At 42.8% G+C, this 244,969-nt stretch overlaps 2 protein-coding genes across 8 annotated transcripts; both read left to right on the top strand.

Moving 5' to 3' along the window:
* Positions 1-16,577: 16,577 nt before the first annotated feature.
* LEMD3 (LEM domain containing 3) lies at positions 16,578-88,988 on the top strand. Of its 2 annotated transcripts, XM_039501996.1 has the most exons (14): positions 16,578-16,878; positions 16,990-18,160; positions 55,767-55,804; positions 62,452-62,518; positions 66,227-66,294; positions 68,478-68,557; positions 68,637-68,782; positions 71,956-72,057; positions 72,608-72,710; positions 79,435-79,613; positions 81,594-81,675; positions 85,070-85,175; positions 85,253-85,331; positions 85,583-88,988. In XM_039501996.1, the coding sequence occupies exons 1-14, from the start codon at positions 16,660-16,662 to the stop codon at positions 85,744-85,746; spliced, it is 2,604 nt and encodes an 867-aa protein (XP_039357930.1). In that variant the 5' UTR covers positions 16,578-16,659; the 3' UTR covers positions 85,747-88,988. The 2 variants fall into 2 exon arrangements, with proteins under 2 accessions (XP_039357930.1, XP_039357925.1); XM_039501991.1 differs by having other exon boundaries at positions 16,660-18,160.
* A 1,123-nt stretch (positions 88,989-90,111) lies between these two features.
* On the top strand, positions 90,112-239,430 carry MSRB3 (methionine sulfoxide reductase B3). Of its 6 annotated transcripts, XM_039502006.1 has the most exons (8): positions 90,174-90,266; positions 116,721-116,768; positions 123,882-124,025; positions 143,996-144,104; positions 145,807-145,884; positions 165,665-165,693; positions 227,496-227,593; positions 238,870-239,430. In XM_039502006.1, the coding sequence occupies exons 3-8, from the start codon at positions 123,914-123,916 to the stop codon at positions 239,032-239,034; spliced, it is 591 nt and encodes a 196-aa protein (XP_039357940.1). In that variant the 5' UTR covers positions 90,174-90,266; positions 116,721-116,768; positions 123,882-123,913; the 3' UTR covers positions 239,035-239,430. The 6 variants fall into 6 exon arrangements, with proteins under 6 accessions (XP_039357968.1, XP_039357982.1, XP_039357947.1 ...); XM_039502034.1 differs by lacking the exon at positions 123,882-124,025 and having other exon boundaries at positions 90,112-90,266; XM_039502013.1 differs by lacking the exon at positions 116,721-116,768 and having other exon boundaries at positions 90,134-90,266.
* Positions 239,431-244,969: the final 5,539 nt, after the last annotated feature.

Raw genomic sequence — 244,969 nt, 5'->3', positions numbered from 1 at the left:
CCAGGTCGGAAGCCAGAAGCTGCAGCCGGTAAGAGCCACCTGGGCAGGGGGGGGACCCAGCTCCAGGGCCGGCAGAGCCCTTGGAGAACAGTGACTGTGGGGTGTCAGGGGCCAGGAGCCCAGGCTGGAGCAGGAAAGTGTTTCTGGAAAGTGTAGGGGACAATTTCCTGGTGCAAGTGCTGGAGGAACCAACTAGGGGAAAAGCTCTTCTTGACCTGCTGCTCACAAACAGGGAAGAAATAGTAGAGGAAGCAATAGTGGATGGGAACCTGGGAGGCAGTGACCATGAGATGGTCGAGTTCAGGATCCTGACACAAGGAAAAAAGGAAAGCAGTAGAACAGAGACCCTGGACTTCAGAAAAGCAGACTTTGACTCCCTCAGGGAAGTGATGGGCAAGGTCCCCTGGGAGAATAACATGACGGGGAAAGGAGTCGAGGAAAGCTGGCTGTATTTTAAAGAAACCTTATTGAGGTTGCAGGAACAAACCATCCCGATGTGTAGAAAGAAAAGTAAATATGGCAGGCAACCAGCTTGGCTTAACAGTGAAATCCTTGCTCGTCTTAAACACAAAAAAACAGCTTACAAGAAGTGGAAGATTGGACAAATAACCAGGGAGGAGTATAAAAGTATTGCTCAGGCATGCAGGTGTGAAATTAGGAAGGCCAAATCACACTTGGAGTTGCAGCTAGCCGGAGATGTTAGGAGTAACAAGAAAGGTTTCTTTAGGTATGTTAGCAACAAGAAGAAAGTTTAGGAAAGTGTGGGCCCCTTGCTGAATGAGGGAGGGAACCTAGTGACAGAGGATGTGGGGAAAGCTAGTGTACTAAATGCTTTTTTTGCCTCTGTCTTCACTAACAAGGTCAGCTCCCAGACAGCTGCACTCTGCAGCACGGTATGGAGAGGAGGTGACCAGCTCTCTGTGGAGAAAGTAGTAGTTCGGGACTATTTAGGAAAGCTGGACGAGTCCATGGGGCCGGATGTGCTGCATCTGAGGGTGCTAAAGGAGTTGGCCGATGAGATTGCAGAGCCATTGGCCATTATCTTTGAAAAATCATGGCGATCGGGGGAGGTCCCGGACGACTGGAAAAAAGCTAATGTAGTGCCCATCTTTAAAAAAGGGAAGAAGGAAGATCCAGGGAACTACAGGCCAGTCAGTCTCACCTCAGTCCCTGGAAAAATCATGGAACAGGTCCTCAAGGAATCAATCCTGAACCACTTAAAGGAGGGGAAAGTGATCAGGAACAGTCAGCATGGATTCACCAAGGGCAAGTCATGCCTGACTAACCTAATTGCCTTCTATGATGAGATAACCGGCTCTGTGGATGAGGGGAAAGCAGTGGATGTGCTATTTCTGGACTTTAGCAAAGCTTTTGATACAGTCTCCCACAGTATTCTTGCCAGCAAGTTAAAGAAGTATGGGCTGGATGAATGGACGGTAAGGTGGATAGAAAACTGGCTAGATGGTCGGGCTCAATGGGTAGTGATCAATGGTTCCATGGTTGGCAGCCGGTATCAAGTGGAGTGCCCCAACGGTCGGTGCTGGGGCCGGTTTTATTCAATATCTTCATTAACGATCTGGAGGATGGTGTGGACTGCACCCTTAGCAAGTTTGCAGATGACACTAAACTGGGAGGAGTGGTTGATACTCTGGAGGGTAGGGATAGGATACAGAGGGACCTAGACAAATTAGAGGATTGGGCCAAAAGAAATATGATGAGGTTCAACAAGGACAAGTGCAGAGTCCTGCACTTAGGACGGAAGAATCCCATGCACTGCTACAGACTAGGGACCGAATGGCTGGGCAGCAGTTCTGCAGAAAAGGACCTAGGGGTTATGGTGGATGAAAAGCTGAATATGAGTCAACAGTGTGCCCTTGTTGCCAAGAAGGTTAATGGCATTTTGGGTTGTATAAGTAGGGGCATTTCCAGCAGATTGAGGCATTCCCCTTTACTCAGCACTGGTGAGGCCTCATTTGGAGTACTGTGTCCAGTTTTGGGCCCCACACTACAAGGAGGATGTGGATAAATTGGAGAGAGTCCAGCGGAGGGCAACAAAAATGATTAGGGGGCTGGAGCACATGACTTATGAGGAGAGGCTGAGGGAACTGGGATTGTTTAGTCTGCAGAAGAGAAGAATGAGGGGGGATTTGATAGCTGCTTTCAACTACCTGAAAGGGGGTTCCAAAGAGGATGGATCTAGACTGTTCTCAGTGGTAGAAGATGACAGAACAAGGAGTAATGGTCTCAAGTTGCAGAGGGGGAGGTTTAGGTTGGACATTAGGAAAAACTTTTTCACTAGTAGGGTGGTGAAGAACTGGAATGGGTTACCTAGGGAGGTAGTGGAATCTCCTTCCTTAGAGGTTTTTAAGGTCAGGCTTGACAAAGCCCTGGCTGGGATGATTTAGTTGGGTTTGGTCCTGCTTTGAGCAGGGGGTTGGACTAGATGACCTCCTGAGGTCCCTTCCAACCCTGAGAGTCTATGATTCAGATTCTATGAGGTCAGTCTGGGCCTCTATGGAGAGTCCTGGATCCTCCAGCTGCCCTGGGTGGTGTGCACTGGAGGGCCGGGACATGGGCTGGGGCCTGCTCTTGGGCACCCCTGCCCTCAGCCCGGGCTTACTTGTCTGCTGTTGCTGGATGCCCGGCCAGCAGCCGCTGGTCTCTCTGCTCTGCCTTCAGAGATGGGTGGCTGGAGAGCAGCAGCTGCTACAGGGGGGAGGGCTAAGGCAAATTTTGGGGTGGCTATAGCCCCCACCCCCAGTGCTGTCCCTGCTAATACACAAGGGTTAACTGTGTATCTGGTTGAGCAGTCTGCATGGAAATAAAAAGTTAAACATCGAGCAGCTACATTTGAACCAGGAAGTTGCTTCTGGTTCTTGGGAAGCAAGTGGGAAGTGTTGGGATGGAACGGCTGGGCAGCACAACCTCAGAGGATTGTGGGATAGTGTTGTCAGACTCTCCAGACCTGTGTCTGGCAACATGGACATGAGCTGCATCCATATGGCAAAATACCTGGGCTATAAACTGTGTCACAGCCAGGGCCGGCTTTAGGCCTATTCCACCAATTCCCCCGAATCAGGCCCCACGCCTAAGAGGCCCCGCGCCCAGTGAGAATCCCTTCCCTGGCTAGAGGTGCCTTTTTAATTTTTACTCACCTGGAGGCGCTCCGGGTCTTCAGTGGCACTTCGGTGGCAGGTCCTTCGCTCGCTCTGGGTTTTCGGCGGCGGGTCCTTCAGTGCCACCAAAGACCTGGAGCAAGTGAAGGACCCGTCGCCAAAGTGCTGCCGAAGACTCAGAGCACTGTCCAGTGAGTACAAGCCCGACATGTTTTTTTACGTGTTTTTTTTTTCTTTTTTAGTCATCCCTGCCTGGGCCATCGAAACTGTTCGAATTGGGCCCCACACTGCCTAAAGCCGGCCCTGGTCACAGCTGGGCTTTGGCTATGACCACCCCGTAGCAGTGTCCACGGGCCCATGTCTAGAAGGGTTTCTGGCTTAAGTCAGATTGATTCCTGTGTGGATGGAAGGGGGACATGGGCTTAAACCTGCATCAGAGCCCAGGCTTAGTGTGCTGTGTAGACATACCCTTATTGCACAGCAAGTCAAGGTGTGAATGTACAGCTCATTAACCTGCCGCACACTAAGTTTGAAACAGCAGTATGTCAAAGTGTGCTACAAACATATGAAACCTGGTAGCAGGGTCCACACAGTTTAATAGTGCGTTGCTAGTTGGTGTGTTGTTCATTCACAGCCTGGTTTGCCATGCAGTATGTCTCTGCTTTCAGTATTCAATGGGAAGCTGAGAGAGGACAGGTATGATCTGCTCTTGGTAGCCTGTGTTGCTGAAGAGATGTGCTGCAGTTGGAATTTCCTAAGAGCTTATTGGCTTCAGGACCAGATGTATTGTATTGCTGTAGTCCAGATGAGAGGTGACAAAGGTGTGTATAACTCTTCAGGGCAGGAACTGTCTTATGTGTTTGTACAGTGCCGTGCATAATGGGTTCCTGACCTTGGTTTGGGCCTCTAGGTGCTACTGTAATACAAATAATAATGATATCTTGCAACACACTGAATGGACTGCTTTGCCTGCTGACATGAGTCAAGTGTGTAGTGGCAGGCCTAATTCTGAATTCCCTTATTTTCATTGGTTTATACCGCAACACTCATTTTATTTTGATTTACTGTGTGTTTTTATTTGGCTTCTTGACTCTTGGAGTAAACTGAAATTTGAGTTTTGTGGTATGAGAAGCTTGTATTCTACACACCAAACCTTAAAATATAAAAATAAAGATATTAACTTTATTCCTGCTATATTATGGGAAAACATTTCTTTTAAACTTTTTCAATTAATTAGATACATTTTAGTACTCCAAACACAATAGCATTAGCTAAAGCCAAGTACATGGTGATATGAAAAAATATCTCCAAAGACCACCAAGCTCAATTTCACTTATCCATGCTCAAATTTAAATTCAGTACTATTGATATCTGTTACAGTGGTAGTGTCTTTGAATATATACCGGTATTTCCCCTTTTTGACCTGACAAATTAGCCAAAAGCAGGGTGTTGCGGGTTGTTTCCATTTGGAGGAGGAATTGATGGAGTCAGGTGTTTCTTTGATGTAATCCTGTGTATTTACACAGAATGTACAAAGTCCTGTTTACCTGAACACAGCAGAACTCAAACAAGAAGAGACAGTATCCTTTGCTTACAGTTCCAAGCCACATTTCCAGGCAGCACTTAGCTCAAAAGCTCTCTTAGATTTTCTCATGCTTGTTCGGTGGCATTGGCTTTTCTACCTCTGCTTCTCTGATGCTTTCTCCTGCTTCCCTGCATTTCTGTCACAGACAAACAAACCCTCACAAAACAATAACCACCAAGACCCTTCTGCCCACATGTGCCTGTGTTTGGGGTGGAGGCTGCGATCTGGTTCCATAAAGCTTAACGGTTTGTTTCTTACAACTATATTTAAATGAAGGGAGGTGGTTATATCCAATCCATAAAAATATTCTGGGCCTGATTGTCAACCCAGCCTTAACTAGGTCTCTCTTCTTTTGTATACTACTTTTGCAACAACAATTATTTCTAGATGCAATTTAGGCTGGAATGACACAGAGGGGCCAGGATGGACACCAGGATCTTGGATTATATATTTTGGTTTTCACTTATGGTGTCTCCATTCTTTCTCAATGTCTTCATGGTTGGGACTTATACCCAACACCTCTCAGAACATTCATTTTACAAGAATATAATTCTACACATGGGCCTCTACTACAGCTGAGGTGTTTCTGGAGAGCACCCCCAAACGAAGGTCAATTTTAGGATTGACCTCAATAAAAATGTCTGCTTCTGAAACTGTGTTTTTGTGAAAGTTCTTTTTTCCTTATTCCTTTCTTACCTCTTGTCAAGCCTTACCCATTGTTGCCAACTGTTGTGATTTTATCAGAAGTCTCATGATATTTGGTGATTTTTTTTAAAGCCCACCGTCTGTAGTCAGGTGATTACAGAGAATCTGAGTTTTAATTAAAAAAAACCCCAAAACCTTAGCACAATGGATCAACAACCTACTAGTGGTAGGAAAATCTTCAAGTAAACTGAGGATCTGCATAGATCCACAACCATTTAACAGAGCATTGAAAAAAAGTCAATACTCATTATCAACAATTGATGACAAACTGATTTACCAGCTAGTGTGCCACCTTCTGGCTAGGTGTGGCTTTGTAGGGTATTTTCTCTATAGTCCTGCCAACCAGCTCTGCCGGTGGTGGTCCGCTTTTGCCCTGTGACTTGACCCTCCAGCCAGCTCACCTTTGGACTTACCTCTCTCAGGGTAAACCAGGGTTTTCACCTAATAGTCCCAGAACCTCACAACAGGTTGACACTCCTGGTACAGACTGAACAGTCCAGGGTATTCCCACTGGTCTTCCCTGTGAGGCTGTAGAGGAATGGAGGGACTTCATCTACCCTGGCTTCCAGCCCTGGGACCCTTATAGCAAGTGTTTAAGGTCTCTCTGTTCAGACCTCTTGCTTCTTCCCTGGGCTACTTCCTATATCAGCCCATCTTCTCACCAGAGGTCTTCCTGGGGTTCAAGCCCTAGTCTCAGATCTCAATGTAACAAAGGAAAGGAAACCAAATTAACAGAAATAAAGAGCAGCACCAGCTTTTCTAATCCTACCAGGATCCTCCAGCCCTCTGTCCCACTACTTTGCACTCACAGGCAACTGAAGGTAGCTTTGCTCTCTTCTGTGCTCCTCTCTGGGAGCTGAGGATGAGAGATCTGTCCATCTCCCCAGGCTGGGCTCTTCTGAATGAGCTTCTCCCTTTTTAAGGCTCATTCTTCAAGACTGGTATACCTCAAAGATGCCGTGGGGCAGGGCTGCCTGAACCCAAAGCTGCTCTTTAACCCCTTCTTGCCTGGTGAAGGGTTTGTGCACCTTGTCACACCAGGGTAAAAGTGTTCACTGTTTGTGATGTCAAGAATGGGTTCTGGATATTGAGCTAGACAAGCCATCCAGAGACCTGGCAACCTTTGCCACACCTTCTGGCATATTCCACTGGGTACAAATGCTTATGCCACAGAGGTGCTCCAGTGTAAATGGAACCAGGTACTAGAGGCACTCCGTGGCATCAAGATTATAGCTGATGATATTCTTATTGTAGGAGAAGGAGAGGTCAAGGAAGAGGCAATCCAGAACCATGCATGATACCAAGCTGCTACAACTCCTAAACAGATGCTGGGAACAGAATATTCAGCTGAATGCAGACAAGTTGGAGCTGAGGAGAGAATAAGATGGAGAATATCTTATTGCCCTTATATAAATCCATGGTACGCCCACATCTTGAATACTGCATACAGATGTGGTCTCCTCATCTCAAAAAAGATATACTGGCATTAGAAAAAGTTCAGAAAAGGGCACCTAAAATGATTAGAGGTTTGGAACAGGTCCCATATAAGGATAGATTAAAGAGGCTAGGATTTTTCAGCTTGGAAAAGAAGAGACTAAGGGGGGATATAATAGAGGTCTATAAAATCATGAGTGTTGTGGAGAAAGTGAATAAGGAAAAGTTATTTACTTGTTCCCATAATATAAGAACTAGGGGCCACCAAATGAAATTAATGGGCAGCAGGTTTAAAACAAATAAAAGGAAGTTCTTCTTCACACAGCGCACAGTGAACCTGTGGAACTCCTTGCCTGGGGAGGTTGTGAAGCCTAGGACTATAACAGGGTTTAAAAGAGAACTAGATAAATTCATGGAGGTTAAGTCCATTAATGGCTATTAGCCAGGATGAGTAAGGAATGGTTTCCCTAGCCTCTGTTTGTCAGAGGGTGGAAATGGATGGCAGGAGAGAGATCACTTGATCATTACCTGTTAGGTTCACTCCCTCTGGGGCACCTGGTATTGGCCACTGTCAGTAGACAGGATATTGGGCTCGATGGACCTTTGGTCTGACCCAGTATGGCTGTTCTTATGTTCTTAGAGCTGAGGTCCTCTACATTGGACAGCTGTTAACTTCTCAGGGACCCTGAGAAACTGAGAGCCAATAAGGAAATGCCCAGACCAAAGGATGTAAAGGAAGTCCAGCAATCTTTAGAGATACCCTACTATCAGAAGCCTGTGAACCCTAGTGAGACTTAACACCCAATTATGCAGTGTGGGAATAATCAGAGACCAAAGAACAGGCATTTGAAAAGTCAAGAAAATAATAATCAAGGCACCAGTCCTAAAGTACTACAACTCTGCAGAGCAGCTACAGCGACAGTGTGGTGCCTCAGAAGGAGGCCTAGCAGCAGCACTGATGCAAAGCCAGTAACACATAGCATTTGCTAGTAGTGCCATGACAGACACAGAAAGGGGGTGTGCTCAGATAGAAAAGGTGCTACTGGCTATGTTCTTTGAAATGGAATGATTCCATCAGTTCACCTTTGGACACAAGGTGGACATGCAGTCTGATTATAAACCATTAGAAAGCATTATAAAGAAGACACTGGTGGGAGCAGCCAAATGATTACAACATATGTTGAGACTCCAGTGCTATTGTATGAGGATAAGGTACTGCCCAGGAAAGTTACTACTGGTAGCAGTACCCTGAGCAGAGTAGAGTACAACACAAATGACTCTGGAACAGGAGATGGAATCTGTCAACATGCTACAATGCCTTCACAGCTCTGATGGGGGTTCCAGCAAATCAACAAAGCACCAAATAGGATGGGGTGCTACAGGCAGTAAAACAATTCAGACTCCAGAGTTGGCTAGATGGCAAGGAGCAAGTTCTACAGGAGGTTATTACCCTCCTGCTACCAGGTGAAGGAAGAACAGTGAGTGCAAAATAGGATTTTGTTTAAAGGGGACTGAGCAGTAAGCCCAGCAGATTTAAGCATTGACATCATGAGGTTGACACATGCTTCACACTTGGGGATAGAGGCATGCCCAAGAAGAGCCAGGGAATGTATTTACTGGCCACATATGAATGCCCAATTGAGAACATACCTGGGGCAATGCAAGGTGTGCAGAGACTATAGTGAGCAACAACAGAAGGAGATTCTACAGCCTTATGAATTCCCAACCCAACCCTGGGAAAAGGTCAAAAAGACCTGTTCACTTTTAATGACAGTAAGATTCACAGCAGATTACAACTCCAATTTCATATATTCCTAGGCCAGAAGGGATCATTTTGATCATCTGTGTTATACAATCCTGTGTAACACAGGCTATAGAACTTCCCCAAAATAATTCCTAGAGCATATTTTTTAGAAAAATATCCAATGTGGATTTAAAAATTGTCAGTGGTAGAGAATCCACCATGACCCTAGCTGAATTGTTCCAATGTTAATTACTCTGGCCATTAAATATATATTTCCAGTCTGAATTTGTCAAGCTTCAACTTTCAGACATTGGATCCTGTTATACTTTTCTCTGCTTGATTGCAGAGCCCATTATTAACTATGTGTTCTCCCTATAGATACTTATAGACAGTAATCAAGTCACCCCTTAACCGTCTGTTTGTTTAGCTAAGTAGATTGAGTCTGTGAGAGGGAGGGAGGAACTGCCTGCAGGACTCTTGAGGCCTGGAACAGGCTTGCTAAAACAGCCAACCAGAGGCACCACCTGGCACAGGGAGGGAACCTCAAGCATCTGGTTTCTTGTAAGAGAGCTCTTGTGGAAGAGCTGAGCCTGGGAAGTCTGCAATGGAGTCAGCTCTGAGTAGGACAGTGGCAAGCTGAATCCCAGAGTGGATCACCTCTTAAGAACTGAAAACAAACAAAAAACCCTCTTGAAGGAATCCTTTTGTTCAACCAGGCTCTCAGGTAAGAGCCATGCCTGGGACAGATTTTTGGAACTTTGAGTTTTACTTTTGAGTTTACTTTGTCTGAATAAATCCAGATCCCTAACAAGGGTGGTGACTGGTTTAGTAAGTGTGTGGAATCTGTGTAAAAAGGCCTGGAAAAGGGAGAATCAAGAGCAGGGGGCAGTGCAAAGACACTGCTGGCTGTAAGGGGGTGCATGGGACAGTCAATTCATTTACAGAGGGTATGGCTACACTTGCAGCTGTACAGCGCTGGGAGTTAAACCTGTCTTCGTACAGCTGTGTAGGGAAAGCACTGCAGTGTGGCCACACTGACAGCTACCTGCACACTGTCATGGCCACATTTGCAGCGGTGTTGGGAGTGGTGCATTATGGGCAGCTATCCCACAGAGCACCTCTCCCCATTCTGGCGCCGTGGGTTGTGGGAAGGGGGCGGGGCATTCTGGTTCCTGTCCCAACGCCCCGTGATGCATCGCTTCACATCCCAGCAATCCCTGTGTTTCCGTCCACATTTGGCGCCATCTTTCCACAGTTTCTGTGCAGCGCAATTCTGTGTTCCATTTTGGTCTGCGGGAAATGGAGCCCGAACTGCTAAGGAGTATGCTGACGAGTCTCGCCAGCACATCACGTTTGGCAGTTGAGCTATTTCTTAAGATCCAAAGTGACAGTGAGGAGTCTGACAATGCTAGCGAGTCACGTAATACGTACGACACAAAATTGCTTGTGGCATTCACGGACATGCTCAGCACCGTGGAACGCCGCTTTTTGGCTCGGGAAACAAGCACTGAGTGGTGGGATCACATCGTCATGCAAGTCTGGGATGACAAGTAGTGGCTGCAGAACTTTCGGATGAGAAAAGCCACTTTCATGGGATTGTGTGAGGAGCTCGCCCCCACCCTGAGGTGCAAAGACACGAGATTGAGAGCTGCCCTACCGGTGGAGAAGTGGGTGGCTATTGCAATCTGGAAGCTGGCAACTCTAGACATCTACCGATCAGTCACGAACCAGTTTGGAGTGGGAAAGTTGACCGTTGGAATCGTGTTGATACAAGTTTGCAGGGCCATTAATCGCATCCTGCTAAGAAGAACCGTGACTCTGGGGAACGTGCAGGACATTGTGGATGGCTTTGCACAAATGGGTTTCCCTAACTGTGGAGGGGCGATAGATGGGACGCATATTCCTATTCTGGCACCACCCCACCTAGCATCGAAGTACGTTAATTGGAAGGGGTATTTCTCTATGGTTCTCCAGCCGCTTGTGGATCACCGTGGGCATTTCATTGACATTAACGCAGGCTGGCCCGGAAAGGTGCATAATGCATGCATCTTTCAGAACAGTGGCCTGTTCAGGAAGCTGCTAGACGGGACTTTTTTCCCAGAGCGGAAGATCACAGTAGGGGACGTCGAAATGCCCATTGTGATCCTTGGAGACCCCGCTTACCCGTTAATGCTGTGGCTCATGAAACCGTACACAGGGAGCCTTGACAGCAGCAAGGAACGGTTCAACTACAGGCTGAGCCGGTGCCAAATGACTGTGGAGTGTTCTTTTGGCCGTTTAAAGGGCCGCTGGTGATCTCTGTATGGGAAATTGGACTTGGGCAAAAACAGCATCCCCGCGGTTATAGCCGTGTTCTGTACCCTCCATAATATTTGTGAAGGGAAGGGTGAAAGATTCAGTCAGGCATGGACCTCCGAGGTTCAACGCCTGGAGGCTGAATTTGCACAGCCAGAGAGCAGGGCTACTAGAGAGGCCCAGCACAGGGCTGCAAGGATTAGGGATGCCTTGAGGGAAGAATTTGAGGCTGAAAACCAACAGTAATGTTTGGAGCCCTGCACAGAAGTGAAGTGCAGTGGTTACAATGTTAGTAGGAATCTGTGTTTGCTAAGCTGATTTGCAGTGCCTGTTTCTTTCCTGGGCTAAGGTATCTTTAACTTTATGTAATAATAAAGACTGTTTTCAAAGCCAAAAAATCATTTATTGAAAAGAAAATTACTTTATTGAAAGAAACACAACTTTTTGGGAATCTGAAAGGGCAAGGGGGTGGGGAACTGTACAATCACAGATTTGCATATGTCCTGTCTGGAGTGCTGTGCAAAGAGTGCTGCACTTCAGGATGGCTATACTGCATGGTGATGGGGGTTGAGTGCAGAGGGTAAGGGTCGTAGTTCTCAGGGCTGGTTGATGAACATACAGGTGTTGGAGGCAGCTGGTGGTGGTAAGAACCCGGATGCTGGGGAATGGGGGTTGGAGCTGACATGGGGGCACAAGGGAAAGAGCTCTGGGACAAGGGGTGCAGGGGGTGGTGGGGACGGTAGTGCTCCGTCTGCATGGCTATGAGTGCCTGGATAGAGTCCGCTTGGCACTCCAGGATGCTTATCAGCCGCTCCGTGCTTTGCTTCCTGTGCGTTACGTTTTCCTTGCGGATCCTGCTTTCCCTCTCCCTCCACTCCTATGCTTTTTGATTCTCTGTGAGAGATTGATGCATCACTTTGTGCAGCATGTCATCTTTGCTTTTTCGCGGTCTCTTCCGGAGGTTTTGCAGCCTCTCAGCCGGTGATATCACGGACAGCCGAGATCTCAAGGTTGCATCTGTAAAGGCAAAATGCAATACTTAACAGAGGCAGCATTGTTTGTACCAGACAGAGTAATTCCCCCGCACGTAAGGAGGGCACATACAGTCTTCACAATAGCATAATTTTCCCATCCCAAAGAGAGCGAACACAACCCATGGGAGCCCCGAAATGGTGAGTAAGGGGGACTGATTGTTTCAGGGCTGTACTGTCCTCTGGGTTTCTGTGTGTTGGGGAGAGCAAACAGCTGCAGGGGGCACCTACACTGAACACTATCCCAACATTTTCCACAGGATTTTATCCTGGAAGATATCTTGCTGCTGAGGGTCACCTGGGAAGCAAGGGAGGGTCTTCTACTGTAATGTGGATTCCGCCCTGGTCCCTATGCAGCTTGCCTGTGTGCAGCAATGATCCCCCACCCCTCGCGGTACAGTGGCGCGGACGCGTTAGCCTGACTGGGACAAGGACCACAGTGGCTCTCCCAATAAACCTGCGCAAGCGCATTGCCCACGCTCTGGATGAGACTTTTGAAGAGATTACCGAGGCCGATTACCACGACGTGATAGACCACATCAATGCGTTATTCCGCATCTAGGCATGCATGCATGCAGCCCTAACCCTCCCTCCTCTCCCGAAAAATTTCCACCCTGAAAATAAAAGCCGCTTAGTGGGAACCTGCTCCTCTGTTTGTCCTCCACCAAGCACCGGCTGCTGCAACTGGCTACCTTCCTCCTGGCTTGAGAAGAGCTCCTGGCTGCATGCCTCCAGGGACTCTGGGGTGTCTTCCCACACCCCAGTACCCTCACTCTCGCTTTCCTCCTCCTCCTCCCCCTGCTCTGAAGTGTCCCAGGTGGTCCTCGGAGTGGACTGGAGAACCAAGATTCTGCTTCCTATGAGAGGCAGTGTGTTTCAGTCCAGCAGAGGAATGATGAACACTACACAGAAGCAGTTAAGAGAATGCCAAGCTAAGCAGACAGCCCTTTACAGCAAAAGAGCAAAGACTTGAGGCTACTTTGCACAAGGGAGCAGTTCTGGCTTAACCATTAAATTGTCACTTAAAGCAATGGCAAAAGCCAACAGTCGAAAATTCTGTGGAACACAGGTCAAGTAGCTACAGTCTCAGGTCAGTGGTGGAGATTAAATCAAATACAACTGTATAATAGCAACAGAGAGCTGGCACACTTGGACAAACAGGGCCAAGCCCAGGACCAGGAGGACACAGAGAGTCTCAGCTACCAGTTGTCCTGAAATAGGAGAGTCAGAGAAAAAGGTGCATGAGCAATACCGAGGAATAAAAGGATGCCCACCTATAGAATGAAGCCAACAACACGGTGGAAACAAATCCTCCACCAACAGGGATAACCCAAAGAAGAAATAGGAGACTAGTTTGAAGACTAGCATACTTGAAAGACTATGAACCCTAACAAACCACAATGGATTGATAGTAAAGTCCATGTCCCTTTGATGGCTATGTACTAGTAACATCTGGCCCCAGAAAGTCAGCAAGTAGCTTCAGGCTTTTTTGCAGGCATGTCAATAACTGTTTTTTTAATTTGCTGGCTGAATCAAAATAACTGGAAAAAATGTTTTGGGTGGACCGAAAATAATGTTTTTTCCACAAACAGAAAGTGGAAAAGAAAGTTTGGGGTTTAATTAAACATTTTGTTCAACCCAAAACACAGTTTCATATTTTACCCCCCTTTTTAATTTTTTAAATTAAATTGAAGTAAATTTTGAAGTGAATTTTGAATAAAAAAATGTCAAAACCAAAATGTTTTTTTTTCAGAATTTCATTTTTTTTTATGAGTGAGCAGAATCTGCATTTTCAGAGGAAAAAGAATTATGTGTGAAAAATGTTGTCCAGCTCTACCATCCATAACAACAAAAATTGTTAAAAGGGAAGATATAATAATCGACATGGAACTTGAAGAGAGGAGCACAGGGTGCAGGAAGGAAGAGTTTGGAGGAGTCACCACGTTGTTCCTGTTGGGAGGAGAAATTGGTGATTGAGTCAGGTATTTTCTTTTATGCAATTTTGTTCCTTAACAAAGAACAACATGAGAGAGTTTCCTGGCTCACAGCATCAAGCCTCTTTGGGTATATCTACACTACAGTACAACAGCCACAACTGGCTCATGTCAGCTGACTCAGGCTCAATTCCAGAACAGGACATGTACACTGCAATTTTATAGCCCCACAGCCTGAGCCCCAAGAGCCTGAGTCAACTGACATAGGCCAGCAATGGGTGTTCTATTGCCGTGTAGACATACCCTTTCAGACCACACCTAGTCCAAAATCTCTCTCTAGGCTTCAGGGGACATACAGATTTACATCTGCCTATGTTTTAGGCAGTGTTCTGTGTTTGGTTTAGGCACCCTATTGTTTCTTTCATTTAACCTGAATGAAAAGCAGCTGTTAACCTCACCAGCTTCAGTGTAGTTTAACTCAACATATATCAGTATTAAACTGACATTAGTCAAAAGTGCAGTGCAATGCCCAATTACCAGCCCTAATGATCGCTGAGGAACTGACTACTACTGGGCTGGCCAGGGCTACTAGCAGCCTGAGACAAGTACTGGGCTTGCAGCACTCCTGTTCCTCTTCACTGCATTTCAGACTGTAGGGAAGGCAATCATTGTTGAGGGTTTCCTCATTCCATAGGTGCTGGAACTAGAGGTGCAGGGGGTGTGGAAGCTCCCCCTGCCTTGTGGTTTCCATTATATCCAGGGTTTACGGTTTGGTTCAATGGTTCCAGCACCCCTGCCTCATTCAGCAGGAATAGGGATGGAATGTTGGAAACAGAAGATTCTGTGGCCGTTGCAAATGACAACTGACGATAAAGACAATACCTAAAATGTACACAGTGCTTTTCAGTCGAAGAAGAGCTATTTGAAAGGGCTCCTCCTGAAAGAGCAATAGGGCTGATTTTCTGCTCCAGGTGAGCTCTGCTTAGTAAGGAATGGAAAGAGAGGCAAAAGTGATTAATCATCCTCACCATTATAAAAGGCCTTCAAACCTTCTAAGCACCTGCCTAGTCTGGCCCTGTCTCCAGCATAAGTTGAACAGCCTCTGAGTTAATAGTCTTCTGTGTTGAAATGAGTCTAGAGGGGCGGGTACAGATGCTGAAGACAGCTCCTTATTGCCTTGCCCTCTGCCTCTCAGCCCTGGTCTACATACACAATTTAGATTGACCTAGATCAGGGGTCGGCAACCTTTGAGAAATGGTGTGCCAAGTCTTCAGTAATTTAAGGTTTTGCATGCCAGTAATAAATTTTACATTTACAGGGGCCCCCAGACTGGCAGCGGGCTGAGCGGGGCCGGTGGCAGGGACCCTGGCTGGCAGGGGCTGGCAGATGGAAACCCAGACCCACAGCGGGCTGAACAGCTCATCCTGCTACCGGTCTGGGGTTCTGTCCACTGGCCCCTGCCAGCCGGAGTCCCAGCTGCCGGCTCCATTCAGCCCGCGGCCGGCCTGGGGTTCCGTATATCCAGGCCAGTAGCGGGATGAGCGGAGCTGGTGGCCGGGACCCCAGACCGTCAGCACGCTGAGCTGCTCAGCCCACTGCTGGTCTGGGGTTCCGCCCACCGGCCCCTGCCAGCCAGGGTCCCAGCTGCCGGCCCCGCTCAGCCCACTGCCAGCTGGGGGTTCCGTCCATTCAGGCCAACAGTGGGCTGAGCGGGGCTGGGACCCTGGCTGGCAAGGGGCCAACGGCCAGAACCCTGCACTGGCAGTGGGATGAGTGGAGCTGGTGGACGGAACCCCAGACCGGTGGCGGGATGAGCGGCTGAGCCAGCTGACAGTCTGGAGTTCTGGCTGCCGGCTCCTGCCAGGCCAGCCAGGGTCCTGGCCGTTGGCCCCACTCAACCCGCTGCTGGCCTAGGATTCTGTTCACCCAGGCAGGCAGCCGGCTGAGCGGGGTCGGTGGCCGGGACCCCGGCTGGCAGAAGCGTGCCAGTAAAAATCGGCTCACGTGCCGCAGGTTGCCAACCCCTGACCTAGATCCATCACTTGGGGTGTGAAAAATTCATAATTAAAGCTTAATTTAATAATAACCATAATTAAAGCAGCCAAGCCTGCTGTGTAGACATGGCTAGGTCAACAAAAGGCTTGCGGAAGCAGATTACCTACATTGACTGAACTCCCCCGCCATCCTGATAGGATATTTTATCCACACCTATTTCAGACCTGTTCAGCTACAGCTTTAATGGAGCAATTAGTACTAAATTTAAGCTTGTCTCATTCTTGTACCCAGGGCTCCATTTTCAGGCGTGTGGCAGGGGGGATTACTTTATATGTCCACCATTTACCCCATGCCACCTCACCCAGATTTTTGCCTGCAGGATGGGGACACAACTTTGCTGGGTGGAGTCCAGCCTTCTACACCATTCCCTCCTCCGGCGGCCCAACAGCCGCCTTCCTGGCACGTCAGAGAATGGCAGCAACAAGTGCCGCCTCCACTACGGAGTAGCTCTCACGGCTCCGTCCCCTCCGGCGTCGCCCCGCTTGGCGCATGGCAACGCGCTGCTCGCAGACGGGCGCGCACGTGGGTGTCATTCACCCCTGTGCCCAGCACCAGCGCAAGGCCGTGGAGCGCGGCGCATGGGAAGCGGCCCCCTCCCGCTCCCGTCTGGCTGGCGTCTCCGGCGGGGGGGCGGCGCTTCCAGGGTGACAGACGGGTCTAGGCCACAGTCTAGTGCGCACGCGTCAGTTCCGGCGGGGACGGGAGAGCGGCGCGGCGCGGCGCGTGGGTAGGAAACGCCGCGGCGGCGGGGCAGAGAAACATGGCGGCGGCCGCGCAGCTCACGGATGAGGAGCTGTTCTCGGAGCTTAGGCGCTTCGGCCTCTCCCCGGGGCCGGTCACCGAGAGCACCCGGCCCGTCTACCTGAAGAAGCTGAAGAAACTGCGGGAGGACGAGCGGGCCGGAGCCCGCGGCAGCGCCAACAAGACCCGGAACAGCAACAACAATAACACGGGGGCCGGGGCAGCGCCGGGCGAAGGCGGCGGCAGAGCGGCCCCGGGCATGGGGGCCCGGCTGGCCAGCCCCGACCAGCCCTACTTGCCGGGCGGTGCAGGCGGGGGCAGCCGGAGCCGCGCAGCACCCCCTGCCGGGGGCGGCAAAGTGCTGCTGGGTTTCAGCTCGGACGAGTCGGATGTGGAGGCCAGTCCCAGGAGCCAGGCCGGCGCCGGGGGCGGCAGCAGCAGCCGGAGGGAGCGGGCGTCGCCCCCAGTCCGCGGCTTGAGGCCCGCAGCCTCTCATGGAGCCTGCAGCGAGAGGAACAGTTTCCTCCCTGAGGCGGGCAGGAGGAAGCCCAGTGCCTGGTGGGGGGCGGTGGCCAGGAGACCGACGGCCACGGCGGAGGCCCAGACTCAGGGCATGCGGGAGCCTGGGGAATGGGCGGAGGAAGAGGACGGGGAGGAGCGGCAGTGGAAGAACCGGACTGTGAATGGTAATAGGCACCCCTCCCTTGGCGGCAGGGCCGAGTACTCCGACTCGGAGGAGGAGGGGGGGAGAGCCAAGCAGCAGGTATTGAAGGAGGAGACTGCACCCCGCCAACACCGGGGCAGACGGAGCCTGAGCAAATCTCCTGCCCCATTCACGGCCAGCAAATGTGCTGCAGCCGGCGCTGGCATGATGGAGACGGGCCAGCAAAGGGCTGGAGGAGGCGGCGGTGCTGGTGTAATCGCAATGAATGACAGGGCGGAGGCGGCTGCTGCTGGAAGTCTAGACAGGGGCAGAAATCAGGAGGAGGAGGCAGCGGTGAGGAGGGGGGGAGATTGTGAAAACTTGGACACCAGCCCTTCCATCCCCAGATACCGCAGCACCTCCTCCAAGAATTCCCCTCCACTCTTGCTACTGCCGCAGCGCACAGACATGGACAGCAGTAAAAGCAGTGACCCTCTGGGCACTGTTAGGAAAGCAGCCAATAATCATGTTCTCAGCGGCGCTGCTGGTGGCTTTAATATTGAACCCAGGATTTATTCAGCTACCAACAGCCTCCCCCTGGGGGCTGCCACCCCCTCTTCCCTTAGAATCAATCACTCCAACCACACGGGCTCTAATCACACCTACCTGAAAAACACCTATAAGCAAAAGCTTTCTGAGCCTGAGGAGGAGCTTCTCCAACAGTTCAAGAGAGAGGAGATATCCACCACCGGAGGCTTCAGTGCACATTACCTGTCCATGTTTCTCCTAACTGCTGCATGCTTGTTTTTTCTGATACTGGGACTCATGTACGTGAGAATGAGAGGTTCGGGAGTAGCCGAGCATGGGGAAGTCAACAGTAAGTATTAGCTCAAGGGTAAGGGGGGGGTCTCTTACCCGGTGCTATTTTGTGCTTTAACACTTTTCACTTCAGGGTCTTGATAGCATAATCTTCCCAGTGCATCTGTAGTATAGGTAAGTAGTGTTCCCACTTCCTGATGTGTAAATTGAGGCACAGAAGGATTATGACTTGCTCAAGGTGACCCATGAGTCTATTTGACAACTGTGTGTAGAAACTGACTCAATCTCCTGCTCTAACCTGTTGACACCTGTCTATCTAGCATGACTTTTCCGTTTCACTAAGCACTTTCATATTTGTTTTATTACAACTCAGCTTATGAAAGGTCAATAGAAAAATTAGGTGGTAAGGCCTTATGTTGGTATGATCTCAGTAAGATTCATCTGCATTCAGATGTCTTTGATCCAAATAGTCAAGCAGATTCAGTTTTAATACATAAGTGAAGCTGTGTAATCAAATGAAGCATAACCCAGGTTTGGATGATATTTTCACAAATGAGGTTATGCTGCAAAAGGTTTGGTTTTTGCTCTAGTTCAGTGGTTCTCAAACTATGGGGCAGGCCTCCCAAGGGAGGTGCAGGAATGTGTCAAGGGAGGCATGAGCTGTGTGCTTTTTTGGGAAGAGCTTTGTCTGTCAGCCTCAGGATGCTGGGGCTCATGCAGAAGGGCCATGCACACCCGGGATGTGGGGATAAAGGGTACAGCCAGAGCTCCACTGCCCTGGGGCTGACAGCTGCAGCACTGCCACCCAAGCTCAGATTCCTCCTCCCCACTGCCCTCACCAAGAGGTGGCTCAGGATCTCAAACCCCCCCCGCCCGCCCGCCTGCCGCCAGTCCTCACCTGGAGGTTGTGGGCTCCAGCTGTTAGCCCTGGGTTGGCAGCAGCAGTGCAGAAGTAAGGGTGGCAATGGGGTGATAAGTCTTCTGTGAAAAGTGATATTGATGAATATAATTTTTTTTCCACATTGCCACCCTTACTTTTGTGCTGCTGCTGGCCTGGCACTGCTTTCAGAACTGGGTGCCTGGCCAGCAGCCACTGCTCTCTGGTCTGCCTTCAGAGCTGGGTGGTGGTGCGTATTTGTGTGTGAGGGGCTGGGGTGTAAACAACTACAGAGAGGGGTCCTGATCAAATAAGTTTGAGAACCACTGCTCTAGGTTGATGTGATGTAGTTAGTGCTTTCTAGCAGAGATCTTGATCTAAATTTAAGATTGACTATCCTGTATAAAATACAGATTGAGGCCTTAATTTGAGCATCATAGCAGCCTTTTAAGTCTTCACATAATACCTATTTTGACTTCTTAAATATGTGGAAGTAACTTTTAAAAATGACTTAAAATTAATTTAGAAACTGCCATTCTGTAACCCAAAACGGGTGCAAAAATGGAAATGTATCATCTCAGGGTGCTGAATCATGCTAATTCAACTCTTGGCCTCCCTGAAATGGGCATCAAAACTATCTATTAACTGTAGTGGTATTTTCTTTATCTGGACAGCTGTTCATTAGAAATTAAAAAGATGACAGAATCTTGTCTTAAGGAGAGTGAGCAACAGTTAGATGGTAATATGTAGTCATTAGTGTTTTATGCTGGTCTTGGAAGTGACTGAGGTGAAAGGCTGCATATATCCTTAGTTGAAGTAAGCGTGTAACATGGAAAACAGATGGAGGTGTAATCCGTGCCATAAACTGCTTGCAGACTAGATAGACAAACTAATTCAAGACACAGATACAATAGATGTAGGAAGATGAATATATTAGAATATAGCAAATGTGTATTTCCTTGTGTGTGTGCAGTGCCCTAGCACAATGGGGCCCTAATCCCTGATTGAGGCCTCTAGGTGCTACTGCAATACAAAGTATTAATTTATCCCTGGAACCTATTGGGGCTCTTGCAACAGCAAATAGTTGTCAGATACATTTTGAATCCTTCTTCTATTCTGGAATGGGAAAGAGCCCCCCATCCCCCCAACACTAGTCTTTTGCCTGTGGAAGGGGATGTAGCAGTTGCTCTGCCATTTTTATGGTCTACTGCTGACAGTGGCCTTCTCAAGCAGTAGCAGAGTAATAGGTATGTTTGTCAGTTTTATTGCTACCCACATGGCTCAGAAGAGCTGCAGTCTTCTGCTGTTTGGGAAAGCTGTGAACATAAGGCAACACACTGGAATAGACTGAATACTCAGGAACATATCCCTGTAATGTATAACCATAATAGCTAGAAACTTGTTTCTTTTTATTAAGTGATGCTGAGCACCACAACTCTCATTGAAGTTTTTAATAAAAGACAAAAGTATTAAATTCTGAAGATTTTGATGGGCAAGTTTCCCACTGGTGAACAGTCAAATGCATTTTACAAGCCCTCCTGAAGACTGAGGTCTAGTTTACAAAGTTAGGTTGACATAGCTATATTGGTCAGGGTGTGCCATAGCTGTGCCAACCTAACTCATGGTGTAGACGCAGCTAGGTCCAAAGAAAATTTTCATTGATGTAGGTACTGTTGCTTGGGAGGGTGATAGTCCTAACTCAATGGGGAGAAGGGGGTAAACCTTTTCATCAGTGTAGGCTCTGGCTACATTACAGAGTTATGCTGGCATAGCTGTAGTGACCTAGCTATGCCTATATAGTCTCCGGAGTGTGGATATACCATAAGCTGGATTTCTCAATCACTATACAAAAAGTACATTGTATGTAAACGTATCTTGAACTTTTTGTATTTGGAAGAAAGCTACTTCTCTTTTGAATCAGAGTTTAGAGCAGTGGTGTCATAAGAACAGCCATACTGGGTCAGACCAAAGGTCCATCTAGTCCATCCATTATCCTGTCTTCCGACAGTGGCCAATGTCAGGTGCCCCAGAGGGAATGAACAGAACAGGTAATCATCAAGTGATCCATTCCCCGTTGCTCATTCCCAACTTTTGGCAAACAGAGGCTAGGGTCACCATCCCTGCCTGTCCTGGCTAATAGCCATTGATGGACCTATCCTGCAGGATATATGTTCAGCCCTCACACTGAAAAAATATGTCAAAAAAGGTAAAGGGGTCACAATCAATGCTTGGTCCTATTCTGTCAAGTATCAGAGGGGTAGCCGTGTTAGTCTGGATCTGTAAAAGCAGCAAAGAGTCCTGTGGCACCTTATAGACTAACAGAAGTTCTGGAGCATGAGCTTTCGTGGGTGACTATGAAAACTCATGCTCCAAAACTTGGTAGTCTATAAGGTGCCACAGGACTCTTTGCTGCTGGTCTTATTCTGCTTCCTTTGCATTGTCTAGGTCAGGAGTAGGCAACCTATGGCACGCGTGCCGAAGGCGGCATGCAAGCTGATTTTCAGTGGCACTCACACTGCTCGGGTCCTGGCCACCAGTCCGGAGGGCTCTGCATTTTTAATTTAATTTTAAATGAAGCTTCTTAAACGTTTTAAAAACCTTATTTACTTTACATACAACAATAGTTTAGTTATATATTATAGACTTATAAAAAGAGACCTTCTAAAACATTAAAATGTATTACTGGCACGCGAAACCTTAAATTAGAGTGAATAAATGAAGATGCGACACACCACTTCTGAAAGGTTGCTGACCCTTGGTCTAGGTGGTAGAAAGGCAGCAGAAACCACCTGTACGTTCCCTGCTGGAGACCCCTCTGATGAGGGGGAGCCCCTAGAGGACTATAAATAGAGGCTGTGCGCATCTGATCCGCGAAAATGATCTGCGGATATCTGCAGATTTGCAGTGCTTTAGATATAAAATTTGGATCCGCATCCATCTGTGATCAGCAAAAATGGTCTGTGGATATCTGCGGATTTGCAGGGTTCTAACTATAAAGCCAGTCCTGCATGTTTTTCTCCACAGCCTCTGGCATGGGGGCAAGTTCAGGGCAGGAAATCATCTGATTGGAACGTAACATGCTTTGGCTACTTCCAGCTAGTGTGTGGTCCCTGGGTAACTATTGCCAACTAGCACCAGCAGCCTCCAGGCTACTCCAGTTTTGACTTGGGCAGAGAATTGTGGAACCTGTAACTGGTTATTTGTTCTCAGCTTCTCTTTTTCTCTCTCTCCTGCTGCCTTGGATGGCTGTGTCAGGTGCTTCTTAGGCTCAGATAGAGCCAGTCTGGCTCTCTCCTGCAGGAGCCTGGTGGCTCCTATAGTTCTGTGGGATGTCATCTATATTCCTCCCCATAGTGACAGGGTCGATTCAACATTTTCTTTTCAAAATAGTACAGTATATCTCAGGGCACATACTTAGAATTAATAATCAAATACCTATTTTCTTGTCACCTCTTAAAGGCCACAAGTTGGACAATACTGTTTGAGTAACTAGTCCTATGTTCTATTATAGAAAACACTTTTCCTGTATAGCTGCTTTGGACTTTACTGAATTGTATTTCACACTTTTTTATGGAAATATCTTGGAGTTGGAACAAAAGCCTCCCAAAACATCAGTCAAATAGTGTGGTTCTCTTCCCCCCCACCCCCCAGTGAAATGAAATTAAGTTTTTGCTGGGTGTAATTTTCTTCACCTAATAATCTAGGTACTGAGAGAATGCTTTTTCTGTTGAGTGTAAGATATGGTAAGAGGTGGTTAGTCTTTTTTTCTTTTATTTTTTTCTTGTTTTAAAACCCTGTTCAATACTTTGATTAGAAAAGTGGCAAGCACTAACTCTTTCATGAAGTAAGTGACTTGTAAACAGTGCATAAGTTCTCGTGTCCTGTGTAAGTGGTGTGCACGTTAAATTAGTCTCTAGTATATGACTGGGCATTGAGTGGTTGAACTTCAAAAACTATCTGACTGTCGTCTTTCAGTTCTCATTTTCTCAAAAAGCCTTAGCATCTTTCTATTCCTACCCCCAAACTATTAAAAAAAATGCATAGTTGGAATATTCCATAAACTTGTAAATTACATTTAAGCTATGTCTGTCACTTTGCACCAGAATTACATCTTAAAGAAACAAGTTATTTTAAATATTATTTTGAGCTCTCCCTCAAAACTGGCCCTATCTCTTCTCGTAGTTCACCGTCATTGTGTCAAGAAACACTCCTGTTGCGAAGCACAGCAATGAGAGGGTTTAATTTCAGACTAGAGCATTTTTGGCATAACTTTTTTTTGGCTTGTATTCAGTTGTTTCTCACAACTGGGAATCCTCAAGGAATGAGTAAAGTGCTATGTGATTTATACCGAAAAACACAAAAATTTACTTTTTACAATGCATACACATCTTTCACTTTCATGTACGTTTTTGTTCCTTAGCCTCAGTAACATCTAACTCACTCCAAAATGTGTAAGCCAGTAAAGGTGAAATCCATTTTTTGCTGAACTGTATAAAACTTTTAGCTCATGACAGCATTTACTCTTTGGAGCCAGTGGGATGTTAGTGATCCAGCTGTGATACTGTGAATACATATAGCTGTTAAGTGTCTCTGCATGAACTGCCAAGCACTTCAAGTGACTGCTTATCTTGACAGGTTTCAGAGTGGTAGCTGTGTTAGTCTGTATCAGCAAAAACAACTAGGAGTCCTTGTGGCACCTTAGAGACTAACAAATTTATTTGGGCATAAGCTTTCATGGGTTAGAATCGACTTCGTCAGATGCATGGAGTGGAAAATACAGGAGCAGGTATAAATCCATGAAAAGATGTGAGTTCCCTTACGAAATGTGAGGTCAGTCTAATGAGACAATTCAGTTGAGTTAACGTCTTGTGTTTTTTTTCACAGTAAAAGAATGGGAAATTCAGATAAGGATTATAGAGATGTAACCTCCCCTCCAGCAAATAAGTCTTGAGTGCATAGTAAGGTTTCTGTTGGCAAAATAAGAAAAAGAAGAGTATTGTATAGTGCAAAGTGAAATTGTTAAACTAGTTCAAAACATGCTGGGAAATAACCTCTCTGGCACATCACTCTAAAAGCAGTGAGGACACGAGACCTTAAAATAAAAGTAGTATATATTTGGAGACTTTATATGGTAGATCAGGGGTAGGCAACCTATGGCACATGTGCCGACGGCGGCACACAAGCTGATTTTCAGTGGCACTCACACTGCCTGGCTGCTGGCCACCGGTCCGGGGGGCTCAGCATTTTAATTTAATTTTAATTGAAGCTTCTTAAACATTTAAAAAACCTTATTTACTTTACATACAACAATAGTTCAGTAATAAATTATAGACTTGTAGAAAGAGATCTTCTAAAAATGTTAAAATGTATTACTGGCACGCAAAACCTTAAATTAGAGTGAATAAATGAAGACTCAGCACGCCACTTCTGAAAGGTTGCCGACCCCTGTGGTAGATTGTACATAAGAGAGACAAGGTGTGCCCAACTTCTGTTGTTGGGAGACAAGCTTTTAGCTTGCATGCAGCTATTCTTGTCCCGAAGAAAGCTCTGTATAAGCTCAAAAGCTTGTTTCTTACCAAAAGAAGTTGGTTCAATAAAATATGCTACCACACCCTCCTTGTCTCTATAATATCTTGGGACCAACACGGCTACAACACTATATACATTCTTTATGCAGTCAGTACTTTGTAGTTTATTTCACAAGTGGCAGAGTAGAAGATATGTGATGTGGAGACTCATTGGTCTAGCTCCTTGTTGGGGTTATTGACTTGTTTAGAGGTAGACTAAAATTCTGAATCAAAGAATTGGGAAGCTGAGCCAAGAATGAATATCTTCATATTGGGGCCATGTTTTGGGTTAGTTCACCAGGAACCTGAATCCTTGATTAAACACTTCAGGTTTGTGGACATTTTGGAACTCTTGGGAGCAAACTGGATTTATAAGAGGTAGAGTGAAGTGCTACTTATTGGTGGAGAACAGGGCTGTGAAGGAACGTAGTGAAAGGAATTTACTGTAACCATCTATTAAAATCACCATCTATAAGCTCAATTTATCTGAAAATAATGCTATTATCTTTTGCTTTCTACGTGACTACTTTCTACCATGAGATGATTTTGAAACTGGAGCTACCTGGCGATTTATCTGAATTGTGAAGCTGATCAAAAAATAAATCACTTTGTTCTTTAGGTCTGAGTGCAGTGCTTACAGTAGTAAAAATTAATTGTTGGTTAATAAAATGTGTGTGGGGTAAGCAAAGATCCAATATTGAGTCAGAAAATGAACACACAGGCCTAAAGAGGATGAAATTCTCTTGACCGCCTATGCTATTTATCACTTATCAGTGACCTGGAAGAAAAATAATTACTGATTGCACTTGACCCCAAAATTGGGGGAGCAGTAAATAATTAAGAGAACAGCTCAACAGGTGACCAGTTCCGAGCAATCTGGATTGTTTGGTAAGCTGGGCACTAGCAAACAACATGCGTTTTAATATGGCTAGACTTATACATCTAGGAACAAAATGTAGGCTATCCTTGCAGGGTGGGGGACTCTATGCTAGGAAGCAACAACTCTGAAAAAGATATGGGGGTCATGGTGCGACTCTGTGGCCAAAATAGCTAATGCAGTCCTGGAACGCATAAACGGGGAAATCTTGAGTAGAAGTAGAGAGGTTATTTTACCTCTGTATTTGGCACTGGTGTGTCTGCTGTTGGAATACAGTGGGCAAGTCTACACTACAAAATTAAGTTGACCTAAGTTATGTTGACATATAGCCACCACAGTAATTAAATAGCTTTTGCATACTACACTTCTTGTGGTGGAGGTGCGCATCCTCACCAGAAACACTTGGACCGATTTACTTGTCAGTGTGGGGCATTGTGGGACAGTTTCTGAAAGGCAGCAACAGTGGATGTGTAGGTGGGGTGGCTGTGTATGAGTGCTGGAAGCTCCCTAGAAGTGTGAGGGAGGCACCAGTGCCAGGACCGTGGCCCCACGCCTTGCTTCCCCTGAGGCTTTGACTTTGCTCCATCCCGAGGCCCTGCCCCAGCTCTGAGGGTCCCCGGCTTGCACTTCTCCACCCCCTCCCCAGGAGAGGTGCGGGTGGGGGGAAGAGGTGGAGCGGAGGCAGGGCCTTGTGGGGCCCCAAGGAGTGGCCACTGGCTGGGTGCTAGTGGCTCCCCACTTCTTGGGAGTTTCCAGCGGCGGCGTTTCAAAGGTGGCGAGCCAGCATTCCTCCAAGGGGAGGTGCACTGCATCTGGCATTTCTTGCCTATTTGGGAAGGTTTAGCCTTCCCAAGCCTCTTATTCCTGCCGCTCATGAATGGATGTAAGCAACGCAGTGTCTACACTGACACTGTATCTACCTAATTACATTGATCTAAGCACTATGCCTCTCGCGGTGGTGGAGTTAAATCGGTGTAGTGGGTGAGATACATTGGTGCAAGCTACCATTTAGTGAAGACGCTTACAGAGTTGGGTCAACGTAAGCTGACTTATGTCGACCTAATTCTGTAACATAGACCAAGGCTGTGTCAACTTCTAATGCCCATGATTCAGAAAGGATGTTGATAAATTGGAGAGGGTTCAGAGAAGAGCCCTGAGAATGATTAAAGAATTAGAAAACATGCCTTATGGTCTTACAGTGATTTGATTCAAGGACTTAATGTGTTTAGCTTAACAGAAAAGGTTAAGGGCTGACTTGATTACAGTCTATAAGTATCTGGGGAACATTATGAGATATTTGGGCTCCTCAGTGTAGCAAAGAAAGGTATAACACTATCCAGTGGTTTGAATTTGTCTAGCTTCAACTTCTGACTGACAATAAAGCGTAAATTTTTGACGGTGAGTGTAATTAAACATTTGAACAATTTACCGTGGTTCATGGTGACCATTTTTAAATCAAGATTTTTTTAAAAAAGATATGTTTTGGGAATTATTTTGAGGAAATGATTTGGCTCGTTTTATAGGAGATCAGACCAATGATCACAATGGTCCCTTCTGGCCTTGAAATCTAAAATGTAAAAGAAAAAGCTTTAAAAATATTTTTAGAAAAATTAGACAAGCTGATCTGAATGAGATGCAGAGTTAAGAAGCTGTACCAGTTTGAGATAGTTTTGCTTGGAATACAAAGAATCTGTTTTATGCTCTGATAGAGTAAGAAGAGATCGCTTTCTTCTAAAAGATGATATTCTGTCATTCTTCAAGTTGTAAAAGAAATGAAGTTATTCAGGGATGTTCCTATGGGTGTACTTACAAATTTAAGAAATAGGGGACCTGGCGGTGAATCTATCATGGCAGTCTTCTATCTTCGCCATGGTATTTTGCACCTGCATTCTTGTGTAAGCACAAAGAATGCAGGTGCAAAATACCATGCTTTTAGAAGGTGTTACTGATTTTAAAATATTGCTTGTGGTACTTCAATTATGTGTGAAAATTGCCTAATAACTGGGATAGAGACGAGGGGTTTATTCCTTAATAAACTGAACACTTTAAGAAAAGTGTATTCCTTTAATTACTGAATGCTTTCTTTTACACTGATTATTTAGTTTGTTCAGCGAAATCTAGGGCATTCTTCCTTACACTTCAGTTGCAAGTTCCCTTTTAACCAAAGACCTGGCGGGCAGATGGAAATTAAGAGGAACTGAAAGGATAGTGTTCTATTATTCATAATGTACAAATGAGTAACTCTCCTAAAAAAACTTTAGAAGATTCTAACTGACAAGTTTCTTCTTGGCTTGGCAAGCTGTTCAATTGACTGCCTATTTGTCCATGGGCAGGTACTGTCAAATATTCCAGTGAAAATGCTTTCATGTAGTCAGCAGGTTTTTTTAATTGCATCATGATGCCATGTCTTGATCACTCACTTGGTATTAGCATGTAGCGAACTTTTGGGGGGAAAACGTGTACTGCTTGAGAGTTGAGCATCTTGATTGTCTGGACTCTTCTAGAACAAATGTATGTATATCTTTATTTTAATATCAGGCCATCAATAAACCTGACAGTTCACAAAGCACATTAATCAAGTTTTAAAGACTTGCTCCCTGCCCTGAAGAGCCTACAGTCTAAACTTACTCCTCAAACATACATAATGAACTCAGAAGGGATAGGGGAGGGGAGAGGAAGATTCTGTCATTACACATCCCCCAACATACAGAGAAAAGATGCACACAATCAAGCTGACCGAAGAGTTGGCCTGCATATTTTCATTTAAAAACAACTTTTTACAGTTGCAGTGTTTATTTGTTTAATTTCATTTCTTTTTTTGTAACCGTTCAGTCTTGAATAATATTCACATTTAAATGCTAACATAACACTTTTAGAAAGGTAATTCTTTCATATTTTAGAACTTCATTTAACTTTTGCATTATTCTGAGTTAATAAGTAATTTTTTAAATTAGACATAAGTATATATCTAAGGTTATGCCTACTGCAGACCATAAAGTCTTACTTTTTTGTTACTTTTGTTGCAGCTAATAAATTAGTGCTCGTAAATATATGATCAATCTTTTGACCATTCAGATATGGCAAATACCAACCCTAGTCCTTCACCAGTGTTCTTCAGTTATAAGCATGCTGGCCTACTGTAAGCATAATCACAAACGCTGAGATGTCTTTTTCCCTAATTTAACAAGTCCATTCCAACAACCCATTGAAATACTATTTTGAAAAGGAAAAAACCAGAAGGTATTGCCACAGTTATTATTTGTATTGTGGTGTGCCTAGGGGTGGGTAGTAAGAACAATGGGGCTCCATTGTTCTAAGCACTGTACATGCAATATTAAGACAGCTCCTGCCCCAAAGCATACAGCCTAGCTATGACAAGAATACAGTGCGGTCTGGGGTGAGAGGAAAAGGATGGTACAACTCAGACTAGAGGAGCACAAGGTAATGGTAAACTCATTACACTGATAGCAATGGGCAGTGGTCCCAGCACACTAGTTGCTTAACTGCTTTCAAGTGTTTGTAGATATTACAACAGAGGTGAATTTTAAGGAGGTATCTGAAGAACAACCGTGTAGGGACTTTGTGGATTTTTTGGGGGGAGCTCCTTCTATGCATAAGGTGCATGTGAAGGTGTTGAAGGGGAAAACTGGAATAAAAGGCAATTAAGGGTGGCAGCCTTGGTGGAGCAGAGGCATTGGGATTGAAGGTCTGAAAATGTGTGACCTAAAACATAGGGGAAAACTGAGCTATGAAGGGCTTTAAAAATGAAGATCGGTAGCTTTTGTTTTTGCAATGGAAAAAGGGTAGTCAGAGGGGGATGATGTGACGAAAGGGGATGATGATGTGGTTGGAATCAGTGGTGTTGCTTGCTATGGGGCAAGGTGGGTAATTGCCCCCCATGCGTTGGTTCCTCTCTCCCCCAAGTTTTTCTGAAATGATGCACCTGGTTGGAATGACTTGCCAAGGAAATATTTGCAGCAACATGTTGAATTGAATTAAATGGGCCAAACAACATTCTTCAAGACTAGAAGGGAGGAGGAGGCTGCAGAAGTCAAAAGCGGGATGGGGGAGGGCCCGAACAAGAGTTTTAGTTGTTTGGATACCTCTTTTCTATATCTCAGAAGTTGCACAGGAAGAATCAGCAAGAATTAGTTGTCACCTATATGCATGCGCAGTACATCATAGTATCTTAATTTTGACTTCCGATAGAAGGCATGGGGCAGTAGCCATGCAAACCAAATTGCTGTGCTTTTAGGTTAACATGTTGTTTTAGCTACCGTCCTGTTTGTCAAAGAAAACAGAATGTTGGACTGTTCCAGTATTTATCTTGTAAAGAATACAGAAAATAAAATTAAGGTTCTCTGCTGTAGTCTAAGCATAGCATATGGCATAGTGATATGCCTGGTGATTGATATGTCCCAGCTTTTGGGATTTCAGACACTGAATATCCCTTTTCAAATATTGGTATAAACAGTCTAGTTAAAAGATACCTGACAATGGAAGAGATCTGAAAAGACTAGTACTGTATTAAAGGAGTTTGAGACTTGGGTGAGGTGAAAATGGTATGGATAAAAAACTAAATAGTAAACCAAGAAAGCTGATTAGAAGGTACAATGTGAGTGACAAATTCCTGTAGTCTTAAAATAATTTCTTATTCTTCATACTGTTTCTAAATTAACTTTGGCTGCATATGTTCATGTGCTAGGAAGACAGCTAACATTCTGGGTAGTGCTTAAATAACTTAACTTTTATAAACTGGGTCAGACATCTACTCAGTCACTTTGGACCAGATTATTTTGAAAGATATTTAGGTGGCTGAAGATGCAGATAGGCTCCTAGTGAGATTTTTTCATTTGCTTCTTTTAGGTTCCAAAATATTTTTAAAAATATGACTTTGTTACCTGGCTAACTCATTGGGACAGGGAAAAATAAATATGACTTAAATCACTTATGCAGCCTATTTTTTAGGATTATCACTCCTATTTTAAGTCCTAAAGAGTTGGGTAACTAACTGTCCTCTGGACTTCTGAAAATATCCCTCTAAATCGCTTAAGATTTAATGTTAGCACCTTAAAATCACAAGGGAGAGACCAGCTGTACCTGTAAATAAATTCTGGAACATAGTATTTGCCACTTGATTTTGCAGCCACATGAGTAAATATTGGAAAATCACTTGAGCTGGTGTCAAAGAAACTGGCAGTGATGTGCTCTGTTAGTTTTAGAACAGAGGTTCAACTCATCCTATTATTATTCTCTTTTTAATTTTCCATTTCCTTTTCAAATCGCTTGGTAGAGGTACAAATAATTTGTGCCTCGTAGTGAGTCCATAGTTAGAATTGCATTTTAAAATGGACTGTAAGGAGGGCCCTTTCAAATTCACGGCCATGAAAAACGCATCATGAACCACGAAATCTGATATTCCCTCTGTGAAATCTGGTCTTTTGTGTGCTTTTACCCTATACTATTCAGATTTCATGGGGGAGACCAGCGAGGGAGTTTCATGGGGTTGCAAGGTTATTTTAGGGAGAGAGTCATGGTATTGCCACCCTTCTGCACTGTCTTCAGAGCTGGATGGCTGGAGAGTGGCGACGGTTGGCTGGGCGCCCAGCTCTGAAGGCAGTGGCTCGCCAGCAGCAGTGCAGAAGTAAGGGTGGCAATATCATACCATGCAATCCTTAATTCTGTGCTGCTGCTGGGAGCAGCTCTGACTTCAGAACTGGGCTCCTGGCCAGCTGCCCAGCTCTGAATGCAGCGCTACTGCCAGCAGCAGTGCAGAAGTAAGGGTAGCATTACCGCAACACCACATACAATAATCTCGTGACACCCCCTACCCCTCCCCCAACTCCTTTTTGGGTCAGGATCCCTACAATTACAACACTGTGAAATTTCAGATTTAAATAGCTGAAATCATACAATTTACAATTCTTTAAATTCCTGTAACTATGAAATTGACCAAAATGGACCATGAATTTGGTAGGGCTCAAGTTATAAGTCAGGCATGAATTCCTGTTTTTCCTCTAAAGAGGGGCCAGTTGATCTAAAATGTCAATGTTAGTTTTTATGCCATTTTAATTTTCTAGGTAGCTCTTATTTGGTTTCTTTCAATTTTTAGTAGGAAGTGTTTGAAATTAGGCTTTGGTTTAATTTTTCTTGGCATTCCTACTTCTTTTTGACTATCTTCTATTAAACTGTCTCCACAAAAACTGTTAGGCAGATTGATTTATGAATAATTGCCAAAAATTACCATGTTATATTTTAAAGTTTTGTGCTCTGCAAGCCTGTTCGGGGATGGGTGCACATAAAATCTTTTAGCAAATCTGTACCTCTGTCCTTGGTGGTCTTCCCCTCTCTCCCAGTTTCTCCCTTGTTTATGCTTTAAAATATCCCATGAAATTTAATATGCAAGAAACTTCATTGTGAAGTAGTTAATGTGGTTGCACACATACTATAGTTAACACAAACTTACAAAAACCAGGAAAGTAAAAAGTTAATCCATCTAACAAATCTTTTTGTCCACAGGCAAACATCTTGTCATTACCACATCTATCATGCATCAGACCATACATTGTAATTTTGCTCACTAGAGTCCTCGGTGGGTTAGGTGGCTTAGCGGTCAGCGCACTTAATGCCACCTCCCTGTCTTGCAGTCCAGGCCCTCTTTTAATCAGAGGTCGGCAGTGGTAGGGGAGTCTGAGTCTGCTCACTCTGTCTGGCTTTGACCCAGGGCCTTAAGAGGGTCAACAGTGTCTGACCTCCAAAGGTGCCCTCTGAGTTACTTTCCCTGGGTCTCTTCCTACTCTCTGCTATTCTTCCCTAGCTTCCAGTCCAGTGTGAAAAGAAAGAAAAGTATACCAGCCAGTCAACCCCAACTAGGCTCAGCGTACCGCAGTGATACTAATTGGATCTATCCGTGGGTTGATTTGAGAATTTTATGATAAGAGGCGGGCCACTTGTGCAGAAGGCTGACAAAATTTAAAAAAAACAAAAAAAACCCCTTCAGCTGCCAATAAAGACCTTGATTGCAACGTAAGTATCAGTGTTTCTATCTTTTAACAAAGTTTATAAATCAACATTATCATCTGTGTCCCTGGCAATCGCTAATGGGAGAGGTGACACTGAAGATCTCTGGGAAGCTTTGTGAAGAGTGGTTTGTAGGTCAGCCTAAGGTGCATGCACTGGTGAAGATGCTCATCTGTTTGACGATTGCCATGTTGGTTTATAATGTTCATGGTAGAAAACTCAGACTCGCAGAGTTATGTTGATCTGAACATCATTTAAAAGATAGATGGTTAGATTCTGCCTATTCCAAAACTGGTCAGCATATTGAGTCTAGAAATCACAAAGTCCCACTTCTCTGGAGCCTTACAATTTCTAATTGAAAGGAACTGTCATCAGTTGAATCAAGAATGTTCTTTGCTTCAGAAGGGCAAGGTCCATCAGATCACGAACAAATGAAAATTCCAAAGGATTTGCTTTTAAATCACATTTTCAAATTTTCAATCAGACTTTAGGAATTCTTGCGTTACTTTCATCGAGGTTTCATTTGTAGCAGCAACAGGTGATGTGGGAAAGTGCAACATCTCTACTACTAAGTCTGTCTGAAAGATTTCAGGATTACTCTAAAAGGCACACTCTTTTTCAAACAGATCCCCAATACTGCTCGCAAGGCCTTGGAGCTGCAAGTTGAGGGAATTCAAGTGACCAGTAATATTGCACAGAAAAGCCATCTGTGACAAAGGGGACATTATTAATAAATTCCAGGAACTCTCAAGCCTGATTGGTCTTGTGGTTTGAAAGAAATTCTATTATTTCTTTTTGAAGCACACGCTAACACATGCCCCCTATTAACAAGCAAAGGTCATTGTGCTGCAACAGGTCACTGTATTCAGCTGAAATGTCTTGTAAAAGCTTTAAAAAGACAATGTTGCAAGCTTCAAAATCTCAGCATCCAGGAAAGGCTTTTTCTTTTTAGCTAGAATCAGTGTTATCCAAAGAGAAGCAGGTGTTGAGAATGATACTTGAAGGGTTTGGCAGTTTATAGCCCCGGCATCTCTGGGCTCCTGGCCAACAGCCAACGTTCTCCAGCCACCCAGCTCTGAAGGCAGCGCTGCCGCCAGCAGCAGTGCAGAAGTAAGAGTGGTATAGTATTGCCACCTTGGTTCTGTGCTGTTGCTGGCAGCAATGCCACTTTCAGAGCTGGGTATCTGGTCAGCAGCCGCCACTCTCGAGTTGACCAGTCACTGATTAATTTATGCCAGGGTTTGAGCTATAGCGCCTCTTTCTTTACAAATTAAGCATTGCCAGTAGGTTACTTACTAAAGAAGTCATAGGCAAATGATAGGCAGCGCATCAGTGTTCATGAATATAATTATAAACTTTTTTAAGGAGAGCTGGCAAGCCACAGAGGAAGACTTGGCGGGCCATATTTGGCCCATGGGCCGCCTCTTGAGTATCGTTAGCATACAGTCTTAGTTCTTTGAGGAGGCTTCTCTGGCACCCTTATCAGGAGCCAGGTAGGTTTGTTCTCCTCTCCTTTCTGAGCTGAGTTGCTCTCCTTTCTACCCTTTCTCCACTTGGAGTGTAGTGCCCCACTGAAGGGCTGGAGGGGCTGGGGTTCCTGTGTCCAGTAGTGTCCTTTAACTCCATCACATCCCCCCCAAACCTCTTATTTCACTCTTCTGCACATATCTCTTCAATAGATTTTTTCCCCAAAACTTGGTTGTATAGGGAGGTAGTATAGTAAAAGGGAGTTCGCAGGAAGACAGAGGGTTGTGGAATTGACATCCCTGAGTTGGGGGAGGAGAGCAAAATTAGATTAGTGTGTGCCTGTGATGGATGGTAGTTGTGATAGTGGCAAAATGTGTGCCTGGGAGAGGAATAGAGCAATTATGCTGTTGGGGGGGCTTAACTCTTCATTTCCTTGATATTACAAAAATGTTATATATGAACCTTAACTGTTTCATAAATTAATTTTCTGTGTATTAATTTCCTAACAAGATTACAGGGTGGAATTTTTCAGCATCACTGATGTGGACCTAAGTGTGCCCAGTGAAGTCAATGAATGGTTGAAAATTCCACTCCTAATGTTTAAGCATTAGATGTCACCCTCACATACAAATTCTCACAATCTCTGCTTCTCTCTTCCTGGTTCCCCCAACTTCAGAATGGTGGTTGCTGGCAGTCTTGGGTCAGTGAACTTCCCATGGTTTTCCTCAGGGGGTCCTTTGTTTTGGTGAGCCATGGGAAGTTTGTCAGACTGAGGCTGACTTACTATGGGCTTGTCTACATTACTGGCTGGATCGATGGGCAGCGATTGATCCAGCGAGGGGGGGCCCGATTTATCGCGTTTAGTCTAGATGCGATAAATCGACTGCCAAGCGCGCTCTTGTCTACTGCGGTACTCCACCAGGGCGAGAGGTGCAGGTGGAGTCGACGGGGGAGTGTCAGCCATCGACTTACCTCAGTGAAGACACCGCGGTAAGTAGATCTAAGTACGTCGACTTCAGCTACGTTATTCACGTAGCTGAAGTTGCGTAACTTAGATTGATTCCCCCTCCCCCAGTGTAGACCAGGCCTACGGGAATTTGGAGCTTTGCTTGTTTGGGGAGTATGCATGCTAGTTTCCCTTTTCCTGCAGCTTTTTAGGAGCTGGGATAGAAGGGAGAAAAGAAAATTAAGGATTGTGTTTGGGGAATGAGAGGGCAATAGAAGCAGTATTGTCAAATACAAACATTAAAAAATCATGTATCAGACCTCCCCAAATCATGAGATTAAAAAACAAAAAAAACCCTCACTTGTGTAGGGCTTCTGACTTCTGAGCTGTTATACAAATAGGGAGTGGGCTGCTTCCTACTATGATTATTACAACTTCAGAATTCAATTTAAAATGCACAGTGAGCCTCTGCCATGGTTCTCAGGACTAGCTGTGCCTTTGATCCTCTTGTGGTCTCTGAATGCTTCCATTCAGGTGTTCACTTCTCTGTGGAATCTCATGATTCTCCCACTCTGACTGGATCCCAGGCAACAGTGCCTATTTACCAACGATGATTGCTCAGCAGATCTGACTGGGTTCAGTTACCTGCAGTTCTTCCCTAGGGCAGCTGTGATCACTGGTGAATACAGAGACACAAAACCTTGTCAGCCCATAGTATTTAATCTCAACAGTGGGAACAAGTATATCAAGAGGGAGGCTTTTAACACAATAAAAGATCTATACACGTATGTTTATCTAAGGGCTAGTTTTCCCATACATCCCAACATCTGAGGAATGGGAAAACCTGTCTTATAAAAGGAGACTCAAAGAGCTTGGCTTGTTTAGCCTAACCAAAAGAAGGCAGAAGGGAGATATATTGCTCTCTACAAATATATCAGAGGAATAAATACCAGGGAGGGAGAGGAATTATTTAAACTCAGTAACAATGTGGACACAACAAATGGATATAAACTGGCCATCAGGAAATTTAGACTTGAAATTAGACGAAGGTTTCTAACCATCAGAGGCATGAAGTTCTGGAACCGCCTTCCAAGGGGAGTAGTGGGGACAAAAGACACATCTGGCTTCAAGACTAAGCTTGAAAAGCTTATGGAGGGGATGGTATAATGAGATTGGTCTTTGACTATTAGCAGGAAATATGCCCAATGGCTTGTGATAGGATGTTAGCTGGGGTGGGATCTGAGTTACTACAGAGAATTCTTTCCTGGGTGTCTGGCTGGTGAGTCTTGCCCACATGCTCAGGGTTTAGCTGATCACCATATTTGGGGATGGGAAGGAATTTTCCTCCAGAGGAGATTGGCAGAGGCCTGGAGGTTTTTCACCTTCCTCTCCAGCGTGGGGCACGGGTCACTTGCTGGAATACTCTGCACCTTGAAGTCTTTAAACCATTATTTGAGGACTTCAATGGCTCAGACACAGAGTTGATACAGGAGTGGATGGGTGAGTTTCTGTAGCCTGCGTTGTGCAGGAGGTCAGACTAGATGATCATAATGGTCCCTTCTGACCTTAAAGTCTATGATTATATGATCTGGGGATTGGGGTTTAGTCTGCTCCCCAGAAGCCTGCCCCCCACCCCTTTTCTGTCCTTCAGGGGCTGTCTTTTTATCCACTCCAAAGTTCTTTGACACCTGCATTGTTCTTTAAGTACTGGTAAATGGGTAGCGTTATCTGAAGCTATTGCCCCTTTCCTGCATATGTGCAAGTAATGCCTGCTTGAATGATCCCTTTATAATTCTGTGGTAAACACAAAACAGACAAATGGAACATATAATAAAACATTACAGGCAGGTTTCACAACTTCTGTGTTGATGGCTTGGAAGGGCCTCTCCTAATCCCTGAAGTGGGGGAGCTTCCATTCTGTCATCTGTCAGCCTCCTTTGTCCTCTTCCTTAGTCGTATTCTTCCTCCATGTTTCTCATGGACTCATCTTCCATTTGTCTTTTGTGCATTGCATGCTCAGTGGTGTTCAATGTACATTCTGTTCTCAACAGAATAAGCTGAGATTCTGATTCCTTGCCTGGAGGGTGGAATTAAAGATGCTACCATATCTGAAAGCAAATCTTTTAAAAGGATCTGTTCCTTATGCAAAGCATTATAGAAAAGAGACAGGAGTATGAAAGAATAATGACTCGGCATTGACTTTAGTAGTAGTCTTATTTCTGTTCTACTTTGTGTGTAATGTCAGCATATTTTTCTTATTGTGTGTGTATGCATATATGTGTGTGTGTATATATATGTAAATATGCACGCAGCATAGAGGGATAGTTGTATACATACTGGTATTTCTATGAGGAGATACTGAGAATTTCCAGGGACTTAAATTTAGTGCAGAATGGTGAAATTCATGTTGGTCTGTTTCTTCTATAGGAGAGTTGTGCCCTCCAAAAACTTGTGTGCAATTTCCACTGATCAGTGGGAACTGTGTGGGAGTACTTGATGGCAAATTTTGGCTGATAGTGCTTGCCCAGCTGATTTGGTGGGAGCCTGATAGTTAATGAAAGACAGGAATAATTTCAGTTTCATGCTTCTTGTACAGGATTAGCAAAGTCCTTGGTTAATGTTTGAGACTGTTGTAAAAACCTGGTGAGGCTCTTTTAAAAAAAGTTGTTCTTACCCCTTGTAGCCACAGATGACTGCTGCTGTACATGCCATTGTTATTAGGAATAACTGTAAAACTGACAGTTGCACTTTCATGATCCTGTTGGACATGAGAGAAGGCACTGTGTCTAGGCAGAAGTTTGGAATCAAATTTAGTTCTTTCTTCCCTCAGTCAACAAGTGCTGGCAACAGTAATTTAGCATACTTGTTTCTTGAGGGAAAGAACTCTCATGTTGTGATTAGCCGATGCCTGAGCTGCATTTGCAAAGCAGAAGTGTTGACAGGCTGTGGAAGGAGATGTGAAGACTTTCTCAGAGGGAGAATCTCAGAGGTCATGGCTACACTTGCAAATTTGCAGCGCTGCAGCAGGGTGAGAAAACACACCCTCTCCAGCGCTGCAAATTGCGGCGCTGCAAAGCGCCAGTGTGGTCAAAGCCCCAGCGCTGGGAGCGCGGCTCCCAGCGTTGTACGTTATTCCCCACAGGGAGGTGGAGTACGGACAGCGGTGGGAGAGCTCTCTCCCAGCGCTGGCACTTTGACTACACTTAGCGCTTCAAAGCGCTGCTGTGGCAGCGCTTTGAAGTGCAAGTGTAGCCATAGCCAGATCTGTCAGATGGGACCACTTCTCATTTTAGGATGAGAGAATTGAAGGAATGATGGAGAATCTAAACATACGAGAAAGAAAAGGACAAGAGGGACAGAAGATGCACAGAAACAAGAGATCATGGGGGGCGATATTAATTTTAGTATAAAGGTTGCCATTTACTTGTTCAGGCTATCAATTTATTGGGGTAGTTAATGAAAAACAAATTTCTAAAAAGAAAATGGGATTTTCTTCCCTATTTTTTCCTAACTCCATCTCTTCCAGATGAGGTGTTTATTAGTGGTGGATATTTTTTTCCTTTTTTTATGGTGGGGAGGGGAAGATGGGAGAATTGTCAGCCTTCCTCCTCAAAAGCTCAAAACCGCTGTGGCTCTGAGACCGAAGTGCTCTTTATTCTGGTACATATCTCGCTTTGAAGCTTAAGTTGTAGGAGTTGGCTGGAAGTTGGTGCTGTCTTTCGCTGGAATAATGCTGAATTGGCTTTAGCAATCTATGGGATCTTTTGCTTAGGAGATGGGACAACTTTTACAATAGAAATTGCTGACTTAAATGAAAACATGATTACTTAATTTTCCTAATTTGGCGAAAATGTGCATGGCTTTTTGTTAACATTAAAGTGTTTCATGCCCAGCAGCAGGATCAGCTCCTAGGCGGGGGGGGGCTCCACGCGCTGTCCCAGCTCCGAGCACTGGTTGTGCACTCCCATTGGCTGGTTCTCTGTCAATGGGAGCTGGGCAGGGGGTCGGTGCCTGTGGGTGACAGCTGCATGGAGCCGCTTGCGCGCCTCTGCATAGGAGCTGGACCAGCTGCTGTCCGCTTTTGGGGCGCAGCGTGGTCCGTAGTGCCAGGACAGGCAGGAAGCCTGCCTCTGCACCCCTGCTGCGCTGCTGACTGGGAGCCGCCCGAGGTAATCCTATGCCGCAGCCATGAGTGCCCCCCAACCCAGAGCCCCTTCCTGCACCCCAAGCCTTCATCCACAGCTCTCTTGGGTCGTGGGCATCAACAGTTTTCTTCAACTGGGTTGCCAGAAAAAAGTTTGGAAACCACTGGTCTAGATCCACCGTAGTTATATGGTTCAGAGAAGCTACTGTTGAAAAGGTGACTTTTTTCCTTGGTACTCTTAAAATCCATAAACATATATTCACATTGTTGTGGAAAATTGGTTGTATCTTATCAGGGTTTGGGACGGGAATAGTGGTACGAATTTGGAGTCATTTGATCAAGAGGTTGCTAATGCACAGGGCCATGGGGAAAAAAGGACTTGTCAGTAAATTTAGGTCAGTCACCTGAAAACAGAGCTCTTCAGGATGATTTCTGCATATCCCCTGGAACCTTTTTTAATAGCAGTACCTGTTGGAGCACTCTTGTGCTCCTGGCTCCCTCTCTCTTTTGGTTCCTGACATTTGGAGGATGAAGTTATAAAAGGGGGCATGTAAAGGCTGTCTTAACTGAGTGATGAAACAGGGAACATTCTCCCATGGGTACAAAGAAGGTTTCATGAGCTGACTGTTCTAGATTGAGATCCCATAGAGGGGTGGACACTGTAACTGGAGGATAGACTTTCATTATCTCCTTCAGGGATCTCTTTACTACACTATAGATAAATAGTCTTTTGTTTGATTTAAGCTGTGGTGAACTGAGACAACAATATGAAGGATTTCTGGTCCTGATGACTTATTACTGTTACATTTATCAATTCGTTCCAAAACTATCTCTACTGACACTTCAATCTGGGACAATTCCTTAGATTTGTCACCTAAAAAGAATGGCTCAGTTGTAGGAATCTCCCTCACATTCTCTGCAATGAAGACAGATGCAGAGAAATTAAGTGAAATCTTTGCAATGGCCTTGTTTTCCTTGAATGCTCAATCGTCCAGTGGCCTCACTGATTGTTTGGCAGGCTTCCACATTCTGATATACTTAAAACATTTTTTTGCTGTTAGTTTTTGTGTCTTTTGCTAGTTCCTCTTCAAATTCTTTTTTGGTCTAATTATACTTTTACACTTGCTAGAATTTATGCTCCTTTCTGTAATATGGTTTGGTCCTCAATATCAGACTTCGCTTTGGCTTGCACGTCTGAGACCAGAGCATAACTGGTATGCTTTTGCACTTCTGTGCGCAGAACCAGAAGTAGTGAGTCCTTAGCGGTATGTTCTTGAGGATTGGCTTTTTCAGCAGACACCTGTGAGGCCAACTGTTTATGCTTAGTTGGATCCAATCTCTGTACAGTTATCTTAACTAGCACCTTAGATTTGGCTCCAGTCAAGGAGGCAGTAGTCTGTGCTAGAACTTTGCTGGGCTTTTAATCCCCTTAAAAGTCAAACTTGGGCTGGTCTCCCAGCACTTATGGATCCCTGTGCTTCAGCACAGGAAGGTTTAGCCACTAATGGTTCCTGTAATAGCATAGTTGGAGGCAATTCTGACTCTTCTTTCTGGTCCTAAGCTGCACTTAGAGCAATGAGAGGACAAATGCCTTCTCCCAAGCAGGCCAAACAATGCATGTGTGACCGGAAGCAGGAGAAAAGTTAGGGCAAGAGGCATGCCTCTTGATCCCTGGTTTTTTGTTTTTTTGTTGTTGTTGTGTTGGTTTTTTTTGGCTTTACTTCTAGCATATCGGAATCGAGGCCTTGTGCCTGTGTTTAGTTGAAAAACAAGAAAAGAAAAGAAAAATAAAGAATTAATTTAAGAGGGTGGCACTGGGGATCTTTTCCAACTAATCTGGGTCCAAAGTCCCTGCATAGTTTCTGGTCAGTTTTGTATCATGGTTGAAAGGAGCAGTAGTCAGCATGCCACACAGTTTATGGCTTTGTCCTCCAAACTGTTGGAGGGAAGAGACGTGGGCCATATGAACAGTCTGATGTGTACTGCTACTAGAGAGCTTCCTCAAGCTGCAGTGTTGGCACATCTGGAATGTGCAAAGGTCTCTTGAAAAAACTTTTTTTGAAGACACTTGGGCTTCAGATTGTTGCACTGATGATATCACCTGAGGTTTGCGTTCTGGATGCTTTGATTTAAATCAGTGCACTCCATTGCTACTTAAATTGCTGATATAAATCATCATTTAAATCTGCAAACAGGAAACCTTGATTTTAAATAGACTTTGTGTGTTGCATTTGTACTCTATAGTTACTTTCCTAAAAGTTGAGTCTTGTTGGTTGGAAAGCATTAAAACATGTTGATTTGCAACTAAATACAGCTTTTGTGCTAAATCTGGTGTTTCGTTTTTGCTAACCAGGATGCTCTATATGCCATTTATACATGTACTCAGATTATTTTTTGTTAGAAAATGGTGAATGAAGCATTTATGTATTAGATTAATTTTTGTGTGAGATTTGACTGGAAACTCAGCTTAAAGGCACAAAAACATCACTTAATTTTGTATTAAATAAAACTACTTTAAATGTGCTGGATACATGTGGTATAAAGTTTGTAAGCACCTGTTTTACATTTAAAACTGATTTATTAATAAAGGAGGTATTTGTAGTTAGCAAATTTAATGGAATGTTTCCAGTCACCATGTGCCTCAAGATTTTAGAACTAGTATATTTCATCTGCTCCTACCTAGTTTTTATTCATAGATTGGAAAAGGAAGACAAGCTTTCCTGCTTTTTCAACTGCCAGTCGGTTTCCCAACTTTGAATCAAGTATTTATTGAACTGAGCTGGTTGAATAAACTGAAAATATTCCCTCTGCAGCTGCAGAAGAGGCTACTGCTGTCCACAAGTGCTTTATCATTTCAACCAATTCTGGTTCCAGATACTTAGCCAGTGGCTTCCTTCAGTTCAGTGATCTAACTTTCTTTAAAACTTGGCTGCAAATGTATTGCTTAATATTTTTCTATTTGATTTACATTATTTTAATAGAATATAATTTCTTCTTTGACTGTCCTCTGTATATTTTTGCTCCTGGGATATTTCCTGATTGGTGCTGTTGAACGGTGCTGCATTCTACTAGCAGGGTCTAAGCAATTGCTCGTGTGCCTCCCCACTCTGTCTGAGCATATTGAGTGCATGGTTATAAAAGACAGCAGTTACCGCCTCAGTTCCTTCCAGCTGCTGACATGGATGGATGTGAAGCCTTGTATAGATTCAAGATCCTTTAGTTAGATAATAGTGTCTTGTTTTTTTTTTTTTTTTAAATAAGTTAGTGGTTAATGTTAGTGCCTGTTTGTTATGGTGGCTCCAAAGATCAGGAAGCATGGGGTTAAGAGATGTGTGCCTGTCTGGCATGTTTTTCCTAAATCAAATGCCTATGCTCACTGCCTAAAGGGCTTTAACACTGTGAGCTGCAGAGGCAGAACAGACTCCAACCCCTCCTCTACAAGAAATCTTATCAATTAAGACCGCCGTATCCAAGGTTTCTAAGGCTCTGAATGATGAAAGCAAGAGGTATAGATCAGCTCTGAGCCATTCTGGTTCGAAGAAATCTTTCCTAGTGAGATCACTTGCCTCAGCACCGAGCTCTGGTTCCAAAGAACAATCAGTAACAAAATCCTCTGGGCCGGCTCTGAAGAAGGAACTGGTGTCAAAGAAAACAGGCTTGGAAGATAAATGACCTATGCCTGGAACTTTTATGGGACTGTCTTTATGCTCTCCTCCTCACGAGAGGATGTCAAATGACCCCTTAATAATGTTGCCTCCACCTCCCAGAATGCCTTTTGGCTCTCCTGGGAGAGTGATACCTCCTATGTCAGCGTTGTGCTTATTGACAGGAGTAGTATCCCTGATTGTCTTGTTTGATCCAGTCTCAGATCCTTATTCAGAGAAACAGCTGGATCCAATGATGAGTCCGGGACTGCAAGCTCAGAGTTAGTGTCAGGGGGATACCTAAGCCCATAACATCATACAGCAGTGGCCAAATTAGCAGACTGGTAAGTGCCTCCCTGGATTCCTTGCCCTTATTGGTCAGCTCCAGGCCTTCCATACCAACTTCCCTCCATAATCATCCCTCTTGTCCAGCACTGAACTGGCAATATGGTGGGTTTTGACATTTGGATTCAACTTGTATGGATTGGAGACAACACCCAGTCTCTACAGAACACTTGCATCTGGGGTTCTCCTATCCAGTAATGGGAAACAAGTGTCTCACTTTAATTCAAGATATCTTGCATGATAAGGAAGAGGAAATTGAAATTCCTCTAGAGACAGATATTTTGTATCATGACCATGAGCCTACAGGTGAATTTTCTCCAGATGAAAATGTTGGAGTAGACTCAGCTGCTTCACTGCTTGGGGATGCTATTCAGTTCCAAGAATTCGTCAGCAGAATGATTTCTATGTTGAAATTACCCTCGGTTCTGTTGGAGGAAATGTCACACCCTGTTGACATACTTTGAAATACGTCTGTATACGTCTACCCCTGCCCTACCTTCTTGTCAGCCAGTTGCAAAAAAGTCAGATAACTTTGATCAAATTCCATATGAAGGATTTTTTCTGTCTACATGGGTAAAAACAATTTGTTATAAAATGGTAAAGGCTCTCCTGTGTTTATAATAGGGCCTTCTAATGTGATGGTGATTATTAAAAAGCAGCATTATTAGTTATGTGATGATACCATTGTGTAGACATAAATTGTTGTTTTTGTGCTAATCTCTCCTTTTTCTCCCATTTTTCACACTTTTCTGTTATCATTCATGTGATTCTATGCCAAATATAAACTTTGTGCCTTTTTTTGAGTTTTATTGTAGTATGTTTGTGTGCAATGGGGTATACAAACCCCGTAGTGGGCCTGAAGTGATTAAAGGGCAATCACTGGGCCCAGGTAGTCGTGCTGGGCCTGCAGAGCATGCTCTGGCTGAAGGGGATAAGTTAAAACGAACTCAGAATCCCAGGAAAGGCAGGGAATGCAAACAGGTTGGAGGGAAGACAGGCCCTTCTCCTGAAGAGCCACATAGAAGATTGAACTTGGGATGGGATCACAGTCCGGGTGAGGCCCACAAGCAGTGCCTTCTACAACACGCCACGTCTCCTGTTTTCTAGCAACCCGCAAGCCCTGAAGGGCTCTGTTCGTTTGGACTGTTGGGGACTACATCCCCATCTGAAGAAGAATAGAGGTAGGAAGTGGCCCAATGTGGCAGACTTAGATCCTCTGAGTAGAGGATTTGTCTGGTGTTACTTTCAACAGGGTCTTAGATTGGGACCTGGTGGAGTGGAGGGCCAGGGTCACCCTACCATTTCAACTTGAGATTTAGGCTGAAGATGCCTCCAGCCTAGGGGCAGGAATAGGCATCTCTACACCCCCCTTTTTGAGGTGAGACTGGAAACCAGGTTTGCTAACCACTAGGCCATTCTGCCTCCTGAACAAACTGTTACGCTTGGTGGAGAATGTGGGTATCTTAGAATCCAAAGCCTGATGATAGACCCCTCTGCCCCCAAAAAGGGAAGGGTGGGGGTGTGACGGGTTAGATCACAGAACCCCGCTTGGGAGCTGCCACCCAGTGTGCCAAGACTACTACTACCCCTGCCTTCCCTGCCAGTTCGGGGCTCCAGCACCCTGTCTTGCTGAGCCAGACACACCTGTCTGCTCCAACAAAGACCCAGGGTCTGAATTACTTGCCCCAAAGCTGCAGGTTTACCTGAAAGCAGCTAACAGTAGTGTTCCTGTCTCTAACACTCAGTTGCCCAACTCCCAATGGGGTCTAAACCCAAATAAATCCATTTTACCCTGTATGAACTCATAAATAGTTTGCCCTCTATAACACTGATAGAGAGAGATGCACAGTTGTTTGCTCCCCCAGGTATTCATACATACTGAGTTAATAAGTAAAAAGTGATTTTATTAAATACAGAAAGTAGGATTTAAGTGGTTCCAAGTAGTAACAGACAGAACAAAGTAAGTCACCAGCAAAATAAAATAAAACGCGCAAATCTATGTCTAATCAAACTGAATACAGATAAGATCCTCACCAGTTCCAGAATGCTCCCTTTTACAGACTAATCTCCTTTTAGCAACTTCAACATGCCTTTCTCCAGGAACTGACCAAATGCTCTACTAAGGTTATTTAGAAATCAAGCCAGTACACAGCCAACATTCATAACTTCGAATACAAAAATGATACCTGCATACAAATACGTTCAGTAGATCATAACCTTTACGGAGATATGTTACATGGCATATGTAGCATAAAACACATTCTAAGCATATTTCCACAAAGCCTTATGGGAGGTACTGTCACAGAGGGAAAAGACAGATATAGAAAAGGGGACTAGAGATGGAGTTCCTTGAGAACCAGTTACAGCAAACCAGCAGCAGAGTCAATTCCTCAAGCAGCCCAATGCCCAGCAGCAGCACAGCAGCTTGAGCAACAGAGTAGCTTAGTCAGCAGATGATGATGCTCTACAGCCACCTGGAGGCAACAAGCCTGAAATGAAATGAAAATGGTTTCTGTGGATGATGCAGAGGTGTTCCTCATCGTGTTTGAGAGAGTTGCTGCCAAGGCCTGATGGCCCATGGAAAGCTGGGCCCTACCCTGTGGGTCGCCTACCTGACAGCCCTGGCCCAGGTGGCGTACTGGGACCTCGATGTGGCAGCTGCACAGAACTTGCTAAGGCAGACATTATAGACATCCTGAACATCTTACCTGAAACCTACTGTCAGTGGTTCCACCGCAAAAAATTGCTGCTTGGAGTCTTGCCCTGGCCCATTGCCCAAAAGCTGAAAAAAGCATTGCTGGCATTGACTCCATCCTGAAGGATGTACGGTTCATTTGGCGGAGAAGGTAGTCATGGAGCAGTTCACTTGAATCCTTTGCACAAAGGGGCATAAATGGGTGGTGAGACACCAACTAGAGCCCTTGGCAAAGGCCACTGTCTTGGTGGAGAACTACCTGATGTTCCTCAGGCCTGAAGCAGAAATGCTAAAAGTCAATTTGGTGTGCCCTTGGTGCCCGCATATTACTGAGGCCCCTATCCTGTTGAGTGTATTCAGGGAGGCTTGGACATCCAACCTCACCAGAGAGGACTACAAAGGCCAAGAGAAGAGCCTGGAAGCCCACCCTCAGCTAACCAGGAGAGATTTGGTTCCAGTGGAGAGGTCTTATCAGAAGGGGCCATTCCACTCAGGAGAATTAATGGCAGAACCTCCTTCTTTCAGAAGGGGCTGTTTTGTATGTGGGCAGCCACGCCATTTCAGATGGGACTGCCTGTTCGTGGACTGTGATTCTGCTGTCCATGATTGCCCATATAACTGGGCTCGGAAAAGGGGCCAAGAGAAAATTAGTCCCTGAACATCTGAATGGAGTAGAAGTACAAGGACCTGATTGACTAAAGTCTGGCTTCAGCCAGAGTCAGGGAGTGGGTGATGGTGCCGAGAGGAAAATCCAGAGGCATGATCTATTTGCAGTGTATCCATGGGGACACATGACCCTATCCAATGATAGAAGTGTGATAGACTATGCAAGACCAGTTTACTCACTTTTTTTTTTTTAAAGTGAATGGAATATCTATTCTGACACTTAGTGAAGAAAGTAACAATGCAAAGAATATTTTTGCTCCAGGTCATTTCCAGGTCAGATTGCTAAAATGTTGATGCAGATGCCCCTCAACCCAAAGGGTTTAGATGTAGTGACCAAAAAGGAAAAAAAGCCATTTAATTAGTGCTTGACTGAGGTAGCTACTTGGGGGGAGGTGGAGGGAATTGGGGTCAAGGAAAGTTTTAAACAGAACCTATTAAAGGGAGTTAACAAAACTTTTCTACCTCTTTTCATCTCTGCTTAGCGGGACTCCTACTAGTGTTAGAAAAAACTCTTAAAATAGCTATAACTGAGATTGGAGAGCATCTTTCGTCAGTTTGCTTTGTGTATCTATCCCTTTCAATTCCTATTCTTCCTATATGTAGAAAGTTTGTCCTCCTGTTTGTGATTACTCTTGTTTTATATAACCTGTAATGCTTTGTTAATTTTAAACTTGTCTTGCAACTCTTTCTCTGCTTTTTACAAGTTTAAGGATAGTTAATCAGGAGGAAAGGAATCTAACATGACTGCCCTTGAAACACAATAACATCAGAAGGAAACAGTACTCGATCCTGACTACTGTATACAAACAAAACAGGGATATTTGGTGGCAGCAATTTCCTTCTAAAAAATAAAATGCCTAAATTCTAAAGACGTTTTTTGTTTGTTTTCAACATCTGGCAGTGACAAGACTTCATCAATGGTTTGTCTGTGATGCCACTATTTCAAATATTGTGTCCTTCAGCCTCCCTGTTACTCTGAACATGTTCTTCAAGATAAGACATAAAAATTAGGGCTGCGATTAATCACACTATTAAACAACAATGGAATACTATTTATTTAAGTATTTTTTGCATGTTTTCTACATTTTCAAATATATTGATTTAATTACAATACAATACAAAGTGCACAGTGCTCACTTTATTTTTGATTACAAACATTTGCACTGTAAAAATCAAGAAATAGTATTTTTCAATTCACCTAATACAATATTGTAGTGCAATCTCTTTATCATGAAAGTTGATCTTACAAACGTAGAATTATCTACCAAAAACTAACTGCATTCAAAAACAAAACAATGTTAAACTTTAGGGCAGTGGTTCCCAAACTTTTCGGCATCATGCCCCCTTTTTAATTTTTGAGAAACCCTCACGTCCCTCACCTCTCCCTTACCATCATCCAACCCCAACCCCCCCGCTCCCTGTCTCCTGACTGCCCTGATCCCTATCCACACCCCTGCTCCGGGACTCCCATGCCTATCCAACCTTCCCTGTCTTCTGACCACCACCCCAGAACCTCCACCCCATCCAACCGCCACCTGTCCCCTGACTGCCTCCCCCCCTCCTGCCCCTTATCCAACCCCCCCCTTTCCCCCGCCCCCTTACCAGGCTGCTCAGAGCAGCAGGACTGGTTTATTGGAAAGCCTGGGAGGTGGGTGGGTGCAAGTTGCACTGCCCGCGCGGTGGCGTGGCTGCAGGGGAGGATGGACAAGAGGGGAGGGGCCAGGGGCTAGCCTCCCTGGCCGGGAGCTCAAGGGCCGGGCAATCTCATGCCCCCTTTGGAATTTCTTCATGCCCCCCAGTTTGGGAACCAATGCTTTAGACCCTACGTGTCCATTCAGTCCTACCTCTTGTTCAGCCAATCACTCAGACAAATAAGTTTGTTTACATTTGCAGGAGATTCTGCTGCTGGCTTCCTGTTTTACAGTGTCATATGAAAATGAGAACAGGCGTTCACACGGACTGTTGTAGCCCATGTCACAAGGTTCTTATGTCCCTTCATGCTTAGACCACCATTACAGAGGACATGCACCCATGCTGATGACAGGTTCTACTCCAGGGATCGGCAATGTTTGGCCCGCGGCCCGCCAGGGTAAGCCCCCTGGCGGGCTGGGCCGGTTTCTTTACCTGCCACATTCACAGGTTCGGCCGATCGCAGCTCCCACTGGCCACAGTTCGCTGCTGCAGGCCAATGGGAGCTGCGGGAAGATGCGGCCAGCACATCTCTCATACTGCGCTGCTTCCCGCAGCCCCCATTGGCCTGGAGCGGTGAACCACGGCCAGTGGGAGCTGCGATTGGCCGAACCTGCAGACACGGCAAGTAAACAAACTGTCATGAGCATGGAATGGTGGCCGAAGCATGAAGGGGCATACAAATGTTTAGCATATCTGGCATGTAAATACTTTGCAATACCGGCTACAAAAGTGCCATGCAAATGCCTGTTCTCACTTCCAGGTGACATTGTAAATAAGAAGCAGGCATTATCTCTTGTAAATGTAAACTAACTTGTTTGTCTTAGTGATTGGCTGAATAAGAAATAGGATTGAGTGGATTTATAGGTTTTAAAGTTTTATATTGTTTTTGAGGGCCTGCAGTACCACAGATTTCCACTGTTTTCACTAGTCACTGGCAAAGTGACTCCATGCTCTCCCCAACCCTGAATTTCCCCCAAAATGTGTTCTGAAATGGCCTGCCCTGCCCTGCCCTGGTACAATTAGAGCAGGGGTAGGCAACCTATGGCACGCGTGCTGATGGCAGCACGTGAGCTGATTTTCAGTGGCGCACTCACTGCCCGGGTCCTGGCCTGGGTCTGGGGGGGAACTCTGCATTTTAATTTAATTTTAAATGAAGCTTCTTCAACATTTTAAAAACCTTATTTACTTTACATACAACAATAGGTTAGTTATATATTATAGACTTATAGAAAGAGACCTTCTAAAAACGTTAAAATGTATTACTGGCATGTGAAACCTGAGTGAATAAATGAAGACTCGGCACAGCACGTCTGAAAGGTTGCCGACCCCTGAATTAGAAGAATGTTTTAAAGTTCATTGCTCCTTTAAAGAGTCAGTATCCAACAGTTTTGTTACTTTACTGGAATTACCAAACAGTTCAGTTCAAACAGTACTGGATTGGTTTAGATTTAAAATAAATTAGGTGTTAAGTGAGTACTAGTACAAGGATTAAAGCCAGAAATGGTTACAAGAGAAAAAAGATAAAACACTATCTAGTATCTAAAACTTAACAAACTAGACTTGGGTCAAGGTAAAATCCTCACCAGATATTTCCATCAAGATGGCTGATGGAACTGCTGGGTCAGGACTTACACCCGAAAGTCAAAGGGCTGGTACCTTTTGTAGTCTTAGGTGAAAGATAAAAATATTTAGGATTGTGTACCACTCCTTTTACACTGAATCTTTTAAATGGATGCTTCTGAAGAATATCTTCAGATAATAAATCTGTTTCCAATTGTGAGGTAGGCTACATGGACTTTGTTTTGAAGGGAGTGTCCTGCTGCTGCTTGGGTGCCGGAACAGGAGGGCTATGTCCCCATCACTTTGAAAAGCGTGGGGAGGGCAGGAGTGGCGGTTCAGGGGAAGGGGTGGCGCAGGGGGCAGAGCCATGGTTCCAGCGCTGGTGGCCACCCCGCTTTTAGGGAGCTTCTGCTCCTGCTGCTGCTTCCACTGGGATTGTCTGCTAAAATGCAAATTTAGTTCCTGTCCCTTCATGCAACTAAATGAACAATAGACGTGATTGGTCAGTCCCCTCCCCCTCTGTGATAGTGTTAGGTTTGCCTCCATCCCTTGTTAGCTTGATGTTTATGCAATATGTAAATGCATTCTCATTGTCTTTCAAAGTACTTTGGAAGTTATGCTGAGGTGGGGAAACCATGTTCCGTTGTCTAGGGTGGTGTAACTCCTGCTTGGCTGGCAAAAATATTTTTAGAATTTTAATTTCAGTTTACATCAAGCTCTTTGCATCAGTTGCTTGTACCTACATTATATGATTATATTAATAACCAGTGAGTAATGAGCTTTTCATTGATACCTTGCATGACACTTGTCAGATACATTTCATGACATTAAAGGATTGGAGTAAAGTAGAACTGGTTAAGCCATCTGAAATTCATTAGCTGTTATCAGGGCGCCACTTGCCTTTTGCACTTGAGCTGTTCTTAATGTCACAATATGCAATAGTGATAATCTAACAGTAGTAATTTATGGTGTCGTCTCTGAACAGCCGGTATCTTTGTGAGAGACACTCATACTTTTATCATGGACAAATAAATTTGCTTACATTACGGTAGTTTGGTAGGAGGAAGTAATTGTTTAGCAGATCATTTTAGCAGGTCAAGATTTCATACATGGAAATGGAGGCTCTGCTCTCACGTGTTCACTTCTCAGAAATAGATGGGAAACGCAGAAGAAAATTTGTTTAATTCAGTGTATTCTGGGCCCAAAGACAGAATTTTCAGATTCTTGGGATAAGTTTAATTTATAGTTCCACAGCTCTGCAAAACTGTTCTGAAAATTTGCCTGCCATTTACTATGACAGATTTTGATTTTTTTTAATCTTTAAATAAGTGCTTACTGTAGGTGAGGAATTTAGCAGGGCTATAATATTGTCTGCCTAGCCAATAATGGTAACCTTAGTTTGGTCTGCAGGATGTGGTATAACAATCTGGTGCAAATTGCCATAAGAGAGCCAGTTCTCTTTCTGTTGCCTTCTAATTCAAGGATAGGTTACCTTATCTAAACCCATTGATTCTAGTGCCAGGCTGGTGATAAGGGTGTTTCTGGTAAGAAAACATCTTACTTTATTTGAGCATCAACAGTGTTCTTACTACTGTGCAGAGAGGAAGAAAATGTACTCTGTGGAGCCCTCATTCAATATGTCCTTTCAGATAATTTTGTTTGTGTGCATGTGTCTGAAGCTCTTGGGTGAAAAAGGCAAATCAGAGATGTGTTTTTCATTTCATCTGAATGTAGAAGGACCTGTAATGTGTGTTCCATAATTGAGGTTCATCACCTAAAAAGTTATGACTTCTGTTTCATGTTCATAAACATCTGCAATTTGCCTACAGTTTCATCTTTTTATTAGGCACTTATATTTTTATGATTATCTTAGGTTTTAAATATATATCCCATAAGTTAAAAACACACACAAAGATTGCTTATAGATATTCATCAAATCTCCCTCTAGCTCTTAGCCCATATTCCTCTTCAGTAGATTGATATTTTTTTTCTTTTTTTTAAAATGGGCTTTTTAGTATGCTTGTTTGGTTAATGTTTCTGGGTTGATACTGACTTGGGGTATTAGTTCCAAAATTGAGAATCCCTCAGAGAATTCCTTGTCATCAGCCACTTCCTTTATATCCAGGGGGCTCCAGGCCAGGTGCCTCTGCTGATCTCCTCTCCACAGGGAGTGAGGCAGTCTCTCTTAGGGCTTGGCTACACTGGAGAGTTGCAGCACTGGTGGTGGCTTTACAGGGCTGCAACTCACTCACAGTCCACACTTTCAAGGCACATACAGCGCTGTATCTCCCCGGCTACAGCGCTGGCTGTACTCCATGTCTGCCTGGGGAATAACGACTGCAGCGCTGGAGTGCCAGTGTAAACAGTGATTAATCTTACTACGCTGTAACTGACCTCCAGAATTTTCTCATAATGCTTTTAACTAAAGAACTCTCTTTATTTTGTTATGATGCCTCTCTTTGTTTTGTTGTGAACTCGGGGCTCCCAGAGCTGCTTATCTAAAAAACAAACACAGCTCCTGTTTGCTGTGAATGAGGCAGGCAGGGGATGACTGTCTACAGCCTAGTGTTTGAGGAGAGAAACAGCATGGGGGGGGGGGAGGAGGGGGGAAGGGAGTCCGTCAGAGCAGCTGCTTATCTGGTCTGCAGGCTATTTGCATTTAAGAGTGAATGAGGGGTCGGGAAGTAGTCAGAATTTGCAAGGCAAGGAAGCTGACAGTGTCGGCTCCAAAAATCCAGTCTCTCTCTCTCCCCCCCCACGCTCCCTGTCACACTCCACCCCACCCCCCTCTTTTGAAAAGCACGTTGCAGCCACTTGAACGCTGGGATGGCTGCCCATAATGCACCACTCCCAACACCGCTGCAAATGTGGCCACACTGCAGCGCTGGTAGCTGGCAGTGTGGCCACACTCCAGCGCTTTCCCTACACAGCTGTACGAAGACAGCTGTGATTCCCAGCGCTGCACACCTGCAAGTGTAGCCAAGCCCATAGGTCCTAAACCTTTTAGGGACTTCTAGTGAAATGCAGTTCGTGTTTTCAGCCTATTCCTCCAATAATGTATGCAAATTCTCTGATGTAAGGATTCTTGACATTCTTGTGCTGTATTCCTCTGATAACAGCTGTCTAGACTAGTCTCTCTCTTACAGGCCTGTTCTTCCCCTCTTTCTCCCTCTCCGCCCCCATTTAAATCTCATCTTCTTCCTTTACATTAATTGCCATTGGGTAGAATTTTCAAAAGTACTTAAGTTGCTTTTTTGAAAACTTTACCAGTGGTCTGCTGGCTGGTCCTGCCTCCCAGTTCCTTCTTAGATTCCCAGCCAAGGCTTACTAGATACCTACTAGTTAGAGAAATAAACTAAAGAGTGCACGTGTGTAGTGACTCCAGTAAAGTTTCAGGGCAGTGACCATGCCATCCTAAATAGAATTTCCTATGAGAATGTTGTCCCTGGATCTGCTCAGAGACTTTTCATTTATTTGGCTGAATATTTGATATATCTGTAGGCCCCATCCCCTGGCTGCTAGGAAGAAGAGATGTTTTCCTCCTTGCCTCCTCTTCCCAGAGCCTGCTGGCTAATACTTTGTGTATTGGGGTAAACTCTGCTACTTCACCCTTTTCCCCAGCCTGTGTCTTGGGGAGTTCCTCACACACGTAAACTCCTGTATATCTGTCTGCTTCAGGTGATTGCTTTCCCCAGTAGCAGAATAAAATTGACATGATTCTGATCAGTTTCAGTAGTACCCATAGGGTTGCAAACAGTGAAACTCTTGATACCTTACTCTGCTGCAGTTGGGTATAGCTGTCATAATCAGAGGCATGGAGTCTGTCAGCTGAGTTAGGAAGATGATGCAGCAATTTCCATTGCATTCACCCCCTGTAAAGTTATCTCCATAGCTGTAAGATTAGAAACATAATTAAGATAGAAGCTTGTAATTCTGCACAAACTGATAATTAAGCATCAACAATAAGCTTAGGGTGGGGAAAGATTGATGGACAGTCCCTGCCCCAATGGATAGGTCTAGAGAAGAGGAATCAAATTCCTTGAGAGGAGAGGGCAGATACTATGTTTATAGTCCGGGGGTCAGGATATAAATTAAGGACTTCCTTCAATCCGGAACAGATCCCTACTGATCTCTCTGGGAGGTTTGTACAGAGATTAAGGGGAAGGATACAAGATACAGAAGTATTAAATATTTCTGTTCTGTATCTGGAGAGAAACAGGATGATAAGGAAATAATTTCTATTCCATTAGTAACTAGGAGGATGCTAAGCAGTAATTATAAGGTTAAACTTATTAAAGTAATCAGGACCAGATAACTTGCACTCCAGAATCTTTAATAATAATAATAAAAAGCAAAGCCAAGGAGCTCTTTGAACCATTAATGTTGATTTTTAACAGTTATTGGAACACTGGGACAAAGCTAATGTTGTTCAATTGTTTTAAAAACAGTAAACTGAATGACATGGCTGACTATAGGTTGATTATCCTGATGTAGATCCTGTGCAAAATCATGAAAAGGCTGATTTGGGTTGTAATCAGTAAAGAATTAAAGGGATGGTAGTGTAACAAACGCCAATCAACAAGGGTATATGGAAAATAGGTCTTGTCAGCCAAACTTCAGATCACTTTTTATGAGAGTACAAGTTTGGTTGATAAATTGACTGTGTTGACATAATACTTAAACTTCGGTAAGGTGTTTGACTTGTCGTGCATAGCATTTTGATAAAAATTTTGCCCTCTATAACAGGGCTCCCACTGGCCGCGGTTCGCTGTCCCAGGCCAATGGGGGCTGTGGGAAGCGTCGGCTAGCACATCCCTCGGCCTGCGCCACTTCCTGCAGCCCCCATTGGCCTGCGATGGCGAACCGCGGGCAGTGGGAGTTTGGCTAATGTTTCTAAAGTGCCCAGTGGACTGTGATGGGATGTTAGATGGGGTGGGATCTGAGTTACTACAGAGAATTCATTCTTGGGTGCTGGCTGGCGAGTCTTGCCCACATGCTCAGGGTTTAACTGATCGCCTATTTGGGGTCGGGAAGGAATTTTCCTCCAGGGCAGATTGGCAGAGGCCCTGGAGGTTTTCGCCTTCCTCTCAGCATGGGGCACGGGTCACTTGCTGAAGGATTCTCTGCAGCTTGAGGTCTTCAAACTACAATTTGAGGACTTCAGTAACTCAGACATAGGTTAGGGGTTTGTTACAGGAGTGGGTGGGTGAGATTCTATGGCCCGCATTGTGCAGAGGGTCAGACTAGATGATCATAATGGTCCCTTCTGACCTTAAAGTCTGAGTCTAAGTTCTTTGCAAACAGAAGGTCTAGAGATTTCACTTTCTTTTAAATGAATATTTAGATTTTGAAGCAAAATGATGTTGCATTTAAAAAAAGCACAAATGTTGCAGTTTACACACCTGAGTAATCCTGTTTTATACTTTGGACTCTTTAAAGATTTCAAGTGATGGGGAATCCTCCACATCCCTTGAATGTTCCATATTAAAAAATTGCACTTTATTTCCAGTTATAATTTGTCTATAATTTGGCATTCATTGTAGCCAGGGAAAACAGATTAGCTGTAGCTTAAACGAACTGTGGAAATTGTTCTGTCAAAAATAGGTTACTTGCTATTGTAAGCAGACCTGTATTTCCCTATTCATTTGAGAATCACTCAAAGTAGTCTCTCTTAAAGAAGTGCTTTTGAGGGGTGTGATGTTGTCATGCAGGGTTTTTCAGTGAATAAGAATGTATGTTGAAATACGTTTGCATTGATTACACTATATACTATGAAAATGTCTAGCTCCTCAAAATTCCGTTATTTAAGTGTAATAGTTGAATCACTTTTGAAGTTTTTTTGGGGTTTGCTAAACTACTCTTTATGTTTATATTCATATTGAGGTGGTTGTTGACAACTATTTAAATAGCTATATGGCTAATTATAGCTCCTAAATACTGGGATAACACAGCATTTGCATCTTAGTCCAATAAACTGCTGCTGTAGCTGACTGATTCTCATTTAGCATAAATTTATAGATACATGATTTTTCCCTAAAAATATGTATGTAATGACCTTTATACACTATGAATTTTTATGTGCTAAGAGACTATAATGATATATTTTATTACCATCTACAAGCCAAACAATGAGTGAACTAATGACATTTTTTTACCCTTAATAGTTAAAAATCCCATCAGTGAGCAGCTTGAAGAAATAAAAGTAAGTAAATATGATTACAGTACATTGTGATTTATGTTTGATATTTGTATGAAGTCAGTGCAAACACCAAGAACTATTAAGGTATATGAAATTTTGGAATGTATGTCATACTTCTAGCAGAGGTCACTGTGTCATACAGGACAATGAGAAAATTAAGTAAGCTACTGTTATGTTGAAAATGGCTACTGCAAGACCTAGGAACTAAAACCATTATTAGCTTAAAAATTCTAGTTATATTATACCTAAGACAAATACGATTGAAATAATGTAAAAAATTAATTTACTCTTCCCTATACTATCTTAATTTTTAAAAATCTTGAGCAGTAAAACTTGATTTATAGATTTCAACCTTGTCTTACAGTCAGATTGCTTTAACGTATTAAAATCCTCTAGTGTTTGTGTTTTGTAAAATCCTGGAAAGAATTGTATTAGTCTTCAGGTTTTTAAGCTTAATTCTACAAAACCCAAATCTGACTTGGATAGTGTTTTAAAGTTAGAAAAAAATAACCTATATGAAATATCAGGAGAATGAACTGCTCCTACTTCTGAAGAAACTCCTTGATCTTGGTTCATGAGGAAGGATTTCAGAAGGTGGATTTCACGGAAGAGAATTTGTCATAGAATCATAGAATATCAGGGTTGGAAGGGACCTCAGGAGGTCATCTAGTCCCCAACCCCCTGCTCAAAGCAGGACCAATCCCCAACTAAATCATCCCAGCCAGGGCTTTGTCAAGCCTGACCTTCAAAACCTCTAAGAAAGGAGATTCCACCCCCTCCCTAGATAACCCATTCCAGTGCTTCACCACCCTCCTAGTGAAAAAGTTTTTCCTAATATCCAACGTAAACCTCCCCCACTGCAACTTGAGACCATTACTGCTTGTTCTGTCATCTGCTACCACTGAGAATAGTCCAGATCGATCCTCTTTGGAACCCCCTTTCAGGTAGTTGAAAGCAGCTATCAAATCCCCTCTCATTCTTCTCTTCTGCAGACTACACAATTCCAGTTCCCTCAGCCTCTCCTCATAAGTCATGTGCTCCAGACCCCCTCATTTGTGTTGCCCTCCACTGGACTCTTTCCAATTTTTCTACATCCTTCTTGTAGTGTGGGTCCCAAAACTGGACACAGTATTCCAGATGAGACCTCACCAATGTTGAATAGAGGGGAATGATCACGTCCCTCGATCTGCTGGCAGTGCCCCTACTTATACAGCCCAAAATGCTGTTAGCCTTCTTGGCAACAAGGGCACACTGTCATATCCAGCTTCTTGTCCACTGTAACCCCTAGGTCCTTTTCTGCAGAACTGCTGCCTAGACACTCGGTCCCTAGTCTGTAGCAGTGCATGGGATTCTTCTGTCTTAAGTGCAGGACTCTGCACTTGTTCTTGTTGAACCTCATCAGATTTCTTTTGGCCCAATCCTCTAATTTGTCTAGGTCCCTCAGTGTCCTATCCCTACCCTCCAGCGTATCTACCACTCCTCTCAGTTTAGTGTCATCTGCAAACTTGCTGAGGGTGCAGTCCATGCCATCCTCCAGATCATTAATGAAGATATTGAACAAAACCGGTCCCAGGACCGACCTTTGGGGCACTCCGCTTGAAACCAGCTGCCAACTAGACATGGAGCCATTGATCACTACTCGTTGAGCCTGACGATCTAGCTAGCTTTCTATCCACCTTATAGTCCATTCATCCAGCCCATACTTCTTTAACTTGCCAGCAAGAATACTGTGGGAGACCATATCAAAAGCTTTGCTAAAGTCAAGGAATAACACATCTACCGCTTCCCCTCATCCACAGACCCAGCTATCGCCTCATAGAAGGCAATTAGGTTAGTCAGGCATGACTTGCCCTTAGTGAATCCATGCTGACTGTTCCTGATCACTTTCCTCTCCTCTAAATGCTTCAGATTCGATTCCTTGAGGACTTGCTCCATGATTTTTCCAGGGACTGAGGCTGACTAGCCTGTAGTTCCCCAGATCCTCCTCCTTCCTTTTTAAAGATGGGCACTACATTAGCCTTTTTTCAGTCATCCAGGTCCTCCCCGGATCACCATGAGTTTTAAAAGATAATGGCCAATGGCTCTGCAGTCACATCTGCCAACTCCTTTAGCACCCTCGGATGCAGCGCATCCAGCCCCATGGACTTGTGCTCGTCCAGCTTTTCTAAACAGTCCCGAACCACTTCTTTCTCCATAGAAGGCTGGTCACCTCCTCCCCATGCTGTGCTGTCCAGTGCAGTAGTCTGGGAGCTGACCTTGTTAGTGAAGACAGAGGCAAAAAAAGTGTTGAGTACATTAGCTTTTTCCACATCCTCTGTCACTAGGTTGCCTCCCTCATTCAGTAAGGGGCCCACATTTTCCTTAACTTTCTTCTTGTTTCTAACATACCTGAAGAAACCCTTCTTGTTACTCTTAACATCCTTTGCTAGCTGCAACTCCAAATGTGATTTGGCCTTCCTGATTTCACTCCTGCATGCCTGAGCAATATTTTTATACTCCTCCCTGGTCTTTTGTCCAATCTTCCACTTCTTGTAAGCTTCTTTTTTATGTTTAAGATCAGCAGGGATTTCACTGTTAAGCCAAGCTGGTCGCCTGCCATATTTACTGTTCTTTCTACACATCGGGATGGTTTGTTCCTGCAACCTCAAGAAGAATTCTTTAAGTACAGCCAGCTCTCCTGGACTCCTTTCCCCCTCAGATTGTTCTCCCAGGGGATCCTGCCCATCAGTTCCCTGAGGGAGTCTATCTGCTTTTCTGAAGTCCAGGGTCCGTATTCTGTTGCTTTCCTTTCTTCCTTGTGTCCTCTAATCCACATTGCTTCTCTTCCATCATTATACTGACTTCTTCAGCTAGGGAATTGGGGCAACAATTTCTGAGGGGTCTGTATGTTGTAACATGAAGTTGGCAACCAGGTCTCTGACTGACACAATCTTCTTGGAAATACAGGCCTGATGTTGCAGGATACTGTCTTTCAACTCAGAAGGTCTTCTTCCAAAGAGTCCAGTAGAAAGGCCCAGAAGTACTGGAGGAAGAGAGATGATTCTTTTGACATTATAGTTTCTTGGGCACCAGATTTGACAGACAACCCAAGAACCTGTTTTCAGTTTGTCATCCTGTCCCTTAGGCTTTTCCCTTTCCTTCTGGGAATCTTGTCAGTTTCCTTCTAGTGTGGAGTAGAATTGCTATGGATTGTTCATTAGCCAGAAGGCTTAGGCTCTCCAGTTCCCCTCCATACTGCCTTCGAATCCACATCATTTGTCAATTGATTGTTATCGTCGGACCTTAAGTTGATTCATGAAAACAGTTCTCACAAGTACCTTGAGCAAGAGGTCATCTACAAAGCTATGGGTGGCTTCTTTTCCCTATAGAAACAAAAGAATTGAACAGTGTGTTCTAAGCTTGCCAAACATTGTTAGCAAGTTGATTTTTGTTTTGTGTTCTCTATATTCCATCTGGGAAATGAAATAAACAAGCTTGGTTTTCCATAAAATATTCTCTAGGAAGTTGACAATCTCCATCTCCAGGTGGTCGAGAGAGAACTTTTTGAAATCTGGTATTTGGAGGTATTTGATCCTGGGTGGCTCTTGGATCATTACATGTTTTCTAGCTGTCAGATCCTAAACTCCTGGTAAGATTCCCAGTTACATCTGAATGTCTAGTGCATTATGATGTTGCCAGCATGGCCCATGAATGCTGAATTGTTCAGATGTTTAGTCGATGAAGAGAAGTATTTTAACTTTCCAGTATCAGTCACCTTGAATAGTTCCACTTTCTCATCATAATCTTAGTAACCACTATGTTTGATAACAATAATTCCTTGAACCTTGAAGTTTTACATTTAGTTTGTGGTTGTCGAATAAAACCAACAAGTCATTCAACCATTGCAGATTATGTAAAAGTAATCAGTCTTCTCTTTTCTGAACTAAGAATGTGATTTTTAGTTTAGACATCTGATGCTGCTGTCTATAGGAATCTTGCACTGCAACTACATTTAAGCGCTCCAGTAACAATGAAATTCTCAACTTTTCTGTTCATACCTTCGTTACTTCAAGCATTGATAAACTTTCTTTGGCACAGAGTGCTTCTTAATGCATACTGCAGTGAAAATGGATTTCTTTAACAAGATACTGAACAAAATCTCCATTACAACTGACAATGCTAGGCCTTCCATATTTTATTTGACATCTCACTGTCATGCATATTTAGGGAAATAGGTCTTCAGTCTTTGTTTAATTACTCTTCACTTGTTCTTCTAGGGGCCTACTGATAAAATGTTCATGAGATTATTTAGATGTATACAGAATGTAATAAAAGAACCCCAATCCATTATTGTGGGTACACTTAACAGTTTTTTAACAAATTAAAATAAATCCATCATTTTCACCTATAGCAACAACATAAATGTAACTGAAATTAACCACATGCACAATCCCCAGAGCCCTACACCCTGCCCTACCCAACAATGCCAGTGTCTTCATGATCCATGAAGAGGTGTGCATTGCGGCATGCCCTGAAGACTTACAAAATTTGTTTTCCAGAAAATATTCTCTAGGAAGTTTGACAATCTCCAGTATTAAAACTTGGGCTGTTACGTATCTGGGGAAGAAAATGCCTGAGGCCATAACAGAGCACTATGCCAGCTATTACACCTCCTGTCCCCCTCATGCCAAAGGAGCTTCAGCTCAGGGGCCTTCGTGGACTGCAACTGCAGCTGTATGTCACAGGAAGAGAGGTGGTTTCCTCTCTGAGGTAACCATTGTAGAAGAAAGAAAAGTTACTTATTGGTAGCTGTTTAGTTTTATGGAAGCAATATGCTCTACTTCACTATCTCTTTGGAGTCTTCTGTATCTTTTATTTTATCGTAGTGAAATGCAACTGCTTGGGCCTTTGGATCCCTTTTATTTAGCTGGTTCTGAGAGTTCAGACCACACAGGAGAGCTTGGTTGACCCTAATAGATGCCTTTTTTCCTAAATAGTTCAGAGCTAATAGCATAGTTTACATCTTGCAAATGGAGATGTACAGACATAATATATGCAGCTACTGACAAGTAAATCATCCTAATAGAACATCTTTAATCCTGAGGGATCAAAAGGCTATGTAGTCCAAACTGCTCAAATCCATCCATTTCTGTGGCGAGATGCAACGCAACACAAACTGTTGAAGTGCAGCCACTTCTGTGGCAAAATTCCAGAAAGTTACGTACTTTCCCCCCATTTTGGGTGCAAATGATGATTTCACTGTAAACTACAGGAACTTAAGTAGACTTTCTACATATACTCCATGCTGGAATCTGGCCTGGACCCAAGAGTAAACACTACAACTCTTGCAAAATTTTATTAGTGGTCTGACATGAAGGATCTATCAGTTCATCTATTTTAGGGGTGAGATTGAAGCTTTTCAAAATGTGTGGGTATGTCTATGCACTACTGGCTTTTAAAAAATTTTTTTTAAATCTTTTGAACTGGTGGATGTAATCTGTCTAATCACCTAGGTGCAGAGCTTTGGGTCTGAAGTAGGAGAAACAAATATAAGTATCTGAATGTATTTTTCCTTCATTAAACTAATTCAGATTTGAGAAACTGAGAATGAAGAATACAAAAACTAGTCTTCCTGCTGCTACTCTAACCTCATATGCCTGAGCTAATTGTTAAATTGAAAATATTGTGGTGGTGAAGTAGATAATACAAGTCATATGCTCCAAGAATGTTTTCGAAAAGTTTTTAGTTACTACATACACTTAAACATTTTGCATTTTAAAGAGTGCCTTCTATCTGAGAATTGCAAAGCACTTTACAAGCACTAATAATAACTAAACCTTATAAAATTCCTGCAAAGGAGATATTAACACCATTGTACAGGTAGAAATATTGAGTCAGATGTTAAGTGATTAGCCTAAGGTCACACAAATTGGGCATACCTGTAGTAACCGGAGATAGTAGAATAATTCACTACTCAATTTGCATTATTCTCTATTCCTGACTCCTATTTTTTTGTTTTGTCCTTAAGATCATTCTGCCTCTATAGAATTGTGTCTTCCTCCCACCTTTACACTTTAGATGCTACAGCTTTTCTTTCATGCACAATGAGTCAGTCAAGTTTGAGGGTCGATAGTGTAAAGAGTTTTTGGTTTTGGCCTTTCCAAAACTCTAATTTTGGCCTGAATTTCCCATGGATAGAACATAGTTGAATAGAAATACAGCTAGGATGGTTAATGTACCTTGTTTTGCCTAAAGTGTCATAGGACCTTTAATAAGAACAAATATCCAGGGGCTTTGTTTAAATTTTTTTTGAAAGTTAGCACCTCCAAGTTTTTAATACCTATTAAGACCATTCCAGGGCATTGTTTTAGTACTGCGTTAGAGAGAACAGTGCAACCACCTAAATTGTCAATCTGTTTCCTCTCTATCTCCAAGAACTAGCTTAAACTAGCTCAGTAAAAGATTATACCTTGAATGGATACAGATAAATGCAAAATCAGTTGCCTATACTGTCTTTGTGATGCACAAAACACTATTTGGCTATCTTATCTAATTCTGTAGATAAAATACTGTTTTACTATAAATAGCTTTAGGTTCTGCATAGATGAAAAATTAATTTCTGTTGTAAAGTTGTAAATTGTCTTGATGTTAACCAGCTTTTTTAATTCCAGGCAAATGAAAAAAGTCTCATGATGAACAGCTTATATAAACTTCATGATAGATTGGCACAAGTAGCAGGTATGTTTTTAAAATTAATATTGACTATAAGAGAATAATAGTTTATCAGTGCAACTAAATATATATGCAGGCAGTGTTTGTGGCAGTAGATAAAATCCCGGGGCTCAAATTCTTACCTCTGTTGAAATCACTGGGAGTTATTCATATACTGTGAATAGGGAGTTTACGAGTCCCAGTTCTAAATCACATAACCTGTCTTTTCACAAGCTATAACACACCCCAAAATTTATTTTGATAGTCTTTGGGTAGAAACAGCAGAACCTTTAGATCTGTCTGCAAACAAAATGAGCCATCTATGAGATTTACAAAATGATTTAGTCCTATCTAGAAAGAAGGCTAGCACCCTTCTGACATCTAGAGTGTGGCAGGTGGTCTCCAAGTTGCAATTATGTGGGTTGGGAAAGAAAACTGATAGGTAAATGACCTCATTCAGATGAAATTCAGAAGATACTTTGGGAAGAAACCTGGGATGTGGTCATAAGGGAACTCTGTCTTTGTAGAATACTGTGAAAGGGGGTGTGACACTATGCCCCATATTCTTCATATGGAGATATGCTTATGATATGATTATGGCATAACTAAGATGTATTTTATGCAAGATAGGTCATGCGAGATCATTGGAAAGGTTATGATTTATTGAATATGATTATAATATTTGTATGCATACATCATTTTTGTATCTGAAGTTAGGAATATTGTCTATGCACCTATTACAAATGTGTTTACACCTGGGGAATGCCCACTAGACAGAATGCAATCAGTCTAAATTGGTGACTGGAAAAGGTGATTAGCATCTTCAAAAACCTATTGTTTTTCCTAATCTCCCACCTTCCTGAAAAGCCTTCCTGTGGACACTGCAAACAGACTGAGTTGTGGCTGCAGTGTCATGTGATCAAGTCACCTGATACTGGACTCCATAATAAAATTAGTACTTTTCCACTGACTGGGGGTGGGAATCACACTGGAAGACAAAGGATTCCCACCATATGTAAAACCTATTTAAGGCAGGGGAGGCAGGCAGGCATCGTGGTTGGTTCTTAACTGAATTCCTGCCCAGAATGACTGCTGAAAACATCTAAGAAACAAAGAGAAGGAAGGGAGAAGGACTGAGATCAGGCTGGAAGGTTGTCTAGCCTGTGAATGAAATATCTGAAGTTTTAAGCTGCAGGCAAGTGCAGCGGGTCTTCAAAAATCTCTGCAATCTGCCTAAAAACATTAGGGTGAGAGTGTGCTACTTATAACCAGTTTCTTTAATATCTTAAGCTTAGATTGGGTGTTTGTTTTATTTGCTAAGTAATCTGCTTTCTTCTGTTTGCTATCCCTTATAATCACTTAAAATCTATCTTTTGTAGTTTTCTCTAAAACCAGTTTGTGGAATTCATAACCGGGAGTGGGGGTTGGGGTGTGGGGAGGTGGGGAAGCTGTGCAATCTTCCTCCACATTGAGGGAGGGGGCAAATTTCAATGAGCTTTTGCTGTATAGTTCTCTGTGCAGAGCAAGATGATACAATTATGGATTTACACTCCAGAGGGGGTGTGCATTCGAGTGCTGGGCAATTCCTTAGCTGAGCTTTCCCAGTGAGAGCTGATCTCAGCATCCGTGTGAAACTGCATCTGGGCATGTCCCTCGCTGTGTGTGTGTGCTAGTGAAGTGCAGTCTGAAGCCTGAGGGAGGGCTTGGCTGGCTTGCCTCAGCAGTACAATGTAAAAGGAACCCAGGCTGGTTGGACAGGCAGGCTCAGTGATACCCCAGTTCCAAGTTCCTCCCCGGGATGGGGGGAACCCATCACAGGAGGTTCTGCCATTAAAGCTCCAATCTCTCAGATTCTGCTGGCTGATGTAATAGCCACTAAGAAGGCTGTTTTCATGGATAAATTCAGTAATGTGCATGTGCATCTCACACACCTTTGATTGGAGATTTTCATTAGCTCAGCCTCCGTATGCACTGCTGACATCTTTGTGTCCCGCACCAAGGCTATATCAGGCTCTGTGGGTGAATCACCCTCAGTTTCTTCTCCAAAGCCGAGGAGGAGGAGGGTGGGTATTGGAGCACCCATAGGGACAGACATCTTGAAGAACTACCATTACTGCGCAGGGTGAATAACTTCTTTCTTCTTCAAATAGTGTCCCTAAAGGTGCTTCACTTCAGGTGACTCCCCCCTCCTTATGGGGATACTGCTTGGGAGCTTCGAAATCAAATCTGGCACAGAGGAAAGAACTGCATTGCCAATTGCCACATCAGATCTAAAGGCATCGACTAAGGCATAGTGTCTAGAGAAGACCGAAGACCATGTAGCAGCTCTGCAGATCTCAGATATCAGGACAGTTTTAAGTAGAGCCACAGATGATTTTAGGGGGTGGAGTCTGTTTTTGGTCAGTGAGTGTTCTGTTTTGGCTTCCCTATCTGGAGAGAGTAAAATTGCAGACATGGATACTAGCAGAAAAAAATAATTTTATTAGGTAAGGTGAAGGGGAAAAAGCTTTGATGGGGTTGCAACTGCCCAGCAGATCAATTCAAAGACAGATGGAAGTCAGGGATAGTCTTTTCTTCTCTTCCCATGTGACCCCCCACACTGGTATGTGTGTGTCAGTAAACTACAGTTTCACTGGATGATCAAAGAGGTGCATTTAATCTAGAAGTCTCGTCCTGGTCAAGCCTACTAATAGAATGATGGTGATGTAATTCTTGAAGTTTTCCAGACTGACTCGAGTATGCAAGGTCTTACGACTTTCTGTTTGCACATGTTTATTATTAGTAAATAAAATGAACAGTCCAAATGATATCTGGAACTTTCTAAGAAGCTAATATGCCTTCACGCATTGATTTTTTTTCTTAAGTTTGACTCACGTTCATTTTATGATGACAGAGGGGCATGTGTGTAAAACGCACTCTGCGTTTGTTGGTTCTAGGTACTTCTATTCACTGTAATTTTTTTAAGGTGAGCTTATATATGAAATTAGCAAGACTAATGTGCTAATAAGTTATTACATAAAAATGTGTTCAGAGTAAATGGGAAATCTGCTTTTACTTTACATTGGTTTGCATGTAGAGTAACCATTTTTTATCTTAAAATACAAAACTGTATAGTATGTATATGTATACTTTCTAGCCTTTTTCAGTGCACTGAATTTACTTCATGTACTAGATTCACTTTAGAAAAGGAAATTTATAGAAACTCCATGACTTTCTCAATTTTGAAAGAAAAAGCCAGGACAAATTATTTCATATATGCAAGAAGTTTTCAAGTAATTAGGCACAAAATGGAGGATTATCCAGTTATTTAAGGTGTCCTTTTGGGATAGGGTATTGAAGTGGACCAAGTGTTCACCCTTAACAGAATCAGGAATTCTTCTGTTTTGCCTCAAAATCTGAATTTTTCTTTTAATAAAGTTCTGTAAACTACCTTTTATTTCACTTCGTTTTTTAAAAGGTTTTTAAAAACATGCTGCTGCTCTTGCTTTTTGTTTAGTACCTGAAGTTCTAATCATATTTGTAGCATCACAGTTCATAGTTGTGGCAATCAGATGTTTGGGGAGAAAAGCATACAGAAGTCTCTCTTCAACATTCTTATTTTAAATACTTAGTGCCTTCAACTATTCTCTGCGTATGTAGATTGCATTAACTGTGTACGTTTGTACTTGCAGGCTTTTTAGTTTATATAACAAAGTAATAAATAGATCAAAATAAATAAAAAATTAATTTTACCAGGAGATCATGACTGTGGCGACTCTATACAGAGAAATCTTTCCGTCCAGGAGACAGCTGCATATTTAAAAGTAAGCAATTGGAAAAGGTATTTTTTCATTATTTTTATCTTTTAAGGTTTGCACAAATTAACATTGCCATTTGTTTTTAAAAAGCTGGTTTCACATTCAGTGTAGCAGTATAATTAAAATTTAACTACTTTTTGTATTTCACAGGAAATGAACGTATCTTTCACACAAAGCCCTTATGGTTTTTATTTTTGGGGGAAAGGGAAAAGACGGTTTCATTAAACTACAGAATTTCTTCTGTGAATGAGTGTAAATGTAGAAAGTAAAGTTGCTTGTTACATGCTTTAACCTTTTCCTGTTTCATGAAATGAGCCAGAACACCCTAGATGTCATATATAAAATCTTAAGAGAACATAGATTTTTAAATTGAATGGAGACGTTGCTTTATAAACACAAATTTTGCTGTAATCTTGTGAATTACAAAAGTGTAAAAGGACAGGTCAGAATTTAATAGACAGTAGCATTTTGCTATTCTGTGTCTTCATTCTGTTTTCAGTTGCCTGGAGGCAAAGCAGCAGCAAGAGTGATCCTCCTTTTTTTCAGTGAGAAGAGAATGGTCTCTAAGTTCACCGGATATGTACTAGCCAACAGCAATAATAGCATGAGGCCCTTTGACAGGACCTAGTGGCAATAGTCTCTTAGGAAACCCCACCTATATATGCCTTTCCTAATAGATAAGGGGAAGAGCATAACAGTAGAGCTGGTTGAAAAATGGAGTAAAATACAAAAAAATCCAATCTTCTTTCTTTTGAAGTGTCAAGTCTGTATTTTTCAACCACCTCCATGAGAGAGTGTTCAAATCAAAGTGACGCATTTGGAACCTTCTGAAAGGAGAGTTTTGTTTCACTCTTCCTCTTGCTCCCAATTGGAACAAAAATACTATTAAGTTGCTACTCATTTTAGTCTTTTTTTTTTTAAACCAAAGAATATGTATTTGAAGATTTTTTTTTTTGTATTCTCATTTTAACAGCTAAACAAAATGTTAACTACTTGGCAAAAATTACTTGTACTGTGAACAAAGGGGCAATTTGAACAGGATCACAAAAATTAATGGGAAGGAGTGGAGGTGGTGCTGGTTGCACTTCTGAATGATGGGCGAAGATGGATAGCAACATTCTGCATCTATTGGTATGCAGAGCTGGGCGTAGCCTTTTGAGGGGGCTGTAGAAAAAGGTGTTAATCGTAAAGGGGAGAGATGAAATGCATAGTAGAGGATTTTAGCAGAGGGGTAGTAAAGGCATTTGTCATGGTGATGAGATTTCAAATCTGTAAATGTGAGAGGCTGTAAATTGGTATACACATTTGTCATTTTTTTAAATACAAGTTTCATTTACTCTTGAAACTCTCCCATCCTGTAATTGGAATATAAATATAACATCTGATGTGCAGCACTTCACTAATTGTGTGCAGTGACAGAATTTTAAAGCAATGCAACACATTCGGCACATTAGAATCTACTCAGTACTTTCATTCTTGGTGCGAAAATAAGTTCACACATTAACTTTTGTCCTCTAATTTTAGGACAATTTATATCAGTGTGATCCTTAAGTAATAGAATAAGACCTACTGTAAAATCTTTTTTCAATTTACATTTTTCTGGGAAGTAGTCCTTAAACCGTGTTTCAGCTTCAGTCTGGTTATGCAAAGGATATTTAAAGGTGAATTGTGGAGCTTACCTGCCAAAAAGTAATGAAGGCTTTATCCTACAACAGATGATGTGAAATGATTTACGGTAGAAACATTAGTATGCTAGGAAAGGAAGGATTAATTAAAATTTTGATAGTATATTATGCATTTAAAATTTAACCAACTTTTTTTTGCAATTTATCTTCTAGGATAAGTTCTATATCTCGTTTTGGTTTTAATTTTACAGAATGCTGAGCTCCCCCTAGTGACTAAATGGTAGACTATTGCTGAATGTTGCGATTCATAACTCCTTAAAATTGAGAATGGCACACCTCTCAAATCTTTCAATTCAGGAGATTAATTTTTAATCTCAAAGTTGCATATAATCTGCATATATTTGGTGTCCCTTTGTGTGCATTGTTGAAACTTTATATAAAAAATAATCAGTATTGGCTACTAATCCTTCTTATATGGTATTACATAAACTTATGTATTAGTGTTACATGATTTATTCTGGTATATTAAAGAAACTTTTCACTGCTATGACTTGTTTTTGACAGAGTTTAGGTCCAGAGTATGAAAAAGTACTTAACACAGCACTGCAATGGATTATGAGTAGGGGGGAAGATGTTGGCATAAAGTAAGTGATTTTATTTCATAGGCTTTTATTTTCACAATAAGTGAATTTAGCGCTAACACTGTTAAATGTTTTTAAATAGGTGTATTGGTAATGACCCCAGTGAGGAATTAAATAATGTAACTGATGTGAAGTACCTGGAATCTACTAGACCACAGATGTCTTTCAGATGTCGTTTTCGCCGTGCATTTATTACTGTAACTCACAGATTATCAATATTGCTTTTGGGTAAGTTATTTAAATTCAGCCTCTTACTGGTTATAATTTGCATTTAAGTGTGTGGGTTGGGACAGGGTCTGGCAATGTTTGCCTTCTAATTCTGTCAACTGTCGTGTTTCTTTGTGTGGAGTGAATTGGCTCACGGTTTAATTGAAGTAATAAATTGATAAGACTTGATTGTAATATCTGAAATTTTTGGTAGAAGTTGTATACAATTAGTTTTATAAACATTTATAGGAAGGGGAAATTTTATTTTTTGTTATCCTGGGGGCACTGATTTGTTTAAACTTTTATGGACAGTAGTAATGAAAACTAATTAATAAAAATAATATAGCCTTAAAAAACATTCTATGTAGGGGTTGATGGAGGAGGGGAGATGAAACTTTCTACACAGAGAAGATAGAGTAGAAATTCCAGAGTACCTGCATATTATTTCTGTAGAAAGCACTGAAAATAAAACCTATCCTGTACAGTAGCACTTGTGTGAACCTTGGTTAATTAAAGCTGTTACCTGTAGATCAGATATTCTTCAATCAACACCCCAATCGCAACCAGCTTGACCTAGGGGTAGAAAACTAGGTCTTTAACATTTATTTTTCTGTATGGAGCACCAGTCACTGACTCAAGGTGCGATGCAATGATTGATGCAAAAATAATACAATCCACTGTACAAACAAATTCACTGCCTAGTCAAGGCCATCCTAACTAAAATTTATCCCACAATAGAATAACTGAGTTCATTTATCAACCCATTGCATGCTCCTTATCAACAAATCTGGGCTATGACAGACTGAGGCAGAACATGGGTTAATGTAATGAATCATTAATAGAAAATGCCACTCTGATGCCCTCCTGTTTAAACTGACAGAGCTCCTGCTCAGTTGTCACTGCTGATCTCATCAGCAGTAATTTTGCATGGAAAAGAGATTTTCTTTAGTAACTGAATCCCAAACTATTTATGATTTAATAAGCCAAAATCAGAGCCTTAAACTCAGATGCAGACTACTAGCCACAATTTTAACATTCTTCCTGAGAAATCCTGCTGAATGAGCAGCCCCTAACGTTCTCCGACTTGAGTGGATTGAACTTTGGATAGTATTGCTAATAATAAATAGCCTCTCAGATCCTTTGCTAAAAAGGGATGGAACCACTCAAGAGCCACTGACTGGTTCCTGTGTGGACTGCACATGAATCAAAAAAGATGTCATGGACAGTGTATCAAAAATGGCTGGAAGAACCAAAATAATTTCCTTCAACACTGTTTCTTCATTGCTAAGAGATCATCGACCAATGCAATGCCTCTCCCATACTAGGGTAAAGGGGAAGAAGAATCAGAACTCCAGAAACCATCAGAAATTTCCATCCATAATCTTCTCACTAACATTTCCCCCCAAAATTTGATACAGATCAGTAATAAGATTGTCCGCTTCAAGAGATGACTTCTTGAGCAGAGAATTCACAGTTTCATCATTGGGAAAAGTGTGGCACCTTATTTTCCTTTTTCTCTCCTACCCCCTAGCTCCTTTATGCGCATTGGAATGTTTGACAAGATTGTTAATGAAAGTAAGCTTAATTTCCTGACAGGTGAGACGTCCAGTGGGGAAGAACCTGGGCCAAATTCTGAGTTGAACATGTTATTTATGATAACTAGAATACCAGACATTTCTGTCTGGAACTGAAGCAGGGAAGGACTTGTAGGCTTGACAGAATTTGATATTTTCCCCCCGTTTTGATATTTATCAATGTTTGTGTATTTTTAACTATTTTTACAGTTGTTGGAACTAAAGGGGGTAGTAGGGTTGAGGTTAGGTGTAGGGCAGTGCTGGAAGTGGGGCTTCAGGGGTCTCCTAGCAATGGCAGCAGGGCTGCAGGGGATTCCTTGAATAACTGAGGGTCCCAAGACACCAGAGCACAAAGTGCGAGGGAGGCTATGGTCCTGGTGGAGCAGAGACCCCTGGCTGGGGCCACAAGGAGGATATCTTGATTGCCAGATGCTGCTGAACTGTTCCTTGTCTAGGGATGGCTCCCGCGCTCCTGGCCTGGTGAGTGAGTTAGCAGGGCTGTGACAGCAGAGCTGCAGAGGGCTGCCTGCATAGCTGCAGAGCCAGTGATGCCTGTTCCGTGCAGGTGTAAGGTATGGGCAAGGCTGTGGTCCTGGCATGGCAGAACAAACCACTGGCCAGGACTATGAGGAGGAGGATGAGCTCCAGCTGCAGGGGAGGCCACCCCACAGCTGAATGGCTCGTGCCTGGGGATGGAGCCATTCAGCAGTGAGATGGCCTCCCTTGCTGCCTGGAACTCGTCATCCTGGCCGGGAGTCTCTGCTCTGCCCCATCAAGCCCTCCACCTTTCCCACACTTCGCGTCTGCAGGGATAGGCTGTTACTGGCCCACTGCAGCTCCGCTGTCATGGGAGTGAGGGAGGTGGTTTGTGACAGTGGGGCTACAGAGGACTCCCTGCTCTGCTGCAGTACCAGTGACATCTGATCCAAACTGTGGAGGCTGCACTACTGCCAAGCCTGAAGATTTGTCACCTCTATGGAGATAGACAGTCTAGTTAGGATCAGAATAATTTTCATCTGTAGAAATGCGTACAATACTTCACAGCAAGAAACACTACTGAGTTGAAGCAGTCCACGTTTTATGAGAAATGAGACTTTCCCATTTACAAACATCCTGCCTCTACTCCCAAATGCTTGTCTGTAGCCAATAGGTAGAGTCCAAAAGCTGCAAAGCATGCGCCTTTTAAAGTTCCACAGGCTGTCAAGCCAATATCATCTCTAAACCTTCAGTTTATGTGAAACCTTACTATTTTCTCTATCAAGATAATCCAAATTGTATTGTACTTCATCTCAGGGAAAATTAAATTTCTTTAGTTTACCAATAATAGCAAAATGTGATGCTCAGCAGAGAGAAACTGTCATTTTAGTGATATCAGTGAAGTATTTTAAAAAAATTTAATAACCTATTTCCTATTCAGCCCCCAAACTAACTTCTGTGCTGTTTTGTTGCAAAAATGCAAAACATTAACAGTAATGTGTAGTATGTACTTCTGATACATCAAGGATTTTGCTGAATTTAACACACCAGCTAGTTAACCAATTTACAGAAGAATGGGGTGCACATTTAAGAACAGCGAAAGTTCTAAGTATATCTAAAAGAATATTATGAATTTTAATGCAGGTATAGGGATGGTTTGGGGAGTCTTGCACTACATGAAATATCGCTGGACAAAAGAGGAAGAGGAGACCAGGCAGATGTATGATATGGTTGTAAAGATTATAGGTATGAATTTTTTAAAATATACAACAAACATTGGCTTAGAAAACCTGCCATAGGTTGCCTACCCCTGGTGTGTGTGTGTGTGTGTGTGTATACACACACAATATTAATCTCCATATAACTACCACAAACATTTGTTTAAAAATAATTTTGTTGGAGAGGGAATAGAGTAAAAACATTCTATTCTTTTTTTAAAGAACACTTCTGTCTAAAATTTTTTTATCTGTAATCAAAAATAACACTCAAGATTATTAATTCAGAACTGATTTATAGAGAATTTTTCCCCTTTATTCCAGGCTTATTTTTTACATTTGACAGCACTTTGTATATTGTCAGTTTTGCTGTTTTCCCTGATCAGTTTCCCTGATGTGTCTTCCATAGAGCTTTTTAAAAACCAAAAAGGCAAAGTAAAAGTACTGATATTGGCAGGGGACTTGAAGCAGCTGTTTGTACCCAGAACTGCTTCTAATTCTTTATTTTTTTTTAAAAAAGGTGACTAAATTTGAAATTGACTTGTAACAGTGTAGCTAATTGTTGGTTGTGGTGTTCTCAGATGTTCTAAGAAGTCACAATGAGGCATGTCAGGAGAACAAAGACTTGCAGCCATATATTCCTATTCCCCACGTGTGTGATTCCTTAATACCACCTCAGGACAGGTATGTTCAGATTATTCTGTTGAATTGCTTTAAAGGGAAGTATGTTGAGCTTACACATACATAAATGCCTTAGTCAATAAACTAAGCTACTGAATATTTCAAATGAGTAAATGAATCCATCTAGATTGGCATGAGGAGGGTCCCAAACTGGCGAGACGTCCATCACTGAGCTCCCCCCTGCCCCCCCATCCCCCCAACCCCCGCCCCCCCCCCTGCCCCCCCCCCCACCCCCCTCTCCTGCCCCCGCCCCCCCTGAAGGGCAGGCCAGGACCAGCCTGGGGGGGGCCCAGGGAAGGGGCTGGGCCCTGGGGCAAGTGAAGCTGCCTCGCTCTAGAACCAGCAGCAGTGGAGTCGGGCAGAGGCAGGGGCGGCAGTGTGGCGTGGGGGCGGGGCGGCGGCGGGGGGGGGGGGGGGGGGGGGGGGGGGGTGGGGGGGGGCCGGATGGAGGGGGGGTGGGTGGGGGGTGGCAGGGGGGGGGAGGGGGAGCCCCAAAGCAACAGAGGGGGGGGAGTGGGGAGGAGGGGGGGGGGGGGGCGGGGGGGGGGAGGGGGAGGGGTGGGAGGGTCTGGGGCGGGGGGGGGGGGGGGGCCGGGGGGGGCGGGGGGGGGGGGGCCCCGGCCGGGGCCCCTTCCTTCGGGGACCGGGGGGGGGCGTGCCCCTCTTGGGGGCGGCGGGCGCGGTGGGGCGGGTCTTTGGGGCGGGGGCCCGGCGCGGGCCAGGCGCGGCACGGCGGCGGCGGCTGCGCGGCGGCCCCGGGGGCCCCCCCCCCCCCCCCCCCCCCCCCCCGCCCCCGCCCCCCCCCCCCCGCCCCCCCCCCCCCCCCCCCCACCCCGGCGGGCGCCTCTCGGCGAGGCCCTGAGCCGGCGCGGCAGCGTGGGGGTGCGGGCGGGGCGCGGCGGCGCGCAGCCAGCGCTCAGCGCAGAGCTCAGCCCCCAGCCTCCTCCCCCCCTCCCCCGGCGGGGGCTCGGGCGGGGCGGGGGCGGCTGCTCGTGCTCTGCGGAGAGAGAGAGAGAGGCGGGCGCGGCGGCTCCGCTTCTGGGGCCCCTGCGGAGCCGGGGGGGCCCCCCCCCCCCCCCCCTCTGGGCCCCTGGGAGCTCCGCGGGGCGGGGAAAAGAGCTCCGCGGGCCGCATGTTTGAGACCCCTGATCTAGATTATATTGCAGGCATAAGAGATGAAAAGTCTTAGTTCAAGTGCTGGTCCCCATGTGTATTTTACACATGGGTACTCGTGCGCATCATGCACCTGAGATCAGAGATTTCTAGCAAGTAGTGTCTGTTGGTTTGCACATCTCAGTTGTTTTCATCGTGCTTTGAAGCGAGGGCATAAGGGGTGGTGCAAATCAGTGCCTCTTCAATTCCTTCTTACCACTGCATGGCCAGAGTCAGAATCCTCTATGTCCAAAACTATCTTTGTCTTCTAATTTGTGAATATGTATATATTGTATATAGTTTAGTATTTAGTAGTATTTAGAATTTTTAGACTTTATAGTTAGTTTAATTCTTTCCATCTCAAGGAGTTCCTTCCCACAGAAAAGCAGTATGCCCAGGGTTAGAGCAGGGACAGGAAATGCAGTTCTTTTCCTCCATCAGTGGTGAACCCCTGCACTGCCTTGGGGAGGCTCATATCACCACGAAGTGCAACATTTGTTGCTCTTTCCCTGCCTGAATCTGTGAGGGATGAGAGCTGTTTGTGGAAACATCTCATGGAGAAGCCAGGAGACCTCAGTCTGACCCAGACTGGGGAGACCCCCCCCCAGTGCTGTGGCCTCAGATGGTGAGTAGCATCCCTCTGAGCATGAGTTCTGGAGCAGAGGCCAAAACCATTAAGCCTCTCATAAGAATATGGGATACGAACATTAGCATAAGGATGTATCTCTATCCAGATCTGCCTCTGAGAGACAGGACACCTCTCTGTCCCTGTCCAAGTTGGCTGAGTGCTCATGCATGAGTCTTAAAGAATTAAGCCTGCTTAAATCTTCTGATCAAGAAGGGAAGGTGCGATAGAGGAGTGATCCATTGCTTCTAGCTCTGGTTCCAGCTCCAATTCTCAAAGATCAAAAGATCAGCACCTGTCAGCTTCAACTAGAAATTGCATGTTGGATTCCCATTCAACATACTCCAGGAAGGATCTGCCAAGCCCATCTCCTTAGTTGCACTGGATCTGTCAGTCTGGCCTCTAGGACTCTGAACTCCAGAATGGACTGACATCTTTACGTCACTGGAGGATATGCTTGACTTATCCTACCCACAGTCTTCTCTTCTCTTTCTTGTCCCATCCTCCACAGGACATTTCAATACCAGAAGAAACCACCTTGAGGAGAAAGGGTCTTTCCTATACCCTGTCCACAAGCTGGGATATACCAATGGCATGACAGGCGGAACTTGAACCTACCTTTTCATCAGATGAGTCTGCTGTTCTGGATGAACCTTCGCTCCCTCTGAGGGAGACCAGTCTACATAGAACTTCTTCAAGGTCTTGGAGCCACCCTCCTCCCAGATATTACCACCCAGGGGACTTGTTGATACCCAGTGCCTTGGAACGCTCCCCATTCAATCAGCCTTCATACTGGCCCTACTGGAGTCTGTACGCTAGACATCCCAGATCTGGACAAGAATCACATTTGGCCCTCTTCCTCCAGCCAGTGCCACCTGGCCCCATCAGAGTATTGAGAGTTGGAAATTGAGCTGGATTCGCTGGTGCTGACAGTTCCATTGGGCATGTCATCATCCTGACTAGATGAGGCAGTCTCTACATCATCCTCAGCTCTGCCTGATCACCACAGGCAATACCAGGAGCTCTTGCAGAGAGTGGCAACTGAGCTCAAGATCTGTCTTGCGGAGATCAGTGACACGCAGTGTAGACTCCCGGATATTCTACAACCCTCTGGCCCTAGCAGGGTGGCCGTCTCATTAAATAAGGCCATTATAGTACCTGCCAGGGCAGTATGACACATCCCAGCCTTCTGTGCCCCCACACCAGAAAGGGCTGAAAATTACGTTGTACCAGCTGAAGGAGCAGAGTTCTGTTTACTCACCTAGTGCCCAGTTGCTTGGTGGTGAAGGGAGCCACAAGAAGATCCAGGCTGCATCGCCTCAGGGCAACTCTGATACAAGTTCACTAAATGCCTTGACCTTCTGGAGAGGAAGGTATTTTCATCGACCAGCCTTCAGTTCAGAACTGCTAACTTACCAGGCTCTGTTAGCAAAATATGATTTCACAAATTATTCCAAATGTGTGGAATTCAGGACAAACTTCCCCAGGAGGACAGGACTCGGTTCTAAGCCTTCATCAATGAAGCAAACTGGTGGCTAAGACTGCTCCAAACAGCAATGGACGCAGCTGACACTGTTTCCAGAGCTACTGCCAGAGTCCTGCAAATCTGTGAATATCCACTATTTTGGATTGGATACAGATACAAATTTTGTATCCACACAGGGCTCTAGCTATTGCCACACTATAGTCATGAGGCAAGGGTCCTGGCTTCATGCTTCAGGTTCCCCAGGGAGGTCCAGAATATCCCTGAGGACCTCCCCTCTGATGAGTCTGTCTTCATGGAAAAGAGATGAGTTGCTTCACTCACTTAAGGACTCTAGAACAACCTAACACACTCTGATCATTTACATCCTAGCCCCAAAGAGAGAGCACCATAAGCAGGTTTATGAGCCTGGACCTCTTCCCTCAGTCCTTTTATAACCAGTGCTCTTACAAACTGCCACATAAGTGCCAGAGGGTACAAAAACTCAAATTTGTGGCTTTCTCTACCTCAACTGTCACCACTCAACGCCACTTACCATCCATAGTTTACTTTTGACAGGATACTTGAGAACCGCGTTCCTCTATTGATGCCATCCTTCATGCCCCTCCCCCCCACAAACATTTGGTGGCTGCCTTGTTCATTTCACTCACAACTGGGGGGCAACAAGAGTGGACAAGTGGGTGCTGCAGAGGATTCAGTCTGGCTTTGCAATCAAGTTTGTCACCTCACCATCAGAAACCCCTTCCTGACTCCTTTTCAGGGACCACTCTCACAAGGAGATCCTCCATCAGGAGGTGGACTCTTCTTCAGTGAGAAGCTATAGAGCACGTGCCACCTCAGCATCAAGGGAAAGTGTTGTTCTCCCCATATTTCTTCCCGCCCAAGGAAAAAGGAGGTTGGAGACCAAATCTCAGTTTACGCCAACTGAATGTCTTTATTCAAAAATCAAAATTTTGCATGGTCACATTAGCATTGATAATCCTCTCTGCTAAAGAGGGCACATGGATCGTGGCTCTTGATGTGAAAGATGTCGTCTTTTATGTGGACATTTGCCTGTCCCACAGAAGGTTCCTCAGTTTCCTAGTAAGCTAAGAGAACTACCAATTCAAAGTGCTCCTGTTTGGCCTAGCTACAGCACCCAGGGTCTTCACAAAGGTCTTCTCAGTGATGGTGGCCTGGATGACTACACCATCTTTCCATATCTAGACTGGCAGATCTAGAATGGATGTTCAGTCGATGTCCCTATTCCTACATTGTCTGATTTCTATATTGACAGATTCCCAAGGAAGATAAGTCCTGACCTGGCTGTGGTCTGCTTACTAACCATACAGATAAAACACGAATACTAGAGTACAATTCCTGCCAAGGTCACAGCTTGTCTTGTTGGACAAACCTAGAACAAGTATGTGCAGGAGTCCTTTCCTTATCCATATTCCTGGTGCGACCATTCTCACGGACACATCCCTCGTAGGTGATGGAGGCAACAGCTCTGGGCCAAGGCCGCAGGAGCAATGTCTTTCATCTACCATGGATGAACCACCTCAGGTATGCCTTTCCTTCCATCCCAGTGATACTAGAAATTCTACAAAAGATTCACCATGACAAAGCTCAGGTTATTCTCATTGTGTCCAACTGGCTCAGATAACTTATGAAAACGTCAACCTGACCTCCCACAACATCCGACCCTTTCTGGATCTACTGCCTGGAGAACAGTGAGGCCAGATATCCCTCCTCATTTCACAGCCTTGTATTTGGATGGGCATCAGACATAGAACATTCATGTTTGGAGACTGTTCAATCTATTCTCAATCAAAGCAGAAAGGATTGCACCAGAAAGTGCTGTCTGACTCATGGAGATGTTTCTCCACCTGGACACAACAGAGCCAATTGTCAGAGAAAAACTCAGTTCTCGCTTTCTGTTTGGGTGCAGCAAAATCAAATACTTTATTCTTTCTCTAGTAATTACAATAGAGGGAGGGAGTGTCCTAGGAAACAGGGTTGCCCCTTGTCCCGGACAGGTCTCTCTCAATTAGTAAACAATTACTACAAGCATTTATACCTTTGTTACAGACAATAGCTAACAGTAATGGAGACAGTAATTATCCCAGAAATCCTGGGAATTGCTGTTACTCTAGACTACCTACTCATGGGCTTTGGGACTTTGTTAGTTTGCTGTGGGTCTACCTTGCAGCAATCATTGCTTTTCATCCTCCAGTTGAGAGCTATCATATTTTCACTCATCCAACTACAATTAAGTTCCTGAAAGGCCGCATTAGGACTTTTCCACTGATGGTAAAACCATCCCTGCAATTGTTTCTTAATCTTGTTCTTTCAGAACTTCCCTTTTAATCATTTTGTTACCTGCTCCATGTCCTACCTCTATATGAAGGTGGTCTTCCTAGTCACCATTATTTCAGCCAGAAGGGCAAGTGAACTGGGAGTGCTTATGGCAGTATACTGATTTTCATAAAGAGGTTTCCCTTTGCCTTCACCCAAAATTTATCCCTAAAGTAATTTCTGAGTTTCACATGCGTCAGCCTACTCACTTACTGGTATTTTTTTTTCCCCAAAACCTCATGTTTCTGATGAGGAGAGAAGATTTCACTCTCTTGATGTACGATGGGCTTTAGCGTTCTGCCATTGGAGAACAAGAGCAATTAGGAAAATGCCTACATGGCTTGTTCCTTTAGAAGAGTGATTAAAAGGACAAACATTATTTGCTCAGAGACTCTGAGTGGATCTCTGGCTGCATCATTCATTATCAACTGGCGCATATGCCTCCCTGGAGTGGTGAGTGCCCGCTCCACTAGAACACAAGTGACTTCTACAGCATCTCTTCAAGACATATTGATTCTGGACATATGTAGGGCAAGAGCTCTCTCCATACTTTTGTGAAACAGGCATTGGTCCAGACATCTGCAGATGCAGTTGTGGGGACAGCACTATTACAGACATCTATAACAACTGCATCCTTGCACTCCCTCCACCGCTGTTTAATTGCTTACCAATCACACATCTGTGGAATACACATAGGGACCAGCACTCAAAGAAGAAACAGAGATTACTTACCTGTTACTGGAGGTTCCTCGAGAGTTGTGTTCCTATCTGTATTCCACTACCTGCCCTCCTTCCCCTCCTGCTGCAGATCATCACTGGATTCTCAGTAAGAAGGAACTGGGGAGGCATCGGTCCGCACCGCCCTTATACCTGCTGCTCAGAGCATGAGAAGAAATGTGCATGGTGGGCCAACAGACACTACTTGCTAGAAATCTTTGATTACAGGTGCCTGGTGCACATGCTTATCCACGTGTGGAATACAGATAGGGACCACACATCTCAAAGAATCTCCAGTTACAGGTAAGTAACCTCCATATTTCTTTTAATTAAAAATTACTAGTATTTGGATGCACAATGTATTTTTGTTTTAATATTAAAATTATAATTCTTGTTCTTGCTCTAAATTGAAGGAACAAAATGAAGAAGGTCTGGAATAGAGCAGTTGACTTCCTTACTGCAAATGAATCTAGAGTTCGCACAGAGACACGACGAATAGGTGGCGCTGACTTCTTGGTTTGGAGATGGATACAGCCATCTGCCGCATGTGACAAAATTTTAGTTATACCATCTAAAGTATGGCAAGGCCAAGGTATAGTTTTATATTAGTAAATGTAATTTGTATCTTGCATTCTACACTTAACATTTATTCTTGCATCTCCTAATGAGGCTAATCTGTCATTTGAAAAGGAAGAATTTGCTTTTTTCTAATCTACTTAAATGTAAATTGCAGTTATTGTCTGAAAAAGTGACAATATAAAAATAGCACTTTCCTACCCAATAGACTTGTTCCTCTGTACTTAGCATCTCATCTGTTTACTTCAGTACCAGATATAAGCTTTTCTGTTAGTGCTGCAATGGCCATACAGCAGAGCCCGCAGAGTAGTCAGACAGAAAGTGAGCTATTTTCTGGCTCATGTATTCTCAACAAAAGTAACTGTGCTTCATTTACAGGATCAGAGTCTGACTTCCATTACCCTTGTGCTAACTGGTTGAAAACGGTCATGTACAGGTGTAAGGGCAGGGTTGGGCCTCCAGAACATTTATTTCTGTCGTGTCAAGGAAAAAAGCATGACTCCCGTTTCAGGTGGAGCATGAAAGAGTGGCATTCAAATAAATAAATCCTCTTATTTGTAAATTCTAGCGTGGGGAAGTCACTGACCCAAAAATATCTGTATACATGATAAGCTGTTTTTAGCATTTCAGAGTGGAACTGCTCTTCTTAGAAAATATATTGGATGTTTTTGCCACACGTCTCCTAGTTCTGTCTGGCACAACCAACAGTTTGCTTTAAATTAGAAAGGGAAGTCAGAAATTAAACTTCCCATGGTTTTGTTTCCCTTAAACTTGATGGAAATATCACTTCAGGCACACCTTACCTGAGCAGGGAAGGGGGATCTGCTCCGGAGATTGGGGCGTGACTGGGGCAGGGTCGGGGAAGGGGGAACCGCCAGTACCCCTGTCCGCTGGAGCCTTTTCTGAATGCTCCTGCAGGCTCCAGTTGCTGCTCTTTCCGCCTCCTGGTGGCAGAGGCCAATTACTCCAGGTAACCAGTCTTTTAATGCCCAGTTAGCAGGGAACACTGCCAGGTTCCTTTTTGACCAGACTTTTTGGTCGAAAACCAAATACCTGGCAACCCTAAATGGAATGCTCTCCTTGAATTAATTTGTGAGGCTACTAACAACTCCTTCAGATTTCTACTTAAAACACTTTGACTGTAACACCTTCAAGAAAGTGTTAACCACTGACAGATTGTGCAGAAATGGAATAGTTTAAATCTTTCTTCAGAAACCCTTTCAGATATAGTACCATCAAGTTGTGCAGTAGCTAATTTATGTAACCACATCCTTATTTTCACTCTTCTCATCCTTCTCTTCTTTGTAAACTTGGTGTGGTTTTTGTTTTTAAAATTAGATTGTAAGTTCTTTGGCTCAAGGACCATTTCTACTAGTGTGTACGTGCAGTTCCAAATACATAGTGTCCCTATCCTGATTGTGGGCCTTCATATGTCACTCCAATATAAAGAATGGAAATATTTTTGTACTGAAACATCATCTGTCCCTATTTCTTAGTAGATTCTGATTAATTATAGAATACCCAAAGGATAGTATAAATGAAAAGTTCACCATAAAATTACATCCTTATAAACATATTGGCAAGTCATAATTAAAACTGAATAATTATTGCATACATCCTTGTCAAATTTTAAACTAGATAGCAAGAACTTACATTTCTGTTTTCACTTACAGATTATGCATTAGTTATAGCATACAACTTCTTAGCTATCTGGAATTTGTTTACCATCCAGTGTACTGGCCAGAATATCAAAACTAATATTTTTAAAGCTAGCAATTATGAATCTGAAAAAATAAGTGTTGTTTTTTTAATATTCGAGTCTTTATGGGAACATTGTAATTTGTTGAAATTTTTTTTTCTTTCATTGTGGAAGGAAGATATTCTCACTCAAGTTCAAGGCAACAGAAGGATTAAATGTAAAGATGAGATGCTTGTAAACTAGATAATATTGTATTAATCACTTACTAAACTATTAAATCCATTTTTTTCCTTGTAGCATTTCATCTAGATAGAAGAAATTCGCCACCAAACAGTTTGACACCATGTCTAAAGATTCGCAATATGTTTGATCCTGTCATGTAAGTAAATGTGGTTGTACTCAAGTGCTATTTTCAATGTGTCTTAGGACAGGGTGGAAAACTTTCATTCTTCAGATCTCTCCTGAAAATGTACCACATCTCAAAGACTTCAACCCCAGTACTTCGGTCAGAAAAATAGTATGGTATATAAGCAAAAATAAGCTTTTCAGGGAACTTTTGATGTGTTACACCTTTAACACAGGAGGATCCATCTGCTCCCTTACCTCATCCTCCCTCCCTCTTCCTTTTTCAGTGTGGATACTTGGGACACTTCTTTGCAGAACATTGTGTAGTTCAGTCATCTGCTGTCCAAATACACTGTCACTCTGGCCCTCCCCTGTTTGGCTGAACCCCAGATATATGCTTATATGCCAGCCTTCTTAGCCCCTACAGCTAAGCACACAGACAACCGTTCAAGTGTTTTTATTCCCATGCTACCCTGAACTCTTTTGTAGTGACAGCTACCAATGAGAGATCACATCAGGGGAGACTTAAATCAATTCCCAAAGAAAGAGCCCCAAAAACTTGACTTAAATGGGAGAAAAGCTTTTATTCTACCTCCTCTCTCAAGATGTATATAGTAAATTAGCAGGCACTGTTAGCTAAACATGACTGTAAACTGAGAAGCAATGTCCATGTTTTCTGAGAAACTACCAGAGGATGTAAAGGAGGAATTTAAGGCTTTCTTTGCAGAAGATTGCATGGTGACTAAGATGTCATTCCAGTTTGCACTTCATGTGGCTGATGCTTCTTCTAGAGCGAGTGCCTCTGCAGTAACTGTGAGGAGAGCTTCCTGTTTACAGAACTTGGGAATAGCAATGCCCTGTCAACAAATGATTGAAGACATTCCATTTGGCAGTTTTGTCTTTGTTTTCAGATAAACCTGATGAGACCTTGCATTCTTTTAAAGACTCTCAAGCAACACTTTGATTATTAGTGTTTGATACTCCAGCGCCCAAGAGGTGCCTGTACAGACCTTTAACTGTAGCACAACACAGGCACCTCGTCCTCAGTTGGCTGTCGGGAGGCATGCCATTTGATTCGTCCTTTGAGGACAGCTCTACAGTTGCCAGCAACAGCCGTCTTCCTTCCTCCCACTCCAGTTTGGAAACAGATGATCACATTTCCTCAGTGCTTGGGAATCTATAATGACAGACAAATAGATCCTAAGAGACTGGGGTATTCTTTCTAGTTTCTGTCGACCTCCTTCTCCACCTAGCTACCCCATCCTTTCTCAGGGACCCATCTCACAAATCAGTGCTTGTTCAAAAAGTCCTTCATTCTAGGAGCCATAGGAGAAGTTCTCTTTCAGCATTGGGGAAAAGGGTATTATTTACAATACTTTGATTCCCAAGTTCATGGAGGGGGGTTGTCTGAGACCCATTCTAGTTCTTTGAAATCTCAACAAGTCCATCAACTACATAAGAGTTCCCTTGGCCTCCCTAACATCGATTATTTTTTCCCAAGATTGCAATGCTGTTTGCTGCCCTTCATCTCAAGGAAGCCTTCTTCAATGTGGCAGTCTTGCCGAGTCACAGGAAACTTCTTAAGTTCTGTGATAGCTCAACATTATCAGAATACGTTACTCCCCTTTGGTCTGTCATTGGTGCCACAAGTATTCAGCAAGAGTGTGGCGGTGTCCTATCTAAGGAGGAAAGGAATTCATGTCTTCCCTTACCTGTATGATTGGTTACTTCAGAGCAGATCTGAACATCATGTTCTCCATCACATCCATTTTATCCTTCATTTCTTCGGCAGTCTGAGACTTATGCTGAACAAGGGGATATCTGTGTTAGTTCCAACATCATAAATCAAGTTCATTGGGACTCTACTTGAGTCTACGAAGTTGACTGCTTTTCTCTCTCAGGAGAGATTCCAGACTATTGTCCAGTGTGTAAGTCACTCATGTCATGCCCCACCACCACAGTCTGAGCTTGCCACGTGGCCTCATGTACTTATGTGACCAAACATTGTCCCGGGGGGGCTACAGTAAAACTATCGACGAAACAGAAATCCCTTAGACAAGTAGGTCCATGTACCTCCTATGTTCCTAGTGTCTTTAGAACAGTGAGTGGATCAGAACAACATATACAGGGGTGTGCCATTTTCTCAACCCTTTTCATCCAAGACATTCATTACAATGCATCCCTGATGGGATGGGGTGCTTAGCTAGAAGGATGTGAACCCAATCGTTACAGACAGAATATGAATTGACCCTTCATTATCAATATCCTCAAACAATTTTCAAGTCTTGCTGCACTTTTCTCCCTCACATCAAGGGCTTGTTGGTCTAGATACTATCCAATCAGCTTTGTCAAAAGCAATGAAACAGACTTTTGCATGAAAAGGGACGCATTGTTCCCAGAACCTGTTGGCCAGTCATCTCAGCAGGAAACTTTCCAAAAATCACGAATGGTCTCTGAAGAACAGTGTGCTCAGAACTCTTTCAGGTCTGGAAAATTTCATTCGTTGACCTCTTTGCAACAAAAAACAAAATGCCATCATTCTGTTCGCAAGTGGGTGACAGTCCAGGCTTGTTTACTGACACTTCTCTCCTACAGTGTAGGCAGAGTCTCCTGTACACATTTTTCCTCTCAGCCCCTTTCATTCTGTTCATCCCACAGGTGATCCTCAAGTTGGCAGAAGACCATGCCAGATAATTCTTAAAGCTCCAGCATGGTTGAGACAATGCTGGTTCTTGGATCTTCACAGCCTCTTGATTCAACCTCCATCAGCTCTATGCCTCTTCTTCAGACCTATTGTCCCAGCAGCATAGGCAAATATTGCATGCAGACATGAACAGCCTGCACCTTATGGTGTAAAGGTTAATTCACATGGAGGAGGACTGCTCAGTGGCAATTCAGGAGGTATTGCTTAATAGCAGAAAGCAATCCACTACAGCTGTTTATTTAGACTAGTGGAAGCAGCTTTCAATCTGGTCCACTCTCCGGGGCATACTTCTATCAGAAACTAGGATTCAAGACATTTTGGAGTATCTGTTACACCTCAGATCTTTGGGCCTTTCTCTAAGCTCCCTGAGAGTTTACTTAGTAGCAATCTTGGCAATTTTCCCTTCAGTTTGGGAAACATCAATTTTTAAAAATCTGATCGTTTTCTAGATTTTTAAAAGGGATTGTTTTATTCTTTCCCACGGAAAAGGATGCATTGCCATGTTGGGATCTTAACATTTTATTAGCTACTTTAATTGGCCATCCAAGGGTGCATATCCCAAGGGTTAATGTTACTACATATTAATATCTAATTAACATACTTTGCATGTTCCTTTAAACACTGCTTTGTTTAAAAAAAATTAATCAGAATCAGACCATAATAGAAATGTAAAAAAGTGTTCATGTAGACTTTCATTATATCTTCTCTTAATTGTTTTACTTAGGGAAATTGGTGACCACTGGCATTTGGCAATTCAAGAAGCAATCTTGGAAAAATGCAGCGATAATGATGGAATTGTTCATATTGCTGTGGACAAAAATTCACGTGAGGTAAATGCATTTCTGGTATTCCCTTTATATTTTTTGGCTTGTTGGTCTTAAACTTAAATTTTTTTTTCTCACCACAGGGTTGTGTATATGTCAAGTGTCTGTCTCCGGAATATGCTGGAAAGGCTTTTAAAGCATTACATGGCTCTTGGTTTGATGGTAAGAAGTTTGGGGGTTATAACCTGGGGAAAAATGCAGCTACTGTCATTTTTAGCTAGCACTGTAAGCTGGCTTCTAACTAAAATGTTAAGCAATAACAAAATACATTTTGACATTTTTCGTAGGTATGAATTGTCTGGCAATTTGTTGATTACATCAGTGCATTGAAGTATTTATGTAACTTATAGTATATTTATCTGTTAAACTAAATGTAATGGTTTAAACTTGTAATTGGTTGTATTTTACTACAGGAAAGCTGGTAACGGTAAAATACCTGCGGCTAGATCGATATCATCATCGCTTTCCCCAGGCTCTTACTTGCAACACACCTTTGAAGCCATCAAACAAACACATGAACTCAATGTCACATCTTCGTCTACGGACAGGCACAACTAACTCTCAGGGAAGCTCCTGAGAAGACTTTCTACAACTTGTAGGACTGTTACTTGCAGCAGGAAAATTCCTGTTTGGCTGCCGTCTTCCTTTTTTAGTGCTTTTTGTATGTAATATTTTCATTGATTAAATAAAAGTCTGAACGTTCCAGAAATCTTGTTTCCAAAGGGACTTAGCAATGAGGCAGTAATACTAAGTGGACAAAAACAGTTGCTTCAGGAAGTTTTTGGAGCTTGAGTAAACCAGTGCATTTAATTTTTGCATGAAGAACACTGAATTTATTAAACATTTTCAGATGTGGCGGCTGTATTTTCTTTGCACCAAGAAGTGTTTTGATAACAATCCAAAAGCATGGAGAAAAAGAGACTTCCTGTATTTCCATAGTTTCCTGTGAAATAATCTTGTGGATATTTTGTAATAAACACCTACAGTTCCTGATGGCGAATAAGTAAAAAAAAGTTAATTTTTCAATCTAATCTTACGCTTCTGTTGCTGTAAAGGATTCATTTGCTGCAGCTGGGGTATGGGAAAATTAATTTGGCTTTAGTGGTTGCATATAAGTGTGAGGGAAACAGAAACTGAATGCAGATATACTGGTTTTTGTACATAAGTGTAAATGCTGGTGGTGGCAAAAGTAGTCGTGTTGTGAGGATGTCTGCATTAAAGCAGTGAATAAGCTTCCTATTTTATTCATAACCTAATGTTTTTTATAGTGTTGGCTGTACCATCACATAAACGTCAAACAGCCGAACACCTTAAAGTATTAGATACAAGTTAAATATCTTTTATAGTTTTTATATTGAAATATCTGACTGATTTTGTGTGAAAGGTCTGATACCAATTGTGGTGGATTCAAATTTATGTGAGCAATAAAGAAGCAATTGGCAGATACTGAAAAATATTTTGTGAAAAGCTGTATTTATTACAAATACCAGGACTGTGACAAAGTACTATTGGGATTAAGTAACTTTCCTAATATATTTATAACTTTAAATAAGTTTTAATTAACTGGTTACCTATAAAATTAACAAGGGTGCATATTTTTTGCAACAAAATTTTGGTTCATGAGTGCTAGAAATATAAATGTACAAGTGAGTTACTTTATTTCAATGTTAAATTTATGTATTAACATTTATTCACTCTTAGTAACTACAGAATTGTTACTGAGAAGTTTCATTGAAAATCTAAGACTATTGGCTGCACTGATCCCTTGTTTATACAATATAATTTTGTCTATAATTATCCAGCTAAATATTGCATAGGTGGTGAGACTGAAAGTGTTCCAGTTAAAATAAATTTAGTAAAACTCACTCTAATTCTTTTGTAGATATGATGGATTTGCAGCATGAACTTGCACAAATAATGCATGTTTTTCTTATGGTTCATTAAACATGATGCACACTATTCTGCAACAGAAAATCTTATTGTGCCTTACCTTGTGCTTTTGTGGGCACCATGTTTATTATTGGAGGGTTTGTTATCTGAAAATTTTTTAATTCTCAGTTTTACGTCTCAGATGCTAATGAATGAGTATATATAATATATATAATCTGCCATGCAAATTTCTACTCATGAGGGACAAGTACATATTTTTGATGAGTGAGTAGATTTTATGTCAGGTCTGGTAGATTTTCATGAGTTTTACTATATATACATATATGTATATGTATAATATACATGTATATGTATTATATATGTATATAAACTGATTTTGCTGTATTTGATGTGCATCATAGTGATTTGTTGAGCTGATCTTAGTGACCCCATCTTGTGACCTGTTGCAAGAGTGAATGTAAAAATAGTTGTGGCATTTTAAAAGGTCACCTTTTGATGCAGATGCATCATTTTCTTGCTTCTAAAATATATTTCTTGTAAACACTGTACATTTTATTATTGTAATATGTACTATTATGCAGCTTATTTTACATAAAACTGTTAAGTTGACCAATATCCCTCCTTACAAGACAGAGGGGAATGTGTATAATATCTGGACATTTGAGAAAAATCAGATATTTGATGTAATTTGTCACCTGTCCTGTAAAAAAAACAAAAAAAAAACCAAAAAAAAAAACCAAAAAGGAAAAAAAACTCTAATTAAAGGTTTATTAGGGGTTTTTATATGTGTCTCAACTTTTCGATCTTCCGAAGTCTCTCTCTGATTTATATATTGGTCTGCATTTGGTGAATGGGTGAGAGAAGAGCTTTGTACTACAGCTATTTAAAGTTTTAACAAAAACTCATGTTCTCAAGACACAAGTTTAGACTATGCTGTAGAGCAGATTTAATACATACTTTAACTCCATTGAAGACCAGTCTTGAGCTGAGCCATCACTGACATTGAGCATGGGAGAGAGTTCTAGTGAGAGTGTATTTTATTTTTGTAATATATTTTAAGGCCAGAAGGGAACATTATGATTACCTAATCTGACCAGTATAACACCGATCTAAGAATCTTATCCACAAATGTCAGCAGCATCAAGCTCATAACTTCTGTTTGAGCTATAGCAAATTTGTAGACTCCATTGTATCGGTAGACTTCCATCATTGATTATCCTCGCTCTTAAACTGCACCTTATTTCTAGTGTGAATTTGTCTAGCATCAGCTTCCAACCATTAGATCTCATTATACTTTTTCTGGTAGATAGCTACTATGACAAATCTTTTTCCCATGCCATTACTTGTGGACTGTGACCGAGTCATCTTTTAATTGTTAAGGTATTGTGTTTTCCCCAAAAGTTAAACTGCAATAAATGCCTATTCCTGGAGACTAGAATGTTCTATAGGTGCCTGAAAGTCTAAAAGCTGTTACTGTATTAGGGAAATTGTAACCTGCATATTTTGAAATATCAAAAGGTGAGCGCACTAGCGCAATGAAGAAAATCCCTATAGATTTTTGGGTTAAAATACAACAACAGTGAGTATGGGTAGGGGAAGATGACAGCCCAATCAGAAAACTTCTTAATAGTTCAAAGCTGGAAATACTCTTAATATTTCTTGGTTTCGTCTACGCTGCTATTAAGGTTTTTTTCTGTTTTTGAAACATGGGCACAGATTTCTTTAGAAACATCTATCTTTTGTTAAATCCTCTGGTTTTCCAGAACAGTTTCTGGGGCTGTGTTGTAAATCTGGTTTCTACATTTAGCCAGTTGTATTTGCTCCTTTTGCAATGCTATCTTGTGTTTATGGTCTGTGGAGAAAAGTTAATTATAGAAGCACATCTGATGTCTGACAGCAATTGTATGCAATACTTGACATATAAAAGACCATGATGAACCCTGTCTTTTTGCTATGCTGGGTAATTACACCACTTTCCTTTGTGATAAAATTCTTAAATATCCACCATTTTTTCTCTGGCTGGGTGTGTTAAAGTTAGCACATGTGGGCTACTAGTCTTCAGATGTTCATAAAGCTCTACTTAAGGCTTTTAAGACACTTGGCACTATTGTGGTTAAACCAGTAAACTACCTAACTAAATAATACCCACCTTCCCTCTCCTCTGCCCTCAGCAGTCTATGGTCTGAGACCAGTTGCTCCATTTAATGTAGGCTTAATCTTGCTACAGCACGAAGAGAAATAAAGACCATGGCTCCCTTAAGCGCTCCCTTGACCAAAAAGCCATTAGCGCTGAGTGGCGGTGGTCTCTTTCAGAGTGGGGAACTAACAGTATAGTTTTTACAGCAAATACATTAATGAAGCGGGTCACTCTACGACATCCTTTCCTGTTTGTATTAAGCATTTTCCAATATACTAGACTTGCTTTAATGCTAAAAGGGGAAATTAATAACTTAAGAGAAGCTAACGATAGTAGTATCTCTAGTGATTTGAACCAAGCCCCGGGAGTGAAAGTCACTTTCACTGGCCGGTGTTTACCCTGTTATAGGAGTTGGAGGCGGTGGTTTTTCTTTTTCCTTGGTAATGGGTTGTTCACGTTACAAAAACTATTCTTGAAACTATCACTTTGCAGTCTCCCTACGGCCCGCACGGGAGCTGCAGCGGAGTCAGTGGCGAAGCCTGTATTAACAGAGACGGCCTGCTGCATTTTCGCAGGCCCATCCTTCCCCAGTGAGAGAGGGCTGCATGAGCCCTTTCCCGGGCTGAAATGATTGCTGGGCTGCAACGGTGTCCTGCTCTCAGGGCTGTGCTAAAGCCCACGTAGTAATTCCGCACCCTAAGGAGAGGGACGCTCCGTGCCAGCTCCTCGCCTGACGCAAGCTAGCAGGGGCCCCGCTTATGGGGGGGTCTCCCCCCAAGAACGCTCGGGGGTGGGGGCGGCATCACTCCCGGCAGCCCGGCCCTGCGGCTGGGTTGGTGCCCGGCGGGGCGGGGCGGGGCAGGCCCCCGCGCTCTCTCCTCTGCTCCATGCTCATATTTGGCATTAGCTGCCGCTGCCCAGGAATTTCCCGTCATGCCTCCCGGGGCGGCCGGGCCAGTCATTCTGCTCCCGGGGGTGGGAAGGGAGGTGCTGCCGGGGCCACCCCATGCGCGCTCTGTCGCCCTCGCCGCTCCTCTGGCTCTGCCTGGCGGCCGCTGGCGTAGCAGCAGGTAAGAGGTCCGGGTCCCTGCCCGACTCCCCCGGGGCGGGGAGCCGCCTGGCTTCCAGAGCTGGCCCGGCCCCGCCCCGCGGCGCGTAGGCTCCTGCTGCCCAGCGCGGTGCGCAGGAGGTGATGCCTCTGCGCCCGGGTGGGGGGAAGACCCCGAGGGGCAGGGGGCTGGGAGCGTGGGGGTGGTGCAGGCCTGGGGTTTGGTGGGGAGAGGGGGCGATGAGGTAGGAGGTGATTAGGGTGGGGGGAGGGATGCAAAAGCAACACCTGCAGTGCGGGACGGGGAAACAAATAGCCCCAAGAGACTTGGACAAGCTGTTCATAGTGAGCAGGATGGGACCTGGCCCTGGGAGGCAGTGGTGTGGGTGGGGTGGGGTTGGGGGAATGACAGGAGCAGCACCAGAAAGGTGGGACCCTTTGGAAGTTGGGGCTAGGCCCAGTATGAGCTCACCCTGGGGTGCAGGTCTCTGCAGGGTTTGTATCAGGCCCATCCTTTCTTGGAGGAAAGAGGGAGATCATCTTTGCTGCCTTTCTTTGTAGTACAGCAAACTAACTAAGTCTTCCAAATGTAAACACACAAACTATGAGAAACTGAGAGTGAATCCAGTGACTCAGCCTTGAATAGGTAAGGCTCTGTTCCTGCTGACTGCAGAGCCCTTTGGGGCTGAGAGCCTAGAGCACAGGTTGGCATCCTATCATAATAATGAGATGCTCTAGTCAACATTTACCATATTTACTGAAAGTTAATAACAAGGCACAATAACTATAAAGGAATATTGTATTTTAAAATTAGTGCCTCTTTAAAATAAGTGTTAGACTTCAGATGGACATACAATATATTTTTAGAGACTGCTGAGCTGCCTATGCCCTTACTTTAGGAACCGCTTGAGCCTTATTTTGCATATGTCATGGTTTGTCAGTTCCCTTAAACTTCCCCTGTTTTATAATCAAGATGGTTCTAAAAGTACACTGTTTTGAAAGATACCCAAGCAAAATATCTACAGTATACAGATGGTTTGCCTTAGTGATATGGGGCTCTGTTGGTGGCTTGCAGTCCATAAATGGTAACTTGGAATCCACCCACACTGTGGCCTAATGCCAGTTACTTTGAATCCAGTGTTTAATGCTAAGAATCTTTCTTGTTTATATTTTTGTCCTTGCTGACGTGTTACTAGTGCTTACAGTCTCATTTTTTGATTATTTCTTCCTTCCTTTTGATTTCCCTGCTGCATGCCTTTGCAGTTTTGTCATGGTGCTTGGGCTACTTGTCTGGCAAGTCTTGTTAATTGCATTACTTTTTGAGGTTTGATTCAAGACAAAAATTTCATGTGGCTTTTAATTCTAATCAGGCATTTGTTCCTAGTTTTTAAGATAACGGCCCACACTATTTTAGAGATTTCTCACTCTAGAAAAACAGTATTTAACAGACTACAAAAAGATATTTATTCTGTATAGGGAATTAAATATGGTGAACAACTAATCAAACTGCTAAATAGCCCAGGAAGGTAAGTGTCTGTCTAGCAAAAATCTGGGTTACAGAAAAAGAAATATTTGATAAATTAAACAGAGAATCTCTACTTTGGGTTTGGAAAAAAAATCTTTGTTATAGGTGGAGCCTTTATTCACTGTCATCCACACATTGTAACTTACAGAAAACAAAGTGTCCGCGTAAGAGAGAGATCTCTGTGTAAAATTCTGCAGTGACTTTCACAAAGTCATTTAAGTCAATGGAGTCATACTATGTATAAATCAATCTGGAATTTGGCTTCTTGGTTTACATCCCTTTCTCTTAATCTTTCTTTGGTTCTTCAGAAGTCTCCTCAGATGGGTCCTTTAGGAAGAAAAGTGTAATCACATATTTCTCCACAAAAAGAGCAAGCCGTCAGCTTTAAACATGTCACCTTTTGTCAACCATATTGGCTTAGGTTTTTTGATTTGGCTACAAAATCACATAAATTATTTGACTCTAGGGGAAAAAAACACCCCCCCTTGACTGAATGACCCTTCTTGTATCCAAACAGTGATGTTGACATTCTCTCACAGGAATTCACTTATTATAGATTTACTTGTTTTCACCTACCCCAAAAATTCTTCTTGAAAGCCTATGTCATTAAAGGTAACTTGCACATGGGGTCGGGGGGAAAGTTATTTGTGCCCTTTTTTCCCTTGATGCATAATGAAGACCTGAACGGATTTTTTTTTCTGGTTGGGGTTTTATCTCTTCTACAGGACTCTCTAGGTGACTGGGGAGTTAGTATGTGTATTATAGCAGAAACTCCAAGGAAGTGAAGCTTGGTAAATTGAGGAGGGAACTGATTTTTTGGAGATTGTTTAAAACTTGTTTTATTTAGTTAAAAAAATGCTTGGAAGAAAAGATTTCTCTGTTAAGGGTTCAGTATCCCTCACAACTGCGACTGAGGGCTGAGAAGAGTGCCAATCTACAGTTGAGGAATGCTAGTAAAAACAGGGAAGATGAGTTTTGAAATTCTTGATATTTCTAAGATGTAAAAAAACAAGCAAGCAAACAAAAAAAACCAGCCTGTCAGAGGTTTTTTTTGTATACAGTCAAGTAACAAAAAATGGACATCTTGTTGCTTTGGATCCAGGCCAATCTTTAATGCTGTGTATCAGCCTGGAAGATAATCATAGTGCTCAGTAAAAGATTTTCATATAGATTAGTTAAAATAAAAATATGGAGTTAAGGATTAATATCCTTCTCCTATGAAATATGTAAATGCATAGCAGACTAGCAGAGTTTTAAAAGGTAACAATTTGCAGTTGGCCACTTGAGCAAGGATGAAGGAAAGGGGGAGAGTGCATCCCACCATCTAAAGATCGTGCTGGCAGATTTGGAATGTCATTGCTGGGTTTAAAGGGAATCATTGTATTCTTTGTCGGGAAAATTGGTGACCCTTATGCTGTGGGTGAAAGTAGGGTATGAGTCCTTAGGGCTACCTAATAATAACCTAATTGTAAATTATAATTTAACCTATTTGACTTCAGCCTTTTATTTTTTATTTAAGAACTTCTTGTCCACTAGAATTATATGAAAACCACACAATTTTGGAACAGTTATTAGGAGAAAAGCATCTTTTTCTCAATTATACAGTTAAAGGCTTGAAAATTGGAACCATATAAGCCAGAAACATGTTCAAAGATAGTTCTTATTAGTAACTTGCTAATGGTTTCCATATCTGTGTAGACTTAAGTCCTAGTATTGCAAAATTTTGTAATATGCTTAATGGCATGGTTCATCCTTGTTCACGCTGGAAGGGGGAAATGGCTTTCTCAGTAAGCTGTGTTTAAACATAATTCAACCTGTAGTATAGGCAAGACAGGCTTAAGAGAGGACTATTATGAAGTTTCCCACTTGACTATCTCCAAAAATTTTGTATTATCAATAGTAGATAGTGATCTCTTTTAAACCCTAAGTAGCAGTTTAGCAAAATATATACATGGTAATAATGTAATTGCATTGTTAGGAAGTGCCACCCCATCCAGAGGATAAATGAGTAACTTCACACATTGAGTCTGGAAGTTTCTCCTGAGGGAATCTCTGATTCACTGTTCCTTCCAGGGAGAGTAAATGACTGTAAGATTCACCTGACAGAACACACCTCACTAGTACCATCAAATGACAATAAAACAGATGAAGACTGAATGCTAAATACCAGTAACTTCACTCGGACTGCACAATGAAAAAGAAATCTTCAATGCAAGAAATCTCAAAACTTCATGAGGAAGTGATCTCTGCCAGTTATAGCCAGAAGAGAATATCCCAGCAAATGTTCAGTTTTGGCTGAAAGGTTTTCCTATGCCCCTTTTCCTATGCATCTTGAAAAATCCATATTAGGCCAGTGTACAGGCAAGGATACAGCTGCTGCTGCTGGGCCGGAATGAAACCAAGGGTAGTTCAGGCAGTCTAAGCTGTTTCACTTACAGCACTTTAAGCAACTGTGTAGGGGAAGAGCGAAAGTGATTTGTCTGGGGTTGGATTTACAGTGGTCTTTGTAGCTCCTGAGGGTGAAAATGGCTAGGCTTTCATCAGTTTCATTCTAGGGGTGTTGGCAGCACCCTCCTGTGAGATTGGGGAATGGAGTAAGTGAGAAGAAGCACACTCTCTGAAGGGACCACAGTGGGAGGATGACCCAAAAAAAATCCAGAAGGAATTTTAAGGAGAGGTGAAATGCATGAATCCCCCTGCCTCCAACCAAGCAGAAGGGTAAGGTGCCCCAAAAATACCAAGATAAGAAAAATAACTACTCCTAATGTAGGGAGGGAATGTTGACTAAAAACCCCAGGATGAGAAAGGGGCCCAAAAGATTTCTAGAAGAGGAGAGAAATTAATTAAAAAATATTGGGAAAGGAGAAAGAAGGTTCAGAAAGAAAATAAAAAATTCTTAATTTTAGAGTGAAAATTCTATATTTGAATCTTTTGGCTATTAGTGTATAATCATACCAGTAGCCAAAAGAGACTCCAGAATAAAATTTAAGCATGGGATGGTGTGACATGCCAGGGTACAATCCAGACTAATGAGTAGCTGTGTCACCCCTGCCCTGTAATCTGGGGTGCCCTTTACAATGCCTTACTGCTGTAGCCTTCAGCCTGGATTGCTCACAAAACAGCCTTCAGCCCATAAATCGCTCCCATCTATGTCTGTATGTGCTGCAGCCAGCCAGCCACACTTTGGCTCTTACCAGCCTTAAGTTTTCCACAGGGTGACCCAAACAATTCCTAGTCTCAGATTTCCCCCCAGAAATGTATGTCCTGTACTACCCATCCCTATCCTGGACAGTACAAATATATTGAGTACATTATTCCTTTAAGGGAATAATATAGTCACAACTTGTTACCCCAAATGGAGTTACCCAAACACTTCAACTTGAACACACTGGATTAGCTAAAAACAATGAAACCAATAAATTAACTACAAAGAGAGATCTTAAGTGAGGACGAGTAATGAGGCATGAAAATCAGAAATAATTACAAGAAAAATAAAGATCAAACACTTTCTGGAGCCTAACATAAAAACTATATTAGATTCAAAGCAAAGCTTTTTTTTTCCTTACCACCTGCTCTTAGCAGTCTTAAAGAGTTTGATCAGTAGGTCAGGACTCTCCCCCAGAATCCTATAGCTGCTGCAGTTGCAAAGTATGCAATGGGGTGGGGGTGTGTGCTTTGGACTGCGTGTCCCTCCTTTTTATAGTTTCAGTCCCCTCTTGAAAAACATTTTAGTTGAGACCCATGGGACAAAGAATTTACATGGAAGGATATTCCCTGCTGGGTTTTTTCCCCCTGCCCTCCCTGCTTGATAACTCTCTTTACTGCTTAAATGCAGGTTAAGGCAAGCATATATCCCTTCCTTTGTTTGGGGCAGACTGATTTCTGCCTGGGAAGGGCTGTGGGGTTTGGAACATATGGTAATAACATCTTGCATGGGAATCTTAAAACTTCACATTATGTGTTGTCACACACTTTTTACTGGAACAATAATGACCAGCAAATTATGAGCTTTCAAATGATATCTTACAAGGCATACTTTGTACAATAGTTTGTAGGGTGTGAATACAGGGAAGTATTCCATCACAGATGGATTGTGGGATCCCTCTGTAGTGACAGAAATTAAAGTAAAGCACTATCCAGTTTCTCTGATGATAGCCACCATGATGAACAGATGCAGCATCTCCCTTCTCCTGCCAGAGTTCCCTGGACAAAAACAATTACTCTGTTTCAGGCCCTCTACCACCAGTCAGGTTTAACCCCTCACCAGAAGGCATTGAAAGCCACTTATTAGCAGTAGTGGCATTTCACACACACTCTCTGTAAGGAGCATACATGGTGCTAATTAATCATTTTGTCTGTGTAACTGCTTTAATCTCTCTTGTCAGGTTGCATTCTGGTGTAGGTACAGTATGTATATCTGTAAACTTTTAAATACAAGTCAAGAAATTCACAGTTATGGTTGCACAGCAACTCTCTTACTTTATATATGTATTTTGCCCTCTTGTGAACTAGTACTCAAAGTGAGGATTAGTGAGGAAGTGATGGTATGATTCCCCTTCTTTCAACTGTCAGTAGCGAGACAGATTTCAGCACTGTTAGTGTGAATTTGTGTGCAATATAAACAAGCATGTTTTACATTTTAAATTTTCCTAATTTTTGTGGGATTAAAATCTCAACCTTAATGTGTTTTCAAAAAAAGGTAATGAAACAGTAGTAACAGTAGCAAGATATTCTGTATTGCGATAGTACTTCTTAAAAAACCTTTTCTGAGGAAAAATGTAATGCCCTGCACACTCTGTGTGTGTTGGCATACGCACCTGCTTTTACCGACTGAAGCACAAAGTTAAGTGATTTTCCTGTGATCACACAGTGAGTTAGTACCTTAATCTGAAATAGAACACTAGACCCTCCTGGCTTCTAGTCTTTTACTGTATTTATCATTCCTGGTTATAAATTGTGAAAAGCTTTGCCATTTGACTTGTGGAGTTTAGAGACATGCTGAAATGAATCAAACTATTTTAGCAGTTGTTGAATTGCAATGCATATAGGATTGCAGTGGATACTCTGTAGTTTCCTCAAACTCTATCTACTTAGTCCTTTTTAATTTTGAACACTTGTCTGAATAAATGCAGTATTTCTTTTTTGTTTCTTTTTAATTGTTGTTCGGTTGTTACATAAAATATAGAATGATGCATTTTTCATCCAAAACATGACAAGTTACAGTAATGTAGCAGTTCAGTGTAACATTTTTTTCCAGTGCAACACTATTTGCAATATAATAGGTGGCAATCCCTTGGAGTTCGAGGGTGATCATATTCCATGAAATAATAACCAGTTATCGCTGGTGGATCTGCAGGTGGCTAATAAGACCAATCGGGGATCCATAGATCTTATCACAGTTGGGGTAGACCAGGGATTGGCAACCTTTGGCACACGGCCAGTCAGGGAAAGCTGCTGGCGGGCTGGGACGGTTTGTTTGTCTGCAGCATCTGCAGGCCTGCGCCGCTTCCTGGAGCCCCCATTGGCCTGGAGTGGTGAACCGCGGCCAGTGGGAGCTGCAATTGGCCGAACCTGTGGACGCTGCAGGTAAACAAACCGCCCCACCCTGCCAGTGGCTTTCCCTGATGGGCCGCGTGCCAAAGGTTGCTGATCCCTTGGGTAGACATTTCCCGATGGAAGGGGCAGATCTGGATTATTGAGTCGGGCTGTAGTGCATTCCTTCCTCCTTTTTTGTTTCTCCATTTCCTATTGTCTTCATTGGATCTGAAAATGCTGGGATCCTTCCACAGGGTCCATCTCCATTTTAGTCAGTTGAGGGCTTGGGTTTCCCATAAGTTTATGTCATTGTTGCACTTCTTCATGTTGGCTTTGAGGGTGTCTTTGAAGTGCTTTTTTTGCTCTCCCCTCATCTGTTGGCCTTGGCTCAGTTGTGGGAACATGACTGCTTCAGGAGTTGATTGTCTGGCATTCGAAGAACATGACCAGCCCAATAGAGTTGGTGGCAGATGATCATAGCTTCAGTGCTAGAGGTTTTGGCTTGGTCCAGGACACTGATGTTGGTGCATCGGTCATCCCACTTAATTTAGAAGATCTTGCAGAGGCACCATTGATGGTGTCGTTCAAGAGCCTTGAGGTGTCAACTGTTCGTGATCCAGGTTTTGGCACCATATAGGATAGCGGGGATAATGATGGCCTCGTACACGAGAAGCTTGGTTTGGTTCTTGATGTCACAATCTTCAAAGACATGTTTTCTCAAGCATCCGATAACTGCAGTGGCACATAGGAGGTGGTCTTGAATCTCCTCATCAATGTTGGCTTTCTGTGACAGATAACTGCTGAGGTAGGGGAAGTGTTCAGTGTCCCTCAGGGTCCTTGTGTTGATCTTGATTGCAGGATCCTGAAGGTTCAGAGCCTGCTGGTGGAGCACTTTAGTTTTCTTGGTGTTGAATGTGAGGCCTAGTTGGCTGGGTGACCCTTGGTTCTTGTGTTATGTGAAGGAGTAAATAGCAGTTTCTTGTTCACGTTTTCCCACACTATTCACAATTTTATAGACTTCTATCATATCCCCTCTTAGCTATCTCTTTTCCAAGAAAGTGCCGTTCTTTTTAATCTCTCATCATATGGAAGCTGTTCCATACCCTTAATAATTGTTGTTGCCCTTCTCTGTACCTTTCCCAATTCTAATATCTTTTTTGAGATGGGGTGACCGGAACTGCATGTAGTATTAAAACTGAGGGCATACCATGGATTTATCTAGTGGCATTATGATATTTTCTGTAACCTTAACTATCTCTTTCCTAATGGTTCCTAACATTCTGTTAGCTTTTTTGACTGACGCTGCACATTGAGCAGATGTTTTCAGAGAACTATCTACAATGACTCCAAGATCTTTCTTGAGTGGTAACAGCTAATTTAAACCCCATCATTTTATATGTATAATTATGTTTTCCAATGTACGGTACTTTGCATTTATCAGCATTGGATTTCATCTGCCATTTTGTTGCCCAGTCCCCTAATTTTTTGAGATCCCTTTGTAACTCTTTGCTATCGTCTTTGGACTTAACTATCTTGAATAATTTCGTATCGTCTGCAAATTTTGCCACCTCAGTGTTGATCTTTTTTTCCAGATCATTTATGAATATGTTGAACAGCACAGATCCCTGGGGGACGCCACTATTTATCTCTCTACTGTGAAAACCGATCATTTATTCCTACTCTTTTTTTCCTGTCCTTTAAACAGTTACTGATCAGTTTATCCATAGTCAGGATATACCAGGTCCTATAGTTCCAGTTATCCTTTACCAGGAATTTAAACCTTCTCCATATTTTTAGTAGATGCAATAAAACTGCCATTTTTCAAATATCAAACATATACTACCTGTTGTGTCTTGTCATGGTGTGACCATGCAGGGAGCTTATTGAGCAGTAGAATTTTCAAAAGGTGTTGTCATTGGTATTGCATACCTGCTATAACAAATGGATGTACAGAAGCTCCCCAGGTTACGCAAACCTGACTTACGGACATCTGGATTTACGGAAAAAGTTCTGTAAGCTTTTTTTTTTGGCGTAATTGTCAGAGATAACGTTCCCAACTTATGCAAAATTCAACTTACACAAGGCATTCCAGAACAGAACGCTTGCATAAGCCAGGGAGCTTCTGTATAGACATAATGTTGTGTAAATGTAAAATCCACCTATTAACTCAGGGTTGTCTAAACACAATTTGTACCAATTAAATTAAATCATTTGAGAAACTGATCCAGTTACATCAGTGCGTGTGTAGACATGCTTAAACCGATTAAGGGTGTTTAGACAGGGGTTGCACCAATCAATTTCTAAACCAATGGGCTCAACCTATTTACCATTATGGGCTGCATATGCAGCTCTCTGTGTTGTGGGGGTCACATCCACACGATATACAGGGCCAGTGCAAGGAAGTTTTGTGCCCTAGGCGAAACTTCCACCTTGCGCCTCCTCCCCCCCAGCCCTGTGGCAGCTCCCCGCCCCCCCCCTTCTGCCCTGAGGCTCCCCCCAGCACCTCCCCCCCCCCGGGAGCCGTGCAGCACCTCCCCACCCCAGCTCACCTCTGCTCCGCATCCTCCCCGAGCATACCACCCCCGCTCTAATTCTCCTCCCAGGCTTGCGGCGCTAAACAGCTGATTAGTGCTGCAAGCCTGGGAGGTGGGAGAAGTGGAGCAGCGATCGTGCGCTCGGGGAGGAACCACTGTAAAAAAAAAAAAAAAAAATTGGGTGCACCGCTTTTCGGCGCCCCCAAATCTTGGCACCCTAGGCAACCGCCTAGTTCGCCTTAATGGTAGCACCGGCCCTGACAATATATGTACTATTTGTTTGGCCCTGAGGATGTCACATAGGCTGCAGCTGTATGCTGATTGGGTTGAGAACCACTGTTCTAAACCAATTTAACTAAAATTGGTACGGGGAGGGAAGGCCTCAGTTTGTTTTAGGTCAGTTACACTAGAGTTGAGGAAATAGTTGAAAAAGGATCTATTTTGCTGTCCTTCTACCAGGATGTTTCACACTAAACTTTCATTAGCATTAATGGAAGTTGAAGAACTAAAATCCTATAGCAATGGGTGACAAGATCCTTTGTAGTAGACTTCTTTGTTATAAATAGAGGTCTTATAATCCATTTTATAGTCCAGTGCGTTCTTTTGAAATCCTGCAAAACTGATTCTATATTGATTACTATTCCAGCTAAGAACTTCAGGGGTTTTTGTCTGAAAAACTGCAAGTGTAATTTGACTTGCAAGTGTCATCCCTGTACTATTTCTGGAGCTGTCCTTTTTGTTTTTATTTTTATTTTATATATTATTTGAAGCACTTAGAACAAATATGGTAGATGCTTCACAGGGAACACATAGAAGAGAGCTTAGTAGTAGTAGTAGTAAATATTTATATTATGATGTTGTAGGCCCCATTGTTCTTGGTTCTGTACAAATACAGAAAAGAAATAATCCCTGTCCTGAAAAAAAAACAAACAGATGAAGGATGTGGAGTAGAGGATGTGGATACAATACCATAAGAAAATGAGTTTAGTGAAGACATGATGCTACTTTGTCAATAACAGGTATTGGAGTTCTCTCTCTCTCTTTTTATAATTGGATCTAGAGGCTGGAAGGAAGGGAATAGGGAAGGAGAGAGAGGCACAGTTTATCACCTGTCTAGCCATGTTCAGCAAGCTGTTTTCTGTCAGGGAAGGAAGAACAGATGAGAACTGTGGAGGAAGCTAAGGAGCTATTGAAGAGCACAGCTAGGTGAAAAAAATCAAAAGGGAACAATAAGGGAGCTAATTTATTTTAAGTCCAGGCTTCTGAAATTCCTGCTAGAAACCAGGTAAGAGAGAAAATAATGTTTAGAAAGTGTGAGAAGGTCTAGCGCAGGAGTGGGCAAACTTTTTGGCCCAAGGGCCACATTGGGGTTGCAAAACAGTATGGAGGGCCAGGTAGGGAAGACTGTGCCCCCTCCCAAACAGCCTGCCCCCCACCCCTTATCCACCCCCTCCCACTTCCTGCCCCCTGACTCCCCTAAGAACCTCCAAACCCATCCAACCCCTCTGCTCCTTGTCCCCAACCGACCCCCTCCATCCACCCCCTTCCAGGACCCCTGCCCCTGACCGCCCCCTTCCAGGATCCTACCCCTTATCCATCTTCCCCCTCCCCAGCCCCTTTCGGAATGTGGCCCCGCAAACATGGGCAGAGGACTCAACAGGAGCAGGGGCAGCCGCACAGCCAGAGAGAAGTGGCGGTTTCCCCTTCAAAGGGCCTCTTCTCTCTGGCCAGCTGCGTGGCCTCCCAGTGCTCCCCCTGAGTCCTCCGCCTGCGTTCCCTGCGCTCCCGCCATCTGCACCGCCCGCCTGCATCTGATTTCAGTGCAGCCAGTGTTGAGTTGCCCGAGTGCCCGGCCCTGGGTCCCCCTGTTGTTGGGGGGCCTTTGCCAGGGCACCCTTGTTCACTTATAAATCTGCCCCTGCACCGCGCTGCCCAGCCCCGGAGCCAGCCAGGATGCCGCGCTGCCAGCACAGCAAGCTGAGGCTGCGGGGGAGGAAGGACAGCCGGGGAGGGGCCGGGGCCAGCTGGGAGCTCAGGGGCTGGGCAGGATGGCCCCGCAGGCCAGGTGTGGCTCGCGGTCCGTAATTTGCCCACCTCTGCCCTATCCACACCCCCGCTCTCTGACCACCACCCCAAACTCCTCTGCCCTCTATCCAACCCCCCTTGTCCCCTGCCCCCTTACCACACTGCCTGGAGCACCACTGGCTGGCGGTGCTACAGCCATGCAGCCGCCGCCACCGTGCAGCACAGAGACTGGGTCAGGCCGGGCTCCGCAGCTCGCTGCCCCAGGAGCTCGCAGCCCCGCCGCCCAGAGCATTGCGCCAGCGGCGGAGCGAGCGAGCTGAGGCTGCGGGGGATGGGGGATAGCAAGGGAGGGGCCAAGGGTGAGCCTCCTGGGTCAGGAGCTCGGGGGCCGGGCAGGACAGTCCCGCGGGCCGGATGTGGCCCACGGGCCGTAGTTTGCCCACCCCTGGTCTAGCGGTTTGTCCCAGGAATTGGCTTCATGCAGTAGAACAGGAGTGGTGAGATGTCCAGCTTTCTGGGCCGAAGTGCTTAAAATCTGAATGATGGAATTGAGGGAAAAGTGGAGAAATAATGTGTCAGGAAAGAGGGGTGAGCAAGGACACAGGTTACAGAAACATAATTGAGGTTTTTTCAGTTTAGGCATAAAGAAGTGTAGATGGTTCAGGATGGTTGTATTTCACTTCACGTTGTAGGTAAGTAATGCTACAGAAGTGAGTTCTTAGGAGTGATATGAGGAGCGACCATGGAAGCTTGATGAGTAGATTTCATTAAGGCATTCCAAACACTGGGACAGCATGGAAAAAGGCAGGGAGACATGTCGGAGAAAGTGCCACCTTTATTAAACCTTCTGTTGGCAGAGCAGTGAAGGTGGGAAACATAGAAAGAGACCAGGTCAGAGGTGTATAAAATTTATTAATACAAAATTAGACCAGGGCTGATAGTTGCTAGAAAAGTCTTAGCCACAAAATGAGTTTTTATTTGCATGCTTCCATAACCCACCACTTTGTATATAATACATAATATATTTTTTTTAAGTTTGTGATTCCAGGCAATTTTGGGGCTTGTAGAACTTTTATGTTTTCTTTCAATGGAAAGTGTATAGACTGTTGGTCCATAATATGCAACTTCAGCAGTTTCGTTTCAAACGATAGTTCATTGCCGTTCTAAGTGACTGTCATGCTCTACTGTGCTAATGATTTTTGACCAAAGACAGATCTGTCTACTCAGTAGATGTTGAACAGTTTAGAATTAGCCATTACTGTTTCTTAGGACACTTTTCTCAGCTTTTTTCTTTTAAAAGCCCTAGAATATGTATTCATAACATGTCAGATTATATAGATAGCAAATCTGGTGGGTAGTGCCTAATTCCAAACACAGTCTACTGTGTACATCTTTTAAAATTCACAAACATCAAGATCTGCAAATTGACTTAATAGCCATCCATCTGTATGGTTTATCCAGTCATTGTCATCTTTGTTTATTCAACCAGCTGCTTAAAAATGCCACATAAGTGTCTAAATGATAGGTCATATCTGCTTCAGTCTGAATCTCTAAATATATTCACATCAACAGTGGAAAAATGTATAAATATGAGTGCAGGATAGCCTCTTTTTGAATCCTCCACTGGTTCTCCCTTCTCTATCGCATCAAACATAAGCTGTTTGTATTGCTTTCAAAGCTCTTCACAGTCAGTCCCCACTCTACCCATCATCTCTCACGCACTACTGAATGTTGAAGTTCACGTCTGATCAACCTGTGATACCAGTTTCCACTGCCCATTTGTTACATTTTCAAACAAGCACTTCCGTACTTTCTCCCATGCTGCCCCTCATGCTTGCAAGGAGCACCCCATAAATATCTGCAGAGTTGTCTCATTATTTACCTTCGGATGCCTCCTTAAAACGTCCTTTGCATTGATGCATACAGAAAAATTGAGAAAAGTTAGGCTGCTAGTGTGCTGAGACCATTGCCTAGCACCACTGTTGCTGACTACCTTCACCTCATTGTTTCCTAATATTCCCCATCTGTCTGTGTCTAGCTGTTGTCTCTTGTCTTAGGCTTTGATTGTAAGCTCCTTGGGGCAGGGACTGTTTTTGTTCTGTTTATACAGTGCCTAAGATAATCGGGTGCTGGCCCATGACTGGGGCTCGTACATGTTACAGTAATACAAATAAATAATAAAAACAAAGTATATTTTTAAAAAATACTATGAAAATGGAAGGGAGTAAATACTGTTAATTATTAATCTGCTACACTGTTATGGCAGAAGGTGCAGATGGCTTGCGCATTAGGGGTTATTGAGGCATAAGCACCCCACCCAGTATGAAACTCTCCATAGAAGACATGAAAGATGCCCTGCAGTAGTCACATCCAGAAAATTGTTAAAGGTATTTTGTGAGTTAAAAAACTCCTCTCTGGGCCTTTAGACTTCTCTGAGCTTCCTTTCTGTTGCAGAGCAATGGCACAAAAGGAAGATTAATGGCCCAGCTACCTTTTACAGATCACTTAGTCCCAGTAGATTCTTGGACTAGGGGGTTCCTGGGTGTAAAGTGAAGGGAGTGAGGGAAGAAATGGGGCTCAGATATGTTTAAATTGTTGGATTGGTTTGAAATTGGTGTGCAAGTCTAAGAGAGACAGAGTCCAAGGCAGTTGCTTTTAATCTTGGGACAGGGCAGAGATGCCTTACATTAGGTTTCTGTGTGAGAGAGTTGCCTAAGGGCAGTCTGTTGCTACCCCTGTTCAAGGAAACAAGACTCATGTACATTTGTAAATAAACATATTACACTAAGAAAACACCCAGTTCTGTGTTAGAGTTTTGCTCCAAGTGGGAAACTGACCTGCTAAGCCCTGAAAACTACTACTGCCCAGCAACAGGTTAGCAGAGTTGGAGTATATCAGAAGAGCTCTGATAATCTCAAAAACTTGTCTTTTTCACCAACAGATGTTAATCCTATAAAAGATATTACCTAACCCGCCTTGTTGATCAAATGTGGCAGTTTTACTTGCATTCTCAGTTAGCCCCAAAGGAAAAATATATTTGTAACTCTTCTGCCAGCTGGAGCCGGTAGCAACCAGGGCCAGGTTCAGTATCTAGAGGTTCCTTTTCAACAATACAACACGGAACCAGCTCGAGTCCCCACCCAGTAACATGGGAAAATTACACACCACCCCATGGTGCCTCTGAGGGGTAATACTTCCCCACTCGCTAGCTCAGAGTCTGAGTGTAGAAAATAAACTTTTAATGAAGGTGGAAAGTCACCCAACATTATTTAGGGAAAATGCCACAAGTGGGATTCATAATTATAAAACCACGACACGCACCCCAGAGTGTGTGGGGCAGTGCCTTCTGCCTCATGTTCTTGCCTTCTACAACTAAAAGTTCCTTTTCTGTGTCCCTCTGTGCTCTCACCATACCCCACTCTCAGTGGTTGTCCTCAGTCAGTGAGGACCCAGGGTTCAGAGGCACATCTGTGTGAGTTCACCTCCCACCCTGGGAAGAAGGCACCTTGCTTGCTCCACCATCTGAGCGCTTGCTTTGGCTGGCCAGCTCTGCCAGCCGCTTGTTCTGCTCACCGCCTCGCCAGTCACTTGTTCACCGGCTGTCAGTCACCTTCTGCTGCCACCTGTCTCTCTACTGTGACCTCTGCACATCCGTCTCGTAGTAATTTTCAGCTCTTTGCAGGCTGGGCAGAAACATTGCCCCCATCTCAAGTGATGTCAGCTCTCATTTGACTACTTTAATATAACCAAGAGGCTCCTAATGAAGCCTATTGAGCTTTTTCTTTGAACAGGAGTGGGGGACAGGTTAAATCAAACTGGGGACCCTTGGGGAGAGTCCACACCTCCTGGGTGGGACACCTGTCCCCACTGCTCTTACTTTCATAGGGTTCTGGCATTTGAGCCCCTGGCTTAATGAGGTCCTTTCAGCTGAGGGTGACCCCCTCATTTGGGACAGGTTAAGCACAGGTCTGCTCCCCTTTATTCATACAATAATGACAACATTGGTAACAGCAGTTCACTACCCCTGCATTCAGTACCAAAGTGATTTGTAACCCAACACCAGCCATAGTTGATTACTTTGAGCAACGCCGCTCTATCTGCTGGATATCTAAGCAGAGTAGGTGTGTTCATGTAAATACAGTTTGCTCCTGAAGTCTCTCTCCCTCCCAGCTAGCTGTCAGGGGAGAATTCATTCAGACCCTGCTTATGCATTTAATAGCTGGTGTCATTGTCTAAGAGTGCTAGCATGCTTGCCCTACTAGCAGACTGCTGATTATATGGACTCTGTAGTTCTAGAGAGGATAGTTACCCTGTTGATGTAGATCTTTTTCAGTGTTTCTCAACTGGGGGTATACAGAGGTCTTCCAGGGCAGTGGTTCTCAACCAGGGTCCCAGGGCCCCTGGGGGACCATGAACAGGTTTCAGAGGGTCTGCCAAGCAGGGCCAGCATTAGACTTGCTGTGGACCTCAGCAGAAAACTGAAGCCCCACTGCATGGAGCGGAAGCCTGAGGCTCTGAGCTTCATCACCTGGGGCTGAAGCCAAAGCTTGAGCAGCTTAGCTTCATGGGAGCCTCTGTGGCATGGGGCCCTGAGCAATTGTGGAGTTTTTATAGCATGTTGGGTGTGGGGGGGGGGAGGGGCTCAGAAAGAAAAAGGTTGAGAACCCCTGTTCCAGGGGGTACATCAACTCATCTAGCTATTTGCCTAGTTTTACAACAGGCTACATAAAAAGCACTAGCAAAGTCAGTACTAATTTCATAAAGACGATGGCTTGTTTTATACTGGTCTATGTACTATATGCTGAAATATAAGTACAATATTTATATTCAAATTGATTTATTTTATAACTGTAGGGTAAAAATGAGAAAGTGAAAAAATTATCAGTAATAGTGTGCTGTGAGACTTGTATTTTTATGTCTGATTTTGTAAGCAAGTAGTTTTAAAGTGAGGTAACACTTGGGGTATGCAAGAGACAAATCAGCCTCTGAAAGGGGTATGGTAATCTGGAAAGGTTGAGAACCTCTGTCTAAAGAACTCTAAATCTGTGTTGGAGAGTTGCTTTGTCTAAGCTGTGGCTATCAGAAATCGTACAAGAACTCAGCATGCTGAAACGTGATTGTCATGGCGAATGGCATGGCAACAGAGCATGAATAAACACTGTTATCCTTCTGACAGGCTTCTGTTTAGATTTTTCCTCATTTTCAGTATATTTATAAGATATGCATATACTCTGTATGCATATAGATACACAAAGAAAAATATTAGTTTTAAAAAAAAGCTAAGGCTGAAAGTGTTTCAGTTGACTCTGAATAACACTCCAAAAATTGCTTTCTTTACAAAAATTCTACATTTTTAAAATATAAATGACCTCCCCCACCCAGAACCCCACTACCACCTATATTGAAAAGTCATTCCATCCTCACCTCTACCATGCCAATCTCCTGCTCCAGTCCATGCAACTCCTCTTTCTGACTCTTTTACTGGCTTTGTTTTGAGACCAGGAATTGTGGCCCCATGGCACCCTTCCATGGCCCTCCCAGATCCCTTCCCTTCTGCCCTCAGTTCAGTGTTCATACCTCTAGTGACCCTCCTGGTCCTTTCCCCTCTGGTCTCCTACACATCCTGTCCATGGTCCACCACTTCTGGATCAATGTCTACTGGCTGTATTAGCACAGCTTGAAGTCACCAGAAAGTCAGTTTATGTTTATAAATTATATTAAACTTTGTTCTATGTACACGTGAAAACAGGGTTGTAACTCCCTGCCGACGCCAAAAGCAAAAAGTTACTACTCACCAAGGCCAGCAAAACAAAACAGGTTTTCTATGATTGATGGTCTGTTACACATCAGGTTTGAGATACATTGTCAAAACTGCTTGCTTACTACGTACTAGTGGTACTTAACTTTAGCCCCTGCTGCTAAAAAATCATTAATGCTTTCATGAGCATTACTTTTACCTACACCTTTTTTTTAAAGGGTAGGATATTTTAAGGAGGAGAAAGATATGACTTTTTTTAAAATTTGCAATCTAACGTGAATACTTTGTCTCCTGATTGCATATACTTTTCACTCATAATACTGTATACAGTAGAACCTCAGAGTTATGAACACCAGATTTATGAACTGACCGGTCAACCACACACCTCATTTGGAACTGGAATTACGCAATCAGGCAGCAGCAGAGAGAGAGGGGAAAAAAAGCAAATACAGTACAGTACTGTGTTAAATGTAAAGTACTGAAAAAATGGACAGTTTAAAAAAAAAAGATTTGACAAGGTAAGGAAACTGTTTCTGTGCTTGTTTCATTTAAATTAAGATGGTTAAAAGCAACATTTTTCTTCTGCATAGTTAAGTTTCAAAGCTGTATTTAAGTCAATGTTCAGTTGTAAACTTTTGAAAGAACAACCATAATGTTTTGTTCAGAGTTACGCACAACCTCCATTCCTGAGGTGTTTGTAACTCTGAGGTTTCACTGTACTGGCATATGTTCTAAGATTATGGTTCTTCATAAATCATTCTCTTGAATATGTCTAAGTTTTGGAAAGATTCAGTTCTGAAAAACTTTCATTTAGTGATGGTAGTTTCACAGTATTTAGTTGGTAATCATTCACGTTTATGGTATTGGAACTAGGTTTTTTCCCATTCTCATATTATTCAGTCACTAGCACTCAGTATGAACACTCTGTAACAAATATAGCTTCAAAGAAGGTATGAACATTGAGGATTAACCCAGTTTTTATATATTACCAGACATTTTAGTATGTTTACAAAAGTTCGCTTATTTAAAAGGGGGGGGGGAATCTGTAAATCAGATGACCCCAATTAGCTTATGTTGCACTTTATAGAATTTTCTATATTCTGTTCTGTATATAAAGTTGCATCAGTGGCTTAATAGCTTTGTTACAATGCATACACTGCTTTTTTTTAAAGATTAATTCTAGAGTTCTGGCACGTTAACAGTACTTTTCAGGTTGTGGGTGCAGTGTTTGGTGTATCTTCTTTAGACTATTAAAAAAAAAGATAATTAGTTTTTGTATGCCAGCATTGACCTTGCACACTCACAAGGTTACTTTAGGTGCAGGCACAGCGCAATAGGATGGTAATCGTTGCATTTTTAAAGAAATATTTTGCTTCAGTTGCTGGATGCACAGGCTTTTCTTGTGTGCTTAACATTTTTAAACATTGTTTTAAAGATAAGTCAGAACACTATTAATTACATAACTTTACTAAAAGGTTGTGGTGATAAGTAGTATTGATAGTTTTGCTGTATATGATGGCCAGTGGAGTCTGTTGGTCTTTTTCTTGGGTTTGTCTTGCAGAAGGAGGTTTCTGGGTACACATCTTGGATTTTCTAGGTGTTGGTCTCTGTCTTTGATAGTTTTGGCTTTTTTTTGGAATAGCTGAGGTATTAAAAAAAAGAAATTTAAAAAAGGAATCTGATGATTCTCAAATGATACTCTGTACCAGGCCTGCACAACTCGTAAAGCGGCGAGGGCCATATTACTCCAAAGAAAACAGCTGAGGGCTGACCCCCCCCCCCGGCCCTGCCGCCCAGCCCCCCTGAAACACTCCCCTCCCCTACCTGCCCCGCAGAAACAAGCCCTCCTTCCCCAGCGCTCACCCACCGAAACATTGAACCTTGGTATTATGTTATAGCGGGCCCCTAAGGTAGTATAATTAAGGTAAAAGAAAAATGTCTTTTTGCTAGAAGTAGAATAAGAACTTCCCCCCTCTTTGTAATCAATTGCCCTGTTGAATGAATGAGGTGTGACTGAGGAAGGTGTGGAAGGCAGCAACTCCAGACAGCTGCAACCCTTGGAGAGGGAATGGGAGCCAGACCAGATCAGTAGAACAGGTCAGCCACTGACTCCTCGCTCGCCTCCTCAGCCCCCTACCCACCCCCGGCTTGCCTCCTCACCCGCTGCCACTGCCCCTCCGACTCGCGTCCTCAGTCCCCGCCACTGCCCGCTCGCATCCTCAGTCCCCGCCACTGCCCGCTCGCATCCTCAGCCCCCCTCCCCTGCCACCGGCTCACCTGCCCCCCTGCCACTGCCCGCCCACTCACCTCCTCAGCCCCCCCGGCTCGCCTCCTCACCCCCGCCACTGCCTGCCCCCCTTTTCAGCCCCCCTCCCTCACCCGCCGCTTGCCTACTCACCCCCCATGGGCCGCATAGTGAGCCCATGTGGGCCGCATGGGGCTCCCGGGCCGCATATTGTGCTGACCTGCTCTGTACTAAAGTAATTGATGAACTAATGGAGAAGTCATTGCAATATTTTACCAAAAACTATATTCAAATAATAAGCTTTTTTGCTAAATTTGAAATGGCGCTGATTTCTGGTTATAACACGCTGCAGGGGAACCTTAGCTGTGAGCCGCTGTGTTACCCCTCTGCCTCAGCAAGCGTGAGTTTTGCTGGCAGACTGTATGTTGGCTTCCTGCCACACCAGTCTGTCTTCCTCACCAGCAAATTCCTCAAGGCTCTCTAGCCCAAACCTCACCTAGCAGGTAACAGCCAGTAAACTCCAGCCCCTGAGTTCCTCAGAGATGTTTCTCTTCAATGCACAGCCCCTACCACTGTGCATTCACAGAAGATATTGTTTGTTGCACTGTTAAGGAGTCAGTACATCACAGTTTGTTAGTTTAACTGGGGTAAATACATCCTTCCCCTCAAAAACAGCACTGAATTTGTTTATAGTAGAATAAAAGTGTATTAACTAAAGAGCATGGATGAAGTGATACCAAGTAAAAGAAATAAAGGTAGAGATGGTTACAAGCAAATAAAAGTGAAAACACATATCTAAAAATCTAAAACAGCAAGTTACAATGTTTGTTCAAGATGGTTTCTCTCACCCCTAGTCTCTTTTTCAGCTTTTTGCTGGCCAGGACCCATCAAAGAGATCAAATTGGATGGTTTCTTTGTTTCCTTAGGCGAAAGATAAAGATAGAGTCTCTTGTTCCTTATACAGTTGGGATGGAACAATTTTTTACAGTGTGGGGTGCTGCAGGCGGAAACCATGTATTTGGGTTGTTGTTGTTGTTACTACTTCAAGTCAGGGGGTGTGGCAGCACCCTCAGCACCCCTAGTTCCATCACCTATGTCCTTGTATCCCCAAAGGGATGTCTTAGTCTTACAATCAGGAAGGCATCCTGGGGGTTCAGTCTCCTGTGTGTCTCTGGGGAAAAGGAGCCATGTTAATTTTCTGTCTGGTTTAGCTCAACAGCTTTGTTTATGGCTCATATGTAAATTGAGGTAAGCCCAAATTCCTTTGTCTAGGACAGACCTGTTTATCGCCTTATGTAGGTTAGGCTGTGTGGTCTTAAACATGTTTTAGTAACATCATAAACAGGGAAATCATAACTTCTTATCAAACATTAACGCATGCATTTTACAATAATATTAATAACCAGCATGCTATTAGCTTTCATATGGTACCTCACAGGGCATATTTTATTCAAGTATCATTGTAGTAGTGTGTGCGGTGTGAATGCAGGGTGCTTGGGTCACACTGGTTCATGGTTGTGACTGAGAATTTTAAATATACTTGTTATCTATTCTAAATTTTAAAAAAATAGCAAACTGCAGAAGAACAAGGAGATAATATGAAGCTAAAAGAAAATAGTGATTATGTTAAAGAATCAGATACCGAATGAAATTACATAAGACTGATTTCCGATATATGGTTGTGTGTCATGGTGTCTCTAGGAAAATCAGCTTCTCCATTGGAGGGCATGTTCATTTAATGTATTAAGATGTATCACATTTTGTTTAAAATCAATTATTTTAATTTATCAAGTATTAATAAAAATATATCCCAAGTCTCTACTGGCTATATACCTAATGATTATTTGTTAGACGTTTCTCAAAGGCACCGTGACAAAGCAGTGGTAACTGATCCTGCATAGAGGCTGTTCTGAGGTGTGTTGGGACAATCTAGGCTGGGGCTGGGGCTCTTTGGGAGATGCTAGTCCTGGGCACCAGTTTGGCTCTGGCAGCCCCCAGGATCTGAGGGTGGAAAGGTGGTGTGAATCCTCTGTGTTCCCAGCCTTGCTGAGGAACGCTTTGATGCATTTGGGGAGCTGGTCCTATCAAAGTATTAATTTTTCTTCGTTCTGTGTTTCTTCTTTCAATTGTGTCTTCTCTCGGTTGTCCTGCAGTGCATCACAAAAGGGGTCATGAAAAGTGACTGACTGCCTTATTGATGCATATTTTATTAAAATAAAGCATCTGCGTGGGCAGCTCTGCATATTGCTCAGCCACCTAGGGATATCTCCGCACGCTCGGCAAGCTGTAAATTAGCTTCCATAGTAAGCCGTCACATACTCATTTATTTTAGACAAAAGCAACACAAACATGCAAGAGTATTCTTTCAAAGCAGTGTACTTCCTCCAGACTTGAACTTAAAAGTCCCATGTAGGTCCCAGTGATGTTTGGTAAAAGTTGGGCTACTTCCTTAGGCTCCTTTGAAAATCCCAGTGCTAGTCATTAATGAAAATAATTCCTCATTCTCATAATGCCTAGCACAATGGGGCTGAGATCCCAACTGGGGCCTTTTGGAGCTGTCCAAGTGCAAATGAGATATAATAATTAATTAACCTGTTAAAGAGTTCAGTACTTTTTCCAGCGTACACTGAGTACAGCAAAAGGCAGCAGTGCCATAATTTAGTGCACAGAGTTTAGGACTGGGAACAATGAACTCTTGAGTTTTAATCTCAGCTCTGCCTCTGATTTGGCAGATCACTTAATGTCACTGTGCCTTGTAAAATGGGGACAAAAATGCTACTTCACAGGATTGTGTCAAACCTTGTGGCAGTCCTTGTCACAATGGGACAATTGACAAGAATGGGGCCTCATTGGTCTTCTAACCAGGTCATTTAAAAACATTTTTATGAGTGGTAATTAAAGTATGAGAATTTTATTACATATCATTCTTTACTGTGGTTTATTATACAACATGTTTCACTTGACACACATCACCATTTTACATACATACTATGTACCACTCTTTAGACAATCAGCATATACCACAATAGAGTCTCAAAAAATAAATACATCTGTTTAATCTTCACTCACGGGGTGAAACTTCAGAACTGGTCTGTTTTCTCAAAAGATAAAATATGAAGTCATTTCTGAAGAGCAGGATAGAAATTCCGTCCTTAATCAGTGAACAAAATGGCAGGCTAGCAAGCCAGCCAGTAGGAATTACTAAATTAAAAGTGTGCTTTCAGAATACTTGCATCATGTCCTCTGAGCACCAGAAGCCATTTAATCTTCGCTGGTGCACTATGAAGGCCTGTCCTGGAAGGGAAAAGATTAGGGATATTTCTCAAGATGTTGAAAGGATTGTAACTTTAAAAAAAAGTCTATTTAAGTCTGTTGCAGTTATAAACTTACTGCCATAAAAGGAATATCCTATATGTTGGCACACGGCCAAGTTCGGGAAAACAAAAATAGAACAGCTCTATTTTAGTGCATCAGACTTGAGATGACTGGGAGTAGAAGGAGGGATAATCCAGACTGACCCAATTTTACTTTATTTTGGAGAAGTCTTGCCAGTTGTACTATAGGGCAATAGTAATCTGGGAATGAAGCAGTTGCATGCACTGACAAGGCTCAGAGACTCAAGGTACTGCTTAACCAGTACTGTTTAACCATGGATCCTTTCTCCTCCTGGGCTTTTGGGACTCCATACTTGACTAGTTCTCCTCCAAACTCTGCAATCACTCCTTTGGTGTCTACCTCAGCAGCACCATCACCTCCTGTGCCTTATGGTGCCCTCTGTTTCCTGTTCTTCAGTACTATGAAACCTCCCTCTCCTACTTCAAATCCCTCCTCAAAGCTCAACTTTTTCCCACAGTCCCTCAAACAATGATCCTCTAACTTTTTTTTTTTTATTGTGAGCTCCCTTTGTAACTCTTGTCACAGTCTGCTTTGGACTTAAATTACTCAAGATAGTTTGTATCATCTGCACATTTTGTCACCTTGCTATGTGCCCCCTTTTTCAGATCATTTATGAATATGTTGAATAGGACTGGTCCCAGTACAGACCCCCTGATGGGCACCACTGTTTACCTCTCTCCACTCACCTTTTATTCCTACCCTTTGTTTCCTATATTTTAATTGAAGTGCCTGGCAGTGCTTTCAGTATCATCTAAAGATCCTTAATTTACTTTAATGACAAGCCTTTTGTTATCCTAATCACCTGCCTCTGTTATAAACAAACTCCCAGCCCCAAAGGCTGTGCTGCTCCCAGCTTCCGAAATCATCACATATCACACTCAAGCTGTTGCAGTTAAGAGCTCTGTCTGGGGCTGGGGCAGAGGTGAAAGTAAGCCGGTCTGGTCCGGCCGAGGCCGGGACAACCATTTAGGCAACCTAGGCGGTTGCCTAGGGTGCTGGGATTTGGGTGATGCCATTTTCTTCCGCAGCAACTGCGGCGGCCGGATCTTCGGCCGCCCCAGTCGCCATTGGCATTTAGGCGGAGGGAGCTGGGGCAGGGGAGCGCGGGGAGGGCCGCCTGCAGCAAGTAAGTGGGGGGGTGGCATGCAGGGGAACTCCCTGCCCCAGCTCACCCCTGCCCAGCCTCCTCCCCGAGCATGCCGTGGTTGCTTCACTTCTCCCGCCTCCCAGGCTTGCGGCGCCTAAGCTGATTGGCGCCGCAAGCCTGGGAGGTGGAGAAGTGAAGCAGCGATGGCGTGCTCATGCGCGTGAGCAGGGATGAGCTGGGGCGGGGCTGCCACAAGGGGTGCCTCGAGGCGGAGGGGGGTAGCTGCCGCGGGGGGGGAGGGGGGCGGCTCAGGGTGGGGTGGGGGCGCAAGGTGGGAGTTTCGCCTAGGGCGTGAAACATCCTTGCACCGGCCCTGGGTCCGGCACAGCGTATCGGCTTTTGCTGATATGCCGGACCGGACCAGCTTCTCTGGAGGTGACTTAAAAGGCCCAGGGCTCCAGCTGCTGTGGGAAGCCGCAGGCCCTTTAAATCCCAGCCTGAGCCCAGCTGCTGGAGTCTCGGGACCCCAGCAGCTGGGCTCTGGTGGGGATTTAAAGGGCCCAGGACTCCCTGCAGCGGCAGGGCTCCCGCGGTGATTTAAAGGGCCTGGAGCTCTGCAGCAGCTGGAGCCCCGGGCCCTTTAATTCACCCCTGAGCTCCAGGGCTCCCAGCTGCCTGTGCAGCTGGGAGCTCCAGGGTGATTTAAAGGCCCTGAGGCTTCCAGCCACAGCCCCAGGGCCTTTAAATCTTGAAAGGCCCCACCTCTTCCAGTTGAAGCCATGCCTCCGCTCAGGACTCCTGCGTACCGTTAAGTCCTTTCAGGTACTTTCACCCCTGGGCTAGGGTGAGGAGACCTCCCCCGGATAACTCTCTGTTGCCGGTGCCTTACAGTTCCAGTCCCCCACAACTGACTCTGGTTGCAGAGTGCAGTGCTCTGTTTCCTCTCCTCTTTTAGCAGTCGCCTCTACTAGAAGTAGCTAGATTAGCTCCTGCTTCTTGTTTCCATCCTTTTTTCAGGCCTTCAGGCAAGAGCCTTCACTATAAGTTAAAACAAGGAGGAGAAGCCAGCCCAACATATATAGCAGGGGTGGCCAAACTTACTGACCCTCTGAACCGCATACAATAATCTACAGAAGTTCAAGAGCCACAAGACACGCACAACCTGCCTCGCAGGGCAGGGCTGGCTTTAGGCAGTGCGGGGCCCAATTCGAATAGGCAGGGATAACTCACCCGGCAGCGCTCCGGGTCTTCCGTGGCACTGAAGGACCCACTGCCAAAATGCCGCCGAAGACCTGGAGCAAGTGAAGGACCCGCCACTGAAGTGCCGCCGAAGACCCGTAGCACTCCCGGGTGAGTAAAAATTAAAAAGATGCGTAAGCTAGGCGCTCTTCTTTAGGGCGCGGGGCCCTCTTAGGCACGGGGCCCGATTCGGGGGAATCAGCCTAAAGCTGGCCCTGTCACAGGGCAGTGCCTGCTGGGATACGGGACTCAAGCCCTGAGACCTCCCTCCCTACAGGGCAGAAGCCCCTCTCCCCATCACTTCACTTCAGGGCGGAAGCCTCAAGCCCCTTCACCCCCAATTCTGGTGGAGAATGGGAAGGAACATGGGGGGGCTCCATGAGCCACAACGTAACTAAAAGAGCTGCATGCGGCTCATAAGCTGTGGTTTGACCACGCCTAATACATCATCTAAGCCCTCCTTGAACCACTAGCGAGTGATATGTGGTCCACAGTTTGGGAACTGGCAACTTAGACTGTAAAACTCTTTAGAGGAGTGCAGCGTCTTAGCTATGGTGCTGTATACCAATGTTAAGTAACAAAATAATGAGGAATCAATGCTGTGGCTATCTCCCTGAAGGCAGGAAACAGGAGTAGTTGTAAAAGAGGAATGATAATGTGCTTTTATTTTCCATTTTTATTAGTGGTCTAGAATCCAAAAGAGTCAGGTTTTTTTTTTTTTTTTGAACTTCCTATTACCCTTCCCACATCATTTTTATTTGTTCCTGGGGTATATCTATATTTCTTTTGTCATACCAACAATTCAGAAAGCTGACCTTTGGAATACACAGACAGATGCTAAAGTGAACAACTTAGCAAACAAGAATATTAGAATCAGATGGCAAAGGGTCATGAACTCCCCATCTCTTACAGCTGTTACCAGAAAGAAGCTTTAACTGAATTCAGTAACTAAATACAAATTTTGTGTCACTTTCTGGCCTCAAATCAAATGTAATTTTCCTATTATACAGAGAAATCACGTACATCAAAACTAGAATTGTTATCCTGATATCTAGAAAGGAAATGTACCAATACCTCACGGAACTGGAGTCTGACACCTTTGATTACAGTGAATATTTTCTTACTTTACCAGAGCCATTGAAATCAGTAGAATTACACAAGAAGGAAGGAACTACTCAATGTGAGTAAAAGTTTTAGAATCTGGCCTGTATTTAATATTTTAAAGGACTTGCTTAACTATAAAGACCATTATGTTAAACTATGTAAGTTTCTGAAATGTATTGTACAGCAGACCCTTGATTTTATGAACACCAGCCTTACAAATGATGTATGCAGGGCCGGTGCAAGGATGTTTCGCACCCTAGGCGAAACTTCCACCTTGTGCCCTCCTCCGCCCTGAGGCGCCCCCGCCCCCTGTGGCAGCTTCCTCCCTCCACCCTGAGGCGCCCCCCCGCCCCAGCTCACCCCTGCTCTGCCTCCCTCCCGAGCATGCCATCGCTGCTTCACTTCTCCTGCCTCTCAAGCTTGCGGCGCCAATCAGCTTAGGCGCCGCAAGCCTGGGAGGTGGGAGAAGTGAAGCAGCCACGGCGTGCTCGGAGAGGAGGCGGGGCAGGGGTGAGCTGGGGCGGGGAGTTCCCCTGTGTGCCACCCCTCCCCTTTACTTGCTGCAGGCGGCCCTCCCCGCGCTCCCCTGCCCCAGCTCCCTCCGCCTAAATGCTGGTGGCGAAGAAAATGGCACCTCCCAAATCCTAGCACCCTAGGCGACCGCCTAGGTCGCCTAAATGGTTGCACCGGCCCTGGATATATGAGTGCATGCTGTTAACTATTAATGATTTGGAATACTTTACTCCTATCATGCAGCAGCTCTTGCCGGGGATTTTAATAGAAAATCTGGAACATGTTCAATATACATTATCAATTGATATATTTTACAAACACATGAAAATCTAGTGCCTAAGACTTCTCATAAAGGTGAATTTCAAAGGTTTTTGAAATTACAATTATGTGCTGAATGCCTCCAGTATGGCAGGAGTAAGAGCTGAAACATACATTAGTCTAAAAGTACCATTTTTATACCAAAAGTACAAAATAATGATTTAAAAATTCAAAATTATGTGATGCACTTAAAAATTTTCACGTACCTGAATTTCCATAGACAATTTCCAGTGCTCCCTCCAAATTTCTGATAGTTGTGGCATTTCAGAGTTCTACATATGTAAGCCCTTGAGTGATTGGGAGCTGGCTGGCAGGACTGTGCAATAGCTAAAAAGTCTTTTTAAATTATTCGTGAGGGAAGGCTGGAATAATTGTACATGTTAAATACTACTCTCAATCATGTCATCGAGCATTTGATACAGAGTTGTTAAGGCACTTAATTAGAAAACGAAGCAAAACAAAAACTCTTTGAAATAGTTGTTGGGCTTAAATTTATCAAAACACTTTTGAAATTCAACTTTATGGGAACAGCCTACAAACTCGATGTCTAGGAAATAGATAGAAGCCACATTGCTTGAGATACCTAAGAAAGAGGTGGAAACCTCATTGTTTGGGACATTTAAAATTGGAAATGCCCAGGCACTAGTAAATGTCCTGTAAGGAACTGAATTGTCATGCATTGGCAGTGAGGTGGAGTGGATGACCTTCCAAAAAGAAGTCTTTTCCATCTCTAACTTCTGTGATTCCCTGAGCTCAGTTAAGCTTCTACCATAACACTTTGATCTCATTGATTTGTGTACCATCTTAATGTTTCTAGTTATTTGGGTTTCTCCCACATGACAACCTTCTTGTTCCGCTGGAATTGTTGCAATGTCTTAGAAGGCCCCTGACGCATTCATACTGTACAATACCATTTAATTTAATATATATGGACATAAATCAGGCCTCTTTGGAGCTTGGTGGAGGCGGGTGAAGGGGGACACAGAACACAGGGAAGGAAAGGTAAAGGGTGAGTTGCAAAAACTGGAACATGGAGGAGGAGCTGCTGCCTTCATATGGCTCATATACTATGAGGTGCTAAGTTCTAACAGGCTTCATGCGTAGGTAGCTGAGTAGGTTACTGAACCGGGGGAAGGGCCAGGAGCAGTGATATAAGGCCCTGCTCAAGGATTTGGGATTCTTTATGCTTGGCACTGTGCGCGCATGCGCGCGCACACACACTGAAAAGATAATCACGTCCCCAAGAGCTTACAATCTAATCTTTGTACAGCTAAAGAATAAAGTTTAAAATGAAAAAGTAGCGGAAGGAGAGGAACTGCCTGCATCATGAGGGCTAGAAATTTTTTTTTTTTTTATATGAGAGTTGAGATACTTGCATAATCACAGGATTCTAGGAGTTGTGGCTTTCAGAAAAACACCTAACATTGCAGGACTCACAAGATAATTATAATATTGACAACTCGTGATTTTGTTGTGAGTCTCGAGATTCTTGATATTTGACCTATAGCGCCAGCTCTCAGAACCATACAGTTCTCATGATTTTTAAGCCATACTCATGATTCTGGGGACCTAGTGGAATTTGTGATTTACTGTATTTATATGGTTAACAAGATAGAACATGGGCACTATGTTTGGAGATGAGAGCCAATCTAACAAAAGACTGCTTAAACACCAAGAGGGAGATCCACACCCCTGCTCAGGCTCCTTTGCATCAGGTGAAAGAGGCCCTAAAACTAGGGTTGATAGGTATCTGGTTTTCGACCGGAACACCCAGTTGAAAAGGTACCCTGGTGGCATTGGTCAGCACCGCTGATTGGGCCATTAAAAGTCCAGTCGGCGGCGCAGTGGGGCTAAGGCAGGCTCCCTGCTTGCTGTTGCTCTGCACGGCTCCCGGTAGCAGTGGCATATACCGCCTCCATCTCCTAGGCATAGGGGCAGCCAGGGGGCTCCACGTGCTGCCCCAGCCACAAGCGCCAGCTGTACAGCTCCAATTGGACAGGAACACTGGCCAGTGGGAGCTGTGGGGGTGGCTGGCGCCTGTAGATGGGGCAGTGCGCAGAGCTGCCTGGCATTGCCTCCACATAGGAGCTGCGGGGGGGACATGCTGCTGCTTCTGGGAGCCGCCTGAGGTAAGTCTCCCCCCGGAATCTGCATTCCTGATCCCCTCCCGCGCTCCAACCCCTTGCCCCATTCCTGATCCCCCTCCCTTCCTCCAAACCCCTCAGTCCCAGCCCGGAGCACCCTCCTGCACCCCAAATCCCTCATTCCCAGCCACACACCAGAGCCTGCACCCCCAGCTGGAGCCCTCACCACCTGCCGCACCCCAAACCCCTGAGCCAGCCTGGTGAAAATGAGCGACGGAGGGAGGGGGGATGAAGTGATTGGAGCGGGGCCTCGAAGACAGTTCAGGGCAGGGTAGTGGCCTTGGAGGAGGGGTGGGGCAAGGCAGCGGTGTTCCGTTTTGTGCGAGTAGAAAGTTGACAACCCTATCTAAAACCTTGGTTCCAGCTGGGAGAGAAGCCTTGGTGTAAGGGATGTGTTGAGTGCATAGCTGGGGCGGGAGGGGTATGTCAGGGGTGCAGCTGTAGCACACAGCACTGCAGAGATTCTGCACAGTGCTGCAGTCCATAGGGCAGCCCTGGGAGGCTGCTATAACTTAGACAGGCCCCCCTGAGCTGCCTGCATTATGCTGGGGGTCTCTTCAGGCCCCAGAACAGTCCAGGACTAGGAGGGTGCAAAGGTGGCTGAAAACCATTTTACCTACCCTCTCCCTGGGCTAAGCATTGTGTGCTGCACCCCTTAGAGATGTGGCGGATATGCATAACCCTGGGGATATACCGAGGTCTTCCAGGGGGTACATCAACTCATCTAGATATGTGCCTGTGCCTAGTTTTACAACAGGCTGCACAAAAAGCACTGGTGAAGTCAGTACAAACTAAAATTTCATACAGACAAAATGAGAAAGTGAGGAATTTGTCAGTATTAGTGTGCTGTGACACTTTTGTATTTTTATGTCTGCTTTTGTAAGCAAGTAGTTTTTAAGTGAGGTGAAACTTGGGTTATGCAAGACAAATCAGCCTCCTGAAAGGAGTACAGAAGTCTGGAAAGGCTGAGAGCCACTGCTCTAGAGGCACAGCATAAAATCTCTCCCCAAGAATGGTAATTGGCATTGAAGGTACTGGAACAGTGGTTTCCTCCAAAGTTCCTTGTAGTGGCCTGACTTCTTATTTTAGAAATCCAAGTTGCAGGTCTGATTCTGAACCTGTTGAAGTCTATGGCAAAGTAGAAACAGGATCAAGAGATTCAACTGATATCCAGATATGTTACCACTATCAGAGGTGGATTAAGGTTTCATGGGGCCCTGGGCCAGAGCAAGTGGGGAGCCCTTTCCGCCTGCAGTCCCGCCCCCTGTTCTGCCCCTTCTGCCCCGGCCCTGCCCCATTCCACACATGATCAACCCCCTTCTGCCCCCCCCCATTGCTGCTCTGCAACCTTGCTCCTTTCTGCCCCCGCTCCCCCACTGCAGCCCCAAGACCGGAGAAAGCTCTGCCCCCTCCCCCACCATGGCCCCGGGCCGCAGTGGGGAGTGAGAGCTTCCCCAGCCCTGAGGCGACAAGAGGGAGCCAGAGCTCCTCCAGTCCCGGGGCCATAAGTGTAGTTTGATTGCTATGTTTGGGGGAACAAAGTGTGCCCACGCACGCACACGTGCATGCTGAAGCCAGTCCACTTGGTTCACTGGATCTCTCCTCCCATTTACAGCAATACCTGGGCTGCCAGTGCTGAGGTGGGGACAGGATGGCATAACGGGGGAGTCCCAGCTGCTGCTGGAGACCGCTCCAGCACCAGCTGCTGCAGCGATGTCCCTGCTCTGGTGCTGCAGTGGTTGCCTCCCTGCTGGGGCTGCTGCTGCCCAGGGAATGCCACATACTGGGCTCCTGCTTCCCCCCGCCCATTCCCGTATCCCCTTTTCTTCCTCCTCTCCCTTCCTCTCCCCTTCTCCTCACTCTACCTGCTTTGCTCTGCCCCCTGTCCTCCCTGCTGGCATCAGGGTTGTAGAGGAAACAGGAGGGCACTAGGACCAGGAGGCAGTGTCCAGCTGCTGAGGCAGGATCCGGAGTGCAGGGGAAAAGCTGCTCAGTCCTGCTCCGTCCACTCCCCGTGAGCCGAAACATGCCAGGGAGGTGGGTTAGGGGGGTGCCTATTTTTCCAGGGCCCTTCAATTGGCTGGGGCCCCTGGGGACAGGCCCCGTCGGCCCAGTGGCTAATCCGCCACTGACCACTGTTCTCCTTCCAGCTACATGCTCTCTTACTCTTGCTTGGAATAATGCTAAAAATTATGTATCTTTTGACTGTATCCTTCTTCCCTCCACCCCCTTTTGCAGTCATTTGTCAGCTTAGATTGTAAATTCTGTGTGGCAGGGACTATGGCTTCGTGTGTGTCTGCACAGCACCTAGCTCAGGGGGGGCCTGGTGCTGCTTCAGGCTTCTAGGAACTGCTGCAATACAAGTAATAGAAATAGCGCTTCAACTTCAAAAGAGAGAAGAAAGCTTTCTGCTGTAGTATTTTTTTATGAATGCTAGTTCAGTTTTATTGGGTTTTGTAGAGTTATAGCTTTACATCCTTTATGGATACCTGGGACCAATGGCAACAGCTTGGTGAACACTGGCTTTTTCAGGTGATCAGGGTCTGTCTAGTTTGAAGTCTTTGGGGTTTTTAAATAGCTTTTCAATAGTTTATACTTTGGGGAGTTGCAGTCCTGTTTACTTGTAACAAAAGAGGAAAAAATAGTTTGTGCTGCAGTGGTAGACAGCCTCAGGTTGTTAAGAAACAAATCTATGAAGCAAGCAGAGGGAAGGCACAACAGGAAAAATGAAACATGAGGACAATATAAAGAGTGGAGACTAACATTTCTCCGTCCTTTCCCCTCACAAACAAATGTGCCAGCTCCTCTGTCATCCAATGGGATGTATCCATCTAAAGAATAGTGAACAGAGTATTAGAAGTGGGGGGAAAAAAACAGAAATGATGCTCTTTTAGAAAGTGTGAAATAGAAAAATAAAAACATTCAATCATCTATTTACCAGTGCAACAATGTTGGAGAATGTTGTATTTCTAAGTGGCTGCAATGGAAGATCTCTGGTAAACTACATATGAGACATGGTATAGGCAGCTTCTTTCACACCTTGACCTACAGAAATTGCTGTGTGACGCCAAGGTCTCCAAAATAGCTGAGAGTTTTCTCAGCAGATTACTTTTAATAAATTAGGAGTACTATGTTGTGAATTTCTTATGAGCCAAGCCTACATAAAATAATATCTACAGGAAACAAAGTTCCCATTGAGGCTAGTGGCAGTTTTGCCTGAGAAATGAGCACAGGACTGGGATTTGAATGATGTAAATGCAGACATTAGGAACTAGATACTAGTCTTATTCTTTGAATTACAGTTTGTATTGTGGTAGCACCCACAGTTTGCTAGATGCTGTTCACATCCACGCAGGTGGGCACAGTCTCTGCCCTGAGGAGTTTACAAAACTGAAAGGCGATATTATGCAATCAGTTTTTACAGAAGCCAGTTGACTTCATTGACAAATTCTGCATGCAAATCAATGGTATCTTATGGCCCTAAGGAGTGCATCTGTTAAATTGGTATACATTTGCAGTATAAGTTATTCTAACGAGAGACTGATCAGTGATTAAATGGAGAACGCTCTGCTAACAGCCCCCTGTATACTAATGGGGGCTTCAGCTCTTGTGTCTCCACTGACCACATCTGTGGTGGTGTAGCCTGGGAAGACAGGTGATCTCTCAGAGAAATAACAAAATCCTGATTAATTTACACTTGAAATCACTACAGAGACAGTGTTCTTCTTTTCACTCCCTCTCACCTACTTCCAAATTCACTCATGAGAGTCAAAGGAAGTATTTCAGCCTTAGTGCTAAAACTTGGCAAATATTAAACATTTCACCTTGCTTGTGTGACTGTGTCATGTAATAGATACAATTGCTGTATAGGGGCATAAGATCATTGACTGAAAGCAAGCCAGACCCTTTGTCCATCTTGCTGTATAAAGTTCTTTTTAACACTTTCAGAGTCCATTATCTAACCTTAGCAACACAGCTATGTCTTTGCTAACTGAATGATTTTTGCCTTAAAGAGCCTTTTGCAACAATAACCACTAGATGGTGCTCTCCTATTTAGATAATAGTAAAAACAGTATTAACCATAAGTCATCCAGTAAGAGCATGTTGGAGACCCCTACTCTTGGGGCACCCAGCTTTTTAATTGTAGAATACATCTTTGTTCTTTGCCTGACCTGCAGAGTGACATCACTGCCTTTCTTCCTGTTGCACTGTAGCTGCCTGACTCACAGGCTTTGACACAAGCCAGATGGCTGCGATTGGTAGGCGCACAGGCTGCCTGGTACTGCAGTTGATGAAACAGAATAGGAAGACGTTTTATGATCAGTTGCGGGAGCACAATAAGACTGCAGCTTTGCTAGGTAATTACATTTTCACTGCACACTTTACTTCTCACAGTGAAGGTCACTAGAAAAAAATACATTTTTATTTGTACTGTTTATTATGTATAGATCTTTGATCTTTTATTAGTCAGTAGTCTGCTCTGGAGGATTTTTTTTAACCAGTTCTGCAGTCACTCGTGAAAATGACATGTTTATTTATGTTTAATGGTTCTTTTGAGCTGTTCGCTGTGTGGCACTTACCTTCCTTCTCTCTTTTGTCTCCATTTAGTAACATAAAAATGTTTTGGTTTTGTAGTGAGTTTAGTTTGGAGAAGTCAGAGTTCAGGCATGTTAATACAAGCAGATTTCTGTCAGATACACTCCAGAGTGATGTGATAATATATATTACTGTTTGTTATGTGTTTATTCTTCAGGGGTCAGAAGAGACCATGCACAGACTTCTCTTCTGGTTCAGGAAATGTACAAGGGAAACTCATTTCTGGGCATTTCCATTCTGTAGCCATTTAAAAAAAAAACGTGTCTTGGAAGAGGTTGAGAGTGGTGCATTGTTGTTCAAATCATTAACCATGTGGGGCCTAATCCTGCTCCCACTAAAATCAATGAGAACTTCATGATTGACTTCAGTGGGGGTAGGTTTGAGTCCCCAGTGTCAGTTACAGCAATAATCTTCTGAAGCAGACTGCAGCTATGAATGGCTATCCTATGAGGCAGCTGCATTTCATCCTTCCTATTGTGAGGTAAACAAAACCATCACCATAGACACATGTTGCATCTTATAAAATAAAAAGTCCCCACTGCCATATCCCTCTCTTCTATATTAGTGCCAGCTGGAAAATTGCTTAAATGTATCCCTTGAAGAATTTAAGATATAAATTATCTTTATTTAAAGAAATGATTATCCAATTATTTTTCCTGATAACTGGAAAGTTTATTTGTTAAAATAAAGTTTGCTTTGTTTAACCAACCAGCCAACTGAACAGTTTTTCATAATGGTTGGTTTCTAGCGTTCACCACATAGCCATGTGTTTTCAGTAAATTTTTAATTGCAAATTTGGGTTGCCCTGCATTGCACGACATTAAGATTTCCCCCCTGCCTGGAAACATAAAGAGCTGCAGCATTGTATGCTATGTATTCTAATTAACAAACATAAACAAGCTTAAAGCAGAAGGCAAAAAGGGGCTAAACCAACTAATGTACATTCAGAATTTCTTAGTCCTATGTTTTCTTTTCAGACAGAATCATAACCATCAGTTTTGCTATGAATGTATCTAACATTTTTGATGTTTTCATCTTTTTTTTTTCCCTACTCAGCTCTTGCCCCTGTTCTTTGCCTCTGGTTTTGTTGGTGAGGATATCACAGTGATGTCTGCATTCAACCTGCTGCATTTGGTGACAAAGAGCCAGCCAGTGGCCCTGCGAGCCTGTGGGCTTCCCTCAGGTTGAATGGGTGCTGCTTGTTGTGTCATGCATATTGAGGGCCCTTTTAGGAATGGGTGTCTCTGCTGCAGGAAATGATACACTATGGTTTACTAAATTTAGTTGTAATTTATTAGAGTTCTCTGTTGAAGCCGGAAGTTTGTTATAAATCACTGCTTTGCTTTTAGTGTGTTCATAGCCCAGATTTTAGAATGCTTTGGAAACATTATCCAGCTTCCTTGCCCAATATGATATGATATATCTCAAATTTGATAGCATCTTCCTGTCCCCTGACACAGACTATGCAGTTAGCCTGAAAATCACAGTTGTATTACATATTGCACACGGTTTTAATAAGAAATTGCTTAGCAGCATTTAATATATGAAATATTATTATTTAATAAGTGTCTTAGGAAAATGTTTTCAAAATACTGTTCAAGTGCATTTACATCTTTTTCAGCATTTATTCCTTTGTGTGTGTGAAATTTTTATTGTAAATTTACTTTTAATAATAGTACACACACAGGTTCATGCAGGAAGTGGTGTGAGCTGTAATGTAATTTTCTTCCCCTCACAATGTGTACTTTATTTATGTGATCCTATAGTTCAATCAAACAAAAATTCTCCATCACACCTGCTCTTATTTAGAAAAAACATACACCTTTAAAAAAATGCAGAGAGGAATAACCACACTTCATGTGTAATGCCCCGCTCCTGAATTTGGATTTGCAAAGGCAGCCATTGGGGCATAAGGGCCCATCCATGTGAATCTGACTGCAGGACCTTAGTCTAAATGTTTAATATCAGCATTTAAACAGTAACATATGTAATATCTTTATAAGATACCAAATCTGACTATTTGACAGGAAATGACAACTTTAGTGGATTAGTTTTTAGAATTCAAAGGCTATCTGGAATTAGTTTTTATTTTGACTTTTTTTTAAAAAAAAATGCAGCTGTAAATAATCACTGATTGAAACCCCAAGTAACGTTCCAATTTGGGCATTTGTTATGCACCCATCCCTACTGGATATAGGCACAAAATACAACAATTAAAGCATCATTTCTGTATGCTAATATCATTTCAGAGAAGCATATAGTATATGGAAGGAGTGTCATAAACGCTTTCGTGATAGGACACAACATTTAAGCTTAATTGATTTTTCTAGAGCTGATTATAATTTTATTTGAACTATCAAAACTGAGCCCCAGTTTTGTGGCATAAGGGTCTATTTTCCTTTCCATAATTCCCAGTAACCTAAACAGGAGTTACAAGTGAACCTTGATAAGGAGACAATAAACCCCATTGTGTCAGCCTGATCTTTGCTTCCAATTATATGTGCTGCTGACCCAGGCTTCAAATTCTAAAAACAGAGGACAAGCAGATTTCCTAACTTATTATGCACCTTTGATGTGACTGCACACTGGTGAGACCTGCCTTAAAATGAGGCATTTACAGCTTTCCTGTTCATTTTGTGCCTATTCTAACAAGCAGATCTCAAAGCTGGTCTGTTAGGAACAGAATCCGACAGAAGTATTTCTAGTGCATATCTGCTCATGAAGCATCACATTAACCATTTTGTCACCTGCGTCACTGGCATAATCCAATATTCACGTTTTATTATAACTTTTATATCTCTGCAATTTATTTTTTGTTTGTATGATCCATAGCTACCCAAACTTTATAGATGTATATTATAAAACAAAATTCATCCACTGATAGCAGAATAATGTATAACTGCATATTTCATGTGTTCTAAGAGGAAACTAAATTTCCTAGACACTTATAAATTAATGTTGGCTAATTTTGTATTCAATTTGTTTATGTGTAGTAGAGGTGGGGAACAGAACTAAATGGTGAAGGGTGCATCATATAAATGCAAGAATAAGTCCTAGAAGCAACATTTGCATAAATGCCACAGTCCAACTGGATCTTGAGTTTACCTTCAGAGACAGAGAAGTGCCCTGTTTTCTTTGGAAGTACAAGCATTTTATGCAAATTATTTTCTCGCCCTCCCCCCATCATATTCTGCACAAAATGTATAATGTACTCCTGGATCACTTTGTGCTGTGAGCACATCAGGTCTCAAGATAAGCAGGATTAGGTCTACTTTTAGTTGGATAGAAACTTTCAAAGAAAATCCAGGTGGTACAAGAAGTAGTTTAGGAGGCATAATTTCACACGAGTCACTTAATGAACCAATGCCACCAAATGATTTTAGGGAACAGTGTGCTGACAGAGGTTCCATCTTTCAAATGAGGCATAAAACCAAGGCTCTAGTCAGTTGTGGTGGTTAAACTGTCTTGTAATTGATAAACTGGGATTACTCACATCAGTAAAGTTCCGCACTTATAATATTTGCTGGATTGGGCACAATAATATAATTTTTATATCCATTTTAATTTTCTGGGTGATACCCAGAATCAGCTGTTGCCTTTTATGAATAAGTGCTTCAGTCCAAATATCCTCTATATACTGCCCCTAAGCTTTGCTTGTGCTGTAAAAAGGAGTTCATATATTCTGTCATTTATAGATTAGGACCAAAACAAATACATTCAATTTCATTTCAGAATAGTACATGCATTAATTTTCAGAACTATCTGCTTTTTATTTCAAGTAATTCTTTCCGATCCAGAAATCTTCAGTATATGGTAGCTCTTTTCTTGTCTTCTGACTATTCTGAAGTTTATGGATACACACTGAGTCATGTTATAAACTGTATACCTTTCATATCATTATTATTTAATTTGGTGGAAGGTTTGTTTGCATTTTTAAAATCCACATATTAATGCCTGAGGTATAAATGCATTCTTCTAACTATACAAAATAATAGGATTAAACATTTCAATGTATTTTTAAATCTAACATATAGTGGTGAGCAGGGAAGAAATTGCTACAATGTACCCCAGTATGCCAAATTTCCTGTAGATGGCACTAATCAGATGTTCTTTTGCCTAAATAGAACAGAATGAAAAGCTTCCACTTTAGAAATCATTCATACATAGGTACATTCTGAGAATTTAGTTTAAAGTGTGTATAAACTATCATAAGAAAAGCATGAGCATTATGAAAAATGACACAAGATTGGGCTTATACACAAACTTCCTTCATATAATGTTAGAGGTTTCCTCATTTGCAGTAACAGTTGCAACTCCATTATACTTTCACATGATTTAGAATAAACTGACCCTGTTTGGCCCTGATCCAGTGCACTCCACGTCCACTGAAATGCAGGAGGTAGTCAGCATCTCTCAGGATTGGGTTCATAAGGAAATAGATCTGTTTTGAAATCTTTTAAGATAAGAACAAATTTTCCTTTGGCTACTTTAATGCATACCAGCAAGTAACGGATACAAACAGTAATTATGCATATTCCATATACATATGTTTTCTGTAGCAGACCACCAAGTTATAAAGAAAAATCTTACTTTGCTTTGCTGTGTCTTTGAATTATTATGGGCTCTCATTCCTTTTAAAAAGTGTCCTTTCTTTAACACTTTGAATGTTGTGCTGCTTGCATCACATTTTTTTGCATGAGATAGAGATCTGTTTTTCTGCTATTGTAGATCAAGAAAGATTACAGTATTTGTAAAAATTAAGTAAAACTAATGATACAAAACTCTAGAGAGTTTGGGTATGCTTACGTGCACATTTTCTAATAGGTATATGAAATAATAAAGACTTAAATGATAATTAAATTGTTGTGCAGTGTTTAATTACTAGAATGATTAAGAGTACTGGCAAACCACATTTTTCTAGGATATGGTTGTATTACAATACATCTGTATGAAAGGGTGCTGGGCATATGGTGTAAGTCTCTTTTATTAAATATATGTAGTATGTTTTTTCATAACACCTTTTATTAAATCTCAATTGTAAATTGAAAATATAAGTAAAATATACATAATGAATAGTTACAATTTCAAAATTGGACTATTTGCAGTAATCCATTAACATAAAAGATTACATGTAGGGGCAGCTCTTGCAAACACTTGCAAACATGAGTAATTCACGTGTATAAACCATGTGAACTCTGCGACTACTCATGTCAGTTAAATTAACTCACACACATAGTTTTTGCAAAATCTGGCTTTTACAACGGAAGTTCTGAAAACTTGAGTCAACCATGTCCCCCCTCTCCCACCTATGCATCCACCAAAATTGTAATCACTATTAAATTTTATACAGATTGTGTATATATTGTGTAATTTAAATATTTCTAAATGTATTTGTTGTGTGTATATGTGTACATATTATTTTCATATATGCTCTAACTTTCCCATAGTTTCTTAGTGTGTTACCAAGGATATAATATAGCAGATGTATCTTCATGTGGTTTGAAAAAAATATATTGATGAGAAAGATAATATATACTAATTCTAGCAACACCCACTAATACTCCTATGGTTAAGTGCCTGACAGTGTTTTCATTATAAATCCCTGATTTGTGGGATTTATAACTTGAATGTAAAAACTTGCTCTGAGCTTAAATTTGTCATACAAGGTCTCAGATACATGTGCTTTTGTCCCCTCTGCAGACAGTATTTTAAAAGAGAGAGAGAGAAAAGCAAATTCACTGTTTTTTGAAGATTTAAAGAAATGAAATGTATGCTTCTGTAATCAAAATACGTTTATCTGAAATAAAATTTTTCATGTTGCTAGTTCATTAGTTTGCCAGGATGTAGAGAATTACTCAGCTAATGCTTGTATAGAGTGTTGAAGATGAAAAGTACTATGTAAGTGCCACAGTAAATAGTAAGTTAATGTATTTATATATACTTAACATGAAAATGGTGCTTACAGTTGTCGCTTATAGAGACTCATTACCTGTCTTCAAGATTTTTATTGTGTATATCCTAGCGACATCATAATAGCATCCTGTTGTAACCTGACATGGTATGTTGTTGTCATATCTATGTAATGGCTCTAAAGGAGGAAGAGACACTATTTGAGGTAAAAAATCACCTTTGTAAACGTGCCTAAATGGAAATTTACTCAGATATTTTGGTCACTTAGGAAAATAATGTATTGTTTACAGCTATTTAAATCTGTCTTTGTTTAAATATTGTACATTTGTATATGTGCAATGTAAAAGGTTTTGTTCAATATTAGTCATTCTTTAGTATCAGAGGGAATGAAATGTATTCATAAAATTGGTTGCTTTGAGTAACATTCATATCATGCCTTTATACTTGAAAAAAATCAGGAAATTCCTTCCGTAGCATCCTCTTCTCTGCCCCATATTAGAGCAGTAACCAACAGGGTATGCTTTCCACATGAGTTACACAATATAGGCACATCATGTTAAGTCACTGGTGTCCACCCCTCTTTTTTCAGGTGGACCCATGCAAGAAATTGGTGGACGGGCAGTCTCGATTCCTCCAATGCTATGTCCAGGCCTGTGCTCCCATCCTTGCAAACAATGAGCCGCTTCCGCAGTCTGTTGCATTAGAGATCCCAGTGGGAGCAGAGTGGCAATGCGATGATGACTTTTAAGAACCCACCCAATCGCATGGGGTTCCCAGACTTTTTACTGGCGTGATCCCATTTTAATGAAGTATTTTCTGCCGGGACTCCAGAAGAGCAAAATGATGTCCTCCGCACAACATGACCTTGCACGCACCGTACGTGTGAGACCATGCCGCATGGAGGATGCCATATGGTGTGTATAAGGTCACTCTGTGCAGAGGATGCCATTTTGCTCTACAAAATGGCATCCTGCATGCAAGGTCACGGTGCATGATCACCATACATGCTAGATCACACTGTGCGGAGCAAAATAACATCCTCTGTACATTAGGGATTGCTGCAACCCCACAGTTTGGGAACTGCTGCAGTAGCATGTTTGCAGGGCAAGCATGGGGTAGTTTTGGGATCTCAGAACTTTTAGCCCACATTGTTCCACTTCCATACTCCACACCACCCTGGCTGAGGTAGCTTGCCCCTTCCTCTGAGCTTGGGAAATGCTGGGGTAATTTAAAGATGGATTTTCAGCAATTATCATGTTCTTGTTTAACTGTTGTATATAAATAGCCCCATAGGCCTGAGTAATTCCCCAAGGGCAACAAAGAAACTCTCCCTGGTCTAAAGAGTTTGTAATCCAGGTTAGAGAGGATATGATGCAGAGGGAGATGACATCGAGCAAGAAGAAGGGAGGCTTACACAAAATATGGTTTCTTGTTCCTTCAAATTTATCTATTATGTTACTTCCTCCTTTTTTTAAAAAAAATAAAATAAATCTAGATGATATTAGGTTGACCAGGGAAAACAGGAGACTGTTGGAGAGGGTGTGGTGAGCAGTAGGTTTCGAGGAAGCGTTTGATCGAGGGTGCATTACATACAGTATCAGGGTAGTGAGCAGCATGGGATAACGCCCAGATGTGTTGTGGGGGAAGGATATACAGAATTAGCAGAGTGGGAGAGAAGAGAGGAGATGCTAGCTGGGCAAGAGTTGCATAGACACTTAAAGTGGTGGTAATGCATTTGGAGTTGATGTAGGTGGTGGTCTGGATACACTGAAGGGACTTCCAAAGGGGAAGGGTGTCTGCCATGAGTTTGATGGCAGCCTTTTGAACAGACCTGCAGTGGTACAAAGTGTGAGTCAGATAAGCAAGGAAGGGGAATGTTGCCATAGCATAGATGCGGCATTACCAAGGCGTGGATGGAGATTTTGGCACTAAGAATGGAAAGGAAGAGAGATATGGTAGAGAAGTGTTGTCTAACTTGCGGCCCTCTAGGGAGACTGTTAAAGCACCTTAAACAGAAAACTTGCTTTTGATTACCAATTGAAAACGTGCTCTGTCTGCCATGCCTTGGGATGTAAAAAAGGAAGTGTTAGAATCGAGTCCATCATTACGGGAAGGAAGTGTCGGGCATCGCTGCTCTTGCAGCCTCAGGAGCAGCTGTGATGTGACCAAGGAGTGCTCTGAGCAGCTGTTGTTCTTTTCCTGCTGCATTTATTCAATAGCTCCCCTTTGGCTACCTGCTGTGTTGCAGGCAAGAAAGACAGAGTAGCTCTGGCTACTCCATTGCTGAGTATCCTGCTGAGCTTTGGGAGCACCAAGGAGAGCACAGCAGGATAGGAGCTCAGCTGGGTCTTCCTGAGCCTGTGGGAACAGCTAGCGAAGGACGGGCTCCCTCTTCCACATAGCTGTGTAGGGGAGAGGGAAAAGACAAGCTGAGAACCAACAACCACTTATGGATCCTTGTTTTTCTGCCTTAGCCCTGGTGCAGGTTAGAGCATTTTGGGGGCTAACTTCTGCCAGCTGGCAATAGTCCTCTAGGCCCCAAATCTATGCTGGGGATAGCTGGAGTACTGTATGCTCTAGCCATATCCTCTTGTCCTCAGTACATCTCTCTGTGCCGATGGTCGTAGGCGTAGGAGCCAGCTGTGCCTGCTAGGAACTCTTAAACGCTATGGGACTTGCAGGTAGTTTCAGCTCTAAGCAGCACAGAAGAACACAAACAGGGCAGAGAATGTGCCCCAAAATATTGATTGTGGCACCTTGGCCTTTTGAAATACAGTGTTCTGTCCTCAAGCTGAAAAGGTGGCACATCGCTATTGCCGAGGAAGTTACCAGGAGGATTTAGCAAGAGCCTGAATAACTATAGGTTGCACACCACTGTAGTAACTGCTGGCAAATGCTGACTTTTTAATTGTTTCTACTGCAGGTTAGACCTTTATTAAAGCTGTGGGAATATACACATTTTTATGGCTTATTGAAATATTTTTGAACGCACAAGATAGCTGAAAAGACAGAGCAATTTGCTATTTTTAAATTTAGCTTAATTCTTACGTTAATAAAATATTTCCGTATGTTATGTCTTCATTTTTATGTAGTCCCTGGTGAAAGGTGTTAAAATGAGAGCATTGGAATCAGAAGTCTCCTCTCTGGGGAGAAAAAAGATAGTGTAGCATAAGTTTCTCCCCACTCTGCCAACCTGTCTCAATCTTGGCTTGTGTGGTTCACTTGTAAGGATGAAGAGAATAGATCAGTCTCCAGGCTTACTCAGTTCTTAGCCTTTCTGATGAGACAGCCAGCAGAGGTGCCAGTTACAAAGGTGAGGATGGTTTCTTTTACGTGGATGTCACCATTGAGAGCTATGCTGAGAGTATCAACTCATATCACATAGGCCACTGAACAATTATAGCCCAATTCAGACTCAGAACTTAAAGGTAAGAGACTTCATGTCCTATTACCAACCCACCATAGCTACCCCGTCCCAGTTTGTCATTAATTTAGAAGTTTAGTGTCATATTGGCTTTTTTTTCCTTCATGAAGGTATATAATTAGGGCTGTTGATTAATCGCAGTTAGCTCACGCGATTAAACTTAAAAAATATTAATTGCGATTAATCACAGTTTTAATTGCACTGTTAAACAATAAAATATCAGTTGAAATTTTATTAAATATTTTGTTTTTCTACATTTGCAAATATATTGATTTCAATTACAACACAATACAAAGTGTACAGTGCTCACTTTATATTTTTATTACAAATATTTGCACTGTAAAAGTACCAATACCATAATGCAATCTCTTTATTATGAAAGAGCAACTTACAAATGTAGATTTTTTTGTTACATAACTGCACTTAAAAGCAAAACAATGTAAAACTTTAGAGCCTACAAGTCCACTCAGTACTACTTCTTATTCAGCCAATCACTAAGACGCAAGTTTGTTTACATTTGCGGGAGATAATGCTTCCGGCTTCTTATTTATAATGTCACCTGAAAGTGAGAACAGGCGTTCGCATGGCACTTTTCTAGCTGGCATTACAAGGCATTTATGTTCCAGATATGGTAAATATTTGTATGCCCCTTCATGCTTCGGCCACCATTCCAGAAGACGTGCTTCCATGCTGACGGCGCTCATTAAGAAAATAATGCATTAATTAAATTTGTGACTGAACTCCTTGGGGGAGAACTGTATATCTCCTGCTCAGTTTTACCTGCATTCTGCCATATATTTCATGTTACAGCAGTCTTGGATGATGACCCAGCACATGTTGTTCATGTTAAGAACACTCTCACTGCAGATTTGACAAAATGCAAAGAAGGTACCAATGTGAGATTTCTAAAGATAGCTATATCACTTGACCCAAGTTTTAATAATATGAAGTGCCTTCCATAATCTGAGAGGGATGAGGTGTGGAGCATGCTTTGAGAAGTCTTAAAAGAGCAGGATTCCAATGTGAAAACTACGGAACCTGAATCACCAAAAAAGAAAATCAAGCTGCTGGTGGCATTTGACTCCGATGATGAAAGTGAACATGCATCAGTCCAAACTGCTTTGGATCTTTATCGAGCAGAACCCCTCATTAGCATGGACACATGTCTTCTAGAATGGTGGTTGAAGAATGATGGGACATATGAATCTTTAATGCATCTGGTACGTAAATATCTTGTGACACTGGCTACAATAGTGCCATGAGAACACCTGTACTCACTTTCAGGTGACATTGTAAACAAGAAGCGGGCAGCATTATGTCCTGCAAATGTAAACAAACTTGTTTGTCTGTGTGACTAAAGAAGAAAACTGAATGGACTTGCAGCCTCCAGAGTTTTACATTGTTTTATTTTTGAATGCAGTTTTTTTTTGTACATAATTCTACATTTGTAAGTTCAACTTTCATGATAGAGATTGTAAATACTATTTCTTTTGTTTTTTATAGCACAGATATTTGTAATAAAAATAAATATAAAGTGAGCACTGTACACTGTTCTATTGTAATTCAAATCAATATATTTGAAAATGTAGAAAATTTCCAAAAATATTTATATAAATGTTATTCTGTTATTGTTTAACAGTGCGATTAATCACATGATTATTTTTTTAATCCTTTGACAGCCTATATATAATATGGCAACATTTTTTCTAGGACCTTTTGGAGTTTGTCATGCAAGGACAGTGACCTCATATACATATATCCTTGAAAGAGGCTGATCTATAATATCTCCAAATGTTCTAAGTACCAGGATTGCTCAGTTTTACTGAAGGTGCTTCCATTTACAAAGCACTACGCCACCTTAATCATAGTAATCCTAAAAAGAATAGATGGAAACGCCCTATAAGGTAGTTATAGTCACCTGCCAGCCTGTACAAGATAGTTGCTTGAATGCTTTGCCCCGTCTATGTATAAATCTGTGACTGTGATTTTGAAAGGATGTAAAACCAAGCTTAAGTGACTAGTGGTGATATTTCAGCAGTGCACAGGACACAGATGCCTCCAATAAGGAAGTAAAGGGGCCATCCCATGGAGTTGATATACAGAGCTATTTTTCCCATATGAAAAACACTTCCATTTTTTAAAAATGTTTTTTTAAATTTCAAAAACAGCTCTGTATTTCTTCTCCATGGGATGAGTTGTTTCTCACAGGCTCTGTCTCAGCAACATAGCCACCATTATTCCACTGGCAGTTTTATGGAATTAAAGGGGAAAATGCTAGACATGAGATGAACCAGGCACCCACATCTCCCAGTGACTCTAGCACTAAAGGGTGAGATGATGATAAAAAGAAAACAATTGGTTCCAATACCAATGTCTAGCTTAAAAAGAGAGTGTACAAAAAAGGGATTTTTGTTTTGTTTTGTTTATACTATCAGTCATTGAAATCTTTGGAAGTTGGATTTTTGCACGAGAAGCTTATGGTAGAGCTAAAATATTTGGGGAGAGAGATGGCCTATCTATGTGGATCATCAACAAAACACCATGGCCATGGTTTGCTGCTGATCCATTCAGATTTAAAAACAAATTAGACAACTCCAGAGGTACAACTCCATTGTAAGTTTCCCATGCAATAAAATACACTTTAAAAGAACCAGCTTTCCTCTTCGCTGTGTCAACTCTTCCTTCTATCCTTCCTGAGTGTTAAAATAAAAGAGCAGGGTTATATTTATTTAATTGGCACCTGACCAAAAATATCATCTCCAGCACTCAGATTTTCAACACACAGTGCTGCGAAAATGTTCTCTTTCTCCATTGCTACTGCTTGTTTGAAACGGCAAATGGTATGGGATGTAGGTGGGATATAGTCTCCTAAAGCAAGGAAATGAAGGAGCCATTCCTCAAAGAAATACAGAGCTATTCCCCCCCCTACAATATATGAAACAGTAATTTTAAGACCAAGATTTGTATTTTATTTAAAGTTGGCTTTGCAGATATTCAAAATAATAACTCTTTGTCTTGCTAGTTGAAGAGAATCTTCTGACCAACACTTTAAATAACTCAAAGATGGCCTTTGATTGAATTCAGCTATGAGGAAACTTAGAACAGAAACAGTGAACCAAAAGATGGAGTTAGACAAAAGTTGTGGATTAAAGGGGGAAAATCTAGAAAGTTGAATTAGAATTTAACATAAGACTTCTAGTATGTAATTTTAGTAGGGCTGTCGAGATTAAAAAATTAATTGTGCGATTAATCGTGCTGTTAATATAATACCTTTAAATATTTTTGGCTGTTTTTCTACATTTTCAAATATATTGATTTCAATTACAGCACACAATACAAAGTGTACAGTGCTCACTTTATATTTATTTTTATTACAAATATTTGCACTGTAAAAACAAAAGAATTCACCTAATACAAGTACTGTTGTGCAATCTCTATTGTGAAAGTTGAACTTCAGAGCCTACAAGTCCACTCAGTCCTACTTCTTGTTCAGCCGATCGTTCAGACAAACAAGTCTGTTTACATTTTCAGGAGATAACGGTGCCCACTTGTTTACAATGTCACCTGAAAGTAACAGCAGGCATTCACATGGCACTGTTGTAGCTGGTATTGCAAGATATTAATGTGCCAGATGTGCTAAAGATTCCAGAAGACATGTGTCCATGCTGATGATGGGTTCTGCTCAATAACGATCCAAAGAAGTGCGGACTGAAGCGTGTTCATTTTCATTATCTGAGTCAGATGCCACTAACAGAAGATTGATTTTCTATTTTGGTGGTTCAGGTTCTGTAGTTTCTGCATTGGAGTGTTGCTCTTTTAAGACTTCTGAAAGTATGCTCCACACCTCGTTCTCAGATTTTGGAAAGCGCTTCGGGTTCTTAAGTTTTGGTTTGTGTGCTGTAGCTATCTTTAGAAATCTCACATTGGTACCTTCTTTGTGTTTTGTCAAATCTGCAGTGAAAGTGTTCTTAAAGCGAACAACATGTGCTGGATCATCATCCAAGACTGCTGTAACATGAAATATATGGCAGAATGCAGGTAAAACTGAGCAGGAGATATACAGTTTTCTCCCCTAAGGAGTTCGGTCACAAATTTAATTAATGCATTATTTTCTTAATGAGCGCCGTCAGCATGGAAGCACGTCCTCTGGAATGGTGGCCGAAGCATGAAGGGGCATACAAATATTTACCATATCTGGCACATAAATGCCTTGTAATGCCAGCCAGAAATGTGCCATGAGAATTTCTGTTCTCACTTTCAGGTGACATTGTAAATTAGCTGGCAGCATTATCTCCTATAAATGTAAACAAACTTGTTTGTCTTAGCTGAACAAGAAGTAGGACTGAGTGGAATTGTAGGCTATCAAGATTAATATTGTTTTGTTTTTGAGTGCAGTTATGTAATCAAAAAAATCTACATTTGTAAGTTGCACTTTCAGATAAATAGCTTGCACTGCAGCACTTATATGAGGTGAACTGAAAAATACTATTTCTTTTGTTTTGTGTAAAAAAAAAAAAAAAAAAAGTGTACTAATTCTGTGTTAATTGAAATCAATATGTCTGAAAATGTAGGAAAGCATCCAAAAACTTAATAATATATTTCAATTGGTATTCTATTGTTTAGCAGTGCGATTAAAACAGTGATTAATCATGATTAATTTTTTTGAGTTAATTGCGTGACTTAACCTCAATTGATCAACAGCCCTACATTTTAGTGATGATTTGCATGGAGACCGGGAGAACAGGTTTACTGATAAATTGGTTTATGTTGAGTAAGAATCTGATTTCATTTGTTACCCATTGTTACTGTTCCTGACAGTGCATGTTTAGTTATCATCTTAAGAAAATGCTGGTAGGTCAAACTAGAACCAAAAGTTAGGTATTTTAAATGTTTTCAAACTCAACCAACATAAATATTTCCATCAATTGTTTTGTAATTCCAATGAAAAATTTCTGCTATAAAAACAAAATCAAACCAACATTCTCCTACACTGGAGCATTCTGCTAATGCTAAATAAGCATAAAGGGAAACAGACTAAACAAAAATGAAAGTGACCTGCCTATTTTCATTCTTTGAAGATGGAGGGAAATGCAAAGTGTCAACTAATAGCATAAATAGTGGAAATTAAATTAGATATTTCAGTTTTTAATGAAATAGAAAGTTTTGTAGTATGGGTAAGGATATTTGATTTTTAAAAAAATATAACTTAGTCTGGCAGCATTCCTTTCGCATCAGTACTAGGTAACTCGCCATTAGGGAGCAAGGTACACCCCACAGATGGGGGCATGTGATTTGGAGAAGCAAGGAGATGTATGCTTAGACATAGGTCTTGCAGTCTGATCCGCGTGAGTAGACCCTTCTGTCCACACAGAATCCCTTTGAAATCAGTGGGGCTCTGCGTAGTCTCAGGGGGCTGTCTATACTGGTCAAATGGCAGAATTGAGACCTATGGTGCTGTATAAAAAATATGATTAAACCCCACTGACACATGCTTGAAAAGTTGTTGTTAATAGTATAGAAAACTGGAAGCCTGATTTATTATACAGTGATGCTGGGCTGGAACATTTGTCTCACTGTATTTAATTCAGGAAGTCTTAATAGTATGTACTCGTTGCATGCCTATCATGGCCATTAGTGTGAATGAGACTTATGCACATGCACAAAGAGGAGAATATACACAGTGCTTTACATGAAATATGAAATGTGAGTTATTTTCAATGCAGTAAGAGAAAGGAAGCAACAAAACAAAAGATAAAATTGTAACAGTTCAAAAGAGTATTAAAGAAGGAAAGCTATGAGTAGGCAATGTTTCAGTACCTGTATGTCAGACACTAATCTGGTCCCTCAGGCACAGGGGAGCAGATTAATGATAGTGGCCAGGAGTAATGGCCTGATAGCTTTTGTCACTCTATCTGAAGAAACCTTACTGCTCTTTTGTATTTAATTAAATCAAAGGAAATTGTGTATATGTTGGTGTTTGTCTTCATTTATGAACCCCAGATTTGGAAAGCTTCACAAAAATAGGAATTTAGAACCAAGGTGAGGTGCTCAGGTCACCACCAGAAAATGCTTGCAGCTCACTTCTGTTTTATAGTGCTGGGCTCCAAGTTGAGGGAACAAGCTGTAAAACGAGGGGAAGTGATGATGAGGTTGGTAATTATTTCCAATGTGCTTTGCATTTTTTCCCCTCAAGGCCATTTTTGAGATGCAGAAATCAGTAAAACATCCAAAAATTATATTTTATGCATATTTATTAGCCTAAAAATAGACATTCCTGTTTTATTATTAGTTTCATCTGAAAAAGCCTCTACCTTGTTCTGAAGCCTTGAAAGCCACATTTCACTTTGGTTAGCACTGCTGCCGTTTTTGGCAGCATAAAGGATCTTGAAGTACAGCTGTATGTAAAATGCCTTTATAATGAACAGTAATGAGAATGAAGAGGGAAGGATAAACAGTAAATATTCAGCTGGGGCCCGTATCTCTCTGAGTTCCATCCATCTCTCTGTAGCCCCTGCCACAGACTTCACTGGAGCTCCATGTAAGGAGCTCACTGCAGAAGCAGGCACAGGTATAACAAACCAAACAGGATTTTCAGATGCACACTTACTATCTTGAGGATACATTTAAAATTTCTCCTGTTTTTTCTTCAAGGAGGCAAAAATTGGAGTGAAAATTTAAGATTTCCACCCTCCTCATGGTCTCATGAAATGACTGGTCCAAAGTGGATGCCACCCTAATTTTAAAACTGCAGATTATTTTTCTCGTTCACATTGACCTGCAGAGTTTATGAATAAGCAGCACACAAATTTAGACCTGATTTGCCAGGAAGTTAAGAAGCCTTCTAAAGTTTTAGAGACTTTCATGGAAATCCTGTTTCAACCCCATTACTGACCCCTTGTTGAGAGAACTAACACAAGGAAGACAGGCATGGGCTGATGGACAGGTTCATTCTGTGTTCTTTATGAACAGTAAGGTGATTTGATTGGGCTCTTGCTCTGTACTGTTGATATTTTTTCATAATTGGTATGGATACCATATTGGTTGCATTATTAGTTGCTATTTATTGCATAATCACCATAGAAGAAATGATCCATCCATAATTGTTTTCCCATACTCCCTATATTTCATCTTGCATTTCCCACTGATTCCCCTCCCCCCCAGGTAATTTTGTTTAAAGTGCACACAAACAATTGTCTTTAGAAATTATTATATAAGCTTTGCAGTGTGGAGTACAGGCGTTATTTTAGTGCAAAGTGAGCATTTTTCCCTCTCTAGTTTGCTGCCTCTTCCTTGTCATATTTAAACCAATGGTGGTGATAGCCTCGCTCTAAACCACAAGGTAAAGATGTTGCATCTGTGCATGTTTTGCATGGGGATGGCTAATCTGGCATGACATAGTATTACAAAATAAGGCTCCAATTCAGGAAAATACTTAAGCACATGCTTAAAGTTATGCATATGTTTTAAGTGCTCCCTTGTATAGAAATGCTATTCTGAACTGGAGCCTAAATAAAGAACTTAAAACACTAGAACCTCACTAATTCACCCTAACAGGGAGACCCATTGCAAACTAGCAAGTGGTGGGGGTAGCCAATGGATATACACCATGTTACCCCTTGTCTCTGGCATTCAAAAGCAACAGGCTTGGTTAATTTACTGGTCTATCAGTTTGCCATGAACATTTAAACCGTAAGTGTCAAAGCTCTGCTTAAGGATGTTCCTGAGATCTGAGGGTTGGGTCACATGATGACACGAGGTTCATCCAACTGGGTTGCAGCACAGCATTAGAATTTTGCTGGCCAGTGGTCTGAAAACCTTGAAAATCCCTTTCCAGTGTAGGTTTGCAGTGTACACCAGTGCAGAGTAGCAAGATTTCATTGTACATTTAAATACTTGTCTGTCTTGTAAAACATTCAGGTAACTATAAAAACAATAGGGAAAAATCTCTTATAACATGCTTCCTACTTCTGATTGCAAGGTCATGGATTAAAGGATATACAGTGAAAAGGAAATTTCCTTCTGTATAGTAGTGACTATACCCAGTAAAGAATGCTATGATTCTAAAATGATAAAATCAGGGTACCCACTTAAGGAATTATTGTAAGAGTTTAAAATGAGATTTTCTTTTAAAACACTCAACTTTTCCATGATTTTTCAAAGTTGAGATATGCTTAGTTATTTCTTTTTAATGTTAAGGAATGAGATGAAGTTTTGGAAGTAGAAATAATTTTGAGCAAGTTTAAAAAAAAATAAAGGGGTGTTTGTCTATAAAACTCATCGGCCCAATTTGGGCTGCTTTTTAATATTAAAATATAAGATTTAGGATTCATAATCAGGCAATTTCTTATTGAGCTGCATAATGCAACATTGAGTTATTTATGTAATGCATATACTTCTTTTTGCTGTTAGTTATCCTTTGAAAGACTTATTAGTGCAAGAAGACAGCACACCCTGAGAATAAAAATCTCCAAAGTTTGACATCTTTAAATAAGCAACCAAATGTTATAAAGAACAAACCTCACTTACAGTTAGGAAACAATATTTACATTTAAGGTTGAAAAGCCAGGATGTAGGAAAATTTTGCTAATTTGGAAGGTGACCTTTAAGTGCACCAAAACCAAATAATTTGTAAGCCATGGCACAGGGCACATTCCTGCAAAAGTTGTCTGAATACTTCTTTAGTGGTTCTTGAAAGACAAACAAAGAAACCTGGAATGAAATCTTTATCCCCCTCCCAAATAAGATTGAAACTAACAAAGGAGTAAAGCAGCGCTCTTTCAAAGCTTGACATTAACAGGAGGGCTCTGCAGCACAGTTAATGAGATGTTTCAGAAAACAATCTGTTTTTAAGAATGTTTAGATCAAAAGTAATTTCCAATCTATGAAATGAAGTTGCTTTTCAATACCTTTCATTCAGTAGCCAAGCTTTTTATGTTTGCATTATTTATTTCAATCAGATGTTCTCAATTTTACTTTTTCTCTTTGGACCTTTGTGACAAGGTTAGTCAGTAGTGACCAACGTTTTTTGCTTTGGAAGAATAAAACTAAGGGAGAGAGAAAGAAGGGGTGGAGGTGGGGGAGAGGGAGAAATATCTTTGCCTAAATGATTTGCAAGCATCTGTGCTTTAAGCTACTTTTTATGAACACTCTTAGTAATGACTCAAGGTAAAAAAGCAGAAAAGCATCCAATGTTAGGAAATTGCAATCCAATACCACGTAATTTAAACCTGCCATTGCCTCTCTTGTACTAAATGACATACAGATGGGTAGCTCTGTTCCCTCTACTTTGGGAACACAATTGGACTTTTTATGAGTGTATATATTGCTGACAAAAATATTTTTGTCAGGACTGTTTATTTCTAATTGTGCATATTATAATTACTTGAATAATTAGAGTTATTTTACATGAAGTATTACATATGGTTAGTAAAGCTATTTCCACATTCAGCACACTTGTACTAGGGTAATTTTTTTGGTTTTCATTCACCAGAGCAACCAGTATTGGGTCCTGAAAAGTATAAATCTCAGATTGGCTTCCTCAGAAAATTTTTTTTTTAAATTCTTTTCTAGAGTAATTACAGATTTTGCATTATAAGAATGATGTTTTTACAATAATGCCTTGAGACCATTTAGATTTTCTTTTTGTGTGTAGAACCTAGGCATAGTCTAGGTTGGAATTTTCAAGGAAGTATGAGCCAGCTTTAATTTTAATTAATTAATAAATTAATTAATACATCCCAGTTCTAATGTTTAAGACAACTTTATTTTTGAGGACTGCACAATTTTTAGAATAGTGAAATGACTTTTCTCTTAGGGCTGATATTTTGATCTGCGTTATAAGACCTAGTCCCTAAGAATAATTCAGTTGTGACAAAAATAAATAAAGTTAAAGTAAAAGTAAGGATGGTGGAGTAATCAACCATACTAGAAGTATAATGATTTATAATATTTAAAACTTCTTTAAAAGGTTGTGAATCATTGGATGCTGAATCGTGGCTAAACATCATATGCCCATTACCTTATGTCTACAATATAGATGTCTTGAAAAGAGCATTGAGTTTGAATTATTTTTTGCTGACTTTTTTTTTTTAAGTGGTAGGAAAATGTTACCTTCTCATGAATGACTGTGTAAAGGTTTAGGATGGCACACAGAAGGCTTTGGCTGTAGCACATTGTCACTGCTCCAGTGGAATCACCTGGCTTTTGAGCAACATTCTTTTAAAACTTGGATTTGAAGAAATAATCAGCTGCAGTTCAGCTGAGCCATTCTATTGCATTAGGGACTGGTCTGGTCATTGACAAGTGAATGCAGAAGCTATGCTGTGGCCGTCAGCCAAAGCAATTATTCAAGATTTAAGCTAAAAAGACTCCTTCTCTCATATCCTCTCCCTTTTTCAGGGTCATGTAGGGATAAAAAGAACTGCAAGGTGGTCTTTTCCCAGCAGGACCTGAGGAAGCGGCTGACGCCTTTGCAGTACCATGTCACTCAGGAGAAAGGGACTGAAAGGTAAGGCAGGCTGAAGGAAGCACATTCATGAAGAAATAGGCATCTTTCCTTCTCTCCTCCCCTTTGCTGCTGTTTCCCCTCCAACCGCTTTCAAGAATTCTCCACTTGTTTACTAACCCCTACAAATTAACACCACTGAAAAGACAGGCATCTGCCGTGTGGTGGTCAAGGCGAGAGAGAGAGAGAGAGAGTGTGTGTATTAAATGAACACTAAGTGTCTTATAAAGTCACAGAGCTTATGTTTAGGGTCTGTTTTTAGTTTACTACAAAATGTGTGGAAGTAATAGCGGTTTAGGTACATTTTTTGGAAGACATCACAGTGAGCAGAACCATGAGGAAAATGGCTCTGTGCCAGGAGGCTGAAATTTTGAAGGTGGCCATTGTAAGTATAGACATTTTGGCTGCAAAAAGAAGGTAGCATAATTTAGTTCCTTTCCACCCCACTCCAATTTCTTTTTGAAGCACATGTGGAGAAGGTATTTATTGGCTCATTTGTGGTAGGAATGTCAAAAATTTTCAATAACTGCCCTCACATGGCTTTAGTCCCTGGAAGCTAGCCCTAAATCCTGGATGGGAAAAAAAAAAGTGCTCACTTCCAAACTGTTTGTAGTGAATAGTCTCTCTCAGCTGATTCCAGCATGAAGGCAACTTGCCAAAGTCTAACCATTTTGTTGTCTAATTTATACCATGGAGCTTGGCATAAGGCCCTAGCTTACCTCTGATCCAAGTGTATTAATGATGTAACTGCTTGTTTTCATTCATGACCTGAAAGGGCTCTTTACCACACATGGGGTCCTAGTTAATAGGCAACACTCTTCCTACCAGAGTATACTGTTTGCTGAATGTAATGAATGGTAATCACTGGCACAACCCCCCCCCCCAAACAAATGAGCTGGCAGTGGGTCCTGAGCCTCCACTCATGAGACCTTCTTCCACCCCAATCACTTACTGTTGTGTATATGATTAGCAAAATGATTTAATGCACACAAACAATTGGAGAGTAGGTCATTCTTAAAAATCCTGTTTATAAAAAAAAAATTGGACCTCATAAAAAGGGTGAAAGGATAATAAAAACAAGCTGCCGAGCACATAGGCTTTTTGTTGGACTAGCACAGCTGATTTGTATTAGATGAATGACCTCCTAGCTCTTAAGTTTGTTAACTTAGAAAAATATTCCCTTAAAACTGTAATATTCCTTTTCGACTAAAAATATAAGGCTCATGCAGCTTGAAATGATGGACCAGTTGTTTCATTTTCTGCTAAGTTACTAATGATACTCTAGTCTAACACACGGGCAGCCCATCCTGTGCTAACAAACCAACAGTGTCATTTACCCACTACACTAGTGCTTTATTTGTTGTTGAACATTTGAGATCATTGTTAAAAAATTGTTTGAAGACTAAAGCTAGAGAAATGCTCAAGATTAATTGAATTTTAAACAAAGATTGTTTAAAAATTACTAATTTTAGGACGTTGCCAAACATTTTTAAACAGCAATTGGTTTTTGTGCTCTTATCTTTGACGTGTGTGAGGTTTTACTTCTTCCTGAATGGTATGTAACTGTTAAGGCAAATTGATGAAGATGTTTATTTTTTTCATTTGATAAAGAATAACAACAGCTAACTCTTGAGTTCAGCTTTTTGCACTCTAAAAAACACTATTCCCTTACTGATTTTTAAAATAGCGTTTTTGTTTTTCCCAGCGCCTTTGAGGGAGAATACACACATCATAAAGCTCACGGGATATACAAATGTGTTGTCTGTGGAACTCCTTTATTCAAGTGAGTATATTAAATATAATTATCAAGACTTCTTTCTGTATTAGATATTATGTTATGATCCACTGTAATCTCTCATGTTCCAGGCTTTACAGTAGCTTTGTAAGAAAATTTAAGAATTAACTTTCATTCAAACCAAAAGATAGCATTAAAAAAAATTAAATAGCATAATACAGTAAACTGGAGCCTGATAGTATAAGTAACTTGACTGGGAAATGAGTTTTATAATACAGAATCATGGACTTAGCTGGTGAGGTAACTTTAGAGTTATTTGAGTTCTTTATTTCAGCATTGGAGATTCAGAGGTGGGTGTAAACCAGTGATCCCCATTCTGCAGGCTCATGTAGGCCCCATGGAGGTAGTCTATCCATACTCCAGTCGGGTGGTTAGACCATTAAGAACATAAGAACATCCATGCTGGGTAAGAACAATGGTCCATCTTTTGATAGTGGCCAGTGCCAGAAGCTTCAGAGGGAGTGAACAGAACAGGGCAATTATCGAGTGGTCCAGTCCCAAGTTCTAGCAGTTTAGGGGCACCCAGAGTGTGGTATTGCATTCCTGACAATCTTGGCTAATAGCCATTGATGGAGCTATCCTCCATGAACTTATCTAATTCCTTTTTTTAACCCAGTTCTACTTTTGGCCTTCACAACATAACCTGGCAATGAGTTCCACAGGTTTTACTGTGTTGTGTGAAGAAGTACTTCCTTAGGGTATGGCTACACTTGCGAGTTGCAGCGCTGGTGGAGGCTTTCCAGCGCTGCAATTAGTAAGTGGCCACACCTGCAGGGCACTTCCAGTGCTGCAACTCCCTGGCTGCAGCGCTGGCCGTACACCTCACTCAGCATGGGGAATAAGGATTGCAGCGCTGGTGCTGCAGCGCTGGTCATCAAGTGTGGCCACACACCAGCGCTGTTATTGGCCTCCAGGGTATAAGGGTGTATCCCAGAATGCTTTTAACTAAATTACTCCCTTTGTTTTGTTATGCAGCCTCTCTTTGTTTTGTTGTGAACCTCCGGAGCTCCGTTGCTACCGGAGCTGCTCTACCGGAGCTGCTTATCAGCTCCTGTTTGCTGTGATCAATCTGTGAACAATCAAATGAGATCCTCCTCCCTGTGTGATTCACAGGGGTTGAGTGTTTGCATTTTGCTTGACCAGCAGCGAGAAAAGGAGTCATTCACAGGGGTTGAGTGTTTGCTTTACTTGAGAGAAACGGGGGGGAGGGGGCAGAGGGGGAAAAGAGAGTATGTTGGATGCAGGCTGTTTGCAGTTAACAGTAAGGGGGTGGGAAAATTTTCTGATTTTGCACAGTCAGTTCCAAAAATCCACTCTCTCTCTCTCCCCCCGCTCCCTGTCACACTGCCCCACACCCCCCTCTTTTGAAAAGCACGTTGTTGCCACTTGAATGCTGGGATAGCTGCCCATAATGCATCACTCCCAACAGCGCTGCAAATGCTGCAAATGTGGCCACACTGCAGCGCTGGTAGCTGTGAGTGTGGCCACACACCAGCTCTGGCCCTGCACAGCTGGACGACCAGCGCTGCAACTACCAGCGCTGCAGATTTGTAAGTGTAGCCATACCCTTATATTGTTTTTAATCTGCTGCCTATGCATTTCATTGGGTGATCCCTGGTTCTTGTGTTATGTGACGGGGTAAATAACAGTTCCTTATTCACTTTCTCTGCACCATTCATGATTTTTATAGACCTCTGTCATGTCCCCCTTAGTTGTCTCTTTTCTAAATTGAATAGTCCCAATCTTTTTAATCTCTCCTCCTACAGAAGCTGTTCCATATCTGTTAATCATTTTTGTTGCCTTTCTCTGTACATTTTTCAATTCTAATATATCATTTTTGAGATGGAGTGACCAGAATTGTATGCAGTATTCAACATGCCATTATATTTTCTGTCGTCTTCTCAATTTCTTTCATAATGTTTCCTAACATTCTGTTAGCCTTTTTGACAGCTGCTGCACATATGAGCAGATGTTTTTAGAAAACTAACCACGATGACTCTAAGATCGCTTTCTTGAGTGGTAATGGCTAATTTACACCCCATAGTTTTGTATGTATAGCTGGGATTATGTTCTCCACTGTGAATTACTTTGCATTTATGAACATTTAATTTCATCTGCCATTTTGTTGCGCAGTTCCCCAGTTTTGTGAAATCCTTTTAACTCTTTGCAGTCTGCTTTGGACTTAACTATCTTGAGTAATTTTGTATCTTCCGCAAAGATGCTACCTAACTGTTTACTCCTTTTTCCAGACCATTTATGAATATTTTGAACAGTACTGGTCCCAGTGCAGATCCTTGGGGGACCCTGATCTTTACGTCTTTTCATTGTGGAAACTGACTATTTATTCCTACCCTTTGTTTTCTGTCTTTTAACTGGTTACTGATACATAACAGGACTTTTCTTCTGATTTCCTGACTGCCTACTTTGCTTAAGAGCCTTTAGTGAGGGACCGTGTCAAAGGTTTTCTGAAAATCCAAGTACACCCTATATACTGCATGGCCCTTGTCCATATGCTTGTTGACCCCACTCAAAAAAGTCTAATAGATTGGTGAGGTGTGATTTTCCTTTACAAAAGCCATGTTGTCTTTTCCCCAACATACTGTGTTCTTCTATGTGTCTGATAATCCTGTTCTTTACTATAGTTTCAACCAGTTTGCCTGGTACTGAAGTTAGGTTTACTGGTGTGTAATTGCCAGTGTTTAGAGCCTTTTAAAAAAATTAGCATTATATTGGCTATCTTCCAGTCATCTGGTGCAGAGATTGATTTAAGTGATATACTACAGTTAATAGTTCTGTAATTTCATATTTGAGTTCCTTCAGGACTCTTGGGTGAACACCAACCATCTGTTCCTTGTGACTTATTACTATTTACTTTGTTCCAAAACCACCTCTACTGACACTTCAATCTGGAACAGTTCCTCAGATTTGCCATCTAAAAAGAATGGCTCTGGTGTGGGAATCTCCCTCACATCCTCTGCAGTGAAGACTGATGAAAAGAATCCATTTAGCTTCTCTGCAATGGCTTTATGTCTTCATTGAGTGCTCCTTTAGCACCTTAATCATCCAGTGGCCCCACTGATTGTTTGTCAGGCTTCTGTCTTCTGATGTACTTACAAAAATTTCTTACATTAGCTTTTGTGTCTTTTGCTAGTTTCTTTTCAGATTCTTTTTTGGCCTGTCTAATTATAGTTTTACACTTGACTTGCCAGAGTTTGTGCTTCTTTCTGTTTTCCTCAGTAGATCTGACTTCAAAAATTTAAAAGATGTCTTTTTGTTTCTAACAGCCTCTTTTTTACTGCGTTGTTTAGCCATGGTGGCAATTTTTTCATCCTCTTACTTTTTTTTAATTGGATGTATATGCTTAGTTTGAGCCCATATTACTGTGTTTTTTTTTTTAAATGTCCATGCTGCTTGCAGGCATTTCACTGGTGACTACTCATTTTAATTTCCGTTTAACTAGCTTCCTCATTTTTTGTGTAGTTCCCCTTTTTGAAGTTAAATGCTACTGTGGAGGGATTTTTTGGTATTTACCTCCCTACAAGGAGGTTAAATTTAATTACATTGTGGTCGCTTTTACCAAGCGGTTCAGCTATATTCACCTCTTGGACCAGATCCTGTGTGCCACTTAGCACTAAAACAAGAATTGCCGCTTCCCTGGTGGGTTCTAGGACTAGCTGCTCCGAGAATCAGTCATTAATGGTGTCTAGAAATGTTGTCTCCGCATCCTGTCCTGAGGTAACATGTATCCTGTTGATATGAGGATAGCTGAAATCCCCCATTATTATTGGGCTTTCTGTTTTTGTAGCCTCTCTAATCTCCCTGAATATTTCACACTCCCTATCACTATCCTGATCAGGTGATTGGTGGTACATTCCTATTTCTATACTTTTATTATTCAAGCATGGAATTTCTATTGGTACATTTCAGGGTTTTTGTTTTTTTTTTTAAATTCAAGATTTTTGCTATATTTGACTCTCTGCTTTCTTTCTCATATAGTGCCACTCCCTCACCATCATGACCCACTCAGTCATTCCTGTACATTTTGTACCGTGATATTACTGTGTCTCATTATCATCGTTCTACCTAGTTTCTGCGATGACTGTTATATCAACATCCTCATTTAATACCAGACACTCAAGTTCACCCATCCTAGTACTTAGACTTCTAGCATTTGTATACACGCACTTATAAAATTAGTTAATATTTAGTTGTCTGCCTTCATGTGATGTAATTGAATGGGACTTTTTTTCATTTGATTGTTTCTCTTAAGTTCCTACCTGTACTTTATCAATTTCTATCCTCTCCTCTTTACTAGGATATGGAGTGTCCCCTTTAATAAAACTACCCCAGAGGACTCTGTCTGCCCAAATCGTGTGCTCCTCTGAACTTATTGGCTTAAAAACTCCTGTGTCCTTTTTAATTTTACATGCCAGCAGTTTGGTTCTGTTTTGATTTTAGGTGGAGCCCATCCTTCCTATATAGGCTCCTCCTTTTCCAAAAGGTTACCCAAGTAGTTCACAGAGAGACAAAATAGTTGGTTTTCTTATTCAAGGGAAAATTATATATGCTCACTGAATTTTCATATCTATTATTCCACATGAAGAGCTGAATTAGACATTTCAGCCAAGATTTTTCAAAAGCAGGCTGGTAACTTAAAACTAAGCCTCTTTTAAATGTAGTAGGGGAAAATATCCTACAAAACGGAGCACTAGAAGCATAACTGATTAAATGGTGTCAATTACTCTTTTTCTTTAAATATTTTTCACTTTTGTTTAGGCACTTTCCTTTTTTATTATAATTTCTTCACTCTGACTTCTTCTCCTGCCCTGTTTTGTCTCAAGTCTAACCTGGTCTTTCCCTTAAACAGCAACATCTGCTTTTACATTCTCACTCTGTAGAGCATATGGAAGACAGCAGGTCAGGACAGGGCTCTTATCTCTGACTAGGTTGGAGAAAGGAGATCAATAGAATGATATATGCATGAGACATCCCTAAAACCTATTTAAAAGTGTTGGGGGCTGGGTCAAGAAGGAAGTAAGAGCAGAAAATAGGAAGAATGGCATTTGAAAGTGTCCTAAGATCAGTAGTAAGCAAAATTGTTTGGAAGGGTGTATGTGCACTCTTTCAAACCCCATGTTCAGACTGTCACTTATGGGGGAAGTTTTCAGGATACAGGATAGAACAAATTCCACTTTAAGACTTACTTGTGACTTTCTCAGATGAGAAGTGTTGACTAAGTCTGCTCTTATGGCGCTGCCTTGGTATTTTTAGTTGAAGTAAAGATAATAAGTTGAATTCAGTTTCTGTAGACATGTGTAAATTTCCGTCTTCTCCGCATATAGTAATACACTGTATTTCTGGGAATTAAGTCATTGTGTCCATTGTATGTTTACATGCTGTATTGCCAGGGGAAGTGTTGAAGATATTCATGCAATCCATGTTCTACTTCAATATTTTGCATTTCATGTTAGGGCAACCATGTATCCCTGAAAATGGGAATGACCCTGTTTTCAAAGCCTCTTCTAGAATCTCTGTTGGCTTTATGAAAAGGGGTGATTTTATCTCACTTCTTGTAAACCCCATCCAATTATGGAAGCCTGCTAAATGTGCCTCAGGGACTGCAATCCTCTGGGCTGGTCTTATAAATTACGGTATTATGTTTTACATGATGACACTGTGCCCTTCCATTCACCATTATAAGACTTCTGTCCAGGTCCTCAAGCAGTCCCTCCACATACACAGAGTCAAATCCACTGGGTGGCACTGAAGAAGAGGAAGAGGCAATGCTTGGCCAAGGAAGGGGAGAAGGAGTGGGCACCCCCTGCCTACAGCTGCAAAAACCCTGGTGTGCCTGTCTCTTTGAGCTCCACCAAAATGATCCTTGGTGTGCCAGTCATGATTAGTATTCAAGCTTTTCAGGCCAGATCCTCAGCTAGTGCAGATCACTGTAATGCCATTGACTTCAATGTTGCTATGTTCATTTACACCAGCTGGGTATCTGGATGTCTGGCATACCATACAGTGACTGTGCAGGGTCTATTGTAAAATAGTTATTTATAACATTTGAAGTGATGTTAAAAGTAAACACATAAAAATGGGATTATTCTTGCTTATTATCAATATCAATTTGCACTTGAAAAGTGCTCAGATAAGTGATGGGCAGGTATAAAAACCTATGTCGACATCAATGTCATCATGCTGAGGAATACAAAAGCAAATATTTTACAGCATAACTCAGCAACTTATCTGTTGTAATCATCAGTTTCAGAGGCAAAATAGCAAGGAATAGTGAGTTCCTCGACTAGAAGATATACTATATGTTGAATGAATTAAAATTGATGACTAGGAAAAGATAGAGAGAGGTGCATCCGACGAAGTGGGTATTCACCCACGAAAGCTCATGCTCCAAAACGTCTGTTAGTCTATAACAGGCCTGCACAACTCGTAAAGCGGCGAGGGCCACATTCCTCCAAAGAAAACAGCTGAGGGCCAAAACCTCCCAGCCCAAGGAAACACCCCGCCCCAGGGCCGCCCAGCCCTGCGGAAACAAACCCTCCTTCCCCAGCGCCACCCCACCAAAACAGCTGTGGGCCAAAAAGGAAGATTGGGGGTGGGGAGGTGATAGTTTATTTTAAATCAACCAGGGGCTCCCAGCTAAAGAGGTGGCTGGGAGCCCTCAGGGTCAAATTAAAGGGCCCGGGGCTCCGGCGGCTGGGGGAACCCGGCAGGGCCGGCTCTAGGTTTTTTGCTGCCCCAAGCAAAAAAAATTTGGCTGTCCCCCTTCCCAGCCCTGGGCTCCCCGCTGTACCCTCCTGCTGCCCCAGTCCTGGGCTCTCCCCCCACCCACACACACCCCCTGCCGCCCCAGTGCTGGGCTTCCCCCTTTCCTCCCCACCAGTGCCCTCCCTCCACCCTGCTGCTGCCCCAGCCCTGGGTCACTGGTAACTCGCTCCCAGGGCAGGTCATTCAGCCGGAATTTTGGATGTGCACAAAACACAGACAGGATTGGTTCCCATATGGTTACAGAGCTGCAGTAAAGTGGAACAATTTTCAGCTTGTGTGATTGGAGGATATCTGGATGCATATTATAAGACTGCCCTCCATAAATGAGGAAAAGTTGAGGTGCCTTTATTATTCTTTTGTTCCACTCTTTCTTTCTATGGGGAATTTGCCAATGCAATATCACTGTCTTCCTTTCAAACAAACAAAAAGGCAATGGCTGTTGAAAATAGCAATTCCAGTCCTAATAAGCATTTCTTGCTCAATTTTATCCTACTTTTTCTACAGCAAGTTACAGTGGATCAGTATATTTGATTTGGGAGAAATGAAGTAACAGCTGCCCAAACCGAGCTTGAGCACTCCTGAATTTTGAGGTGTTCAAACCTGGAAAGCAGGTGCGGGGCGGCTGTGGGCTCCGCGGGGGAGCATGGCAGCAACTGTCTGGAGCTGCATGGAGCCAGACACGCTGGTCTGAGTGGCACAGCAAGCGGTTTGGGGGTTGGAGAAGGGGTAGGGGGTTCTGGGGGGCAGTCAAGGGAGAGGGAGCAGGGGGGGGTTGGATGGGGCAGAGGTTCGGCGGGGCAGGCAGGGGACAGGCCGCACTTGGATAGGCATGGGAGTCCCAGAGGTTTATCAGGGGACAGGTAGGGGGTGGGGTCCTGGGGGGAAGTTGGGTGGGGTCTCAGGAAGGGGCAGTTGGGGACAAGGAGAGAGAAGGCTTAGATAGGGGCAGGGGTCTCAGGAGGGGGTAATCGCGGGACAAGGACCAGTGGTGCTTAGATAGGGGGTGGGGGTTCCGGGGAGGGGGCAAGGGCTGGGATTCAAAGGGATCTGGGCTGCTAGCAGCCACAGGGAGCCCAGAGCCCTTTAATCCCAGCCTTGGCTGGGATTTAAAGGGCTCTGGTCTCCCTGCCCCTGCGGGCAGCCCAGAGCCCTCTGATTCCCTGCCGCGGCTGGGATTCAAAGGGCTCTGGGGTGCCCGCAGAGCGCCCTGTGCGGGGGATTTAGAATCCCCCGGCGGGCTGCACAGTGAGGCTCCGCGGGCCGCATGCGGCCCGGGGGCCGTATGTTGTGCAGGCCTGGTCTATAAGGTGCCACAAAAACAGCAAAGAATCCTGTGGCACAAGACTCTTTGCTGCTTTTACAGATCCAGACTAACACGGCTACCCCTCTGATACTTCAGCCCAAAAAGTTGAAGATAGGTAGCAATGGTAGCAAAAGTTGCATAGCTAGGAGAATACAAAATCTATGCTATTCAATAAATGTCTCCAGACAGAGACTGAATCGCCAATATAGTCTCTTAGGAGAGAAGTACTAGTGAAAAGAAGAAACTCCATAATGCTAACTGAAAATTTAGGCAAATAGGATTTTTTTGTTTCAGATCTTCATCTGAAACCCACATGTTTCCATTTGGCTCCTGCTGGGTGCCCAATAATTTTTCCTTTGCATCATTGTAATCTGTAAATATATATGTTTGAACTATGGACCCGTTAGTTTAGCCAGGAAGGAGACTGAAGCTTCAGTATTAATATTAACAAGCTTCAACTTTTAACATGTCTGATTTACGCTGTTTCATTACCATGTGACATGCAAGGTCAGGGAACACATGAATTTTATGCCCCAGATGAAAGACCTATTTTTTTGCTACATGCTTAAGATAGAATTCTATCTTTATCAGTAGAAGAGATAAAAAGAAACAATTAAAACTCAACATCTCTCTTCATTTAAACTGCTGATACCACCACGGGTTTATGGAGAATGTGCTTTAACTTTTTCCATAGTCAGAAGGTGTCTCAAACTTAAAAAACAATGTAATTCCTTTAAATCCAATTGTTCCATCACTGAACTTCACTGTAGCTTCACTCCATACATTCTCCCACACTGGAATATAGCTAAGGAAAGTGATGTGTTAAACACACAATGGACAAATCTCAGGAGCTCACTTTTGTAAACCTCTGCCTCTAATATCTTCTGGGCCACACTTGCTTATTGTAATCTTTTGCTGTGCCCTGTCTATTTAGTTTGTAGGATCTTTGGGATCTGTCACTTCATGGCAGTTCACAGAAAACTAGAACACCTGTACCATTACATGACTCTAGAAATGATGAATGACAAATCTAATCTGCTATTTGTTTTCTAAAGACCCAGAATTTTAAGTGTTTTATTCTTAGCTTGATTTTTCAAGGAATTTCCCTTTTACCATGCAAAAATAGCTTTTTCTCAGCAACCATGGCAGAAGGAGTTTAGAATGATCGGTGTCTTTCCTCAAAGACATACAACTGGAATTTGCACTCTGAAGTCACTTCCACAGAAGAAAATCTACAATGAATTATTTATTAAACATCAGCATTGTGCTTGATACAAGAAGTAAAGGAATAGGCAGCCTATGCAAGAGATACATAGTACAGACAAGATGCACTGGGAGGCCCAAGGAATTGACTAGTTTTTTTCCTGTAATATTATTGTTGTCTAAACTTCCAGTTCTGAGGTGCAAGAAAAGTCACCAAGTCTTAATAAAGTAGTCACTCCTTCACTGCTACCTTTGCTGGCTTCTGAAAGGAATTCTCTTTGGTAAGGGTGTCAGCTAATCCCCTCCCATGTGGTGAAAGAAATAGTAATGTATTTATTTATTCATTTTATATATTTATTTGACTTGTGTGGCACTTTTATCTGTGCTTCTGGCACCTCTCGACATTTTCAAAGCAAACCATTAGAAAAGCTAAATGCATTAATGCAGTATTTCAAGTCATTTAGCAGAGTCACAAAAATCCCATAGAACTCCACCCAGCCATATCCATAGCACAAGACCCATCTAAATCAGCTCTTAATCACCTAATTTCTATCATGCCATCTATAAGTGCCTAATCTCCCTAATTGCTTACAAAGAAAGGTGTGCTCTGCAAAGCATCCAGAAGGTTAACATATCCAGACTTGGGAAGCACAACCCTTCTGCTTACTTCCCCCAATGCACTAACTTTATAATGGTCTTACCTAGATTAACCCTCACCCAGCTCACTCCTAGTGCTTTTGGAAAGGTACTAAATTATTTGTTCCACTTTCCAGTCAGGTCTGATGTGATGGAAATAGAGCTAGCCTTAGCAGATGGTTTATATTTCCTCACCAAGTTTCGTAATGGTTTCATATGCACTCTGAATAGGAGGGAGTGATAAAACCAACTCCAGTAGTAACACTGTCTGAGAGAGCTCTTGGAGTGGACAAGCGATTGCCTCAGAATGGATAGGAGTAAACCAGAACCACTTAGCAACCCCATCCATTCCCATGAAGTGACAAGTATCCCAACACATCTTCTTCATTGACTGTATCAAAGGTAGCTGCCAAATCTTATAAAATCAGCTCACATAAATTAGCCTTCTCCATTGGTAGGAGAAAATCAGCAGTCACTGTTACCAATGTGGTTTCCACTCCAAACCCAGCTCTATAACCTGAGCGGTGAGACTCAAGGGAATCTGAGGATCAGGGGAGGTTCTATGTATTTTGCTGCCCCAAGCACGGCAGTCAGGCGGCTTTCGGCAGCGCGCCTGCGAGAGGTCTGCTGGTCCCGCGCTTTCGGTGTATTGCTGCCGAAACCGCGGGACTGGCGGACCTCCTGCAGGCATGCCGTCGAAGGCAGCCTGACTGCTGCCCTCACGGTGACCGGCAGGCTGCCCCCCGCAGCTTGCCGCCCCAAGCACGTGCTTGGTGCACTGGTGCCTGGAGCCGCCCCTGCTGAGGATGCCAGAAATTGCCAGAGTTGATCTGCCCCAATCTGATCAGTGACCTTTCCCAAAAAAGGAAGATCAGGTTGATAGTTTGAAAGATTGTTGTGCTGTATTGAGTACTGTGTTGGAATTGCAAGCTATTGCGTTTCGGGTGGGGAATATGGGCGGTTCCTTATACTGCTTGCAGGTTAGAGGACTCTGTAGTAAAGCATGCAATCAGAATCCGTCTGGAAAGAGCCAGCTCCAAGCAAGTTAGGTGAGTTGTGTCTTGCTGTCTTAGGGAGCAGCCTGTGGTTTCTCTCTGGTTTTGGGTTCATGTGTGCTATTGTTCTGAATTCTAAGATATAAAGTAGTATTATGTTGCAACCTTCCAGCAACTTACATTTTTATCTAATTTATATTTGTGTATGCTATGAACTTAAGAACTGTCAGCATCAGTCAATGATTGCCTCTTGCGTCGTAAGTTGCAGGTCATCTTTAAACAATGGTGACCTGTGAAGGTGAAGCCAGCCAAGAGTATTTTGGGGCTGTTGTATCAATGGAGTTGATACAAGTTGTTGTATATTTCAACCATACTCTGCAAAGAGTGGTCTTTTGGCTGAACAGTATTCTTCCAGAGAGCCATCTGGAAACTCCAATTCAATAAGCTCCTGAGGGTTGAAAACCATAACACAAGACTTATGTCCCTGCAGGAAAGGAACAATGCAACCACTGGTTGCCAGAGGTGGAGATCAGTCTATGGGCATAATTGCCACTTCCTCTATCTCCAGTCCCATACTCAATACTAGATCCATAATGTGGCCAGCTATATGTGTTAAACCAGAATCACCTCAGACAGTACCAGGTTTTTCATGGCAGCCATGAAATCCTGTGCTGATCCAGAAGGGAGATGGAGCAGCTGCCGATGGAATAGCTCTCCACTGGAAGCCCCTCCAGTCTCCCACTTCCCTCACAACCAAAGGCAAGTCAGAAGGCATATATTGTTCTAGGAGCTTCCCTGGCCATTGTGCTTTCTTCAGCCTGTTTCTCATTCTGGCAGTGTTGATACCCAGTATAGTAGAAGCAGCAAAGAGTCCTGTGGCACCTTATAGACTAACAGACATATTGAAGCATGAGCTTTCGTGGGTAAATACCCACTTCGTCTGTTAGTCTGTAAGGTGCCACAGGACTCTTTGCTGCTTTTACAGATCCAGACTAATATGGCTACCCCTCTGATACAGTATAATAGAGCAACACAAAGGTACAGTGCAAGAAAATGTTCTCTATCAGCAAGATAAAAGAATCCTGAAGAGGCCAATACACGAAGGGACTGCTGGAGAAAAGAAAATGGTCTTAGTGAGTCGTCAAAGACACGTGCCAGCATTGCCACTGTCTTGGTCTTCACAAAGCAATGAGTTATTTACCCCACAATAAATTATAAAGGTATCCTGATTTGATAGTGTAACCTTATTGGGAAAGGCAAGGGAAGAACTCTAAAACCATCACAAGATTTTAAAGGAGGTTTTCTAAATGCCAAGAAAGCTGTTTTGGAATTTTGTGCTGCTTGTTGGAGTTCAGTTACAGAGAAGCCTGCAGGTGGAATCAGTTGTGCTTTCATCAGTAGGAATTATGCAGTCCCTGAATGGGCTTCGAGATAAAAGTAATGGGAGCAAGGACAGTGTGGACCAGAAAAAAGAGAAGAAAAGAAACTAAATTTGAATTTTTTCCAACTCCAAAAACCTTTATTGCTAGATAGTGGATTTTGTGTGAATGGGAAATTAGTGTTAAGTAAATTTTCTATGTGGTACTAAATGTGAATTCCATCAGTGACTGAGTTTAATTCCAAAAGAGATGAGGAATGCCCTGAATTTTCTGATAGCATAGAGTAGCATTGCACAGGAGGCTTCTAGGAAATGTACCAAATGGCAATATTTGTGCAAGAAAGTTACAGTTGAAATACAGTCGAGCGGCTGGTGCTGTGACTCAGTTCACTAGCAGATGAACCCTTTGCTACAAGCCTGTGCTTTACCCAGTTTACAGGAGTCAGTGAGCAGCTGCACACTGTGCCATTCCTGGAGTTTTCACATGCCATCTATGTCCTTTGTGGCAAGTTGGAAGAGCAGTTTATCCTACAAGTCCTCAATAGCTCCTTCATGAAAGAATTACACAACTTTACTGATTAGTGAACAGGCTGAGCAGATCTTAGTGATGCGTGCAGCTGCTTCATCCCCCTCCCCCCCCCCCCCCCCCCGTTCCCAACCATGATCTCTAGCATGTGAGTACTGTCTCCCTTGGATGTAGCTACAGAGGTAGTGGGGAAAGACTTGATTCACTGTTTTTGTTTGACAAGTGTGGCTTATAGGAGCTGCAGTAACTAGAGCAAATACATTATTTAGAATTTGTAATAAGTGCATGGGTAACTTTTTAAATTCTTGCTTTGCCAACCTCTTGACAAACCTCATAATTGTTATGTTATGTATGGTTTTTCAGTAAGTCTGACAAACTCTACCAGACTGGCTGCTGCCTATAAATTTCATGGATGCTAAGACATCCTCTGCTAGTCCAGGAGCACATATAATTAGAATGTCAGCCACAATCTAGGAGACCACTAAAGCTGAGACTTCCCCCTTTGTAGATTCCCTTGATGGAACATCACCAACAGTAAGTAGAGTCTTTTCTGGGGAGGGTACAGGGAGTTGGGGGATGGCATGGTCTGTTGGGTAGAGGAAGTAGAACTTCCAGAAAGGGAAGGATATGCCTGGAGTTGGGAGACGGTGGCAGAAGAATGTGAAGCACCATAAAGGACAAAGTAAGAGAAGAGAGACACCCCCCTCCATACCAGTTGATGAACATTTAATCAGAACTCATCCAAGCAAACTTCTGAAATTGTTTAGTTTCACTACTGAGGTGCAGGCCCCTATTTAAAATGTTTAAGGGTAAGGTGTCATAAATGCCAAGGTTTCTATGGATACTAATGACCACATTCTGTCCCAAGTTACCCATGTGTAGTACCCATGGACTTCAGTGGGAGTTTCATGTGTGTCTGAGGGCAAAATTTAGCTTTACATGTTGTTTAGAAATGTCAAGTTTGTATCCTGTTTCCTGTGTTTTAAAATGCATGCCATCTTGGACTGACTACACATCAGCCTTGATGGGAAGAACTAGACTCTTCAGTCAGTCCTGGTTATTCTTTGTTAAGTTTAGTCATATTTACTGTATCTAGACTGACAGATACATTGGGCACAGTGAATAGGTATTGAACTACATAACAAGCTGCAGAAAATTCACATATGTTGTCTACAATAACATTAATATAAACATTGGGAGAAAATCATTCTGGAGTTACTCTGTTGACCACAGTTGAGTTAAAACTGTTCTTTTCAGTTCAGTAGGTTGAACACAAGCACACAATAACAACCTACAGTTAATGAAGTTGTTTCTCTTACAGGCTGGGAAGGGGAGAGATTTTTCTTTTTTAAATACTTGGAAGGTGCTCAGATACCACACTAATGGGGTTGTATAAATCCCTGGATGGATAATTACACCAGGTATTAGTTTTCAATCCATGGTGTTTTTTCTCTTTCTTTTTGGAAACTTGTCTTGTTGGTTGGGTTTTGGTGCATCAATAGGGTTTGTGAGCATTTTCGGTTGAGGTGCTGTCTATGCTTGGAAAGGGGAAGAGGATGCTGATAATGCTTCTTATCTTAGTATTATCTGTATTGAGGAAAAATTGGGAAGAATGATTAGAGATTTTATTTCATTCTGCCAGCAGTGATCAGGACATCAGTTTGATTGCAATTGGCCAGACCTCTTGTATGCATGTTCTACATCTGTCTCTCCCCAGCCCCCGGCCATAGACAGTCTGGAGCATAGTTTAGTCATACTACCCTATGGAAAAGTAGAAAGTAATAAGTGAAGAAAGTTGGCCCATAGTTACCATTTATGTTTCCAACTCCAACAGATTCTTGATCAACGAAAGCTCTGTTTTGGGTGGTATGAAATTGCTAATATTTCCCCTGCCAAAGCTATGCCTGGTATCATTGGGGAAAGCAAAAAGATAGCGTGGTATTTTATATAGATACGAGTCTGAGGGAAAAGTACTGACCAACTGAAAGGAGCCAATGCTCTCTCCCTCCCTCTTGTAACTATTATAAGGACAAGAGCTGTTGTAAAGATAGGAACTAATGAGGCTGCAGCAGATGCTATTCGAGGAGGCAGTGAGCTTTACAATATCTGTTCCCTGTGTTCACTTAATTCCAACAAAAACAAATCTCCCACTCAGTTGTGAAGAAGGCTAAAGAATCTGATAGAGACTCAGACAGGGAAGGACAGAGGAAGAAAAATGAGTAATGTTGAGCTGCTAATGTTGAGCTGCTGCAGAAGATCAGTGGAATTCTCTATTAAACAACTGTGGGTAATTTCCTCCCCACCCCGCAAAAAAAACCCAACCCTGCCCCACTGACAAATGGCAAATCAAATGCCAGATATCCACAGTTGTATTTATGCCACTACTAGCCCATCTGCAATATGTGCCACAGGCCAGTTGTTACATTTCAGTTATATTCTGGAAGAATATATGACAAAGTCAACAGCATAGAAACATTTTGAGAGAGACGAGGTGGATGAGATAATATCTTTTATTGGACCAACTTTTTGTTGGTGAGAGAGACTCGGTTTTGAGCTCCAGAAAGCTCTTCTTCAAAATCATTTTGTGGTTCTCACTGCTCAGTTTTTCTCTCTCTCTTTGTTGGGAGAGAGGCTTCAGGGTCAAAACATCAGGTTTAAAGCACCTAGACATCCTGGAACCACAGGTTCAATTCCTCTCAAGGTTGATTCATCTTTCCAAAGTAGATAAGTTCACTAACTTGCAATTTATTGTGTTTGACCTTCAAAAGAGAGGCTTTCTCCACCCCTGTGAATATTTATAGATCTCATGGCACCTTCTGTAAGAGTAAGAATCTGTCTGAATGTCCTTAGCTAAAATTTCCCAATGCTCCAGTTTCATTATTTTTTGTTTTTTCTGTGTTGGTAGTTTTGTTTGCTTGCCCTGCATTCCAGTGTGATGCTATATGTTTATGGATTGTAAAGCACTTTGCGATGAAAGGCAATTTATAAATGTACATCCGGAGCTGTCCCTTGGGACGGTGAATCGGGGGACAGCTCCGGGCCCTGCGCTTTGGGGGGCCCAGTGGGCCGGTGCAGATGGCCAGTGTGGTTGGTCCCGTAAGTGACGGGTCAGTCCTGGAAGTGACGGATTCGTCACTTCTACCCTGGGCCCTGCACTGCCCTAGGGATGGCCCTGTGTACAACAGTACAATCTTCTGCTCCCTGTGCGTCTGAATGCTGCTGTTACTTTCAGAACACTCCCATAGGGCAAAAGAGAAGGGAATATACAGGAGGGATAAAAGATGAAGAATGAGAATCACAAGAGTTTTAGTTAAGCAATAGACTTATTACAATCAAGGAAAAACAAACAATGGAAATAATTAAAAGTAGTTTACAAAGTGAGTACGTGGTTCCACGTCATAGATCTTGCTCAGGGCCGGCTCCAGGCACCAGCTTATCAAGCAGGTGCTTGGGGCGGCACTTTCAGGTATTCGGCGGCAATTCGGCGGAAGGTCCCTCACTCCCGCTCAGAGTGAAGGACCTTCTGCTGAATTGCCGCAGATTGCGATCGCAGCTTTTTTCTTTTTTCTTTTTTTTTTTTTGGCTGCTTGGGGCGGCAAAACCCTTGGAGCTGGCCCTGATCTTGCTTTGCAGGATACTCAGATTGGAGCAAATAACAGAACCACAAAGTCCTTCCTGCTAGTTAATGTAATTTAGAAATGGTAACGTAATAAAGTCATAGGGAATATTTTTATTTTTAATAGGACAAGTTATCCTTGGAACTTACTTCCAGGAATTTGTTTGATATGGTCTCTGATATTGGTGTTTCCTTATTCTCACTTTTAATGGCCATATGAACCTAGTTTCTGATACATTAATCTCTGTATTGTAAAGGGAGAAATATGTTGATTTTTAGGTCTAGGATGAAATCCTGGTTTCATTTATGGCATTGGAAGCTTTGCTATTGCCTTCAATGGGACCAGCATTTTACCCCTAAATTCTAGCCGTACCTCCTTCAACCACTTGAAACAAAAACATCTTCTTAAACATCTTCCTCCTTGACGTTTGAATCCTTCAATTCCTGGAGGATTGCTCTTTCATTCTTTCCTCTAACTCATTGCGTAGTTTTAGTGTCAGAGACACTTCATTGTCCTTGACCTTTTTTTCCCTTTTTCAATTCTTCAATCAATACTATTTCTGTAATACTGTGTCCTAAATTTTGCCTAGTACGCCAAGATTTGGTCTGTGTAGCCCTCTCTACAGTAGTATAATGTTCTCTTAGTCAATGATTTCTATGGCAACATCCCAGTGTTCTGTTTGCTTTCATAGCAACTGCTAGACATTAAGTTCTATTCATTTCTTACCCCAGATCGGTTTCCTGGTTTTCTGTCCTGTAATTTATGACTATTTAGAGCTTTAGTACTCATTACATTGCCCAGTGACCCCTGGCAACCCCCTCCCCCCACTACTTTCTGGCTTGGTGGTTGTTGCAGCAACTCACAGTGTGTTACATTTCGCATGACAAGGTGAATGACAGGTCTCCAGCCCAATCAAAAAGCCTATTCCTGTTTCTAGCGTATGACACTGCATATCCAGATAGCACAGGAGCGGCCATGCTGTGTAATGTCATGCAGTAAAAGCTGTTTCACAAAAGGAAAAAAGTAAAGCCTGAAGCAGCCCAATCATGAGGGAAGAACAAATACAGATGAAGTAGCATGTTTATTGCCACAAAATTAACCGCTGAATAGAGCTAAAGAGAGATGAGATCTATATTGCATCTAGGTGTTGTTAATGAGAGTGAAAAGTGATTGACTGTTTTTGATAACAAGGTTTTTGGAACTAATTTCCTCTGTCTACAAAATTTGCCCAAATTAAACTGGTGGGAAACCAGAGAACTTCAGTGAAGCTGTCCCGCTATGGCCTTTTGGGATCCTGGTCCTCTTTAAGAAGAGAAGTTGCACTGTCAACTCTCTTTGGAAAATATGCCATGTAGGGGGCACATAGTGATTCTATGGATCCCATATTCATATTAATTGTATTGATGCTCAGTAAGTCCAGGCATCTGAGGTGTTCAAATAACATGGTGATGGGTATGATCGAACTGCATAAAGAGATACAGTACAACTTGGTGAGAGTATGTTAAGCAAAATATACTGAATCTCTTTGTTTGGAATAGCTCTGAATTTTTTTATTTTGGTATGAACTCTGTGGGAATACCCATTGTAAGTCACATGCATAAATATTTGCAAAACCAGGCCCTTACACTCCAGTATTAAAAAGGAACTAAAATAGAGTGGTAACTGCAGCTTTTCCCATTGTGTTGATTTTGAATGTATATGAATTACATGTTTTCTTTGTTTAATGCTTCTGTTAGCTCTTGGTAAAAGTAAATTAGAATGTGTTTCGGCTGAAAATATCACTGTACTTTCTTCTCCACTCCATCCTTTGACCAAAGTGAGATTTTCATTTAAACTGTTCAAGAGGGGGAAATGGGGAGAGGTGGGAAGGGAAAAGGGAGGCAGGTACATTTCTAGTTTCCCTTTTGATTTTTAACTCACCCCCTCCCTTTCTCTTGTTTTCCCCCCTTCTTCCATTAATATTCATTGCATACATTTGTCCAATTTTCTTAAACATAGAGGATTGACATTAATTTGATCTTCTAGATTCTCACTTTATGATTATCTTGACATTGTTTTTAGACATGTCAAAGTGTGTGTGTGTGTGTATATATATATATATATAATATATATAATCTAAAACAAAGAAATATCTATATTTTGTCTCTGTACTTTAGTTATTTTTCATAAAGCAAGGTTGTAGCTTCCAAAGCCACCCCAGCATCCTGTCACGGATTAAAAGAACCAAACGTTTTATTTCCCTCTTGGTTAAATGTGTTTCCCCAAAAAGTCTTTCTGCCAGTTAACTTCCTCCTGCTGGTCAGTTCTTGTATCTTGCTGTGGCAGCTGTGAACATATATACAACTGATTGAGCGATATACATCTGACTGGAGCATGCCCGCTAATTGGTTTGAGAGCTAGATATAGACAATGCTGTCTTATAGCCGCTTGTGCAGATAGGCCCAGTGGTAGGGTTAATTCTGCTTGACAGCACATCAGCCGCATCTTGAGAATAATTACCCAACTTAAGTTTTCCCACAGCTGAACCGAGAGCTTCAAAGGCTTCTGAATTTACAACTATTATTAACCGATATCTGAAACATAATGTTCCCACAAGGGCTAGACTTTTTCTCCTTCTTATTAAATGTACAGGTTATTAGGTTCATTTGCTATGTGCTAAGCTCTTAGAGGACAATACTCCTTGTTAGAGAGTGAAAATCTGTAGTACACAAGAAGAAGGATAATTGTGCATCTAGCACACATCATTATCTTTGCTAAGACATCAGAATCAGTTCAAATTGTGTTTAAAGAGAACAAAACTATTTTTTCTATTTGCAGAGTGAGGAAATTAAAGACACACACAGAACCCTCATAAGTTGTTGTCCAACTACTGATCATTGTATACAAAACATATGATATTAATGAAAGATTATCTGGTTCAAAAATAGATTAGAAACGTTCATGAATACATGGAATCCTGTTAATTACTTTTTGAAAACTAAAATGAATGAGAACAATATGTATTTCATAACGAGTATGTGCTGTAATACATAGTTACATAACTTAATCCTGGTTTTATATTTATATCCTGTGTTTGGTTTCCCTTGTGTGGTTTTTTTTTTCTTTCTTTTAAAATTTCTCTTCTTTGTCTCTGTACATTGTGCAAATCCAATAAAAGTATTAAACATGAAAAGCAGCATTTGGGATTAAAATCAATTTGCATGCATGAATTATTAAAACAGAGGTATGTCTACTTCTTAAAAACAGTAGTTTTTTTCCTCTTGTCAGCTAGTTTCCATGATTAAAAGCAGTTCTTATAATGTAAGTTATTTCTGTTTCCCTTTGCAGGTCAGAAACAAAGTTTGACTCCAATTCAGGTATGTTTAGATTTACAATGTCATGCTGAATACACTATATTCATGTTCTACTCATCAGACTAATTTATCAGTTCAGCTTCAATTTGAATGAGACTGAGGCAAGCCAGTCTTGAAAAGGATCTGAGTTTTCTCACCACCTAAGAATAGCACTGTTATTGCTGATGCCTTTAATTCATTCCCTTCATTGATTCATATCTTTTTACTTTCTTCTTTTTACCTTGAGATGATCACCAGGAAGCCATTGTTTTGCAGTAAATTTTAATGGATCCATTTACAAAAAATCATCATAATAAAAAGTAAAGCAAATAGAGGAGAGGTAGAGTTTGGTAATTATCATTACCTTTTAAAAAAGAATATTTTTCTTCCTCATGGACGAAGACATTTCATGGGAATTTGAATTCTGTGCAGCCTGTATGTCAAGAAGCAGGTGATTTGTCATGAAATTTTCATGACAGATGCATGTACACAATGCATGCCAGACCTTCTTTCTAGTAGGTTTACCAAAAGGCAATATCTCTCAACTTACCTTTTAAAAGAATTTTAATGTGTTACAGGGAAAAAAGCGAAGGTGTTCTCCAAATGAGGATGGTGAAAGCAGACTGCCACTTGTTAAGCTACTTATACCCGGGTGTTTATTGAAGTTATAAAATAGTATACCCTTAAATTGTAAAAATAATTTCTTATACTGAGAGCAGCTGAAATGTCTATTAGGTGAAATAGTCGCTCAAAAATACATATCTTAGTTAAGAGGGAAAATATTATTTTAAATAGAAAAACAATATTAATATAAGTTCAGAGCAGTCTTGTAATTAAGTTAATGTTACCCCATGAATTTATTTAATGCAGGGTTTTAAATTGTTATACTTCTGAAAATTCTACAATGTTAGTGACCTAGAAGTCTCTCGGAAATTACATATTTCCTTTCTTCCCATTTACAACAGTGATCTCAATTTGAATTGTGAGGTACCTGTACAATTTTTCCTTTTTTTTTTTTTTTTTTTTTACACTGGACTGTATCTTTGCAGCAGCCAGTGTTGGGCATGAAATCTGCAGAGTGAAGGACTTACAAGACCCAATTCATGATTTATATATAATTGAATGATATTGTTGTGGTTTTAATTGTTGTGTTTGGGGTTCCTAGTTGCAGGTATTGCTCAAGTGAGGTAAATGCTTATTTTGGTGCCCATGGCTTGTGAATATGTAATGGAAGGGCAAGGTAGTTTTTAAATGATGTAGTTTTATAAAAAATACTCTAAAGATGGCATGGAACAGAACTACCAACTGTTGCTCTTCCTTTTTGCCTAATTGGAATGAAAATGCTCGTTAAAGAATTCCCGTTTAAAGTGTGAACAAGGACTCTGGTATTCTGTTTGGTTTTGTTCTTTCTCTCCTGATGGGCAATATTTGCCAGGCTTTTTCTTTAGAGTGACTACGCTGGGAATAGAAAGAGGGTAGAGGCATAGAAGGCTTAGTGGGATATTGAGGCCACCTCGTAGTCCATGCCAGAGAGCTGCTTTGAACATTCTGTCAATCACCATGCTTGGGAAATCCCCTACCTCTGCTATGAATGTGTCTTTAACATGGACAGATATGGTAGCACCCACCTTTAGCACCATGATGTATGTGGCTTCATCCTTCTGAAATGTGTAAAGTTGGTATGTTGCCTGTCAGTGATGGAGAATCCACCATGACCTTTGGTAAATTGTTCCAATAGTTAATTATGCTCCCTGTTAAAAAATTATACCTTATTTCCAGTCTGAATTTGTCAAGCGTCAACTTCCAGGCATTGGATTGTGTTTATATCTTTCTCTGCTAGATTGAAGAGCCCATTATTAAATATTTGTTTCCTAGATAGGTATTTATAGACTGTAATCAAGTCACCCATTAACCGTCTGTTTGTTAAACTAAATAGATTGAGCTCCTTGAGTCTATCACTATAAGGCAGGTTTTCTGATCCTTTAATCATTCTTGTGGCTCTTCTTTGCACTCTCTCTGATTTATTAACATCCTTTACCAACATGCAGGATGTATGAATTGTAGGAATATTGCTCTGGCTGTCCTGTTCCATCTGTCTTTCTGCACATCTCTATTTCAAAACAGAAAGATGTACACCTAGGACTTTAAAAAGCAAGAGTCCTGTGGCACCTTATAGACTAACAGATGTATTGGAGTATAAGCTTTCATGGGTGAATACCCACTTCATCAGACGTATTCACCCATGAAAACTTATGCTCGAATACATCTGTTAGTCTATAAGGTGCCACAGGACTCTTTGCTGCTTTTTGCAGATCCAGACTAACACGGCTACCCCTCTGATACCTTGGACTTTGTTATTCCCAAATACTCCACGTATAGACAATGTTATGATGGCAAAATAATGCCTTGTTCCTTTTCAGCTTTGAAAATGGATTAATCTTTTATTCCAGAATAAGAATGCTCATGCATTGAGTTATTCAAAAATAGCTATTGCACTTTATAAATTCACACCTACCTTAATCCAAATTAACTTTCAAGGGTAGACAAGCCCTTAGTGGTCACTCTCTGTATGTATTTGGTGGGATGGGAAGAATGGAAACTATTCTTGAAGCGCAAAAATCTGCTCTAGGGCAAGAGAGGGAGAATTTCCTTCTGTTTCTTTTCTAGCAATGTGTGAAAATATTGAAAAATAAAAAAAGACAAGACTATTTTTTTTCTGACGTTGGCACAAAGTCTGGAATGCAGCTTTAAAAAAAAGTCTAATAGGTTCACTATAAATTCAGACTTTGGAAACACTGTACAACACTGAAATATTAGGCAGACATTGTCAAAGGAAGATTAATTTGAACTTGAACATTTAACTTAAAAGTGTGCTGTAAAATTTCTGTATGGATAATCAGTATTTATCATGTAAATAGCTAGAACATCTGTACAGGGGACATAGTTTTCATCCTCATGACTAAAAATTTTGTCTGAGAAACTTTTTTGCACGCTAATTTTGTATCTTTATCAAGGGAAAAATTATGCCTCAAATATGAAATTAGCTTCATGCTGTAAACGTTCTTAGGTGACAAAATGACTGTGGTTTACTTTTATATCATGGTGTTATGGATTTAAATAATTTAAAAAACAAAAATATATTAAAGCAAAAAAATCTATTGTAAGAAATACTTTAAAAAATATGGTATTTGTCCTACTTTTCTCTCAAAATTTGCCATTTGTCATAGTAACCCATGAAAAACAAAGCTGAGAATATGTTCTTAGCGTTTTGTAGGGTATCGTTTAGATTATGCTATTCTATTATTATTATGTATTATTAATTAAAAATAAATTGTAGAGAGGCCCCATTGTGGTTGGTTGGAAATTAAGGTGGCATTTTGGAACAAAATTCAACAGGTTCATATTCTCTTGTTGTAGATCAGTATCATGCTGCTGACAGTAAATTAGATTGGATTAATGTTGTGTAGCCTTGTAGTGGTATATCTGACATGGAAGGATTTTAAATTAAGGGAAATGTCAATCTTAGTAATAAAATAATAATACTTAATATTTATATAACATGCTTAATCTGTAGACCTCAAAGCAGATAGCAAAGGATCGTTATCGCCATTTTACTAGTGGGGAACCAGAGTCACAGCTAGGTGGATTAAGTTGCCAGTATTACACAGTGTGAGAACCACAGAGTCAGAATAAATTCCAAGTCTCCTTACTCCCTGTTTGCGGCCTTATCCGTTGAACTATGCTGCATTTTATAAACAGTGTAGCTGACAAGTAGCCACATCATTGTGAAGTCAAATTTGTTCTGCTCAAGAGAAAAAGTTCATTTTATGTTGGCAGATACTTACAGATGGCCTAGACTGTGTAGAGAGTTGTATTATTATTAGGATAGTGCTCAGTTATCCTGATCATGGCCAGCGACCCATTGCACTAGGTACCCATTGCAGAAACATAAAAGTAGTCTCTTTCCCCAAGAGCTTACAAATTGTCTAGTGCTCTACACTTAAAGAAATGCCACAATAGAACTGGGGATTGCATTTTTCTTGATCAACTGGCCAATGCTTAACCACTTCATTCTGCTTGTGGCGTTTTTACCCACCTGGTTCTCCTTTGTCCCTGAGCACAACTGAGCAGAAAGCAGGCAACCTTCCTCGATGAGAACTCAGAGGTGATTGGGAGGCAGGCTGAACTGAGTGGGAGTAAAAGGCAGAAGTGCATTCATGTGTTTGAAAGAGGGGCCAATCCTTTCTTCACTCAGGGCATCAGGCACCATTGCTTTACAATGAGTCTATTGCATATAAATTGGATTGTGAGTGAACAGGTGATTAGCAGAAAAGAAAGATAGGCATGCATGTCTGCTGGTATATGGGGAGAGTTTTAATGTGCTGTATGGAATGGATTGTAAAATATAAGAATTGTGTACATGGTCCTTTTTCACTCTGGATAATGTGTATATTTCAGGTGATTGCACACACTTTGGTGGTAGTAAAGTACCTAAAAACAACCCTAGTGTGATGGTATCACTGAAGAGAACTTATCTTGTAGAACCTTTAGCTACCACTTAGTTGTTCCTCTGATTGTTTTTCTGTTGATTCCCCCTCCCCACCCCATATCAGGGAACCTGCCTCCTCCATATGTTCCCCTGGAACTGCAACTCAGAGTTCAAGTGTCACATTAGCAGGAACTTCCCTAATTTAATTTCAAAAGAGGCGGAAGTGCTGACGCAAAATGTCAATGAGCACTTTCATCTCTTGTTCATGTAACCCTTTTGCCATGTGTCATTGGCAGCAACAAGGGCTGGGTTAAATGATAAAACTCACAAACACCATCTGCTGGAGCCCCCACCCAGAAACCTGAGAAAAATGCTAAAGCTTCCCTGGACACCCTTAACAGGCAATACATCCCTACTTACAAGCACAGAGTTTGTATATAAATCAAGGATTTAAGGGGACACAGCATTAACTTGGGAAAATGCAGCTACAACATATATAAACACTAATAATTAAGTAAAACACCCAGCTCGCGGTATCTCTGGCAGTAGTCCTTTAATTGGATAGACACATCCCCAGAGTCTGGGAGTGCATTCAGGCAGGCCTGTCTCCAGCTTCTAGGGGGGAGTGCTGCCTGGTCTGCCTTGAGTCTCCAACACCTAACACATCTATGGTGATTTCCGCTTTACAGGAGGCCTTCAATGGAGTTCGCTCAGGGCTGCTGCTGCCTTCTGCAGCTTAGCAAAGAGCCGCCTCTGTGCCTCTTGCCACAAATCCATCTCTGTGCCTGTTGACTCTCACTGTGGAGTCACCTCTGTGTCATCTCTTTGCCAAGTCTTCCGGGTGGGGCATTGCATGTAGGACCATATAGCAGAGTCCCTGCCACAGTGTAGGAGCACCTGACCCTTCCTTCTTTCTCTGTTCATTCCCATCACCCTACCAGTTCAGAGTTTGTGCACAGTTCTGTTCATTCTTCAAGGTGTCACTGGAGGATTTCTGGGTAAAAAGCTTATGCAAATGAGCTATCTCTGTAGCCATACTCCCCCCTGTTCACCAGGAGATGGTGACAGAGAGCTCTTCCCCTATGGAGCTTCTGTCTGTCTGGAGTCCTGAGTAAACAGCTTCAGAAACAGCTTTTGTCCACCCTTTCCCCTGTTCACCAACTTCTGAATTTATGCTGGGGAAACTGTGGTAGGTTTGGACCACAGGGCTTATGTTCAGGAATGGAGCTTTGAAAGAAAACGTTACAAAATTTAGAAGATGCATTATGTCACTGCTCAGGGACACTGTGTAAGACACAGATGATAGTGATGGTGAAAGTAGGGGGTAATGGGAAAAAAGGAAGGAATTAAAAAAAAAGTGTATAACTTCATTTGTACTCCAGTGGTATAATGTCAAGTAAACATTTTCCTCACTCAGACTAGAGAATGGATGAAGTTAAGAATGTAGAAACCTTGTAAAATGAGAAAAGTGCAAATTCTGTGCATCTGAGACAGACATTTGCAGCAGTTGAATACACAAATGCACGCAAGGATGCACACTGTGTTGCATTTAATTTTGTTGCATTTGCTGATGAAAGTTAACCTGACTTGATATGTTTGTTCCTCTAAAAATGAAAGTCCTTCTCTTGAGCAAGTGCAACATCTTCAGAGACGGTTTCTCTCCTGTCTCACTCCTTTATTTATCTATCTGTTTAGAAATGCAAAATATACAGTGCCTTTATTTATCTGTCACTCCCTTGAGAGTTATTTTGAAAAACAATCCCGTTAAAGTCTGCAGCTAACCTACAACAGTCACCAACAAAACTCATCCCCAACTAAAGCATGTCCCAAGCGAAAACGAAACATCAGTTTTCACTGGACCCTTCCTCCCCCAAAAGCCCAAGATTCAAATGTGGACCAAACAATCAAACATTTTATCAATGCCTACTAAAAATTTTTTTAGGAATGTTTAATAGATTTAGACCTCATTTAAAGACAGGAAAGGGATCCTCTGGAGGGTATAGTAAACTCAAATTAATATCTATAATATACTGAGGAATGCTCACGAACTGGGACAAAACATTTTGACATATCTAATTCATAAAGGAATGAAGAACTAAATACTGCCCTGACTTGTGATAACTAAAATTGATCAGCAGCCTGGTCTATTTTCTCTTTGCTACATAGGAGTAGAAAAGTTGGTCAGATTGTTCAACATACATCACAGTATCTGGATTTATGGTAGCTCCTTAGGGCTTGTCTACACTGCAAAGTTAAATCGACTTTATCTAATTTGACCTCGAGTCTCCGAATTAAGTCGATTGTGCATGGCCACACCATGCTCATTGTCTTAATGGAGTGTGTCCTCACTAGCAGCGCCTGCATCGATGCACAAAGCAGTGCATCATGGGTAGCTATCCCAAAGTGCAGTGTGCCATAGTATGTTTTGGGAAGTTTATGCACTGCCTCATGGGACCAAAACATTGTTGCAGGGGAGAATGGGAACATTGCGTCAGCATCCCATGATGCACTATCCTCCCGCCCTCATATCAACGGCAAACAACCCAGTGGTTTTCGCGCTTAAATCGGCCGTGCATACACCATAACCCCAGAAGCATGGAGCCTGCTCAGTTGAGCACTCTTGCTGTGAGCATCTGAAACACTTCGTGCCTTCTCCTGCAGTGTTTCCAGAGCCGAAGTAAGGTCCACTGCGCGGAACGTAGTGATGTCCTGCAAGCAGCCCTGCTGCAAGCTGAAAAAAAAACAATTCACAGTTGCTGCTGGCAGTCACAGAGCAGCTGTACTCTGAGCGCTGTTTCTGGTCCCGTGAAACAAGCACTGACTGGTGGGACTGCATCGTTTTGCAGGTATGGGATGATGAGCAGTGGCTGCAGAACTTTAGAATGCAGAAGGCCACCTTCCAGGAACTTTGTGCAGAGCTTTCCTCTGCCCTGCAGTTCAGCAACACAAAAATGAGAGCTGCTCTGACAGAGGAGAAGTGAGTGGCAATCGCTATATGGAAGCTTGCAACGGCAGATAGTTACCGATCAATGGGGAATCAATTTGGAGTTGGTACATTAACCATGGGAGCTGCTGTGCTCCAAGTGTGCAGGGCCATTAATCAACTTCTGCTACAAAGGGTAGTGAGTCTGGGAAATGTGTGAGACATAGTGGATGGTTTTGCCACGATGGGGTTCCCTAATTGTGGTGGGGCGATAGATGGCACGCATATCCCCATCTTGGCACCAGACCATGTTACCAAAGAGTACATAAACCAAAAGGGATACTTTTCAATGGTGTTGCAAGCGCTAGTGGATCACAGGGGGCATTTCACTGACATTAACATAGGATGGTTGGGAAAGGTTCATGACGTGCGCATCTTTAGGAACTCGGGTCTGTTCAAAAAGCTGCAATCCAGGACTTTCTTTCCAGACCACAAAATGAACATTGATGACATTGAGATGCCTATAGTTCTCCTGGGGGACAAAGCCTATCCCTTGCTGTCATGACTCATGAACCCGTACACCAGCCACCTGGACAGCAGTAGGTAATGGATTAGCAAGTGCAGAATGGTGGTTGAATCTGCTTTTGGCCATTTAAAAGGGCGCTGGAGAAGTTTACTAACAAGGTTGGACCTTAGTGAGGAGAACATCCCCATGGTTATAGCTGCGTGCTGTGTGGTCCATAATATCTGTGAGTAAAAAAGGGGGGAAATTTTCTGTAGGGGTGGGCAGTTGAGGCAGATTGCATGGCATCCATTTTTGAGCAGCCAAACACCAGGGCAATAAGAAGAGCACAGCAAGGGGAGCTGCATATCCATGAGGCTTTAAAAAGCCGTTTCAGTAATGAGTCACAGTAATGTAAGCTGCTTGTCTGCACAGTGCTTTCCCAAAGCTTCACCTGGTTTGTATCACCGTCCCTGTAAAGCCAACCCCCTGCCCAAGCCCACTGTTTCTACTCAATAAAGAACATTTATTTCTCAAATCCATTTACTTTATTTAACAAACATAAGTAAAGAGGGAGAACAGAAAAAAAAAGTTAGCCTTGGGGAAAAGGGGTTGTAAAGTTGGAACAGGAGAAACATTTTCAGCTGTGTAACATAACACCGCATTCCAGACCATCAAAGGTCTTTGAATGGGTGCCTTCTGTTCCTTGTACCCTCCCCCTGAGTTAAATGAAAGGAATAATGGACTTTTCGCCCAGGCCTCATGGAACGCTTGGGGGAGGGTGATTCTGTGCCAGGTGATGCTGGCTGGCTGTCCACCAGGGTCTTCAGAGGGACTCTCCTCCCTCCTGCTTCTGTTCCTGCAGTTCAACCAGATGCCTCAACATGTCTAATTGGTCTCTCATAATCTGAAGTATCTCATCCTGCGCCGCACAGTCGTGCTCATGGGAAGCTTTTCTGCTCTCCATGTCCATGTCTAACTTCTCAGACAGTGAAATCCTCCATGCTCTCAGCTCTGTGTCAGAAGTCCCAGAGGCATTCATTATCTCAGTGAACATGTCCTCCCACGTTCTCTTTCTTCCCGTTCTAATCACTGGAAGTCTGCTTTCAGGTGTTGGTGACACACTGAAGGACACATTTACAGTTGTCGGTCATAAGGAAAAGAGAAAGGGACCATGCAGAAATGTTTCCATAGCAAGGCTGTTTTCATTTAAAAAACAAACAAACAAAAAAGAAACACAACTTATTACACTAGGTGCAAGCCATAATATAATCAGAATCCGTAACCATTCGCTGCGCCATTTTGCTGTTCTAGTGATGGTGAGTAGCCTTCCCACCCCCTGAGTCATGGGAGACCGCATTTTTAATGAAGTTTATGGCAGGCGCATGTCAAGAGCCTGTCAAACAATCGCCCCTTCCCATAGCACCATGGAAAGCTGTTTACGAACAACGGGAGGGGGGAATGTTTTCACTGCCAAATTACAGAATCTCACATGTGAGGCCCCAGTCCCCTATCAGCTGCTTAAACTACTTGCCAACCCATGCTGAGCGTGGTTTGATGATCTGGAATGGGAGGTGTGTGTGGGGGGGTCTACATGCTCTTTTTTTCTTGTAAGAGCACTTTTAATGAGAACTTCCCCCGTTTCCCCTAGGCGACCCTATGTGACATCAGTCTTCTGATAACAGAGGTGGAAAGGAAGGAGATGCTGCATCTGGGTATAGATCTGGTCCTTATGCTGGTATGCTATGTACCACAATGATACCAGCAGAATTAATTCCAGAGAACTGTTCTCATGGGATGGGCTCCACCTGAGTAGGGAAGGAAGTAGAATTCTAGGGGGGAGGCTGGCTCATCTGATTAAACAAGCTTTAAACTAGACATTGGGGGGAGACGGTTGGGAGAGGTCCAGGTACTCTCCATGCCAAATTTATACATTGAGAGGGAGAACAACAGGATAACAACAGATATAGCCAGAGGGGGAGGATTAGGTATAAGGAAGAGTGACTCTGAGCCCATTTTCTCTATCAGTTTGAGCCTCCAGAACCCTGCCTTGTTGAGCCAGACATGTCAGTCTGCTCCAGCACAGACCATGGGTCTGAACCATGCACCCCAACACTGCAGATTTAAGGTAACCTGGTAAATGGTTTTCAGTTATCTCCAGCACCCAGACACCCAGCTCCCAAATAAATCTGTTTTACTCTATATAAAGCCTATACAGGGTAAACTCATAAATTGTCCGCCCTCTATAACACTGATAGAGAGAGATGCACAGCTGTTTACTCCTCCAGGTATTATTTACTTACTCTGGGTTGATTAATAAGCAAAGTGATTTTATTAAATATAAAAAGTAGGATTTAAGTGGTTCCAAGTAATAACAGACAGAACAAAGTAAGTTAGCAAGCAAAATAAAACAAAACACGCAAGTCTAAGCCTAATACATTAAGAAACTGATTACAGATGAAATCTCACCCCCAGAGATGTTCCAATAAGCTTCTTTCACAGACTGGACTCCTTCCTAGTCTTGGTCCAGCAACCACTCTCACCCCCAGAGTTACTGTCCTTTGTTCCAGTTTCTTTCAGGCATCTCTTGGGGGTGGCAAGGCCATCTCTTGAGCTAGCTGAAGACAAAATGGAGAGCCTTCCAGGGCCTTTTATATTCTCTCTCTTGTGGGCAGAATCTCCTTTGTTCTTCTATGCAAAGTCATAACAACTAGGTGGCGTTTGTAGCCACCTATGCAAGTCACAGGTCCATGAATGATTCAGCTTTTTGCAGGCCCACGCCATTGTTTACATGTTAGTTTGAATGTTCCCAGGAAAGCTCAGATGCGGATTGGCATCTCTCAAAGTCCATTGTCAGTTAAGTGTTTCTTGATTGGGCACTTTCTGAGAATAGTCCTTTCTCAAGAAGCTGACCAAATGCTTCACTGAGGCTACTTAGAATCAAACACATTGAGATACAAGTACATTGCCAATATTCATAGCTTCAAATACAAGAATGATACACACATACAGACAGCATAATCATAACCAGCAAACTACAACCTTTCCATAGACACCCCACTTGATCTCCTCTGTACAAGACCTGGTGAAACCAGAGGATCCGGGTTGCAACAATGATGTATATGATAACGGTTCATGTCAATAAAGTCACATATTCATAATGGACCTTGGCTAGGTATACTATTGCCTGCTACCACTTGCATTCCTCTTCTTGGCTTTCTTACTGTTTCTAAGGGTATGTCTACATTACCAGAGTAGTTCGATTCTACTTAAATCGAATTTGTGGAACCGATATTACAAAGTCGAATGTGTGTATCCACACTAAGGACAGTAATTCGACTTTGTGAGTCCACACTAACGGGGCAAGCGTCGACATTGGAAGCGGTGCACTGTGGGCAGCTATCCCACAGTTCCCACAGTCCCCGCTGCCCATTGGAATTCTGGGTAGAGCCCCCAATGCCTGCTGGGGGAAAAAATGTGTCGAGGGTGGTTTTGGGTAACTGTCGTCATTCAACCGTCACTCCCACCGGCGGGCAATCAGTTCGCGCACTTCTCTGGTGAGTGACAGCGCGGACGCCACAGCACTGCGAGCATGGAGCCCGCTGCGATCATCACTGCAGTTATGGCCGTTGTCAACTCCTCGCACCTTATCGTCCACCTTTTTCACAGTCAGATGCTGAGAAATCGGTCGAGGAGGCTACGGCAGCGCGGTGAGGACATGAAGTCTGAGAGTGGCACAGACCTCTCACACAGCACGGGACCCTGCGCCATGGACGTCATGGTGGCAATGGGTCATGTTCATGCTGTGGAACGGCGATTCTGGGCCCGGGAAACAAGCACGGACTGGTGTGACCGCATAGTGCTGCAGGTCTGGGATGAATCACAGTGGCTGCGAAACTTTAGGATGCGTAAGGGAACATTCCTTGAACTGTGTGACTTGCTGTCCCCTGCCCTGAAGCGCAAGGACACCCGCATGCGAGCAGCCCTGACTGTGCAGAAGTGAGTGGCCATAGCCCTCTGGAAACTTGCAACGCCAGACAGCTACCGGTCAGTAGCGAACCACTTTGGCATGGGCAAATCTACTGTGGGGGTTGCTGTGATGCAAGTAGCCAACACAATCATCGAGCTACTGCTCTCAAAGGTAGTGACCCTGGGAAACGTTCAGGTCATCATAGATGGCTTTGCCGCGATGGGATTCCCAAACTGCGGTGGGGCTATAGATGGAACTCACATCCCTATCCTGGGACCGGACCACCAGGCCAGCTAGTATATTAACCTAAAGGGCTACTTTTTCAATGGTGCTGCAAGCACTGGTGGACCATAGGGGACGCTTTACCAACATCAACGTCGGATGGCCGGGCAAGGTTCATGACGCACGTGTTTTCAGGAACTCTGGTCTGTTTAGACGCCTGCAGGAAGGTATTTTCTTCCCGGACCACAAAATAACTGTTGGGGATGTGGAGATGCCTATAGTGATCCTCGGGGACCCAGCCTACCCGCTAATGCCCTGGCTCATGAAGCCCTATGTAGGCGCCCTGGACAGTGACAAAGAACTCTTCAACTACCGGCTGAGCAAGTGCAGAATGGTGGTGGAGTGTGCTTTTGGACGTCTCAAGGGGAGATGGAGAAGCTTACTGACTCGCTCAGATCTCAGCGAAACCAATATCCCCATTGTTATTGCAGCTTGCTGTGTGCTCCACAATCTCTGTGAGAGCAAGGGGGAGACCTTTTATGGCAGGATGGGAGGTTGAGGCAAATAGCCTGGCTGCTGATTACGCCCAGCCAGACACCCGTGTGATTAGAAGAGCCCAGCGGGAAGCGCTGTGCATCCGGGAGGCTTTGAAAGCTAGGTTCCTCAGTGAGCAGGGTAACCGGTGACTATTAAGTTTGTTTACAGAGAAGCTGAACCTGCCCCCGTTTCTTTACCCAGCTAATGTTGACTATCCTCTGCAGTTACATACCCCATTCCCCCCCTTCCAACGCACGTTTAAAAATAAAATACATGGAACTTTGTTAATTAACACCGTTTTCTTTATTACTGATTTCGCGGTAAAGGGTTGAAACTGGGACGCAGACTGTGGTGGGTAGGGTGTGTAGTGATGTAAAGACCACTTCTAAACTCGAGGAATGACAGGCTCCTGCTCCTAGAGCGGTCCTCAGTGGCGGACTGGTTGTTTCAACGGAGCCTGCCACCCCTCCTTTTCGGGACTCTGTGTGTGGTGGCTGTGATTTTGTGGCGGGGGAGGACGGTTACAGATCCCCTGCTGCGTGGCTCTGTGATCCAGGATAAGGACCGCTGCATAAGATCTCTATCCACCCTCCCCTGCCACAAAGTCACATAGCCCCCCCCAGAACATGAAAACCACCTCCCAGACTGACCAGGGTGCCTAGTGACTGCACTGTGTGTGTGACCTGCTGCTGAACGTGCCCCCGTGTCTGTACCCTGGTAAAGAGTCCTGTCCAATTACCAACCCCCTTCCCCACCTTCAAACACAGTCTCCTGTAAAAGAACATGATGGAAACAGTAATTAACAGAAAAGTATTTTTTATTATCAACTAGACAGTTAGGGGATGAAACTGGGACGGGGGCTTGGGTGAGGTGGGAAGGAAAGGACTTATCAAAATTTAAGGAATGACAGCCTTCCTGTAATTGAGCACTGTGCAGGGGTGGAGTGACAGTTTTCACGGCCCCTGCCGCCCCTCTTTCTTGGTACTTTGGGTGAGGGAGGATATGGGACTTTGTGGCGGGGGAGGGCGGTTACAGATACACTGCAGTGGGGCTCTGTCCTCCTGCCTCTGGTCCTGCAGAACATCCACAAGGCGCCAGAGCGTGTCCGTTTGCTCCCTCATTAGTCCAAGCAGCGTTTGAGTCGCCTGCTGGTCTTCCTGCCGCCACCTGTCCTCCCATTCGCTGTGTGAGCGCTGGTACTGCGACATGTTCTCCCTCCACTGGGTCTGCTGTGCCGCCTCGGCTCGGGAGCAGCCCATAAGTTCAGAGAACATCTCGTCCCGTGTCCTTTTCTTTCGCCGCCTAATCTGTGTGAGCCTCTGTGAGGGGGATGCCGGGGTAAGTCGGGAGACAGTTGCAGCTGTGTGATGGGAAAAAGGGAGTGAATTCCTTACAAAGATACATTTTTGCAAACAATGAACATAGTGTAGTCTGTCTCTGTGAACAAGACCATGCACAGCACCTATCTCATGCACACTCAGGACAGGTTCGAATTTTCCGCCTTCGCATTCAGTGCCTGTGGTCTTGCAGTGGAGATCAGACAAGCAGGGCAGAACAGCAGAATTCATGTAGCAGGCAGACATGGTAAGCCGTAGACTTTTGGCTGCTTAAAACTTAATTTATAGCAGTGCCCTCCTTTCACGGTCAAAGCAATGCTCCTAGTGTTAGCCAGTTCCTGCTGCTGGCAATCCGGAAAGCATGAGCTCTGCCCCTGTCCCACCCCCTCGCGGCTGTCCCCGGGAAAGATCCCTGTATGCTGCCCCTGTCCCGCCTCCACCACGTGGCTGTAAACCGCCGGTTATAGTTATGTAAAGGAACAGGCAAGCAGTCCCAATACTAACATTCCCCTAATTCAAAGCAGGTCACCATGAGCGAGATCACCCTGCTGAGGATCAGTGAGACAGATAAAGACCGCAAGCTGCGTGAAAGCCAGCAAAAACCAGGGCCCTATGCCGCCATGCTCTGCAAGGCAATGATACCAGAGTACCTGAGGATAGCCTGGCGTGGAAAAGTGTGCTACCACGGAGGACGCAATAAGGCCGCTCTCCCCAGGAACCTCGTGTGGAGGCTTTTTGATTACCTCCAGGAGACCTTCGTGGAGATCTCCCAAGAGGATTTCTGTTCTATCCCCGTTCATATTGACCGTCTTTTCAGATAGTTAATATTCCTGTTCTGTTAAAAATAAATTTTTACATGTTTAAAGCACTTACCAACTGATCCTTCCCCTGATTCAGGGTCCGGGTTAACGGCTGGGGAGGGTTGGTAGGGGATCTCCGTGAGGGTGATGAAGAGATCCTGGCTGTCGGGGAAATCAGCGTTGTAAGCGCTGTCGACTGCCTCGCCCTCCTCATCTCCTTCCTCATCTTCCCCGTCCGCGAAAATCTCCGAGGAACCGTCCGTCGACACTATCCCATCGTCAGAGTCCACGGTCACTGGTGGAGCAGTGGTGGCGGCCGCACCTAGAATGGAATGCAGTGCCTCGTAGAAGCGGCATGTCTGGGGCTGGGATCCGGAGCGTCCGTTTGCCGCTTTGATCTTTTGGTAGCCTTGTCTCAGGTCCTTGATTTTCACGCGGCACTGCGTTGCATCCCGGCTGTATCCTCTGTCTGTCATGGCTTTGGAGATCTTCTCGTAGATCTTCGCATTCCGTTTTTTGGAGCGCAGCTCCGAAAGCACAGACTCATCGCCCCACACAGCGATCAGATCCAAGACTTCCCGATCAGTCCATGCTGGGGCCCTCTTTCTATTCTGAGATTGCATGGACACCTCTGCTGGAGAGCTCTGCATCACTGCCAGTGCTGCTGAGCTCGCCATGATGTCCAAACAGGAAATGAGATTCAAACTGGCCAGAGAGGAAAAGGAATTCAAATTTTCCCGGGGCATTTCCTGTGTGGCTGGTCAGAGCATCCGAGCTCGGACTGCTGTCCAGAGCGTCAACAGAGTGGTGCACTGTGGGATAGCTCCCGGAGCTATTAGCGTCGAATTCCATCCACACCTAGCCTAATTCGACATGGCCATGTCGAATTTAGCGCTACTCCCCTCGTCGGGGAGGAGTACAGAAATCGAACTAAAGAGACCTGTATGTCGAACTAAATAGCTTCGTTGTGTGGATGGGTGCAGGGTTAATTCGATTTAACGCTGCTAAATTCGACATAACCTCCTAGTGTAGACCAGGCCTAAGAGGATACCTATCAACTGGCATCAGCTAGATCCTTGGATGTAGGATCTAGAGTGCAGCAGCCTTGAACGGATTTATGACCTTATTGCAATTATCTACGCCAATATGGAGTGATCTCTTTTGTATTTTATCTAATGTGGATAAATAACACTACTCTGGATCAGTGTTCCCTCTAATTTTTCCCACTCATGTGAGGAAATAAATAAATATAAGTTATGTGCACCGATATGGAGGTGATGTGTGCCAAATCACCTCCATATTGGTGCACATAAAAAATTAATGGGGGGGCGAGAGGTTCAGAGTGTGGGAGGGGACTCAGGGCAAGGGCAGAGGGTTGGAGTGTGTGTGTGGGGGGTGAGAGATCCAGGGTGGGGGTAAGGGCTCTGGAGTGTGGCTGATGATGAGGGGTTCAAGGTGCGGGAGGGGGTTCAGGGCTAGGGCAGAGGGTTGGTGGGGGGGGTTGAGGGCTCCATCTGGGGGTGCAGGCTCTGGCGTGGGGCCAGGGATGAGGGGCTCAGGGCTGGGGTAGAGGGTTGGGTTGGAGGGGTGAGTGCTCTGGCTGGGGGTGTGCAGGCAGGCTTGGGGCCAGAGGACGCCCTCCCCTTGTCAGCAGCAGTGAGCTCTGAGGAAGCCCCGCTCTCCCCCTGCTGGCAGCAGCAAGTTCCGGGGTTGGGCCCATGGCAGCCCTGCACGCCCCAACTAAATTGCTCCCCTCCCCAGTCCCCGCCCACCCCCTACCTCTCTTCTCTCCAGGCTGCTACTGCGCAGCCCTGTATAGCCTGCTGTGCGGCCGCACATCTTAGAGGGAATTTAGTTCTGGATTATATTCTCAAAGTCTCAAGACATTCCCTTCTTTCTGCCCATCGCATGTGTTTAGTAGTCTAACTCCAAGGTTACCAAGGATCTCACCATCTCAATGAACTAGAAAATTCACTGCATTAGCCACTTTTGTTCTAGGCAATTAGAAAACACTTTGTTATGGTATTTAAAAAAATCTGTGTGTATTAAAATCTGTGTGCCCAAGGAACTAAAAATTTAATGTCAGCAAGAATTATTTATTGTTTTACTCTCTTCCACTTATTTTAAAAATCACGCCTCCTCCTACAAATCTCCTGTCTTGCTCAGAGTCAGTAGCTTTCAGATATATTTAAGTTGGTCTTTTAATGGAAATATTTCAAGGTATAGCTTTTCAAATGTAATAGTATTCATGTAAGCAAATCCGTCAACTGTGTCTGGAAGAATAATGTGTACTGTTCTAGATAATTATTGGAGGCCCCCTTTTTCCTATTTTTACTTTTTTAATTTTTGTGTTCATTTTACACAAATAAAAAAGGTTGCCATTAGAAACAGTTTGGTAGGTAAATGCCGGTTTAGAAGAGGTGAACCAACCCCCCACCCACACCCACACAGAGAGTCATGAGTTTTTGTGACATGTGGACTTGGAGATCAGGGTGCTCAATTAGATTACAATGCAAACTGCAAAGTGTAGGTTGGCTCAGGGTTTTGCTATTTATTTATTTATTTATTTATTTATTGGTCAGAAATGTAATTAAATTCAGATAGCTTGGCCTGTGAGGAAATAACTTTGTCAGACATTAAGTTGCTCTTTCAAGTAAGCATCATTCATCAGCATAACATCTTGAGTGCTGTATTTCTTAAAAACAAAAAAAGCTGTGATAGTCTGCTCAGGACTGAAAGTCATTGTGCAATTTTATATTGAGTGAAGCAACCTAAATATTCTGCAAAAGCTGGTCTTTCTGCAGTCTTGTTCAGTGAGCAAGAGACTTTTGCTTATGCTCCTGAAATATTGTGTATTTAACAACCTTGTTAGAGTACAGAAACGTTTTATTTCTTGCTTTACTAGTGAAAATGAGTCTGGTTGTCTCAACCTGGTGCCTACAGCGCAAATACATTATCTGAGTTTGGCACAGTTCAGTTTATTTAGCAAGAAAAGCCCCAAGAATGGAATATGCTCAAGAGAAGCCTTGGGAATGGAATAGGTGCAGTGGCTGAGTTGTATGAATAGGCTTTCACAACACCCACCTACATAGCCCAAGTAGTATTATTAATCCATCACTTTCTTCAGTACTATACTCACTAAAAGTTCAAAATGGGAAGTACAATAAAATTGCCATTCTGTTTGTTTTATTTGGAAACCGAACTATGGTTCTTCGAGTAGTGTCCCTAGGGATGCTCCACTGTAGGGTTTCCCTGCGTTCCTGCGCTGCTAGATCAGAGAACTTTTGATGTCCGTTCGGCCCGCACATGTGCTGTCCCCTCCTCATGCCCCACCATGAGGCTAACCAGCCCACAGGGGTGACGCCTCCTCAGTTCCTTCTCAACCACCCCTGGCTAGGTTAGAGCCATTAGCAGTCCATTTGTGGACGGTTATCTCTTTTCTGTCTCTCTCTCCTTTAGCATTTCAATAGCTAATTATTCCCCATTTTCTCTTAGTTGTAGATTCTCTTTTTATTCTTTCCTCCAAAAAAGGAAAAAAAAAAAAGACTTTTAGTTCCCCTTTGTCTGGGGTCTTTCCCCCACTCCCTCACCCGCCAAGCGCAGAGCATGCCTAGCTCACTGGGCTTCAGTGGGTGCCTCTCATGTAAGGAGGCCATCCCTGCAGCAGATAAACATTCTTGCTGTATCTGCTGCCTCGGGAAGGCCACATTCCTCACAAGTGTGGTCTCTACCAACAATTCAAGCCCAGATCTTGGAAGGATAGGGAGCTGAGACAAAAACTTATCCCAACAGAGGCAGCTCTTCAGCCTTCCTTGGACCTGAGCCAGAAGTCACTCGGACGGCACAAATATTCCCCACAGCCCTCGACATCTACGGACTAAGGGTCTAAGAAAACAGCCGTGGACTCCTCACTTAAGGCTTCTAAAAAGAGAGCTGTGAGCCCTGAGGAAGCCGAAAAAGATTGCCGGCACATTCAGTATCATCGGTACTGAGACAGTCCAAACGTGGTACCTACAGCTCACGAGGGTCAGGAGCAGCAGGCACCATTGATGCTCCTAAAGACCTTATGGGCATAGGCACCGAGCCAATGGTACCAGTAGATAAGGACAAGGACAAAGAGACCACACCACCATTAAGAAGATGCTGCTGGTATGAATACCATCAACAGTGACCAACTCTGCCTCGGAGCACTCGTCACAGCCAAGATCTCTGATTCCCTCCGCACCGACCCCCTGACAACCACCATTGGCACCGGCACTCAAGAGAACTCATGGCATCTGATATACCAGAGTCTCCCTTGCTCAGTACTGGGGCTCTGGTAATGAATCTTCTCTGGATGTGGGAATCTTCACTGGCACCATATCACACACTTTCACTCTCTAGTGGTGATTCAGATAGTGAGCCAGAGGAGGTCATCTCTCACCACTCCTCCCAGGCTCCTTATGGTGCCTGCTGTCAACCTGGGGCTCCCCAGTCATACTCTCTGCCTGCTCCTTAGCCGCCATGGTATGGCCAGCTATGGACACCACCACCAGGCACTATCCCACCACCCCAGTGGCCCTGCTGGGGGTCCCTGGGCAGCATCTAGACTTCACACCTCTCGGGCATCCAGCGTGAAGCGCCGTAAGCCCTTGAGATACTCTCCCTCAGCCAAGGCATCCAAAACCTCCCAACCTCCAGAGGAGATCATGGAGGAACAGGAGGGCAGATTCGAGGAGGAAGTCACACCAAGGACCAACATCTCTTCCTCCTTCCCAGACAAGGCAGCAATGCCGCCTCCACTGTCCTTAGCTGATGATTTCAGGCTATTTCAGGACTTGGCTAAAAGGGTAGGAGACACGCTGCAGATACCCATCATAAGCTCCTGAATATCTTGCACTCCTCCTCCTCCAGAATAGCCCTCCTCATCAACAAGGCCCTTTTGGATCTGCCCAGGATTATATAGCAAACCCCAGCATTGGTCATGTCCACCTGTTACATGCCGATAAAAATATTATGTCCCAGGTAGAAAGATGGAATTTTTTTTCTCATTTCACCCCCCCACCCCCCATACCATTCTGTTGTTGTGGATGCCATAAACATCCGGGACTGCCAACACCAAGTGAGATCCACTTCTGATGATGGGGAGTTGAAACGCCTCGACGTCTTTGGGAGAAGGGCCTATTCCTCTGCCACATGGCTGTTTAGAATTGCAGTCATACTTTGCTGTTAAAGTTTGATAGTTTGCAACAGCTACACAAAGCTCAACACTTTTATTGATCAGCTCCCAGATTTGCATCTTGATCAGTTCCAGGCCATTGTCAATGAGGGGCAACTAGTGGCCAAGACGGTGCTCCAGTCAGCACTTGGTGCAGCCGACACAGCAGTCTAGTCCATCTCTCCAGGGGTTTTGGTCTGTGGCGAGTGTCCTGGTTGCACCTGTCTGACTTCCCTAAGGAAGCACAGACTACTATAGAAGATCTTCCCTTTGGAGGCATCAAATTGTTTGCTGAGAAGACTGACCAGTCCCTCCATATGCTTAAAGTCTCCAGGGCCACTTTCTGCTCATTAGGGTTTTATACTTGTGGACAAAAAAGAAAGTTTAATCTACAATCTCAACATAAATCCTGCACTTTGCATTTTCCAACCCAAAGTTTCTGTGAGCCTGAGGGGGGGAAAAAAATCCAGGTTTTCTAAACTTGGCCCACAGGCTTCCGCATCACAACCATCTACCTCAAAACATCAATTTTTATGTGGTGGTCAAGGTGTTGACAGACCACTCCCCTCAACACCAACTGCAGTCGACCAACCCATTGCTCCAGTTTGGGTACCACCTTGCCTCGTTCCGCAATGACTGTGAATGTATAACTGTGACGGGATTCCTGGGGTGTAGCCTGGGACTGTGGGACCGCTGTGCCCCCTGAACACTCTCCAGCCTGGGCTGTCTCTCACAATGCCTTGCTAGTGACCAGCAGCAAACCACTCGAGGTGCTGTGATCACTCTGCACAACAGCATGTGGGGCCCCACACCCAGCTATGTTGCATGAATGCTCCCAGAGCCACTCATGAATCACACAGGGAAAGGCACCAGCCAGATACCCCCAGTTCCCAGCACTGTACTGCAGGAATATACTGTCTTGCACTGCTCATGATGAACAGTGCAAATCTATTAATTGATTCACCACTTCATCAATGGAAAGTGGACAGACACTAGCCTTTTCCAACCTGGGCAGTTTTGCCACACAGTTCATACAAACTCACTGATAAAGATAAACAGTAAAATACATTTGACTACAAAAGAGAGATTTTAAGTGATTATAAGTGATAGGCAAAAAGTCAGAGTTAGTTACCAAAATAAAAGAAAAGAGAAGCATGCAGTCTAAACTCTCAACCCTATTAGACTGGACAATATCTAGCAGTTTTTCTTACCCCACTGGATATTGCAGTTCGTAGTACACAGATTTCACCCTTGAAATCTGGGCCAGTCTCCTCTGTTGGAGTCTCAAGTCTTCAGTGTTCTTGTTGCTTGCAGCATAGATTGGGGCAGGAGAAAAGGCTAAGCATGGGCCTGCTGTGTTCTGTTTTATACCCTCAGTCTCATGTGCTTGGGGAGCGCAAATCCAGGCATGTCGGGTGGGCATTACTGAGTCTCCAGGCAAGGTTGAGCAATTCCCCTGGTGTGGCCTCATGCAGGTGAGTCATTGAGTTGTAGCTCCCTTGCTGGACAATAGTTGTTGATGGGTTGTTTGATACCCCGCCCGGGCATTGGTTGCTTTCTTTGCTGTTGCCTCTGGGGAGCTAATATCTGGCTGATCCCCGCAACTTACAGCATGTTTTAGTGACAACCATACAACAAAATTCTCATAACTTCATATGCATTCATGATATACATATATGGATAGAAAAATGACTTTCAGCAGATCATAACCTTTCCCCTGATACCTCTCACAGCCTGCTTTATATGCAAGATCACAATCATATATAAATGAGGAATATGGGGGTTGCAGGGCGCTCCCCCAAGGTACAGAATGTCACAATAACATCAGACCGATGGGTCCTGGAAATCATCTGCAATGGATACTCCATCCATTTTACCTCCCCCCGCCACCCCAATACCCTTCCCCATACCTCTTTAGGAACCCTTCTCATGAGACTTTATTATAACAAGAAATAGACCACCACCTCCATCTAGGAGCCATAAAGCCTGTACCTTAGCATCTGTGAGACAAAGGTTTTTACTCTTATTTCCTGATACCCAAGAAGAAAGGAGGTTGGAGACCCATACTGGACCTCAGAGCACCGAACAAATTTGTCAAAGGTAAAAATTGAAGATGGTCTCACTAGCAGCGATTATTCCATCTCTGGAATAGGCCCTTGACCTACAGGATGATTTTTTCCACATATTGATTCCAGACTGCTGCACTGGGCAGCACAGTATGGGGAGCAAGTGAGCAGCCCTCAGTGGTGAAAGAACAGGTTAAGGACTATTTAGAAAAGCTGGATGTGCACAAGTCCCTGGGGCCGGATCTAATGCATCCGACGGTGCTGAGGGAGTTGGCTGATGTGATTGCAGAGCCATTGGCCATTATCTTTGAAAACTCGTGGTGATTGGCGGAGGTCCCAGATGACTGGAAAAAGGAAAATCTAGTGCCCATCTTTAAAAAAGGGAAGAAGGAGAATCTGGGGAACTACAGTCTCACCTCAGTCCCTGGAAAAATCATGGAGCAGGTCCTCAAGGAATCCAGTTTGAAACACTTGGAGGAGAGGAAGGTGATTAGGAACAGTCAACATGGATTCACCAAGGGCAAGTCATACCTGACCAACCTGATTGCCTTCTATGATGAGATAACTGACTCTATGGATATGGGGAAAGCGGTGGACGTGATATATCTTGACTTTAGCAAAGCTTTTGATACGGTCTCCTACGGTATTCTTGCCAGCAAGTTAAAAAAATATGGATTGGATGAATGGACTACAAGGTGGTTAGAAAGCTGGCTAGATCGTCAGGCTCAACGGGTAGTGATCAACGGCTTGATGTCTAGATGGTAGCTGGTATCAAGCCAACTGTCCAGGGGTCTGTCTGGGGGCTGGTTTTGTTAAACATCTTCATTAATGATCTGGATGATGGCATGGACTGCACCCTCAGCAAGTTCGTGGATAACACTAAGATGGGAGAGAGGTAGATATGCTGGAAGGTAGGGATAGGGTCCAGAGTAACCTAGACAAATTGGAGGATTGGGCCAAAAGAAATCTGATAAGGTTCAACAAGGACAAGTGCAGAGTCCTGCACTTAGAACGGAAGAATCCCATGCACAGCTACAGGTTGGGGACTGACTGGCTAAGGGGCAGTTCTGCAGAAAAGGACTTGGGGATTACAGTGGATGAGAAGCTGGATATGAGTCAACTGTGTGCCCTTGTTGCCAAGAAGGCTAATGACATATTGGGCTGCATTAGTAGGAGCATTGCCAGCAGATCGAGGATGAGGGCCCCCCACTATAGAAAGGATGTGGACAAATTGGAGGCAGTCCAGCGGAGGGCAATGAAAATGATTAGGGGGCTGGGGCACATGACTTATGAGGAGAGGCTGAGGCAGCTGGGCTTTTTTAGTCTGCAGAAGAGAAGAGTGAGGGGGGATTTGATAGCAGCCTTCAACTACCTGAAGGGGAGTTCCAAAGAGGATGACACTAGTCTGTTTGCAGTGGTGGCAGAAGACAGAACAAGGAGCAATGGTCTCAAGTTGCAGTGGGGGAGGTCTAGGTTGGATACTAGGAAAAACTGTTTCATTAGGAGAGTTGTGAAGCATTGGAATGGGTTACCTAGGGAGGTGGTGGAATCTCCATCCTTAGAGGTTTTTAAGGCCCGGTTGACACAGCCCTGGCTGGGATGATTTAGCAGGGGTTGGTCCTGCTTTGAGCAGGGGGTTGGACTAGATGACCTCCTGAGGTCCCTTCCAACCCTGATATTCTATGATTCTATGGTTCTGTTCCCACAGATGATTCCTCAGATTTATCCTGGACCAGCATCATTACCAATACAGAGTACTCCCTTTAGGCCTCTCATCTTCACAGTGATGACTTACCTATGTTCTCAGGGGATCATGATCTACTTCCCTATCTGGACAATTGTCTCTTCAGAGCCTGCTGCTTCAGGGAGGCCTGCTGGGTCACCCAAACCTCAGTAGACTTGTTCATGGAGTTGGGTCAACAGATCAACATTCAAAAATCAACCTTCACCCTGTACATAGGGGCCTGCCTCGACTTGTTACAGGCGAAGGCGCTCCTGCTGCAACACAGGTTCCACACCTTGGCTATGCTCATAGAGACAGTACAAAACAGCCCTCAGATATCAGCCAGACACTGCCTCCAACTTCTGGGGCATATGGTGGCAGGCACATCTGTGATACCTCATGCCAGACTTTACATGTGGTACCTCCCAATGTGGTTCAGCTCAGTCTACAGAACAGAGACAGATTAGACAAACTGCTGTCACTACCCACCAGGGTCAAATGCTCCCCGAATTGGTGGAAAAATCCAGCAGATCTCTGCACGGGGATCCTTTTCTCACAAAATTCCCCGTTGTTACTTCTCACTACCGATGTATATCTCAAAGGGTGTGGCTCACATCTGAATGACCTTATGATGCAGGGCAAATGGTCATCCACAGAGATGTCTCTTCACATCAACCTCTTCGAACTCAGGGTGGTCAGGAATGCCTGCATCCATTTCCTCCCACTAATCAAGGGTGTACACACAAGAATCTTAACAGGCAACATAGCATGCGTGTACTACATAAATTGACAGGGAGGTGCCAGATGGCCCTCCCTTTGTGCAGAAGCACTAACCTTATGGGACTGGTGCATGTCCCACATCATGTAATCAGCAGCCTACTTTCCAGGATTACAAAACTCGATAGTGGACAGTCTCAGTCGCAAGTTCCCACATTACTACAAATGGGAGATAAGCCCAGCAATACTTTGTGACCTGTTCAGGTGGTCAGTGACACCAACCACAGACCTGTTTGCCATTTACCTGAACAAGAAATGTCCGCTCTACTGGTCCAGAGCAGGGATAGAGCAACACTCCTTGGGGGATGCTCTCCTTTTTCCATGGGACAGGGACCTTTTCTATGCCTTTCCCCCATCAAAAGCCCTATTAAAGATAAAAAGAGAGAGTGCAAACGTCATACTGATTGCTCCCACCTGGTCGAGACAGACCTGGTACCCTTACCTGTCACAACTGGTGATGTGCCCACCAATCTCTCTCCAACCCACTCCATATCTCCTATCGCAGAATGAAGGACACTCTCCCTCCTAACTTGCAGATACTCCACCTCAAGCCTGGCTCCTTCGTGGTTCCAGCACATAGAAAGATCCTGCTCTGAGGAGGTACAGGAAGTGTTACTACACAGTAGAAAATCTACCACACGTCATACTTAATTGCAAAAGTTGTCCAGGTTTCAGGTTTGGTGTAATTCTAGACAAATTTTCCTGTTATCTGCTACTCTCCCAATAGTCCTAGACTATATACTGACTCTCAAAAAATCAGGGCTATCCCTCAGTTCATTCAGAGTTCACTTAGCAGCTATAGCAGCCTTCCATCAACAAGTAGAGGGATACTCCATGTTCTCACACCCAACCACAAAACAGTTTCTCAGGAGAATAGTAATCCTTTCTCCCCAATCCAGACATCCCACCCCAACATGGGATCTAAACCTGGTACTAAAAAGCTTGACTAGACCTCCCTTTGAACCCATGGCTACTTGTTCATTCGCATACCTGTTGATGAAGACAGCCTTCCTGGTGGCGATCACCATGGCGAGGAGAATAGGGGAAGCAGCAGCACTGATGGCAGACCTCCTCTATACAATATTCTCTCAGGACAAGTTCACTCCCAGACTGCCCCTGAAGTGACCTCCCCTTTTCACATAAACCTACTGATTCACCTCCCGACCTTTTACCCCAAGCCTCGCCGTGATAATGGAGGCTATATTGCATATGCTAGATGTTAGGAGAGCCCTGGCCTTTTACCTGGCTAGGATGAAGGCTTTTAGGAAATCTCCTAAGCTTTTCCTTTCCATTGCAGAGAGGTCTCAGAGCACAGAGATATCAGCCCAGAGATTCTCCAAATGAGTCTCAAACAGTACTGCCAGGTTCACAACATAACACCTCCATCCGAAGTCTGCACTCCCTCCAGGAGGTCAGTTTCCTCAAAAATGTTCTTATCTCAGAAATCTGTAGAGTGGCAACCTGGACGTCTGTGAATACCTTTGCAGAACATTACACGATTATCAGGGACTCCACTTCTTATGCCATCTTCAGCTCCATGGTATTTTCATCTATAATGGACTCGACTCCAAAGCCCTAACCCTGCAGTGGGGATACTGCTAGAGAGTCACCTACAGTGGAGCACCCATAGGGACGCTATTCGAAGAAGAAGAGGAAGTTACTCACCTTGTGCAGTAACGATGGTTCTTAGGGATCCGTGTCCCTGTGAGTGCTCCACAACCCACCCTCCTCTCATCTACTTTGGAGTTCTTGTCAAGGACTCTGTGGTAGAAAAGGAACTGAGGGCAGTTTGCCCGCACACGCTGCTTAGCCTTTTGGCAGGGCATGAGGAGGGGACAGCACATGTGAGGGCCAAACAGACACTGCTATCAAAGTTCTCCAATTGGCAGTGCAAGGACGTAAGTGCACCTACAGTGGAGCACCCATTGGAACACACTGGGACACCCTTGTACCCCAATATTCACCACTGTCATGTAGTTAGGATATGTTTTGTACAAAGTATGCCTTGTGAGGTATCATTCTAAAAGTCTTGATCTGCTAGACATTAATATCTCATTGGATGGTATGTGCCATTGTCATATGTGAAGTTATGAAGTTTGGCTATGTATGTGTTTCTGAAACATGTTGTGATGTTGAAAACACCCACAATCAGCCTTTTGGGTTTACTCTCCAAAGGGGGTGGTGCCTGTCTTAGCAACTGGGAGGTGCCTTAGCTGTGCCTTCCCATGCAGGGACTGCTTAAAGAACCTTATCACTGCAGCACAGAGTGAGAGGGAGCCCAGGCTGGTGAGTCAGGCAAGCTCACTAGTACCCCAGTTCCAGGCGGCACCCCATACACACATCTCGAAGAACCATTATTACTGCACAAGGTGAGTAACTTCTTCATTCCAAAGTGGAATGTTACCGTACAGTTCCCTGAGTAACTTTCATACATGTTTTAATACAGTAGAGCTTATGAAGGGAGGCCAAAGCCACCAGAATCTACGTGAGCATCAGCGTCTATATGTAGTTAGGGGTTGTGGGTTGCATTGTGTCATAGTTAGTGAACACAGTTATTTGGAACCTTACTGTGTTTGTGTGGTTTCCTCATATTGTTAATGAGGGTAGAGATCAAAGACACAACAGATTGGATCCCAGCTTTGCCACACTGATCTGCTGTGTGACCATGCACAAGCTCTTTCTCTTTTCTGTCTCTCCATTTCCTCTTCTGGCCATTGTCTGACTTGTCCAAACAGGAAGTTTTTCAGGGCAGGGACTGACTGCCTCTTATTATATGTATGTACTATGTCTACCTCTAGCATGAGGAGACTCTGATCTCAGTTGGGGCCTCTAGGCACTACCATAATGCAAATAATGGTAACAAATAATGAAGAATAACAATTGATGGGTTGCCTTTCTGAAGTACATTAGTTTATAGAATCGTAGGATTGGAAGTGACCTCGAGAGGTCATCTAGTCCAGTCCCCTGAACTCATGGCAGGACTAAATATTATCTAGACCATCCATGACAGGTATTTGTGTAACCTGCTCTTAAAAATCTACAGTGATGACGATTCCACAACCTTCCTGGACAATTTATTCCAGTGCTTAAACACCCTGACATTTAGGAAGTTTTTCCGAGTATCCAACCTAAACTGCCCTTGCTGCAATTTAAGCCCATTGCTTCTTCTCCTATCCTCAGAGCTTAAGAAGAATATTTTTTCTCCCTCCTTGTAAGAACCTTTTATGTACTTGAAGACTGTTATCATGTCCCCTCTGTCTTCTCTTCTCCAGACTAAACAAACCTAATTTTTTCAATCTTCCCTCATATGTCATGTTTTCTAGACCTTTAGTCATTTTTGTTGCTCGTCTCTGGACTTTTTCCAATTTGTCCACATCTTTCCCAAAATGTGGACACAATACTCTAGCTGAGGCCTAATCATAGCAGAGTAGAGCGGAAGAATTATTTCTTATGTCTTGCTTACAACACTCCTGCTAATACACTCCAGAATGATGTTTGCATTTTTTTGCAACAGTGCTACACTGTTGACTCATATTTAGCTTGTGGTCCTCTATGGCCCCCCAGATCCCTTTCTGTAGTACTCCTTCCTAGGCAGTCATTGCCCATTTTGTATGTGTGCAACTGATTGTTCCTTCCTAAGTGGAGTACTTTGCATTTGTCCTTATTGAATTTCATCTTAGATTAGATTGAGCAAATGTAGTTTTGGTAGGAAGTCTTTGAAATGTGGTATAGAAGACAGCTTCTTTTATTAGATTAGTAAATGAAATAACTGAATGAACAGTTTTCAGGTCTGCCCTACCCAGTCCCTTCCATGTAGCAAACTGGTGTGGAGTGGATCTCTGTGCTATGTCAAGGGTATGCAACCTATGCATGGCAGCTCTTCCCTAGATCGAGCACCCCCTCTCTCAGAGGAGTCGTACCTTTTCTGCTGTCAAAGGGCCCTCTGAGGCTATGGACTAAGGGCCTGGATTCATTCGTGAATGTGTACAAATAAAATGCATAATTACATCTAGTCTTAGATGTAGTTCAAGTCGTCATTGCATGTTATAAAGTTAGACTCAAGGCTTAGACCAGGGGTTGGCGTGGTGGGCTGAGTCTACATTTATTCACTCTAATTTAAGGTTTCGTGTGCCAGTAATACATTTTAACATTTTTAGAAGGTTTCTTTCTACAAATCTATAATATATAAATAAACTGTTGTTGTATGTAAAGTAAATAAGGTTTTTAAAATGTTTAAGAAGCTTCATTTAAAATTTAAATTAAAATGCAGAGCCTCCCGGACAAGTGGCCAGGATGCGGGCAGTGTGAGTGCCACTGAAAATCAGCTCGCGTGCCGCAGGTTGCCTACCCCTGGCTTAGACACTCAGAGTAGCAATATTGATAAATCATAAACACTTAATAGTCAGCTTGGTGTGGCTAAGCAAACAGCCCCATTAGACATACGTCTTCAAGAAAGCTGATCTTCCAGTTCTGATCTCATCTAATATTTCATTATTGCATTGATGTTACCTGCTCATCTTATGCCAATCTATGTTATCAATAGCATACATTGAGTGTAGTAAAAAGCATTGCTTTTGCAAACTAAAAGCATGAGCTCCTATGGCTTGGGCTAAAGGGGCAAGGGCTGTGTAACTGGGGGCTATAATAACTCCTATCCTCTGTGATAATTAGAGAGGGGGCCTTGTAATACATGCTCACCAATAGGTTACACTGGGACAGCAGAGATTAGCAATGGCTCCTTCCCCAGGCCTCCTGGGCTGGATTACTGGTTACAGGACCATCCTGAGGAGGGGTGACCCCATATTCCTTATGTTCTCTTTTTGTCCTCGTGCTTCTCACGATGCCAGGCAGCCTGAACTGGAGGAAAGGAAAGATTGAGCTGTTAGAACAGGGTGGCATACTGGCTTGTGGCCCTGATTTATGACATGGCACTGTTGGCCAGCAGATGGTACTGTTCAGATCCTGCTCAGCCTGAGATCTTGCCACCTATTTTAACAGGAAGCAGCTCTAAGCACCCAGCTAGCTTATTCATTACATATATGTTGGTATTTGGAATGGTCCGATTATAGGCACCACCAGGCAAAAATTGCCGATAGTCTAGCAGCCCAGACCGGGACTGCTTCTCACGTACAAAACTCACTGAACATGCCAGTTGCTTCAGTTGAGCTCCATGTTGTGAAGAAACTGCTTTTTGAGGCAAGGGCCACAAAATAACCATGGTCTGATCCTACGCATCCGCAGGCAGCTCTGTGCTGCTACCGTGGCACAAAGAGGCCATATAAGGGCAGAGGATCTGGCCCTAGAAAGATTTCCCCTGCCTAGGGGAAAGCTTGCACACTGTAAAGCCATTATGGCAGCTATTACACCACCAGCCCACCCAGCCTCTGGCATAGGGGTGTGGCCAAGGGGAATGGGGCAAGGCCATAGCATCCCTAAGCCCCAGCAATCTCTGGTTGCCAATAGCCACTTGAATTTCTCTAACATATGCGAAAGAGTGGACTGGTCCCCAGCCAAACACCAGGATCTGGGGAGTATTAAGGTGTCTTAAAGGCAACTTTGCTCTGTCCTCTTCAGTCTCCTGATGAACACAGCTAGATGGGAGGATCTGAATGCTCACTCTTCTCTTATCAATTTCTTGCTACATAATATGCATTTTTTCCTCTTTTGATTTTAATTGACACCTGAGCTTGTTTTCCAAGAGGATGTTGTCCAAACCTTCATGTCTTCTATTTCAACTAGCATGGTCTGTGAGGTCATAAATCTGAATAACAAAAGGGTAAGAGCTTTGGCCATCTGGCTAAAAAAAAAAAAGAGAGAGAGAGAAGAGGAATTGAGTTATAAAATCTTCTCTGAGCAAGAAGATGAGGATGATATCGTGCAGAATGAGCAGAAATGGGAAAGTTATGCTGTTGTAAAGAATATTAATCTGTTTCATATAACTCAGCTGTACGGTCTGGTAAAAATGTAATGATTAATGGCAAAAGTAGATTAAAATATTTTCATTTCATTTTAATGACCATCTTGAATTAGTGCTGTAAATTTATGACTAGTAAGAAACTATAGGCGAGATCTGTCATCTTTTAATCCTCTTCAAATAATAGTCTTCATTAACAAACTGAACTTAGTTTTTATAGAAGCAAGAGTAAGAAGAAAAATGCAGCCTGCTTTTAATTAAACTGCAGTGTTCAGTGGTCACCCTTAAAATCTTTACAATAACTATTTCCAAGTAATTTATTATGTTGATCCATATGCGAAGTAATGAACATTACAGTTTTCCTTTTGCTGAATTAATTTAATGGCAAAACCACAGCGTTTAAGCATTAAACTTAGACAGGTTTGTATCGTACCATTGTGACTGCCACTGTGGGATTGGCAAATAAACATATCCAGACACCCACATCTGCTTAGGTTGAAAGGCAGATGTCACAACTCTATTAAGGTCTAATCCTGGAGGCTGTTGTCAGACAAAACTTGCACTGAATTTTACCTGAATAATGACTATATGATCAGGCTGGAAACAAGATGACAATGAGTTAATTAAAATGGTCAGAAGCACTGCTATATATCCTGCATTTTTCCAAATCATTCTGCTCTGCAAGGCAAGAATATCAGATTAGAGCATAAATCTCATTTCCCACCCTGTGTCTGGATATTATTGCATCATTATTTTGTATATCTCTATCGTCTCCCCTTTACTGGTCTCTCCAAATTAAGCAGTCCCAGTCTTTTTTCATCAGTAACTCCTCATGCTTACAGTTGTCTGGCTGAGCACAGCTTAGAAAAGGATTTCCACTTCTGAAACAGTCATAAAACTCTGGCAGGCTCCTGGATAGATGCATATTATCCATCCCCTTCTCTGAACAAGGTTTACATGAAAACTGCAGTATTAATATTCTGAATGTATGACTAATCAGAATAAACATTCTGTCTGTCTCACCAACCATCTATTTTAGCTTTTTTCTATCACTGTGTTATCTAAGTGCTTTGATTATTTGGGTCATTCTCCAGTTAGCCCTATGCCTGGCCTCTTCACACAATCTATTCCTGTTGAGACAGTGAATAAGTGGGAGCTTCCATAGAGGTCATTGCTGGGTCAGGGAGTGTATATGCAGGTACAGGTGATCAGTGAGTGTAGTCCCCATATTGCATTACACCTTTCCATGGCTCCTGTTAAGAAGGATGGTTAGAACACTACCTCTGTGAAGTCTGATAAACTTCTCAGTTCTTCTGCTGGCTGGGTTTTCTGCCATGCACTTCCCTCCCTGCCTGCCATGCACTTCCCTATGCAGTACATAGCCAGGCAGAACTTGGCCCATTGTGTGCTGTGGATGTGTACGAGTAATGAATGTAATAGTAACAATTATATCCAGTGCTAATAAATTATATATTTTTTTAATTTTAAGAGGAATTTCTGTTTATCCACTCCCAGTCATTCTCTACTCCCAAAGCGACTCATGTTACAACCCTCTTTTTTCTGCCTTGGAATTATTAGTAAATATTGTCAAATGTGGCAAAGTCCAGAAAGTGCATTTTACCTAATGATACCATTCAACCTGAGCAAACACATTACTCACCGATAAGCATCCACTCTGGGGCTGGAGGGAAATTGTCTGTTTGTGTTTGGGTGGGGGGAGATGGAATAGACGTAATGAGAATGAAACCAAAATGTGCTGGAAATGTATAAAAATTAGCTTTTGTCAACCCCCAAACAATAGGCTGGTCTTTGTCAAGTCTTCAGAATTTGTGGAAAAATTGCCAAATAGTCTTAACCTTTAGACAAGGATTTTGCTGCATTTACATCACTATTCATTAACACTTTAGAATTGTTACAATCACTTAGTATATGTTAATCATGGTAACTGAGCTATAGTCATGGGACACAATAAAGACTACTTTTTAAAAAAAAACAACAAGGTGTATTTAAAATATTATTTGAAATGTTCTATTTATGTTTTATAAGGATTTCAAAGTGGTGGTCAAGGGAATAAAACCCCCTTTCTTAATAGTTCAAATAATTTTTTTTATTTCCCACTAATCCTGTTTTTTTAAACTGCTCATCTAACAGCTTGTATATTATTGTCTCCCGTTGAGTCAATTGTTGTTTGTTTTGTGTCCTGTTTCTAAGGGGTTTAAAAAGTGACTCAGTCGTTTTAATTCGCACTAGGCTGGAACTTGGAATGCCAGTGATCAGCTCTGATACAGTTTCTGAAAACTGATTTCAAAGAATGGTGGAAGAAATATCATAATGAATAATGTAGCCTGCTAAATGAAACATTGGATTGAGGGTACTAAAAACAAGTTTAAATGTGGCGGAGGGAAGTATAGGGTTTCCTAAAATTACACACACCAATTTTTAAAGGATAGGCAGGGATCTTAGACTGAAACAGGATCGAGGGACTTAGATTTTAAATCAAGCCTTGGAATGTCAGTTTAAATTGTCAGTAGCAAACTGAAGTTACATTGGCCATTGCTCACACAGTTAACTGGGTCCATGGAGGGGAAAATTATAGGAACTCTCTTCTTTAAACATGTTCCTATTTTCTTAACTTTTTGCATCTTCTAGATTCTTCTCTTGCCTCACAATTGTAGCATGTTTCCAGTGGACCTTGACCTTTATCCCTTCATAAATGCTCCTGAGTGGGCTGTATTTTTAGTATTCTAAAGAATAGTGTGCTGTGGAAACCTGTGGATCTAGCCACTTTTGCTCTGTTGGGTCCAGGTATTAGAATACGTGTGGTATGAAAGATGTTCCACCATTAAAGACCTTGAAAAATAGCTACCAGAGAATGAACTGAGAATGGAATTTTAATCTTAACACATAATTCCTTGCTATAGTCTCTAAATATTGCTTTAATGCTATGTTAACATCCGCTTTTGTGCTCCCTGATGCTTCCTCACACAATGGGGAATTTGTGCCCAAGGATCTAGGCCAGGAAACATGGAACAATGGGGAGTGTCTTTTTACAGCATGTTTCCCACCCCCACTTTTTCTGAGCAGTTTCAGCTGGGAGGGAGAGGAAGGGAAGTGGGTGTATAATGTTAGCTGGGTTCCACCCCATTCTACCCCCCTCCCAACCCGTAGGGGTAGTCTATGTATTAAGTAAGTGCCTTGTGTACAGCATGTTGAGTCTCATAAAGAGCTTGATCCTCTGTAGTTTTGGAATCCATGGGCAGCCACAGTCAGAGGAGCTCCTGGCAAATGACTCTTCCGGGACCATATCTAGGAGGTCAGTGGCTTCCATTCAAATGCTACTTGCTTTCAGTGGGTTCCCCAAGATCAGCAAAGGGGGCAAAACCTGTGGCTTGTTTTGCAGTGAGAATAACTCCTTTCCCACACTTCTCAAATGGAAGGAATTCCCAGGAAACCCCAGAAGTTGAAATGCATAGAATTATCTTTATCCTGTGCAGGAAAAATCCTTGTAAAAGGAGAATTTAGCTCATAGAATTGTGTGTTCAGCTACAAATGGCATCAACAGTTCAGTGCTTAAATCAGTTGCTAGCTTCCTGTACTAGCGATGTTAATGTGTTTCCTTGGCCCTTTGGCTAATGGAGTGTGTGTGTGTGTCATTCATTCATGCCCGTCACCCCAACCGGGGTATGGGCCGCCAACAACAGATCTCCATAGTCTTCTATCCTGGGCCATTCGCTCTAGCTGGTTCCAGGTATAGCCCATTTTTTTGCTATCAACCTGAAGGTCGCGTCGCCAGGTATTTCTTGGGCGGCCTCTTTTCCGCTTGCCTTGGGGGTTCCACTGCAGTGCCTGTCTGGTGATGTTGGTTGGCTGCTTGCGTAGTGTATGTCCTATCCAGCCCCACCTTCTCCTTCTAATTTCTTCCTCTGCTGGGAGTTGATGGGTCCTCTCCAAGAGGTGGATGTTACTGATGGTGTCTGGCCAGCGGATCTGGAGAATCCTTCTGAGGCAGCTATTAATGAAGGTCTGGATCTTCCTGGTGGTTGTTTTGGTTGTCCTCCAGGTTTCAGCTCCATACAGTAAGACTGATTTCACGTTGGAGTTGAACAGTCGAATCTTTATTGCCAAAGACAGCTCTCTGGAGCTCCAGATGTTCTTGAGCTGTAAGAAGGCTGCTCTTGCCTTACCAATCCTTACTTTGATGTCTGCGTCTGTGCCACCCTGCTGGTCGATGATGCTACCTATGTAGGTGAAGGACTGCACTTCTTCCAGGGGGCTTCCATTCAGTGTGACTGGGTCGTTGCTGATGGAATTGATCCTAAGGATCTTGGTCTTGTCCTTGTGGATGTTGAGGCCAACCTGTGATGACGTGGCTGCCACTACGTTGGTCTTCTCTTGCATCTGCTGTTTACTGTGCGAAAGGAGTGCAAGGTCGCCGGCAAAGTCCAGGTCATCAAGCTGCGTCCACAATGACCATTGGATTCCATTCCTACGCTTGTAAGTGGATGTCTTCATAATCCAATCGATGACGAGAAGAAAGAGAAGTGGTGACAACAAGCATCCTTGTCTGACTCGGTTCGCACCTGGAAACTGTTTGTGAGCTGCCCTCCATGGATCACTCTACAGTGTATGCCGTCATATGAATTCTTGATCAGGTTGACCACCTTTGCTGGGATGCCATAGTGCCGAAGGAGCTTCCAGAGGGTCTCTCGATCCACGCTATCGAATGCTTTCTCATAGTCAACAAAGTTGATGTACAACGAGGAGTTCCACTCCATAGACTGCTCGACTATGATGCGGAGCGTTGCTATCTGGTCCGTGCATGATCTGTTCTGCCGAAACCTGCCTGTTCATCTCGTAGCTGTGGATCGACGGCATCCTTCATTCTCTCTAAGAGTACTCGGTTGAAGACCTTCCATGGCAGCGACAGGAGTGTGATTCCTCTATAGTTGGCACAGTTGCTGAGGTCTCCTTTCTTGGGGATTTTGATGAGATATCCCTCTTTACAGTCAGCCGGAATCACTTCTTCTTCCCATATTTTCTCAAAGAGGGGTACAGCATTTCCACTGAGGCATCCAGGTCTGCTTTCAGGGCCTCTGCTGGGATATCGTCAGGTCCAGCCGCCTTCCTGTTCTTCATCATGGTGATGGCTTTTCTGATCTCATCTCTGGTTGGTTTATCGCAATTGATTGGGAGGTCCTCGTTGGCTGGGTCGATGTCTGGTGGATTTGGTGGTGCTGGTCTGTTCAGGAGTTCCTCAAAGTGCTCCGCCCATCTGTTCATCTGTAGTTCTATTCCTGTTATAGACTTTCCCTGCTTGTCTTTAACGGGACGTTCTGGCTTGCTGAATTTTCCAGACAGTCGCTTGGTAGTATCGTACAGCTGTTTCATGTTACCGCTGTATGCTGCCTGCTCTGCTTCTGCTGCCAGTCCATCCACATCATCTCTCTTGTCCTTCCTAATATTCCTCTTCACTGCTCTGTGGGCTTCAGCATACTCTTTTGAGCTTTGGCCTTTGCTGCTCTAGTCCTGCTGTTGTTGACTGCTGCCTTCTTCTTCTTTCTGTCTTCTATCTTTGTCAAGGACTCTGCTGTGATCCACTCTTTCTGCTGGTGTTTCTTAATTCCAAGCACTTCCTGGCATGCTGACCTAAGTGTGTCTCTCACTTTCTGCCATCTGTTGAGTACACTGTCTTCCTCTTCCTCAGACCGATCCTGTAGTACTGAAAACTTATTCTTCAGCGTCAATCCAAAATCTTCCTTGGTCTTATGGTCCTTCAGAAGGTTGATGTTGTACTTCGCTCTTCTGTCTGACGCGTCTATCCAGTTCTGCTTCAGCTTCAGCTTCAATCTGGCCACCACTAAGTGATGGTCGGACGCCACGTCTGCTCCTCTTCTAACTCTAACGTCCTGCAAGGATCTTCTGAACTTCTTGCTAATGCAGACATGGTCGATCTGGTTTTCTGTCATGCCTGCTGGCGATACCCAGGTACTCTTGTGGATCCGCTTGTGAGGAAAGATGCTGCCTCCTATGACCAGATTGTTAAGTGCCCACAGATCCACAAATCTCTCTCCATTCTCACTCATCTCTCCCAGAGCATGGGTCCCCATGACTTGTTCGTATCCTGTGTTATCAGGTCCAATTTTGGCATTAAAGTCTCCCATAAGGATGGTAATGTCTTTGTCTGGGAGAGTCTCTAATATTTTCTGGAGTCTGTTGTAAAAGTAGTCTTTGTCCTCCTCTTCACTGTCATTGGTTGGAGCGTAGCACTGAACAACATTCATCTTAATCCTCTTCATTTTAGTTCTGAAGGATGCTGTGATGATCCTGGGACCATGTGCCTCCCAACCAATCAGTGCTCTCTGTGCCTGCTTGGACAACATGAAGCCTACTCCCTGTGTGTGGTGTGCGTCGCTCTCTTCATGTCCTGAATACAGCAACAGCTCTCCTGTCAACAGTCGTCTCTGTCCAGCTTGCGTCCATCTTGTCTCGCTAATGCCTAGTAGGGTCAGGTTGTTGCTCCTCATCTCTGCTGCAACCTGCGCCGTCTTTCCTGACTCGTACATGGTCCTCACGTTCCATGTGCCGATGGTAATCCTCCTGGCTGCAAGAAGGGTGATCAGCTTAGTGGCTTCCTCACGGCTTTCACCACCCAGCGTCATGCATCTTCGAGTTGAAGACCCTTCTTTTTCCAGGCTAAAAGTCTCTGTTAACTCTATTGTTGGCGTTTCTGTAGCAAGCTGATTTTTACAGGGTGGAGTTGCTAGCCCCACGCCCAACCCTCCTCCTTTACCCTGACTTGGGACAGGCAGATGGCCCCAAAGGACCTCTCTGGTGGAGTTTGTGTGTGTGTGTGTGTGTATTTTTTCTCAACTTTTTCATGATTTATACTGGTCATTTCAGAGTTTATTCACAAATTGACATGAATAGTAACATCCAAAGGTGTATCAGTGACGTTTTTAATCAAACAATGCTACAACCTGCAATACTGTTCTTTTTAATATATGTGTATCCTTACCCATTTTCTGACATTTTGTAAAATTAACAATGTGGTAAGGAATCTTACGGAATAATACCAGGGTTTTACTTTGAAAACAAAGTTCACAAAGCTTAATACTAATGTCAACTGAGAAGCACATTTTGCACTTGGCAGAATGAACCCGCTAAGCAGCAAAAACAAGAGACTTACATTGGTTTAAAGCTGTAGTTCAAAGGAGGCTGTGTGACATTAAAAATCAGTGGTGGCAAGCAAAGGCCATGAAAATCCAGAGCTTCACTGATCAACATAGTGTAAGAAGCATTTTTTCAAGCAACAAAAGCCATCTACAAGCCAAATTCAAATGGCACAACCCTTATGCAATCCCAGGACAGCTTCACCCTTCTTAAGGACCGTGTACCCCTCAAGCAGCATTGGAAGGAGTATTTTGAGACTATTGAACCATGAATCTGAAGTCTCAGCTGCCACCATCAAGTTCATTCCTCAGCATTCATTAATAGAACCTCTTGCTGACCCCCAAAATGAGGAAGTTGAGTGCCATCATCAGACTAGGAACTACAAGGCACCAGGCATAGATGGCATTCCTGTGGAGGTCTTCAAAGCTGGTGTAATAGCATTTGTGCAAAAACTTCATCAACTTTTTGTTAGAATTTGGATTAATGAGGAAATTCCACCCAACCTAAAGAATGCCAGTATTCTCACCATTTTTAAGAAAAGGGACAAGTCAATGTGGGGGAATTATCGAGGTATTGCCCTCCTTTCCGTTGCTGTGAAGATCCTTGCTCACAGAGAACACCACCAACCATTGTTTGTAGCATTTATTGACCTAAGTAAGGTGTTTGATCCATAACGCTTCATGATTGATGGAAATGTGCTGTCTAGGTTCAGTTGTCCATTGACTTTCATTTGCATTCTCAGGCTACATCATGATGGGATGATCGCCACTGTCCTCTGTAATGGGCTGGAGATGGACCGGTTTGCCATCCATGCTGGTATCAAACAGTTATTGTGTTATTGCCCCAACCCTTTTTCCCATCTATCTTGCTGGGATTTTGATTCTTATTCATGAGCACCTTTCTTCTGGAATTGGGATTGTGATGACCAGCAGTGTCTTCATTCTAAAACTAAGGTCACCAGGATGGTTATTACTGACCTTCAGCATGTTGATGACAGTGCTATTCTCGCACACACTGAGGCTGACTTGCAATCCATCCTAGATCTTTTCTCAGGCGCCTATCATAGCCTGGGACTTTCTCTCAACATTGGGAAGACTAAGGTGTTCCATCAGCCTGCCCCAGCACAAGTTGCCCCCATTCTCCCACAAATTGTTATCAATGGTGAACACCTGGAAAACGTTGAGTATTTCCCTTATCTTGGTAGCCACCTCTACTAGACAGCCAATCTTGATGTGGAGATCGAACATAGGATCTGTTGTGCCAAAGCAGCCTTCAGAAAGTTGCTCGTCATGTCTTTGACAGAGATCTGCAAATGGAAATTAAGATCCTGGTCTACAATGCAGTCGTCATCCCCCTTTTCCTTTCTGGGTGCGAGACCTGGGTAGCATATCAAAGTCATCTTAAGTGTCTGAAGTGGTACCAACAGCACTGCCTTAGGAAGATTCTCTGTATCAGAGGGGAAGACTGTGGCACCAATGCCAGTGTTCTATCTGCAGCTAACATCACCAATATTGAGGTGAAGATTATGAAACATCAACTTCACTGGGCTTGTCGTTGTGTGTGGATGGCTGATACTTATCTTCTGAAGCTAGTCCTCCTTTCTCCACTTAATCATGGTAAGAGGACCGGTGGGGGACAGAGGAAACACTACAAAGACTCCCTAATAGTATATCTTAAGAAGGGAGGCATTGACCCCATGAATTAGGAAGAACTGATTGGCAATAGACTACAATGGAATTGCATCATACATCAAGCTGGAACCCATTTTGAAGAGAATCACCTTGCTAAAGAGACTGAGAAATGGTGGAGGAGAAAGGAAAGTGTACAGCATCCCGGCCTGCAGTTGTGCTCTCTCCACACAACCACCTGTCACACATGTGGAAAAACCTGTAGAGCACAGATTGAAGTCCTCAGCCATCTTAAGTCTCATCAATGACTTTTCCCCTGGCAGACATCATCCTTGTATCAAGAGATAGCTGCCGAATACGGACAATGTTTACAGAAACTTTTTGCCCTTAGCACATTATTTCAGTATTATAGTTTATTTATGTAAGCCTATTGTAAAACTAATGGATGATGGGAGACTAGAGAAATGATAGCACTCATTTTTAAAAGCCTTCAGAAAGTGAATGGAGATGACAAAAGGACTAGCACTAATGAGCTGATGCAGTCCTCCGTAAGTGTGAGTTTTTTCTTTGACTTCCGCTGGCTTTGCATCAGGCCCTAATAAAGATGGATGAAGAAAATGCAAAGCCAAGATAAGGGAAATAATGTCATAAGATGAATAGAGTAAAGTAGATGGTTGGCCAAAACAAGGACAGGAAGAAGAAGGTGTAAATGACACAGTTTATCTTGTTAACCAGTCCAAATATTTAAATTAGGCTATTTGCCATGATTGTAACTTTTTTATATGTTTTTATAAAGAAATGTTCAAATGGAGATGGCTAAGGTTAAATAAATGCCTTGGCTTTTCAGAGAGCGTGATACCCACAGCTCAAAAATCAGGACATTTTTAATTCAGTGCTTAATTGTAGGCACCTGCATTTGAGTATGTTGGTATTAGAATGCAAAATCTCCAGGGTGTGACTGTGTTTGTGCTTGTATGGTGCTTAGCACAAGGGGGCTGCAGCTGGGGTTCTTGCCCTGAGGCTAAATGTTGCCTGGATTAACAGAGCTTGCAAGGCCTCAACACCCCTTGTGTGTTTTCAAAGGACAGAAATGGAGCTGCATGATTTGGGGTCCTCAGAACTTTCTAATCCTTGCCTTTAAATTGGATCCTGCAAGGTGTCTGAGTGTCTTCTGTGAGGTGCTTTGTATGCTACTGCCTGTGGGGTGGGAACCAAGTCAGCTCTCTGAAACTGACTGTCCTAGTGGTTCACTTTTTTCCTGCAGAGATTTAGACTGCAGTTTACTTCTTCAGTGGTTGTATAGGAAGGAACCCGGAGTGCTGTACAATTACAGCAGGAGTGTGTGCAAAGCTGTAGGTTCAAGCTTCTCAGAGGGCTGCAAATATTTCAGGGTTGACAGCAAACATCTCACGGGCAATAGCCACCCTTTAGATTTCTGCAGAGTTTTGAGCTTAAGAAAAGCAGACCCTCTCCATAGGGGATCAGAGTTGACTGCAGCCATAAAGCACATTTTTGCCTGCCAATGTGGGAGGCAACCTGATGGGAATGTGAAGGAAAGGGGTAACTCTCAGTCAGTGAATTCTTGCATTCTGGGCCTGCCCATCAACATTACCTCAGTTACTGCAAATCCTCTCCTCCCACACATAAAGCAATGGACTTGGGGTGGGGTAGGGGTGCTCCAGCCAAAGCTCCACCATTGCTACTGCCCCTCCTGGGTTTAGTAGTATCCACTTCTGCTATGGGAATGTGTGTAGTCACTGACCCATTGGCCATCGCCATGCCATACCCGCACAGTGGTTGTTGCTAAAGCCCCTAAAGAGCAGCTGGGCTCTCCACATGCAGCCTGCTTCCACGGCAGTGAAGAATGCTACTGCATCCCCATCGTGAGACGTGGTAAGAAACAGCAGGATGGTGCTAGGTGAGCAAAGGGAGTCAAGAGGGGGATGCAGAGAGACAAGAGCTCTGAAGAAGCCTGAGCGAGCCTGCAGAGTATTCTAATGAAGGAGAGACATTTTTAATTGGACCCTGAAATGAACAGGGAGTCAGCAGAGCTGTTTGAGGACAGGGGTGGTGACGTGTTCACACTTCTTTGTACAGCGTGCCTGGGAATGTGGATAGCAATGTTCGGCTTGTGTGAGAGTCTGAGCAACTTGGACTTGGGGATGTTGCGGCGAAGGGAGCTGTAAGAAATGTGGGCATGGATGAGGATTTTGGGAGAGGCAAGCAGTAAGGTACACAGGCATTATTGCAAACAGGGTGAAGACTTGCAGGCAGGCAGATCCAGGAGAGAGGGGAAGGTCAAGATGAAGGATGGTGCAAAGGTTACAAAAAGTGGAAAATATCTCAAGTGAAATTGAGTTAGAAGTGGAATCTGGCATGAGAGAGTAGGTAGACCTGTATTTAGGGGTGCACCTCTCATCCACAAGAAACACTTCTTTCTTTGACACAGTTAGCTGAAAGAGTCTGTGCCAAAGCCACACGTTTTTATATTCCTGATGCATAGAAAGGGTAAATTAATTATCACTACGTAAGTAAATAAGTAAATAAATATTTTTTTCACTGTGTGAAATTTCCAAACTCATGTAATCCTATTCACTGAAAATGCTCTGGGAGATGATCCGTATTTTGGCAGCAAAAACATTTCTGGCAGATACCTTACATAGTTACATCTTATATTTGATATACGAATAGCCATGTAGCATTTAAGAGTGTGATAAATATATATAAATATAATTGAATACAGGTTAGCTGTAGGCTGGTGCTAGGGGTTAAGGTTTGAGGTAGAATCAGAGGCAGAGTTTAGAATTGCCTGTTCTTGTGCGTTTTTTATTATTTCCTAGGGACCCAAAATATGCTCAGTGATTTTCAGTCTTGTCATAGTCTTTGTCTTGAGAACCTTACACTCTAGAAACTGCTCACAGAGAGAAGATTAGGCCCAATGGTGGGTGGTAACTTAAGTTATGTCTTCCCTGCAATAAAAGACCCACAGCATGGCAGCGGCTGCACCAGGTCAGCTGGCTCAGGATCGTGGGGATTGGGCTGTGGGGCTAAAAACTGCAGAGTAGATATTCAGGCTTGGGCTGGAGCCCAGGCTCTGAAACCTCACAAGAGGGGAGGGTCTCAAAGCCCAGGCTCCAGCCTGAGCTCGAACATCTACAGTGCAATTTTTAGCCCCACAGCCTGAGTGCCACAAGCCCGAGTCAGTTGACCTGGTCTCTGAGACTTGGTGTTGCAGCTTTTTATTGCAGTGTGGACATACCCTTTGATTTTTGAAATTCTAGTCTCAGGCTCTTTTCCTTTTTATGGTGTTGGGATGGTGAAAGCCTTTAACATGGGTTAAACATGGACCCGCAGAACCAGAACACAGGTTCCTTATGGTCAAACCCAGAACCAAACTATCAAGTTGTGTTTAGATACAAGGATCTGAATCTGAAGGCTCCCAGAATCCAGAAGGGTTTGGATATGAGGCTCCAGTTTGGGATCATCTATAGCTATCAATTCTGAAGAATCAAGAAGTAAATTACGACACTGACCGACAGCAATATTTTATCTGAACACATTCTCCACATGGTTAGCTTCTGTCACTGAAATATGTTACAACTTCAGAGACTCACCAGCAGAGTTGCTGGGAGCAGAAGGCCTGCCTTATCCTAATTTCTCAATTATATCCAGGTATGTCACGTTAGATCTCCATTTGAGCCAATTACCTATTTGTTGCATCTCTGAGGCTGACCTAAAAGGGAAGGGACGTTTAAATGGCAGCTGAGTTGCTTTTGGCTTAGCTGACTGGAAACCCGGATAGTTGTGACCCTGTAAAATGGATTGTAAGTAATTTCAGAAATCCTACTTGCACCTTCCAAAATGGTTCCAGAGAGTCACTTGAGACAACTCCAGCAGAATAATACTGCCAATATTATACCACTGATGTAAAAGCTAACCTCCAGTTGCTTGCAGTTCTATAAGAGGAAAATAATTCAGTCCTGTACCAGATTAGTCAGCCCAATCTTCATATGAGCATGTGTTTGTGAGTGCAGAAAAATCTCTACCTGCCATTTCATATCTTTCAAGATATTTGTGATGATTCTGAATATCAGGTGGAAATTTTAGCCTAATATTTCTATAGTTCAGTTAGCCAGTATTTTATATGTAACCCCAATAATGGAATTGGTTATAGTCATTGGGCTGGATTGTCTCCTTTGGTGAAAATCTCTGAGAGGATCTCCTTGCAGCATTCCTTCCTTCCATTGGGGCAGAGAGAGAGGTTATTGTCCCCTCACGGAATGAGCCATGGAACTCACCCCCAGTGCTAAAGAATTCCCAGTGATCTATTGGGAAATCCTGTACCTTCGGCTCTGTGCTTCCCAGTCTGAAGCACAGACTGCAGCAGGAGAAAGCTGGCCACTCAGAAGACAAGTTTCCTGCCTCATTGAATAAAATGGAAGAAGAACAAGGCTGCCGGTAGAGGAAGGAAAGACTCATGGAAATCAGGAGAACGAAGAGGGGGCAAATAAGGGGCGTGACTGAAGATTAAAAAGACATCTAATGACTTGAGGTGTCAAAAATTCTCTATCTCATGCCACCATAAACCTTAGCTTTCTTAATTATTGATGGTTGGCAAAGGCATGAGTCTGTTGACGAAGTCTATCTTGCTATTGACTCTTCTTCCAATCAAAGATATAGTGGAATCATATCCCCAGTTGCTTCTCTCAGAGAGCTTTTTGTCAGAATTTTTGCCAGTGAGGTATCAGACAAGTCATAGTATGTCTGATATATGAATTAATTTTGTTTCAGTGATTTCCAAACACTTCACAAATGCACTAGGCACTGTTTATATAGCGTGTCAGCAGAGTTTACTTTAAAATAAATACTAAAGTGAAATGAAGTACAGCACTGTCTTTGAATGCAGTGCATGATTTTACACTTCATTAAGTCTATTTTTTGTACTAGTACATAAGTGGTAATTGTACAGGTAAAAGACGAAATGGGGTGAACAAAAAGAGGTGTTCCTCGGTTGAACATGCTAAATAAATTTATCCATTTTTAATGGTGACATTTGCGAAAAGGACCAGTGCTATGACTGTGTGCACAAGTTTTATGAATCTGTTTATTTTGTAGTTGAGTAAAACTATTACTCTGTCTCAGCCACTAAAACAACCTCTTGTACATCTGAAACCTATTATATTCAGAATACCTCAAGGAAGAATACATATAAATAGCTATAATGGGAACTTTTCTTCTTTTCCAAGTTTGAAGAGTTTTTATGAAATGCTCAGACTTACCCATTATTAGTTAACTGAGGCTTGAATTTTAATAAACCTTTTAAATAAAAATGGCTACCCTTTGTTTTGATATTTTAAAATTCACTTACATTTCTACGATACACCCCCCCCCCCAAAAAAAAAATCTTCCGCAAGAAAACCCTCCTAAACAAGTAAATAAACCACAATAAAAATGGTTATGTTAAACCGCTGAACTCAAGGCTAGTGAAGACAATGAGGTTGCAGAGGCAAAAGTGAGGCATAACTTGGCCTGCAGTAACTTAAGGTACTGGTGGTAAAAAAGAAAAAAAAAATCATAGTTTGACTTTCATCTCTGAGAAGCTGAGTTATGTTGTCTTATATCTGGTGCTCTTGTGTAGCCTGGTTTATTGTTTGATTTTTCATTTATAAGAAAGTAAACTAAACCAGTAATATGAATTTCTCAACAATTAAAAAGTAAATTTAAATTAATAGGTGGCAGCAGAAAAGTGGATATTAACATAAATTTTGTTTAAATTAACATTGTTTATATTGTGACATCAGACAAATATGTTTGTATAATATATAATCTATATATTTAATGTAAAATCTGTTTATCTTAGGCATTTATAAAGTGCCAGTCTACATAGGATGTAGGTACTGGTCACGTAGATAACCATACAAGAGCAATATTATAAATAGTATTTTAATCTTTATTTCAGGAGTGATAAATACATAAACTAAGACATTATGTACAAACATCTGCCCAGCTGAACCATAAATATGAATCCTTGCATCCATCACAATTTTTGTAACTTCTGTTTTTGTATTATTAATACAAATACAACACAGATTCCATTGGGTCAATTTGACATCTATTTATAGTTCTCTGTTTATCCTCTGCAGAGGTCCTGCACAGGCAGTGGTAGAGTGTTGCTTACACTGTTCTGCCAATACTTTGTTCCTTTGATCGGGAGGGATCTCCTTCAGAGGTGACAGAGTAGTGTTGATCACCATTCATCCATTTGTTCTCTCTCCAGAGATAGCAGATGGGACTGCCAAGAATGAGGATGTCTTTTGTCATGTGGATACCTGATCAGGGCTGCCCGGGTGGGGGCAAGTGGGGCAATTTGCCCTGGGTCCTGCAAGGGCTCCCACAAGAATATAGTATTCTATAATATTGCAACTTTTTGTTATGGAAGGGGCCCCCAAAATTGCTTTGCCCCGGCCCCCTGAATCCTCTGGGCGGCCCTGTACCCAGGGCTGGTGCAACCATTTAGGTGACCTAGGCGGTCGCCTAGGGCCCTGGCATTTGGGGGGGCGCCATTTTCTTTGGCAGCGACTGTGGCGGCCGGATCTTCGGCCGCCCCAGTCGCCACCAGCATTTAGGTGGAGGGAGCTGGGCAGGGGAGCACGGGGAGGGCCACCTGCAGCAAGTAAGGGAGGGGGAGGGTGGCACGTAGGGGAACTCCCTGCCCCAGCTCACCCCTGTCTTGGCTCCTTCCCGAGCATGTCATGGCCGCTTCACTTCTCCCGCCTCCCAGGCTTGCGGCACCTAAGCTGGGAGGCAGGAGAAGTGAAGCGGCCACGGCTTGCTCGGGGTGCTCGTGCTCGTGCGCGGAGCAGGGGTGAGCTGGGGTGGGGGGGGTGCCTCAGAGCGGAGGGTTGGGGATGGGGAGCTGCTGCAAGGGCGGTGCCTCAGGGTGGGGGAGGGAGCTGCCGTGGGGGGGCGCCTCAGGGTGGAGGGGAAGAGCTGCTGCGGGGTGGGGGCGCCTCAGGGCGGGGATGCGGGGGTGGAGAGTGCACAAGGTGGAAGTTTCGCCTACGACACGAAACATCTTTGCACTGGCCCTTCCTGTATCTGATCGCTAGGACATGAACTGAATCACCAAATTATTTTGCATAAATCTTTTTAAACCAATATAAATCAACATCTAGGCCATGAAAGGGACATCAGAGGAGAAACCCCGTTGAAGGCAATGGTAAAACTCCTGTTGACTTCACTGGGGCCAGGATTCAGCCCTTGGTGATTAAATTATCCTGTTATGACAGACATCTTTTAAAAGAGATTAGAATTAAATTCCACAATTGACAGGTGTAAAGGTATGAGTCAAAGTTTACAACATTTACCGGGGGGAGGGGGGAAACTGTCACATCTCTGACATAAACCAACCAACCATTGACAGGAATTAGGAAGAAACATAATGGACATTTTTACACCTCTGAAGGGTCTGGTTCTAGCCCTTGTTGTAGATAAGATACTTGATTAAATGGACAACCGTTCTGACCCAGTATGGCAGCACCTGTGGAGTCTATATTACTGTTTTATTTTGCTGTGCTATTCCTTTGCACCAGAAAAGGATTTTTTGCATGCAAGAATAAAGATGTAGCTGCTAATACAGGGAATATAGAAGGCTTGAATCTACAAGGCTGTGAGTGAATTAGACATTCTTCTTCCAGCTGCTGCTGTTCACAACACTTTTGACAGTTAAAATACATCACGCATTCTCTTGTCCAGTTAATGTAAACAATTGCTATTTTAAGTGGAGTCCATAATCAAACCAAAATAGAAGGATGCAGACAGACAGTTCAGAGATTAAACTAAGCAGTAGACTAAATGAATGTAAAAGTAGTTTAAATATAAAATAAAATCTAAATCAGAATGTAAGGTTTAGATTGACCCAAAACACAATTTTTTTCAGTTTGGATTCATGGATAATTTCATTTTTTATTTTTGTTTTTGATCTGTTTGTGAATAGAAGAGATTTCAAACTACTGAAACTTGCAAGAATTCTGGGCAAGCAAAATTAAAAAAAATATTTTCATAGTTTGTCCCCTAAAATGCATTCTGCTCATTCAAACAACTAAACATTGCTTATATGAATTAGTGAAATTGTACTAAGAACTCATCAAAGAAGTCAATGAAAACTCTCCTTGCCCCACACAGAGGAATCCAAAATGGGACACTAATAACTCTCCAGCTCCTTATTTTAAATGCTGTATGTGATGATGAAATGAAGTGGCCAGTCATGCTGTGTATCCCCAAATAACCGTGTTGCCGGCTATTGAGTCTAGGGCTTGATTTGTTGCATTTCTGAATCCAAGCAGAATACTGATAATACTACTAAATAAATTTAAGGCTCAATCCTGCAAAATGCTGAGCATTATAGCCTGATTCAGCAAAGCACTTATGCATATGCTTAACTTTAAGTCTTCACTTTCAGCATGTGAGTAGTTCTGTTGAAGTCAATGGGACTGCTCATATGTGTAAAGGTAAGTATGTGCCCAACTGCTATGCTGAGTGAGACCAGAGTGCTCAGCACCGTTCAGGATCAAGCCCACATAGCATTCTTCATATTCAAAGCACTTAACAGAGTGTCTGTCCTCACAATAGCTGTGTGAAGAAGATATTAGGAACACATGCTATGGATGGGGAAACTGAGGCAAAGGTTAGGTTTTAGATTATAAACTCTTTGGGTCAGGGACTGTCTTTTATTATATTTCTGCACAGTGCTTAACAGGATGGGGTTTTGACCTGATTGGGGCCTCCGGGCCCTACAGTAATATAAATAAATGACTTCCCCATGGCCACAGAGGGGAGATCTTGCCAAATATTTGAGTAGTTTTGAATGGTGCTTTTATCTCAAATGAAACAATCCCATGACAGAGGGGAGTCTGGGGCAATTTGTTTTTGCACCTTTAAAAACCAAAAACAAACAAAGAAGGTGTGGGTGGGGGGGAATGCAAGAAAGAAAACAGGTTCAGGTTTCCTGATTTGTTTAAATTTGTGGAGCACTACACACAAATTCATCAAACCCCTTTTCTGGTGACAGTACTTCATTAGATTAGTTGGGTTGGGTATTCACAGGGATTTTCATCTTCTGACTCATAAAATTCTTTTATTTCCTAAAGAATTTCCTGTGTCTGACTGGAATTTCATGTCTGTAGGTTTAGCTGGGCTTCTTGAAGCAGTTACTTTCTAAATTACACTGCTTCAAATTTCCATGTAATACCTGGAGAGCCAGGTCACAGATTGACTCCTGTTTTTCAAGAAAATTGATCCCCTTCAGAGCCTTACCTGTAGTCATTTTATTCAGAAATGTTTGAAATCTTTTTGGCTTCTTCCTTTCATGACAACAATGTTTTTCACTTGCTGCCTCTGCAGTTTCCCCATGTCTGCTTATGAATATTTGTGTCTAATTCTGAGCATGCACCCCAGTGATTTAATGTTAGTATGTAGCTTGCCGGCCTTTCCCATCAGGTTTTCATCACTCACATGATGTAAAGGAAAGAGAGAGTGAGTTACGAGTATATTGGACCATTTAGCAACTGATGAGAAATGCCTTTGTATGTCCTTTTTCCTTCTTGTTTTATTCTTTTACTTCTTTTGAAGGGGGTGAAAGTCAGGTTAGGTTGGAATATCAGAAACCTTGTGTATTCTTGTTTTGAAAGGTTCAGTGTATTGAAGATGATACTTTTTGACATGTGAGTTCCAGAAATGTTTAGAGTGATTGTAGTGTGAGCGAGTCCTGCTTATACAAGGAGTTTCATCTGTGTGTCTCTCTCTCTACATGTAAAATGACAATGCTTAGCTGCCATTTGCTGTTAGAGTTATGGGATATATTTGAATGTCCTTAAGATGAGAAGATTGAACTGTAAGCCTGGATGCTATTTAGAAATGAATTCAACGTCATTTGTCAAGATGACAGTTGTAAAGGATCCTCAGATCCTTGTACTTTGGAAGATACATGTAGTAGAACATGATTCAAAACAGCAAAGAAAGTGGTCTTTTGCGACAATCAGCAAATTTCTGAGCTAAATATTATGCATGTAACTGTTTAGACCCGGATATAAATTTGTGACAGTAATTCTTGGTTTAGTGAAGACTGTAGCTATAAACAAAAACTCTCTGAGAACAGACTCATTGCTTGTGTAATTATTTCATTTTTTAAAAAGTCAAATATGTTAACAGTACAGTTTTATTTATCAAATTGTATGGTCTTAATACTCCACTCTTACAGCATTTTTACTGCAGTATAAATTGTTACTCTGTTGTATCAGTGGAGAATCTAGTTTCACATTTGTTTATAACAGTTAAAAATCAGTAATATAGCAGAAAAGTTTTAATCAGCATCAAAAGCTTCACATTAAATAAAGGGCCATAATTTCTGAAATTAAAAATTGATATAGTGAATCACAGGCGCTGACTTTGTCCTTTCCTGTGGGGTGCTCGACCCCCACTCCGCCCCAGGCCCTGCTCCCACCCTACCCCTACCCCTCCTCTTCCCGGCCCCCCTACATCTTCCCTCCCCCTACTCCGAGCATGCCCCGCTGTCGCTCCTCCCCCTCCTCCTCCTCCCCAGCACATCCTGCACACCACTAAACAGCTGATCCATGGCGAGTGGGAGGCAGGGGGAGGCACTGATTGGTGGGGCATACCAACAGGCAGGAGGCGCTGAGGGGGGAAGCTGATTGGGGGGTGGAGCCTGCCAGTGGGTGCTGAGCATCCACCATTTTTTTTCTCGTGGGTGCCCACAGAGTCAGCAGCTATGTAGCAAATACTTCTTTGTGATATTTACTTTCAAAACCAAATGAATAAATGCATTGCCGTATACATGTATACGACCATTTTAAATGGCTGAATGTAGCACATATGCTAGCATCGCATAATCTATATCGGGGTCGGCAACCTTTCAGAAGTGGTGTGCCGAGTCTTCATTTATTCACTCTAATTTAAGGTTTCGTGTGCCAGTAATACATTTTAACATTTTTAGAAGGTCTCTTTCTATAAGTCTATAATATAGAACTAAACTATTGTTGTATGTAAAGTAAATAAGGTTTTAAAAATGTTTAAGAAGCTTAATTTAAAATTAAATTAAAATGCAGAGTCCCCCGAACCGGTGGCCAGGACCTGGGCAGTGTGAGTGCCACTGAAAATCAGCTCGAGTGCCGCCTTCAGCACGCATGCCATAGGTTGCTTACCACTGATCTATATTCATATGTTAAAATTTTAGAGACTGGGAAAGTTCTGGGGTAAAATTATTCTTGTCTTGAGGAAGATTAGTGAAAAAACATAGTTAAGAAAACATTCATTTATAATTTATGCCATTGTCACAATCCACTCACCCCCTCCCCCATACACACCCCTCCAAATTTTGGTGTTAGAACTGTATGATTAGCTATATATGTGCTTTAACAAAAACAGTTTTAGAACAATCATCTTACAAGCCTTTCTACAAGTCCTCTATTAGCCTGGGCAAGTGGGTTTACTTTCCCTATCAGCAGGTGGAGACAGGAACAAAACATTAGATGTCACTCTTTCTGTAGCATGCTTGCTGGATCTCATTCACCAGTTGTTTACTGTCATCACCAGAGGGAAGCAGCTCTGTGCTATGTAGTGATTTTCTTAAGTGTGTCAGGCTTCTGACCTATTCTAGACAATCTTGTTCATGTGGCTAGTAGTGTCCAATTTTAGGTGAGCCCCTTCAGCTTCCAGTTCTACACTGTGAAAGCTCAACAGGCCTGGGTCTAGAATTGCAGGTCATTCTCAAATAGCATCCTCATATGTCAAGTTGGCAACTCAGCAGACATTGGTTTCTTTGTTCTTCTCCTTCACTATTTAAAGAGTAGGGGAAAGCTAAGATCTTATTAAGGGGCAACAATTCTCTATGCTCGCCTCATGTACAGTGGTTGAAAAGGCCAGGGAAGGCGACTCTTCGTTCCCGACAATGTGGAAGATGTGATTGTATGACTCAGCGTGCTGAGAATATTTAATCCAGATTGTGTAGAGGCAAATACCCCTTGCAGTAAGAGACTTTGAAGGCAGTACACCAGGCAGCTTCCAGATTGTTCGTGCCAACTATTCATTTGTCTTCTGATTATGGAAATCTGGAAGAAGTATTATACCTTGCTGCCTAGACCCTACCACAATTCATTCACTCTAGAACTGTGACCTGGAGTTGGTTAAATATTTTAAAAGGACTTTTCAGATCTGAGGGCAACATTCTCAGCTCCACTCAGAAAGAAATAAGTAAAGCTACGTGAGATCTTCACTCTAGATGTTAACATGCACTTTTCTCCCTCAAGAGGAGTGGTCTTGAGGGCAGTTGCCTTTCTTTTGTTTTTTCCTTCCTTTGAATTCTCCCTCACTGCCCAAATAATGGCATATCACTTCATTTTAATTTAGATGAAAATTTTGTTCACCTTTTTTTCTTGATAGAGAATGAAAGAAGTGTTTGTGCTGCTTGATACGTTCCTTTCAGAATCTGACCACCTTCTTGTTTTGGTGTGGGCAAGTTAAAATGGATCCATAACCTCTTAGAACTGGTGGGTGTTTGGCACCTCAGAGGCCTGCTAAGCTGGCAACTTCTAGTTCTCTCAAGCCGGGATTCATATAAGAGAGAGAGTGGCCCCCTGAGAAAGGAAATGGAACTTGTTCTGGAGAGATCTGTGGAACAGCCATGTTAATATTCATTCTTTCTTTGGCCAAATTCCACAGGGTAGGTGGTTTTCTTTTGCTGAGACTACTTTGGATTACGGGATCCTCAGAGCAATGGCTCCTCATTTTTCACTCATATCCTCTTGGGCTTTGTGAACTGATTTGTCCCAGAGGAGTGCAGTTTTCTTGGTAGACCATGGGCGGAAATGGTCATCAGTTGACTTTGTAAGTTTTGTCCCAAATCATGAAAAAATGTCCTTGATGAGTAAGAATATTTTGTTCCTTTTAAATTAATTGTGATGTAAGTATCACATAAATTCTCTTTCAAAGACATCACATTTAATAGCTAAAGTAAACAGAAGGAAGGGAGCCTTACTTTTTTATCATTATGCATAACTCTTTCCCTTGTTTAATAACCTTGTCTTTGTACTGAGATCCATGTTTGCTCAACTGTAGGTGGGAGTATGTTTGTGTGGATGACATGTTGCTCAGTAACAAGGCACATTTTGATTTGAGTGTCTCTAATCTGGTGATATCCTACCAACTACTAGGGGGGCAAAACAATTTTCTTATCAGAATTCCATCACCATGATTTTAGTTTTTCTCTCTAACCAAACTGTGATTGTTCTTCTTAAAATAAATTCCGTAGATCTACAGAATATTACAGCCAAAATATTTTAACACTTTTTAAAAAAATAGTTATAGATATTCTGTTCTTCAAATACTCCAAAGCAAAGTGGCCACAAACGCAGGCTTCTCAAAGGATGAAAACATGCTTGAATTCTGATGAAGTAGGCTCTGTGCACAGTTATGTTTGAGTAAACATAGAAATCAGAGGATTACATACTTGATTGCTCCTGGTAAAAAGGGACTTTGTTATACAAACTCATCAATAATTGTGTCTGATGAATTGTGCTGTTTGATACTTGGTTCTGTATAAAGGTGCTAGCTTGGAACTCAGGAGACCTGGGTTCAAGTCCCTGTTCAGCCACAGGTGCCCTGAGTGACTTTGGGCAAGTCATTGTCTACCTGTGCCTCAGTTTCCCATCTGTAAAATGGGGATAATAGTGCAGGGATATTGTGAGAATAAATATATGAAAAATTGTGAGGTGTTCACCTACTATGGTAATGGGGTCATCTAAGTACCTAAGATTGATATGTTGCACCAAATTGGTGTAAACGAGGAGAGAATCAAGCCCATGAAGTTTGGAAGCCCTCGAATTATTTTTACCTTGCCACCTCAATGCAAATGTTTTTTTAAAAGAAGTAACAAATTATGAAATATTGCCCAATTGATGTGGCATTTTGCAATGTCTCTTATAAATGGATATTTTTTTTTAAAAAATTGGTTTTAATATGGATAGCCAGGAAGATAAGAGGTTAAAGATACTTGCCTACCTTTGTCGATTGCTTTGAGCTCTGTAGATGAAAAGTGCTATATAACAGTTAGGTGGTGGTGGTGGTAAAATATTAATACTACTCAGGAAAAATCTTTGTGATTTTAGTGGGAGTTTTCTTGAGTAAATCTTGAAGGATTGGGCTGTATAAATGAAAGATCTTGCCCCAAAGAGCTTAGATCCTATCTTTTTGGTCTGAGTTTGTACAGCACCTAACAGTTAGGATCCTGGTCTCAGATTAGGGCTCCTGGTGCTACCACAACATAAATAATAGCTTCATTTCTAGTTGGATTATGTTGATAACTGGGCTGCATTTATTTTATTTATTTGATTCTCCCCATTAATGCATTATATCAGGTTGCTGTCAAGGCTAACTCACTTAAATAACTACACAACGTGCAGTCACAATTCGATACTGACTAATTTATACTGGATGAAAATTGTGATTGATTTAGTGAATTATGGCACTAATACATAATTATGCAAATCACAAGCCTCTTGCAAGGCATACATTTGCTTTACTGTTTGGGTTCTTATAAGGAAAATAAATCCATTATCCAAAACTGAATGCTTTTGGATTGAGGTTACCAGGTCAACAGTAAATTTAAAAAATGATTTGAGACATTTCTTAATGACATTTTAAAATTATAGGTTACTCTGCTACACATGATATTATTCAGATCCTTTGCTGCTGCAGATCTACAGCTGACTTATGTGTAAGATATATATTTAAAAACATTAACCATGATTTAAAGTAACAAGAGACACTGTTCAGATGAGGGGAGGAAAAATGCCTTTTGGATGAAGTGTGTTAGGTTCAGTAGTTTTATTGAATCTCAACCAAAAAGAAATCATTTGTAGCTGAATCTTTGTAAGAAAACTGGGGAAAAGATCAGTGCTCCTGCCTACCTGATGCAGCCCACTCCCAGCATACACACACACACACACACACATATATATATATATATATATATATATAATATGTATATATATAATATGTATGTGTGTGTGTACAGGGAGACAGAGAGGTATTTTAGAATATTGCGGAAGGGTTAATGAAGCAGGCATAGCAATAGCTGTATGCTAATATTGTTATTATTTTCTAAAGCGAACAGATGCAGTATGTTTTCATTGACCCGGGAATATCTGGGTTGCTCTTGTCAATCCAATTGTTCTGAGTTATTCAAATGTCAAACAAGATTGTAGATGTGAAGTTTCAGCCTTCTCTCAGCAATCATTTTAAACAGATTTATCATGCTAAAACTAAGCAAAAGAAGTAAATCCAGATTGGATACATTGTTTTGTAAAGACCTGTTTTGACATTCAGAGAGCAGCGATAGAAAGAAAAAAATCATTGTCTTTATTTATGACTTCCAATCCTTTACTGCCCAAATGAGAGACAGAATAGCAAGATGATGATCCTCTAATAGCAACAATTATTTTGTAAAATTTCCTTCAGACACAGTTCCTAAGGGTGATATTTCCTTGTTATAGTGGCGCAACTCTGCTGATCAGAGAGAGTTTGTTAGAGCTCACCTGCTTCTTTTTCCAAACTCCAGGCCCTACTTTTTCGTTATGCTCCCTCACATTCACAGCCTTGCTCCCAGCCCGGCTCCCTACCTGTCCCTTCCTAACAATATGGTCTCATAGTCCTGCTGAAAGCCTTATGCCATAGGAATGGGACAGTTGGGATTGTGTCCTTTCCAGTGGGATGTATATAACACTTGATTATAATCCTGGAGGCTCACAAGATTTCTGTGCCTGATTCTGCTTATAGATACGCTGGTGTAAATTGGGAGTAACGCCACTGAAATTAATTTTCCTTCACTTTAAAATTTGCATAAATGAAACCATAATCAGGCCTACTCTATCCAATACCACCCTAGCAAGTAGTATTTTGAATCAAGGACAGTATTTCAAATTTGGTACCACTTTTTTACTGAAGTGTAAGCAAGATATATTGTAAGAAATATTTTATTTCCTGTAACTGTTTGCTGCATATTCTTCATCCAGAAAATGCTGTGAAAATAAATGTGTAAAGCTAGCCAAATTACCCAAAGCACATCTTGTATTTGCAAAGGCATTATATATAACAAAATTACAGCAGTTGTACAGTTCTTACATCTAGGTTGTATGTGTGAAGACAGAGGCTGGTATATGGATCTGTCAGACTCAGTCTTAGTATAAATATGTATGGGGAGCGAGAGAGAGTGAGTGAGTGAAGTAACTTAAAGACCTACAACTGTTTTAAAGTGGAAGATTTATTACTGTATTTAAACCTTGTATACTTCGTGTTTTTACAAAGATGTAGTTTCTCAGTGGAATAAGACAAACGATGAGACTTCACATTAAATACTGTGGTTTTCAATAACAAAAATTGTGTTTAAAAAGCAAAAGAGTTCCAAAACCCAACCCATCAGAGAAACCAGGCATTTTTCAGGTCAAGGCCCTTTTCTCTCCTGCCCTGCCTCCCACCAGCTGGTGCCATTTTGCAGCCCTAGCATATGCCATCACTCCCTACCTTTCCACCTGCAAAGAGCTTTCTGAAGGAAATGCTTGGAATAATTTAGCAAAAAGAATGATGAAGTGCAGCCTACCCTTTACTGTCTCTGGATTCTAAAATGGAAAACATAACTGTAAAAATCACTGCTATGGAAGACAGAGAGGAAATCTCCAATTCACAGGTATATGAATGGGGCACTAATGCAAAAACATAAAATGGTTTGTGATTGCAATTGTGCTGTTCAGAAAATTATCAAAAGGAATATTCTGAAAAAAAAAATGCTAACTGGGCCTGATTTTTTAAAGCAGCCTGCAGTCTTGCTTCTGCAAATAATTATAGGCTCACATTTTAGCAGTTAAACCTCTAACTTCCTAATTCGTGGACGCAGGCAGTTAGTTGTCTAAGTGCTACAAAATGTGGCCCAACTCACAAAATTGGAAGCAGGATTGAGACTTTCCTTGAAAGATAAATAACAGAATCCAGGGGTAGACTGTTTTGAAAATATTTATCATGTGTTACAGTTATGCTGTAATTTGATGGTTTAAGTAGGAAATATGTTGTGTACTCTATAGGACTCTTCTCAGTATCATTTTATTAAAATATGCCCTGGGAGTGCATATACCAAAGATTTTCTAGAATTTTCATTTTCGTGGAGAATAAGCTTCCTTCTGTCTTTTAACCTTAATGTGATAGAGATCATATGCCATACACTGCAACCCTTGCTGGAACAAGTTTTGATTTCTCTGTCTCACACACACAAGACTATGAGTAGATTTTGTGGGTTGCACAAACAACATCAGACATACTGTCTGAGCAGAAACATTTCTATTCCTTCCTGCTCTTAACCTGGCTGCCCAAGGCAGTCATCAGGTGTTCTCTGTTCTGAAGAAAGCATTCTCTGATGGAGTATGAGCCTTCATCTTCTCTTCAGCAAATTAAGGGTCATCAGTAAAAACAAATGATCCCAATTTTAGGGCAAAAGCCATGCAGCTTTTACAAAATATTTGGGAGAAATCTCAGATGGAGGAGGTGGAGAGAAGAGTAGCAAATGACTGATTAAATATGTTAAATCTACTGGTTTAAGAGTCTGTTATTCAGGGCCAAGTGGAAATGACCTGTCTCTAATGTATGGTTTATACACAGTTTTTAGTGAAAGCAACAAAGAATCCTGTGGCACCTTATAGACTAACAGACATTCTGCAGCATGATCTGATACTTGAGTTTTTAGTGAGGTAATGGATAGAATAACGTTCCATTGTTTTGTATGTTTGCATTTTTGGCTCAGAAAGGATGTTCACAATATCTAAATAATTAAATCTGGCATGTAATATATCAGAAACCCACAGAACCAAGGATAAATGGGCCTGATTCTCATTTACTCTAAGGCCTCAGGGCCTTTAAGTGGGTGCATATATATAATATTCCTGTTTTAAAGCACCTTTCCACTGTCAGAGTGGTGTAAAAGGCCTAGTGAAGATCAGAATTAGACCCATTTTAAATGTCTATAATCCAGTACAAATTGCTAACAAACAAGGCTGTGTGTAACATTTGCATCGGTCCCTCTCAAAACTGAATCTTGAGTTCAGGGATCAATGTATTCACAAACCTTGGCTCCTATTCACAAAAATTTGCAAACTTTGGTTGAAGTTGTTCACTTAGCTGGGAAATCCAAAACTCCCTGTCCCCAGCTTGTCTCCTGCAATTACCCTTCTTCCCCTCCCCACAGCTGCTGTCCTGTTCTACCCACCAAGCTTACTGTTCTTCAAGGGAAAACACTCCTGCTATTGCTGCCACTAGATCTGCTGAGCTCAAGCTGATAAACGTCCAATAATCATTAGTGTGCTATCCTTCTAAAGAAACCACGCATGAACATTAATGAGGTGTCTCTTCCCAGGGACAGTCTTTACAATGCAAAGAATTACAGTTCCTTTCAGCCCCAACTCAGTAGAACCAGCTGAGAGCAGAAGTGGGAGGGCTTTTTCTTCCCTGTTCCTATTTCCCTTTTGGAAGCATCCAACCCCAAAATGCCTTTTGAAAAACTGAATGAAGCATGAGTCAATAGCTTGCAGCCACCTGAAAACCATGCTACTGCAGCCACTCTGCACCACTTACAGACCTTGGGAGGGAGAAGGAGGTGGCAGGGCTTAGGTTGCTGGAGGAGGGAGAAGTGGTGGGAGATTACAACATCTAAGGGCTGATCTTCACTACGAGGAGATCCACGCTGCTGCAATTGAGGCAGCAGGGGTCGATTTAGTGGGCCTAGCGAAGATCCGCTAAATCGACAGCAGAGAGCTCTGTGGTCGACCTCAGTACTCCAGATCTCCGAGAAGAGTAAGGGAAGTCGATCGGAGAGTGTCTCCCATCAATGCAGCGCACTGAAAACACCTACATCGACCTAAGCTACATTGACTCCAGCTATATTATTCACGTAGCTGGAGTAGCATAACTTAGGTCGACTTACCCCCATGGTGAAGACAAGTCGAAGGGTGTGTCCATGCAGCAAAGAAGAGTAGGTGTACCCATCCTAGCTTTATTCTAGTTAGTGTGGGTAACAATGGTAATGAAGACATGGCGGCAGAGGCTTCAGCATGGGCTTGCAACCCGAGTACATATCCTGTAAACAGCATCCCAGACAGACATTTACTGTGGCAGCTAGCCTGCAGTGAAGCCCAAGCTGACACATCTTGACTCCTCTTGTTACCTGTGCTAGCTAGATTAAAACTAGCACACACAGCCTACATGAGCTACTGTTACACCTTAAGTTGTAGTGTAGATGTACCCTAAAGCAAGAAGAGATCTTCTGGAGGTTGCTGGGGAAGAAGGAGAAACAAGAAGCCCGTATTGTGTCTTTTTCTAGTTACACAATACAGACAGTATGAAGAAGCCACATGTGTACAACTGGGTGCCAGATAAGTGTGTTTACTAAATATACACAAACATGCCAGGTCTAGCTAGATACATACTGCAGCTCTGACTGGTTTCTGGCTGCTTTTGAAACATAGTACACAATGAGCGCTATTAGAAGGCTCACAAACTATCCAAAAGATACCCTTCTATTCCTATGTGCTACATTTCCCACGAGAGGGAGTGAGAGAGATGAGGGTGAAGGGTACTGGATCACCTTGTAAGTTTGCCTAATGAATTCAAACTTTCCACCAAACATGCAGCAGTTAGTTTGATTCCATCTCCAGGCAAACCATATGATGGTGCCCTTCATGAACTGTACCCTGCAGGTTTCACACAGCTGTACTGTCAACCCTCTTAATGTTATTAGTTCATCACAGTACACAAATAGGTGACCAGACGGAGGAGATGTCATTGAGGTGGAAATGCAACAATTTAGCATTAACTGGTTGAAAATATTAGGAACCACCGCTTGGATTTTCTAACTGTGTTGTAATCACTACTTTAGGGGAGCAGATGCCTCACTGGCAGAATCTATAGAACAAGGGACATTCTGAAAAAAACTGTGTGCACTGGAAATTAATAAACTAAATTCTAGTCACTCCAGTTGGGTACAAAGGCTGCTTTTAGGAAGCTCAACTCTGTTTGTACAGGTTTTCAGCTGACTTCACTTTTAAAAAGTGCATGGAATGCATCCAAAACAAATAATTTTTTGTGCTAGATGAGAAGACCAAAAGGAAAAGTCTGGAGAGAGGAGGATGGATGATCTTCCTTTAATGTCAAAACTGACATAAACATATCCCCCCAACCCCTTTGCACAAGATAATTTTCTCAGCAAGACGCAGATTGCTTCAATCTCTGCATAGCAGCCTTTGAAGCTTTCTCCTTATTGTTGTGTGTAGGGGGAGGGAGGGTTCCCTTTGAGGATTTCTACAGCCGTGAAGAGTTCCTCCTTCAAATACTTTCACAGTATGAAGAAAATGCTCTCTTCTTTGGGGCTTCTCTTCGTTAAGACTTAGGGCTGGCCAGAAAACAAGAATTCTGCTTCGCAAAACATTTCATTTTTGACAAGAAAAAGTTCTGTTGAAAATTATTCAGCCAGGTCTGCTTAAGACCTCACTCATCATTAGGTGGAGTTCCAACTCAGGAGATCATTTGCATTGCTGGAGAGGATCCACCAACTGGAAGATAAGAATTTTTGAAGGGTTCCCGTTCTGCAGAACTTTGTAATAGGCTGCTTCTTTTTTTGTTTATTTGTGAAACTATGTGCGTTGTTTGGCAGGGATGGTTTACAGTATGGAGTAATTTATAAAGACGTTTGTTACTTTGTAACAATTCTTATTAAAGATTGACATTACTAGAGGGATTCCAGGTGGGTTTCTCACTTGCAGGATGTTTGCCTTGTTCAGAGTATTTGATCTTCAGCTTTACTGCTGTCCATTTTTTCCTGTCGGTCACACTTGGATAACACTTTTAGCCCCTGATCCCACAATGAGCTTTGTGTGGGTAGGCCCCATGGACTTCATTGAGGGTCCCAGTGGGCTCCTACTTGGAACTCATTGCAGGATTGGGGTTTTAATTAAGATGATACTGTATTTATCCAAGTTTTTCCCAAAGTGTGAGAAATGAACCATCTTGGGGAGGGGCTGTTTTTCCCCTTTAATTTTGCTCTTACATGGTTTCTTCCTCAAACGTTTTCCTCCACATTTAACTGTGTAAGGTGTAACTAAAGATGTGCAGTATTGTTCCGCATTGACATGCTTTCCCTGCACATATTGAGACCATTTGATAGCTTCCACACCTCCCTTTACTAAAAATCTTGTGGGAAATTCTGTACATCCTGTATTCATCTGTGCAAAGTGATTTGTAGCTGCAGCTACATTCTTTAATGACTTACTGCAAGGCATTTTATGAAACCATTAGTAACAAATGTTTAACAGATATTAGGAGAAAGAACAAGGAACTCTGGTATGTGTGAGCATATTTGCACAGAGAGAGAGAGAGAGTGTATGGGTGAGTGACCTTAAGGGATTGCATGAGAGGGGCAGGTATCTGGTGATGTTCAGGTGGGTACGGGGTGGATTTTTTGGTGACCTTTAAAGTCTTTCAAGTAGATTCTCATGTGGAAGCCCAGCTATAGGCAATACAGCCCTTCGATTGCTTTTTAGGTGAACTAAGCAGGCTGTGTGAGGGGACTCTGCTGGGATGCTGTAGTTGCAGGTGCTTGGATTTCCCAGTCCCTGTGTTGGTGGATAGGGGGAGAAGTGGGCTGTAGCCCACGAAAGCTTATGCTCAAATAAATGTGTTAGTCTCTAAGGTGCCACAAGTACTCCTGCTCCTGTTCTTTTTAGGGAGTGAATAGTTATTCTTCAGATGATGATGTGCAGCCATGCATTGTAAGTAGGGATCACTATAAGACTCTGAGGCTGCTATGGAAGGCTTGGGTAGCAGCTGTGTTGAAGAGTGCATGTTTCCATCAGCATGTGGCAAAGCAAAGTGAGGTCTTTTGTTTTGGATGCAGGCCTTGTGCTTGTCCATGCCTTTGTCACCCTGAGATAAGACCCCCTTAACACTCTCTACTTGGGGGCTGCACTTGAGACCATGCAGAAGCTGAGCTATTCCAGAATTCAGGAGCCCTTTAGTAAGTGGGGCTTTCCACTGGGAGCACATAACACGCGCATCCCATGAGTTAGTGCAGTTGCCTTTGGTAGCTGGGTAGAACTCAAAGTATTTTTTACTGATCTTTAAAGCCTTACATGGTTGGAATCTGTGTCTGGGTTACCAGAGCACCGATCTCTTTACCTGGGCTAGACTGCCGCAGTTACTGTCAGTGGAGGTGCGTGCCAGGAAGCTCTGCAGATGCAGAAGAAAGTCAGCTGCTGGCAGCTTGTTCTCTGAGAGGGCCTAAATGTGAATAATTTAATTTATTATAATTGTACATGCAAGATAACAGGCGTTTTTGAAAATGGGACTTAGGGTCCTAAGTCACGTAGGTGTTTTTGACAGTGTTCCCCATAGTCTATAATTTGTTGGTAATGCGATCTGATGCAAAGATACTGCAGCTCTTGATTTCTCTTGTTCCTCTTTTCCAGGTTGGCCTTCATTCTATGATGTGATCAGTCCTGATACAATTACGTTCACCGATGACTTCTCTTATGGGATGCACAGGATTGAAACAGGCTGTAGTCAGGTCAGTGTACAGCACACAGAGACCGTTCTGATTGTAAAGGCTGCAAATATTGTTACAGCACCCTACCCTCTCACTGTGATTCACAAAGCTTTTAGTTCATTAAATACTAATAATCTTAATATTGCATGGTGGATTGCAAGTGACAGACAAATGGTCCGAGTCAGAGTGCTAATGAGAGTGTTCTTAAGCACTGTTTAACAGAGCAGACATAAATGGCTTGAATCAATGGTGCCAAGTATACAGAAATTGTCTTGTTGAAAGGAATCCCTTCAATGCTCATCCCTGAGCCCCGCTTTTCTACCTCCATGTGTGAATGGTTTTGATAGAGGTTGGAAGCATTGTAGTGACTATTTGTGTGCTGATACCATCACTGTAAAGAGCAGCACTAACTGAAATCCAAGCCCCATTCCCAGGTCAGTCTTAATGACCAAATCAAGTAATCCCATCTGCCATAATAATGAACTCAATAATAATGCCAGATGCTCCCGACTTTCCATTATCTGTCTTGTTTTACTTGCTTTCATCCATTATGATGCCCAGCTTTCTGTGAAGTGAATGGCATAATCATTATCTAGAAGGGAGGGGAACTGCTGACTTGACATGTTACAAAAACACCCAGCAACTCTCAACCACCCAGTTCTAAATCCTCAAATTCCTTCTGGTGAGACTGCGACAGCTTCATTCATGCTGTATAAATCTGCCTTTCTGTTTCCAGACAGGACCAAGGCTGGGATAACCGATTTCAGCATTGCTGAAATATATCCTGATTATTCTGTGCTCATACAGGAATGCTTAGAGCATGTTAAGAAAGTGGCTCTCTGAAATGGTGGTGTATTCTTCTAGGGCCATTTCTGCTCCCACTGAAGTCAATGGCAAAATTTCAGTTAACTTCAGTGTGTGCAGGATGGGGCCCAACATGCCAGTGCCTGAATCAGTCTGAAGGGAAATATCTACTAATATAATTGGAGAAATTGTATTATTCTTATCTAGGTAACATGCTGCAAGAAAACCATTTAACACATTTTTGGTAGCTGTGCTGTATGTGTTTTAGGAATCTCAGAAGCTCTACTATGACCTCTGATTGCAAAAGAATTTTAACACCTTGCAGGAAAATGTACTGCATAAAAAGATATTGCTCAATATTAAAGGAACTCAGGCTGTGTTGTTTTTATTTCAAAATAGACTGAAGAACCTTATGAGCTTATAATCATCACTTTACTGAATCGCTTTGTGGAACTAAATGATAAATATAAATAGGCTTGGAAGGATTTTATTTTTATCAGTAAATGTTGGTAAAATTTGTTTTCCTTGTATACACACAAAGCAATGAAAAAATATTTCCATCAATAACTGAAATTTACAGATAGCCAAAGTGGGGGAAAAAAAGTGTGTGTGAGAACTTAGTGTTTGATTTAAGGATATTTAGTTCGCATATTTTGAAATGTGATGTTGACAGTTTGTATTTTAAAATCCATGTGGGGTACTGGATTGTGCCAAAGATGCCAGGATTCAAAATCTGCACTTCCTGCCTTTGCTCGTTTTCGCTCAGCGACGAGCGCCAGTGCTGTCTGTACTGCTTGGGAGAAGACTGCACTGCATCCAGGTGAAGTATCTGCCTCTAACTTCTCTGCCCTTACATGGGAAGGCCAAGCCCTCTGTCTTACGAAGCAGCACATGGACATTGCCAGGGGCCCTCAGTCGGATCCTGACTAGGTAACCCCCCACCCCCCCGAATAATCCAAGATTGCGCCTCCTATCTCGGAGCCTCAGTCCAGCTCTGCCAGTACCAGTTCTATGGACCCCATGCTGGGGCCTAGGCATGAGTCTCGGAAGCATGCACATAAGCATGGCAGTAAGTCTTCCTCTAGATCCAAGAAAGATGCCACACCATCCACGAGTTCCGGCCACAGAGGAACACTGCCTTCCAAGGCCCACAAGAGTGACAAGAAGTTGGATCGCTCATCGAATCTGCCGGTCCCAGTTCCAGCTCCACATGCTCCTCCTGCGTTGGCCCCACTGACATCTCGAGATTCGTGGGTCCCGAGACAGCTCCCCTCACCAGCCCCAGTTCCATCCATAGACTGAGGGCCATTAACTCTGGGGAGACTTGGAATTGCTCTTTGTCCTCATGAACTGTTCCAAGTTTGCTCTGGAATGCCCTTTCTTCTGTCCTCGCCATGCAAGACAATCATAACAGACGCATCGCTCAGTGGATGGGGTGCCCACGTGGGAGATCATGTGACACAAGGCACTTGGACCTCTCAGGAAGTCAGGATTCATATCACCATCCTGGAACTTGGGGCAGTACGCAAGGCATGCCACGCGTTTTTACCAGCTATCCATTCTTGTCATGTCGGACGACACCACTACAGTTTAATACATAAACAAGCAAGGAGGCACAAAGTCCCCAGTGCTGTGTGCGGAAGCAGTATGCCTCTGGAAATGTTGCATTGCACATCGTATCCATTTGTCAGCAGCCTGCCAGGAACCCAGAATGTGATTGCCGATGCTCTCAGCAGGAACTTTGCAGTTGACCATAAATGGGAGTTGCATGACACGGTAATCGTGGACATTTTTGGTCACTGGGGAACTCTGGTCAGGGACCTCTTTGCATCTCATGCCAACATCAAGTGCATTCAATACTGCTCAAGGGGAGGACTCATTGCCCTGTGAATGAGCACTGCCCTAGTCATCAACTGGTTGGACCGGATCAACTACTCCTTCCCTCCCCTATCACTCTTGCTGTGCATCCTTCACAGCCTCCAATGGGAGATGGTGATTGTCATCCTGATTGCTCCATTCTGGCCTCGCTAGTTCTGGTTTCCTCTTTTTCTCTGCATGGTGAAGCATCCTCCACTGCTGCTCGTGATGTTTCTGGAACTGCTCACACAACACAATGGCAGATTCGGGCATCCTGATCTACAGATGATTCACCTGAGAGCTTGGTTTTTGGATGGACGCCTCCGCTAGCATGGGAGTGTTTGTTGGCAGTAGAGAATGTCCTTTCAAGTAGCAGTAAGGACTCCACAAGATGATCCTACCAAGCCAAATGGGTGCGTTTCACTTCCTGGGCCCAAGAACAAGGTCTTTCCCCCAAAGCTGTGGACATCCTGATGCTCTTAGACTATTTCCTCTATCTGAAGGCTTCGGGACTTGCTCTCAACTCCATCAGGGTGCATGCAGTGGCTATTAGCGCTTTCCACCCTCCCGTTGAGGAGCATTCAGTTTTTACCCCTCCTTTGACTACCCAATTCTGGAAGAGCCTTGTAAATAAATACCTGCCCATTCAGCCTATCACTCCCCAATGGGACCTCAGTCTAGTGCTTATGTCATTAATGAACTTTCCCTTCGAACCTCTGGCCTTCTGCTCCCTTTCTCTTCTTTCCATGAAGGTTGCTTTCCTGGTTACTATTACCTCTGCAAGGAGGGTTGGCAAACTGGGGGCCATGATGGCAAACCTCCTTTTCACCACATTCCATAAGGACAAAGTTTCACTGCACCTGCATCCCAAATCTCTACCAAAAGTGATTTCTTGCTTCCACCTCTTCCGACCCTACATTTGCCCACTTTCTTTCCCAAACTGCACACCACCATATCAACTGAGAAATGCCAGCTTCACTCCCTCAATGTACGTAGTGCCCTGGCATTTTATCTACAAAGAATGAAGCCATTCTGGAAGTCTCCCAGATTATTTGTTGTTTAAGCAGAGAATATTAAGGGGCAGGCCATTTCTACCCAGAGAATCTCGAAGTGGGTCTGAGGGTGCATTATGCTCTATCAGTTATCGAGATGGTCCCCACCAGGTGGGATACAGGCCCATTCCAAGAGAGTGCAATCATCAAATTCTGCCACACTCCACAATGTGCCACTTGTGGACATATGTAAGGCAGCCACATGGAGTTTGGTACATGCCTTTTCTTCTCATTATGCTCTAGTGCATGGTTCTGCAATGGACACCTTGTTTGTCGCAGTGGTCCTCCATTCCACAGTTCCAGCATCTTCCTCGCACCCTTCTCCTAGCTAGGTACTGCTTGTTACTCACCTTCAGTTGAATATAATAGGGACTATTACTGGAAGAAGAAGGGGAGGTTACTTACCTGTAACTGGACGTTCTTCGAGATGTGTGGTCCCTGGCTGTATTCTAATCCCACCCTCCTTCCCCTCTGCTGTGGATCTGGTAGATTTGTGGTAGAAAAGGAACTGAAGACATGGTCAGTCTGCCCTATCCTTCATTGCCTCGGGAAAAACCAGAAGGCAGTGCAAGGGTGCATGCATGGCCCGCCAGGCATTTCTACTGTGAAAAGTTCCAGCTCTGGGCGATAGATAGGGACCACACATCTTGAAGAACCTCCAGTTACAGGTAAATAATCTCCCCTTCCATGCATGCTGGGCAATGTGTGGAGGGAACAAGGACTAGTTCTTCCCTGGCAGAGTTTAGGACAGAACTGCTCATTGAGATACAGAAGTATTGAGAATACTTTGTGCCACAATCTGTGCTTAGGACCATGTCCAGCTGGTAACTGGTGCTATTTAACAATGATTTAACAATTCCATAATACAATGGCAGATATCTCACACTTTTTCAGTTGAATATTAACTTGTGCTTTGGAAGGAACGATTTTAACATGGCCTGTCTACACGGCAGAGCAAAGCATGCCAGAGGGGTGCAGTTTGTAAAGTGCAATAACATGCTCTCCAACTGCCCTGTGTAGACCTTGCTCTAAAAGTCTGAAACAGGACTACAACAACGCGAACCAGGTACCTGAAAGAGTGCCCCAGCTGGGTGTACAGGGGCAGCTAGCACATAACATGTTAGAACACTGTACAAATCACAACTCTCTAGGGAGCTTTGCTGGCGCCATGTAGACAAGTCCCTACTCATACACATTCATGGGTTCTAAATTAACTGAAACCACTCAGGAAAAAGATGTGGACTTTATTGTGGACAGCTCAGTGAAAAGATTTGATCAATGGATTTTGGTGGTTAGAAAAGCAACCAAGATGTTAGAGAGTATTAAGGTATGAAGAATAATACTGCAGACATTATAATGCCATTCTATAAATCACAGCTATGGCCTCACATAGAACACTGTTCATGTTGGGTCATGCTGTCTCGAAAAGGATGTAGTACAAATAGAAAAAATGCAAGGAAAAGCAATGAAATTAAATTAGAGGCATGGAAAAATTTCCAGATGAGGAGACACTAAAAATTATTAGGGTTGTGTTTACCAGCCCCTAGTATCTGAATATCTTTGTTATCTGAAATTCATATCTGGCCATGTATCTAATGTTCATATCAAAATAGTAACTGTTCTTTTTGAAGCATTCCTCTGAGATCTTCATCTTATCAGAGCTTGCTTGTATTAGTGTAGAGAAAAAATAAATAAGAGGTGACATAGTGGAGATATATCAAATAATGAATAGCAAAGAGAGCAATGTCTGCTTCTCTCATAATGCAAACACAGGGTTGCAAATTGAAAGCAGGATCAAATAAAATACTTTCACATGATGCATAATTCACCTGTGTCCCTCCTAGAGATCTAATTGCCCTCTTCTGTATCTACAAAAATCTTGCTTTATATCCTTGTTCCATCTGTGCTGTTTCTCGTAGCAGAAAATGAGAAGGAAAGCCAGCGTCATCTGAGCAGGCAGCTCTCTGTGAGCCACTAGCAAGGTCCCTGTGGTACCAGAATTCGGGAATCTCTCCTTTATTCAGTGATTACTTGAAAATGCAGCCTACTTAGTGCCAGCTGGCAGGACGTGAGCACAGTCAAATGAAGCCTGTGGCCAACATATGGGTTAGAGTATGACAACTCCCTTCAAGAGAACCCAAAGTTTTTGGATTCATCTGAATGGAGCCCAAAGCAGCATGTGGTCAGGGTGGAGGAATCTGAGAACGTTGTTTACCTGTCTTCGGAGAAACTAGAACTGGCAGACTTCACAGAATGGCATTAGCAATGCACACACCAATTTAAAACACACCAAAACCTGAATTTACTAAATAGCATAGGAAAATATGAGGCTAGACCCCACAGCAAAGTCCAACAGCAGCTTCCCATCAGTGGCGTCCCACCAGTGGAACCCGTGTTATTGGCCCAGCAGGTGGGGCAGATCACACAGGATGATAGCCTGGGGGTGGGGAACAACTTTCAGCCGCTCTAAGGCACAACTAACACCCCCATATAGTGTACTCATAATGCAGCCATTTCCTCCCCTCCCCTGGATCCTAAGAATGTGAATCATGTTTCCAGCAGCAAAAAATACCACAATTTTACTGCAGTGCAGTTCTTGGTAAACACTCCCCCCGCCCCCCATGCTCCAAACTGTATTAATCTCTTGCAGATGAAAAAGTAAGTTGTTTTTTTTCTGTAAATGTCCCTCCATCCGTTTGCTTCCGTGTAAAAGCCTCCCTTTAAAATGTTCTTCAATTTAGAGATCAAACGCTGCCGTGTGTGTGTGTGAGAGAGAGAGAGAGAGCTTAATATAAAACAAAAGCATCCCTGGGATTATCTGAGAAACAATTTTTACAGTTCTGTTAGAAACACATCATCCTGGAAATATATATAATGTCAGATACTTGCGACAGGTAAACGTTAATTGCAGGCCCATTTAGGTAATAATATTAAATTGGTTGCACATTCTGTCTCCTTCCTTTTCCTTTTCTGTGCAGGGGGTCCTTCCCCCTAGGGTCTCTCTAGCTATTATGTTGTACCTGTAAAAACCAATAAAATTCTTTAATCACAAAAAGATTGGTTGCACATTGATATGCTCTGAATAAATCATTAGCAGCCGATTGCACAGTGCTTTCTTCAGCTCATGGCAACCAATGAGAACCAGGAGCCCAGAGAGACCCAACCATGCTGGCACTTGGCTGTGGTCAGCTACGCTCTCAATCTGCCAAAGGCACGAGTTACACTTGGTATTCCATCATCTTGTCACGTTCTGCCCAATATATGAACCAGCAGAGGATGATTTTCATGGGGAGGCTTTACCAACTTTTACAGTCACCAAAGAAAAATAGTCAGCACCCATGATGGGTGAAACGTTGTATGTAGCGTAGGGACAGCACGTCTTTCATACTCTCAAATAACAACCAGAACAATTCCTTTCTGGTGCAAACAATTGAATTTGAGTTATTTTCGTTGCACATGAGTATTAGCACATGTGTACATGGAATCTATATGTAAATTTTAGTGAGAGACAATGTCACAAAATATAACAGATTTCTCAGTAATCCAATCCTGGTGTGACTCTGCTACCACAGAAAAATATAATGAAACCACCTCTAACCGTGTTGAGGCTTTAGAATTCCTTGCCAAGGAGTTCTGTTGTGATAGGTTGACTTGGTAGTCCGTAAATTTGTGTGCCAGTGTCTCCTGAAATCTGCTCCTCTGTGTAATTTCTCTTCCTCTGTTCCTTTACATTGGAGAATGAGTGATTTATAAATGATCTTTTGGTAAATGTTAATGTGGAAAAGATTTTGCTATTGAGCCATGAGGTTTGAAAATTTTCTCAGTCAAGAAGATTAATTGCCATATTTTGGATTTGTACAAATACTTTGGGAAACTAAATTATTATGATTTATTATTTGTATTATGGTAATGTCCAATGGCCCCAATCAGAACAAGATCCTCATTATGCTAGACCACGTGCTATAATAAAGAATAAGATGAGGACAATCCCTGCTTCAAAAAACTTACAAACTCAAAGTACAAAAGGGATCAAGGCTAGGATAGAGGGATACGAGCAAGTGATCAGTCATGAATGACATCAGACTTGTTAGTTGAATTATTTTAAAGCGTCATCTTTGTTTTATCCCCTCCTGAAAAAAAAATTGTAGGTAGTTATATTGTCCCCAGCCTTACCAATGCTGTTAACTACTTCCTTAACCACCTACCCAAAAGTCATTCCTGCGCCTTCCCAACGCTCATTTGCATAATAGCAGCTACTGAGAGCACTTCCTGATGATGCCACAGGGTGGAAGCAGTCTCATTGGCTAATGGTGTGTTTCCACTGAGCTACCACTGCCATTTCTGCTGCCTTCCCAGCAGGACCGGATTAAGATCTTTAGAGGCCCTAAGCACTGAAAAGATTATGGTGCCTCCCATATGTAATTCAAAATAAAAACAATACTATACCATAAAATAAAATTTTATTTTTCGAAATGACACAAAACTTACATGAATGCTGAAATTAAAATAGCTTCTTTCTAGATTTTCTGATTGCAAAATTCTAAGTTCATTGAAGCTGACTCGACGAAGCATGTCCGCTTCCCTTTAATTTGTTCTTCCAATTTTTGTGTCAATCCAAAGCCCTGTCTTCAATTTAAATACACCTCTACCTCGATATAACGCTGTTCTCGGGAGCCAAAAAATCTTATATCATTATTGATATAATGAAACTGCATTATATCAAACTTGATTTGATCCGCCGGAGTGCGCAGCCCCGCCCCCCCGAGCGCTGCCTTACCGCATTATATCCGAATTTGTGTTATATTGGGTGTCGTTATAACAGGGTAGAGGTGTACGTCAACATTGAATCTCTGTGAGTAGTGCTATTTTCATGTTGTTCAATTAAAACAGTATTCCAACAGTCACTAAATCCATCTATAGCAAACCAGGATGTTGAAGGTTTATATGCAAAAAGATTGCAAACAAAACAGTACCCAGACCCTGTTGATGGTGAATACAGTAGCCATTCTCAAGTGTATTTCTCACCATTCGCTTTTATGCCGAAAAATATTTTTTGTGAACAATATCTTGTTTGTTTGCCATTGGTAAAAGTCCAACGTGATTTCTCAAATGGCCCAGTGTGGTATTGACGGTCATTTGGTCCGTGATCTATCTAGTAAACTGCCTCATTGGTACTGAAATCAACCCATGTACCAGGATCTTTTCTCCTATTATTTACAGCATGAGCAGGTTCAGTCTCTGACACATCCACACCTTCTAGAACAATATCTGTTTTACTGCCAGGAGTAGGATGATCAGTTACAGTCTCTGATTTCCTTGCATTATTTCGATCTACGTTAGTAGGATGCCCCCCTGGTTTAGATGGGAATAAGTAATAAAAAGAGAACAAGTATCAGAGGGGTAGCCGTGTTAGTCTGGATCTGTAAAAGCAGCAAAGAGTCCTGTGGCACCTTATAGACTAACAGACGTATTGGAGCATGAGCTTTCGTGGATGAATACCCACTTCTTCGGATGCATGCTGAAGAGAACAGAAAAACAGGGGAAGAGTGTGTACTGGAGTGTAAGGAAGTCTAACAAAGTTCAGATTTTTCCCATATGACTACTGTACGTCGATGCTTTTTTTGAAATATCAAATATCAAATTTTTTCCAAAAAAATGTCATTTTTTTTGGTGCCCCCTGCTTTGCTGGTGCCTTAAACACGTGCTTAGTCGGCCTATTGGGTAATCCAGCCCTGCTTCCCAGGGCAGAAGGGCTTTATCATGGGCTGCCCTCATGAACCTGGTGTGGTTTTCAGTGATCACTCAATGGGTGCTTGCAAGAGCTCTGCATTTTTCTGTGGCTGATTCCAATGGGCTGTACATAACAAGAGTTTCACAGAGTGCTTCCAAAACTGTCTGGGAAGTTTAGCCCTTAATGGTGCCATCCCCAATACCAGAGCTGGAGCCTGCTACTCGCAGGGATCCACCCACACAGATCTGATTGCAGGATTGGAGCCTTAAACTTTAAACTCTTCATGGTAAGGACTGTCTTTATCCAGCACTGGGTTATGCACATGCCTAGGACCCCTGCTCCTATAGTCTTGTGTTGATCAGAATTAGAGCAGGTGGGGAATTTTTCAATAAAACATTTTTTGTCAAATATGTTTGTGAATATGTTTGAGATTTGGACTTTTTGTCCCAATTTGAGGTGATTTTTTTTTTTATTTTTTCCCCCTAAATCTGGAAAATATTTAAGGGGTGGATGGCAGGAAAGCAGTTTCCTGCCCAGCTCTAGTCAGAATTTCAGTTTTAATTATTTTGGGGGAAGGGGGAGTTTTTTCTAGCCCTCACGATTGTGAAATACCCCTTGAAAGCATGAAGAGAGTATAACCTGCAGCAGGGATCTCTGCCTGCTCCTACTGACGGCCCGAGTGCATGCTTAAGTGCTTTGGTGAATCGAGGACTATAACACGAGGAGGACGCTGCAATAAAATGGACCAAAGAGAGAATAAAATTATCCCCAGTATGCTGAGCTGCTAGGAACTTAGCCAACATGAATAATTATTCACAGTCAGGAATACTCAATGGCTGGGTGACTGTCTGTCAGACTGCTAGCCCACTAAGGGATAGATTCTGAACTGTGACACCGCTGTAATGCCACTGATTTCAACTCCTGTTGGAATCAATCATTTACTTTAATGGGAGATGCATTGGGCCCTAGCAAAGCAGCATGACTCCCTATTCAAAGTGAATGTTTCTACAGTGCAGGGTTTTATTTTTTTATTCCTCATGACATGCTGGAGAAATAAGAAAGAATCGGAGTGGCTAATTACAGCATGCTGTTTGTTTCAAGATGTTTGTTTACCTAATTCTCCTCCCATCATATGCCTGTACAGCAGTCTTAGTTCTTCAGTAATAGCTCAATGGATCAGCTTCTTCAAATGTTATGCTTTCTATGTAAAGGAAAGTGAATGTTACCTCTGTTATAGTCAGCAACATGGCTTTTACCGTACTGTCATACATATCTGAAATCTACTCATCCAAAACAATACTTCTCTCTGTGGTGACAGCGCATATACTTTCACATTCCTTGCAAGTAACAAATTCCTTGCAAGTAAGCATCAAACCAATGTATAAATTATTTAGCCAAAAAATCTGAACCTATCTGAAATATTGTTTCTGAATGATTTCGGATATGTACAGTTCTGCTATTCTGTGCTCCCTCGTATGCACAGTACAGCCCACAAAGACATCAACTAGGAGTTAGGCTAATGAAAGGTACTCTACCTCGATATAACGCGACCCAATATAACACAAATTCGGATATAACATGGTAAAGCAGCACTCGAGGGGAGGGGCTGCACGCTCCGGCGGATCAAAACAAGTTCAATATAACGCGGTTTCACCTATAACGTGGTAAGATTTTTTTGGGTCCCGAGGACAGTGTTATATCAGGGTAGAGGTGTGTCTAAGATATTGTTCAATCTAGTTTACTATTGTAAACATTGTCCCACTATAGAGTAACTTTAAGACATTAGTATTAATAGCATTGCCGTGCCATGTAGTTGTATAGAAATACAATGATACTCTGTTGTTTTATTTCAGTGTGGTGCTCACCTGGGGCATATCTTTGACGATGGGCCTCGTCCAACTGGCAAAAGATATTGCATAAACTCTGCTTCATTATCTTTTGAGCCTGTAGATAAGAACAATGCTGGAGAAGGCAGCGGTAGCACCAGTCCTGCCCAAACAGACAAAACCGAGCTGTAGGACAAAGAGCGGTCTGCAGAAAACTCACGGCTTATGAAGAACGTTTTTTCTAACTTGCCTGCTATATTATATCATATTTTTAAATGTATAAAGACGTTCTGCACCAGTAGGTTTTTTTTTCTTTGTTGAAATTGAGGCCTTGCCTGCCAATGTATTTTACTATATAATAGGTTCTAAATATTTGTTGACTGTCTCTCCTGGTTTTATTTTTGGAAATTGCTTTTGGGAAGCCTTAAAACAAGAGACTTTAGCCCTATTAGTTATTAATTTATTCTTTTTGCTTTGTTACTATAGATTTGAATATTTTTCCGTTTTTGTGTGTAAAGAAAAGGGGATTGTGGTTATCTTCAGACAACAGAAAACTCCTGAGTGTAATAAAATTCTTGAGACCCAGCACATCTGTGGTTGTTTTGATTTGTGAGGCATGTGGCCTTTGGTCATGTGTATTCAACCATCTCACTGTATCAACCACACCCTGCAAAAACTTGGACTTAGGCAATTCCCTTCCAACTAAAAGTGATGGATGAGATGTAAAGCCCTTCCTTTGGCTAAATTACTGCCAAAATACAAAGGGTATAGTTGCAGGGACGTAGATGTTGCATTATAATCAATTTTTTCCCCTTGCTGGATGTTGGAATAGAGTATTAAATCAAGATCAAAACTATTGCGCTTCACTTGTTCAAGGTTCACTGAATATCCTTTGCTTTTTTGTGAGGCCCTGTCTTCTGCAGCTACAACTATTAAAGGGGATTATTTATTTGGGCAGGAACAGGTAGAACTTGTAGAGAATTGAAGTGGATGTGGCTTGACATACGTGGGCTGTTTGCCCTACCTAAGGCAAGGAATCACTACAAGGCATCAGCAGGCTCTGAGGAACCATGGGACTGCATAATAAAAAGCGATGCCCTTCTGAAATACTCCATTTTTAATTTAAGCTGGCCTGGGCCCATAAAGCCTCGAAGGGCCAGGACTTTATTATATGTAGTTATGGCGAGGGATGTAGGTGGGGAGATGGATGTAACAAATGAGCATGAAAAAGCCAGATTATTCACTTGTTGAGAAAAGTTGCTGGTTTCACCTGGCAAGAAGTTTTCCACAACTGCTCTTAGCATTTAGTTTAGTAGCATATGGATAGAATTGCGAGTAATAAGATTTTTCTAAGCTTTAGTGATACAGTGTTATCTAATATCACTTTGCCTTGAAATGTTCAGTGACCAATCAGATCAAGTGCTCCCTTTGTGAGTATCCTGTTATGATTGACATTGGGTCCAATCCTATTCCCGCTGGGAAGCAGGATTGAGCCTATTATATCAATAAAACTGAACATACCACCCGAAATGTTGAGGATGGCTGCACTTCGAGCTAGGGTGGCTCCCAGCTCCCTGAGACGTACACGCAGTAGCTCTGTTTGTTTGCTAAAGAGTGTGTAATTGTGGCAGCACACTTGAAGGGAGGGGCTACCCACCCCAAGTCTGCACTTAGCACCTCGTCCGGGTGCATAGTCAGGGCTTGCATTGCAGTGGCTGCGCTCTATTTTTAGCGGGCTAGCTCAATACCAATGGGAATCACCACCCCACTGATGTAGTGTAAACAATTACTCACTGAAGTAGGTAAACGTTACAAGGCTAGTCCTTGGTGTATAAAGGCAGTCAAGCTTTCTGGGGTCCCGTTATTCTTTAACGTTTTCTTACAGAAGGGCTGTTCTTATTCCTTACCTTTGTCTGAAGAGAAGTACGTTTTCTCCTACCACATTTTCTGACATAAATGTAAAAAATGCAACATCTATAAAAAAGTGGTGCATACATGTGGTTTAATTTCAGATTGCTGTTGGATTTGTTATCAAATTTCAGTGTATTTCTGTCTTATGTTAGAGAAATATATTACTAAATCTTCAGTGAGCAATAATGTCAGCTGTCCTACAGCAGATTTATTTTTGCAGGATATGGAATGCAATGAACTGAATCAATATGGGGAGGTGTATGTGATCTGTGGGAATTACACCATTTAACATAGGAAATTCATTGTTCTCTCTCTGCACCACAGCACAGTGCAAGGTAAGTGCTATTAGAAGATGCCAGCATTGGCTGGTATTAAAAAATCCAAATTTAGGTCGGTCAGTCTGTGGTCTTGACAAAAGGATCTTGGGAGTTGAGCACAATGTCTAATGTAACAAGTGAGCATTTCTATCTGGTTAAACTTTGCACCGTCTGGATGCTTATATGTACTGAAAGCAAATCATGCCGAACTAGAAAGCTATCTTTTATAATATCCTCTCTATATTGCAACTTGGATGTTTGAATAGAATAACTTTTTTTAATGTTAGGTAAAAGGTACGCATACATATTATAGATATACAATGATCGTTTCACCCTTTGGTACCTTTTAATAACTAAAACCTTTCCTCAGAACAGTTCAATACTTTTAAGAAATCATATATACATTTTTCAATGAAATTTTCTTTTCATATATTTATCATATATGAATATACAATAAAATTACTTTCTGAATAAACACTGTTCTGTTTTCTTTCCTAAGTGTATCTGTTTTTGCCATGGGTTCATCTGCTCTCAACTGCAGCCAATCCTAAGGTGCTTCCTTTATCTCAATTCCCCTTACTGACCGTCTATATTTTGTGTATTCTATATATAGCCAACTTTTTATCACAAGCAGCGTTCTGTAGTAGGGGCCTAAGCAGTATAGTGTACTCTGATTCCCTACATGCAACAGCCCCTGGGAAAGTATTTGAGAGATCCAGATATAATGGAGGGGAAAGAAACATTTCCAGAAGTGCTCAGCCTTCACCTTAGCAAAAATTTTCAGCCACTTCTGTATGTTTTTGTGTGTAGTGTCGGACTTTGGGGAGTTCTATGCAGATAGCACTTTGCAAATTATAAGAGTTGTACCATGCCAGTGCATAGACTGCAGCTGAACAATTTGGCTGAAAACTTGCATTTTGTTAAGGATTTGTCTCTAGGGAAACAGGTTTGGAATGTCTCATTGTTCATAGATTAACTCAGTTTGATAAATCAACTCTACAAAAAGTTTTACAAAAATGGGGGGGGGGGGGGTTGGGAGGAGGAGAAAAGCTTTCATGTTGTTTTCAGTCCTGCTTTCATGTTTACATTGCTGGGAACCTAAGTGGTATTGGTGCAGTAATTCAGTTGTTAATTGTTCTCAAGTATTGCAGGGCATCTAAGGACAATCTGTGTGACAATCAATTAGAATGTCAGGTGACATTCTGAGGACTCATTTTGCCACATTAGTATACTCTACCCCCTCCCCTTTCTTCCTCCTTTCATAACTGAGATCAATTGATGCTTCTGGGACTGAGGGACTGATAATACTGACTAAAATGTGACACGGGGCCAGCTTCTCTCTCATGTTCTGATTGTTTTGTACTGCACTGCTGCTATAATCTGACCCTAACACCAGTGTATTCCAGTCAGTGCAAGGAAGATCTTCTAGTGGCTTAAGGCTGGTGTAGAGACTCTTACACCCTGCCTTGCTGATGGCATAGCAGAGGAAAGGGGGAATGACCAGGGTGCACCCCCATTTCATATCAATCCCTAGCTACAGTTTTGGCTCCTGGGGGCCATTGGACTGCTCTAACTTGACCCAGAGGGATGGACCCCACATGCTGGACCCACGAAGGGTAGAGATGATCTTGAAGTCACCTTGCACCCCCAATCACAAGGTTGCACTGTTTGCAGTTTGGTTGTAGATGAGGTTGTAACTGATAACATGGGCAGGCTCGGTGCAAACTTCCCCATGTAACTCTGCCAATAAACGTCAGTCAAGATCTGCAATATTCCTGTTGTTCTGGTCCTTGGCCTCTCATGCGTCAGCTATCAAACTATGCCCAATTCTGTCATAGTTTTGTAATAACAAAAATTATCCACAAGGGAAGGGAATGAGACTGTCACATTTATTTTTTGTTTTTACTAGAGCTGGACTCAGGTCTCCAGAGATAATGCTAATAGATGTACTTCTGTTCCCCCTGCAATCTGAGAGTTTGCTATTGACCATTAACCTGCAGTTGTAATAGTGCCTTCCACCCAGAAAACTCCACATGCCATTAACTGATAATGAAGGGCTAGGTGGTGCCCTGGGTTAGTGAGCTAGACTAGTGAGCTAGTTTCAGTTAGATGTAGTATTCTTTACTCCCTGTTCAAAAATGGTATTCCTGTGAACTTTTAGATAGCTGCCAGGTTTCAATATAGAGGTAGCTCCATTTTTGTAGTGGGGAAAGGGAGTCATTGATCTCACATTTATATGACTTTCATGACTCCCAAAGCTCTTTTCAAATATGAGAATCTGATTTTATTTTATATTTATATATAATTAAACTGTAGGATCAGATATGTAAAGTGTGTGTGAGAAATCACTTACAATGGGGGGCCTTAATACAGCAAAGTATGCATTCAAGAAACTATTCAGTAGATATAGCATCGGTATTTATATTTTCATAGCAGAGTCATTTAAAAGAAAGAGAGGGTGAGGTGATGTGGGTGAAGGAACTGAACTTGCAGCTGCATATGTAAAATGATCTGTTAGTGATGTTTTCATAGAAGCTTTGTGATCCATCAGGATAAAGGGCAGTATATAAAAGTAAGGCCCTACTCCCATTGACTTAATATAATACCATGATAATAATAATAGGAATCACTTTATCTGCACCTGAAATGCAGCCACCAGTCAGGTGATTTGGGGAAGCTATTTGATATGGTCCAACAAGATTCCTTGCCACTTTAGGACAGGGAGTGAGGAATATAATGCCCATCTCAAACTATAGGTAAAAGTCTAGCTTGCTATCCTATGGCACCAGCAAGCCTCTGTCTCTTTTTTCACCAAATGATGTTTTTTTGCTGCATAAATTTTTAACATGTATATTGCAGCAGCATCTGAAGGACACGCCTGTTATGCTAAGTGCTGTACCATAGGCATAGTCTGACTTCTGTATTGGGGGGGGCGGGCAAATTCTGCACCTGCCTGAGGCTTGCAGTTGGGAGCGCAGCCTATGCCCATGTGCTGTACAAACATAAATGTGGATGCTGATGCTATATCTCCTTGTGATGGAGTGTACCAGGCCCTTTGAGCCCACTGCTGGAGGCCTCACGGTCGTACCACACTCCACCCCAGGAAAGGAGCAGTGAAGGCAGATCCTCCAGACCTGCCTAGAAAGGCTGCAAGAAAGCAGCCAGTTAGAGCACAGCAAGCTCACATAAAAAGAGCTGCAGGGGCTGAGTAGAGCAGTTCCTGGCTGGGACCAGGAAGGGCTGGTAGATGGTGAAACTCTCCAGGTAAAGAAGCTGGGGAGAGACTCTGGTCAAGCCATGGGTAGGGCAGAGAAACTCACCAGTCAAGGAGACTTGGGAGAGATCCTGCTCAAACAGGGAACAGACTGGGAGAACCCAGGGATTGTATGTCTGAAGGTAATGTCTGAAGGTGATGGGACCAAGTGGGAAGCACCCCGGAGAATGCAGCAGCAGCAACTATTAAAGAGAAGGAGCAGGTGGCTGCTGTTTATAGGGTCCATGGGTTGGAATCTGGACTAGTGGGTGGGCCCAGGTCCAACCACTGGGGAAGTGACCTAGCCCGGAGAAGGGGATAAAACTATGTACTAAAAGCCTGAGAAAGGGGCTGGAATTTAAACAAGCCCAGAGATGGGGCTGAAGACCTTGGAGAGGGCCAACCCCTTGTTACCCGGGAAGGGGTTCACCCATTGTGGCCTCTGTGACTTAGCTGGAGGAGTGAACCATTGAAGACCCACCTGATGAGGTCAACACCCTACAGGGGGTGCCAGGAGAAAAAGACAATTGCAGCATCACTCCCAGCCAATAGGAGGCATTCACCAGAGTTCAGTATACCCCTTCACACTGCTTAATAGTTACTTACTTACTATATGAAAGAGCCTCTTTCTTAATTCACTGGATCT

Source organism: Mauremys reevesii, linkage group 1 (assembly GCF_016161935.1).
Source record: "Mauremys reevesii isolate NIE-2019 linkage group 1, ASM1616193v1, whole genome shotgun sequence".
NCBI lineage: Eukaryota > Metazoa > Chordata > Testudines > Geoemydidae > Mauremys > Mauremys reevesii.
Note: the sequence above shows the minus strand (reverse complement) of the source record. Positions and strands in the feature narration are given on the sequence as shown.

What these genes read in the sequence shown, in the direction of transcription:
- LEMD3 (XM_039501991.1), top strand. Translation starts at nt 16,660, where the DNA reads ATGGCGGCGGCCGCGCAGCTCACGGATGAGGAGCTGTTCTCGGAGCTT. An exon ending in TAGATTGGCACAAGTAGCAG is followed by an intron (nt 62,519 to 66,226) that starts GTATGTTTTTAA and finishes TAATTTTACCAG; the next exon opens with GAGATCATGACTGTGGCGAC. An exon ending in TAAAGTATGGCAAGGCCAAG is followed by an intron (nt 79,614 to 81,593) that starts GTATAGTTTTAT and finishes TTTTCCTTGTAG; the next exon opens with CATTTCATCTAGATAGAAGA.
- MSRB3 (XM_039502034.1), top strand. Translation starts at nt 90,203, where the DNA reads ATGCGCGCTCTGTCGCCCTCGCCGCTCCTCTGGCTCTGCCTGGCGGCC. An exon ending in GAAGGAAGGAACTACTCAAT is followed by an intron (nt 116,769 to 143,995) that starts GTGAGTAAAAGT and finishes TCCCTTTTTCAG; the next exon opens with GGTCATGTAGGGATAAAAAG. An exon ending in CAGGAGAAAGGGACTGAAAG is followed by an intron (nt 144,105 to 145,806) that starts GTAAGGCAGGCT and finishes TGTTTTTCCCAG; the next exon opens with CGCCTTTGAGGGAGAATACA.